Source organism: Syngnathus floridae, chromosome 8, assembly GCF_059516105.1.
Source record: "Syngnathus floridae isolate MCC-2025c chromosome 8, RoL_Sflo_1.0, whole genome shotgun sequence".
Lineage (NCBI taxonomy): Eukaryota > Metazoa > Chordata > Actinopteri > Syngnathiformes > Syngnathidae > Syngnathus > Syngnathus floridae.
Window position 1 is genome coordinate 7,503,942 of NC_142420.1, and position 220,106 is coordinate 7,724,047.

At 41.6% G+C, this 220,106-nt stretch overlaps 10 protein-coding genes and 1 long non-coding RNA gene across 17 annotated transcripts; 6 read left to right on the forward strand and 5 right to left on the reverse strand.

The window, feature by feature from the left end:
- Positions 1 to 3,267: 3,267 nt before the first annotated feature.
- Positions 3,268 to 56,960, forward strand: LOC148394305 (glypican-6-like). 2 transcript variants are annotated; one of them, XM_088383508.1, is made up of 10 exons: positions 3,268 to 3,766; positions 19,573 to 19,731; positions 22,003 to 22,394; positions 24,955 to 25,120; positions 36,809 to 36,939; positions 37,808 to 37,951; positions 38,765 to 38,794; positions 53,919 to 54,055; positions 54,454 to 54,629; positions 54,982 to 56,960. In XM_088383508.1, the coding sequence occupies exons 1-10, from the start codon at positions 3,616 to 3,618 to the stop codon at positions 55,185 to 55,187; spliced, it is 1,692 nt and encodes a 563-aa protein (XP_088239634.1). In that variant the 5' UTR covers positions 3,268 to 3,615; the 3' UTR covers positions 55,188 to 56,960. The 2 variants fall into 2 exon arrangements, with proteins under 2 accessions (XP_088239634.1, XP_088239635.1); XM_088383509.1 differs by lacking the exon at positions 38,765 to 38,794.
- On the reverse strand, positions 44,852 to 45,556 carry LOC148394306 (uncharacterized). Its single transcript, XR_015859963.1, has 4 exons — positions 45,449 to 45,556; positions 45,326 to 45,369; positions 44,985 to 45,264; positions 44,852 to 44,911 (listed from the first exon to the last, which is right to left on the reverse strand). It is a non-coding gene; the product is annotated as an uncharacterized LOC148394306 (long non-coding RNA).
- Positions 56,782 to 61,489, reverse strand: dct (dopachrome tautomerase). Its single transcript, XM_088383510.1, has 8 exons — positions 60,795 to 61,489; positions 60,409 to 60,708; positions 59,966 to 60,066; positions 59,577 to 59,743; positions 59,301 to 59,480; positions 59,092 to 59,227; positions 58,815 to 59,016; positions 56,782 to 57,784 (listed from the first exon to the last, which is right to left on the reverse strand). Exons 1-8 carry the CDS (start codon positions 61,075 to 61,077, stop codon positions 57,612 to 57,614), a joined length of 1,542 nt encoding a protein of 513 aa, XP_088239636.1. The 5' UTR covers positions 61,078 to 61,489; the 3' UTR covers positions 56,782 to 57,611.
- Positions 61,490 to 76,766: 15,277 nt separating this feature from the next.
- On the reverse strand, positions 76,767 to 78,936 carry sox21b (SRY-box transcription factor 21b). Its single transcript, XM_088383699.1, has 2 exons — positions 78,706 to 78,936; positions 76,767 to 78,629 (listed from the first exon to the last, which is right to left on the reverse strand). Exon 2 carries the CDS (start codon positions 78,611 to 78,613, stop codon positions 77,879 to 77,881), a length of 735 nt encoding a protein of 244 aa, XP_088239825.1. The 5' UTR covers positions 78,614 to 78,629; positions 78,706 to 78,936; the 3' UTR covers positions 76,767 to 77,878.
- A 21,778-nt stretch (positions 78,937 to 100,714) lies between these two features.
- On the reverse strand, positions 100,715 to 126,385 carry LOC148394309 (ATP-binding cassette sub-family C member 4-like). 2 transcript variants are annotated; one of them, XM_088383506.1, is made up of 31 exons: positions 126,037 to 126,385; positions 125,576 to 125,686; positions 124,865 to 124,985; positions 124,568 to 124,792; positions 124,403 to 124,492; positions 124,060 to 124,223; positions 123,863 to 123,988; positions 123,543 to 123,792; positions 123,361 to 123,468; positions 123,204 to 123,293; positions 122,915 to 123,121; positions 122,751 to 122,845; positions 122,605 to 122,691; positions 122,440 to 122,536; positions 122,076 to 122,267; positions 121,520 to 121,651; positions 121,412 to 121,449; positions 121,103 to 121,197; positions 120,574 to 120,720; positions 115,310 to 115,389; positions 110,012 to 110,162; positions 109,331 to 109,450; positions 109,149 to 109,259; positions 108,979 to 109,079; positions 108,684 to 108,875; positions 107,332 to 107,487; positions 105,042 to 105,131; positions 104,419 to 104,591; positions 104,040 to 104,145; positions 103,242 to 103,376; positions 100,715 to 101,529 (listed from the first exon to the last, which is right to left on the reverse strand). In XM_088383506.1, the coding sequence occupies exons 1-31, from the start codon at positions 126,108 to 126,110 to the stop codon at positions 101,464 to 101,466; spliced, it is 3,930 nt and encodes a 1,309-aa protein (XP_088239632.1). In that variant the 5' UTR covers positions 126,111 to 126,385; the 3' UTR covers positions 100,715 to 101,463. The 2 variants fall into 2 exon arrangements, with proteins under 2 accessions (XP_088239632.1, XP_088239633.1); XM_088383507.1 differs by having other exon boundaries at positions 122,944 to 123,135; positions 126,037 to 126,384.
- Positions 126,386 to 127,021: 636 nt separating this feature from the next.
- LOC148394310 (claudin-10-like) lies at positions 127,022 to 131,292 on the forward strand. 2 transcript variants are annotated; one of them, XM_088383517.1, is made up of 5 exons: positions 127,022 to 127,235; positions 129,205 to 129,366; positions 129,832 to 129,913; positions 129,993 to 130,094; positions 130,235 to 131,292. In XM_088383517.1, exons 1-5 carry the CDS (start codon positions 127,022 to 127,024, stop codon positions 130,383 to 130,385), a joined length of 711 nt encoding a protein of 236 aa, XP_088239643.1. In that variant the 3' UTR covers positions 130,386 to 131,292. The 2 variants fall into 2 exon arrangements, with proteins under 2 accessions (XP_088239643.1, XP_088239644.1); XM_088383518.1 differs by lacking the exon at positions 127,022 to 127,235 and adding an exon at positions 127,971 to 128,874.
- Positions 131,293 to 131,436: 144 nt separating this feature from the next.
- cldn10l2 (claudin 10-like 2) lies at positions 131,437 to 133,189 on the forward strand. Its single transcript, XM_088383516.1, has 5 exons — positions 131,437 to 131,777; positions 131,852 to 132,013; positions 132,089 to 132,176; positions 132,318 to 132,425; positions 132,520 to 133,189. The coding sequence occupies exons 1-5, from the start codon at positions 131,546 to 131,548 to the stop codon at positions 132,713 to 132,715; spliced, it is 786 nt and encodes a 261-aa protein (XP_088239642.1). The 5' UTR covers positions 131,437 to 131,545; the 3' UTR covers positions 132,716 to 133,189.
- A 145-nt stretch (positions 133,190 to 133,334) lies between these two features.
- On the forward strand, positions 133,335 to 142,921 carry LOC148394312 (claudin-10-like). Its single transcript, XM_088383515.1, has 5 exons — positions 133,335 to 133,666; positions 141,566 to 141,727; positions 142,083 to 142,164; positions 142,266 to 142,373; positions 142,553 to 142,921. Exons 1-5 carry the CDS (start codon positions 133,435 to 133,437, stop codon positions 142,779 to 142,781), a joined length of 813 nt encoding a protein of 270 aa, XP_088239641.1. The 5' UTR covers positions 133,335 to 133,434; the 3' UTR covers positions 142,782 to 142,921.
- On the reverse strand, positions 141,777 to 174,289 carry uggt2 (UDP-glucose glycoprotein glucosyltransferase 2). Of its 3 annotated transcripts, XR_015859962.1 has the most exons (41): positions 173,704 to 174,288; positions 172,877 to 172,959; positions 172,666 to 172,796; positions 171,504 to 171,616; positions 171,164 to 171,341; positions 169,683 to 169,779; positions 169,533 to 169,605; positions 169,316 to 169,416; positions 169,107 to 169,206; positions 168,539 to 168,599; positions 168,196 to 168,287; positions 167,934 to 168,084; positions 167,632 to 167,751; positions 167,436 to 167,521; positions 167,186 to 167,321; positions 166,806 to 166,937; positions 166,547 to 166,711; positions 165,826 to 165,949; positions 165,650 to 165,748; positions 165,324 to 165,418; positions 164,673 to 164,879; positions 161,341 to 161,472; positions 160,021 to 160,151; positions 159,762 to 159,857; positions 159,558 to 159,660; positions 158,238 to 158,317; positions 157,324 to 157,513; positions 157,088 to 157,246; positions 156,927 to 157,012; positions 155,266 to 155,350; positions 154,576 to 154,658; positions 151,826 to 151,930; positions 151,625 to 151,709; positions 151,005 to 151,187; positions 150,765 to 150,925; positions 150,289 to 150,403; positions 150,015 to 150,131; positions 149,715 to 149,874; positions 149,352 to 149,549; positions 142,575 to 142,758; positions 141,777 to 142,407 (listed from the first exon to the last, which is right to left on the reverse strand). XR_015859962.1 is itself a non-coding variant. In XM_088383505.1 (40 exons), the coding sequence occupies exons 1-40, from the start codon at positions 173,835 to 173,837 to the stop codon at positions 149,527 to 149,529; spliced, it is 4,653 nt and encodes a 1,550-aa protein (XP_088239631.1). In that variant the 5' UTR covers positions 173,838 to 174,289; the 3' UTR covers positions 148,319 to 149,526. The 3 variants fall into 3 exon arrangements, 2 of the variants coding, with proteins under 2 accessions (XP_088239631.1, XP_088239630.1); XM_088383505.1 differs by lacking the exons at positions 141,777 to 142,407; positions 142,575 to 142,758 and adding an exon at positions 154,392 to 154,472 and having other exon boundaries at positions 148,319 to 149,549; positions 173,704 to 174,289; XM_088383504.1 differs by lacking the exons at positions 141,777 to 142,407; positions 142,575 to 142,758 and having other exon boundaries at positions 148,319 to 149,549.
- Positions 143,352 to 148,216, forward strand: dnajc3a (DnaJ (Hsp40) homolog, subfamily C, member 3a). The gene is made up of 12 exons (XM_088383511.1): positions 143,352 to 143,601; positions 144,387 to 144,497; positions 144,586 to 144,710; positions 144,793 to 144,867; positions 145,102 to 145,254; positions 145,341 to 145,522; positions 145,628 to 145,747; positions 146,197 to 146,302; positions 146,384 to 146,507; positions 147,338 to 147,470; positions 147,538 to 147,686; positions 147,795 to 148,216. Exons 1-12 carry the CDS (start codon positions 143,520 to 143,522, stop codon positions 147,929 to 147,931), a joined length of 1,497 nt encoding a protein of 498 aa, XP_088239637.1. The 5' UTR covers positions 143,352 to 143,519; the 3' UTR covers positions 147,932 to 148,216.
- On the forward strand, positions 173,514 to 217,352 carry hs6st3b (heparan sulfate 6-O-sulfotransferase 3b). 2 transcript variants are annotated; one of them, XM_088383514.1, is made up of 3 exons: positions 173,514 to 173,717; positions 176,426 to 176,903; positions 213,040 to 217,352. In XM_088383514.1, exons 1-3 carry the CDS (start codon positions 173,696 to 173,698, stop codon positions 213,782 to 213,784), a joined length of 1,245 nt encoding a protein of 414 aa, XP_088239640.1. In that variant the 5' UTR covers positions 173,514 to 173,695; the 3' UTR covers positions 213,785 to 217,352. The 2 variants fall into 2 exon arrangements, with proteins under 2 accessions (XP_088239640.1, XP_088239639.1); XM_088383513.1 differs by lacking the exon at positions 173,514 to 173,717 and having other exon boundaries at positions 176,074 to 176,903.
- Positions 217,353 to 220,106: the final 2,754 nt, after the last annotated feature.

The window sequence follows — 220,106 nt, forward strand, 5'->3', positions numbered from 1 at the left end:
GATTGCTGCTCACGCCGTAATGGTTTCATTCTTCACTGTCAGCCCCACGGACATGTTTGTTGGCAACGCAATCAACGGCCGAGGTGATGAAGCATGAGCGATGACATTATGTTTAGGCATTGCCTCGCTGCAGGCTGCAGGAGAATGCGCGACACCTCTCGTATCCAGTCGAGCTTTTGCTAATTACGCAGTTTGGTGGCGGGGAAGTAAAATTAGTGGCGATTAAAACACTATGTTTCGACAAAGAAGATTTTTTGGGGGGGGAGAATTTATTTATATGGACAATGCATGATGAAGATTGTTTGGGACACCCAAAATATTTTTATCAAGCTCATCTTACAACTTTACCATGAAATAACTTACAGATGGGAGTGGAAAAATTCCTCATTAGTTAAGGATCAGTTTTAAAATGCCACGTCTTGCATTCTAGTTTTACCAAAAGGTAATCACAGCCTATTTTTGTTTCATTTTGTATAAAGGAGTTGAGCGTTTTGATGTGCTCAAGTAACTGGGTCAAGGAATGCAGTATATTAGAACAAATGGCACAATTTGAGGATGTACGGCATTGAAAATGTTGACCTTTTTCGTTTAGGCCGTATTGAGTAGAAGTGATGACGTGACATTATAAACACCCTGCCTTCGAACTTATTCCCACTAGCCTTGGTGTATTTCATTGGTTTTAAAAGGCAATTTGGAACCCTGATGGATACATTTCATCCTTGAGCTGGCTGGCATTATTAAGGAGACAGGCATCTTCATTATGCTTTCATTTCCCTCCAGAGTATAATGAAGTTCTATGAAAAAAAAGCAAACAAAACAAACTTTCTGTGTTAATTCTTTTGTGCTAAAGTGACCCTTTCAGACAGTGCAACAGGAGATAATTAGTGTCGCCTATAGAAGCAAATGAGCCTGCCAACAAATCCTATTTAATCTGCTTTAATTAGACCTACCTTTTAAGCACTTTCATTAAAAATGGCCAATGTTCATTCTGAGCATCATATAAATCAAATTTACTCAAATACATGATACAAAGCTTAAATATTTATACTATGAGCTTTTTTTAAGACCGTTTATGGTCCATATTAAGCACTAATCTTTCTTTTTAAATGTGATAATTCCCCTGATCATATATTCCCTTTAAGATAGGTTATGTTAAATTAATGAGAATAATGCCAGCATAATTTTTATCCTCTTTGAATTGAATGCAACGTCCCTGTACGGACAGAATAAAAAGTCATTTACATCACATTGAGTGAGAGCAGATGGTAGGACGTTCAATTGAGAGCAAAGTGGGCTCAGGTGGAGGTCCAGGCAATAGCAATTTTAAGAAGCCATGTGCTGGTTCTTTCATAAAAACCTCAGTGATCCTCCATCTGAAAGAAAAGTGTCTAGATCCAGCCTTAGCAATGACTCACACTTTTTATTTTTTTTGACTGGCCTGTCAATATAAAGCCTAGTTTTACTCATTTAGCACCGTCAGAGCCAATATTGCTTTATTATTTTCCCTGCTGTGGGTCAAGCCGCCGTGCTCTGACTGCGACACAGAGGTGGCTTCCGCGAAGAAGGGATTAAGAGTTCGCCTCGGTGCATTCCCAGATATCGCTTTTCGACAAACACCAATATGCAAATTTGCAAGCAGCCAGAATGGGGGCACGTTTGCTCGCGAAATAGACACAGCACACAGTCTTCAATGCCAGAGAACACTGATCACAAAGTAGCTGACAAGAATAACGGCGTCATGAATTTTACATTTTCCAGTTTGTGTCCCACAGTGAGGATTTGGCAACCCTGTTATTGTTAATAATAATTGTAACAATAATACTACTTGAGACATTTCTTTTGTTAGCCTACTTTAAATTGTAATCGTTAAAGATCGTTTCTGTCAACTTAAAATGACATCACAGGTCACAACCAATTATGTCTCAGCTTCAGAAAACTGGTATTTTCAACTGGTACCCTTCCAATGCTGCCCAACAAGGGGATACAAAGTTTTCAATGTAAAAAATATATATATATATATATACTTGAGACTTCTGGAAGCCTTCCTCTTGATCAGTTCAATTTGTATTCCCAAGTCTTGAGTCAACTTCAAGTTAGATTTGTAATATTTTATCCTCTTAATATAACAGCAATACACCATAACTGAAGTGGATGGACATGTTTTTGGGTTGTTATATTTGCAACATGATGTATGCTGTGCATCATTGAAAATGCATAAGGGTTTCCTCTTTTGCATACTTCCACACTCGATCTGCAAAGTCGATAAATGTCAGGCGAGCTGTAAAATCACTTGGTGAATATTGGATGAGCAAACAAACCACACGTGATGTATATATGGAGTTCACTACAACCGATTCCCACCAACCATCCATTTCCCATGTGGCAGAACATCTCTGCGTTCCTTCAATGAACGTTATCATCTAGGGGAAATGGTGGTTCTTTTTCATACCCTGAGGTATCATTTACGCTGCCATGGCAGCCATGTTAATCCACTGCTGATCTACCCATTTCGGATCAAGATGCCCTACAATCGATAATGTCATGGAGGCTTTGCCTTCTGCTCTTCATCACAGCCTTTCTCTCCATCTCTGACTTAATGCACTTTGATACTGCGTTTATGGGATTTCCTGTTTGAACATAGAAAATGGAAGGAAAAATGTTTACAAAAATAACCTCTCATTGCACAGACATAAACTGAGAAAATGCATTTGTTAGATGCAATTGGATTTCCACGGTTGTATGTCAATATGCCCCTTAGTGGCAGTGATTAGCATATATGACGTCAGGATCATCTGATCTCAATAGTGACAGTTTTAAACATTTAATTAGTTACAATCATTGTTTCTTGGCACTCGTAGAATATTTAAAACTTATTCATAGTGAAATTCTACGCAGCATATTGCACATTTTAACGACTGAGAGCACTTTATAAATGTCTTGCACAATTATAGAAAATGCAAAATATGCAAACCCAAAAGCTTTCACACTAATCCCTCAATTAAAAATTTTGTGGTATTCCCACACTGTTTCTAGGCAGCTTCAATCACTGAGAATGTTTTAGTTTCTCAGCATTCCTTTAAATCAACAAATAATACTCTTATGACGTTTTATGTCACAATAATTAAATTACAAGTTATTCCCCAGCTCCAGTCGCCTATACTTTGGTGTCTGCAGTGAACTCCAGTCCACATTTTGTGGGCTGCTTTGCATCGCCGGAGCATCTGATATGCAGCGCAGTCTCTCCTCTGCACCCACTCGCACAGCAGTTGTACTTGAACGCAGCACGCCGGGGCTCTCAGTCTATACGTCTGTTGCACTGCTGCGGGGCTCGGACAAGTTACGCGCAAGCGGTGGGAAGAGCGCTTCTCTTCTCCGGATCCATGTGGCACTTTTTTGCGCGCCATCTCTCCAGCGGTGCATGGTGGGGGCTCTTAATTAAGCACCCCTTGCTGCATTTCAAACACATCTCCTCAGGGACATGCACTTGCTTGGCTTTGCAGGCGCAAACTGAGTAAAAGATCCAAGTACCGGTGGATCTTGTTGTCATTGTTGTATTTTTATTAATTAGCAGAGGATACAGCAGGGAAGCTCCTGGATCTTTTATCCAAGTCCACAATGCTCAGACTGGAGATGCTCGTTTACACTTTTTCTGCGCTGTGCATCGCATCCAAAGCAGAATTGAAAGCAAGGAATTGCACCGAGGTGAGGGAAGCTTGTGTAGCCAGGGGCGTCAACTTCACGCATGTTCCTCTCCAGGAGATTCCAGGTAAGAATCCAATGCGACGTTATTACCAACAAGTGTTTGTTTATGGCTGGAAAAAAAACTAAGAGTTTAATAGAGCTCATTTTTGATTTGATGTTGAGTTTGGATGGAGCAACATCCCAGCCACTTGTTCAAATTCCAATAAGAGAATAAAGTTGGAATTTTAACAAAAATAAAATCCTAGTACAACCCAAGAAAACATAGGGGGTAAAGTTATCATATATTAAGGAGAAAAAATAATTTAGTTTTATGAGACGCAGGTTCTGATATGTGAATTTGGACTCTTTACAGAGGAAAATACAATAAGAGAATAAAGTTGGAATTTTAACAAAAATAAAATCCTAGTACAACCCAAGAAAACATAGGGGGTAAAGTTATCATATATGGAGGAGGATCGTTAGAGAAAAAATAATTTAGTTTTATGAGACGCAGGTTCTGATATGTGAATTTGGACTCTTTACAGAGGAAAAATGCGTGGTGGTATCTCAGTTCGGCAAAGTCTATTAACAAAATATCAGATGAATTGCTTTGGTTCTGTAAGCCACAGCGTTCAAGTAACTCAATTGTGAGTTTTCTCACATAGCGTAAATGTCACATTTGTTATTAATTTATAAAAATCAATATCAACACTAGTGTTGGCTCCCAAGAAGGTGAAAAGCGCAAGTGATTGTGCTATTAAGAAGCCCTGCAAAGTGTTGATGTTTGGGTGGGTCATCCGCAGGCCCCACCCTCGAACTCCCTTGACGACCTTTGCGTCTGGCACACACAACGGTGACAGGCGGGGATGGATTCATTGTATTTCCATTCAGGGATTTGCTTCCGTCTCTTCGGTTTGAGAAGAGATTCAAATTCCTGAACTTATTGAAGCGAACAAATTTTGAGAACAAGTACAAATAAAATCCTGAATTTTTTCAGAATTAAGTTGTAATACAACAAAATTATTTTGTCATTATAAAAAAGATCTATTATTAGAGAAAAATGCAATTAAGGAAAAAAAAACTGTGATAGTACAAGAAAAAAACTTTTTGAAAAGCCCTAAAAATTGTGACACTCATGTTAAATCACAATTTTATTATCTCAGTCATCGATTGGTGAAGGCAAACATTGCCACATCTTTTCTTTTTGTTTTCCATTGAATTGTGTCTCGAGTACTCTTTCGCAGAGGTCAATGGTCAGTGCTGCTAGCTTTACTTCCTAGAAGCACGCCGCCAGTTAATTCCGCGCAAACTGCTCGACATGACGATAACAATATTTAATCCTAATATGAAGAGTCCCCACGGGCGACTGCAGTGTGATTGCCTGCTTGCTCCGTGCTGTAGCCAATCCTGCGTGCATAGATAATGGATAATGAATGGTCAGCCATAAGCAGATTAACTAACCCGTTCTCGCGTACATTTTAGCGCCAACGCCAGGCGGAACTGTGGCTTCCGCTTGCTTAAGTATCTCCGACCACAAGAGACTCTTTTTCCACATGATTAAAAATGCCATAAAAGGCAATTAAAGCGCGTCTCGCTTCCAATTATATCTTACAGCTGACTGACTGTAAAGCTTACCAACTGGTGATGTGAGACTCTCCCACACTTGTAAAAAATCGCTAGGAATAAATATACAATTAGACTGGAGCGTTTTGTCAATGGCAACAAACCAGTGGTGTAAAAATCCTATCTCATGAATATCAATACTGATACTAATACCGAAATTGGGGCAGCAGCAGTATAAAATGTTAGTCTGCTTGCTGGCTACTGCAGAGGTGCCATTGAGCAAAGCGCCATCCTCGCGTCTCGGCTCAAGTGGTGCAGCATCGTTGAATCTCTCCTCACATGCCTGCATGAGTGTGATGTGGTCCTCCGTGATATAAATTTTGAGTTTTGTGAGTTAAATTTCCCCTGGAGAGATTATAATGGTTATATTATTATACAGTTATCAAGATTGTCATATGGTATCATTAAGAATCAGTCAGAAACATTCTAATATCACAAATTTGTTCCAGGAATCAATTTCAGGCAGTTATTGAGTGAACAGTATTTCAGTATTGATCCACCTGACACGACGGTTCATGTTCCTCTTAACTGGGAACAAAGTGTAATTAGTTTGAAATCAGCACATTTTAGCCATGACATGTTTGCATTAATCAGATGTCTGCTCATAAACATGATGTTTCCGATTCAAGTCTGCCAGCACTTGGTTTATTAAAACAAAGTAACGGCAACTGGCTCATGTCTTCAAGTACGTAAAATGGAATGTATGAAGGAAGTTAGTGGAGATACTCTGAGATTGTATTACAAGAAATGTTTACACTGGTTATATGTTAAATCAGAATTAAAAAAAGAAAGAATTTTCACATTGCTCAAGGAAACAGAAGCAATATGACCGATTTTACACTAGCGGAACTAGAGAGGGGGGCCGCGGGGGCACTGCCCCCCCTCTGTAATATGCTTGTGGTTAGAATGTCTGCCTCACAGTTCTGAGACTCTGCGTTTGAATCTCAGCTTTGGCCTTACTGAGAAGGCCGATATGCAGTTTTATATGTATAATATATATGTATATAGATTTTCCTCATGTTGCTTGACAATAGTCCAATTCAAAGGAATTTAGTTTTTCTACGATTTCTCGTGACGTTCCTCGGGGAACAGTTTGCATAGTGTGAATATGGGAAATGTAATAATTCAAATTACCTAGCATGACGGGCCACTTTCCAATTTTTGCGTTCATTGGCACGATGAAACTCTATAAGAAACAGCTGCTAAAGCACGACGGCATTACCGGCGTGGCTCAGTTATGCGTTCAAAGCAGAAACAGCTGTGTTTGGAGGAATTAAAGTCTTCAGTAAAGCGTAAAGGTGAGTTTGCAGAAGAAGTGATGGTTTCATCTAAAAATCTTGGCACGCGGTGCGCATAGCGTGAGCGTTTTTCATCCTGCATCAGCAGAAGTGTCTCATGGGGAGACATTTTGTAGAAAACAAGCTAAACGGGATGAGAAGTCAAGAGATTGCACTTGTTTCAAATTATATCCAACATGGGACGTGTTAGGTTCTCCTAAATTCATTTCAAAGCACTACTTTACTAACCGGACACTTAATTAGGAACACAATCTCAAGTGCTGAATCGAAACTTCTAGAAACTTCCTGAAATGCGTTATTTTATGCCAAGTTTATTCTTGTGGTTGTAGATTATGGTTCAGTCACATTGCACTGGGATTTGGTCTCTTCCGTCCAACCATTTTATCCTCGTTAGAGTCGCTGGTGGGCTGGAGACGAACTCACACTCACATTCACACTTAGAAAATTTACAGTCTTCAAAAAATCTAACAGTCTTCAAAAAACCTAACATGCTTGTTTTTTTGGAATGTGGGAGGATACAGTATTAAACGGTGTGTTCAGTAAAAAGCTGTGCCGCTCCCTATCAAGTAAGACATGTCTATTTATAGATTATTCAATTATTCCATGACATTAACTGTAATTGGCTGGCAACTAGTGAAATCGACGGCTATACTGTAATTATACCGGGAGCTACTACTAGCTGCCTGACATTTTTTTTATTTCTGTAATCAGGCAAAAATGTGTAATGTAAGAATAAAGTGTGTTTACTTAAAAATAAATAATGCCTGTATTCTGGAAAAACCAAGTGGAGACTTTTTTACGGATCATTGGTTACCTTGTGTTGTGGCTTCCGTGCAGGTGACATTTAAGCCTACGTTAAAAAAATAAATAAATCCATGTTTTTAAAGTACAGAACTTAAATAGAATTTGCATTGGCATTGCATGTCATGGAAACTGTGCATTAGCGATTGTGGCAACCATATGAAGGCTACTTTTTGCTCCACATGACTTAATCGAGTATGACAGCAGCTCTGAGCCAAACTCCAATAGTGCTGATTAGTTGGTCAACAGATGCTGCCGAGAGACAACAATGTGCGATGGTCATTTTAAAAAATTCATTGATGTTTTTAATTTTTAACTTGAAGCTTCAGTGAGAAACAGGCAGGTTGCACGCCTCAAGGGCATGACGACCATCTCGCGCAAATTTGCTGAGGTGCTCATATAGCCTCGCCTCTATATGACTCATTCAAAGGCGTTGATCAAAAGGTGTCTATTCAAGAGATGACATCATCCGGAGATGAGAGATGAAATTGTTTGCTCAATGTGTCGTCGGCACGGATGCAAAGGTGCGAGCGCGTAGGTTATTCTAGGCATTCGGGAACAGGTGGGCCTTTCATCAAATATGCAACCCGGCTTCTTAGACACGGCTATGATAGACGTGCCAGATGGGATTATTCATTGTTTTTTTTCTTTGTTTAATTTGTTGTGTGCGAAACACCAGGGCTGTCAGAAATGTTGACAGTGATAATTTCTCAACTACTCAAACTGAAAGAAAAACCTTGCAAACCTTTGTTTGCACCTGAGTGACAAGGCATTGTATATAAATAATAAATTCAATGATGAATTAAATCCACTTTCAAGAAATAAACATTGCTTTATTTTGAGTCACCTAATTGTCAGTTTTGTGTTAGGCAGTTTGTCAGAATTTTCTGAATATAATGAATAATGTAATTTGTAAATTCAAAACATCTTACTTTTACAATCAAGTCATCATTTAAGTAACTAACTTTGGAAGTCAAGGCAACTGGCGACACGGTTACCATAGTAGCTGACATTGAATTCGCACCAATTAGCACTCTTGGCCTCAACTGCTTCAAGACACGATTTGAGTAGATTTGGTAGATTTATGTAGAATCAAATAAGTGTTGAGTGAACTGGGCTGTGTGATTTTTCTTTTTTTTTTTTCTTTTTTTAAACGGGCTTATTTATACCAAACTCCAAATATTGGTAGCAGAATGTCATGCTCAACTGTGACCTCAGCATAATTGCACTCAAGTCATGCTCGCAATCCCGGAGTTTTATTGTGGTCAAAGCGATGCCTTGGAGTTAGGCGGAGTCAGGGTTAAAAGGCAAAATCTAACAGCTCCATCGGTATAAACTTTTTGTCAGAGCAAGGCCACGATTCCGCCTGCGGATGAGCTGGCTTGAGGCTGTTTGCAGATGCATGCTCAGAATTCAAATGCTATTCCGTTATCGAACCTTTTGAAGAGTACAAAAATACAATGGAACCTTGAAAATTCCTTTCAAAACTGACTTAGACTGTCTGAGATTGCTCAAAATAACTATTATGGATGGATGACCTCTCAAATAAACCCAGTGAACCTTCAGCCTCCCATTGGTAGAATATCTTATTTTCGTTGTACAATGACAGTAAAGTCGTTCTATTCTCATTCTATTGAGGGGAAATATTAGGTGAAGATCGCAGAATGGGAATTTTGCCTCATTCGGTATAACACATCGCCTTTGCTTTTATTATTTACAATAATAATAATTCTTATATTTATATTAACATTTATTGATATTTGTTTTGTTATTTTGATTTTAGCCTGTGGCTCTGAGTTTAGCTCATTAATATGGATGCTCAAACAACTTAAATTCTTGCACAATGTTAAATTGAAGCTTAAAACAATTTTTGTACTCTTTAAATATTGTGGTGACAGTTTGACATAAGGAATGGACTATTTCTATTTCCATATTTCCCTACAGAAATATAAAAGTGGTTGCTAGCTGTATAGATAGCTAGATAGATAATTTATTTATCAAGTGAAGAAACTCAAAATGTTATTATTGCGTGCAGCATCCTGGAACAAATTGTGATCGACTCCAGCTCCACCAAAATAAGCAAACTCAGCATCACTGTCACTTCCTGGAGGTGATAAGGTCCCCTTTTGTCATACAAACAAAGAACACAATTTTTTACCTGTATTCATTTGAAAACATGTCACATCGGCGGCCAATAACTATTGTCTGGATTGAGCTAGCGCCAGAGATAAAACGTTCCGATATAAAGGAGGCCACATGACAATAAAGTCGCATTTGATGTCATCGTTTGTTTACACTCAGCCATGAGCCCCCACTGAAATACGAGCGCTTATATTATTTGATCCTTGGCCGCTTGCATAAGGGCATAAATGAGCTTCGCTGGAGTGTGTAATGTGCACAGGTTCTCCAGCATCATGTAATGGAATGGAGAGGATTAGAAAGGTTAAATGGGAGTACCTGCACGGTGGGGCTGGGGTGATCAGGATTGGCCGATGATGTATTACCAGACCAAAGTGACCTTCCTGTCTGTCACAGTCACCGAGACTGATCCGTGAAGAGCTGTCAAGTTGATGCTTTACGATGACGTCTTTGGATTTCTACGCTATCCTTCTGCTCCAATCGCAAATCACCTGCTGTTCATGCTCCTTTATGGCACCGTCATTCTGAATGGGGACGCATTATTGAAAAATGTCTTCTTAATTGCTTGTATAAATATAGCCGGAATGCCTGCCCACCTGTCAAGTAGGGAATGATGTAATTCCATTTTCGGACACTAGGTGATACAACATAAAATTTGAAAGATTAGAAAACAGGAAGTATCAGGCTCGTTCTTTGCAGATGAGCTTGTCCTCTTTACTCCTGCATTTAACATCAACAGAAAGCAATGGCTGTAAGTTCATTTTACAATATATATCTTTGGAAATAATTATTAATTTATATTCCGGGATGGTTAAAAATGGAATTTATTTACTGGAAACAGTGACTGGACCTCTTCTTGCTCTCAATATTTATTTTTGAATGTAGTTGTATTATTTTAAAGTGTGTTTGAAGACCTTCAAGTGCCATTCATGCTATAAAAAACATGCTTAGGTAGTATTTAGGGTGTTTCTATATTGCATATTTCTCTTGCAGTATTGTGGGGCTGGTGTGCAATATGACCTAACCCCCCTCAATGGAGCAGGACTTACAGGATAAGTTTCAGATTTGGCCTGTGTTTTGTCTGTCGAGACACATTCGAACCAATTACACGTTTAACCAACTCCAAAACCAGAGAGCTGGTCTACGGATCAAAAAACAAGCTATTGTGAAAGCTGAGAGAAGATGGCTAACCATTCAGAAACACTGGCCAAAATACAATACAACCATTTGGAATGTCCTAAAGAAGAAAGAAACCACTAACAGCGAGCAAGTAAGCAACCTCAAACAGTTAGATCAAGGAAACAAAGAAGCTGTTGATGACAGAAACATTGTCAGAGCGGTAAAGAATGCCAACAGTTTTTGACTTGAGCAAAACATCCAAAGGTCAGGACTGAAGCTATTACAAACAACTATATGTGAAATGAGAAAAAGTATAATAAAAGCAAAGCCATCATAATCCAGTGCAATATGTCTTCTTCAAGGGCTGCTCCTCTTCAATGTAATCTGATGATGTCATCCAGGAGGAGGAACTCAAACAAACGATGGCATTTGGTGCTGCCGAGGGGATTTTTATTTGACTCCAACTCGCATCTCATCCGTCGTGACGGCCCAAAATGGCCCCGTGATGCTTGCTCTCCTCAATGCTATTCCGAGACATTGTTTAAATGCTTTGTGACGATACTGTTCACGTAAAAAGCAGGAGGAAGGGAATACTTGAATTTTATAAGGTGAGATGAATGAGCAGAACTGGGAATTGTCTTCAGTTTGTTTAATGTTGCATTAGTAGGTAATGTCCCAGGAAGTCATGCATGCACCGTTAGAAAAACAATCAGTCATGTTCCTGTGTGCCATGTTTTTTCACAGATAGCATGCATATTGTTGACATTGTCGCATGAGTCATGATTTCACCTGTCACTTGGCACTTAGCAACAGGAGCTCAGGGTCTGCTCGTTTAATGCGGTTTTATATAACATTAAATGTCAGCGACAGGATGTGGCGCGAGCGATTAGCACGTCTGACTCACAACTCGATAGATGGTTTTTAAATCTCAGCTGTGGTTTTCGTGGATGGATTTTGTTCCCCCTCTCAGCGATGGTGCAAATGGTTGTCTGTCTTTACACCTACTTTGTAATTGAGTGGCGACCAGTCCAAGGTGTAATCTGTCTTTCCCCCGATGTCAGCTGGCTCCATCTCACCACGACTCTGAACAAGATAAGCACAATGAGCAGATGGTTTTGCAGATGCGAGGGATTTAAAAGGTTTATTAGGGGGAAAAAAAAAACATGCCTCATATGCTGTTAGTCCAAAATTATGCAGACTGAGAATAAATGGAGCTCTAAACATTGACAAAGTGTCAAAACTACAAGAAGAGAATATCACGATTTTTAATGCATGTTATCAGTCAAGGCGACGAGGCAAACTATTGGGTAAGCACATCTGCCAAATAACTTTTAATTTCTGGGTTTGAATCCATACTCTGGCTTTTTTGGGTGGATTTGGATTTTTACCCATATCCCCAAAACATAAGTTACCTTTAATTCTAAATTGTTAAGAAGAGGCGTGAAGCTACTAATGAGGACAAGTACTAATATATAGACGATGGATGGCTGCCCAGGGTAAATTTTGTATGCTCTGTAAATCAATTGCCTATCTGACATTACAAGGTGGCTCAGTTTTGTGAAACCCTGATGGTGAGAAGACCTTGTATTCAGCATCTGCTCTATATGCAACCTAATTGTTAATTGTTTTTCTATTCGGGTTCCAGATGCCCGAAGTAATCTACATTCACTGATGGATTTCAAACTCATTATTTCAGGTTCAGTGTTTTTAAGCAGCAAGAGTATCTTGTTGATGATGCATCCCTGGAACTTATCTGCAATGGAAGATTTGACTTGATTCTTTTTGTGGTTTTTGGTTCTAATCCAGTGTTCCTTAGCTCCAAACCCCAAGGCAGTGAAAGAGAGTTGCTGTTTTTTTTCCTACTGTGTCAGCTAGTTAGAATTATATTTTAAGTTATGAAAACATCTATATTTACCCACCTGAAATTTGCTTTTTTAAGATTTGGGAACGTTAGAGAGATGGTCATCAGAAAAAGTGCTTCGAAAGACGTGGTCCCAAACACAGGGCTCGGGGGCCATTTGTGCCACAGAACGATATGTTGCGGACCCCTAGCAGACATCAAAGTTTAAAGGGAAAGTCAAGTACAAAATGTTCTTACAGTAATACGCCGTATGTACCCCCACTAGTCTAATATCCATGTCATTTTCTGAGTTTGGTCATTTGATGTTCGCAAGCCGAGCTGTGATTTCTTGACCTGAGCCATTTCAAAACCTTCCATGAAATCATGAACAAAAATGTATGGAAGGGGATCTTTGAAAAACAAACAGTTGAAGAAATTGTTTACTCTCTCTTTTTTTTTAATTGAATCAATTTAAAACTATAGGCTGCCTGCACCACATGAATCATTCAGATCACTACGGTTGGACTGTTTCTATCATAAAAATCAATTTTAATAAAAAGAAATCTCTTTAGCCCAAATCATTTTGACACAGGGGGAGATGATAATATTTGAGGCAGGGTCTTCCATGGAAAATTAGAAATTTGGTTTCTCGCTGAGAACACAAAACAAAACAAAATATCCATTTAGAGGCAACTGGGCTGTGTTGTATTAAAAAAATGATAGACATGCTTTTCAGTAAAAAAAAAAACACTTTTTCCACAAGACTAGCATTCTTAACTTTTCTTGTAGTGTCAGATATGTCTGCTTTCCTCAAGGCCTCACCTAGCCATCAAATCAAAATGAGACAAAACCCTGTCTCGAAATGCCTCGTTGCAACCGTCTATCTTTAGCAACCGTCTGTTACCAGCGATGTTGGCCCCTCGTTTTGTTTTGAGGCCAGGGGAATGCGGCCTCCGAGTGGAGTGCTGACGAGCGGGAAGTCCTGGCACTGTGGCGAGATTTCAGCGCTAATGAGGAAACCGTTAAATGCTGAGTGAAAGGTAATAATCAGTAAAGTGCCACCGGCTGCTGCCCTGCGCTGCCGTCGCCTCCGCTAAATGGATGCAGAGCATGTTGGCATGCATGTCTAAGCAGCGTGTGGACTGGAAATCCATAGCAGCCTCCTCCTCCTCTTTGAGTCCATATTGTGTATAAAAAAAAAAAAAAAAGGCAGACACTGTGTTCCATATGCTGATCATGGTTCCTAAATGTGCTGAAGATGCATACACACATTAATCTTAACCGTATTGATATTGGTAGGCCTTGCAGCGCTATATTGCCCATGAATATTCCACAGCCATTAGCCTCCAGGTCAAGCACGTTGTACATTTTATTTTGTCTATTTGTCTTCTTGACTTTTATTTATACAAGGACCTTTGCTTGGTTTGTTATTTTTCCTCCTATTTTAGCCTCATGACCATTTATATATTTACCTTCATAAAAATAACTTTAGTGCCGGGTAATGCTGTGACAATATTGGCGCGGCTCTGACATCTTATGAAAAAGCAAAAATGACTTTTTTTTTTTGTTGCCTGAGATGACCTCATGACTGCTCAGCATAAAATATGTATGCACGCTGTGCGATGAGGCCAGCAGCATTGGCACCCTGCTTAATTTGAACTATTTGGTGCCAGATTTTTTTTTTTTTTATTATATTTATAAATGTTGATCTGTTTGCCGTAAATGGCAAATAGAGAGAGCTATGTGTTCATTCTGCTGCATGAATTGCTTTTGAGTTGAGTCTAACTGATGGTGTTTTTATCCAAAATACAGAAGAAACAGCACATCAAAGCTCTTTTGGAAAAGACAAATAATAACCAAACTCAACTGTTTATTCTATGCATTTGACAAAAAAGTGAAGTTAAGCACTGATTACATATTTTTCATAGAGGATCTGAAAATATTGTACAGAAAATGACTATTCAACTACACAAATCTTCCTAACTCACTAGTCAGAAAACTAACTAACCCACTAACTAATATTAACCAAACAAAACAAGTGAACTTAAGCAACCATTATCCAAATCTTAAATATTATGCAGACTCTCGCTTTGTAGCTAGCAAGCTAAACAACTAGTAGGTAATGAGTCAATGAACAGAAACTAACAAAACTAGTGAATTTTCATTTTTCTGACAATACTTTTTTTCTGCATTTAGAAATGTTTTTACATTGAAAACACCCACTCATTGGTTCAACATTTTTTTCTCCCATTTTATTTTTAACACCTACATGGTTCATGTTGTTGTGGGATACTTTGACATATACATAAAAAAACTGACACGTTTGCTTGGTGGATGAAACCCTTTTTCTCTATATTGTTTTCCCCATCATGCCGACTCTCCCGGGGATAAAAAGAAGACTCCCATCCTACAAACGTATCGCACCGCTTTCATTGTCGAATGTTTTATGTCGCCGGGAATTCATTTCTGTCTGGAATCTGTCCTTTTTTCACACTCAAGGACAACCACATGTCCCTCTGTCTCTACCTGCAGAAGCCGCCAGTTATTTAAAGCACATCATGTCTTTCATTATGACTTGTGACATGACCCAAAATGTGATATAGTGTCACTGGAATTGATTTGATGCAAGCTTGAACTTGAGGAGGGAGCTTGGCTATTCTATACACAACGCCTCTGGAGACATTATTAAAACTGGAAAGGGAGGAGTGTGTGCGAATGCATTGGCTTTTGGATGCATACTGATGTTCATCGACATTCCAATTCACTCTCATTCGATTTATTTCACAATGTTGTGATATCTATTCAAATGTTAAAAACAGGATTTCCATGGAAATGTTTGCAGGCGTGTTACAGTGTGGAAGCTTAACAAGCAAAATAATCCAAACATTGCACAACATACCTTAATGGCTCAGTTATAAAAATGACACATTGATGAAATCCTAAATTGAAAACAGTAACTCATTTGCCAAATTATCAAAGCAGAGTATGGAGTACTACACAGTACCTTAGAACAAGAAAAAGGCTTGTGACCTCAATTGAGAACTAATAAAATAGTGTTTGGGTAGCAGCAGATGCCAGAGACATATGCTGCATATCTTTGTGATCAGGTACATCTCTCTGGCTGCTTTTTAAAGTTGGCAGCTTCAAATGCCTCATAAAAAAGGACTAAGCATAATGGTACTCTACTTATGGTGCAATTAGAGATAAGTGACAGTGGTGTCTTAATTTAGACTCCCTGAACGAAGCAGTTGTATACGTATGTAAAGTAGAAAAAAAAACTATGGGAGGACAATATAGATGAGTGCTGCCCATCACATTGACAGGTCATGTGACAAAATTTATGGAATACTAATATTTGTGTATTCGGCATATAATAAATAGTTACCTGATGTTTAAGCTCCTGGTAAATCAGGCCCCCAATGTTCATGCTCACATTTGATTGACACGGACAAAGTTTGCTGAGGGCTGTTTCTAATATTTAGACCAATGAATAGAATAAATCAGCAAATATGGTTGACAGCGCATAGGATCGCTGACGTGCAAGTGATGCAAAGTAATTGAGCCCCGTGATGGCAGTTTGTAAACACCCCAAAAGTGACTCTGATTCCATGCTTAAACTGTTTTGCTGTAATTAAAATGAGTCAAAGCTCATTAGAAAGCTGTGCACGCTCTTGTTAGGCGGAGGCACGACGATTGGCTCAATACAGGAAGGTTAAGCAGGGATACATCTCTGTGCTTCAAGCCTCTTCCTCTGTCTGACTAATAAACAAGGCTGGCTATTCATGTGAAATAATTCCCGATGAGTGCTTTGCTCAGGGTCGTAGACAGCTTCCCACGGGAATCAAACTTTACATAATATCGGCCAGAACAGTCATTAGCTCAGAAACAAATGATGACTTTGCTATCAAAGAAATCCGACGCAGTGCACAACCCTGAAAACATCTCAATGAGTTGAGAAACTGTTAAATAAGTTGAATAACTATCGCAAAGTGAAATAACTAGCAAATAAAAACCAACAAACTCATTGTAATACCAAAACAATAACAACAAAACACTTATGAAAAACTCCCATTCATAAAAACAGACGAACAAAACCAATGCCTTAATAAACTACCCAACAAATGTCAATTGCGAAACGATGAAAACCGAATTAATTGACATACAGTTACTTCCTCATGAACACCACCGCAATTACATAATTATGTCACTTAATGCACACCATCTTGCCACTAGTAAATATAGGTGAATACTGGAATCCCCATTACAATCTGGAATAATATGGCGATGTAGTATTTTGTGAGTGACAGAAGTTGTGTGAACATCTGTATAGTTCCAAATGTATGATTCTGGTTTTTGTTGTTGTTGTTGATAGCCACGTACTTGGCCTTTGTAAGCACAAATGCTCCAGTTGCTAAACCCAAATAACTCCCTCAATGGTGCTCCAAGATGCAGCAAATGCCTATTTGAGTCCAACATTAAGTTCCATTTTTGTTATTTCTTGCTATTTTTTTTTACAAACCACAAAGTACAATGAAGTTTTTGTTTGTTGGTTGCTTGGTAACCTCAGGCCATTACGATTGGCAAGATTGGTCTAAAAGCATGGACTAAGGAATTTATAGCTGTGAAGAGTCTACTCACATTTGTTCGAGTGGATTGAGCTATGGTGGAAAAAAAATACTTGTGTGGCACATAAGTGATGTCTTCCACATCGTTCTGCTGAATTATCTAAAGGTAAAATGTAATATAGTACATCTGTTGATGCTTTCTGTTCTTGTCAATCATCATCTTCTCCCTCCCATTGACAGTGCAGTATACCCAATAAATACACATCCATTTCATATGATTTTTAAAAAACCTGCACTCTATAATAAGCTCTTTATTCCTCCATCTTAGATATGAGGTTGTCAGGCAGACAGATGATCCAGTGAGGCCAAGCTGTTTTAACCTTGACTAGGAAGGGCACAGTGCTCCTCTGAGTGTTGGTGTCCCTTGAAAGCCCTTTCCCCAATGTGCAGTTCATTGATATACAGCGGGCTTAGTCATGTTGGAGACTACCAGAGAACAATGAAGAGATGTTATGTCAAGATGCCCCCCACACACACACACGTACACACTCTCCACCAGACACAACTGATGAAAAGGTCACAGTCACTATTTGTTTCACAGTGAGGGGGTGCACCACTAAGGTGATCCCTGAATCATTGTTCTTTATTCTTCAGCATTACATTACATACCATCGCAATGTAATAAGGACATTTAGAAGAAAATAATTGCAATTTTGCTTTCAACTTTAAAATCCAGATGACTAAATATCATGATGCCGTTGCATGATTTAGACATCCACCATACCCTATACTTGTTTGAAATGTATATAAAACCCAGGACAGCAAATTAAAATCGACAATATGAACAATAAATCAATAGTTCCCTAGACTTTATGACTTTTCTTGATCTTTTCTTGAGCAATGCAGCAGTGTGTATTGACAGTAACACAATGCTCACTTTAAGACGAGCACTAAATTGTATCTTGAAATGAAAAGACCGAAAATGACTTGATGCTGAGAAAATTGGCCTTTTGGAATCTCCGCTGAGAGCACTCAGAAAGTAAATGCTGCTTTGTGGAGTAGTTCAATTGACAGTCATTAGTCACATGTCAATTCAACAATATTTATATTTAGCACAGTGACACGGTTCTAATGTCGTCAAATGAGTGGCAGGTACTAACTTTTAAAAAAAAACAAAAAACTTTTACTTCAGTATTTGTGTCACGGTGAAACACTTATACTCCCTTCATTGATCTACTTTCTGCTGGCTAGTTCAACCACCGGCATCTGCTCCATATCTTATCTGAATGTACAAAGCTGCAAAAGAGGTTATGACCCGGATTGATCGGAGCAAGAGTTAAAATCCCAGCAGAGCCAATAAAAGCATTAAAATTGGATTCTAATATACCGTATTTTCCGCACTTAAGGCGCACCTAAAAACCTCCAATTTTCTCAAAAGCCGACAGTGCGCCTTATAATCAGGTGCGCCTTATATATGGACCAATATTGAGCCACTACAGCAGGCGTGTCCAAAGTCCAGCCTGCAGGCCAAATGTATATATCTTATATATGGACAAAGTTTTAAAATGGGCCATTCATTAAAGGTGCGCCTTATAACCCAGTGCGCCTTATAGTGCGGAAAATACGGTATGTGAAAGAGACTTGTCAATGAAGACGATATTGAAATAGATTCTGTTAGCAGTGAAAGTGTTCGTCAAGTTTAGAGATAGAGCAAACTTCCCAAGATTTCTGTTGCTCTTTCTAAATCAGTGCTTGAGGGAAGAGAATGATGTGCATCATTAACTTCTCCCCAATGTCATTAATTATGTAACGTGCAGCCGAATCTTCTAAAAGATTGTAGCGTCTCAGCTCGCGCTGATTTATCTGTAAGTTAACTTTACCTCTTGCCGTCAACAATACAATTTATTCTCAGCCCTATCATGACGGCAAGATTGTAGCCTACATACTGTCACACATCTCACTGTGCTACCTCAGTGCCAAACGTTAAGTGCCAGTTAGGGAACTTGAACTTCTCTATAATTTATTTTTTTATATATGCCTCCATTCTTTAGTTTTCCTTTGATTAATTTTTCACTTTCATTACGTTGTCAAATGATGTGTTGTTCCATCATGATGTATGGAGATTATTCCTGAGAATAATGTGCAAGAGTGAAAAGGCTTCTTTGTGCCACATGCCAAGAATGTCAATGTAATTCTTTGTGCTTACTGCTTTAGCTAAAGCACATTCAGAAAGAAAAGATGACAGCCATGGGAAAACTCATCCAATAAAAAAAGTTCCAATGTTTTGTGTGGTGGGTCTTTATACAAACAAGTTTTTAATTAGTTACGAGCCTCACCTTTTTTTTGCTTTACAATAAATAACAAGAAATAAATTGAACAGAAGCTGTTGAGTATGACCTTCGTTATCTAGGCTACAACTCTACAGTTTTAGAATTTGATGGTGTTTGGTGGTCAGCATACTTGCTCTTACCGTGACCTATTTCTTAATTGGTGTTTCTTTTCACAGGCGAAAATCTGCGAGTGTGTCCGCATTCTCACACATGTTGTACCCAAGAAATGGAAGACACCTTTGGCCAGCGGATTAAACAAGAGTTTAGTGATCTGGTGGATGAGATGAGTCACACCTTGAGGAGCATGTTTGTGTCTCGACATCAGAAGTTCGATGGTAAGTCATCTCGATGAGGTTTATTTTGATAATTTGTGTTTTGGACGGGCTCTGAAAATTGATAGGTCAAGTCGGAGACTCGCATTCCAGTAGACATCTTATCACTGTGTTGTTTTTTTTTATGTAAATTTTTTTTTTTAGTTGACGAGCAAAAATGAAAAGACTGTCAGTGTTAATTTGATATAAGGTTAACTGTTTGTAGCGCTTCACTCGACCCCTCGTATAGAGATAGGAGAACCCCCTTGTTAATATGCATGCATGCGGAGTAGCCTCCCCTCATCGGATTAAACAAACTACGGCTCCTTGCTCAGCAGATTGAAAAGAGCAGCCCAGAGCCAAACTTTGCATTATTAAGCTTTGTTTCATTCTCTTGCATGCCGTGCCGTGCCGTGAGTGCTGTGAGTTGAAGCCCCCAAAGCGACTGCCTTGACCACTGGGCTAATGTTACCTCACCCTTATCTCTTAAAGGCTCCTCAATGGAGTCAGCTCCTCTTAATGAGATATAATAATCCCACTCGCTACCGACACGAGACTGTGTGGGAAGGGATATCTTATCATCACTTCACATGCAGAGGTAAAAAGAAGTCTGGGGGGAAAAATAGCCACCTGTCTTTTTGATGTCTAAGGTGATTTGAATGGCGCGCCCAGTGGATTGCAGCATATAAAACTTTCATTTCTTATTAAAGTTGTGCCTATTAAGTTTTAATTCCCGGTTGACTTTGAAGCTCTTGAGGTTTCCTTGGTAACAGGATGGTTTTAAAACCATACCTTACGCTCGAGCTGAGTATTTGCCTGACGAGACGGCTATTAAAAGCTGCTCTTGTGTTTATAGCCGGTATCAGAGGAAACCATGTCGTTATTATCAGTAATCGAGATGTTTTTTTTTCTTCTTTTTTTTTTTGTTTAAAAAAGAGAAATGTGCTTTTTTTTCGTTATTTCAGAAAGGCATTCAAAGCGTCACATAGAGCTTCCTCTAAGATACAAATGAACCACAAATTGATAAATAAGTACCAGACAACATCTTTTTTCCTGCAGAGATTTCTTGCTGTCAATGTATCGGTAATGTCACAAGGAAGCCAGCGGCTTTGTCCAGCCGCGCAGTTTGCTCTCGGGGTTTGCTGTCACTCTCTGTAATTTCATCAGCAACAAACTAGATTTTGTTTTGGAACTTTCAGCTTTTCTCCTTTGTGCTTCCACAAGTATCGATTACAAAGTGACTACTGATTGATTAATAAAGAAATTGAGTGTGATTGTCAGGTTTGAACAAAAGCCAGCAAAGGTAGACGTGGTGTATTCACCTCTAGGAGATAGGAAAGGATAGCATAAATCTAGATGCTGCATTATTCAGTAAGATTGTGCATTTGCGACTTCATGCATTTCTTAGCTAAGAAGCACAGACGCGAGCGATACGAGCATCGATGTTGAGCCGAAACTTGCCAAACACGCTTTCTATTAGTTTGTTTCAATGTTTCTTGACATTAAAACCTACCGTTGGAGTCTCACCTACGGAGTTTGCTTCTTGAAAGAGACTTCATAATGTGTTTATTAGAATGTCAGGATGAACATATGAAAAGAAAAGTTGATTGTGAGGAATTGAATGTAGATGAATCAATTTCGATGTAACTGGGTCAAAATGGAGAACAAAAGAAGAGGCGCTGTCAATGAAGTATCATTTCTGAAGAAAGCTTTATTCTGTCTGATACATTGACATGGAAACAGGAGTTTCGTAAATTCAAAGAATAATGTTCCTGTCCATCGATTTACCTAGCACACGCTGTGTTTACATTTGTTGGATTAACTGTCAAAGACCGGTTTACATGTTCATATCAACGATAACCAGGAAGCATTTTTATCATCATGCGCACAAAATATTTAATGACGTCTCTCGTTTCATCTCCAAGGTGGAAAATATTTTTTTTCACCATTTTAGGCAAACTGACATTCCTATCAGAAGTCTACAGTACTATGTCTTTAAAAAAAAATAAAATAAAAAATACTTTTGTGAGATACTGCAGAGACATCTTGATTCGACACTGTACAATAAATCTGAAATGAATTTTGACAGATGTGATCTGGACAATACAGACTGCAAACATTAAACTTATTGCTTCCCAGAACTAGGCTTCATGTGGAGCTCTTGTTTGTACGCGAAAGAATCAACAATGATTAAAAGTTTCAAACTGAACTTCCATCTCAGTTAGATGGACAACTCTGAATTTCACCTGTGGGTAAAATGCACACCATCAGAGTTAATGAGTGTTTTCTTTGCAGAATTCTTCTTGGAGCTCCTGGAGAACACTGAGAGGTCCTTGAACGAGATGTTCGTGCGAACGTACGGCAAGCCTTACATGCAGAACGCCGAGGTGTTCGAGAACCTCTTCGCCGAGCTCAAGCGTTATTACACGGGGGGCAATGTCAACCTGGAGGAAATGCTCAACGACTTTTGGTCGCGGCTTCTGGAGCGTATGTTCACTCTGCTGAACTCCCAGTATGTCATCACTGAAGACTACCTGGAGTGCGTCAGCAAGTACACAGATCAGCTCAAGCCCTTCGGAGACGTGCCCAGGAAACTGAAGGCTCAGATCACCCGGGCGTTCATCGCTGCTCGCACTTTTGTCCAAGGACTCTCGGTCGGCCGCGAGGTGGCTCAGAGAGTCTCCAAGGTAAATGAAAGAACAGCTAAGAATCAACAACTTTTTTTTTTTTTTTTTTGCACATCATCTGCAGTTTTTAACACGCCCGAGGGCATGTTTGCTGTTCTTGTAGCGAGCTGACTTTCCTCTGCTGTTTCACTGTAAACAACTTCCTCCTTACTCAGATTTTTTTTTGTCTGGGTCTTCAAACAGATTACATTGTGTAGAGTTTCCAGAGATGACATGCAAAGAAAAAGATAATCCCAAAATTGGTCAGTGTTGTTTGCAAAGTTCTCCCAAAGCATCTAGCAACTATAATTAAGCTGTATGTCCTTAATATTCCGTTTGATGTAATGCACTGATTTAATGCCTCTCCTGCTTCTATACCGTACCGCCCCAGGAGTGTTTGCACTTTTGATCATATACAGGGGCGAGATTAAAGCAAAAGGCACTGAGCTAAATCTTGGATTAATTTACAACAAGTGTCACCTTCCAAATGCGCAAACATGACTCCCGTGTATTCATTTTCCTCCAACCAGCACTTGTGGTGATGTTATCTCTCGAGCAATCTCAGAGGACCTGTTCTAAGGTCTAACTAAAAGTGTGAGCAGACACCTTCCAACCAAACCCAAAAGGAGAGATCACGACTTTACCAAGTCAAAACACGAATTTTTTGCTTTGCGTTTTTGCTTTCTTTGCACATCCTTCAACACAAACAGCGGCGGTGTAAAATTTTATAATGCCGCTTTCCATGTTTGACCTTATTTGAGACTTATAAGATTTTAAAGCAATAGGTGTATTTATGAGCTACAACTGACGGAATACATACAAAAGGCTTTTTTTTTAAAACGTACAAGTTTTGTTGTGAAAACAACACAGTCTAACATCTAAGAAGAGCAGGCAAACTGTTTTATAATTTATGACTGACTGTCCTTTCAGCAGACTTTCTCAAAGCACATAGAGAATTGCCCTTTGGGCAACAGACGTGATCATGGAAGTAAAACATGCTTTGGAGTCTGAACACTGAGCGCTTTGTAAACGAAAAAGCACATCTTCTCAGTTGAAACTAGCAATCAGACAGACACATAGATTGTAATTGCCTTTCTGGTTAGAATTTTAATGAGTTATGATTAATCAGCGCTAGGATCTTTAGAATGTGTAAACAGATGTCTCTTTTCCCATTTTGCCAAATGATTTGTTGATTGATTGACACTTTTAACATCCACGAACAGATCCATACAATTAAAAATAGAAATATCAGAAACGAATAAGGACCAAGGATGGAGCCCTGTGGAACCACACACTGATCTGTATACGATGGATGGCAATATTTTAGTTCTATAAAATGTCACCAAATTCAAATGAAGCCCAAAATATCCTGTGATGCTCGCTGAACCTTGTGACATTTTACTTAAGAAGTCGGACCGTCCTTTAGTTCCGTCTCTTGCTCAGTGGCCTCTTTGCACATGCACATTGCCTTTGTCAGTGCCGCTGCATGCTTGACCTGTGTGACCTAATGGAGCACTAATGTAGCGGTGAGTCGAGGTGCAACACACGAATCACTCAATAGCAATCACTCACAGTGACTGAGTCACAGGATGGAGAGGCACGGAGCAGACCGAGAGGCCGCCTTGGCAAATGTCCCCCTTCGTCCCTTCCTCTTTATGAGCGGCCTGGTCATTTTACCGCCGCTGCTGCTGTTCCCTGGCATGTTGACGCCCTAAGAGATGGATGTATGTGTATGCGGGAAACAGCCGGAGGTGAGTGCATGCCGGCTGTGTCCAATTCATCCCTGAGATATATGACAAGCTGGGAGGAGAGAGGGGGGAGCTCATCTTCTCGTTTATTGTGAAGAAGCGAGCCCACGGGTGTCACACATTTAACTCCTAGGTGGAGAAGCATTCTCATATCTAGCACCGTGGCGCCGCTATCTCCACTCGTCTGGAAAGAGGCAGCAGAGGCAGGGACAAGCTGGGAAAACGCACACGGCCGAGATGCGATGATAGAATGCACAAAGCTTCTGCCAAGTCTTGGCCACACGCCATCATTCTGCCGTGACGGTTAGCATGTGCGCACACGGAAAGCCCATAGATTTATTGAGCAAAGCCAGAGCGACAACTGAACCTTCAATAGGATACTCCCAAGGGTGTTAAGGGTTCATCGGGCCAGTATTGTGCAGGAGGATTCCCAAAAAGGGCCATTTGTTAATAACAAAGTAGGGTTATTATTTTTTTATTCTTTAAAATACCTGGACCGCAAACATCTATATCAACATTTGACAAATGACGCAATGATAAGTACATGTTTACAATTTATCACCCGAAAAAATGAGCATAAAAAAAAAAGTGATGACTTTATAATGCCTTGTGTATTTGTGTACAACACGTTAACAGTTCAACACAACGTGAACATGAAATTATGGAGGAGAATCTGAAGAGTGGCTGGAAAGAGGGGGAAAAAAAACGCATTACATACATAGAAGATTCCATTTTGTGGAATGAACGAGAGTGCGACTTCTATTATTGCAGCAATAGTCCTGTACGTTCTCTTCAAAGGCGCTCACATCTCCTCTCTTTGTGTGCTCTTACAGGTAAGCAGCACTCCGGCATGCATGCGAGCGCTGACCAAGATGTCGTACTGCCCCTTTTGTCAAGGCATGCCAGCCATTAAACCCTGCAAGAACTACTGCCTCAATGTCATCAAAGGCTGCCTGGCCAATCAAGCCGACCTGGACCCCGAGTGGAACCATTACATTGGTTAGTGTGCTTCATTTCTCACAGCTCTATTCAAGTTGATTCTTCTCTTGTGCTGCTGAGTGCATCTGACTAATACTGCGTGTGATAGAATTGGATATTGAGGCCAAAGGAGAAAGCTTTGCAGGTAATTGTTGGAGTGCGGGAAGCACTGATTGAAATAAGGCCCAGGAAAAACAAATGAAGCAATATGACCTTTGACACTGATAGCTATTGTGAAGTGTCAACTACTGTATGAATTGACAGCCGCGTTGTACATGACATACACCTGGAAGCTGAAAGCATTTGGGTTCAACTCTACATTCATTGTAATATTTTGGCAGCTTGTTTACATATGACATACATATTTACATGACGTTTTCCTCCCAACATGTAATTTTTTCTGTATCATGATAATATCATTATTCATTGAAAAAAAGAATAATTTGAGTATGAATTTGAAAAATTTGGGGTTGGGACATGATGATAATTAAAAGAAAACTTTCATAAATAATCCCATAATATTTCACATTTTTGCGCAATTTCAGTTTTTATTTTTGGGGATGGAAATTCTGTTAATTTCACATGAAATTTTACCAATGTTGGACAAAAGCTGATGTCTGCTGCAGAATACACGTTCAAAAAAATTATTTTTGAGGCAGAATACTAATTTTGATTTAACTTTTCATTAATCTTCTTATTTTTACATTTTGACAATAATTCATGTCTGTCATATATTCAGACGATTTTAAGAAAAACACAAAAACTAAAATCCTGGTATCTTCATACGCTTAGAACATTGAATATAAATACTTTTTGGACACTAATCGTTTCATCAACATGTCAAACAATTGTAAATAGCCATCGTGAAAACAACCCATTAGTGTTTTGCCATACCTCTCTAACAAATTAAATACATAAACAATCAGTAACTCAAAATGTGGCCATAACGTAGAAAAACAAAACTGTAAAAACTAATCAGATGATAGGTTGAACTCGCATGAAAAATATTAATGTTACATATGCCCATGTAGGCTCAAATAGTTGGTATGATCATGATGGTTCTCACTGGTGAGGTTTGTGACAGTAAGTCAATATGGATGAAAACAGATGGTCCATACCGCGATGCTCATCTCGTCAATTTGACACTTTGCATAGACTGAACTTGACTTGGAGGAGAGCTTTGCTTTTTGTTTTGACAACACAGGCTTTGCCTCGAGTGAGAAAATCTTATCCCCCCACCCTTTCCTACCCACGTTCCCTCATTGCAAACGATTTTCCTCACTGGATTCTTCTCTCCCGTCGAGCCTAATGGGGATTTGTAACGGGGCGGGGGCGCAGCACGTCAACTTTAACGCCAGGAACGTGTTCAGCTGCTGAGACAAAGAGCGCAAACATCAATGTAACATTTTTTCCATTAATTTCATATTCCATGAAAGGCCTCGCTGCCGTGCATGACTCCAGTAGTTAGCAAGTCATGTTAAGGTGGCACACTTAAAAAAAAAAAAGGGTGACTGCTGACAGCCCGTGGCAAAGAAAACACTTAAATCCGAGTCGAAGCTGTTTCCTTGAAGTCATACCTCGTCTGCTTGCTCTCTGGGGTTGCTTTAGGTCGTTTTAGAGGAGGACAAAGCATCAAAGTGTGCATGTTTTATCAGACTATCATTCACCGTTGTGCGCTTCCACGGCTAGATGACTTTTTACTCCTTTTTTTGTTCTTACCTTTAAATCATGTGTTTGCAAGTCTTTCAGCCTGGCTCTGCACTGGGTGGGAAATAAATTTTTTGCTCACATTTGATCACATCTATCTTCTTTAAATGTTAAATGGTGAAGGTTTTTAGATACGATTAGCATAAAACAAGGTTTATGCGGAAGAATGGAGAGAATATCAATAGAGGGTAAACATGGCCTTGGCTTGGTAATTACCATTCTAAAAGTTGCAATAGCCTGGACCAACCCTAAATGCATAGACGCACAGTTTGCCGTCATATTGTCTTGTTAGTGACAAAGAAACTTCCGACCATTTTGGAGCCTATTGCATCGTCCCAATTAGTCGTGACTGAGCGGGTTGGTCAACTAGTCACTCAGATGTTGAACTAACAAACAGACAGACAAACAAGCACAAACATGTCAATTTGATGTATTTGTTGATGTCAGATATTGAGCCTTGGCAACGAGGAACATCTACGCTGGGTTATATCCACTTTCGCATTGGGCCTCATTAATGCAGGAGCAGCCCTTAGTCTGTCTTCATCAGGCGTTATTGTGGTCAATGAAACGGCGCTTTTATGAGTTTTGCCTGTGACATTTCAAACTAGCTTTGATCGGAAAGATTTTCCAATTAGCATACGGTCTCACTGTAAAAGCGCTTCTGAACATGGACAGACAGTAATAGGCGTGGAATTAGTATAAATTCAGTCGAAGTATGCAAAGTTGACTTTATTTGCTCTCGGCTTTGGGCCGCTACACAGTGTCGGATAACCTAAGAAATTCATCTTGATGGTGCGCCGTTCACACCAATGTCATATGTCTGCTCCACTGAGCACAGAAGACAAGCTATTGGAGGAGGTGAAAAATAATCCAAGCAAAGGGTGCGAAAGCCTTTAAACTCTGAAGCTGCACCCACTGATAGATACATTTTTTCCCACCAGACAACAATCTCTCACTTCAAATAAAATACAGCACTTGACATTAACGAGACCTCGCCTCTTATCCATCGTGTGTGTGTGTTGTGTTGTTTGTGTACATTGTTGACACCATCTCTAAGCTCTAACAGATGAATTGCTTCTCTCTGTACTTGTTATATATATACATATATATATATATGTATATATATATATATATACATATATATATACATATATATATAAGTTGCAAGCGTATTCATAATACAAATAAGTTTCTTAATCATTTCCTCCCACTGCATTAGGTCTCATCAGTCCCACGATTATTCATGAAGAGATTTTCTTTTTTTCACAACAATATGAAATCACAGTCCTCATACACAAGCTTGTTTTTCTTACCCTCAAGCAAGAGAATAATTAGACAAACCGATTAAATATTTCATTTAATAAATGCGCCGACTGGACACTCCAAGGTTCCATCACATGTAAATGCATATTTATTGGGACCCTTATGATGGAGGAAGAGTTTGTGCCAGAATGCTGGTTGGCCAAAGGGGAAATATGGAAATAGAATTCATCAGTTCCAGGGTCAAATTGTTTCCATCATCAAACCTTTATTATGCGTGCAGGGAATGTTTTAAATAATAACAATATTTCACATTATGAACTATTGTACTGGCAGGTATTACTTGTTTTAATTTAGACATTTACATTAGAGAATGATTTTATCCGCTATCTCGCTAACCCTAAATCCATAACCCTAAAGAACATGATGCATGCATGCATATTTTCCTTGCTAGGTTATATTTTTGCACATTTTTCTCAAAAGTCATTTAATCCATGTGTTTGTGCCCTCATTGCGATGAATAAATCATATCCCAGTGAATCATACAAAAGATTAAATAGGTTCTACTGCGTAGCCTCTCGTTAATCCATTTTTTCCCGCCGGACGGCAAAGCATCCTCGCCGACCTCTCCTGCTCTTGCAAGACAACAATTGCTCTGTGCGTTAATTATGATAACAGCTGCGTATTAGACAACGTGATGAATTTCTGGTGGAACCCTTTTTTTTACCCCTCCCCATAACCGTAATAACATCTGCCACTATTGGATGTGTGCTTTGCAAAAGATGAACATTTAATGAGAGCAGCATTACAATTCAATTATGTTAATTCGAGCAGTCTGAAGCTGCAGCTGTTTTTCTTTAGTCTGTACCTGAGTGACACAGGATATTTTGAATTACTCTATATGCATGCATTATTAGAATAAAGTATGAATTTAATACACAGCAATGCTTCAATTTTGAAATGAATGTATAGGGGTAAAATTTAGAATCCCTATAGTGCATTTTTTGGGTGTTTTACCTAACGGTGCAAAATTGACAAAATCAAAAATAAATTAATTAAAATGAAAATAAATGTTAGTTACCGGAATGTTGTCAGTCACTTAAGTGTTGTACAGAGGCTGAGATCAACCAGTCAAATTCCCTGTTTGGCATGCACAATAAAGCCGATTTCACCAGCGATAAAACATTTTCAAGGCTGCTCGGGCTCTCAGACTTTTGAGTACACCGCAAGGCAAGGGTTAAACGGTGTTACTGGTCTCGGCCTTCCAGATCCAGCCTGGCTCGGTGACCCTCCTTCCCAGCAGACTTGAATAGGATCCAATTATCAGCTCTAGCGAACGAGCGGAGGTGGAAATGTAATTGTGTGTTATTAATATTTCAAATGGATTTAGCCGACTCCCACTTTTTGCTGATAAAGAAAGAATGACAGGAGCACACTGGAGCTTTTTCATTGCCATTATGTCAAGTATTGTAGTTTTGCAACACTATTCATTACATTTGCAGCTTTTATTGTACATGAACCTGTGTTAGCAGGATTCATTTTAAACTTCATGGTTTTGAAGATTGATATGGGTGGGAATCGTTGGTATGTTTTGTCGGTAACTACGATCATACACATCACAAATTAAAAATATAAAACTGCAAACCAGGCATGCAAATCAGATGTGCAGAATATTTAATATCAAAATACCTACTGTTATGCGGTTGAGTTTCGGGGTGCAGGTTCGACTCCTGATTCATTTTGATTCTTGGCCGATCAGGTTTGCTTTCGGGGCTTCTGCTGCAATGTTCTCCTCTCAAAAGTTTTTCTTAGGGGACTTCACCGTGTTACTTAATTTCTCGCCCTCGCTGCCAGAGTTCACAATTTCAAAGTGCCTTACAATTGATTAGCAACGGCTTCTGCCCAAACTCAACTGGAATTGACTCCAACTCATCCTCGGTGTGAGGAAAAGTGCAGTAGAAAAATGACGGAATTGGAAAAAAAGGCCGATATAAAGTCGTCTATTGTTTGACAATGTTTGAGCGGAAAATAATGAAAACCGTTTTTATTGATCATTCCAAGTGATGGCAATACATCAAGAATACTGATATTCGAAATATATTTATGGTCTAACATTGTGCAATCATAGTATCTATTCTATAGTAACTATATTTGATGCATGTGTATGTATCATAAAAAAATATTTGACTGTATTTCAACGTGACTATTTTGTCTCAGTCATTCTTTTTTTTTCTTAGTTACTTCTTTTTTTTGTTTTTACTCTTGTGCGATACGATTCCGATGCTACAGCATGTGTAGAAAACGTGGCCCCAGTTGAAATAATTGGACTGAAAGCCGGCATTCAAAAGTATTTCTTTGAATCTTTCATACAATAAAAGCACCTTTCCATGAATACCAAATAATGTATGTGCAAGTCGCAGATTCTAAACTCAAGAGGAACAAAAAGAAACTAACTAACCTAACAGTACTTGGAGCTGAATGGAAGAAACATTATTCATACATGTATCTCAATGTCACCATCCGAAATTGAATTGAAGAGCTTGAAAGAGGTCATACAGCACAAGTGAGAGACAAGCACTTATCAAGCCGCACTCTTTGTTCAAGCGCAGCGTGTCCTTCGAGTCTGAAGTCTTAAACGTCGTGCTGAATTTCAACAAAGGTGCTGAAAGCGCCTCTTGAGTTAAATGTCTCTTTGGAATGGAATATGTAAAACCACATAACTTAGATAAGAACAGTATGTTCATGGTCTGTATTTTATGAGTGTAATACATAATACGAGGCGGGCGTTGGATTGATTAATTGATCGGTGATCATTTAGTTTCACTTCCAACTCTAAGTCGTTGTCAGTTAATCAGTGGACTGGCAAAAATGGGAACTGAATCCACGCTGCCTGGAAGAAGTCACATTAATCAACCATAACAGAGACAAATATGTGCATTCAACAAAACACAGTGCAGCTCTGCTTACCTTACCTGCAACGGAATGACACCTGCGGGAAGCTACGATAAGCTAATTTAGCCAAAAACAAAAGCCACATGTAGGGAAACTGCAAAATTTCTGTTATTCCGGGCTAAACCTGAATCCTAAATCTGCAGATACAAAATTTACCAAACATTTTCTGTCAAATTGTGGCTCTAATAATCAGAATAACTTCAGGTTTTACAAATGAACGCCCCTCACTAATGACTAGTGACTGACTAATCTCATTTCAGGACTTGATGAACTCAGAGTGTTTGGCTTTGTCTTTTTGTAGCTTTTGTTAAGACAAACAATATGACTAGTGGGAAAAAGGAAGCCTAAGAGAGGTCAACTGGAAAGGTTAGCAGGTTTATCAGCTCGTTACATGTTTTACAGTGCTTGTGTGAAAAAAAGTTAACTTCTTCTGACACTCGTAGGCACTCCTCTTCTATAAATAAAATCTTATTATAAAACATGATGCGACACTGAAGCGAATTATTTCTATTTCCTGCATTGTCTCTGAATTATTTTCATTTGCAAGTGTTAGACTGTCATATGTTCTATAATGGATAATTTATTACATTTTATATTGATGTTCTATATTATCAGGCTATATTGTGTTGCCAACCAAACCTTTACTGCTTGATAGTGAAGTGTTTCATCAGTTCCACAGTATGTGTTTCATTTGCTGCAGAGTGGGTGATCTTCGTCGCTGCTGTGCTGGCCGTAACTGTAATTCAAAGTAGATGAAGGCAATTTGCCCGCAGCTTGCTTGCCTGCCTCAGCGCCGGCTAGTTTGTTTCAACTCCATTTAATCCCAAAGTGGAGCGCAATGGCCTTTGTGGACGTAATGTTTCTCAAGGTTCCGGTAAAATTCTGAGGAGTGGCGTGAGGTGCAGTAGAAAACCAGATGTACCTGATGTATAGAATTAATGATAATGTATAATGTATTATGTGATGTAGAGAAATAAGGTTAATGCATGATGTGGTCGTGATGTGAAACAACTGTTTGGTAGACTCGGTGCTTCGCAATTATTTTGTGTTATGGAAGAAGAAAATATTCGAAAACCCTGAAAGTCTCTTCAGTGTCTATAAATATCTTTTGTCTATAAACTCTGCACTATTTGAGAAGGACTGAGCTCGATTTGCCCTTTTATAATACCAATGCAAAACACTGGAACCACGATGACCCTTGAGGTTATAACATTTATAATTCAATCGCAATTTTGAATGGGTGACGGGTGGTAATTGTTTTCTTTCTTTGTTGCTTTCTGTCTTTCTTTCTTAATTTTCTTTTCTGCTACCTGTGCTGATAGAATGCAAAGTGCTCTCATGTCTTTCCCCACTACACCTCTTCCTCTCGCTCCCTTGCTTGTCACCTCCATCCTCATCACTATTTTGCCAACACACTTACCGTATTTTCCGCACTATAAGGTGCACTTAAAACCTCCAATTTTCTCAAAAACCTACAGTGCGCCTTATAATCCGGTGCGCCTCATATGTATATGGACCAATATGGATTCGTGGATGAGGACTAACTTATTAAAGTAAGCTTTACGTGTTTATTTTGTGTGTTGCATGATATTAACGTTTGAGCAACGTTGAGTTATTGATATATTGTTATTGTTTTCACTATTTTGAGGGTTACTATATTGTGATTGCATTAACGTTTGAGCAACGTTGATTATTTATTCTATGCGCTTTATAATCCAATGTGCCTTATATATCGACAAAATTTTAAAATGGGCCATTCATTGAAGGTGGGCCTTATAATCCGGTGCGCCTTATAGTGCGGAAATTACGGTACCATCTCTTCTCTGGATATACCCAAACCAACTAAACCTGCTCCCTCCAAGTTTGTCCGCCAAAACATCAAACCTTGACTGCCCCTCTAACGCAATGAGCTCCTTTCTAATCCAATCCAACCTAGCAACCCTCCACATGTTCATTTCCGCCACCTCCAGCTCTGCTTCCTGTTGTCTCTTGAGTGCCATTGTCTCTTATCTGTGCATCATGTTGAAATAACCATGGTTGTTTGTATTGGGAGGTTTATTGAAAATGCATGGTCAAAGCCTCAGGAGTCAAGACACCTCCCATCCTAGTTTCCAGGTCCCAGACTGGCAACTTTACTCTCTTGTAATCACATCGCCCCCCCAAAATGCATTAAAACAATATAACAAGCATGGACAAGATGACAATCTTAACCACAGCAGTGGTTAACTATTTTTTTATTTACTCATTTTATATGACAGGTTTCCAAAGCAAAAATACTTAATGGTTGTATGATAGCGAAAGTTCAACTCAAGAATGGAATATTTCCTCTGGGAAAACAAATTGTGTTTGACCGTAGAAAGCAGTGAAACACGTATAATACTGACTCATTAGACAGATAGGAAATTACTTTTCAGAGGGGAAAAGGGAGTCTGAGTTTGTTTTTTTCCTCCCATTTTTAGCCCCATTAGTTGGGTGACTGATCCACAGATGAGGTGCACAAACTAAAATGATGCCACAGCTATTTTTTCCATCCCGATGAAAATATACTTTCATAAAGAGGCTTTTCTTGACTCGTCGATGTCTTTTATCTCTCCTATTTAAGTGCACATCAATATTGATAAAGAGCACAGACTAAAAGTGTCTGCAGTGATGTTCAAATAGGTGATGTGCATATTGGTAAAACCGAAGGTCTATTGTGCCGCTTCGGCATGGTGCTTGTGCTCTACATGAGGTACGGCTTCTGATGTTGTCTATAAAAGCCTGGGGCTCAGAATAGGACCTGTCTATCTCTAAGGCTGTGTCTGTATGATAAAAAGATTTCCCACAGCTGGATGCTCGCCTATCTCTGCATTGATGCAAGGAACATTTGGCTGGAAGTGCCAACTATTATGGTCCCAATGCAGACTGGGCAATCACAACGATCCACAGAACACAGCTCTGACACTGTCCTGAATTCAATGATGACATTTTAGAATGTTTTTTTGGGAAATAGCATTGCCCTTTTAAAATGCTCTGGGTATCTGTATATGTGACACGTTATGTGTTAATACGTGAGGAAAGTCTAAATCAGTATTGATAAGGATGTTAGGTTATTTTGTCAAAATAATCCCTAAATAATCAATAGGAACAACTTTATTGCTTCCAGATAAGCAATGTATCTGTATTAATTGTAAAATAATAGTACGCTTGTTAGCTCTCTATGAAATGTTAAATAATGTATGCTGGCTTCAAACGTAAGCTGCCATGTTTTATCTTGAGGACCAAAAGTGTAATTTGATTTTGTTTTGTTGTTGTTTTTTTTGTCACATATAGTTAAGTTAGTACCCATGACTAGCCTAATGCTCCTACTATTTGCTTTTGAATGATCGTAGTAGCTAGCTTTATGGAAATGTTATGTTTATCCTCCATCTTTAGCCTTCTGTCTAAAATGTTCTTTCTCCATAAATTGGATGATATTTCACCATGGAAGTGCAGGAAGTGCAGGAAGTGGCAACTCGCGTTGAAAGCTTGTCAGACTTAGCAAAAGTAACGAAGGGTGCGTCATTTGTCACATGCCATAAGTTGCGGACCAATGGTCTCGACACATGCTCTTACTTTGAGGAGACGGTCTGATAAGTGTCATTGGGAATGACTGCCATTATCTCCGATGCTAGAGGCAACTCCGTTTACTATGAAAATGACTTTCTTCCCCTTGTCGGCTCCTTTGACCTAAATTGTCGTTGCATGCATTTGACAGCTCATGTATTCCTGCTAGATGTTTCTAATTTTTCCGTGCAGCAAGCAGGCGAGCACAACAAGCCGAGCATATATTTACACGGTAAACAGATTAAACTGAATGCTGAATGACACGTCAAGCGCCGTTAAAAACAAAGCAATGCAGGGCGTTCAGAGTCAGGAAACGCGCCAAGATGACTGATTATCATCGCTGCTCGAAGGCGAGTTCAAATTTTTGCTTTCCAGATGAAAGTGTCATTTACACTTGGAGCCTCGGTGGAGCCAACCAGTGAAGTGCTACTTCACACGGCCATTTGGCACTGATGCGCTCGGCATGTTAACACCTCACAGGTGCATCATGGCCTATTTCCTATCCGTAGTGTCAACAAACATTTTTTTTAAGAGGCATACACATCATTTGGGAGGAAATGAGTAAATGGAACCCAAGCTGAGATAATGGGTCTCAGCCATTGGTGACCTCAAGCCCCGTAATAAAATGACTGGCAGAAGAGAATCTCATCAGGTCTCATCTCTTTCAAGTCTCAAGTTTTGTGTCTCATCCCATTAAACTGTTGGGTTTAATGTGGAAAGCTCTCCTCAAATTTTTGGTGTTCGTGTTGGGCTTCACTTGGACTCAAATTGCTTCAGTTTTGATATCATCTCCTAAAATTTGTGAAACCGTCTCACAATACAACTTGATTTAGTCCGAACTGTTGTTTACTTATTATTGCATACTTTGGGGGGGTAACGTAAGAATTAATGCCTAATAAGAATAGGAAAACTAAGACACAAAAAAAAAAATCCAAAGAGAAGACAGCTCTTGGGAAAAGCAGTTGTATTGTGCTACTTAGCCATTTGAAGTGGGAGAAATCTGGGAATTTCTCCATTATGATTTAGTTGTTCATCTCAGAACTGCCATTTAAAAGCCAGTTCTGCATTAACATACACACCCCGTGGGAATTGGAGCGCATTCAATTATCCCCATTTTTAGCTTGGCTTATTTGTGCAAGTGTGCAAGGGACAACGATGTTTTGATTGTGAATGTCATTTGAGTACTTTACATAATTTCAAATGAATGTGCTGGTTCCAAAAGGGTTAAAAGGGTGTAATTGATGGCAATTAAAACAAAAGTTATCCGCACAGACAATGCCGCAAGTGTCTTGAATTCAATGAGACTCTGGCCCTTGTCCACACAGTGACATTAATGAGGCGATGACCTTCCCGTCGCGCCCGCAGTCGGTAAGAATAGGTGCTTAGCGTTTCCATTAAATCAATGACTCATCAGCGAGTTTCATCGCATGGCGCCAAACCAAATCTGCTTGACGTGACGGGGTCAATCAACATAAAAATTAAATTTGCCCTGAAAGCCATTCATGCCTTTTAATTTGGTCAGACGACAGGAACTCACAAGATAATGTGTGATAATGAAAAAGACTGAAATACACAGTGTGAGCCCATCAGCCTTATTAATTCAGAAAATCAGGCAATTTTTTCACATTCATTGTGGATTCAATCCAAGTGTAATTTTGTGTGTAAAAAATGAATTGTATTGTAGATAATGTGAGGTGTTAGATAATATGTTGGCGAAATCCAACCATCTTTTAAAATAATTGTCTCAAGGAAAAAAAACACCAAAAGTCAGAGAAAAACCAAAATACATACACAGCTAATCATTCTCCAGTGTTAAATGAGACTTAATTTTCCCTTTTCAGGAACATGCAGTCAGAGTGTGTGAGTGAGGCACATTATATCAAGCATTCATTAACTAATTAGTGTAACAAAAGCCTTTCAGCGCTGCATCAAAATGACTCCCCACACTATTATGTTACATTTTCTAATTAGTATTGCAATTTATGCACAGCTCATCTATCATGAGTCTCGTAACAAATGGACTTGTATTTATTTATGTATAGTATGTTGTAACTGCTTTTTGCACAGCACAAAAGGATTAACTATACTGCTGTGTGAAGAGTGACAAGACGTGACGTTACTATATAATTACACATCATAATTATGTCATTTGGATCATATCGTTCTTCATTATGTCAGTGCTCACTTTAACTCATTTTGCGGCAGATGCTATGCTGCTAGTGGCTCTGCGGCTGGAGGGACCTTTCAACATCGAATCCGTCATGGACCCCATTGATGTCAAGATCTCAGAAGCCATCATGAATATGCAAGACAACAGCGCCCAGGTCTCCTATAAGGTATCGTACACCTTGTCGCCTACGCCGCGCCGGTATGGCAGCTGTGAATCACACACCGCTGCTCTGAGTCATAGGTGTGTAATTCACATTCTAATTAAATCCAAGTTTAGGTGTCGCATGTAAATTACATGTCTGAGTCTGGTTAGGTAATCTTAGGGTAGACTTTTCTGAAAACAAGTAAAAAACTGTGAAAAAAAATAAAAATGTCCCATTTAGACCTTTTGCGGAAATGTATTAAAACCTGTGGAGGGAAGGCATAATGTGGTTAAATGTTCACGAGTTTAAATTAAAACTAGTTAAACACATATAGATGTCAAAGGGGAGTAGTAGTGCTGATTAAAGTTTTTTTTTTTTGCTTACTATTTGTATCATTCAGTTCTTTGTGGTCTTAATTGGATATCATCCTTCAACTCACTTAAGAAATATTTCAATTTAGGGATTAAATTACTCTAAGAGCTGCAGACTAAATTAGTAGTTGATATGTTTTATTGCATTTTCTACCAGCCACAAAAGAAAGCAAATTTGAAAAATGCAGCCTGCTATTCTCATGTAATGTTGATGTCACTTGGGATTCAAGCACCCTGCAGGGCTTTCTGCAGGGCTTTCCCATCCGGCACATACAGTCACGGTACTGTATATGTGGTGTTTTCCCAAAGGCTATAAAACTTAAATAAAGTCGGTCGCAGCCCAGCTGAATCACCGCCAGCATCACCGTGGTTACCTCAGCATCCAGCCCGTTATATACCAGCAGCGTGTGGCGTTCAACCAATCACAAAGTCCTGTTTCTTCTCATTCTCTCCTTCCCAAAAAGTCACTTCACATCCTGACCGTCGGTCGGGTGCCCGTGTTTTTTTTTTTGTAATTGTAGGCTTTTCAAGGTTGCGGTCAGCCAAAACCCGCAGGAATGACACGGTCTGCCCGTGGTGTTGCGGATGTGTTCAACGCCCGCTTCAGGCCCTACAACCCAGACGAGCGTCCCACCACGGCAGCTGGCACAAGCCTCGACAGACTGGTAAGGGCATTGAGCGCTACTTGCTTTTCGAGGCATAAACACCATTTATCTTCCCTCACGCCTGACACCGTTGATTAAAGCCAGTGATTTGTCGGACTCCCGCCGACGGCAATTCATTCCACGGAGTCTTCCCGCATCTATCGACCGGCGTTTGTTAACCTATCAACTGCCTCCCTCCTCCCCCCTGAAGAGTGAGGCGTGTCACGACGTGCCCTTCTGCTGCCTGTCTGTGTGCTTGGCAAACAGAACAGACCAGGCTGAAAGGTTTTTTTTTTTTGTTTCCAAAGGCTGACCACGACTATTGTTTGCTGGAAAGCCAGCTCTTGATTTCATATCAGATGGGCTGCGTGTTTGCGGGATTGGACGTTGATACGTGCATTTACCATCTCAAACAACCTTGAGGGCTAAAACGCTGCAGCCGAGGAAAAGGCTAACGTTGACAGCCAAAGGTAGCTCAGGGGCCGTTCTCATCATGCCGTAAATACTTTAGTGGCCACAATGCCCTCCTTGTAATCAAGAGGCAAATGGTTGACAACGTTTCTCGATAAAAGTGGTTTAAATTGACTGATTTAGTCGCCAGTAAACTTACCCATGCTATTAAAAACCCAAGCCTTTTACATTTTGTCAGTTTAATGATGCGTATACCATGTTTTCATTTGCCTGATTCAAGACTAATTGCATTTTCAATATGTCTATTTGGACATTTTTGATGCTTTGTTCCATGCCTCCTTTTCATTTCACTCCTTCGTCCACCTACACAATTAATTAAGACTTTCCTTTTTCTCCCCCCTCTTTCTCTCTGCTGCAAACCAGAGGATTATTTGGAATACTATGCAACACAGCGTAAGCTTCAACAGTTTTCTTCCTTTGTGCTTGTGGGTGGGCATTTGAAAGGCTACGGGGTAAATGAAAGGTCAAGTCATTGCTGTTTTTTTAATTAGACTAATCTTTTGCTGACTGGTCATGAGTCGTTTTTGAAGTCAGTGTCTTCTATCCATCCATTTTCCATAGTACGTGTGCTCACTCGGATCATTGGTGAACTGAATTCAATGATAATATTTTTCGAAGCAAGTCAACATACTTATATATTTTTTATATCCGAATCCAGAGGAGTAGTTCCACACCAGTCATGAATCTCACCACACATCACTGGTCTTCAATTAAACTAACATCCATGTTTTTGGAATGTGGAGAACATACAAACTTTACTCGGGAGGACCTGAACTATAATTACCGACTGGCTCACTGAGCCGATTGATGCATAAGTTTATGTAACGCAACTACGATGGCTGAGTATGAACAAAATTGAGTTGAGTCGTAGGGTCAATAAATTACCCGGGACTAAATTTAGACCGGCAAAAACACGGTCCTAATGCACAATGGTCGCCCAAATATTGTTACTGACTACAGCCGTTATTCAAAATGGGTGCAATTTTGTCTCCTTGGCTTTCTAACACAATGAATCCATACAATTGGCATTGTTTTGTGACTGATGAAATAAATTCTTACGCCCATACAACCTACTTTTCCTAGTTTTGTTTAGAACTCTACCAAACATTAATTAAACATAATTTCCAAACGCCTATGAAAAAGGATTTGGCTTTTATTACTAGCGGCAGCAGTTCATATGAACTTAAAGTTCAGTGTCAGCCTTTAAACTTTATTCCATTACAACAAAGTCATTAACTCATCGCGGATGTGTCGACCATATGCTGCCGTGTCCTCAGGTGGTGACGATCCCTCAGCACACACCTTTCTCAATTAACCTATCTATTCTGGAAATATCCCTTGTCCAATGTTAGTAATAGCACGGACAACAAATCAGGAGGTGACCTGGTCTGACAAAGCGCTGCGGCCAGCATCTGCTCTAATGGTACAACGATGCGGGCCGGCAGCCAGGCAGGCAGGCGGGGGCCGCTCATGAATAATCAGCCGGCATTCAGACAAGAAATTCCAGGAACAGACAAGGAATGTGTCATATACGCAAAGTACACCGCTGAACATGCAGAAAATAGCACAGCCAAGGCTGCCAAACTATAGGTGACACATCAACACAGTGATGAAATCGGCCTAAAAGCCAGAGTGTTATCGTAGCATCATATCAGGGGCGACAGTTATGTTCACGCCATCAAACACGACCTTCATCTTTGTAGTGAGTCATATCGTGAAAAATATTGAAGTTCGTTAATGATGCCAGAATTGTTTTTAATGTTGGTGGAGGTGTTTGAGGTCATATTTGAAATACCATGCACATCTGCTGTGAACTCACTCCGGTGGCTTACCTCCAGCTGCTAAATATTAAACAGTGAAACGTTACCGCCAATAACAGCAAGGACGTTCATGCAAAGTTAGGATATACTTGAAACTGTCCCCAAAGTCACAGAGTGGACGACTTCACATTTATATTTCTATTGCTGCCACTTTGCCAAAACTACTTCCTGTCCAGGACCTATGTAGGTGTCAGTTTTGGTGGCAAGTGACACAACTCACTTCACAATTAGTGTCAATCTCGCAAATATAATTAGCATCTATGTAGCGGTGTTGGATGGACATTTGAACACAAATGGTGCAGCAGCACACAAAGACAATCAATATAAAAATACTCACAAGGACATATTTATTCTCTGTGAAAAACAACTAATAATATTGCCATAGTGAGAAGCTATCGTATTCATGAACCGGTGAATTTGACAAATAAAAGTTGTCATTAAGAGGAACTAGTCCCATGTAGTGACTGAAAGTACAATGACCTGTAACCAAAAATTGAAAGGTACTCTGCAGCTTTCTTTTCCCATTGAATCTCTTTTCTATTAAAATACCGCATATTTTATTCAGTGTGCAACTGCTATGGTTGAAAGGTTTTACCGGGACATTCTTTTTTTCATGCGCGACATAAAAGGAAAAGAAGTTGAATTACAGTGCCAGTTGAGGCTCTTTGAAGACAATATGACATCCTGTTATTGTTTTGTGTGGCTTTTTCTCGGTTACAAATAGAATTACGTGTCACACAGTGCAGCAGATGCTTTTTGTGCAATCATTAGCGTAGCAGAATTTGTACATCTTCCTTTGCATCAGAGGTAGAAATGGATTCCATGTGTAAAGCTCATCTTTGTTTTCCCTCACGCTGTCGTCCTATACGCACCAACGCTCCATAATTACCCAGGACGGTGATGCTGTTCCGCCTTGTGAAATGTTGACAAGAGTTTAACTTGCCCTTTGATAAGAATGTCTTGTGTGGATGTACAGCCATATGTTTTTTTTTTTTCTTTTAGTGAAGGGATGGGGAGGGGGAGCAGCGGTGTCCACCTCCAGCTCAATGAGCCACAATGCTTTAATTGCCTGACATTCTGTCAGAGCACACCCCCCTCCGAGCAATGGTGATCATGAAACTTCTAAGCTGCGATAAAGGCACAACAGACTGTTAAATTCAGAGCCACATTGTAGATAAGGAGAGAAGTGTTTAATTTAGCAATTGTTACAAGTTTTAAAAGACTTTTGTGTCCTTTTGTTCAATACACTGTCTGGCGTTAGACGGATCTACAAGGGTGACACAAAAAGTCGATAGACTTCAGATTCTTTTTTTTTTAATCAAATAAATTATTACCACTTTAGCCTTTAAATAATTTGCCCTCAATATATTCAAATAACTTTCACAAAGAAGGTGTCACGAATTTGAGATACTGCTTGACCTCAAAGTTCAAATTCCCAAACACTTACCAAAATAAAAGCATGCGCCTTTAAAGATGATAAAACCTTTTTCATTTGTGGGGACAGCTTCATGCACAATGTCCTAAATTTACAGCTCTATTCATCATCACCCAATTTCTTTCTAATGACATTACAAAAAAGCCAAGAAGACAAAACATTGTTTAGATTCCCACAAAGTCTTATACCGACTCAATTTTGGAGGTTCCAGTATATTTGTAATGATAATAATAATAATCCATATTGGCATTATTCTCCCTTTGTAGTTTTTTTTTTTTTAAGTGTTTACGAGAATGGTCCAGTGCTTGATTATTGTGACCTCACACCAATTGTAAAAGCTATCATTGCAGACAAATTATAGCTCATTTTTTTTTGTAAAGATATAATTTACTGCTGTCTTTCTGCACTCGCCTCCATGCCATGCTTTGCCATGTTAAACATTTTTTGGACCGCTAGATGAGGCTCACATTGTCGGTAAACAATCAACAGCGGGTATCCACCGTGTATTTAGGCACACACCACAAGGTTTGTCCAACCTCGCCACCGCAATTTGAAACTCAAAACAGACAATTCAAAGGAGGCACATGCTGCCAGACAGTTTTGAAAAAAAAAAAAAAAATGACGTGGGTTCACTCGGTAGATGTGAAGATTAACAAGACAAACACAGTGAGTCCCTTTTCTGCATCTTTCCGTTTTTTCTTCTCAAGACCCGCATGGTTTTGCTTCCAGTAAATAGATAAAACTTTATCTCCGACCGAACTTCCTTCGCTGTCACTGCGTTTTTCTGCCAGGCCCCATTAAAACGAAGTTACTAACCCCTGATGCCACCGCCACCCACCCTCACCAGATGCTTTGTGTTGAAAAATAGAAAACATGTGTTACCCTCAGCATTATCCAACCACGCACACGAACCCCTGAGATTGCACTTTTACCTGGCCTCTAGTTAAAATAAATATTCAATATATACTTGTACTGTTCTGTAGTGTTGTACAAAATAGGGAGATTCAAGCCAAAGGGTGGTAAAGTCCAAAAACAGAAGTGTAAAAAATATTTTTTATTGACTTATGATTTCTAGAAATCTGTCATCCTGCTTAAATGATACAATGATTTGAAGGAAAATATATATTTTTTTAATTAGCCGCTTATGAACTTGGAAGCCAGACCTGAGAAACAAACTAGCTCAGCTAAATCAGGCTAGTAGCGTGATCTCGGAGGTTAAAGTAAGTTATGTAAAGTAACACATCACGATGGCCTTAAGGAAGAACTCTGATGAATAGAACTTTCAAATCAAATTTGAACTTGGTTCTGCTTCGTTAAAAAAAATGTACACTGACCAAAACCTTTAGCATTTTGTTGACCCGACCGCAAACTGTCCCACTTCTGTCACCATTAGTCACAATACTTTTGGAACTGGGGCTTTTGGGTTTGGAAAAACCTGTTCACGAACCACGATGCAAAAAAAAGGCCAGACTGTCTGGGCATGGTAGCCATAACCCTAACTCTAACCCTAACCCTAACCATAGAGACAGCATGCATCCTTTCAGAACCACAAAAACAAAAGTCAGCCACCTTTAATTTCCCTCAGGGATTAATAAAGTATGTTTTAGATTTGAGTCCAAAGGCGGAAGTTTTGTTGTTTAGCTCTCTCCATGCAATAAGGTGGCGGCACATTGAATCATTATCTTCCTCACGGCAACACTTGAGCTTTCGTCTCAGTTTTCTGCATGGTTTGCCTTTATTTTGTGCTACTATGGCCTTTCTAGCTAACAAATGATTTTTATGATGTGTGCTTGTTTGGGCTCCGTTTTTGTTCTTACTGTATATAGTCATGATTTGGCCGTTGAGTTTTCTGTCCTGCATGCAACACTCCTGTTCAAAGCTCAAATGCAGCATGTGTTGATGTAGATAGTTTAACGTTGCGTTAAATTTGCTACTCCTCTCGCTTCTCGCTTTCTTTCTCCCCACCGTGCTCAGCGGGAAACACAGAATAAAACATCCGAATGTGGTTTGTGAAGTCAGGCTAGGAAAAAGAACCCAGCCACTCCTTTCCCAAACATCTTGAACCTGACATTATAAGCTGCAGCCCAGAAATATAATGCTGCGTCAAGCCACTGGGAAATTCTTGTACTGGATCCAGTTTAATGGAAGTGAAGTGAGCCCACTGTCCACAGCTCAGTTCTCGCCAAGTTGTTGCACCTAGCGAGCCGTGTAATTACGTAGATTCCAAAGATTCTAACATGCTTCTTCATAGACCGCGTAAAATAACTCGTCTATGAGCGCACATGTGGCGAGTGCGGTGTTTAATTTAATGTTCGCAGTTTCCTCTGTTAGGAAGTTTTATTTCAAGGCATTACCTCCGCTTCCATAGAAATGAGAATGACTTTCCAAATGGGGGAAGTCATTGCTTCCTATTCTGGGCTAGCCACCTGTGAGTTGGTATTTTATTTACCACGTGAAGGATCAGACAGAGTCTGTTACGTTTGGACATTTTCATTGAGCATTTTTGTTGTGGGACGAAGGTTGAAAGACATTTTTACTACGAGGGTGTAATATGCTTTAGTACAGTATGACTAAAGCATACGCCAACCTAAAATTGGAGTACCAATTTGGCTACAAAGCACCATCTTTAAGCAACCATAGGCAAATTATTTAGAAATTTAACATTACCATGTTGTGCTGATTGCTACAATGAAAGTAAGCTCTTGAAAAAGTAAGATTGCACGTCAGCATAGTTGTGTTTAGAATTTACAAGCGAGTCAAATCAAAACACACCAGTTTGAAGCAAAAAGATTTCAGTGTATTTGAGGCAATCCAGCAACTCCCATCTGTTTTTTCCAAGTCTCTACTTTCACCTCCCAGCTAATGCACATTCAGTGCATATACCAGTTGAGCAGGTCACTATAACAAAAGACCTGACCTGCCCATAGGGGTTCACATAAGAATCACATTGATTTTGAATGCTAGCCAACAAGGCAGTCAAGATAGAGAGCAAAATGGAATCAGCACGTGTCCTTTGACCTCTAGCTGCCCTAGTCAATGTTTACTCAATGAAGTCTGGCAATATTTGAGATTAGGGTCCCTGAATCAAGCAGCAGTCAAATGCTTTGAATTCCTTTATCATTTAAAAAAAAAACTGAACCTTTATCTCGTGCAAAAAAATTTCAATGAACAGAATTAAAAATAAATGGACAGAGATTCAGTTAAACAAATTTATTACAGTTCCTGCCATGGAAGTGGACACCAGTGGATGATAACCTGAAAGCATAAAAGTTTATGAAGTTAGCTTGCAGCTTTCAGCAAACTGACCAAACTTAAATTTATTACTTACTTGTTCAGCTATAGCGGAGCCTACCAAGAATTCCAACTACACCCACGCCGACAACAATTTGAAAGACAAGGGCAAGGACTAAAGATCGGCACACAGTGAGGACGAGGGCATGGGAGGGGGTTGCACGGCTGGCAAACGCAACTCGGGCAACCGCTTTGCTCAGGGTCCGTTAACTCAAGTTGTTGACTGTATTGCTGTGGATCCCAATCGCTTACTTGGCTTCCAAGGGAATTCCCATCCAACACTGGAGGAGCAAAGTCTCCATGTGATGAACCACCTCCTGCAGAGAGGAAATAAAAGTAACAATAGTTTTGTGGATACACAAATTCACAGGCACTTACCCTTGGCGTGCTGTGCAAACGCTAACAGCCAGAGCACAAGCACCCTGGAGACAGAAAATACAGAACAATATGTCATCAGAGGGGAAAAAAAAAAACCATAAAAAAAACAAAAAGTAACATTACATCACACACAAGTTGTAAGCCATGGTCGCTGGATTCTTTTTACTGAACTTGTGTTCTGCTGCTGTGGTCAAATTCTGCCTCTATTTAAGTGCTCTCAAATTAACCAATCAGCTTGCTGCTCTTGATCATTTCACCCAGGTGTTCACGAGTTAGCACCTTAAGGACGATAATCAATGACCCCACACTCAAAGCACATGTAAATCTAACCAGAAGTTCTCAAACGGAGGTCAAAGTATCCTCAAAATAATTAGCCTCAATTGTGAAGCTTTTAATTTTGATGCCATTCAGAGGTATGCATGCAGAGGTGGTCCTTGGGAAAAAAAAATCTCCCTTGTAAGGTGTCCCGGAGCCAAAAATGTTCCGAAGCCCAACATAATAAAACCGTAGTTTATTGCTTCACAGCATTTACCCCCAAGGAATTTCATGATGTAATATAATTTCGATGATAGAATGCCTTCCAGTAAAAAAAGTCACTCAACTTTGTCCTTCCTATTCCAAAAGAGCTGTACACATCTTTCTTTTTGTAAATGCACAAACCTAATACCCTAACTTTTCCCAGTAAAAGGGTTTGTTAGATATTATTATTTGGAACCCCTCCAGAATTTTTAAATGATACGCAGCTCGTTCCTTATCACCCGCTCACAACAAAAGATTTTCAGTAAATTTCCCTTGATGATTGTCTTAAAAATAAAATAAAAGACTATTGATTTTGCATTATACCCAACATAATATAGCTGAGGCCGATAAATACACTATATGTCCCTCCACCCATTCTGGGTCGCTATTTTTAAACAATTATGAGCTCCTATTGTCAAATCAATAACTCTATTGATTTGTCTTTATATTCAACTTAGAACAGTTCAAGTTAGCATGTTTGACCTCAAATCAGGCTTTGCATGTTAGTAAAAATGTTTGGATGGCTTTTGTGCACCTTCTAAAAACATTTTATGTGCAGCTCATTAAAAACTAAATTTTCTCGAGGTGTAAATGTCACTGTGAATGGTTGTTTGACAAAATGTACTTTGTGTTTGTCTGGCGGCTAGTTCAGAATGTGCGCTGCTTTTCTCAACCTCGCTGGTAGTTTCACTTCATCCATGCTGTATTGTTCTGCAATCCACACAGTGCCCTGGCATTTAATGGAACTTTAGAAATGTGTTATACTTTCAAAGATGCATGAGAGGTGAGCGTCAGTAAATACAATTCCTGCGGCTCTTTGTAAATGCGCTGTGACATTTAGTCAAGAATAGAGACACAGCAAGGCAAAAATCATTATGATGACACATGGGCAAGGACTGAAAATGCTTTTATAACTATTCATTTCAGTCAAACTATGAAATGCAGTCAGTACGAAGAGACTAAAGAATGTCAAATATGCACACACATCAGACAGGTATACACAGTTTTTGAGTGAAAAGATTTGCAGCTGAATCTTTGGTTGCTCAATTTTAAATTTTTTATTCATAACAATAAAAAAAAAAAGGACATTATGTGGTCGAGTAATGATACCAACCATATTTTGAGGTAATAGAATTTGTGGAGGATGCCGATACCCGCCACTGATACTTGAAGCAAATAAAATGTTACATCAAGTACTCATCACCAGCAGATAGCGCTATTCTACAGCAGTTCAATACATTTGCAAATCTTCATCTGCTTTTTGAAAAGTCCCTGAGATATCCTTTGCCCCCCACCCCCCCAAGGAAAAAATGCTAGCTCCGCCAGTGCATAAGCAAACAACATCCGTCTTTGTAGCTCAAACTGACCCGACTAAAAGATAATCTGATCATACAGGAAGGTGTGACTCAAACAAAAATGCACAGCCGAGCAAAACAGCATTTGCCATTTGCAGAAACCCCAGCAGAACTCTTTCATAGGCCAAAGAAGTTGACATTTTCAGCAATTGCATTATCGCTCATTGCTGAAAAATAGTCATTATCATTAAAGCTAAAGTCAGGGTTTCAAACTAGGGTTAAGGTTTCAAACTAGGGTTAGGCTTTTATCATTCATAAACGCTCAGTTCAGTTACAACGTGTGGTTAACACAAGCCATTGTGAGGTAGTACACGTGGCGACTGCGAGGTCGGTCGTGCTATTGTCTCCATATTCTGCACCTACATTGTCCGGCATGTAGCTCATTCATACTCGTCATTGTGCTAATGAGGCGCGTTGGCCCTTGAACACTCCAGGCTGGCTTCTTCACAGGGGAGCTCCCGCCACGTGGCCCCATTGATGACGGCTCCGTTCTCGGCGGAGCATCTCTTCCCTTTAATCATCCCTCTTGTTCAAACTTCCGCTGTCATAGCCCCAGGCGAGTCACAAGTGCGAACTCACCACCGTTTCATCAATATTCTGTCATTTTTATTTCCTCCCCGCAGGACGGTACCGTGATACATTTTTCTCACAGTGATGAACTGTTCCGGCCATATGGGCTCGCTGTCACGGGATTTAACGAATAGTTTGAGGCTGTACTATGTAAAACACAATTCACGGGACTTAACGAATAGTTTCAGGCTGTACTATGTAAAACACAATTTGGAATATGACCTACACTGACAGCATGTAATACAACATAAAGAGGAAAAAAACACTTGAGTGTGCCTTCCAAAACATGATCAATCGCACTATGATCATATTTTGAGGATGCTTCCTGAGGTTATGATGACAAAGTATTTGTCTGCTCTCTGAGTCTAACAACACTGCAGCTCTGCTTAAGATCCCGAACAGATTTTCAAGTGAGGACTAATTATTGACATAAGAGTGGTTCTGACACATTTTCTCATTTTAATAAGAATAAATAGACTTGGTTGTGTATTTTCCACTTCTATGATAGTGTCCCGTTTTAAGCAAGCAGTCACTATAGTGCTTTCTCCTAATCCAGCGTGCAGTGTGCTAATCCCAATCAAATTCCAGACAGAGCAAAGATATGTTAGTAGCGTTAGCCGCCGTCTATTTTTGGAACCAACTTTTTTTTTTCCCTTTTTTGTGTGTTTCAACACAGAGCTTTGCCGTCGCATTAAATTAAGGGCACGGTGACTCATTTTCAGCAACGCACTTTAGAGTTGAAAATAATGTTATGTCTCAAGGGTGTGACAATACCGTTCAATATTATTATTGGATGGAGAGCGAGTTTGACAGCGAAGTCGGTGGCTGCGCGGCAGCTGATTTCATTCTGTGCGCACTTTCTTTGAGGCAGCAGTTTTTAATCACATTGTGTGACAAGTGATAAATATGCATTAGTTAAAAAAGCATCAATTGAATCTGTCATTTACTTTTAGATGTTTTGCTGAGATGCAGACATTATGATGGTTTGAAAAAAAATTCAGTCTACACTTAGTATGTAAAATAATGTAATAATAATGTAAAATAAGAAAAAAAAAAAAAAAAACTAACCCTCAGTTTGTCAAGTGTCCATTCCCAGGAGGCGGAGCTCTAACAGTCCCACAAGACTGTCATTGTCACCACTGTCAGCGGGAGCTATTAGAAGGAGGAATGTCCTGCTCAGGCGAGAGCTTTGTTGAGTTCTCCGTGTTAAATTGTGTTTGTAGTCTTTCACTGTGGCAGATTAGAAATGGCATGAAAAATGAGAGGGAAGTTTAAGGCTTGCAGCTAAGTGTTGTTGTGATATAGAGCAGAAGCCTTTGCGTCAAGATGGCACCTATAAAACGCAATTTCTTAATGGCGGCTTTCATGGTGTTCAAGCTGGTAAAGTCACACTGGGGAGTTGGTGTTGACTGATATTGATTGGCCAGCGTCTCTGTGCGGTCTACTTACCTGCTGAAGTCGCTTTAGAGAGGGAGGCCATTGAGAGCAAGGCCCCAAAAAGCAAGTAGAACATCATCACGAGGGATCATTTTAGTCCATTCCCTTTCTACTCAGGTCGTGATTGCCGCAAACCATTTCATCCAGTACAAGTTGAGATTTCTTCTTGGTGGAACCCCCAAAGCCCAACACAATCCGTTCCGTGATGCTGGCTGACTTTCTTCCTTCCATCCATCCATCCATCCATCCATCCATCCATCCATCCATCCATCCATCCATCCATCCATCCATCCATCCATCCATCCATCCATCCATCCATCCATCCATCCATCCATCCATCCATCCATCCATCCATCCATCCATCCATCCATCCATCCATCCATCCATCCATCCATCCATCCATCCATTTGCTGTAGGGCTCGTAATTAGGGTCACGGATGAGCTGGATGCTATCCCAGCTGATTTATGTAAGAGTCTACAAACATATAGACAAATAAGGATTCATACTCATATTTGCACCATTGGACAATTTCCAAATCATGTTGCGGTTAGCTGATTTCCAAATTAATCAGTTACACTGATTGTGACATGAAATGGAATCGTAGTCGATTAGGAAGTGGCCTGAAGCTTGTGTCACTCGACACAAATAAAGGAGAAATGATTGTGTTTGCGTAATGTATCTTACAAGTCATTCATTGCAAAAAAAAAAACATGATTAGAGTTTGCAAGCGCAACTGAGTTGCCAAGAGAAGCTAAAAAGTGGCTTAACTTCTTTTCTTCCTCTACTAGTAGATTTTCTTTTTATAACTTACCAAATGAGCTGGAAACCGAGAACTAGATTTGAACCGCTGAAAAGTGGCACAAAATAACCAAAGAGAGTATTATACCCAAAATAATTTTTCCCGCCTGCTTTATTTGCATATCAGCTTACATATAAAATAGCAGCTCTGGCCTGGAAGCTGCTATTTTGTAGTCTTGCAACAACAAGGAGAACGAGATAATACAAGACTGGACGGCTGACAATCTCAAGGTCTCACAACACGTCAAAGTCAATTTGCGCTCGGAGATCTTATAGCCGAGAAGGAGATTCATTGTCTGGACCAAAATTGATCAGGAATCTGATGAGAAAGCAAAGCTATTCTGACCGTGGCCTGTGAGAAACTATTCCATCTCTCCTCAGAGCGGTCGCTGGTCAGCCTCGAGGCCTGGCCGGGGGTCTGGTATGAACTCCGCCTTACTTGCTGACCTCTGTAATTGAGACGCAGGAAGAACACTGCAAACACGTATCAAAAGGAAAACTATTTTAACGCAGAATGCCGTAGCGGTTGCCAGTGAAAACAAGTCCATCGAGGAGTCGTCTGCCCCTCGTGGTTTTGGTGGAGAGGCCTTCTGCGGACTCTGTGATTAAAAGGAACACGCACTAATTTAGCTCCAACTGGCCGCCGCAGTAGAAAGTCAGTGTCAGGCAGGCAGGACATCCCTAGATAAATGGCTATTTAAGTAGACGCTGAAAGAGGCAGAATGCCAGATGGAGTCATTCTTTGAAGGAGAAACTCCAAGGGTCATGCGTCAAGTTTTCGTCAGATAGCCTTAAGTCCCGTTTCTACCAGTTCACTTCGGTTAACCGCAGTGCGGTTCAGATCCATAAATCCCGATCAGGCTACCACCGCGGGTTGCGTAGGTAGGAGGCACACAGCTGGGTCAACTACGTCAATAGTGTGACATCATAGCAGCAAGACAAGATGTAATTCGCCGATGAATTATGGCTAGATGATATACGTACGTACGCGGTATAGTCGACAAACAACTGCCTGTTTGGCTCAACGCAAGATTACCAGACTGTACTCTTCTGTCTGGTACCCCAGAAAAAAAGCCCAATTATCTTTGTGTACCAGGCAGAATCATGATCTAACCTTATTATTCATCACTATCGTGAAAACGAAGGGGCTCAGAGCTGAGCCCTGATGCACCCCACCTTAAACTCCTGCCACTCACGACTTCCTCATGCAGTGCCACAGTTCTTCTCAGAGTACAACGATATAATGCAGGTCATTCTCTGTGTTCCTTAGTGACTAAGGCTTAGACAAAATAAAACCAATAATAGTGCTTAGCTTGAGTTTTTAGAAACATCACTTGTGATCAGTCATCCACATGAATACCAGCGATTGGAACTGTTAGCCGTTCAATTCTGACACATTAAACTCATTCGAGCATGCATCCAAGCATTAATGGACCTTGCTTTATGCAACATGCTACTTCAAGAAAAGGGCATCCCCCTCAAATTGTTCCTACAAACTGGACGCATAGACTCTGGTAATGCTTAATTGGCTAGAAGATGTTTCTTAAAATACTTTTACTTGAGCGTCAACTATCTGAAAAGGGCACAGGAAAGCTGTCGGGTATCAGTGCCGAGCTGTCGCCTCACACGCAGAAATCCACAATGACTGATGTGTGTACGTGTGTTTGTCTGACAAATATTGGAAGAAAGGCTGTGGAGCATCTGCACACAACACGCCCACTCTAAGAATCCAAAGACAATTATCTCATTGGCTCATGCTGTTTTTTCCCCCATAATTAATTATTCTCCTCAAACACTTCCCCATGTGTAATACAGTATGTAAATAAATACTCTTCTGTACTTCCAGTACATTGAGGAGAATGATAGTTTGAATCGTGGAAAGCTTAAGCCACCTCAGCGCTAAAACTTATCAAGCAACTTTTAAGTTGTGTTTCCTGCTGAACGAATCTTTGGAGTGTGGTTTTGTGAACATCTTGTCTCCTATCGTTTGAGGAAAGAAGCCATGCTAAAGAACGTGCTACTTTTATTAGTGATGCAACACTCATGCCCCACTTTTTCTGAGAGAGGCAAAGCGATACTTCTTAGAATAAGAAGCTTTTTAGTGGAAGATCACAGGCCGTGAAGCGGCGGTAGTTTCGCCTTCACTTAGGACAAAAGGCTACCGGGAAAAGCAAAGAGAGAGAACAATCACAAGACACAATGGAGTCGTAGATACTTTATGACGGGCTTGCTGCACTTTTTCTTCCCTCAAAGCGGTAGTGAGAGCTTGAATTGTATGTAACTACCGTCAATCACTGCCTTTGGACTAAACTCCTAATAGCATTTATGATTTCAATTTTTGTTTCATTGACGAAAACCTGTCCTTTTCAGTGTTTGAGCCTTAGGAACCCGAAATTTAGGGTTGCGGGTGAGCTGGAGCCGATTCCAGCTGACTTTGTACAAAAGGTACAAAATGGAATGCTCTAATTTGATATGTTGCCATGTATTTTGAAGAGAAAAAGAAATACTTCAGGACGTTCCTTCTTAAGTCTTCCGCTAGGACACAGTGATATCTAGTGGAGGTTGACAGTAGTTGCACCCAGTCAACCATATTTTACTTATTTATTTATGGGCAATGTGAACGCAAGAGGGAGAGGGTAGGCTGACCTTTCCCAGAAGCGGCTTTATTGTTGTGTGAAAATGTTTTCCCTCCCGTTTAAATGATCTCCATTAATCATCAAATGCATAAGCGTTTCCCCTCAGCACATGATTTATTTGCCACTTAATCTGACTTCAAATATGTAAAGAAGAGTGAGAAATTAGATTTTTTTTGTAACAGAGCGCAAGAAGCAACATTTAAATAATGATCTGCTGAAATACAATCAAATCTATCCTTTGCATGCTTTAACCTTTATAATTTTAAATCGTTTGTGTGACTTTATTAAAAGCTTCCAACCTAGTTATTTTCAGCAGCAAATTAAAACTGAATACATTAATAGTATTCCCATTAAATATTTAGACTGTTTACGCTTCTGCAGATAGAGGCCCAATCATCAAAACGAAGCAACAATAAGCCAAGACATCCCAAGTCGAGTCACATATTTCTGCATATTTGCATCATTAAAATATAACTTTTTCACTCTGGGTTCAATCCACATCTTTTTCACGGACCCTGCAGATGTCGAGTGACGTTAAGCTAATCTTGAACGTGCAAAGGTTTTTAGTCCAACATCGCCTCATCGTCAATCTGTGGCAGCACAGTGCGTCTGCGGTGACCCTCTGGGCAGCATCGGAGCGGCTGAGGTGCCTTGGCATCAGTGTGACAGGATTAACACATCAAAAGCGCCGCCGAGGCCCACAGCAGCGTGGCGCGCTCAGCACAGCACCTTTCATGTTCTGCTCAGGTTCACCGCAATTTCACAAGCCAACCTGTAAACCGGGCACACACACACATACACAAAAATTATGGGGCCAGCCCGCCTTTATCAGACACTCTCCTCAACTCTAGCGAAATATGTCACCATTTGCATGCTCGATGAAAGTTTGGAGTTGAACACGCTCAAGTCAGAAAGCACATAATAAAGTGAGATCTGAAAGAATATTGAGCCTTGGGGTTGGGGGCGTTGTCATTTCTGCTATCCTGCCTGTTCTAATACAGAGGCTTAAAAAAAGGCCCTGGACTGTTTGACGGTGGAATAGTAATCAGGTCTATTTTGGAGCTTTATGTGGTCTTTGGGGTCTTCGTCTGAAAAAGTTGGGGCAGCCAATGATACCAAGCTTTAAAGGTTAACGGTGACCGCAAATGCAACCCAAATTTTAGTATTATCGTACAAGCTCATTTAAGGTTCCAAAGGGGCGCATTAGTTCGACGTGACGATGTGTAATGTTCTCAATGGCCTCACTAAATGCTTTGCTTTTTATTCTTTCTGCTTAGGTTGTTGACATAAAAGAGAAACTCAAGCAGTCCAAGAGATTTTGGTCCAATCTGCCTGAGGAGATGTGTGTGGACACCAGGCTTGCTGTTGGGAATGCTTCTGATGATCAGTGCTGGAATGGACACACCAAGGGGAGGTAAAAAGTCCAGTTGACTGACCTATCTGCTCTTTCCGAGGGGAACAAATGGTGTTCTGACAAGCAAAAAAAAAAAAGTAATGGAATCAAACAACAATCCTCTGCTGCTTTATCAAAGAAGCCAGTGTAGTGTGTCAGATGTTTGAAACCGTATTATTTTTTTTTGTTGACCGGACGGAATGTTGTGTCATTTCGAAATGCTTTGTCTTCATACTAAGAAAGAAGCAACTCATGAGATTGAGGGTGACTCATCAAAAGATAATGGCCTCCTATTTTTTTTCTAGGGCTAGTTTCACAAGATGTCTTTGTGTGTTAGAGAGCACAACATTCACATTTAAAATGACTAAGCTGACTTGCCTTGACAAAAAACATCCTGAGTGTTTTATCCTCTTCAAAAGGTATTTCCCAGAAGTGGTAACGGATGGATTAACCAACCAGGTAAACAACCCCGAGGTCAATGTGGACATCACCCGTCCGGACACGTTCATCCGTCAGCAGATCATGGCTCTCCGAGTGATGACAAACAAGCTGAAAAATGCCTATAATGGCAACGATATCTACTTTCAGGACTCAAGTGAGTTTATACCTTGTGCCATTTTTTTTTTTTATGTCATTTACTTATTTTACAGTATAAGCAGAAAAGCAAACAAAAGAGGAAAAAAAGAATAGATTAAAAATAAATAGACCACAAGACATTCTGTGGAACTTGGAGTCAGCTTGCAATCTAGTGGTTAGCGCGAGACTCTAATGTAGCTGTGTATACGTGACCTCAGTGTACCACTTTGTTATTTGGCGCAAATGCATGCATCCAATGAAGTCCTATTTATTATTTCTATGCACAAAATCATTTTCTTTTTAATTACATATTGTCTTGTTCTCTAAATCGCCAGTTTTAATTATGAATCCATTTGTTTGTCTCGCCGTAGGCGACGAGGGTAGCGGTTCCGGCAGCGGAAGCGGCTGCACAGAGGCCTGCCCCACAGAGGCAGATGTGGCCCCTCCCGAAGCCCCGGGCGTGGAAGCCGACCGGAGGGGTCCGGTAGACGGCACTTGTTCATCCCACGCTCCCCCCTCAAGCCTCTTAACCATAGTGGCCCTCTTGGCTGTGCTACTCCAAATACATTGGAGATAATGCAGGGGGAAACAGGTGGGGACGAGCTTTTCCACACAGGATTCAGACTGAACAAATCAAGTCAGTCATGCATCAATTTTCCCACTTTCCCAAAGAATGCACATTTTATTGACTTGATAGTTCACATGGTTCCTCTGTTCGACGCTGAAGCCGGCCCCATGATCTCCGCTTGAGAGATTAAAACTATTTTTTATTCAAGGAAAAAAAAAAGGCAACAACTTTTTGCACATATATGTCAGGCAGCAATGTCTGCCCCCAAGTGGAAGAAAATAGCACGCACTTTGATTGTTTTGATTTTTTGTGTTAAGGAAAAAATATATGTGTGTGTTTAAGATCATTTTTAAAAATGTGCTTATTGATGACTTCAAGTGGTACAGTTGTGTTCAATGTAACATTTAAATCAGATTCAAACGATTTAATGGCAGGAGTGACAGAGTTTAACTTGCAACTTTAATTTCCATGAAATCATCAGCACTAATAATGAATTTGCTTTCATTTTAAATAGTTTTTTTTATTCATCTATCATATTCTCAAAAGGATTTCAAGTATGTCTTAATAGTCTGTCCTCATGCCATACAAAAGGGAAAATTGTAATATACTTGCATTTGCCATTTGCCTTGCAACACATTCATTAACCTTCTGCAAAATATTCCAAACATTCTTTTTTTGTTTGTTTGTTTCAATTAAGCTGTCTTAAGAGAAGACAGTCTTGGCTGCCGTGCCTCCATTGCCATTTTGTATTTATCCACAAGGCTAATTGTTGTTAGCATCTATCCATTGAAAGTACAGACATTCTGTCCATAAAAATATAAATGCTGAAAATTGTTTGCTCACTATTAGTGAAGCTCTCTTCAATAAAACGCCCCCCCCTCCTCAAAAAAAAAAAAAAAAAAAAAAATGAAGGCCGGCAAACTATTATTTACCGTAAATGGATCTTGCTATGTTTGAAATTCCGAGCGATAAGAATAAGTTGAAGGCTATTTCTATTATGATTCTGGAAAACATGCAACCATACAGAAATATTTCAGTGACGAGACACTGAATGAATATGTTAAATTAGCATCAGATGCTCATTGGTTAGATGTTTTGAATTTGAATCTTAAAACGCCCATGTCGAGTATCTGCTGATCTCTATTTGTGCCATTTCTTGAGCTGCACTAGCACAATAATGCAGAATCTAAGGGGATTATTAAAGAGAGAGTGCAACAAAATGCAAAGAAAAGGGGCCCCTGAACGTGTTTTGTGAAGTCTGAACGTTGGTGGGTGTGTGTGTGCAGCCCAGGCAGGCTGGATCCACAGTCACCTGTGAAATGAGAATCCGTGGAGAGTGCAGAGCGGACAGGCCTGAATGGGTCTAGTCACTCGAGCGGATTGTCGAAGGTGTTGAGGGGCCTGGCCGACCAAAAGCAGCCTCTGTGTGCGTCCATTTCAGAACATATCAGCGAGGACTTTTCAAGTGTACAGTGTGTCATTCAAAAAAAAAAAAGATTCTTTATAATGAATAGTGCTCTCATGTTTTGTATCATCAAACCTTTAATGGTCATATTTTTGCAATAAAAGGTTGAGGGGAAAAAAATATATCCAGAGATGGAAATGCTTCAAGTCACTTTTTATTTCTCATCAGTGCATTGTTGTTATATGACGTTACATTCAAATGAACTCAGCTTGACTTTGATTTCAAGCGGATGAGCAAATATGCCTTACAATGCAATTAATTAAAGAGGATGATTGCATTCAGTGTTTTTGTACTGTTCTTAAGAATAAATATTTGTAAAAACATTACTATAGGTTCTCATTTGTGATGACTCCGGAATGATAAAATGATTCATTTCTTTCTAAATAGATGACATCAATTTAATGTGATTTTTTATTTTTATTTCAAGCATTATAAAGTGTTCATTTATTATATGATTTTAATTGTTTCTACAACAGTGACTCCCCATCACGATGTTGTGTGCCGTGAGAGCTCATCAGGTCGTAAAAATGATTTACTACAATTAAATGGAACGCCGTTCATCAATTTATGCCGACAGGGTAGTGACAATTAATTGTTTGTCCACTAGATGGCAGAAGGAACAATTAACCTATATTTTGTGCACTATAACTTAACATATCCAAATTTCACACTAAAGTAAATCAATTTGTATTAAATCAGTGGAATAAACTTTTGTAAATATTCTTAATGTGACTACTTTTGGCGTTGCACTGTGAAATTTTCTCATTCAAAATATGTGACGTGACAACAGGGATTGAGAACTTTGTTCTTATGAGGGACCTTTACAGTTTTTGTGTTGGACAAGTTTGATCTAGATTTCAGGCTGGATGTTTATATGCCCCCGGACCGTAGGTTCTCCACCCCCGCTCTACACGATTAATATGTTCCTCTTGTTTCATTTCCTTCTGCTACTGCAAAGTATTAAGGATCTACGCTTCGTCCGTATACTTCCTGTGCGTGAAGTCCGCTTTTATCAGGGGTTCGAAGCCTGTGTTTCTGCGCTGGCGAAGGTAGAGCACAAAGATAAGGAGGAGCGCCAGGAGCCCGATGAAGACTCCCCCAAGAGTTGATCCCACCACAAACACTGCCGATCCTCCTGCGTCTGAAAGAATGCAAAAATTATCATTGGCAATCTAATGCAGAAATGATATTTTATTGTCTCTCAATTTCTATGTATACATTTATTCATATATAAATACATATATAAAAAAGAAAAAGTTTCCGGTTCACGTATGTGACGCGTGGAATTGCGTCATAGAAAACGATCACCTTGACCAGGTACATACACATTGAACATGTTAACAGTTAAAGATGTTTTTATTTTATTTTTTTCTTCATGTTAATCGCTCATTTTCATCTGTTTAGCCCCTTTAGTTTTCCCGTGAACAGTTTCTTATTGACTTAATATGCGGTTTGTTTTCAGGTGCGCCTTCAATTGGCAAGGTAGCTGCTAACGCCAGCGAGTCTTTGGAGGAGCATGACGGAAATATATTTTCTTCTTCTTTGGAAGGAGTAGTGGATACAACTGTGCTTGCATGTGGACCATCTTTGCAAACATTTTTCACGGTAGGAAGTGCTTCTTATTTCTAATATCGGATCGCTGTGACGTCATGTCTCTATGACTTTTTGAAAAGAGAGTTGCATAGATGTGGGTTGCCTATAAGAGACGATTCTTGATAGTATTGAACATTTTGTGGCGTTTGGTTTGTTGCAATGACTTGGCCTGCTCACACTGCAAAACTGATTGCAAGTAAAAAATACTTCTCCATGCATTTGCTTATTATTTTTGTGGTTAGTTTGGAGCAGAAAAAAATGTGGCTAGCTTTTGCAGGATCTGTACTGTGGGCATGAAGTTTGACACCTGTCCACTAGAACATATACTCTTTTTTTCCATTTTCTTTTGCACTGATTATTTTTATAGTTGTGTGACACATAGGTTTTTGTGTTAAAATGGATGATGAATGTTGTGCACTATTTTCATCTGCGTTTTTATTTCTCCAGTTTTATTTATTTATATTTATTTGTTTTTATATATTTTTTTAGCGTTCCCGTTCTGTCATAGTGGCAGTAAGTTTGAGGTTTTATCGTATGGGCATAATTGATAAATAAACTGACATTGGCCACTTGCTTACCTTCAAAGTCAACAGCGTAGGAATATCCCAACTGCTCTGATGGTATGTAGATCTCTTCATTTGTGATCGGTGGGAAGAACGGAACCATGTTGTAGTCTCGGTTATGACCGATGGGGGCCATTTCATCCGGGAAGGTGGCATTGGAAGGGACAAACCTCCTCATCCACTCATCAAAAATGGCATCAGTGAAAGCGTGGAGAACCTAAAAGGCAAGCGGTCAGAATTTAACACCCCTTAGCGTTTGACTTCTGAGCACGCTGTGAAATTGGACTCTGACCAGGAAGATGGGGTCGTTGGCTGCAGAGTGGGGCAAAGAGCTGGTTCCGTTGAGCAAAGCGTGGACCAGGTTGTGGAGATTGTTGACAGTTTCATCCAGTTCGCCGTCGGGCTTGTCATACCCTTCCAGGGCGTTTCTGTGTATCAAAACATTTGATAACAGAGTGCAGTGTAGTCGCGGGTGGCTGAAGCTCTAATTTGAAAGTCCACCTGAAGCTGAAGGAAGAGTTGGTGAAGTATGGAGGGCTGTCAAAGTCCCGGATACCCAGGCAGCTGCGAACGTCACTCATGGTGGGCATAGTTGCGTTAGCTCCTCTCATCACACCTCTCTGAATCAACCCCTCATTGGTGCCATTGCAAAGGGTCACCAGACGATTGTAGTCATCCAAACTGCAATGAGCACAAGACGTTGTTTCTCGGTGCAGATTTATAATAAAAACATGTAGGATATTTAAAAAAAAAAAGAATACAGATCTCAGTGCATACCTGTTACACACCACGCCCCAATTCGAGAATCTGGACTGGCTACTGATGAGGGAGGGGTTGTCGGGGTTTCGGCCTCCCAGCAGAGCGTCTGTGCACACGTCACAATCGTTTTGCCCGGTGGCAAAGTTCCAGAAAGGTACTGCAAAGTTCTCATTGCCAGTCAACCTCTGTGGGGAAAACAGAGAATTAGGGGTTTATGGGTATTAGCATGGCTTTGCAAGACACTTGTGTGTGTGCTTTCATTAGGCAAATTTGGGAGATTGACACATCCCGAACCCTTTCTGCTTTATACGTTGCTTCCATTTCTTTATTTTTAAAATAAACATCTTGTATGTAATAAGGAAACCATCCAAACTTTCACGTCGGGTTTTTCCAGCAAGTTTTTGTACCTGTAGGTCTCTTTCCAAACTGAGGAGGTGATACCTATGCCAGGTGATGAATGCAGGTCCTTTGTGTGAGAAATCAATTGCTTTGAATGGCCGACCGGGACCTATAGGGAAATAGAGCAAAAAAGAAAAATCTGATTTTATGCATAGCAAAAAAATAGGTTCAAACTTTCAGACTACAGCTCCTAAAGTTCTGTGACCTTGAACGACACCTATATAAATATTGATAGCGGCTGAGGACAGGCTGATAACAACAGTAGATTATTTGCAGTAATTTATGCATAATTCATTTAATTGTTTTATATAGCGTAATGTCATTCAAGCCTTTCAAAGCAAAAAAAAACAATTGCCTTCTTTTCAACTTTCAACAATTGTAGATTCCCTTGTCTGACGCTCCTTTTAATTAATCAATGATTTGGAATGTGACGATGATAGTGACTACTCACCAAGTAGAGTATCTCGTACAGAGTAGTAGTGTTGCCACACAAAGAAATCGTAAATGGAGATGTTGGCAAACTGGGGCTCGGTTCCATTTGGCCCCAGAAGGCCCAGCCAGTGCTGAGTGGCAATCATGTAATCTGGGTGGATGGTGGTTTTAGCCAGTTGCAGGGCATCGAGGAATTCCTGGAGCTCTGCAGAGCTCAGCGTCAGGATGTCCTTGCGGATGACGGCAGCTTTCCTCTGGTCGCAGTTTGGTCCCGTCCAGCCGAATTTACACTGCCCGCAGTTATAGCCTGCAAAGTTGCCTAAAACACCAAAAAAGTATTCATTTAATCATGAGTGATCGGATTACTGTAATAATCAATAAATATAATACAATAATTGGACTCACCATTACACCTGCAAGTCTGGTTGAAGAATTTGGTGGGCCATCTCTCCCGGTCATCGACATTCCTGAGCCTGTACGGACCTCCCCAGGGTTTGGTGTCGACTCGGACAGCGGTGCAGTTTCCTCTCCCCGTCAGGGTGCCGCATATGTTTTCAGAATCGGAGCCCAGAGCAGGGCAGCACCGCTTGGACACAATCCCCTCCACGGTGCAGCATGCTCGAGGGAACTGAGCCTCACCGGGTTGCAGAAATAAGCAAAAAAGGCTGAAAAGTAAAACAATCTTCATTTTCCACCCACTTGTTTATTCCGGTCCGTAGGGAAAAATCTGCTTGTCGATCAACTGGAGTCCGGCTTCCCTCCCTGGTTGTGTATCTTCAAATTAGATACGGAGAAAATTTGTGGAAATGGCACTTAAAGTCGAGTCATCTTGTGTTGCAATTGGTTTCACACACATTAAGAACCACGCTATTTTGTGTTGGGGCTTTAGTAGAGCTGGGTGGGATTAGACTAGTTGGTCTTGTGACCATCACCTGACTGGCGAGCTGAAAAGCAAGACTGAGAAACATGTTTGCCTGAAGGGCCCATTAGGCATAAGACTTTAATGAACTTTATCAAGACTGTATTCAATAAGTTCTCTGAAAAAGATGAATCAGATTAAAGTTTTAGAAACAATAAGTGGGTTAACTTAAGTGCACAAAATAACAGGATAATTCTCTTGGCAACTGTTGTCCTTTCAATCAAAGCTTTGTAATGATAACCCGAGGGCAGGAAAGTTTTTTCCAAGAATCTTTCAGTTTTCAGACCGAGTGTGCATGATGCAAAGGGTGCAATTCATGTGATCCTTGATGACGGTGGAACGTTAACGTGTAGCTTCCGAATGTGTTGGGAATCACACTCATTTGTCATATTTTGATACATCAATATGCTAATCAATACATTTGATGCAAATCAATCTTATTCTGGAATATATAAAAAATATGTTTATGTTGAATTTTATTTTTAAAAGATTACTGGATTTTATTTATTTATTTATTTTTTAATCTGGCATTTTGTTGACCATAACTTGACTAGATTTTACACATGCTAAAAGCAGGTCCTAATTATGGCGCAGGTGGCGTAATGTAATTTTTGTTCTGATTTTATTTATTTTTTTTAATCTGGCATTTTGTTGACCATAACTAGACTAGATTTTAGACATGCTAAAAGCAGGTCCTAATTATGGCGCAGGTGGCGTAATGTAATTTTTGTTCTCTCACAACGGCGCACAATGGCTCAAATGCCCTTTTCTGTCTGCCCTTGTCCAGCAAAATACCAAAAGGAAAAAGACAACTCCACCCCCAATTGGACTGTCTCAAATTCCGAAAGATTTTCTCCAAACTATACATACCAGTGTATTTCAAACCCACTAACAGCCTCCGGCAAAAGCTGGTTCACCCCAAAGACAAAATCCCAAAACGAAAGCTCAGAAATGTTGTTTTTGTGGCGCAGTGTAGCGAGAAACCGAGTAGCCGTTACACAAGTGCATGGCACAACATCTAGCTTCTCAGAGTGCAGAGTCAGACGCTCGTTTGCATCTCAAAAAGAGGCGACATTTCTTTAAGGAAATATCTATTGTGAAGTGTCTGTTTTATCTGCATGGTTGTTTTTGAACACCATCCAATTGTATGTGGATTCCCTTCCATTTCAAAGCATCGTATCCTGAATTTTTTTATCCGGCAGTGTTCTGCATATGCTCTCATGTGCATCACAAGACTTTCTTGAGCATCCCTTCTGTCGCACTTGTGACTACGTTTCGGTGTATGTAAGCAGCAAAGTCTGGTCGTAACTCAGATGTATGACCCCCGCGTTTGCCTCTCGGCAATCACACTCGTTGCATTTCAGCCGCACGCCTTGTGATTGCTGACGCTCTCACGTAGAATTTGAAATTCAAAGCAAGAAAGGCAGACGAGACCGCGTGACAATTACAAACAAGGAAAGAATCATTAGGACGTTTGAGCTCATTGCTTTTATGTAAAGGCAATCGCACGTCCACCCACGTTTCATTGCGACTCATGTCATCATTTGTTTTTGTATGCATCTGTTGTACAACAATAGTGCAATAATTACCAATCTAATGCTAAGAAAAGGTTACGGTCACAGCTTCACTCCTGATTGTGTTTCCTATTCCTACTGACATTTTTTTTTAACCGTGAAAAATAATTGCAACATAAAATAGTCCATCATCTCAGGATATAGTCATACCAAAACACGATGGCGCCTTGGGAAAAGCTCTTGTGACCGTTGAGTCTTTTACCCAAGAGGCCTCATGAGCTTCACTGGACTGATGGGGATTAGAAGAATTCCTGCCCGGAGTCAACTGGAATGTTGATTACGTTTTTTATAAGGTGTCTGGAAGAGCAAAGACACTCTCAAGGTGTTAAAATCAACCGTGATTGTGATATGATTCGGATTGGTCACGGTTTTGCGGCTCATCGTGCCACTGATAAAGGTGTGAGCCAATGTGCAGGTTTAAGGCAAATCAAATTAAATTAAAGATAAGCAGCATTTCAAGTTAGATGTTAAGGTGAAATACAAGAACAGAAAATCTTTGATGTGCATTTAGGGCTTTGTAAAATTGAAGCTAAAGCGCGTGTGTGTGCATGCGTAAAAACAAATAGCTAAACACAAAATTATATCGTGTCTATTGAAAAATTACCACTAGGCATTTCAAAATGTCTCTGTCCACTCTTTCCATATAAAGTGCAATTGCTGTTGCAGTATTTTGAATATACAAAATATTTTTTGAACGGTGATGGCACGTAGCGTCTACATTTGTTGCTTTGGAAGAAAAAAATATAAATGTATATATTTTTGTACTAGTATGCAAATATATAGTGCATTTTTTTTCTCACAGATTGGTGCCAAAGAGCCATTTGAGACATAATGAAGGGTGTAAACATTGCCTATATTCTTAAAAAATAGCATTCATTTAGGATTAAATAAATTGAATTAAATACAAATTAAACAAACAATCTTGGACTCCTAAAGTCCTTCACATTAAAAATCCGATGTAAATGTTACAGCATCATGCTATGAATACTAATACTCAAGTGTTCAGAAATATTCTGTCAGTGGAATTATGACTACTATAGATACTATAGATAGGCAAATAAAAAAAAAAAAATGTCATTAAAAAATTAATTCTGTTTTGCTTGACACTATTTTAGAGATATTCCTTTATGTATTTATAATCATAGTGGTTCATAGACAGTACATGTTAGGGCTGAAATATGGAAGCAGCTCTCAGTATAATGTTCTTAAGTGCAACCACAACAAACACTGTTGAATTTCATAAATAAGTTTAAGTCATTGCTCTTGTAAATGTTTTTTTGCTTTTTATTTAGTGTGTCAGTCTGTCCCTGTAAGGATAGCAACAGTGTTTTGACTGGGGAAGGGCAGGAAAAGTGGTGCAGTATCATAGACAGTCGCAGGAGGGCAGTGTTGCCGTGTCTGGTGCATGGCCACTCGTTGGCAGTGGCAGAGACAAGCGACCCTGACAGTTTGAATTTCCTTCAGGATGCTTGGGCCAAATATGCCATGAAATAGTCTGGGATTGGACATCTTTGTACTTTAACTGTCACCATTTAAAATGTCCACCATGCCGAGCGACGTCTGGGAGCGCAACACAGTAGCCTGGGTGGTAGGCAGCCATGTGAAATGAGTAGCCTGTATAGAGTTTTAATCCTCTTTAAGACTCCTATCCATCTCCAAATTAATATCTAGGGGCCACACATTCCACCACGAGCAGCCTGCCCGACTGCGTGAGTGTGCGCGCGGATATTTGCGAGAGAGCCGTTTCCCAAATTATTCACTGGAAAATAAGATTAATAGTGATGCTGGGAAACACGCTTGAGGTCAATTAGTTGAGAGATCCGGCGATAAAGTCATTACGCTACGAAGCCAATTGGAGGACATGAAGAACCGAGTCGTTAGAGGTCAATATGCGTTAAAATTCAATGTGAAGATACTATCCCGGCTCAGCAGTAGAACAGAAACCTATAATACTCATTACATGCGTTTAAATGAGGCTGTCCTAATTACTAATCAGTCTCTTGTACCATTAGAGATGGAAATTACAAGTACAAAACAGAGCCTTGGGCCTCATTCACTAAGAATATATTCCAAGTTTTCCTCAGTTGGGTTGGGTGCAAGTGTCGTTTTAACAGACTTTAGGATAAATTTGTTTAACTGTTGTTGTAGGTGGGGTTTGTTTTTCCACAAATGTAGGAATACAAGAGTATATTTTTTAATGCTATTAAAACTTATCAGTACTAACAATATATATTCTGAATGAAATCATTCCACGAACATTATATTTAAAAAACAAGTGTTTATTTTACATTAACTGTTCATTCACTTTATTTCAAAAGTCAGAGTATTTACAGAAACCCAAAATACTATATTTTGTAGGCCATTAAATTAATTTTTATAAAATATGAGGGAAATATTCTTAATCCGTTGAAATAGGAGTTTTCTTCTTCTTTGGGTCAAACTCTAAGTGACTATGATTCAACAGCGCCTCTGCTGGTTACAGCCAAGTAGCTCACTCAGTTTGGCTTCAATGGCTCAGAGACAATCAAAAAACAAATCAATTTCATCAATTCATTGCTCGATTAATTGATGGATTATGATCATCTCTAGTCACACACGTTATTTCAGTGAAAGATCTCAATCAAGAACAAGATTTTAACAGAACAGTGCTACTGTAAGTGGTGTCTTTAAAGACAGAAAATAAATAAAATCATACTGTGTGTTGCCTTTTTTTTTTCTGTGCTCCAATCGGAATATTGGCTAGACCCCTTGAGTGAGTCTTTCTTGAGTGATTCCCGCCCACCACTCTGGCAGCTTCACCCATTTACATTTGAGCATAATGCCGGCATTAGAGGAAGCACAAGGAGGCCCTGATAAGTTACAAAGTGCTGCAGGGGTAAACCTCGTAAGAGAGGGCTTGGGAGTTATTTACAGCGTTCAAATCCTTAAAAAAAAAAAGTGCCGTGTCTGTCTGCGGGATGAGATTGGTTTTTGCAGTCGACACTGTGCACACAAAGCAAACACAATGCCATGTGGAGGGTGTTTAGCTGTAAATGACCAGATGACATTAATTCTAATTGACTGATCTCATCCCAATTCTTGGGACCTCTGTGTGTGTGTGTGATGTCGCTATGTGAGCACAATGTTGCACGTAAAGCCCTTGAACCGCAACACTAAGATTGCTGCTTCTTTTAAAGACGAGAATTCTAAAAGCAATTTAATTTTAATTGAAGCAATGCTTTTAGCTGTGTGGCATTTTCTATTCAAATTCTCTGTTTTGATTGCCTACTTTTTTACAATAAGAGCACTCCAAATTTGCAAAGGCATTACAAACGAGGTTAAAGGCAATGGAACACACGCTCCTCCTCCTCCTCCACCTTATCTGCAACATGCTCTGTACAGTTGTTCCATGTGAAATGCATTTAATTGCAAATAGAAAAGAGCGCAGAGAGAAAGGCAACAATGCGGCCGACTCAAGCGCTTCTCTCGTCTGCTTTTGAGCGAGCGCATTCAAATCGAAGCGGGCAGACAATGAGGGGAAGGAATCGTGCCCTGAATAGTTTCTCTCTGTCCTTTTTTCACTCTCCTTCCGGCCAATCCTCATCCTTGAAAGGGGCGGGGTTTGAAAGTATGCCGCCGCCGGAGCACCTGATAGAAGACTCGGCGAGGTTATTCATCACAAGGACTCTGTCGGTCTATCCGCATGACATGTCCATGCTAGAGGGCTACACACACACGTGATAAGGCCCTTATTCTACAGCAGTGGTGGGAAACCAGTGGCCCTCGGGCCATGTGGGGTCCAATGACTGCTCAAAGTAACCCCAAAACATTTAATCCACAAATGCTAAGAATTATTCATTTTCTCACTACAACAGCCACATCCAAAGCTCTGAAACGGTGTCTGATAGGCAAAAGGGTCCCCACCCCAACCCCTCAGTCGCTCAGAGGGTATGTGATGCGAGGGGTGGGGGGATCACGATGCACAAAGTGCTCCAAGCCCCTCGTGGCTCTTTGTTGGGGCAGAACACGCCCAGCGGGTCTGCTGACAGCGTCACGGCACCAAGAGGAAGAAGTTGAGGCAAGAAAGTGCACCCTTGAAACTTTCTATATCCTCCCCCCCCCTGCTTAACAAAGATTTATACATATTTATACATGCCCAACTATACTGATAGCAAAGTGGTGTGCTGTGTGTTCGAGGGGGGGTGAAAAATCTTGGAATTGCAGAGGTAAACTATATGTAAATGCCATAAAGTAATAGACTTGTAGTGCAAATCACACCATTTTATCTTTAATTTTGCTTTCGTACCCTCCCCTGCCACTGCCACCGCCGCCGCCACACCCCCCCACGCCGCCCCATCCTCTTTCCTCTGGCTTAAAGGTGCATCAGAGATATGCATTTAAGCATATTCAGAACACGGGGCGTGAAATTAAATGTGTGGCAGAGTGAGAAAAATATACAGACGCCCCAGATGCCTTAAAAATAGTCATTTATGCAGATGGAGAGGAATGGGATGACCCTCTCTCCAAGCATTTCTCCCGTCACTGTTCTTCCCCAATCTTGCTCTGTATCTTCATTTTTCATTGAACTCGCCAGTTTGCTGCTAAGCAGCCTTGTAGATAAGGCAAAGTGCTAAAAGGAGACGACAGAAGGAGCTCAGTGGGCCCGTTTCTATTGCACTTTCACCCAAGGCAATGGGCAGAATTTAACGGATTCCTTCCAACATATGTTTTTGCCAGATAAGTAAACAGTGTGTGTCGGAAATGAAAAAAAAAGCATTTGCAATTTAATGACATTACAGCTCCCAGCTTAGCCCGCCGTGCTGCGAGGCGAGGAGCAGAGAAAGGGGAGAGTGGAAGAATGGAACTGGGTGTCATCAATGTTTTTTTTTTTCTTTTTCCCCTCTTGCAAGAAGCAGCACTGAATTCTTTTTATTCTTTTCACACACACACACAAAAACATTTCCTTTCTCCATCCCTCCTGCTATTTTGTTCTCCCTGTCTGCCCATAGTTTGAAATGAAATTATCTAATATTTTATTCAAGGAAAACTTGCCGTCTGCTCTTCTCAGCTAAAACACCTTGACAGCGCCTGTGAGCACCCAAATTCACTAAAACCTCTTTTGTGAGGCTTTATCAATGCACACTAAAAGAGGCCAATGTGAGGACTTAGTAGGTGAGGGGCAAAGGGAAGAACCTTCGACTGTTACATCGGACTGGCTGTAAATAATCCATCCATCCTATGTCAAACTCAGTGATTTTCCTCTTAGCCCCCCCTCACCCCGCCGGCTGTCAGTCTACCGCCTTCTTCAAGGAGACTAATTGTGCAGGAAAGCAGATTAGTGCTCGCATGTACTCCTTGACCATGTGCTAATGTGATGACAAATTTGGGGACCCTGAAAGCGAAAGGCGTCGCACGCCAGGGCACTTTTGGCACGGGCTGTAATCTGGCTTTGGTATTAGCTCAGCAAACCGGCTTGTTTGAGTATGGATCAATCGCTCGCTCATTATATTATTTTTTTTTTTGTACAGGAAAGCTTTATATTCAAAGCGCTTTGCTGCTGTTGATCTCTCATTAAGCATGCTTGCATGTAAATGCACCGGCAATCCTTGTGTAAGGGATATGTCACCCCCGAGGCCCCGGGCTTGCACAAGCACGTAAAGGAGAAGAAGGGGCCGGGAAATTTGGGTCAGCCGCCGTCGCCAGGAACTTGAATTTCAGGTTTCGCTCAGAGCCAACCTGCTTGGCTTTTCTGCATTTAATGTGTGTGTGTTTGGCCATGTTGTGTTTTAAATGTCAGCCCCTGGAGCCGTTCAGCAATTTAGGAGGCACAATGAGCTTTGTCTCAGTATCCCTTCCAAGTGTTCATGTTACTTTGTCAAGTGCCCGCCGGCTTTATGTTCACACATGAGCTTTTATCACCGCTCGGCATCAAAAAGGTGAGATCGGGTCAGACCCGGACGATAATATTACTCAGACGACAGAGACTTATTAGTGTCTCGCTAGTAAACTAACTTGCTGAAAAGGAAGTGACATGTGACACGTGATCTTAACGCTACCTGAATGGAATTAACTGTCAAGATGCATTGAGCATCAAATTAAGAGCGGGGAATATTTTCAACTTGTTTACAAACATCCAACAATCCCGACGTCTGTTTGCGTGACGAGAGATCACGGCGCGCGAGCTGCACTAAATAGAGCCCTCTGCCATATTTGGCCTCACGATACACCGCCACTGTTGAATGACGCAACCCGGAAACCAGGCTGACAGCACCAGGCGTCGGCTGTGTCTCTTTTTTCGCGCCCTACATACATAAATCTCTTAGTGCTGTCTGTTAGCTATGTATATTTTTACACCTTCTTGCCTTGTTACTGACATTTGTACGCTTTTCCTCATTGAAGTCCATTTGTGTCTCTGTTGTGAGAGCGTAGCTTCCATCTCTTTGCAAGGGAAGAAAACATATGGTGCTGTAATATTTGCAATTTGTTCGCTTCCCAATTGCCCCACTTCACCTGCTAAAAATTCCCGAGCCGTCAACAGCAGCCCTCAAATGTCGTGCCCTTTTATTTGACACCCAAGTATTAATTTGTATGGAAGCTAAATAATTAGGCTGTAGCTTACTCTGGATGTTTAGCAGTTAGGAAAATCTGTAAAAGTCTGCCATAAGAAGTAAAAACAAAATTGACTTGGAAGTGTGGTTCGAACGTACACAAGTTTGAATGACTTTACCAAATAGGTCCGAACGACTTCACTAAGTCATCAGAACGACTTTGCAGTAAAGTCAAGTGACTGGCCCTTGTTAGAAACAAATATCGTTATTGACTTTAAGAGTATTTGACATTCGGCAATTTGACAATGATTCAAATACTTTAATAGACAAAATGATAGCACTGCACACTTTTTATATACACGCACACAAGTGATGCAAAATTGACAATCAGGGCATGTAAGACCTTCTTGTAAGCCCATCTTGTCTGACAACACAACATGGACAAGGTTCAGTGCGACACGTTGGCTGAAGGGAATGCGTAAACTGTCAAGGTAGCCTGCTTGTGTTGTCTACTCAGACCATTCATAATAGATTGGTTCTGAGGACACTTTGCATTAGCTCCCAATCAAAGTATGAAGTCATGCTTGTTCATCAGTAGAACTAATGGCATATTTTATGAGGCTTGCTGTGCGATAATGTATTCGCTGAGTTTTCTTTCAAATTCAATGAATTGCCACTAAGAAATGTTTTTTTTGCCAGCAGGATTTTTTTTTGTGTTTAATAAAGCTTAGTTTAATTATATGGCATTTCTTTCATAAAACTACAAAGTCCATAATACATAATCTGTTATTATGTTAGTTGGTTTTTGGATTTGGAATTTGGATTTCCATTAAGATTAATTAGATTGGGATTAATTTGTTGCAGAGTCACAATTGTCATCACTGTGAAAATAATGTAAAGCTATATAATTTCTAATTTCTCATTTAACAGGTAGTTAAAAGCCAGTAAGGAGTTAGCCAAAAAAACAAAACAAAACAATAAAACTCAATTTACCTTATTGTCCATATTAACTGTCGCACAAGTAAAAAAATCAAAACAACCATTATTTAAAGTGAAACATGAAGAGACACAACTTTAAGAGGTGTCACAAAGTTCCAGGAATGGTATTCACTCCTGGAAATAAATCTTCTGCATCTCCATCCTTCCTCCCATCTTGAGCTCATCTACGTCTTTAAATGAATTTAAAAAATGGCACATCTCTTCTAATTGATTTCTATACTGTAAGTGTGTGTCTACGACATTTAAAAGTGTTAAAGAATTCCAACATGAAGTTGAAAGTGGCTAACAACAATAAGTCCGGCCTCTCCAAAAGCTTATCCGTTCGCCAACATATTTTTTTGGCAAGCATCTATTCTGTTAATTACAACAAGTCTGCAAGCATTTGACTGCTAAACTGCGATATTACAATGCGTGCGCTGCACTCCTGTAATCCTGTTAAAAGCAAAGAAATAATCTCTGTGAATGAATGTTGGCAATAGTTCTTCTTTGAGGAGTGAGCAAGAGGAAGCCTACACAACCGCTGGCATGAAGGGCTCACTCGCTCGCACGCTCGTGGATGTGTTGTCATTAAAGGTGCAGTCTTGGAGCCCCCCAGATCTTTTTGCGGTAATGGGCAAAATAATCTCCCGCTTTGATAGGCACGCGTCGCCGAGAAGTACGCCAAGTGACAGGTACTTATCTTTTTGCCTGTGTCCTGTGTTAAAGAAAGATATAATTCTTTGCGACTGCTCCTCAGGGCATCGGCTCTTCAACTTCATTATTTCTTCTCATGATAAATATATATATATTTATACACCCCCTCCTCCCCCTCCTCCTTGAAAACCTGAGAATTAATACCAAAGCGGGCAATCTTTGCCAGCGGTCATTTGGAAATGGAACAAAAAAATGTCACATCTGTTTAAAAGAATATTTTTTTTAAGGCTTCTCACATGACATTATTCTAATTTATTGATGGATTCATGGAATAATGCTATGATTCTCTCTCTAGCTCTCGTTTGGGTTTATTAACTAAATTATTTGAGTGGCTATCAAGAGGCTATACAATCTTTTCATAAACTCTTGTCAAAATATTCCATTGAACCTCTCACAGTGGACTTCTTCCCCCCTTCGAGTTATTGCATTTAAGTCTATGTAGTACGAAATATCAAAAGGGCTTGGTGTCTTAATGAAGTGGAGATATTGGCTGAATACAAATATGAAGTTATTACTGTAGTGAGCCGCTTTTGACAGCAGTGGGCGCTGTAGAGTCTTTGCACAGATTGTAAAGACCCTTCGAGACTGGCTTTAACTGTGCTTTATTTTTTTATTGACAATTAGTGATGTTCTTTTAAAGCCTTAGAAATTGATCTGGATAATCTAAATAGAATATTTTACTCTAGAAATTAAACTCCACTGTGCGTATTGTGTTAAGTGGCAAATGTGGGCAGGTTATTATCACATATTGAATTAAAATAATAATACAAAAAAATATTTAGCATAAGATAATAAAAATAGCATATGGTCTAGATATATCTTATATCAGCATAGGATAAAGATAGCATTTGGTGGAACGAAAATCGTAATGCAAGGACACCTTCTGCGCTCAAATTCAAGAATTATCCTCTCTGAACTCCGTGCACTTATTGTATGAGCTACTTTTAAACCAACTTCTTGAAGGCAAACCCTGACTTCAGAGACTTTGTACCATATTTATTGGGGGGGAGGGGGTCCTGTAGAGTACGCAGACACTTTTCATTTCTACCTGTGACCTTGGGCACAGTGACATGTACCGTCGGCAGCCTTCGATTTGCCACGTTAGGCTGTCGTGGTAAGGTGCAATGCAAGATAATTTGCCCTTTTTTTATTTTTTTTTTTTTTTTTTACCCCGGCTTCTCCTCCTTCCCTCCTTGAAGCACGAAAAAGTCTGAAATACAGCAGTTCACAGCGTGGAGATTACAGGTAATATGACACGCGGCCTTCATAAACATTCTTGACCTGAGCCGATGATGGTGAGAGATATTGCTGCAGGAGAGACTTTTCACACTTTGATTTGCCTAAAATGAGCTGGAAGAAGTCAGTGATCACACTCTTTGAGCTTCCTCACAGTGTGTGTGTGCACATACACACACATGCAATGACAACCTGGTGAGCATGCACAAACAAATAGAAGAAATATCCTCAAAGAAACCATATTGATGTTTTATTCATGTATGTGGAGGTGAGAGAAAAAAAAAGTCAAATGATCCATCTGAAGCCATTGAAGTCAGGTGATAATCCACATGCTCACGGCGCGGCCTTGGGGCGAATTAGGGAACGGGAAGCCATTGTACTTCCATCTGAGGTCAACACGCTTGAACCGCTGATACCGATGTATGTTAATTTCCCTAATCTTACTTATACAAATGTCTTAGAAGGCTTTGACGGCGAATCATATCAGGGCATCGGAATGGGATTTTTTTTTTATCTTGGAGTGAACTGCATTGTGAAAAAAAAATACATTTATGAGTATTATTTTTGCTAAGTATACTTGTCCGAAATTAATGGTGAGGACTTTTTCCTAACAAAGACAATTTTGATTTTTGAAATCCTCTGGAGGCCATGTTAAAACGCAAACGGTTGAACACATTATTATATAATCATGCTAATTTTTTCTTTCTTTCTTTTTTTAGAATTGCATTCTAAGACAGCCCAAAGAACTCGACCGCATCTTGCTGACAGGTCATGATTTCTTGCTTCTGCTGAATAAGGTATGGAATTATGATTTCCGGGAAGAAATAAATGTCATTAATAGAATTAGTCAAACGTGGGCATAATTAGCTCTAAAAGCAGAGCTTTAACGACAGCTTTCATTTCAAAATGCTGTGGCCAGTGGGAAAGATGACACATATGAAACCCATTTTTCCATTTAAATGAAGACAAATGTAAAATGGAGCGCTTTTGGCCTTTTAACTGTTTTGTCCTGAATTAAATACAAATAGGTATCATAATAAAATTACCAATCCTTCTCAGGTGACTTGACTGAATGTGTTTGCTCGTCCTCCATTCAGCCTTGACGCTCTGCTCGATGCGAGAAAACCAAATGCACTCGTTGCTGTAAGGTTAAGCATAAAAATGTACTTTCAAGAGTAAAACTGAATCATTTCCTGCACTATAGAGCAACCACTTGAGTTCTTCCAATGTTCAGCATCTTCACATGAAGGCCAAACGCACATTTAGCGATTAAGTGTGCAAAGGAAATCAATTCCTATTCAAACGTTTATGTTGCCTTTGCTGAGAAAGAAGGGAAAAATCTAAAAAAAAAAAAAAAAAAAGATCCTGATAGGGCTCAAGGTGAGTGAAAAGAGATGATGTCAAAATCGTTTGGGCTTTGCCTTTTTCTCACGTGCCGTAGTGTGATTTGAGGTCACAATGACAAGGTAAAATAAAATATGGAAAGAAAGTAACATTGAGATGAAATTCTCATAGATGTAAAATGGTCGTAGCTGCAATGAAGCTTCCTGAGAATGTTTTGAAACTGCACTTGATAATGTGATTTACTACTGTAATCCATCCTGATTTTTGTTACCTTGGGTCTTTTTTGTCGTAACCTTATGACTTTTCCAAACATTTTTTTCTTAACTATATTCTAGGAACATTCTTACTGCCCCCTCATTCGAAACTTAACACTGACATTGTGCCTTTTAAGAATTTATTTCCGTGAAATTGCAACTTTGGTTTCCTAACCACTTTTTATTTTTAATAGTTTATGAGATAATTTTATTTTTGGGAGTATAAAACATTTTGACAAAATCCTGATCCTGTTGTAGTCTATAGTCTGACTACAGTTTTTGGTCCCAAAAGACTTTGCTCTTGCAACATTAAAACTATTTTCATTTTCTTCAGTTTTTCATGCCAAAAAGTGGCCTCCACCATTTCTGAAAAGATTGATTGCCAGTTATTATGACTTTGATTTTGTATGACTTGTTTCTGGCAATATATATTTTTGGGGTAAATATTACTTTCTTCATTCTTCCAACTTTTTCCCATCACATTATGACTTGTCTTCTTCTTTTCCTTATACTTCTTCACATAAATTTTTCACCTGACGTTATAATTATACTCAGCAGTCGAAGTTGCAACTTAAGTCTAAAGAGTATAAACAACTTCATTACTTTATTATGTAAGTCTTATTCTCATACCTGCAAGGTCTCACTTAACAATATGCCATTGCTTGAAACATTATGATTTTATTCTTTAAAAAAAAAAAAAAAACTTCATATCCTTGCAATAGAACTTGTTTTTCTGCCCTTGCAAGTTTTTTCACTTGTGTGTGCAAGACTGGTGTCACAAAAGAAGCCAAACTACGTTTGCCCTTAAGTGTGGCTCTGATAGAATAACTTCTCAACTCCGCCGACGTAGTTTACGTGTAGTTTTTATTCGACCTGCCCCAACACCAACAACGTCATCCCTCAGTGGGATCTCGTTTGAGGACATAGAGAACATCAAGAGGGCCGCAGCGGCGATGGTGCTGTGGATGATCCCGGAAGACCTCTTTCAGGAATGCATGGAGGTTTGCGAGAGAAGGCTGGGAAAGTTTCTCTGACTCCAGGGGGAAAACTTATAGTTTGGATTTGAAATATATCTTTTGTGACACCAAACGTGGAACAAACTTAAGCCCCCCCCCTTTTTTTTTTAATAAACACTTGTAACGTCGTGCCTCTATTTGTTTTTCATGTAGTGTTGCAGTCTTTTATTCCTCAGCCTTTATTCCGTTATTAATATTTTGTTCTCATCAGCATACAATTTTTTCTTCATAACATGATGGCTTTATGGTTGTAACCCCCCCAATATTCAACTTTTTACACATTTATGCTCAGCCACTTACAACTTCAGTATTGTAACCTTTTTTAGTAAGAAGATGTTAGTGTCTTTTTTTTTTGCCACAAAATGCCATTATTCCTGTCATTCATTTCCATTAATAATTTTCTCATATGCATAACCTTGGTGAAATGCCGATGCCGAGCACAACACCCCCCCCCCCCCCCCCCCTGCGCGCGCGCACACATGCACGCACACACACAGACACAAACACACACACACACACACCTTCTCTTTCCTCTTATTCACTTGAAGACCTTGGAGCCAAGGCTGCAAAACGTTTTAATAGAAGGCCTTTTCTTCTCCCACTTCTTTCCATAGTTGCATGTCCACCTTACCCCATTCAAGGCCTGTCTTAGACTGAGAAAACATAGGCCATCTATTCAAAAGGCATTTAGTCCATTTCTTTCTTGGCCGGTAAACCCATTCATCAATTGTTCTGCTTTGTAGATGGCATTCTAATGCTAATCTGGCGTGTTAAATATCGTTTTGCCCCCCCCCCCCTCCTTTTCCATCATCTTCTTTCACCGTTTTGTCATTCACTTTATCCAGTTTTGGCCACCCATTTTATTTATTTATGCGCCTGCTTCTATTCATCCGCTCATGTATTTTTTATTATGTTGTTTCACTGTCATGCAGTGTCAACTCACTCCATTCAGGGTGGGCTACTTGAAGGGCTTGCGGGGACAAAGCGTGTACACATTGCACCGCTATTCACTCCGTCCAGCTGGATCGCTTGAGAGAGAGAGGGAGAGAGAGAGAGGAGGAGGGGAAGGTGGGGGGGCAAAAACCTTGTGAAAAGAAATCCTGCACAATGGACACAGAAGAAGTGCACAATGCTAACAGTTTTCCAAATACCACTGATTGCTTCCATCACAATGAGCGAGAGCGGCGGCTTTTCTCCGAACTCCACTTCAACAAACAACGCTCGCACAAAACCTCCCGACCCGGGTTTTGTGCGCAAACAAAACCTCCTCGACCGTCTAAACGCTCCCAGAGAAGAGAAAAGGAGAAAAAGGGCTTTCACATTTCCTCCCAGGGAAGAGAAAAGCAAAAAAAAAAAAAAAAGGGAGGGGAGTGCTTTCTCATTTCTTGCAAGATAAAACGTCATTAAAAATGGCTAAAAAGCCGAATTTTAATAGAATTTGTAGGAGAAAGATTTTAACAATTACAGGTATATCAATTATGGTCTTAAATAAACATAATGATTTAAATATAATTTTAATACAATTAAATCTTTATATATTTTGTCTTGTAAACGCAACTCGAGGTCACCTTGCGCATTCTTTTTAAGTGGGTGGTGTTGGTGGGATGGGTGGGCTGTCCCCCCAAGGAGGAAGTTCCACGGGTGTTGCAAACGCGGAGCGCCACTCAAAGGGTTTAATTAACCGCGACGGAGATAATTATCCCTGGACTGTCCAAATTAGTTTTGCATAATCGCACCGATCCTTATGAATTAATCTCCCAGTGTAATCTAGTAAAAGGGGCCCTGGATTGAAATTCAACACACACAAACACGTAGTTGAGAACATCAGCAGGTTGTACGTCCGTTTTAATTCAGATTATATAAATGCACTTTTAAGGGGTGCATGCACTTTAAATAAATACACCCTCATTGAGACCGTACAAAAGCGACCGTTTTACGAGGAGGGGGTATTTTACACTTTACCTGGACTTCACAGAACGAGGGAAAAAAAAGATGTTAATCACATCAAAAACCGATTAGTTTTTTAATTCTATTCGGGTTTATTGTTATGATTATTACTTTCTTGTGATCCGTTTCTCAACAGGTGACACAAAAGAAAACACAGAAATGTTGTACGAGTTAGTTATTTAAAAAAACGATTTTCTTGCAATCCCTGCACATGACACAAGAGGAAAGTGTGTGTTTTTTTTGGGGGGGGGGGGCGTTTGAATTGGGGTCTGAAGGGCAATAAAATAAATTACGTCCTCTTAAAACGTCTCATGTGCAAATTCAGTCTTGTCCTTTTTATTTGCTCACCATAGATTCCACTAAACAATAAATATTACAGACATCTAGAAAAGGGTTTAAAAACTCTAAATCAAGGGTGGGGAATCCAAGGCCCGTGGGCCACAAACGGCCCAAGCATTGGATCAGGGCGGCCATGCAATCGTAAAGGAACTGTTATAAAAAGTCCCAAAACCTTTAACTGCGCATAAACTGGAATAATGAACATTTGTTCTATTGTACTGTAAATTTTGTATGGCCCTGGAGGACTTTATCAAAACTGCAAAGATTCCCCACCCGTGCTCTAAACGTACACATGATGCTAGTGAAATGTCCTTGCTTGGGTTTCTCGGAACACTAAATAAACTGACTTTTTTTTTGTACATGTTTTTTTTTTTGTTTTGTTTTGCAAGTGTGTCACAATCCTCCCACGATGAACGCACGAACCAGTCCCAGCTCCAACAGGTGCAAATTCTAGTGTCGCCTTCCCCCCTCCCTCTTTCGTGAGTAATTTGGCAGAAGTTTGGCGAGTTCTCACGGAGACCTTAAATAAAGGCAATCATCCATATACATGGGATAAATGCACACGTCATCACATGTTCAAGTTTGTGCATGCGTAAATCAAACTAATCGATAGTTTTTGTTTTAATCTCGCGCGGGGTCGATCATAACGCCTCTGCGTAGGCGGGGTAAGGTTCGAGCTGTGGCTTCCCCATCCCGGGGAGCAGAATGTACGCGAGGGGCGGCTGGAGTCCGGTGGAGGGCCACGCCGTGCAGTTGCAAGGGATCATGTAGCCAGGGTTCCCGGGGGACGGGTGCGAGTGAGTGTGCGTCCCGGCGCCGCCGCTCCCCGCGAACGCACTGGCTGCGCTCGGCGGGTAGCCCAGCGGGTACGCGTAGGGGAACGAGTGCGGCGAGAGCTCGCTCATCTTGGAGCCCAGGTCGAAAAAGGAGTAAGGGTTCGTGGACATGGACGGGTTGAAGAAGACCCGGGCCGCCGCGGCCGCCGCTGCCGCCGCCGCCTTGTCCGGGTTGCCGATGATACTCTCTGGTAGCCCTCCGGCGGAGATGCCGCTAACTTTGAGCGCGTCGTGCTCCCCGAGGTTGTAGGGCACCGGGAAGGAAAACTTGTCCTTTTTCATGAGGGTCTTAGGCTTCCGCCGGGGCCGGTACTTGTAATCGGGGTGCTCCTTCATGTGCATGGCCCGCAGACGCTTGGCTTCGTCGATGAAGGGCCTCTTCTCAGACTCGGTCAGAAGTTTCCACTCAGCGCCCAGCCGCTTGCTGATCTCAGAGTTGTGCATTTTGGGGTTCTCCTGGGCCATTTTCCTCCGCTGGGCTCTGGACCACACCATGAAGGCGTTCATCGGGCGTTTGACGTGATCCATCGGTTTAGACATACTTGGCACGAACTCTCTAGAGGAATGAACGCGCGCGCACGTAAATAAATGCACTCACTCTTATTAATAAGCGCCACGAGTCGTTTACTCACTTAATTCTTTAATTCTTCATCCCGATTATCTTCTGCAACAAAAAGAGAACTCCTTAAAATAAGTGTTGTATTCTCCTATTCATCCTCGCGTCCACGTTAAAGCAAAACAACAGTGGGTAGAAAAACACGCAGTCTTGTTGCGTTGTCCTCCGCGTGTCGTCCAGCACCAGAGGCAGCGCGCACGCAAGTGGTTGACAAGTCTCCGTAGCCCCGTGTGAAATACTGCATGTGTGGCAGGTAGTGAAAGTGCCTAGTGGCGCATGCGCACTAGAACGACACCAGCACGCGATCGACGCTCCTTTTTACCCCCCCTCTTTTTCCTCCCTCTAAATTCCCATCCTTCTGTTTTAAAAGGATGCTCAAAAGGCGCAGTGTTACCCCGATCACTTTATCCCCTAATAAAAGCGTCCGTTTTTATTTCTATTAATGCGCGCGTAATAGTCCATTACGCACGAGCGCGCAAAATCTTTTGGCGTGCTTGTTCACCTCGCATGGCCTCACCTGCCTTTAGCCCCACCTCACCCACCACCAACACCTTTTAAGTACTAACCCACTCTTTAATATTGTCACATTTGGCAACAATTTTGAGCCACTGAGGAGGTCTGAAGTGTTTCTAATCGGGTTCGGTGAAATTAATTACTTTCCTCAAACCACCAAAGCCACCCCCCTCCTCCTCCTTCTCCCTATTTCCCCTCTTTTCACTTCAAAAGACCCTCCCAAGGGCAGCCATCCGATTCACAACTTCGCAATTATTACACTTATCAGCTCGGACTTGTGGGGTAAATTGTTGGTTGGAGTGGGCTTTTTTTTTTCCCTCTCTCACTTTCCGTCTCTGCTCTCCATTATTATTTGTCCCCCAAAAAATAATAATAAAGGAATAGCAGAGGCCTTGGAAAATATAAATGCCAAATTATCTCTGCAGGTAAAACATTTTAATTAAATTCACAGTTGTTTCTCTTTTAAAATATTAAAATTCATAGTACAATAAAGTATGTAACCATTATGCATAATTAGGCGGTTTTTTTTGTCATGAGTAAGTCATAAGTAATCCTCTCGTTTACTAGAAATTATTTTAAAGCTTGCTCTCAGAAGGTAATAGTTTTATTATTTATTGTGTTTCAATTGCTTGGTGGAAAGGATTATCAGCATCTTGGGCAGTGCATGTGACACACACATACGCACGCACGTACACACACTATGCACACACACACACACAAACACATACACACACACACACACACATTAAATTCCTATGAATTCCTCAGCAGAATGACACAAAACAGGAAAAAATGTGAATTATTTTCACTTCGTATCAGATGAGAGTTAATACTTTGGACTGTTTTTGTATGGATGATCGAGCTATTTAATAATGTTTTATTTATTATTGTCCGCCCATACAAAGGTTCAAATTCAATTTCTTAATTTCAGACAATTCATTTCAGCCTTAAATTTTATTTGGTTTTTAGGCCTTATCATCCAACACTTTGCACATATTGAATTTCTTCCAGTTTTGGTCAGTGTTTTTGTTTTGCACGCACACACACTGACAGACACACGCACACACAAATACATTTCAAGTTTTTTATTTTTTTTTATTTTAGGATCTATCACAGACAAAAGGGGGGGGGGGGGGGATCACAATAATAACATAAACCCTCCTCTCACCTGCGGTCTTCCCATCCTTCCAAGCCCTTGTCAGGCCGGAAATAACACTTCAATAATTCACGATGAGTTAGTGAGCGCGAGAAAAATTATACCTGCATGGCTCCAGCCTCTGAGACGGAGCCACCTCAGCGCACACAAGGCTTGAATAGAAGAAAAAAAAATAGCCTGCAAATAAATAGAGGGAGACAGCAGCAACAACAAGCCCATGGGGACTTTCTCCTCTATTAAGAGAGAAGATCACACACTCGTTTGATTCCCCGTCACTCCCTCGAAATGAAACCAAAAATCTCGCTAAAGCAAAACATGAACTGACTTTCTATAATGATGATACACACTTAAAAAAAAATTCTCACTAGTTGTTTATTCTATGTAGCACAAAAATAATTGCTGTTTTTTTTTTTTTTTTTTTAAATACATGTTCATCTATTTGTAGAATATACTTGCAGTTAAATAAAGGAGAAAGATACTGGTGCTTAAAAGAGAGAGTAAGTCAAAAAAGAAAGTGAAGAACACATCTGTTGGAGGTTGAAGTTGAAGGAGGAGGAAGTACAAGATGCCTGCCCGCACTTGAAGGTGTGAGGAGGAAAATGAAGGGAGCTGGTAGGCAGGTCCTTCAACTACCTCCCTCGTCCTCCTTTGACTTCAGGTGCAAGCTGAACAAGTTGAAGCTTCTTCTAGTAGCTTCAACTTCTTCCGCTTTCCCTCCAACCGCCTTCTCACGTCACCTTCAGCTGCCCGCATCGTCGTCATTTAACCGCACATATCGGTCCTCCGTCTCCTTCAACATCCCACTTCTTTAAATTCCCGTATCTTCTCCTTAAACGACATACATATTCCTCCAACTGCTTTCCCCTTCTTGAATCCTCTAAAAAAAAAAAAACATTTTTCTCTTTTCGTTACCGACATCTCTCCTGCCCGCGTCTTCCTCCTCCTTCTGCTGCCCCCACGCAGGCCGAGCAATAAATAGCAGGTATGCAATATTTCTTCTTCAGCAACCTTTAAAATTGATGACCCACTTTTACATCAGATTTCCAGATCCAAACAGATTTTCTGTTGAAAGCGCGTGGCTAATATAATGAGACTAAAGCTGTGAGATTCTAAATCTGCTTTGAATTGTTTCAAACATTTAGGCCAGTTGTTATAATTAGTTGATGGAATAAATTGTATCATGAAGATAAGAGGGCCATAAATAAAACGTGGATTTGATTTTTCAAAAAGGAAATAAAATGGGAACATTATAAATATTTTTCTTCCACCCCGAAAACCCATACACGTTGGACAAAAGTGCTCTCGGCGTGATGTGATCGGTATTGACAGTCAATTAGTCACCAACACATCCTATTAGCTGCCGAATCTTATCTTAAGTGAGCCTGTGATAAAGTGCGGATGACAAACAGTTGAAATGTGTAAAGGAGCCAATGGATTGCTATTTAAAGATGACGGCGTGCAGATTAGAAGCCATTTTGTCTCAGGAGGTTTCTTTTACACAATACGCAGAAAGCACGCTAAGGAGCAGGGCAATATAATGACGGGATTGCAAAGCAGACAATGTCGACTTCGGCATCACCTCCAATGAGTCACCCGTCTGTAATATGTGTGAATAAAGTTAGTTCTTTTCCCGCGCTTTAAAGATGTGACCTATTTTGAATAGTTGTGTTCTCCAAACACATTCACCGGCTGCCAAATTAGTTGTGCAGCTCTTTAATCATTCTAATTATACAGTCTTTATTACTCCTCGGGGCAGACTTTCGTGCCTTTGTCTAGGTGGGAATCATTTTGGTGGAGAACCAAAATATTTACTCAACCACAGCCTAAATATTACGCATATCAGGAGGAATTGAGAAAATAATCCTCTCATAGACCGCGGTATTAACTTAATCACATTAGTGTAAATACTATTGATGGTGGTCATGATCCTGAGTGAGCGTGTGTGTATGTGTGTGTGTGCGCATCACAATGTAGCAACGAATGTTGTTGAAAAAGGCCCTGAGGACTGAGCGGTGTCAGTGCCTGTGATGTGGCGCTAAAGAGGATTGATAGTCATTTCCTTCATGGAGGAGCTGAGCCGGCGCGTACAAGAAACTTTGAAAGCACATTATGGAAGGAGAATGGCTCCACAGAAGGATGCGCCGCTCGGGAGCTTGATAAGACCTTCGTCTTTAAACCGCCGCTTGTCATCGTATTAAATGTAATCTCACCTTGCTTGAATATCTCCACAGCCCCCGGGAAGGTGGGGGGGGGGGGGGGGGGGCGGCACGAGAAATAGTACAAACGTCCTGGATCGGTTCAAAAACAACTATTGATAAAAAGTCCGATATTTTTTTTTTTTTTTTTGATCTGAGATTAAAAGGGCTTGCTTGCGATCCGCCCCCCTGCAGGCTCTGACTTTTCCCATGATAGACTGTTTGGAACCATTTAGCAGATATATTATCACCGGTCTTTTCTTCCTCATTATATTCACCCCCCCTTATCGCCACGGCATCGCTGCAAAGCCCCCAAATAGAGAGTTGTAATTACCAGCGCTGCCACCTGATAGCGACCCCTCCTATCGGCTTTTATCGCTGCAGCTCTTGCTAACTCATCACGGGGACCCGGGGAAGAAAAGACCCGCTTGTGGCACACATCTCTCCGATACATGTGGAGTTGCAGTTGGCGGATCAGAGAAAAGTGATGCACTAAGGCCTTTTCTTCACCCAACACACACTTCTATCCACCTCGTTTCCCGCGACCCCACAAAGACTCTTCTTTCCCTTTATGCGGAGGCTGAATTGAGGCGGTGGCGCAAACAAAACGTGATCCAATCTCCTTGAACCCGAGGCAGCGCCGCGGAACACGCCGCGCCGGCTTATACATTGGCCGTCGTCCTTCGGCGGGGGAACGCGCGACGCATCAAAGACACCTGTGTAAAAGTTGCCGGGGATAGCGCTCCCACCTTATTACCCGCCAACGACCTCCAGGTTTCCCTCGTGCCGCTGAATAGACGACAGAATACGGAGTCTGTGTGGGTTTTTTGGAATTGAAACTGCGTCTGTTTCAAAAGCTCTGATGAGGGGTCAAGAATGCTTATGTCTACAAAAAGAAAAGAGTGAAAAGACCAAATAGGAGGCATAATCAGAAGAAATAAGGGAAAGACATCATTTAATTCAAATTCTAACCTTGACTCGGGGTGACGCTTGCATAAATGAACAAAACAAAATTCTCAATAGCAAGCTGAATTATGTTGACTCGTTTTACTCATGTCTTTGTCTTGCTTCTATGATTATGCTCGGAATTGTATCGCACCGGGTTACTTGGGATTCATCTGCTGCAGTGATTTCTTTAAATGCACCACACTTTAATTTGCAACTTTTTGTGTGTTATTATCTGGGAAGATAAAAATACAAGTGCACTCAAAGGTGCTACATCAATAATGGCTGTATACCTTGGAAGTTGACTCTTTTGAGCCTTCAGCAGATTACTTCTGTAATATTCTTCAAAATACTACGATCTATTTATCATGATCTGTACTGCGGCCTTTAATGTTTGTGGCATGTGCATGACAACCGTGTGATCAATGAAAGGCCAAGTGTCCTGTCAGCAGAAGCCTTTTTAGGCTAAGAGAGGTGGGAGGTGGCCGGGCGATGGCTGTCTGTGCTTATTTCATTATTTTGATGAACGCAGCCTCAGCATGGTTACGCTCATGCTAGCTTCTCCGGTGTGGCTCTCCCCAATCGGGCCATTACTCATTGGCGTGAGTGAGGGAGGTCCGAGGTGACGGGCGCCAGGGCGTATTGATCAAATGTCAAGAGAGTATTCCCACCTCGCTGTCATCAGCAACATCGCCACGTCGACCCGGCGACAGCCCCGACGCTCCCGCCGACGACTTATCAGCAAAGCAGGCGCTCGGTGCGTTAAGATGTTTGTCTAATGATTTGAAGTAATCTGTTTATTCCCCCCCCCCCACGCTTCTCCCCCTCCCCCGCCGTTTATCTAAGCAGAGCAAAGCGGGAACATGCCCGCTCAAAATCACACTTCAAAGCGCTAATCAGCAGCGTGAAGATTAATAAATTTACTCGTGCGAAAAAAAGCCTCCTCCAGTTTGCACTTTTTTGTTGTTCTTTGGTGAAAGTCAATATCCAAGCAAAGGTATACACTCGCAATAGATCGCTGCACAAAGGGCCAGGACCCTGGAAGTGTCAAATCATCCTCCCAGGGGATGAAGGCTAAAGACGCTGCCCCCCCTCCCCGTCCGCCCCCCCTTCTAATGCCCGGTCATCCCCGAGGGGGCTGTTTGCATCCCATAGCAAAATATCTTCTCTGCTCAAATTAACTCCTGCCAAGAGTCAAGTGAAATCAATATGGTTAATCCATAAATTGTCCTGAGTGATAATTGCAAAGAGGAAGTGTAATTACAAAAGACATTAATTCACCTCCTTGGATTTTGTGCCACACAAGTCCAGCCACGCTGACAATTCACAAAAAAGTATTTTATGTTTATTTGTGTGTGTGTGTGGGGGGGGGGGTTGTATTATTTTATCGTTGTTGTTTTTTTTAGGAGAATTTTCTTTAAGGCACCTACATTTTGAAAAATAAAAACAGAAAGTAAGTTAAATTACTTAGGCCTGACTTTGCTATCCCTAGGTCAGATTTAAAAAAAAAAAAAAAAAAAACAAAGGAGCAACTTTCCCTGTTTGTTTTTGTATCATTTCCTTCAACTTTGTCATTTTCATGTCAATGTACTCTTGAGGAAGGTTGAATGCCCTTAAATTCTCTTTGCAAGCACATTTGGCTCTGCCGCAGCTTTGTGAACCCCCCGCTTGCTCCACTCCACGGGTTCTTACACTGACCAGTCATCGATGACAAAGGTTTCACAAAATCTACACTTTTGTTCCCGCCGACAGTGTGTTCCGAGTATTAGCATGATAATAACATGAAAAATCTACACGGCTCAAACTCTTAAAGACGCTCCGAGCGACCTGTGTACATTTGGCTTTTTTTTTTTTTTTTTAAATGCACAAACATTGTTGAGGCATTCTTGTGTGCAGCCCCAGGTTGCAGCTGGCCTGTCTCTCACTGTGCTCTTGCCAAGTGCAAGAAAAGGGGTCTCTCTTTTATCAGGACGGAGCGAATCTGGGCTAATGTGTCTGCTCGAGAGTGTCCCAGGGAGCCCCGCTCTCCCATTCTTTGGCCATTCTTTCCACTTTTCTCCTCTCCTGCACTCGGGATAATTGCAGTTTAATTGGGTGACAAGAAATGAAAACTGTATCCACATTATCTGGGATTATCTCTTTTTCCTCCAGCTTGCCATCAATTCAAAAGGCCCATTTATCAGCACGGAGGAAGCTGATGCTTGGTCAGCTTCGAGCACCAGTTAGCAAAATGAAGAGCGAGGGAGGGGCGGCCGCAAAGGGAAGGGGGCCCCCCGACAGCTCGGGAAAAAAAATGTTCTTTGCATCTGATTGTGAGCGCGCATTCATCTTCAAGATGCATATCTTGAAGCCTGTGTAAATCAATAACAAAAACTACAATCCTATTCTTCTATGAAAAGTGTGTTTCTTTTTGAAACACACAAAAATAGCACCAGCTCAAGTTCTCCAGCGCATTCACCCCAACAATATGGATGCTTGAGTTGTGATTATTCTAAAACATCTCACAAAAGCTACTCGCGCATCACTTAAGCGTCACGGACAAAACGAAAATAATGAATGCAAATAAGTTTCAGGGGTGCGCTTTAATGCCTGCGTCATTCATTTACTCGGCATTCTTAAATTGTCTATGGCAAGGTTATAAACATTGAGTCAGTGCGGCCTAAGCTCTCCTCGCTTTTTGTTTGCGCTACACTCCAAATTAAAAGCCTCTTTCAGGATGCATTTAATGACGATCCGCTCTGATGGCACAGAGAGGAAGGTTGTTTGGAGAAAGGAAGCTCTTCGAGAGAAAGCCTCCCCATTATGGGCTTTGCTTTTCTATACGTACTGTACATTTTCTCTCACAATAAATTCTCCTTTCATGTATTTGCCAAACACTCAAGCTCCATTGAAAGTGGGCCTTGCATCAGGGTTATGCCATTGTAATTGCGAGCCGAATAATGCTGAGCCGATTGGAGAAAGCAGATCAGAAAGCAGTTTAATTGATAGCATCGCATTACAAATGGGAACGACCAGGGGCGTAGCTAGGAATTTTTCAGTGGGGTGGCCAGGGTGTTAAAATATCTCACTGTTCGTGCTTTCCCTGTAACTAGAAAGTCGTTGTTTATCATACTACCCTTGCATAATATAAACAAGATCACGTCTAAATCAATCAAAACAACATAATTTATTCAATAATGAAATCATTTTTGCTGTCGCTTTGGTTTTGTGTACTGTCTCTTTGGCCAATTTGAAGGCTAACAGCCAATCAGAATGACACTATTTTACATACCGCAATTGCTGGCCCATTCGTTCAAAACATAAACTAAAAAATCTCTCGAATTCTTCTCAATTCTGATTGCTTTTTACTGAGGTTTATTCTTGCTTGTTTGAGGAATGGGTAACATGCGATATCTAGCTTGAAGTAGTTTTATGTTCTGAAACCATGACTGTATGATAAATAATAACTTCTTCCCCGTGTTTGCTTGCCAAGGTGAGGAAGTGATGCTTTTGATTGACATAGGCTGTAAGAGTTAAAGGTTATTAACTAAAGGTGGTTTCTTTTAGGTAGCATTCACATCAGTTGGAAATGTGTTCTTTTAGTATCAAGGCATCTACAACTACCACATCCATGTAAAAATGAAAGAAAACTCACAGGTATCAGAATTTTCCTCTAGTTGTGGAGTGGCCATAGTGACCAGAGGTGGCCATGGTCACCCCTTGCCACCACGTAGCTCCGCCCCTGAGTAGGACCTTGTCATTAGACTTGATGTAAATGAAGTATACTTAAATGCGTAGCTGTTGAGACTCAAGTGCGTTGATGGAACATTGGAGATGGTCTGATCTTCTTGCTGCTATTAATGGTGAGGTGGGGGGGCAGGACCAAGAAAGCACTTTATAGTCTCTCTACCAAAGTGCAGCAAAACACTAGAAATGTACTTTGGGAGTGTGCTCATGTGAAAATATATTAAATCAAAAACGTGCATCCAAGAGCACTTTTGTGTCTCATTCATTCCCTATTCAATTTTAGTGTTCAACAAAACAAAACAAAAATCAACTCTTTGGATTTTATATAGAAGACGCACTTTATTGAAGCAACTTTGATGGTAGCGATACATAAATAGTTGTTGGATGCTCGTGTAAAATGTGGATCTTATTATGACCATCTACAGATAGCGAGGCGAATTTATCGACGTCGTCTATTTCATTGACTCACTCATTCATTCAAGAAGCATTGAATTGATACCTGACTCAGGATGAGAGCAAAGCAGAGATTTATTTGTCACGTTCACGCTGAGATCATTTTTACACTACAGGACGATTGCTTAAGACCGGTCAGTGCATGATGGGCTGGGGGGGTGGGGGGTGGTAGTGTTGCATTTTGTCTCATCAGAGTGCAAATAAGTTCTCATCACTGTCCAGTGTAGTCTGGCGCGCGGGCTGCATGCGTCGCTTTAAATCAAGTGTCAGGAAAGCTGCAGGTGCTACCTCACAGACAGGCAACCCCCCGGGGGGTCATGAGCGCAAGGATAAACGGCGATTAAACGGAGGTGCTGGCAGAGCAACCGACTGATTAACTCACTGCGGGGGCAGTTTCTCATCACCCCCCCCCCCCCCCATCACGCCTTAGTGATGGCCGAGTCTGGTGTCACTTTCGCTAGTGCGTACGCGTGTGTGTATGCCAGCCGAGCCCACGTCGTCAGGGTTACACTCGTAGCCAGATAGAGTTGGTATGTTTAAAGTGTGTGTGTGGGGGGGGGCATCTCTTGGGACCGCGCTAATGTGTCAGCTCCATGGCTCATTTCTTTCAATTACAGCAGCTGGACCCGGCAAGAGAGCAAAAGAGCCCACCAGCGGTCGGCTGACAGCCCCATATGGGTCCCGTCACTGCTTATCAGCCACCCACTCGTAAGCAAAAAAAAAAAACATGAATGTGACATATTGCCATCAACAAAAGCGGTTACACAGAGCACAATTTGCTTTTGTCGTTTAATGAGCAGGTGACTGTGACAGTCTTGTGAAATTATTATCTATTCATTTACCCCTGCTTTCTAAGTCACCCTCAAACCATTTTAGAAATGACAAAAAATATTTCAAATGAAATCCTACTGTGACACTAACTGTCTAAATATTGAAATAATAAATAAAAGTCACCCTTAATCATCTCCTACTCTCCGGCTAAATTGTCCAATTGTAAAATGTTGATTTAGAACGCCGCATGAATACAGAGCATCCCTCGCTCACATTTTCAAACAAGCTCCGTTGTTTTCTATTCTTCCCTCACTCACTTCCCTCGTGGTTCCAACCCCAAATTAATTAACATGATACAGAAATAGGTAGAATGCAAATGTGGGAGCCCTCACTTTGTGCCTGCGTTGCTCCTTTGTTTGCCTTTATTGTACCAAATTATTTAATTGGGTCTCTCCGATTGTGCGCAGACACAGGAAGGAACACGGGCCATTGTGGGCCTCCATACAAGTCACAATACGCTATCAAATTCAATTCCCATCAAAACGTCAGGCTGCCGGAGAGCCTGCAGCGGCCCCCGAGATTAATGAAGATCTGCATCAAGGCAAAGCTCGAGTCTGAGATTGGAGATGTTTTTTTTTCTCCCCCCCAAATAAAAGACCCCTTCACCAAGAACAAAGGAGGCCCTGAAAAGCGCTGGGATGTTCTGAGAGGGTGAAATACAACAAAACAAAGAGTTTGGCGTGGGGATGGAGGGGGGGTGGCGTGCTACACTAGAAAGACACTTTTTTTTTCCCCCTCCTTTCCAGTCACCCCATGTGCCTGAGTCAGTCAATAAGTTGAAATATAAAAAATAAAAATAAAATTTTGTTTTATATATATATATATATTCTAAAAACCTATAGAGAATTTACAGTTGTCTTTAATAGACTATTTCATTTTTTAAATAATATTTCCAATATAAACTATGAAAAATGCAGCTAGTTCTAAATTGATTGTAAGTTTTTTTCAATATTTGGTCATATTTAAATTTGTAAGCACTTACTCAAAAGCAATTTATTTCAAAATGCAACACAATATGAGTTGTACCCCGCATTCAACTACTCAAGCAGGAAAAGTGAATAGACTTCATGTTGTGTGTGTGTTTAAATGAGGGGTAAAAGAGCAAAACGTCAGGGTTTACCTTGACGAGTGAAAAGCGTCAAATTAAAACACTCGTCGTGTTCTTTCAAGTCTTCTGCCGTGCACAGTGAGAAGGAGAGACGCGCCTCGGCTGTATTCACAATGTGTGAATAGATTTTGTCTGACTGCTCTACAACTGTGTGAATTTGTTTCCATGAAGGCTGCATGTCGACAGGTGGCCTCTTTCAACTCGACTTAGCGCGCCGGTTCTTATTTTTGCTTTGTTTTGATTTTTTGAGAGATGAAAAGACTCTTAATGTGTGATGGCTCCGGTGACTGTACGCAGCAAAGTGAGGAAAATAGTTTGAAAAGTTTTATTGTTCACTAGACACAATTCTGGCTGACCCTGTAAAAGTGTAGTACAAAAATGATCAGGTTTGATTGACATTAGGATTAATTTAAAGGTTTATTTCATGTAAAGGTGACAGAGATTTTTTTTAATCCTCTTACCAATCGACCTCCCAATATAATGCAACACCAGTTTTCACGCAAAATTTCAAAATTCATTTTCACCATTTTTCTCCCTTTATAGAAGCGAAGCCTTGTTGATGAAATAGATCCATTTCCCGCCAACAAACGCGCTAGCAGTATTTTGGCATTTTAATATCATGCATTAAAGCATTTCTGATTTGGGATGCGATGCTGCTCTCCGCACAACAAAAGCAGAGGCATGAAAAAGAAATGATTCCGTCCGGTGCCACCAAAGCATTGGGCTCGTTCACATTCCACCCGTGTTGTGTCCCAGCTCGCCGTATTTACTTCATTTCCCACCATTCATAGATGCTGCTCGCCGGACCGGAACATTCCAGCTGCCACCTCAACATCTCATTATTTGGGGGAAATATCAAGCTTGTATCGTCTTGATAAATAATTCGCGCTAGTATAATGTATCGGACTAAAACATATTTTCAGGAGGGCGGCGGGGTTAAGGTGCCAATCTCAGCTCCTTTTATTTATTTAATTTTATTTTATTTCGCCCCCAAGACAGAGATTTCCATATATAGAGTGACCGCGGCTCGTGTCGGGATGCGAGCAATCGGGATGGAGCGTGCGTCGTCCGCCCATATTGCTGTCACAGATTGGAAATGAGGCCTGCTAACCTGTGGGCAGCCTCCCCCAATCGGCTTTACGCATTGCCAATGCATTTGTGGCCGCTGCCTCTGAGGGGAGGAATAAAAAAAAAAAAAAAGAAAAAAGAATGGTGAAGTTTTTATCTGAGCCGCTGACAAACATTACTCTTTAATGCAGTTTTGTAGAAATGCATTCTTATCCCTCTTGGAAGGAATTTATCTACTTGAAAGCGGCAAAATGGTTGCCACAGGGAAGGATTTCTTTTAATGGACTACAATAGGCTCAGTATGGGACGCGTCCCGATTTTTGTGATGGCTCGATAGAGGAGGCCAGACGGATATTCATGGGAAATTGTTTATCTGGAGCCAAAGGCCGCGTGACAATAGCAGTTGAACTTTTGTCGGGAATGATTCTTTTCTCGCTCTTTGAGATTGTTGTGTGCAATTTCAGACAGGTGCTTCAGGAATATCAATCTGCAAATGGAGATGTCACAAAACATGAATGCAAACTTTGTGCGGATGTATAAATAAATGTGTTTGAAGAAAAAAAATATAACTGCCCCCCTCGTGGGAGGTAAACGTCCCACAGAGTTTACTATTCACACGAGGCTACACTGTCATCGTCTCTCAGTCCGCGTTTGTCTTGTGAGGTCCCTTTATCCCCCTCCCTGCACTTTTCCTCATCTTTTAGCATGGGCCAGAATCTGGGGACACAGTGTCAGAACCCGAAGATGGGGTTCGGGGTGGTCTGTGCGCTCTTAACGCCACTTTCAGGAAGCGCGGACAATAAATCAATAGACTGTCCTCTCTGGTAGGGGCCAAATGTAAACAAATTGAAAAGGAGCGAGAACAAAACAGATTGGCCACAGAAACAGACAAACTCAGTAGGGGAGTGGGGGGGCTGCAAGAAGACCCCCCTCCCCATCACCAACCCTTTGGGGCACTTCTCTTGCATAAGTCCCTATGTACTAGTCATTTGCAGCTTTATACTTCATATTAAGTCTTCCTGTTTTCAGTTCCTATTCTTTATCCCTATCCAGGGCTCTTTTCTATTTAATACAGAGCTGTGAGTTATTTATTTATATTGAATACAGAGGAGTGATTGCACTCCTTGTCTGCAAGTCCCTTCCAACTAGTATTTTCTATTCCATATAGAGGATTTTTCTTTTTCTTCTCTTTCTTCCAGATATCCTTTTGCTGTCTGACTTTGACTTCCTTGTAACTGTTCTTGTTCCTTTTCCTGCCAGCCCTAAATTTGATACTTAAGCAGACTAGTGGGAGTGGCTGTCAGATGCAAATGCAAATTTTTTTTTTACCGGTCTATACGGTTGAGCTCTATATGCCCACACAAATGTTAGTCGTGAGCAGGGAAAAGTACGTACTGAATCTGAATTAAGACATCAGACCGTTTTCCTGATGTGCAGCTTGTATACGTGCTTGAAAGCACACACTCCCGCAATAGTTATAAATCCCGTTGAAGGTTTTGACAAGCTTTTTTGACCTCCATAACCAGCTTTCAAAGTGAATATCTGCAGGTGTCGTCTGATTCGGCGGCGCGCTTGTTCTCGGCAGCCGTCTCGCAGCGTGCCGCATTGGGCGCTCTAGGCCAAAGAACTTGCTGCGTGCCACAAGTTGAATTAATGAACCCCTTAAAAGGTTTTGCATATTTTTTTTTTTTGCTTCTCAAATGAGAAGATCTGTTGTCGGCTTTTTATCAAACCTCTTCATATTTCACTGAGGTGGAATGGCGCGCGCGGCACATTTGCGAGGCAGAACTAATGCTATATAAATCTCAAGTAATGAGCGGGCCCCGGGGACGTCATCTAAATGAAGATTTTACAGCAATTTCAACATGGCTGCGATTTGACTCCTGCCTTTAAGTGCATTTGTTTAACAGGTGCTTGGAGACGGCGGGTTGCAAAGTGTCGCTATGTCTGCTTTATTAATTTCTGCCGCGCTAGTGGGCGGGAGAAAAAAGGGGGAGTTGACAAACACTAATCAAAAGGTTGAGAGTGGGATGATTCCGCCATTGAAGCCATGTACTCGCGCTTCATTTGCAAACTAATGATTCTGAACCCCCGCAATCTGTTTGAGGTCAGCTCCTGTGTATTTTGGATACGCTTTGGCTATTAGCATCACTGAAAGCTTCAGATGTGTCAAACCTGCCCCCCCTCCAGTGATAGTCACCTACTTTAATTTCCCCGCAGGCCTCCGAGGGGGGGACGAATTCAACTAAAATCACAAGCTGTTTTGTTGGCAATCCTTTGTGGCCTATAATGAATCTAATGAATATAAAGAGAGGCGAGCGGAGGGGGCGATTAGGGGGGACGCTGGGGGTCAACGGGATAGAGGCGAATACATTTCAACCACCGCTGTGTTGCTTTTACTTGACGATTTGTGACCCTCCACAATGGGACAATGGCGAGTGTTTTTGTCCCCTTAATTTGCCTTTGTGTTTCGGCCTCATCTCTTTCAACGCCGAGCGCTCAAAGTCATCAGTCCAGAGGGGGCGAGAGAGAGAGAAGGGGAAAAAAAAAAAGCGCTGACCGCACGGTCGGCCGGACAAAGGGGAGGTTTCAGATGAATCCTATCAGCCGGCCAGAGGAGCAAAAAAAGGGACTCAAAGACAACAAGTAAAGGGTCGGAATGAGCTTCTGAAGCACTTCCTCTGTGGTCTATCGCACCCCAAACAGCACTTCCAGCGTGCTCGCGTGGTATTTGGCACACGAATTAAAGCGGCTCATCAGATAAGAGCAAAAAGGTCGAGGAAGGTGGCGGCCGCGGCGAGGGAGTCGTGCCAAAGCCCCTCCGTGTCCTCCCCTCAGGTGGCAGGATGGAATTAACGGGACTATTGTTCTCCAATTTGACCCACATTGGACTTGATGAATGGCCGTGGCCTCCACTCTAAACTTTTAAGAGCTCTCGGATAGAAAAGTTCTGTCTCACTGGTCCGTGCTGGTACGCTCCCCAGTCGCCGTAATGATTCCCATTCATAAACATGCGCTGCGCTACCCTCCACCTGGCAGCTGCCTCTGTGCGCAGGAGATTACAATTATGAAGCCCTCCAATCCCGAGGATAAACATCTCTCCACTTTTGAAGTTTGCCAGCACGAGGCATATTTTAGTGCCGTGCGACTTAAGCATGGCTTCAAGGTATCACTTGCCACATCTTCTCTCATTTTACATATATTGTTCAACTTTAATGGGGATCTAATTTGTGTTATCAGCTTACAGGGCAGTAAGTAATAATTTGCATGGCTGCCCTAAGCGAATATGCCTCCATAAGCATCCCGTGGTATAGACACAAGAATGGATTAGCCTCCATATTGGCTATGCCCCGGCGGTCAGTGGTTCCAAGAAGCAGAACAGATAGTTTAGTTTGGTGACAATCGCTCTACCTTGAGATGCCGCCTCGGATAAAATGAAAATGACGCCGGAAGCTAGATGACATCGACTCGCAGCCGAGCCGAGAATAGCAAATGCGAGAGCCTTGACAGAGATAATAATAATAAGCAGTTTGGATTGATCAGATCTTAGTGGTTCTCATCTAGAATTGTTTTCTATTAAGTCGACCTGTTCAGCCGAGATGGTTTCTGTGAACTTGTGTTCACAACATCTCCAGAGGAGAGGCGCTTGATATGATTGCGTCAGGCATGTGTGTTCCGCCTGTTAGCTTAGTAGACATTTAATTGCCGTGGTGGGTGGTTGGAGCGCTAGGAGCCTGATCTTAGGAATATGTCATATTTGTTAATCGGACATGCAGATGCAAATCAAGTGTGACAGACTGTGACCAACACCGCGGGAGCATAAATACCGTTAACTTCAGAAATGTTCTTGGCGCCGGAATAACGCCGCATAAAGGCGGCAGCGACAGCCCATCCATGTATTTATTTTGTTTAGCTATTTCCGTGCATAGGTCCATGCGACAAAAGAGCCGTGATAAAAATAAAAATATTAAAAAATGGAATACTGGGGTGCCAGATTGTGTCTTTTTGTGCAAATGGCAGCCCCACGCTAGGTGGGAATTGTCGGTGTGATTGCCTTAACTGCAATGAATTCCTGTTAAGTGAAATGTTCGCCGCCAAAGAATGGAAGCGGCGGTCGGGCTTGCGCGACCTAATTCATATTCCTGGAAGGCTTTTTAATTTGCAAAACACGCCAGCTATCTGACAGGAGGGCACAGCCTCTTCAGAAAAAAAAAGACAACGCCATTCAAAAGTTTGTAAAGCTCGTCCGCAGAGATTGATTAGAGTTGTAAAGATTTTGTCTCAAAAGCGGCGCTGATTACAGCTCGCTCGTTGCTCATTTGCATCTCGTGTACAATCTCTCGCTCTCGTGCTCGTCGCGTTGTTAATGCAGAAATAATATCAATGCAAACTATATTAATAACCGCGCGGCGAGGTGTCACTTAATCAATGAAAACAAATCATACGCCTCGTCGTGATTATCTGGAGGAGGGCGAATATTAATGCGCGAGTCTGAATCAATGTCGGGGAGGTTGAATATCTTGCCTCCTGTTTACTGGAGCTAAGACGATTCTTTCTTTTATACGTCCTCGCCATCCCAGAAATCGATGGCAATGTGACAAACAAGAATAAGTTATTAGAGCAATTCAACAACAACAACACAGCCGATTGTATTATTCTAAAGTCAAACGAGGGGATGCTCAAATTTCAATTAACTAGTTTGTCTGTGTTATTAATTAGGCGGGACGCAAAAGGCTTATTGTGTGCCATTATCCTCTCGCAAGCGGTATTAGTATGTAGCACCAGGCGAGCAAATTAACAGGCAAGGGAGGCGAGACACGAGACGGGAAGCCCTTTTCGGATTCGCCAGGTAATAGCGACGGGGCCTGGACGCAGATTCTTTATTTCATTATTTGATAAAGTGGCCTCTAATGAAAATATCAGCCAGAAGCAACACAAGTCAGCGGCGGACGTGAAAAGAAAAGTGGCTCAGAGGAGGACGGGAGCGGATGGCCAATTACCTCATGACTGCGCTCTATTAAATCAAATGTGAAACACAGCTGGTGGGCTAATGGAGGTCAAATGTAGCAGCGAGCGCTTATGAGCAATGAAAGACACTTTTAACTAAAGAAACACTGTCACATAGTTGATGTTGCGGTTGCGCCGTCTGATTCTGGATCTTTTTTTGACGACATGAAACGAAAAAAAAATCTAAGCATTTCTGTCTTGACTCAATCGTTGTTGTGGAAATGCACCCTGAGGCTCCACTAGCCTCACGGATGGATCTCTATGTCCCAACATTCTCCTTGTTGGCTGAAGGGTGCTGGAGGCCATCACGCACGTACACACGCCAAATCTCACAACAATAACGAGCCAACTATCAGTTACGTCTCGCTGGTAATCAGCCATGCATTAAGAGCATCATTTTCCCCCCCGTCCCACCTCCTTGTGGATTCTTGACAGCTTTTTTGACACAAGCATCATGTCATGTGTGCCGCCTTCAGCTTCTACTTTTTTGTGCGTTCATCTGAGGAGTGAATGGTGCGACCTATCGGTTACTTTCTGGAGGTGACGTGTGGATGGTTTAAAGAACAATGCTGCAAAGGTATCAAAGCTCGAAACGTTTGTTTATATAAATTTTACCGCATTGAAGAGTATAGCTATGTCTGTAGTTCTGCTAATTTTTGCCAATATGGGAAATTATTCTTCAAAACTTGCCACTTACTGTAATAATAAAAATGTAATACGCATGCCAGGCCAGTAGTTAGCGATGATAAGCAAAACCCTCATAATTGCAATCTGCCTTCCCAGCGCCAAAAAACTGAAAACTGACGGGACCACTGAGACGTAAACTTTTCATTGGATCATTTTTGACATTATCATCCAGATTAACACGTTTTTATTCTTCGATGGTGATGTGTGTCAGATTAGCGAAGCTAGCTGCTGAGCCGCGTTGCCATTTTCACACCGATGGTTTTGAGAATAAAGACACAGCGTTTAAATAAATCTAGCCAAGGTGGAGACATTCCGCATCAGATGTGAGGTTGATAGCATCACGTTAATCTTGCAGCAGCCGCATCAAACTTAACTATGGAGTTAGTGCAAGACACACCGTGGCAGCTCAGGCTTTAATTGGAATTTCTAGGATTATGATGTTTGACAATTACACATTTTTAATTTATGAGTTTCTCCATGGTCTCCTACATGTTTATCTTCTCTGTGTAATGGCCACCCAGAAGTGTTTAATACCTCATTTACTTAAAATGTCTTTCTTTATTCAATTTTTATATGTTAATATGTGCAACGCAGGAAAACACATTTGAGAAACATGCGTACAAGATGTTTAGTGTAGCTCAGAGTTTGTGGCGTTAATAACTTGAGTTTTGTGTTTTCTGGTGCGTCGTTCAAAATTTGCTGCCATGCTCCACCCACATACTATGATGGAAAATCTTTTGAGCATCTGAGCATCCCTCCGTATTCATGATTGAAGTCAGAAAAGTCCTGATTTCTGCATGTCTCTATAACTGATTCTTGTAATGTGGTCCGAGTGTTGCCGGTGGCACGCAGGCTCCATGCTGCCCCTCACAGGTTGTTATTGGTACTATATCAGCCATCTCACGGTGGCCGATGAAGATGTGTTATATGTGTTGTGTCGTGTTGGTCGCTTTGAGTACACCTCGCAGTATAGTTCTGGTCATGTCATGTGTGGGGTCTCGCGTTTTAAAAATCGATAGTCCGCTTAAGGAGAGCTGCAGTTTTGTTGGATGCACAGCTTTGCATTTAGTAGCAGATGATGGAAAAGATTTGCACGTATACATCCTGGGTTCCCTTAAAATAAAAAGGCCAAGAGGCAACTTTTTTAAAATCCTCTCCAACCCGATTGGAGTTGTCCAATTTGTAAAGGAACGTGAAAGCTCCTTGTTGTCTTTGCATGTCCCACTTTATCAAGCATCCAGCAGCATTGTCTCATGGAAGTTAACTTTTTAGTCTGTTTACCGGCATGCATGTGGAGCCACATGGGCTAGATCATGTCTCGGTAGGGGGGGGGGCTCAAAAGCAGGCAAATCACTGTGCATTAAGACCAGACGCACAATGGACAACAATGGCTTGCATAAACACTATTTAGAACTATTCACATGGCATTGAAGAGATGGGCGTCGACTGGCCATTGCCGCAAAGCCGGCGCATTGTGGCGAGGTGAAAAGAAGTCTAATGAACAGGAAGCCTTATTTGAGAGAGCTGACAGTAACCGTACAACAGGCGCATTGTGCGCTTGCCACCAAGCCTGTGGCTCTCTACATTAGGAGAAATGATGAGAACGTAACCTGAAAAGACACACTGGGCCTTTGGACCCACGTAAATGCAAGCCCACAATAATGGAGGCTACGGACGGAGGGACACACACGCACACACACATATACACACACAGTCGCCACCTTGACCCAAAGCTGCACGTTTACATGCACACACCATCGACCGCTCTCATGGCCTCCCTTGAGTAAAACGCCATCATACACACACACACACACATCAAACCCCCTCCAAGCCCGATGGAACTTTGAAGTGCATTCCGGTTAGTTTGCCACCAAGGAGTCTCAATTTAAAATGTCGCAGTTAAAATGTCATACATTTGAAATGATATCAAAGTCTGCAGGGGAGTTAGCAACTTTGGAGCTACTTTGGAGTACATACACACACACACATGCACACACATAGTTGACCCCCCCCCCATCCCCTTCCCAAGCTTCATCAAATTTGAACAAAGGGATGACATCACCAATAAGCAAAAGGCCTTGAAGCAATAAGCCTTATTTACTGATGAGCCGAGCCCCCCTCAGGGCATTGTCTCCACACTTTCCCTCTCAGGCGGGAGAATCAAATGGCACTTTTAGAAGGTGGCAGAGCATGGCTCGGGATTTAAGGCTCATATAAAGTGGTTTTTTTTTTTCTTTTACATCCGTTTGGAGGGGTTGGGAGGGCTTCCGAAAAGGGGTTACATGCACTGTGGAGTTTAAGTTTAGTGCAAGGCGGCAGGGACCACTTGGTTTGGTTCTGGTAAAAGCACTGGAGGACAACTGGCTAAAATCAAAGAGTGATAATGTTCACAATAATAAGAAGAATATAGTACATATTTTATATTGGCAAAGTCACATGAGACTTCAGCTCAGTCGAGTCAGTCGCTTGAAAGTGGCTCTGCATCTTCGCCTAGCCTAGTAGATTATATCATTGGTGCCGAAACTAGTTGTGGGGTTGGGTTTTATGTTAGTCGCATTGTGGCAATACATGCTGGCAAAATTCAGATCAGCTTGCTCATAGACACATTTTAAAAAAAATAAGTGAAAGAACAAAATGATGTTGATAGTTTGGAGTTAGTCATTTCAAAATGGAAAGTGGAGTTTTACGATTTATCAATTTGACCAGATCATTAACTGCAGAGGCATCGTGGCTGATGCATGCCAGAGCTTTTATTGCAAATAATGTGCCCACTTGCATTTATACTCACCAAGTTAGAAACTGACAAACTACCATCAATACAAACCTATTTTAAATACTGGCATTTTCTAGTTGTTTGTTTAGCTTTGCCACACACACACACGCACGTTCGCAAACACGCAGAGTCAAATCAGGCCTTGGGAACTTGTCACATATCCACTTTGTAGTCGCTTTTAGAAAGACACAGTATGGCAAAGTCTCTAGGGGGCGCGACGCTTCCCCGTCTAACAACCCCCCGTGTCACCAACCAGGAACAAAGCCGCCATAGTCGATTCTCCTAATTTCAGCGCAGCCTGTCGAAATCTCGCTCACTCACTCACTCGCTCGCTCTCGCTTTCCGTCTCCCCTCGACAAGTTCTTGACGTTCCCTAAAACTTGCCGCCATTCAGACGCTTGTGCAATTTGTTCCCATTTGTCAAACGGAAGAAGAAAAGCTATCACAAAAGAAAGTGCTGGCAAAGCGGAAAGTTAACGCCCGGGACAAACCCTTAAACAATCGGCAAGCGTGTTTGCGTTATCGTCCATTTATCGAGTGTACGTCAGTAAATAGAGTTTAAGTGACAATATTTGTCATTTTTATTCAGTCATTGTGCTGAGTGTATTCATTAAAAGCACGTGTGTTTGCACACCTATTCAGCCTTATAAATGACACCATTATTCCCAGGTATCCTTCCGCTTCATAATACTTATTGTGCAAACTTGTGTGTAGCGGCTATCAGGCGGAGAGCAGAAGGAATAATATGCTGACTGTGATGTAGATAGTGCCATTAGAAGCCCCCTCCCCATTGTGGAGCCCCCCGCCTCCTTGTCAATGCTGCGTCAGGTGCTCCAGCTGCCACGAGGTCCCCCTGGCCGCCATCCTGACACGGTGACACAAAGTAATCACCGATCACGCTGTTTAATCACTGAAACAAGCACTCCGGACCCCCCCGCCCCTCTCCACCCTCCCCTTCTGTCAATATCCCACTGTCTCATTATCTGTTTGGATTGCACATCCTCACTGTCAGATAAACAGAGTGGAAAATTAAGATTAAAAATATGGTAATTTCATTCGAGGCAGCAGGCAGCCACTTCTCACTAGCCCATTATGCTATTGATTAACACTCCCCCCCTCCCAGTCCCTCCACCCCAATTCCATTTCTCTTTTTCAATGTAAACTTTAATCTATTTGCAAGGCAACAATTCAACTCCCGGGGGGCTCTTTGAGAGTAAGTAACCATTTAATATGACGCTGGCTCAACACTGACTGGCTTTAATGAATTGTCTAAATCTCCCTTGTGTGTGGAAGTGTGTGTGCGCGTATGTGTGTGTCTTGTACTTCACCAGCCAAATGCGTGGCTTTTTTTCTAAATGTGGCTCATCCATTCTCAGCTCTTCCTGCCATCCCCAGTTATGTGCAGCTCGCTTGCTAATTGAGCCGCTAATGACAAAATCACATTGTAATCGGGCCGTTGTTATGATTGTGCCACTGACATGTTAGATTAAGCAAAGCGCACTCAAACATTGTTGGAGTCACTCAATGAATGCGAGGCAGAAAAGACCAAAAAAAAAAAAGAAGTCAAGGAAGGACATTTTTATTGCATGTCCATTATATTTCATATCAAACATTTATAAGAATAAGAATAATATTTAATAAATAAATAATCCCAAGACAAAAGTTGGATTTTTTTGTAATGTTTATGTCTCATTATCACTGGCATAAAGGTAATAGCATTTCAGAAAAAACATTGTACAGATAGTCAGGTAGTGGTAATATGACGGTCTGGGGCTGCTTTGCTAAATCAAGACCTGGACAACATGCTCTGCATGTAAGACAAAATCTCCACAGAGACGTAAAAAGTGGTTGTACAAACTCTTGATTTGAGTTGTTGCAGCACATTTCAAGCATCCTGTTGTTTCCTGACCTGAGGTTGACATCCAGTATAGTGGTCATGTTCAAAGTGCAGGAAGATTGAAAATTAAATAAAAAGTGCTCACACAAGAAGTCAAAGGCACAATCATTCGCTAACTCTGCTTTTCCAAATAATTCCAAGCTCACCTGAGTGTAGCCCTAACAGGGAGAATAAAAGCTGTCAATGGAATTAATCAATTCAATATGTGCACTCTTTCAATCTCCGGCGCAGGATTGAATTCCCGTCGAGAAGCCCGCCGTGCAACGTAGAGTAACATAGCGAGGTGTTATCGGTAAACAGTCACACTATCAATAAAGGCACAGACACACACCAAAGTAGACGTTCCAGCCAAATAAAAAAAATACTTCCGCTAGGGCTCGGTCGCCGACGACGGTCAAAGCCGCTCTCCAAAGTGTCAGAGCGACGTCTCAAAGACGACGTCCTGGAGGTGGCGCGCCTCTCGCTTTTTGTTCTCGTACACCTGCAAGCATACGAGGGAAAGCGGCGTCACGGAATACGAACGCGCAATCGCCACGCCGATCTGGCGGCGCCCGTGTTTATGACAGCTGCAGTCGGCACTGGCTTGAAGGGATTTGTCAGCCGCTCAAGCATGCCAGAGTGGCTTATTTAACGGAGGAAACGTCCAATTCCGCTGATAGTATGGACGGATTTATCTGGGAAACCTTGAATTCTTCATATAAACAGTCAGGAGCTGCACAACTGCAATGAAGACGACATTACCTTACTTTGAATATGATTTTATATTTACAGACTGCTGGAAACAAGAAAAAAAATGGAACTAATTAATTGACATTACATTGATTTTATATGAGAAAAACATAAAATATAACTTTGGATACCTGCCATATTCGTAGAGTAGGTTGCGTCAGAATCATGGAGGGAAAAAAAAAAAAGCATCCAGCTCTGAATTTAATCTGACGCTTCCATTTGTGTGTGCTTTTCTATTAAATTCTATTGAGAAAAGAATGGCATTCATCAGCGGAGGAAAGTTTGACGGAAAAAAAAAAGAAGCTGCAAACAGGAAGTCCGCAACGCGTGATATCCAGAGAGGCAGCGAGAGAGCCTCTTTCAAAGCGCACAAAGCCGAAAGAGCTTGATATCAGATTATTGAACGTGTAGAAACTTGAGTGACAACTATAGAAACTTGTCACACAACATTTCAGTATTTAATGTAAAAGTGGTGCTAGACAGTAATCTGATGAAAGGGGAAGCGTCGCACAATGCGGGAAAGGAAAAGGAAAAGGGTTCGGACAATACGTCGCCGCCGCCGGTGGAGCAGTGTGCAGGCACGCTAACAGCGCAGCAAATAATAGCGCAGTGTGCTGACTCTTTCAAATCACTATTTTACTCATTTCACTCCTCTGGCTGACGAGATGGACGGGAGCTGATAAAGTTGTGAGAAAATGAAATGATGCCCACTTTTTCTCATTGCACAAAGGCCCGTTTGAAGTTGCAATGCAATGCTATCTGCGGCCCCAGACAGATGCGGCGAGAATGGCGCCCAACAATAACGAGCCCGCCGCTCTTATCGCCCGTCGCTGTCCGAGGGGGAAATACATCACAAATGAATTTCACAGGGAAAAATATGGACGTTCTCTATGACAGTAATCCCCATAGAAAGTTTATCCCCAATCACCGTGAAGTTGAACTCAATATTTCTTCAAGAATCATCTCTAAAATGATCTCAAAATTATGTGGAGGGGGATTATATGGACACATTTTGTGATCATATCTGAGGATGATAAATCTACAAAGGGATCGTTTCTCTTGAAATTAATGTTCTGCTGGCTGTAGTACTTTTGCTGAAAAGCGTTCTTACATTGTCAGGGCTCATTTTTTGCTTCACTCGATCAATGTCAAAATGGAGTGTCGGGCGAACGCTTCATCATCATTTGTGATGCAACACCAAAACACTCGCTTCAAAAGTTAGCATTTGGGTGATTCATGCTCGGTCATATATTTTGAAAAGGAGAATATTTTGAAACATTTTCTGTTTATATCCTATCATGATGGTCCGGCTATCATATCGATAAGATTATTAAACTGGTTGACGAGGAAACAGATCATGGGCGATGTAGGGCATACAAAACCTGAAATATATTCTCGCTAATATGGGGAAATATTATGCCAAAGTCGAATTGTAATACAACGGAGGGGCAATATTTTGATTACCTGTTTGGCCATGTGCAGCAGTGAGGCAGCCTCAGCTTGTCCTGTCTGCTGGACCATTTGATAGAAAAGCCCTTGGTGGTTCTGGAGCAGCACGTAAGGTTCATCATATTGGTGAATTTTGCTGGCATCCAGGACCTGCAATCACGCAGGCAACGGTTACTGTTTTGCTCGTGCCAGGCCAGCACCCGCGTGTTTTACTTTTAACTGCCCAAGCTGTTCAATATTTGTCCATTTTATGGTGGCCGGACAAGCGTTTGGTCCTGCAGAGTCCTCCGCAGACTCTTGACAAACACGACCACAAATGGCACTAATTGGCACCTCTGCAGGCAGTTGTAGGAAAAGAGCCAAAGAGAAAGTGGCACGAGAGTCGGCTCAATGAGAGGAAACAACGCGAGGGAGGAAGGCGGCAGTGCTGTGACAAAATGTGGTGATTGAATTCAGTCTCTGCGGAGGTTTTGAAAGCCCTTCAAAAATAAGAGGTGCTTTATGACCTGAATGCGTCGTCTTCAAAGGGCGAGTACTTTGTTTTAATTGTATAGTTCTGGTAAAATTCTACTTGTTTCGCTTAAAAAAAACTTTTATGAAAGCCACAGTTCGACCTTGCAGGAAATTGTGATATTGATGTTGGATTGTGGTGAATTTGATAGACTCCACTATAGTATGCGTAAAAATGAAATACGTCCATTTGACTAATGTCAAAGTGCAGGAAAATGTTTTATTCTAAATAAAAGCAGAGGTAAATCTGAATATGTCATGAGAACCTTGAGGACAATGGAAAGTTACCGCCTTGCAACCTACCAGTATTCTGTCACAGTCAATGATGGTGTTGAGCCTGTGAGCGATGGTGAGCACGGTACACTCTTGAAACTTGCCCCGGATTGTCTGCTGGATCAGGCTGTCGGTTCTAAAGTAGCACAGAACACAACACCTGAGAACAAAACACTCTTCCAAAAGCGCCCCGAGCGGGGATTTTACGCGGTGCACTACAATGCAGAGAGGTATGCGTGGCAGGAGACGTGACAAAGCAAAAGGGTTATCGGAGCTCTCTTTGCAAAGTGTTGTCAGGATGTTTAGTGAGGGGGTAGAAAATGTAAACACAAAATAGCATTAGCATTGTCTGTCTGACATCGGTGTTGATGAGCCCTGTTGGAGTGCGACTTCTAAACTCTATGGTGACCTCGGGTCCACATTGGCCGTGGCCTCGTCGATGACAAGGATGCGGTTTTTGCGCAGGATGGCTCTGGCCAAACACAGCAGCTGCCTCTGGCCCATGCTGAAGTTCGAGCCCGACTCAGTCAGCAGCGTCTCCATCTTATTGGGCAGTTCCTCCACCGCCGCCTTCATCTGCACCTGCAGAGAGGCAGAGCACGGCCCCCGGCCCTTCATTACTCCCTTCTAAAGGCTTCCCGCTGAGATGCCTTTAAAGAGCCATCCAAACACACCCATTAACCGCCTGGCACAAAGCAAGGCCAGGTCCGCCGATGACCTTGGCCAGTGCTCTCTTGTGGCCAGCCTGGAGCTTTAATCCAGGCCACCAAACCCATTCAGAGGCAGGACCAGGAGCCGAAGCCCTTCGCTGTGGGGGGAGCCTTCATCCTGATTGGCCTGACTGCCCAAACACATCTTTGAATGCTTCCCAGTTACAAGCCGCACATTGAGCAGGGCCCCATGGCCCTAATGGGATTTCCCCCCCATGACTTGTGGCGAGCAGGGAGGCTGAATGGCGGCATTGTACGGGGGGACAGAGGGATCCCCCCCTGGGCCGGCAAGGGGGAATCATTCAGAGATGGGCTGGAGTACCTCTCGGAGTGCATTCCACAGGTCCTCATCTGTGTGCTGGCTCAAAGGGTCCAGATTCTTCCTCATGGTGCCCGTGAAGAGAACCGGGTCCTGTGGATAGACGGATATAGAAAGAGAAGGCCGTGGCCAGTAAAGATAATGACCAGGGCTCGGATGCGTGAAAGGGTTAAGACGGGCCTTTATGGAGCGCATCTAGGAAATGTGTGTGTGTGTGTGTTTGGGGTGGGGGGGTCACAAAAGGCTCGATACACTCAGGAGTCTCATTCAATGCTTGGGCCGCTTCGCTATGTTGATCTTTTACTTGAAGGAAAAATATGGCAGAGAAGTGAATATTATACATTTTGTACAGTTGCCAAATTGGTATAGATTAGTAAAATAAAAGTCATGTGCGTGTGTGAAATGACTGTTGCGACAGGTGGGACTCCATCCAAGCCACACACACACACCTCACACCTGTAGCACGGATGTGACATGTATAGCCTTCTATATATTTCTTGGTAAAAGGTAAGGAAAGAACTGAAACGCATGCTAGGTTTGCTAACTTGACACAGAGTTCTTCCTCCTTTGATTGTGAGTCCGCTTACTTCATTTAACTGATGTGCACTACTTCAAGTGATTGTCGTGTTTGTGTGATTTTAAAGGTTTGACTGTATGTGAGTTAAAAGGCGAAACTTCTGTGTATCTGTCAAGCACGGTGATATAAAATCAGGCATCCTTGGTCTTTTTATAACTCCTCTCAACATTTTTCTACGTGAGGAGACAAGACCACACCATCTTCCTACAAAAAAAAAGCACTTTTTAGTTTACCTGTGCTTTAGATGCTCCACTGCTTTATTTCCAGCACTCTTTTTTTTTTCCCCATCCCCACCCTTGACAGCCAAAATAGAAGCGTGCCATTAAGTCAGCTGAAGTCCCAATTCAAACTAGTTTTGTGACATGCTTTAATTGAGGATTTGCCGTTCTGTCGGATGAAAAAACGCTTTCAAGCACAACTTTCCATTCTGCGATTATGTGCTTCACTAATTCCTCTGTTTGCTGCCCACCTATATATATATATATATATATATATATATATATATATATATATATATATATATATATATATACACAATTTTTATTTTAAAGTCATTTCTGGGTAATTCAATAGAATCTGCAATGGCTCCTTTTTAATGCCATATGCTAATAGAAGCTTATCATAATCACATCTGCGGCTGGCAAATAATGAAACTCCTCACCGCAGCATGTATCTCATGCATATCGCACTCGACATTCTAGAAGGGAAAATGAGGAAACCTAAAATTACGTCCCAATCTTTTCCACGCGACAGGTTGACTGCATATCATGTCATCTTTGACATATAGCGAGTAAAAGGGTTTTCAGATGAATGTGTGCGGTTTGTAAAACTCAGTGCTCTGCAGAGAGACATCTCATAAAAGCGTGTCGTTACACTTGGGATTTTCCCCGCAGGAGCGAGTCAACACAGTCACATCGCATCTATCTCATTAGTTGGGACCAGGAGGGAAAAGTTTCTCCAAAGTGGCGGCGATGCCAGAAAACGATCAAAACCACATCGATTCGTTAATGAACGTGTTTTGGGCTTTTTGGCTGCGACGGCGAGCTAAGTGACGGCATACAAGGGGGGCTCTGACTGCGAGGATGGGGAGACTTCGGTCTAAGCAGCTTTCCCATGTTTGGGGGGGTAGAGGACTAATCCCCTGTCAGGGATGCGGAGCTGCTCTCTTCGCGGTGCGGGCCGTGGGAGTCTCCTCCCCTGCCTCCGCTCGGCTGACACTCACCCGCGGGCTGGCATTTTCCTAATGCCGTATCGCTTTCAACAAGCGGAAATAAAGTTGAACTGTCTTAAGGCGTCCGTTTGTCTCACTTGGAGAAATCCTCTGAGTGACGACTCTTACTTGTGTTCGATTTTAAGCAAGGTGTATAAAGCCGCCAAAAGCATGAGGGTTTATGTAAGCAGTGACACAGAATGGTTAGAAACTAACAAGCTCACAATATGGCTTCATTTCACTCTAAATGTCATTTAAAGCACCGTAAAGAATGAGAGAAAGTTTAAGGGGATCATGTCATAAAATGAGAAGGAGGAAGAAAGTCATTGTTTTCTTTTTGGTGTTGTTCAATTAGCACTAGCTTCGGAAAAAAATGCTGTATGCATCAGGATGCATGCAAAAATTTTAGAATTGTAAGTCATCCAACTACGGTGCAAGCAGTTGTATCTCGACTTATCTGTTGGTTTATGTTAATGAAAAGTAGTAAGTGGTGATAACAAGCTGACCTGTGGGATGATGGATATCTTCTGGCGGAGGGTGTGCAGACCGATGTCGGACGTGCGAAAGCCATCGATCGTGATCTTGCCCTCGGGTTCTGCCAGCCGGAACAAGGCCGAGATCAGAGAGCTCTTACCGGCGCCGGTGCGGCCCACAATGCCCACCTATCGAGGACGGATAGAAAACTGCATTTGCACAATCAGATAAAAATATTTTGTAAAGCCCAGCGTTACATACTATTTATATATATTACAACAATTTTTATTTTAAATGCAAATCTCATCTTTCATTTTTCTGTTCACATAAAAACTGCTTACACAGAACCGAATAGTTTCAAAATCCGAAGAATCGTGTTTGACTGCGTTAGACTTTGCGTGTGATTGATGTTTGGTCCGCTCCATGAAAACTTCTCTTAAGTGAAACGGATCTGCGTGACAAAGAAGTTTGCAGACCACTGTATTGTGAAACATGGAGGGTGGGGTTTGCACAGACTTGGAAATCCCCTTGTGTTTTTGTTGCGGTGGAGCTGTGTGTTTTCACACAATTCTCCAGAGGATGCGGGATATCAATGGCGCATGATGGCATTTTTTTTTTTTTTTATCACCTTCCATTGGCAGTGTGGATAGCCACTGACCAAGTAATCCAGCTTGTTATGAAAATTTGTCATATTTGCGTTAAGGCGACTTGGAAAATCAGCTTATGTACAGTATGTGACCTTGGTGAGGAATGTTGTGGTTTTATGGGTGACATGCAGCAGAGTTGCCCCCCCACCACTGCTCCCTCCTTCCCTTCCCTCCCTATGTCAGAGCCAGAACCTCCACACTTATCAACCTATTCATTGTGAAATCAGCCGCCCTGCCCAAGCATAGCCATGCAAAAACACACCCCCTTGCATTAAACACAATCCCAATCATCCTCAACCATCTCTCTCCATATGCCTTCCTTCTTCCTCTCTCTCATAGTGAATAAACACTTGTCACCGGCAGGTAGCTCAAAATGCAAATGTGGATCCACTTCAACAGTCTTAATTACAAGATATGTATTCCATGAATCACAAATGGTATAGTCCTGGAGAATCAGCAGCACAATATGCTGTCCTTTAATAATTGATTGGGAAAGAATGCCACGTAACAATGAAGCACATCCCACCTTCTACGCCGGCTGCATATCAACCCGCGTCACGGGCCGTGCACACCGCTGAGGAAGATCTCGTCTTTGGAAACAAGGACTATGATTATTTAGAAGGAGCTTAACACAGAAAAGCCATTTGTGGCATTTGTGGACTCGACCATTACGATGATCACTGATCTGAAGTCTCGTGGAATTTGATGACATCATGCATGACTATGTGGGCGTGTACCTTTTCTTTGGATTTGAAGACCACAGTCAAGTCCTTGAGCACTAAAGGCTCACTGGCACTGTAGGAGAAGTTGACTGAGTCAAATGTGATGGAGCCTCTCTTCGGCCAATCAGGCGGCAGCTTTGTGTCCGTCTCCCAAGGTGCTTCGCTCTTCAGCTCGGCGTACTCTACCACCCTCTCCACCGATGTCATCTATGAAAACCACTCCATTAAAATTAATTCTTGTCCACGCAATCATGATCTGCCTTTAGACTTTTGAAGACTTGTTTGAAAGTTGTGCTTGAAGTCATCTCACCATATTCTCGATCTCCGCGCTTTGTCTGACGCCCCACTGGAACATGCCAATCAGTGTCACAGCGTATGACAGAGCCAGACCAACTTTACCGGGGTCCATGTCTGAAACGAATACACACGTGGTCAGATGTCGAGAAGGCGTCATATGGCTACGGGAAGTCTATTCGATACCGTCATTGAAATAAAGGCAGCCGAATGTCGTAACGCTGATGAAAATAGAGCAAATCCCATCGAGGCGCACGGCAAGCCAGCGAGAGGTAGTCAGGAACAAGAACCAGGCCTCTGTGAGCAAACATGGAGATTTTGTTAAAAATCAGTAAACGTTGCATAGTTGACCTAATACGTTTTATGACCTGAGTGGAGATCTTGACAGTCATCAAACATCTCCTGAAACCACCACTGAACTTTAAACGCTCGGATGGTGCTCAGACCTTGCAGGGAAGTCGAGAGGTGGGAGAAAACGGGACTCTTTGCTGCGGGAAATGGACAGAGACGCACATTTAGCATTTCAACGTACACATTTATAAAAATGCTCGTTCTGCACTTTCATGTATAATAATGGACAGTGTTTTAATGGAGCTCAGTCAAGCAAAGACTTTAAATGTTAGCCTGTGATAGTCTCGGCGTCTATATGAAAGCGTTTTATGGAAATGTTGCAATTCAGCTGTCTTTTGTTTGCATTTGTCAGGCTCACAAAGCCGAAATGTTTCCGCTTAAAAGCTTAATTCTTGAAGATGACACAAGCTATTGGAGCAGTGCGTATTGGAGCCTTTTGCGACGCGGCATCCGAATAGATGAACTCAAGCCCGGTCATGCCCACTTGGCATTTTCCCTATTGTATGTGATGTCATGAACTCCCGTCTCTTGAGGAAATTGCGTGTGGCCGAGTCAGAGGCCAGCGACACCTTTAGCCTTTATGCTAATGACCGTGGAGCTCCTCAATAGTCTATTAGCATTCCTGTGGTTCGGCTTTGTCTACCACTGCCAATAGACATGGCGACGTCCCCCCCCCCCCCCCTCCAAAAAAAATTTACTGGTCGCCTCCAAGCGCTTGATGTCCCTGGAGGTCTGAAGGTAGTAGTGTCGCAAACACAGGAAGATGACGAAAAGAGGAACAAACAAGTAGAGTATCCAAGGCATGACGATGGCGGACACTATGACCACACCAAGCACTTGCAGGAACACCTGAGGAGACAAAAAAAAAACTACTTTGACTGTCTGTCTGCACGCCACCGTCGTATAATAAGTAGCAGCAGGTTAGCCGACTCACTGCACGCGTGGAAGGAAAACCACGGCAGTGCTCATTCTCACTTAGAAGCAGGTGAGAATTTAACACTTATCCACAGCTCATTTCCGAGCAGCCCCCTACGGTGGAGCCTTCAACACCTTAAGTGGAGGTGGCAGGCATGAGGCCAGACCATGCTGACTGTCCGCTGGCCACCAAAAACCACACTCTGTCCGACCATGACAACACACTGACTCGCCAGCTGTGGCTTTAGATCTGACAACAGTCATTTAACGAAGGGTCAAAACATTTTCTTCCCCATTAACCCCCTGAATTTAAGTCACAGTACATCCCTGCTTTTAAAAATCCATTTTAAAAATCAACATAAAAAATGATCCTAAATATGTACATTTCTACTATACATATATACCATGATCACATTCAGATATTTTATTTTATTTCTTTTTTGTATGTGATGAAAAGCCTCTCCGGTTCATTCCGAGAGGGTATTACTAGTGGAAGCACCGGCGTGGTGGAGCCCACACAATCACGCGGGGAGTGGAAACTACGAAGCACATCCGATCCCGAGAATTTCACACTACATAAGTTTCAATCTGAGCCTTGATGGAAGGCCAGCAGACTGCGGCGAGAGATGGCGCACGGGCCATTACTGCGCGCTATCAGGCCTCCTTCCTTGAGGGCAACACACATGAAGTGAACAAATATCTCCCCGTACTCGTCTTTACATCATGCTAACTGGCTTAGTTCATTTCAATTCTAATTGGGCCCATTTCAGTCGGGCTCGCCAGGGCCCGAGCCGAGGCGCCTTATCTGACGGCAGGGGTCATCAAAGGGGACGCATGAGGAAAAGGAAGCCTCAGATAGCACCCCCCCTCCGGGCCTTTCTGTCGCCATGTCCACCCGTTTGATGTCATCCATTTTGCCCGGTCTGCCGCTTATCGTGTCAGGATCGGGAACACGGCGGCTCCCGCCCACCACTACACACAGATGACTCCGATAAGTCATCCTCACCCTCTCGGCCCACGAGCATATCTCGCCGGCGAAGCCACACAGGAACGGAAAACTCCCAAAGCCACATCCCGTCGCACATAAAAGTGGATGGATGGAAGAAAGGTTTCGTGTACAAATAAAGAATTAGCGTTAATTGCTCTATAGCGAGGAAAAGAAAGCCACCGCACGCATGTGATTGATTCATTCAAGCACAAGCGCTGTGCGCAAAGTCCATTCGGATCCCCGCGGACCCTAATTGCTTTATTTGCTTTGACGATAGCATCTCCCCTTTGATGTCACAATAAATGGGCAAAATTGAAGTTAATCGTCATATTTGTTTGGGGCAGCGATAGCGCGATGCAAAGTAAACACTGGGCTTTTAATGAAACATCCCTCCGGATATGAGGAGTCGGCTCGCTCGCCGGCCGCAACCTCCTTCTGGCTCCTTTTTATTTACTGACAGCGCGCCGCGCTCGCCACTGGGAAAAAAGTGCAAACAAAACAGGAAATGAGGGGAAAGCACGGCAAAGAAAACTCCTCAAAAGAAGTCCTCTGTCATTGCCGGATTTTTTTTTCTTCCTCTCCACACTTTCTGTGACAGGGCGGCACAATAAGCTGCAAGGGTCAGTGGTACTGAAACAAAACAGGGCTGTTTTTCTAGGGCTGCGGAACAATGGCGGTGACCCGATCCATTCTGCTGTGTCTTTGGGCTTTATTTTAGCATTAAATGCCCAGATGCGGATGCCTTTCTTTGACTGTGGACACCTCCTTCACATTTGCTCCTTGTGGGCCATATTCACTTCATAAAGCTGCAGTCGATGCGTTTTGTTGCGTGATGGGTTGAGGCTGACACATACTGCGGTGGTCTCGGTCGCCGTCTACATTGGTGGCTCAAGTAGTCCTCGGATTAGGGCCTTTGTGTGCTATGAAAAGGTAAAAGAAGTCACTTATTTGGGCTCAGTCAAGCTGCTGATTTCCAAGGCCATCGTGGAAATAAGAGAAAGGCTTTGAAATAGGCTCCAACTATAAATCATTTGTGCCCACCATTCAGTCATCCCCGCCCTTTTCTCCTCCTCGGCGACACAAAACACATTTCTAACGACACGGGAAAGCTGTGATTGGTGAATCGCGGAAAGCCCGGGATTCATCATTCTGACACATGGGGAGGTTTTGGGGGCGAGGCGGAGACGGCGTAAAAGGAAGTTCCCATGCTTGAAGGACCCCTCCTGGACTGGGGTACTGTGAGTCACGCCAGCTGAGAACCGTAGGACCACAGCATCCTGGATGATGCTCTGCATCATGTGACCTTGTGTCACTGATCATACAGTCACCTTGATTTTTTTTTTTTTGCTCCATTTTTTCCATTATTTATCAGATGTCACTTTGTACTTTCAGTTAGGGCAATTTAGGTGAGGCGTTATTTACTACGACCTACTTTCTTAAATTTTCCAAGTCTTCATCCGACCTCTCCTACATCACAGCTTTCTCCAACTTACATTTGTTGTTTTTTTATGATCGTATGGAGATGTATAAGGCTGTCGACATTTCCAAACAGAAGCATCTGCTATTCTTTCCCAAAGTAACCTTAGCAGTGCCCGAAGCTTTGCAGCGCATTCTTGACTTGTTCTGTCACTGGGGCGGTGAAGAACCAGAGAAGAGCCGGTGAAATCCCATCCCACTACACTGACGGTTACGTCAGCACTTCTCATATCCCACAAAGCCGATGAAGAAGCCTGACACACAATGTGCCGTCATATGGGCGCACACACATGAACAAAAAGAAACAAGATCCACCCGCCAGTGTTTTTTAAACAATAGCCATCTTCTGTCTGTGTTTTGCGAGTGTCCTCTGTGCTCTGTCGGTGTCTATAGCACGACGAACAAACCCCGGCGATCTTCTCTCTAATGACTACTGCGGGCGTTGCTGTTGTGATGCTTGAATTAGGAGGCAATTTGTATGCTTTTATTTGCCTTCAATGAAAAATTGCAGTCACGGGAGAATGAATTTGCAGGAATGACATTCCAAGACTATTCCTTAATTAATTATTCAATTAACAAACGGGTTCAGAAGTATATATACTTATGTTCATAGCAAGTGTGACGTGGTCAAGAGCTCTCAGAGGAAGTTCTGAACTGACAGACCCCCCCTTCCCACAACCCCCCCCCCCTTTTTGTCCTGCTCTGCCCCCTCTGTGAAAACAAAGCCAACTCAGGATTTAAAGGTCAAGTCCGCACAAAAGCTAATAGTCCACAAAGCCTGAGGTGTTTTTAATTGACATTTCTCTCTTTGTCGCCTGGCTGTGAAGAGGAGAGCGAAGAAGACTCTCCCTTTCAGTATACTAAATTACTGCAAAATAAGACCTGTTTGGGAAAAAAAAACAAAATGGCCGGTAGGGTGTAACCAGGTTTAGGGAATCCCCTTGTTAGGTGGGCATGAGGGTGGTGCTTTTAAAGTGCTTACTTCAGCATAAAAGGGAGGAGGCTCCGGTGCAAATCCCCTCACAGAAAACGGGCTCTCCCTATAGAGGGAGATAAACCAGTTAGGGCTTTGTTTATGAAGTTTCACTTTATTCCTGCCTGACAACCATTTAGACAAAGACTATGGGGGAAATGTTCTCCCAGGAATGAGCAACAATAGTCAGGATCAGCAGCTTTTCTGTGCAGCTAATGCTTTGATTTAAAAAAGGGTGAGGGGGTACCCTTCCTTCCTAAAAGCATTAATGATCTGTGGAAACACCTGCAAACAAGAACTGAAAGTTACCCAAACAATATAGCTTTGTCCAAAACGGGGAGTCCCGAACTTAAAAGGCGCTCAAGACTCAAATTTTGGTGCCTCCCCTGGACCAAAAAAACCCCAAACCAGCAGACATGAATTTGATTAAAAAGAAAAATCAAAACTATGTCCCAGTGCAAAGATAAATTGGTGACCCAACAAAAATTCACTTGGGATCTATTTCTAAAATATGGCACATTTACCACAGTTTTTTTTTTCCTTCTTAACAAGACAAATGATAACAACCAGCGTAATTGTCCAGTAGGTCAGGTGCAAAGCGAACATGCATTTTCACTTGCGGCCTTGTAAACTTTTCACTGCTTTCAGCATCGCCGGCGGGCTCTTCTCTCAACTTATTATTTTACTTTTGCCATTCTTCACCTTATCAAAATGAAGTGGACAAAAAAAAAAGCTTTTGTGCGTGCCATCTTTTGTGCTTTGAGCATTTTAAGATGGCTTTTGTCTAGCGGGAGATGGGTATCTGCCACAAACATCACTCAGGCATTGTGGAGTGGGGGGGATTCGTTTTCAGCGCGCCTTTGTTCCATTCTTTGGCCCTAACCAAGGAGCCACGCCTGCTCCTCTACCTCCAATTGTGCTGCGAACATTCCCTTCTTTGTGGAGCGAGGCGCATGAGCTGGCGCATCTCCGCGGGCTTTCGTGGGAGATGGTGGGGGTAACTTAACCTGCTCTTGCATCGGGGTGGCCCTTGGCTAGCGAGACCTAAGACGAGCGCTGCATAAAGCCAATGAGGACAATTGGAACGGATGAATCATTTCAAATTGAAAATTGAGTCAAAATAAACAGAGGCGTTCAACCTGTCATTTCCAGCGAGCTAAACCCCAGTGACATAAAAATACGTGTTTTTTTTACTGTGTGAATTTAGCCTCAAGGGTGCCCCGTTGCCCCATGGCCATCTTTGCAGCTCCACCCCTGCAAACACGACCTCACTTCCTCTCAACACCTCATCCCCGTCATCCCCTCCCGACTGTTTCCCTCCATATCTAAGCCATCATCCTTTGTCCATTATTTCCTCTGTGCCACCTTTTTCCTCTCCCAATCACTTGCTTAGGCTGCGTGGACATTCTGCGAAAAGGCCGACTGTGTTGTGTCGCACTACGGGAGCCACGCCCCCCACCCCCCCTCGCACCCCTAGCCCATGAGGCACTTTTATTAAATCTGCGAAGGCGCTGGGCCGCGCTGGCAGGTAATCCCACAGTAATTGTTTCCAGATTAGGGGACGCGCACCACAAAGCAGGTTTAGCCAGGCATGAAATGGCCTCCCCGCGCTGCAGCAAGCAGACCTGGCGAGGTGAGACTCACCTGGGTGAAGTCCACAAACGTGCATGGCAGCATCGAGTCTAGGAAGCCCATGTCTTTGGAAAACCTGTTGAGGATTCTTCCTGTGGAACCACGCCACACAAAAGAACACATAAAAAGAGATGTTGAACATAATTGGAGGCATTTCTATAATTTGCCTCACAGTAAGTCACCCAAATTAAATAACTTGACTTACCAGCAACTTTATTTACGGCACACTTTAAAAAACTATGACGGTATAAACAATATACATTATTCTAGCGGCAGCCATTTTAATTACTGCGTTTTGTTTGTATTGAGCCAACAGAGACGAGTGTATCACATCTGGAAGAAAAAAAATCAGTTTATCGCCTCAAAACAATGACTCATTTGTTTTGAAGAATCTCTCCGATGAATACGTGCAGGAGGCTTTTGTTTGGCAACAAAAGGTGGCTGGTGGTGAGGGCAACGCAAACTGCCTGTCTGCCTTGTTGTTGTGACGTTAATTGAGCTGCCTACAATCTGCTCAGGTGTTCATTATTTCGAATATTTTTTGTTTGTTTGCTTTATATTGCCACAGAGAACATGGTCATATCCTCCAGTGGCTCTCACATACTGTTTACTGCAGGGTCACTGAAAGTGACAATCCCCACGCCACTCTGCTTTAAGACTTTCTTTATCGCACCGTGACTGAAGAAGAAAAAAAAGTGGCGGTGCCACCTATTCCACTGTCACTCAACAATAAAAGTGGAGCAAAATAATAATATCGCTGTATATAGAATGTTCACTCCCGATTTAATTTTCAATACCCGATGTCGGATATCAATATTTTTTGCAGGTGATGAACCAAAGAGTTTATTTAAATTTTTCTTTTCCTTTTCTTTCGTTTCATAGATAATGTATGATGATTGTGGTGCATGAAAAATTCATATCAGGAGTTACTCTGCAAATCCCACCCATGACTAAGCAAGCAAATATATTTTGATGTGACTATATGAATGCAAGCTTTAAGAAGGCGGAGAGAGGGAGGAGGATGCGGGAGCGTGTGGCCCACCGGTGGAGCCGTGGCACCACTGACCTAAAAGTTGCCTCCCAGTCACTGCTATGGAGGTGGGCCCTGTAATCACCTCTCTCCACGGCTGTAAGCGGCTTACGGCTTTATCCAAAATAGCGCTCCCGCCTAAAAACATGCATGCGGACGGGGCCGGGCTCCCGCATAACAGCCATTGCATAAACCCCGCCAAAGCATTATTCCCCGCAACGAGCCAGCAATGCTCCAAATCAGCGCTGATTCAAAGTCAAGTGGCGTAAGCATGTTGTACACTCGGAGGCAGACTAATCGTATTCGCCGTGTGAGTGCCCCTTTAGCATACAGACATCCCGAGGGGAGGGTTCAAATAAGCGAGGTAAAGCTTCGCTTAGCTGCTGCTGCTACTATGCTAGTGAGCAATCTTGCCGGAGCCTGGAAAAAACGGCTTGTCAAAGCGTGTTTGTGCAGGTTCCGATAATTTTTTTATGTAATGTTACCGTCTAAGCCACAGATGACCCAAATTCTCGCAAGCCTCGAACAAACAATGCCGATGAGAAAGGGATATGTTTCTGCCGGTTACATCATGCGACGCTCCAAGCTGCAGACATCAGTCAACTATCAGCTGTTTGACGTGACAAGCGGCTCGGTGAACTGAGAGGGAATGAGCTAGAGATCCGGATGCATTACGCTCGCCGCGCTTATGTGAATGCAAATGCCTGTGAGGTGAGATCAGTGCGGGACAATGGCTTCAATCACTGGGAGCTTGTCAACAATATCAGCTTTTGTGCCAAAATGGCGATCAGTGTTTCAGCGATATGCGCTGGTATCAAACCATGTCTCATGCTTTGAAGACACCGGTGGTGATTTGCGCCACTTTTCTAGGCTCAGGAAATATCAAGCCCTCCCAGCTTAGGTGGAGATAGCAGGTGAGCGGGCCCCCCATCACATTTAAAGAAGTGGAACAGTGGGGTCCGGCTCGAGCGAGGCGTGTGGCAAATCGCTGTTCCCTGTAAACATCGCGATAAGGAAGCAACTCCGCGTGTGGGCACCGGCACACTTAGAGAGGTCTTTTCAAACAGGCAAGTGCAATCATGTCAGAGAGGGGGGAGGGGGGGTGTTGCCAAGGCTGGAGGTGGCACAGCTCACCTGCACTTTCCATGAAGGGCCCAGGGGGCCTGGGGCAGCCTCCCACCGCCGGCACCTTGCTGCCAATACTAATACATTCTAAATCCATTCTCTTCGCTCTCACCGCCAGGCTTGTGCAATCTCCCTGCCTTCCCTTTCATGCAATTAAATAGTGCAAGTGCCGAGCGAGGGGGAGCTCTATCAGCCACGCTGCACACACACGCGCGCGCCGCTCCATCTCCACATTCAATTTACACACTTCGATATCATCATCCTGCTGTCTGCAATACTTCCCCCACTTTGCATCCTGGACCAGGAATTCAGACATTTTGAGAAAGAAGAAGAAAGAAAAAAAAAAACGGTTTCTCTGTAGACACAATTAGAATCTCACATGGAGGAATTACAGAAGATTTAATGTTCAGCACTGAGATGGACCACTGTGTTGGTGTGAAAGGCGAGTACAGTGTATGTGTGTGTGTGATGTGTGTGTTGACTGCAACTCAGCCCCTTAAGTGTGCTGATGAGCCAAGGCTCTGGCCTGCAGTCTCTGAGGGGATTAAGCCACTCAATGACACTAAATTACAGGGATCAACATCAGGCTCAGCACATCCACCACTGTCTGTGCTGCTCCAACTGGATCACCTTTGGATGAATAGTTCTGTTTCAAGTATGCTAAACTCCAAATATTAACTTTCAGTATAGGACGATTAATACAAAACAGGGGCCCTGTTCCTAGCAACCATTTGTATGAGGTTATGAGTAACCTGATTAATTTCAAGTTATCCCATCGATTAACACTGACACAAATTGGTACTGAATGTCTTGAATTTCTGATACGGAAGACATACAAAGCCTTACCATCGGTTCCGAGTCAGTAGTGCTGTAGTGCATTGTTGCTCGGCACATTCAAACAGCGACAAGTAAGACCTTTGTGCAGTGATGCCTGAAAGGGTAACCTTTACCTCCGAGGCCCACACTCCAATGCTCAGCCTGTGCACAGTGGCAGTATCGCTAACTCGCGTCAACTGTTGTCAAATCTCGAACAAGATCTCATACAAAAGCTAGATTGCAAATTTTGCCTTTACAAAAAGATAGACGCCCGTCAAGGTTGAAATCCTAACTAAAGCAATTTGTATTCATTTGTATCTACTGAGGTTAGCATGGTTAGCGGAATTAGGATAATTATTGCAAAAATGCTCCATTATAATCTGCATTTACAGTCAATTTTAAATATATTTATTTCTTGCTTTTACGGCCAATGTGCGGCGCATTTACAGTTCATTTTAAATATATTTATTTCTTGCTTTTACGGCCAATGTGCGGTGCTATGGAAAAGTTCCATCATGACCCACATGGCCTAAAGAAAATAAATTGTATAAAATAAAACGGTTTTGTTCATTTACTTTGTCATCAGCGGATTGCTTTCTGGTTCGTGTTACAGATGGACAGTATTCTACCATTTCTTTTTGTGGCAATCAAAAAACAATTTCTCTATCTGTATTTTCTTTTTGGATATCCACCAAAACTAGATTGGATGATGCCAGGAAAATATGCTTTACCTCCTTTACTAAAAAAAAAAAAATCTGATGTGTTGCTTTTGTGTACTGACTGAAAGACAGGCATCAAAACAATATCTTCTGCGTTCAAGCTTTAGTCGGATTAAATACCACCCAGAATTATAAACTAAATCTATCAACTAATACCGCTCTGAACTGAGGATTCTTGTTGTGTAGGTGTCATTTTGCTAATTCTATGCTTGCATGAGATTATGCAGGTGTTCCTTAAATATGTCCCGGCTGCGGTTGTAAACTGGCGAAGCCACGGCGTCAAAACATCACGCAGGATTTGATCAAGGTTTAAATTCCATTATGCAGACGTATGAATATGACAAATCAATTAATAATAACTATCTTGATCTCTGAAGCATTAGCCTGAAAATCCAGTGCTGCTTTGTTTGCCCTCCTGCAGGCCAAGCTGTAATAATAAACGGACCGGTCACACAATAGTCGCCGATAGCTCCAATCAGATAAGCGTGTGTGCTAAGCCTCTCCAGTGCGCCAATGTAACACACACGATTACATTATTTCAAAGTGTTTGTGAATAGATTAAGTCACACCCAGATAGTCCCGACACGCCGCACGGAAGCAACAGCAAACATATCGGTGACGGATTGAAAGACCAGCAGTGTTTGCTATAGGAACACACACGTCTTTGTAAAAGGCGAGCTTTGACGCTATGCCCGCCTCAAACACCCTTAAATCATATTGAAGCAGTTGACGGTGACTCATTAGAGCGATACGAGCCGCTCTCCTGTTGCACATTCCCACCAGGGCCGATTGGGTTGTAAATGCATTGCCTCTATCAAGAGATTAGACTGAGTAATTGTCTCTTGACAAGTGAACAATGGCCAGGAAAAATTATGTCTCAATTTTTCCTGCGCACTTAACCAGCTGACTTCAGCTTAAATGACAGATTGTTAAAAAAAAGTCGATAATGAGAAGTTACACAGTGATTAGCAAAAAAATTTGAATTTGTTGTTCGCAGTTGACTTGTGCTTGAAAGCGGAGTCAGGTTTGTTTTTTAAAAGCACCTAATTTTTTAATATAAAAGATTGAAAATACTACAAATAATATGTGTACATTAAAAAATGCACATATTTTCTATCAATATCTATGGGCTAAAAACACGCAAAAATAGGTGCCTTTATTTTCCCTGCTGTCACATAATTTTTGAATCTATTTATGAGAAATGTTTTAATGTGTATAAAATATTTTTATATACATATTTATCAAAATACCCTCAAATCAACTTTGTACCTATCGCACTTGATTCGGTGTAATTTCAACCTCAAATTGTAAAGAATTTTTTTTTCAAAATTCAAATGTACGTGTTCACTATTTATAATAAAATACTTTTTAATTGTAGTTTCATTAGTTATATTTGTTGGTAAACATATATTTATTAAAATCAGTTTGTTTTATAAGAATGCCTTCATCTAAGGTAAAAAGTTAAATTGTACAGTGTAAGCATGTTTTAAAGAAGCAAAGCGCAGTCTGCTCTCTAGTGTTGACTTGTCAGAATAACCTCAGTGCTATTTGAAATAACAAGTTGATGAACAAAGTCAGCCCCTTACCAATTGGATTGTTTTGGAAAAAGTGCACCGGCGTCCGCAGGATGGTACCAAACATGCGGTTGTGAAGGGTCTGGGCTGAGTTCACCAGGACATTGAAGAAGACCAAGTTGCGAACGAAGCCGAACACCACAGCCGCACCTGTTAAACCTTTCGTACCAGAGGAAAAAAAAATATATCAAAAAACTCTGATGCCGTCCTCATGCTTTTTTTTCGAGGACAGTCAAGTTTAAAAGGTCTTCTGTGTGCGAAACGAATGTCGTCCACTTAAGTGCCTCTTTTTTTAGTCCCCTGTATTTGTCTGTGAGTTTAAGTACACATTGGGAGTATCAACGTAACCTGAGCGTAGACAACACGTAAGGGGCCGCCATCTCTCAACACAACTGAGGCCCGTGTAGTCACAGTTGGCCTTGAAGGCCTTGGGTTACTGCTAAACAACCGCCAAATCCTTTTTCTGAAAGGATGCTGTATTGTATAGTACAGAGACATACAGTACTTTTTTTTTCAAAGGTGAACAATTAACAAGATTGACCTGCGTAAACACTTAGGTAGAGGTCAAGGTCCAGCGGTACGGCGAAGCTTCCATTGTGGAACTGCGTTACGTTGACATGCTGCTGCTCGGAGGCCCTGCCGGAGAAAAGAAAAAACAAGGATACGTAAAAGAAAAGAAGCGACACAAACAGGACGTTTTTCCACAGTGGTAAAGCAAAAGGTCTCCTTCAAAGGGCTTCACATGAAGTCATGGTTAACATTTCATCCCTAAGTTTTCACCTCAACACAAAAGTAGCCAGTCAAGGGGCTCCTTTTTTTTCTGCAAACAATTGTATGATAAGAATCTTACCAATGAGCAAGCCACCAGTCCTGCAGCACAAACGCCACCTTAAAAACAAATCATTTTTATGGAAACAGCCAATACACAATTCCATTTGGCAAATTATCATGGACTCACGTGTGCGAGAACGTTAAGGAGCATGAGGAGGAAGAGAACCAGGAAGTTCGCGCCCGCTCTGAAATATTTCACATATATTTGCAGGCCGATGGCTCCCTGCGTGCGCCTTTCCTCCTCCGTGGGCTGCGCTGCCTGCACATCCACATGCAATCCATCATTGAACAGCACGACGCAAGGGAAAGGTAAGCCTGTACTGCCCTCTCGAGGAAAAATGGAAACAGCCTAGTTGTATGAATACTGGTCATTTAAGAACGATGCATGAATATTAGCAATCCATTTTCGGCACAATGAAATCAATAAATATATGAGTTTTAGCGAAAATAAAGTTGTAATAATTAGTGAGAATAAATGGAATTTTACAAGGATCAGGTATTAATTAGCAAGAATAAGGTCTTAATGTGAATGTGAAAGGAAGAAAATCCTTGAAATATTTGTAACAATATATTTTACAAGAATCAAGTTGTCTTCCTAGTGGCATCTTATTAGACTGCCCGTCAAAAAACGTCTTTGAACAGCCGATCAAAATAAATGAGATCCGCAACCCAGTTGCACCTACCAGCGTGCATGTCTCGTCCATCAGCGAGTAGCAGGAGGCGGACAAGGAGGACATGGAGGACATGGACTTGTCAGAGAGAGTCAAGGTTGTGCCGGGTCTTTCCTCCTGGCTGTCCTCCTCCTTGAGGAGTGAGGTGAAGTCAACTCCAGAGTTTTGCAACTCTTTGTAGCTCCCCTTGGCCACCATTTGACCCTGATGACATGGAAAAGACCCATGAGACATTTTAGTTCAAATATGAATGATTGTTTGTCTATTGTGCCCTGTGATTGGCTGTCAACCAGTTCTGGGCGTTTCCACAGTCACCCTTTGACCCTAAGAAGGGAAAGAAAATAATTGAAAGGAACTCTGAATATGACTCCCTCACCTCCTTCAAGACTACAATTTCATGGGCGGCCTTCAGATATTGCAACTGATGAGTGACGAGAACACGTGGCTTGTCCCTGAGGAGTCCACAAATGCACCTGGGGTGAAAAATATTCAAATTGTTCAAGGGGAAACAGCTGAATATGACACGGCGCCGCTGTTTTACTCTTCAAAGATGTGCTTGCCGACTTCAGCGTCCACAGCGCTGAGGGGGTCATCCAGGAGGTAGATGTCTGCATCCCGGTACACTGCTCTGAAAAACACAGTCAGCGGTCAAGTCAAAAGAAAATGACTTGTGTCTTTTGTGCACACCTGGCCAAGCTGACTCTCGCCTTCTGTCCTCCACTCAAGTTGGCTCCTCTGTCTCCGACGGATGCCAAGTCGCCACCTGGCAGCAGCTCCATGTCCTGGGCAGGGTCCAAACTCAGTCCTTAAAATAGTCACTCCAAACTGGACTTACTGTAAGCTGCAAGAACCTTCACGGGGGAACCGGAATAATTCTCACTCTCTTGAGGGCGCAGGCTCTCAGCACTTGGTCGTACTTGAAGCGGTTGAGCTCTTTGCCGAAAAGGATGTTGCTTCGGACGGTGCCGGGTAGAATCCAAGGCTGCTGGGAAGTGTAGGTCACGTCTCCTCGGATTTTGACCGCGCCACTTTGCTGACTCATCTCTCCCAGGATGGCGCTGAGGAGAGACGACTGATACAAATTTTCAAATGAGACAGCGCCAAGCCGACTTTACGAGTGCCTATCAATGGCGGCGCAACCTTTCCGGAGCCAACGGGACCGATCACAGCAAGCAGCTGATCAGGTCTCACTGTGAAGGACAGATTCTGTAAAGTTGGAGCTTCTTGCATCTGGCAGGAAAACATGCAGTCACTTAAAATATTTCAGGTTGCTTTGGAAAACCTCATTTGTCCTCACCTTGTCCCAATAGCACACCAAATCCTGAATCTTCATCATACAGTCTTTCTTCTCTTCCGCCGGGAGTCCCAGATGGTGAGGAGCAACTTCATCCAGGTGGAGAAAATTCTAACAGGTATCATGCAACAGCTTTTTGGATTTTTTGGACAGAATCATTTTTTTTTTCTCATCTGCATTCATACTTGAATTCTTTGAATGCTGATGAGGGCCTCCGAGACCTTCTCGATGGCGAAGGGAAAGAAGAGCGTGATGGTGAGTCTGACGGCGCCGTAGAGGGAAACGGCCATGAAGGCAATGCTTGAAGACAGCCGGTTGCCCGTCAGCACGTAGACGCAAACGGTGAGGAAGATGATGAGCTTGCTGGCCATGAAGAACGACGCCATGTTCAAACCACGTAAGTAGCTGCTCTTCATTATTTTGGAGATCTCCATTCTGTGCCATCACAAATTAGTTGTCGGGGGATGCAAGGGGAGTGTATCGGCCGAACAGAACAAAGGCAAACCTTCGGACTTCATCCACAAGCGTGGCGAAGGCTTCCTCCCACCCGTACATCTTTATCACACGGATCCCGGCAATAACCTCGTTCATCGTGCGTATCCTATCATCAGTCAGGATTGCCGTGTCATCCCTAAAACCACACACACTTGTGGCAGTAGCGAGACAACAGTTGGCTTTCTGGTCATTTTGATGAGTTCCAACCTCAGCCTGGAAAACACTCTTCCAAACATAGCCTGCACTGGTATAAGGACGAAAAAGACGGCCATCCCCGCGAGGCATGATGGACCGATCCAATACATCAATAAGATGATCACCAATGCTGCCTCCAGGGGGGCGATCCATAGGAAGTGCAGATAAAGTGTTACCTGGGAGAAAATGACCATCAATTAGAATATACAATACACATTTAACAACATTACTGATTAAAAACCTGAAACTCGAACGTTAGTGACATATTTCAGTGTCTTATTTTGACGATTAAAGTTTACAGCTGATGGAAGCTTAAAAATCACTACCTCAAGTATATTACCAAAGAGACAATTACCTCATCAAATTTGTTGACGTCATTGGAAAGCAGATTGACAATCTGTCCTGTTGTCGTTTGAGTCAGCGCCATGTTGTTAAGACTGAGAGCCTTTGCAGAAAAAAAAAAAAAAAAGGGTTTCATAGAGGGCCTAAAATATGACTCAATAACGCCGCCCTTCCGTACCTTACGGTAGATCATGTGACACATGGCCACACGGATTTTCATGCCCGCTCTTTGGACATGGTAGAAATAGAGATGGTGGAGGATGGCCATGAGGACGGTGGACAGACAGACGCCCGCTGCGTACCCGTAGGCCTTGTGGATGGCAGTTGGGCCCGTGGTATCGGGACTCTCAAAGTACTCGATGAGCTTACCGAGTAACACCGGCTGAATGACTTTAATGACTTCCTGATGGAAAAAAAAAAAAAACAGACACGTTTTTAAACACCCAAAATATATCCTTGCCTTCTTTGACTTCACCTGTATGACGAGGTACACTCCAATACGAGCGTTGGCTTTCCAGTAACACTTGACGATGACTCTGGTGAGTTCAGGCTGTCGTTGAGCTTTTGTCGCTAGCTTAACTTCTTGATCCCAGTACCTTTGAAAAGTAGTACATATCCATATTATTACATCAGCGCTGTGATTGGTGCTTTAGCGACTTAATCATGTTTCCACTGGAGTGTGCATGAGTGAGGGTCCTCAGCTCAAAGAGCTGCTGACAGCACCATGTTGTTCCTTTATCAGAACCCTCTTGACATCCAAGCCTTTTGACCGGACAGCATGACACTAAACGTCATATGCGACTGTGTGAGCAAAGCAAGACTTGGTCCTAAATTGAGCTCTAATAGTCAAAGCGTCTCTGCAAAACAGACGTGGTTGGTGTCGGAGCTTCAGTAATACTTTCTATATATAGGTAGGCCGAATGTCTCAAACACAATATCATATTTCCTGAAAGGGTGAGGGGAGTCGGCGGACGGGGAGTCTGTACTTCATATGCATTATACATGCTGCACATTTGAGTAGTTTATTTACAGTTGAGTATTGGACTGGAGTATGATTTTGAATTGTTGAGCTATTATTTATGTAGCTCCAAGCCTTTATTACAAATTAAATGAACAGACCCTACATTTTGACGTTTTCTTGTTCATAAATGCAGATAATGAATAGAAATACGTTGAGTATTCTCACCACTGTAACTCCTCCCCAAGTCTCTCTGACGCATCCTCAGGAAGAACTTTGTACATGTCATCTTGTTCTAGCCTCCTCTTGTAGCCAGTTTTGAACAAGGGATTCAACCAACTAGGCAAAACAAACATAGTCAATGCCAAAAATCAATAAGCAGCAGTATTAGTAGTATGTGCATGCTTTTTTCCGGGGTTAAATTAAACCAATGTGCATTATAATATCTTAATATCTTTGAATGCAAAATTCAAAAATAAAAGATCCACTTTTCAAAGAGCTTGAAGCAAAAAATAAAAGTTATGACATGCGTATTGCTGCACTTTTGCGCCCTCGGAGTTTTTATTTGTTATTACACATGCGGTCCATTTTCAAACGTCAAATTGAAGTTGGTTTTCATCAATTGCATATTTTAGCATGACTGACAACACAAGCACTTGTGTCAATGTCGGCTGTCGCTGTTTTCTTACCAGAAGAAAAGCTTGGAGAAAAGATTAGCCTTTGAAAACGGATTATCCTTCCCGTCTTGACGCAGAGCTTCCATGTCACTGGGAAAGTAACACGGGTACTTTCTCTGCCACCAGAATAGTTAAAGAAAAACAGGTCGAGTTTACGTCAACATTGCAATTGGTAACATTGAGGAGAATTAAGGACACTTGTTTCGAGTAGAAACGCCGGCCGGCAGTTGAGCGCGTGTGACGTAATCAAGTCCACCGCATGTTGTGGTTGGCCGGCAGAAGTGTCCATCTATCACTTACTACTGTTTCCTATTAATTAGATATACAAACTAAAAAATAAAGAGGATAAATTCTGTGTATACAAACAATAGGTTAAGTAAGTTTCTTAATTGGGACGTTAATACTTAAAATGTGTCAAGCAGAACACAAAAGAAACGAGAGATAAAGTTTTGCGCCGTCTAGTGGTATGTTTGATAATATCCTTTCAATTGGGAGCGCATTTACAATTTTAGAAGTAGGTTCAGTGGTCCAGCAATTAAAGGGCCGACATGTTAACATGAGCAAATAAATAAAAATAGAGTGTGATTTATGAAAAAAATCTTGATACTTCAGGTGTTTTGACAGAAGCATGCAACAGCACCCTAAGATAGAAATCATGAGTCATCCTCTTTCCCTAAAATAAATGACGAACTGTCGTGGACTTTGCTTACACCGAAACGTGACTTTTGCCATTTGCTGTGTTAACATGATGCCTGGTATTCCTTGTAGACCGAAACAGAGGAGGTGCTTCGGCATTGTCGAAAAATAACTAACCAACTCCTGCCTCAGACTGATTACTGTTTGACTTTGAGGCATTTGTGTCCATCCTTGACCATGACTGATGTCCTGTAAATCATCTCAGTGAAAACACATGTCCAAAGTGTAATTTACGTGTCCGGGGCAATTGCGTGTATTTCTTCCTGTAAAAAAGATCACATTCATTTGTAAAAGCCAGCAAATGTCCAGCTTGCAGATCCTGGCTTTCATCAGCGGCCTCGGTGGACTTGGGGCCACCATTGGCGCCACGGTGTCCAATGAATGGAAGGTCACCAGCCGGGCGTCCTCGGTCATCACAGCTACATGGGTGCTGCAGGGCCTGTGGAACAACTGCGCCGGGAATGCTCTCGGAGCTCTCCATTGTAGGCCACACCATACCATCTTGAACCTGGACGGTGAGTGCCTCATTCTACTGCTGCTTTCAAACTCTTTATACAATAATAGAGGTTCTCAATGCACTTTTGTCTCATTTCATGGTGAAACATCAGTTTTGTAGTGCATGTGATGCAACTGTATGAAATGTCCCTTGTGTTCGATGGCCACTAGCATCCACTCAGCTGTCACAAAATTTGCTACACAATCTGAGACATTTTGTAGCTTACATGAGAGAAATGATGAAGTTCTACAGCACTGCAAATTGCAACCACAATGATGAACATTAAAGAGCGCTCAATCAAAACTGAATATTATCTTTGAAAAGTCCAAATATATAATACTTGTTTATTGATAAAACGGTATGCAAGTGCCCTTTGCTATACGTATACCATTGACACGATTTACCATTGTCAATAACAAGCCAATATTTAAATACAATTATTTTACTCTGCCTGTTTTTTTCTTTTGCTGGTATTTTTTCCCCTCATATATTATTATTTAGTTACTGTTAATCTTACTTGTTCTCTGTTCTTTTGTCTTTTCTGGATTTAGATTAGTCTCAAAAGCACTCAACGTATTCCAATGATTATTTTTCAATCTGTGGTTTACAGAAATCAGTATTTATAGTGAGAAAATACCAACTGAATTTATTGTAATTTTGTCCACTAATAGGAAGAAGTGATTATTTATTTTTAGGACTATAATTGAAACATAATTATATGGTGGTAAACTGCAGATAAGTTCTTAACACAATTAAAGTGTATGTAAAATGTATTGAAAAATATTCTTTTTGCATCATTTTTTACCAGAGTTGAGTGAGATCTCATCAGAATACATTTTGTTCACTAGAATTTAAGTGTGATTTTTATCACACCGATCTTTAGTTGAATGGATGATGATGATGAGTCTGCCTACCCACTATCGAATGTAAATCTTTGTTTGCACAAAAGCTTGTTAAGCGTTAGAGGACATACTGTCAATGAATTATTCGAGCACTGTTGTGAGAACAGTTGTGCATTTAAACATCAGCAAAAGGAAGCTGGTGACACATTCATGCGTCCTTGCACCATATGTTTGGGTTTGAGCTTGACAAATCCGCTCCAGATTTTACTGTATAATGTACCACTGAAAATATTCAAGTTTTAGTAGTATCAACTAAAACTTCTCAGTTTCTCAGTGGTTACTTATTAGTCAGTCTGAACATCCAAAGCCTCTTCTTTTAATCTTAAACTACATTGTCCATATGCGTGAAACGTTGGCAAGGGCTCGGAGGACCACATGACAAAGCCTCATGTTGAAGTTCAGGTCCAAATTCCCTGTGGCAGAATAGAAAAATCTATGACATATTAACCAACTTAGCGTTGCACATCCTGGAAACTTTTCCAAGCGCCTGGGAACCATTAATCAATCGCAATCGACGGAGTCGGCGCAGAGTCATTCGGAGCAGCATGTATCAGGAGATTCTGGCCTTTGCGCTGGCCACCTCGGGATGGGTTCTCGTGTCGTCCACCCTGCCGACAGACTACTGGAAGGTGTCCTCGCTGGATGGGACGGTCATCACCACGGCAACTTACTGGGCCAACTTGTGGAAGACATGCGTCACCGATTCCACCGGGGTGTCCAACTGCAAAGATTTTCCCTCCATGCTGGCGCTGGATGGTCAGGCGCGCTTTTGCCCTCTCTGAGTTTTCTTATTTCCCAATTTTCTCACTTTGAAAAGCGCAAACGGAAGATCCAGATTTCCATCAGCACTGCGATCAACACCATTTACTGTAAAATGTGTCAATGTTTAGCCCCAGTTGACTGATCCTTTGAGCCTATCAAGGAGATTGAAACGGGGCCTTAGGCACTTTCGACCACGGCTGACTAGTTCTGAGCTAATATTTGCCTCTGAATAAAATCTTGTGACTAATTCCGCTGCATGCTTAAGGTGCGTATTTGTCAAAAGGTCGGGAAGTTGCTGATCTGTGGCTGATTGTGTTTGCGCAGGTTACATCCAAGCTTGCAGAGGGCTGATGATTGCAGCGGTGTGTCTGGGCTTTTTTGGTACCGTCTTCGCCCTGGTGGGAATGAAGTGTACCAAAATTGGAGGAAGTGACAAGAGCAAAGCGAGGATCGCCTGCTTCGCCGGTGTCAGCTTTATCCTCAGCGGTAAGAAAGGTCGCCATCATACCCTCCCCTCGTAACAGTGAGAGGCCATTTTAAAACATGCAAGCCATTTTTATTTTGTTATAAGTGCTATGTAAATCCAATGCATTACGTTATTATTATTATTATATACTTTTGTTTTATTTTTTATTATTATTTTTATTATTATTTTATTTTTTTATTATTTATTTTACATATAGATGTGCATCTCTGAATTTACAACTTTTTTTATAACCCCCACCCCAAAGAAAAACATCCTAGAATTAATTTTGGGAGGGGGGGGGGGCACATTTTCTGTAACACCAAATTCAACATTTTTTTGTGTTTACCAAAATTTTTATTTATTCATTAATTGATTTAATAACAAAAGCATGTATGTTTCTTTATGGAAAAAAAATGTGGGGGATGAAATTGTGATTCTGAAGAGCTTGACTTAATTTCGTTACTGTCCACCACGTTCTTCCTCAGGTCTGTGCTCACTCTCAGGTTGTTCCCTCTATGCACATCGCATAACATCAGAATTTTTCAACCCATTGTATGTTGCACAAAAGTAAGAAATATTTTTTATAGTGTTGAAATAATTTCGAACGGGTCACCTGGTTTAAAAGCTACTTTTTAATCCATTTTAGGTATGAACTGGGAGCAGCACTCTTCATTGGCTGGGCAGGTTCTGTGCTCTGTATTCTTGGCGGATGTGTGCTCTGCTTCTCGGTGGCAGACTGTAAGAAAAGGTCAGTATGTAGAAGTTACCTAAGGAAATTTTAATAGGCACACCTGCAGAAACTAATACAATGCATAATTTCCTGTACTGGATCGCATAAAATGGCTTGTGGATGGTAAATCAGCGTTATGTGTGTTTGTGCACCCGCAGCCAAACAAATTATGTCTACAAAGGCGCTGCCTCACAGTCGCATATCTCCTCCTACCAAAGAGGAAGAGGGCCGTCTGTGAGCCAGAGGCCGCCTCCTGAATACAGCAGCTCCTCCAGGGCTCCTAACTTCGATAAGAACGTATACGTGTAAATGATGTGAATATTAAGAGACGCCGCGTGGTGGGTAAGATAGTGTGGAAGAAAAGATAACATTGCACCGGAGGAAAGGTTTTTGTTGAGCACTAGGTGAATTTATTACTACAGTCATAATGAAAGGTCATTGCGGTCCAATGAAAAATAGGTGTGTCGAAGTTCTTTGCAGTTTTCAAACACTACAGCAAAAAATTATTTAGTGGGGAAAATACAGTTAATCAAGTTTTTTTTCCACAATTATCCCCAAATGTTACATTTCCCCCCCAAAATACTAAAAAGTGTTTTTTTAACAAAAATCTCATACGGATAATTCCAACATTTGTGATTGTTCATTTTACTTTTTATTTTTTAGGTGTTTTTGGTACGTTTTTGTAGCCTGTGCAGCAGAATTAGCATGTATGTATATATTTTTTTTACTTCAACCTAAACAAAATTGTCTTTTATCTTCACTCAAACAACAAACTAAATATTTTCTTTCTCCAGATTAAAAAAAAAACATATCTACATCCACAGTGCTGTACATAAAGTAAAATTAGACATTAAGGCAGTCAAAACAATAAATTAAGAACATAAAAACACTAACCACCAGAAAACACTGAAACAATGCTGAGTCTTATGCTGAATAAATAAAACTGTGTTGCGCTGATGTCTGTTGCTTTACCAGTCAGGGCCACTAGAGGGCACGTTTACACGATAGCTAACATTAGCTCTGACGTGATAATGTTCAACCAATGTTTTGAAGCAAATTTATTCACACTCTAATTCTAAGGGAAATACAATTTCTATTTATCTTACATTTTGCTTTAAACTGAGTACATTCTGTGCGTGTGACCATTATTGTTTTGTACTATGGCATTTTGATATAACAAAAGCACTTTGTGAATAAATGTTGAAAGTTGAGCGTATTGTGTATTGTGGTGTTGTGCTTTTTGCTTCTTCTTTGTGTCATTCTGTCAGCATAGCATGTACATGTCGAAGTGAGACGGCATCATGGCACACTCTGGAATATTTACAGTAAATAGCCTTCCATCAGTAAGACGCCCTTATCAACACTGATGACACACCGCACAAACACACACACATGCTCCCACTTTACATACACTTCACAAATCAGCAACCAAAAAAAGCTCTTCAACTCATCTGTGTGGACTTTTGAAAATGCGTAAACGTCTGATCCAAGTGTTCGGCTTCCTGATTTCCACGCTGGGCTGGCTCTTTGTGCTGTGTACCATGGCTATGGACTTCTGGAGGATCAGCCAGATCGGCGGCCAGGGCGGCTCGTTCATCATCAAGGTAGCCTGGTACTGGTCCAACTTGTGGAAGGACTGCTTCACCGACTCCACGGCTGTCACCAACTGTAGAGACTTCCCTGTGCTATGGAGTGTCACACGTAAGACTGTGCTCATTGGTACTATTAAGCAAATAAGTTTTCATTTGTTTTTTGGGTTTTTTTGTATCCTTAAGCGTACGTCCAGGGGGTGCGAGGCTTGCTGATGTGCGGCCTGACTTTGGGCTTCTTCGCCGCCATCTTGTGCTTCCTGGGCATGGAGTGCACCTACCTCGGCGGAGACGAGCTGAGTAAGGACAAGATGCTTTTCGCCGGTGCGGTCTTTCACTTTGCGGGTGGTGAGTAAAACATGCGTGTCTGTCTCACTTGTGTTCCTACCAATGTTATGCCCACACGTGGTGCTCTGTACGCAGGAGTGTCCGATATTGCGGCCTACTGCTTATACATCAACAGAGTTGCTAGGAACACCTTTGCTGTCAACTTAGCACCTGGACTCTTACGGTACAATTTTTATCTTTTGTGTTAGAAATGTCCAATGAAAAACATGTCTTAAATTAATTCATTTTTTTTAGGTACTGTGGACAAATCCTCCAAAAATCACCAAATAATTGGTTTCCATTATGTCTCTTTCCGAACTGATAGGTACGACTTAGGCCCGCCCATATTTCTCGGATTGGTCGGAAGTTTTATGATCCTTTTAGGAGCTCTCTTTTATGCAGCCACTGTGTTAAGAGTACTCCTATCTAAAAGGTAGGCCAAAGTGATTTTTTTCACTCGTTTAAAAAAAAAAAAGTCTGTAATCTGAACGATCACATTTCTTGATGAATGTTTGTTCTCTGCACAGTCAAGTGGTCTATACCTACGGTGGGGGCACATACGTGGACCCTCGCACGCGAGGAAGAAGCATGTACACCGGCTATTACAGATCCAACAGGCTCTATGGAACTTACTACGGCTCGAGGAGATCCAGCGGCTCCAAAATAGCCAAACTCTCTGCGACAATACCAGAGAGGTTTTCTGAAAGGAATGCCTTTGTGTAATGTCTGTAAATGGATTTGTTGTGTATGAATTTTTCAGGTCACATTAAAAGACAACAAGTCATATTATGCGGGAAAAATTGTTCATGTTGGGAGAAAAAAATATCTATAAAGAGATTATGAAATATATATAAATATATAAAAAGTACATAATATATAAAAATGTCTTGATTGAAGTTCATTGTTGCAATTAAGTTGCTGTTATTTTTATTTTTAATTATTTTTAGTTATGTTATCAATTATTTTATGCTGTTGGTGAAATGATATAAAAGTGATATAAAAATATTATTACTATTTTTAATTATTTTTTGTTATGTTATTAATTATTTTATGCTGTTGGTGAAATGATCTAACATTGTAATAAAAACAATTATTCTTGTTTACCCTTCACTGGCCATACATAGAAGTGATAAAAAAAGAATATTTAAAAATTGTCAACAAACTCTTTATGCAATTAAACAGATCTTTTTACCTCAATGATTTTTTTTTTTTTATCAGCTCGTTAAGAAATCAACACCCCAAACTGGACCCATGCTGGTAAGCCATGCTGATTTCCTACTAACAACAAACACATCACAGTGACCCTCATTAAACACAGGAGAGGCATGACAAGAGGTGAAGCACACACAAACAGCCTGCATCATCATCATTACGAGAGCACACACTGACACACCGCACTCCTACCAACAAGTCTTCCTCTAATTGTTCGTTTCAAAGCAAAGATGGGTTACAGGACAGTGGTGATGTACATGGAGATCGGCTGCTTTGTGACGTGCGTTTCAGGATGGATCCTGGTGTGCTCCACCATGCCCACAGAGATCTGGACCTGGTCTGAGGTGGGCAGCATTGTCTTGACCACCTCTAACTATTTCTCCAACTTGTGGAAGGATTGTGTGTCTGATTCCACCGGCGTGTCGGACTGCAAGGGCATCCCGTCCTTGCTTGCGCTCAACTGTAAGTATGCCACACTTGCATTCACAATGCAGTACTCTAGATTCGTTGATAGTATATGGTTCCATAAAACCATGGGGTTAGGGTTAGAGCTAGGGTTAAGGTTAAAGCTAGGGTTAATAAATCAGGTTTGTTCGGACCTCCTCAGTGGAGGCTCTGCCGAACCCCTGAGCCCGACTCACCGAACCCCTAGGGTTCGATCGAACCCAGGTTAGGGTTGGGGCTAGGGTTAGGGTTAGAGCTAGGGTTGAGGCTAGGATTGGGGTTAGGGTTAGGGCTGGAGTTAGGGTTAGGGTTGGGCCTAAGTTTGGGGCTGGGATAAGGTTTAGGGTTGGGGCTAGGGTTAGGGTTTGGTTTAGGGCCGGAGTTAGGGTTACGGCTAGGGTTGGGACTAGGGTTAGGGTTGAGGTCAGTAATTGTATATGGATTCATGAAACCATCCACCAAACCATCCATACAGAATGAGTGAGTGTTCCATAGTGTAGTGGTTAGTGCTCTGGACTCTCACCCCAGCGACCCGTGTTCAAATCCCATTGGGATCTCAAACATTTTATCATTTATCAAATTTGCAACACAGTTGCTCGTCTGCTGCCCCATATAACCATACACCTCGCTAAAGCTTAGGGCTGGGGTTAGAGTCAGAGCTAGGGTTAGGGTTAGAGCTAGGGTTAGGATTAGGGCTAGGGTTAGCCTTAGGGTTAGGGTTAGAGCTAGGGTTAGGGTTAGGTTTAGAGCTAGGGTTAGGGTTAGAGCTAAGGTTAGGGTTAGAGCTAGGGTTAGGGTTAGAGTTAAAGCTAGGGTTAGAGCTAGGGTTAGGGTTAGAGCTAGGGTTGGGGTTAGAGCTAGGGTTAGGTTTAGAGCTAGGGTTAGGGTTAGAGCTAGGGGTAGAGTTAGGGTTAGAGTTAGGGCTAGGGTTAGGGTTAGAGGGTTAGGGTCAGGGCTAGGGTTGGGGTTAGAGCTAGGGTTAGGGTTAGAGTTAAAGCTAGGGTTAGGGTTAGAGCTAGGGTTAGAGTTAGGGCTAGGGTTAAGGTTAGAGCTAGGGTTAGGGTTAGAGCTAGGGTTAGTGTTAGGGTTAGAGCGAGGGTTAGGGCTAGGGTTATGTTTAGACCTAGGGTTAGGGTTAGTGTTAGAGCTAGGGTTAGGGTTAGAGTTAGAGTTAAGGTTAGGGTTAGTGTTAGTGTTAGGGTTAGGGTTAGAGTTAAAGCTAGGGTTAGGGTTAGGGTTAGGGTTTGTGTTAGGCTTGCTCTCGCTTTTGCTGTGCTTAGGGTTAGGCTTGCTCTTGCTGTGCTTAGGGTTAGGGTTAGGGTTTGTGTTAGGCTTGCTCTCGCTTTTGCTGTGCTTAGGGTTAGGCTTGCTCTTGCTGTGCTTAGGGTTAGGGTTAGGGTTTGTGTTAGGCTTGCTCTCGCTTTTGCTGTGCTTAGGGTTAGGCTTGCTCTTGCTGTGTTTAGGGTTAGGGTTAGGGTTTGTGTTAGGCTTGCTCTCGCTTTTGCTGTGCTTAGGGTTAGGCTTGCTCTTGCTGTGCTTAGGGTTAGGGTTAGGGTTTGTGTTAGGCTTGCTCTCGCTTTTGCTGTGCTTAGGGTTAGGCTTGCCCTTGCTGTGCTTAGGGTTAGGGTTAGGGTTAGGGTTTGTGTTAGGCTTGCTCTCGCTTTTGCTGTGCTTAGGGTTAGGCTTGCTCTTGCTGTGCTTAGGGTTAGGGTTAGGGTTTGTGTTAGGCTTAGGCTTGCTTTTGCTGTGCTGAGGCTTAGGGTTAGGCTTGCTCTTGCTGTGGTTAGGGTTAGGGTTAGGGTTAGGGTTTGTGTTAGGCTTGCTCTCGCTTTTGCTGTGCTTAGGGTTAGGCTTGCTCTTGCTGTGCTTAGGGTTAGGGTTAGGGTTTGTGTTAGGCTTGCTCTCGCTTTTGCTGTGCTTAGGGTTAGGCTTGCTCTTGCTGTGCTTAGGCTTAGGGTTAGGCTTGCCCTTGCTGTGGTTAGGGTTAGGGTTAGGGTTAGGGTTTGTGTTAGGCTTGCTCTCGCTTTTGCTGTGCTTAGGGTTAGGCTTGCTCTTGCTGTGCTTAGGGTTAGGGTTAGGGTTAGTGTTAGGCTTGCTCTCGCTTTTGCTGTGCTTAGGGTTAGGCTTGCTCTTGCTGTGCTTAGGGTTAGGGTTAGGGTTTGTGTTAGGCTTGCTCTCGCTTTTGCTGTGCTTAGGGTTAGGCTTGCTCTTGCTGTGCTTAGGGTTAGGGTTTGTGTTAGGCTTGCTCTCGCTTTTGCTGTGCTTAGGGTTAGGCTTGCTCTTGCTGTGCTTAGGGTTAGGGTTAGGGTTTGTGTTAGGCTTGCTCTCGCTTTTGCTGTGCTTAGGGTTAGGCTTGCTCTTGCTGTGCTTAGGGTTAGGGTTTGTGTTAGGCTTGCTCTCGCTTTTGCTGTGCTTAGGGTTAGGCTTGCTCTTGCTGTGCTTAGGGTTAGGGTTAGGGTTTGTGTTAGGCTTGCTCTCGCTTTTGCTGTGCTTAGGGTTAGGCTTGCTCTTGCTGTGCTTAGGGTTAGGGTTAGGGTTTGTGTTAGGCTTGCTCTCGCTTTTGCTGTGCTTAGGGTTAGGCTTGCTCTTGCTGTGCTTTGGGTTAGGGTTAGGGTTTGTGTTAGGCTTGCTCTCGCTTTTGCTGTGCTTAGGGTTAGGCTTGCTCTTGCTGTGCTTAGGGTTAGGGTTAGGGTTACGGTTTGTGTTAGGCTTGCTCTCGCTTTTGCTGTGCTTAGGGTTAGGCTTGCTCTTGCTGTGCTTTGGGTTAGGGTTAGGGTTTGTGTTAGGCTTGCTCTCGCTTTTGCTGTGCTTAGGGTTAGGCTTGCTCTTGCTGTGCTTAGGGTTAGGGTTAGGGTTACGGTTTGTGTTAGGCTTGCTCTCGCTTTTGCTGTGCTTAGGGTTAGGCTTGCTCTTGCTGTGCTTAGGGTTAGGGTTAGGGTTAGGGTTTGTGTTAGGCTTGCTCTCGCTTTTGCTGTGCTTAGGGTTAGGCTTGCTCTTGCTGTGCTTAGGGTTAGGGTTAGGGTTTGTGTTAGGCTTGCTCTCGCTTTTGCTGTGCTTAGGGTTAGGCTTGTAGTACATAGATTCCATGTACTGAAAGCGAGGGCTCCATAGTGTACTGGTTAGTGCTCTGGGCTCTCACCCCAGCGCCCCGGGTTCAAATCCCATTGGGACCTAAAATATTTTATCATTGGGAAAAAGCTAAGTGAAAGTGAAAAGTGCCACACCCGCCCTCACCCCCACCTCCTAATTCACTGTTTGATCTGTGACGTCAGTTGGACACTCCATTAGGTACACCGCCATTTTCAAGTGTACCAATAACAGGCCATTTTATTAGGGAAATATCATGGTCAAAGGTCACAGGTGTTAAGCTTTAGTCCTCGGGGCCGCGTTCCAACATTTTTTCCAAGAGTCCCTCGTTAAGTGCACCTGCGTGAAAAGTTTTTGGTCATTTTCACGTTCTACAGGAGCCAAAACTTTTCACGCAGGTGCACTTAACGAGGGAATCACACGGACACTCCATTAGGTACACCGCCATTTCAAAGTGTACCTAATAGGCCAATTTATTAGTACATGGAATCTATATGGTTTTATGGAGCAGCTCACAAGCAAATAGATAATATAATAATATACATGGGGCATCACACGAGCAACTGTGTTGGAAATGTATCTATGATAAAATAATTTAGGTCTCACTGGGATTTGAACCCAGGTCGCTGGGGCGAGAGTCCAGAGCACTAACCACTACACTATGGAACCCTTGCTCACATTGTATGGAATATATATGGTTTTATGGACCCTAGCTCTAACTCTAACCCTAAGCCTAACCTTAACCCTAGCTCTAACCCTAACCCTAGCTCTAACCTTGACACTAATCCTAGCTCTAACCCGAACCCTAGCTCTAAACCTAACCCTAGCTCTAACCCTAACGCTAACCTGAGCTCTAACCCTAACCCTGGCTCTAACCCTAACACTAACCCTAGCTCTAACACTAACCCTAGCTCTAACCCTAACCCTAGCTCTAACCCTAACCCTAGCTCTGATCCTAACCCTAGCCCTAACCCTAGCTCTAACTCTAACCTTAACCCTAGCTCTAACCCTAACCCTGACCCTAAGGCTAACAGTAGCTCTACCCCTAACCCTAGCTCTACCCCTAACCATAGCTATAACCCTAACCCTAGCCCTAACCCTAACCCTAGCTCTAATCCTAACCCTAGCCCTAACTCTAACCCTAACCCTAGCTCTAACCCTAACCCTAACACTAACCCTAGCTCTAACGCTAACCCTAGCTTTAACTCTAACCCTAACCCTAGCCCTAACTCTAACCCTAGCTCTAACCCTAACCATAGCTTTAACTCTAACCCTAACCCTAGCTCTACCCCAACCCTAGCTCTAACCCTAACCCTAGCTCTAACCCTAACCCTAGCCCTAACTCTAACCCTAGCTCTAACCCTAACCCTAGCTTTAACTCTAACCCTAACCCTAGCTCTAACCCCAACCCAAGCTCTAACCCTAACCCTCTAACCCAAACCCTAGCCCTAACTCTAACCCTAACCCTAACCCTAGCTCTAACCCTAACACTAGCTCTAACCCTAACCCTACCTCTAATCCTAACCCTAGCTCTAACTCAACCCTAACCCTAGCTCCAACCCTAACCCTAACCCTAGCTTTAACTCTAACCCTAACCTTAACTCTAACTCTAACCCTAACCCTAGCTCTAACCCTCGCTCTAACCATAACACTAACCCTAGCTCTAACCCTAACCCTAGCTCTAACCCTAACCCTAGCCCTAACTCTAACCCTAGCTCTAACCCTAACCCTAGCTTCAACTCTAACCCTAACCCTAGCTCTAACCCCAACCCTAGCTCTAACCCTAACCCTAACCCTCTAACCCTAACCCTAACTCTAACCCTAGCTCTAACCCTAACCCTAGCTCTAAACCTAACCCTAGCCCTAACCCCAACCCTAGCTCTAACCCTAGCTCTAACCCTAACCCTAGCTCTAACCCTAGCTTTAACTCTAACCCTAACCCTAGCCCTAACTCTAACCCTAGCTCTAACCCTAACCATAGCTTTAACTCTAACCCTAACCCTAGCTCTACCCCAACCCTAGCTCTAACCCTAACCCTAGCTCTAACCCTAGCCCTAACTCTAACCCTAGCTCTAACCCTAACCCTAGCTTTAACTCTAACCCTAACCCTAGCTCTAACCCCAACCCAAGCTCTAACCCTCTAACCCAAACCCTAGCCCTAACTCTAACCCTAACCCTAACCCTAGCTCTAACCCTAACACTAGCTCTAACCCTAACCCTACCTCTAATCCTAACCCTAGCTCTAACTCTAACCCTAACCCTAGCTCCAACCCTAACCCTAACCCTAGCTTTAACTCTAACCCTAACCTTAACTCTAACTCTAACCCTAACCCTAGCTCTAACACTAACCCTCGCTCTAACCATAACACTAACCCTAGCTCTAACCCTAACCCTAGCTCTAACCCTAACCCTAGCCCTAACTCTAACCCTAGCTCTAACCCTAACCCTAGCTTCAACTCTAACCCTAACCCTAGCTCTAACCCCAACCCTAGCTCTAACCCTAACCCTAACCCTCTAACCCTAACCCTAACTCTAACCCTAGCTCTAACCCTAACCCTAGCTCTAAACCTAACCCTAGCCCTAACCCCAACCCTAGCTCTAACCCTAGCTCTAACCCTAACCCTAGCTCTAACCCTAGCTTTAACTCTAACCCTAACCCTAGCTCTAACCCTAACCCTAACCTTAGCTCTAACCCTAACCCTAGCTCTAAACCTAACCCTAACCCTAGCTCTAACCCTAACCCTAAGGCGAACCCTAGCCCTACCCCTAGCTCTCATCCTAACCCTAGCTCTCACCCTAACCCTAGCTCTAACTCCAGCCCTCAGCTTTAGGGAGGCGTATGGTTATATGGGGCAGCAGACGAGACACTGTGTTGCAAATTTGATAAATGATAAAACTTTTGAGATTCCCATGGGATTTGAACCCGGGCCGCTGGGGTGAGAGCCCAGAGCACTAACCACTACACTATGGAACCCTCGCTCACATTGTATGGAATATATATGATTTTATGGATCAGCTCACAAGCAAATAGTTATAATGATTATATGGGGCAGCATACGAGCAACTGTCTTGCAAATTTTCTATGATAAAACATTTGCGGTTCAAATGGGATTTGAACCCAGGTCACTGGGGTGAGAGTCCAGAGTACTAACCACTACACTATGAACCCTTGCTTACATTGCATGGAATACATATGATTTTATGGATCAGCTCACAAGCAAATAGTTATTATGATTAAATGGGGCAGCACACGAGGAACTGTGTTGCAAATATTTCTTTGATAAAATACTTTAGGTCTCATTGGGACTAGAACCCGGGTCGCTGGGGTGAGAGTCCAGAGCACTGCCCATTACACTATGGAAGCCTCGCTTAAGTTATCTGGAATATGAATGGTTTTATGGATCAGCTCACAAGCAAATAGTTATAATAGTTAAATGGGGCAGCACACGAGCAACTGTGTTGCAAATATTTCTTTGATAAAATGTTTTAGTTCTCACTGGGATTTGAACCCAGGTCGCTGGGGTGAAAGTCCAGCGCACTAACTACTACACTATAGAACGCTTGCACACGCCGCTTGGAATACATATGGTTTTATGGAGCAGCTCACAAGCAAATAGTTAAAATGGTTATATGGGGCAGATTCCTTTGAATGAATCTTTTAAATGAACTGATTCTAAAGATTCAGTTCACTTAAGAGAACTGGAATGCACATCACTAGTTGCTGTGTGCTTTTACTAACAGTGACACTGTGACGGTTGTGGTGCGTTTTCGGTCCGATGGAAATCAGAGCAAGTAGTTCAACGGGAGAACCTGGATTGTTCAATTTTCACCAACGTAAAATACACAGTCAAGTTGAGACACCTCGACTGTGATCGCCACTCAGCCGCTGTCAGAACAGCAGAGCGTCTTTAAAAGTGATTTTGTTCTTAATATCGCAATATTTTATAGAGCTAGTCTAAAACAGTAAACAAAGCCACATTGATTCTTTTGGATTTTGATCACAATCACTTTCAACACTGTCTAAAACCTTTTTTCAAAAACTGTCACTTTCATTTACAAAAGAAATACAATTGAAAGAATATTTAGTATTTATTTTTATTCAATTATTCGACTCTCCATACAGATATAGGAATAGATATAGGACTCTGATGAAGGCGGAAGAAACCGCCGAAACATGTCAGGTAATGAACCTAAAACAACTTGTTTGATATAAAAGAAACCAGTGAAGTTATTTAAAAAAAGGAAAAAAAAAGATGAACTTAGTACAATTATAGGAATAGAACTTTACATCTTTTGTTGTAATATAACTGATTTTAATATATAGGAGCAAAAAAAAAAAAAAACCTCCAATGACCTGAGTTCAAGTCTCAGTGGGACCTAGTATATTTTATCATGGAAAAATTTGCAACACAGTTGCTTGTGTGCTGCTCCATCAAACAATACACTTCCCTAAAGCTTAGGCCTAGGGTAAGGGCTCGAGGTAGGGTTAGGCCTGGGCCTAGGGTTGCGGTTAGTTAATAGTATATGGCCCCATTAAACCATACACGTACCTTCCACGCAATTTGAGGGAGGGTTCGATAGTGTAGTGGTTAACGTGCTGTACTCTCACTCCAATGACCTTAGTTCAAATCTTAGTGGGATCAAAATTATTTTATTATGGGAAAATTGTGTGCTGCCCCATAAAACAATACATCTCCCTAGGGTGAAGGTTTAGGAGGTAGGTTTAGGGCTACTGCTATCTGGTGGATATGGTGCAGCACTGCACTTCTCTGCCTCTTTTGTAAGCTCACCACTGATTCCATTTGTTTGGTGTGTGGAAACTCTTCACAGGGGACATTCACATGTGTCGCGCCCTCATCATCACCGCCATCATCATGGCGTTCTTCGGCTCAGTCCTGGTTATGGTGGGAATGAAGTGCACTAAGATCGGCGGATCCGAGTTAGCCAAGGCGAGAGTGACTTTTGCTGGGGGGATGAATTACCTCTTTGCTGGTAAGACTTAAATAGGGACTGCTAGAATCTAAAGACATGCATGCACAGCTTCATGGGACTTGGGTTTTTATTTTTATTCACTTTATGCAGTGAAGTTTTAGTACATGCCCACAAACTCAACCAACAACAACAAAGTTTTACATTTCTTGCATTCTTTGGTTTGTAAATGCCTTTAAATGTTGTCTTGTGTAAGTACACATTGAGGTATCTTGTGAATGAAACAGTATAAAAATAAAGCTTAAACATTTTAATAGTTTTATGATACATCGCTGGTATTGGATGTGATTAGATTTATGCAGCTGTGTCTAATATTGTGGCTGGTTTGTGTATATTTTACGATGTGTTTTTGTTTCAGGGTTGTGTTCAATGACTGCTTTCTCCTATTATGGCAATAAAATAAGATCAGAATTCCAAGATGATAATTACAAAGAACAAAAGTAAGGACATTTCTTAGGATTAATATTTGTTTTTGGTTTGTGTGTGTATGATGTAAACCCTCTATAAATGATTTTTATTTTTTATCTCCTCTTCCATTTAGGTTTGAAATTGGTGTTGGCGTGTTCATCGGCTGGGGTGGCTCAACTTTACTGGTGGTTGGAGGTCTTCTTTACAGTATCTTTGCAGGGAGGGAAGGATGCCAATCAAGGTAGCCAACAAATACTAACTGCACCTTCCTTGTGCTAACAGCAACATATTCAAGATTCAAGATTCAAGATTCAAGAGTTTTTTATTCGCCATGTTTGAGCGTGCCAAACAAGGAATATATAAATATATAAATAATATATATAAATATATAAATTAATAATGCATTCATTTTGATTTCAGTTATGATGCAGACCCCGCCTACCTGTTCCCAGATCCCTACATGGTTCCGCCGACAAAGCACATGGCTCTCTCAAATGTGAGTGGGAGCAGGAAAGCACAGAGTCGTCCAGCTAGTAGTGGTACTAGTAGTAGTGCTACTCGTAGTAGTAGAAGCAGTAGTAGTAACGGCAGCAGCCTTTCTGCAGTGACCGGCAGTACCAGAACAACTGCAACAAATGCATACGTCTGAGTTCATTTTTAAGAGGACAACAATTATTTTCAACCAACTAAACCATCAAATTTGAGAGCGGTTGAGTGAAAAGGGGAATGCAATGGTGGTATATGAAGTGGATTTATAAAGCAAATATATTGGAACACTTCTGCAACTCATTTTGATACAACAGTAGAATTTTTTCTGGAGTAAACCAGCTGAGCCACTATTCTAAAATGACCCTAAATGGACATTGGATTTATTTTTGGGACTTTAATATGAAATACAATGCACAGCATGTAGAATATGTAAATTTAGTGTTTAGTCTCAGAAAAAGGGGCCACCTTGAGGCTCTAGTTTGTAGAGGGGGGAAAAAGCAACCTCTTCCATACGTAGAACAAATTGTTATATAAATATATGAGTACAAATGGGGAAAATTAACGTAAATTGCTTCATAATAAAACTGGAAAGGGTGTATCCGAACACGCCATTGTGTGCTGCCGTGGCTCCACTCAGTTGAAGCATTTCGGATGGGCGTGGTTTTGTCAACCTGGCAGCCAATCATCGCGTCCCACGACCGGTCTGCGGAGTTGTGTGTGGCTGCCAGTGAAGGAGACAAGGAAGGAGAGGAGAGCTTCCTTACAGCTCATCGCTTCATAGCTGTCAACACATGGGACTGGTTCGGACTTTAAACCCAAACACATTTGCAATAACGTCACTTTTGAACAACTGTCATCACGCCACGGACACCGAGAAGCATTCGAGTGGGATTTAACCATGGTTTCCGTGGAGCACGTGGCACACAAGCTACTAACTTACTTGCCATATGTTCTTGTTTTGATTGACATGCGATTCGAAGGTAAGTCGTGCAGTAGTAACCTAGAAATAGTTGCGTTAGGTTTTACGACAGTAGATGGCTGCTTTTTGGTAATTTCATACAACGACGGACGGGCGTTAGCTAAATCGGTAACTGCTAACGTTAACGTAGCCTTATATGTCAATACATTAGCAGGCTAGCTAACAGTTTCCCATCTATTTTATACATTTGTAGCCTGTTGACACTTAAATTTGTCCTTGGTTGTGTATTAGGGACCTACACTACCCATTTTTGTTATGTTTAATAAACAATCAAGTACAGTCCCCACTGAAAAGTAAACTTGTTTTCATAATTTTGTCTATTTAGACCAGGAAGAAAGACACGTAGATTTTCGAGCGACCAATAAATTATTGCATTCATAAAGATCTACCTGATCAAAAATGAAAGTATTGAGTATTCTTTATACGTGCGATCGAAGTTTGTACCTTGCATGAGTGCACGAACCCATGATGCATAATGTTGCTGTATATTTTTGATCGTTCCTCGGCTCTGATGACTTGCATTGAATTTCAAATGTCATCAGTCAGGTTGGAACAGTGTCGGGGTGTAACTCATTCACTGCTATATAACTATAGATGTCAAAGATGCATGTTAACTCTCTCAATAATCTTCATGTTGGGAAAAGTCTGACTCATAAAATAGTGACCAACCAAAGAGGATGCACATTTCCTCTTCCTTATAACACCCCCAAACTGTCCATTAACCCCAGATTTGAGGTCATTGTCATTGGCAGATAATGTCAAACCCTTAACCCCTTGTTTTGTCAGGAGTCAAGTGTGGCAGGGAAGGGAGCGTAGACCATCACATGGAGATGGGCAAGAAACTGCTCGCAGCGGGACAACTAGCTGACGCTCTCTCTCACTTCCATGCCGCTGTGGGTAAGTAGCCTAAAAACGTCAATATCGTACATCCCATCTCGTTGCCTATGTATCTCCATGTAATGAAACATTGCTGTCCTCTGATCAGATGGAGATTCCAAAAACTACTTGGCCTATTACAGGAGAGCCACAGTGTATCTGGCCATGGGCAAGTCTAAGTCGGCGCTGCCAGATTTGAGCAGAGTCATCGAACTCAAACCAGACTTCACATCGGTGAGTGTTGCACTTCCAAACCATTGTACCTATAAAAACAACCTTCATACTTTGCTTGGCATCTAACAAATTGTTATTCTAGGCACGTCTCCAGAGGGGAAACCTTCTTCTGAAGCAAGGCATGCTGGACGAAGCAGAAGATGACTTCCGGAAGGTGGTGAGTGGACATAAATTTGGTTTGACCTGAAGGTGTCAGTGTTGCTCTGCTGCTACATTGCCAGTAGTTATTCAACCGGTGTCACACAGAGCCATCCAACTATTGAAATCCTCTGTACTAAAAACATTTTTGTACATAGAATACTTCTACATTCTATTTTGTACATTTTCTACAGCCAAAACTCCTAAATGGTGTCACTTGAAACATGTCTGACTGCTGCATGTGATGCTTCAGTTGAAGGTCCACCCTACTGACAATGAGGCGACCGAGGCCCAGAATCAGCTGATAAAATCCGACGAGATCCAGCGTCTGGTTGCTGAAGCGCGGCACAGCTACAACAGTAAAGACTACGCTGGGGCGGCTGCCCTGTTTGACGCCATCATTGAGGCAAGACGCGTCAACTTATCTGCCATCCCCATAACTGCTTGCTCACGTTTATCCACAGCTTGAGTCAGCTATGTCCCACGTTACAGACTTGTGTTTGGGACGTGACGTCTCGCGAGATGCGCGCTGAGTGCTTCATTCAAATGGGCGAAATGGGGAAGGCCATCAGTGACCTAAAGGTCTCGTCCAAGTTGAGGAATGACAACACGCAAGCTTTCTACCAGCTCAGCACCATCTACTACAACATGGGCGACCATGAAATGTCCCTCAAGTAAGAACACGATAGGAACAATGCAAAGAGATGAAACAAGTTTATGTCACGATGGATTACAATCTATGCACTTTTTCCCCCTTTCTCCTCTGGTGTGATGCGCAGTGAGGTGCGCGAGTGCCTAAAGCTGGACCCCGATCACAAGCAGTGCTTCAGTCACTACAAGCAGGTCAAAAAGCTCAACAAACAAATCCTGTCTGCTGAGGAACTCATCCAAGAGCAGAGGTGCGTGTGTGTTGGCTCATAAGTCATGTGAGAATACATTACGTCCGTAATTATGTGTTTACACTGGGCATCACCATTATGATCTACATTAGATTGGACAAGTAGGCCTAAGTGGCCGTCGAAAGCACGGCAGGTTTTTATTGTTTGACATTATGCTTAAACTGTTCTTAAAATGGGGAGATAAGAAACTACCTAAAAGACATTCAATCAAAATATACTACACAAAGGTTCAATTAAATGGACTATTAAAAACAATATGTGACTATTGTACTCAAAAGTTAACGCATACACAAATGATTTGAAAAGATTTTAAAAAAAAAAAGCTACTGTAACATGATTTAGTGCTAACCGCTAGAGGGAGCCCACATACTACTGATGGTTTGAGAAACGCTGCATGACATGGCTCTTGAATCATTTTAGCACCTCATCGTTTTGCGTTTACCTTTCAGGTACGAGGAGGCTGTAAGTAAATTTGAGACGGTGATGAAGACGGAGCCCAATGTGCCTCATTTCATAATGCTGGCGAATGAGCGCATCTGCTACGCGTTGACACATGTAAAAAAAAAAACGACACTCCCTACTGCTCTTTTAGGTTTATAAGTACTCTTGTTAAAAGTAGCGTGTTCACTCTCACAGGGCCAGCAGCAGCCCGACAGAGCCATTAAGGTGTGCGGCCAAGTCCTCCAGTCAGACCCGCACAACGTCGACGCGCTGAAGAACAGGGCCGAGGCCTACATCCAAAATGAACAATATGAGGAGGGTAAGCTCTGTCATTTTATATCCTTTCTTATTTTTATACGCTGTTTATCATCTGTGCAATGGTAGGTAGGCTCGGAGCTTTAGGCTTTTTTTAAATTTTTATTATCTATCTAGCCAGCGGCTCTAATAAGTGTCCCTTAAGCATCCCAACATCAAATGAGAGCAGATGGTGAATAATCTCCTTTCCCACCTGACAGCCGCTGTTGTCTTTGGCAAACCTCGGTTGCCGTTTGTCTGAACTTGTCACTTGAATGCGATCCTCAGACCTTACAACCACGTATTGCAAAAACCACCCAATCGTGTCTGTTTAACGGGTTTAATAACAGCATCCCTTCAGGCAGACGCAGACCCGACAACCTCTTTGAGCGTCTTGTCCAACTCTGTCACTCAGCTCAAATGCACAATGAACACGGCAGGAGCGCTCAGACGTGGTCGCGGTGGCTTTTAGTGTCATGGCCCGAAACCACTTAGTTCACCTTTTAGCACAAGCAGCCTGGAGGAGCTGCAGTATGTGCTCAAAGTGAGGGATGATGCTACAATAAAAAAAATAATATATTGATAGAATATTACACAAAAATGTTTTTTACAGTGTAGCTTATTGGAATAAAGGTATCATTTTGAATGTAGATAAAAATCAGTTCAAATCGGTGGCACTCAATATTTTTTGTATTCAGCAGGGCTTGTTTTAAAGTGCTCTACCAATACAGTTAAGCTCAGAAAGTAAAAGAAAAAAATCTAATATAACATACATGTGGGACTGACATTAAATTCAAACCCACTGATTAGCTGAGAATGAGTATGACTAAATGGTCTTTTCCTCCTGTGTTACAGCTATTAGGGATTACCAAAGTGCATCCGAACACAGTGAGAATGACCGTCAGATCCAAGAAGGTCTGGACAAAGCCCAGCGCCTTTTGAAGCAGTCTAAGAAGAGAGACTACTACAAAATCTTGGGAGTCAAGAGGTACAAACTTGCAAACATTCTTCACAAAATGTCAAGATGTCATTGAGGTTGTTATGGTACACAACAGGACGGCCCAGAAGAAAGAGATCATCAAAGCGTACAGAAAACTGGCACAACAGTGGCACCCGGACAACTTCCAAGATCCAGAAGAAAAGAAGGCGGCCGAAAAGAAGTTCATAGACATTGCTCAGGCCAAGGAGGTCTTAACCGACCCGGGTAAGAACAACAATCAACTCAGCAAACCGGAAGAAAGTCAGACTTTTAAAAGGCACTGCGGTAATGGCCAATCAAGGCAATAACTGTGTTTATCTCCACATCCTTCAGAAATGCGAACCAAGTTTGACCACGGCGAAGACCCCATGGACCCCGAGAGTCAGCAAGTTCACCGCGGAGGCCATCAATTCCACAACTTTAACCCATTCGGTTCGGGAAACTTCCACTTCAAATTTAACTTTAACTGAGGGTGCCGGAGCTCAAGATTAAGTTAGTTCTTTACCAATTTAAAAAGGAGAATGTGAACTTAATTAAAGCAATTTGTCAACATGTGGACTCCTCCAGTTGAATATGACACGTTGCTATGCAAACAGAGGAGCTTTTTTAACCACAGTATTGGGAGCATGGGGTTCATGTTTTCTTTTTGATAAGCATCCATTCAGGAAAATAATTTTGTGCCAGCAAACTGCTATTTTTATATGACTGGAAAGTGTCTTGACCTGTAAATAAAGATCTTATTTATATAAAGTAAAGCACTTCACTTGTGTTTGATCACACAATTCATTTTGTTCAAATGGTGCAGTTGTTTTCACAGACACTTGAACGATGTGAACAGGTGACACGGCACAGCGAAATGTAGACCACTTACGGTTTTATTTAAGACTTTGGCCAAGCTGAAAAACATGATTCATTCCTGAGAGCATAATACTGAGTAACAAAACCTTCTGAAATAATGGCATTCACATTTTTTTTTTTGCCTCTTGATCCTGAAGAGATCATACAATTCTACCCCTGAAATGAATATCAATATTTGGCTGTTTTGTTTTCTGACGAAATGACTTGGGCCATTATTTTAGTAAGACGACAATATGTAACAAAGATGCAATGTAATAAGTTAGAAAAGTACACACTGAACATGATAAACCAGTAACCCTGTCAAGTTCTATTATGCGAGCTAGTTTTGCACATATTGGCTTTGCTTTGACATGAGCGCTGTGATTGGCTGGCGATCCCACCGTTAAGTAACAACTGTCGAACAATCCACATAGAAATGTACAAATAAAGGCCTCCTCTCGAATAGACACCTCCTTCTAAAGGACTGTGTAAAAAAACTCCCAACTAGCCACTTTTTAAGGGACATATGATAAAAAGCATGTTAAGGACAAACACCAATGTGCCTTGATATCAATATCTATATCTTTAAAAGTCTTTATGTGCAGGGGCTGTTGCTAGGCAACGACTGGAAAGGATTTTTTAATGTTGAATAGCAAACGGGTAAGTATGATGATTCATTCTAAATAAAAAAGAAAAAATTATATGCAAAAGAATTTAAAGGTTAAGTTTGTGATTTTTTTTCCTTTGGAAAACATCGACTACTTCTCATACTTGTTTTGTTTGTTACATGTTTTCTCGTAACATGCAGAAAATGTCAATCAAAAATATGCATTCTCCAATATTACTCATAACTTTCCTTCTTTTTCTTGTAGTGGTTTTCTGTTGACATACTTTGTAAGAACTATGATGGTCAATATACCGGACGGTTTGATTGCGGATGAATGGACAAGCATGTTCCAGCATTTAATAATAAAAAAAAAAAAAAAAATCAATTTTATGATAATTAAACAGGATTTCTGTGCAATGTATTCCAACACAATCCTGATTTCCTACCTTTCCTTCACTCTACTTCATGCTTCCAAGTGTGCCAGTAGCAACGTCCCTCTTGGTTATTTGAACGCGTCAGGCGTGGATGGAGCTAATTGACTGCTGCAGCACACGTGGCAAATATCCCAAATAACATCGCCAGTGAGCGTGCAATCGTCAGGTGTCTCTCTTCATCTGTTTGCTAAAGTTCATCACGCTTGTGGCCTGCCAAGGAAAAAACAAGTTTTAGAAGTAATCATTTGGAAAAAAATAGCATCAAAAACAAAAGAAATTAAGAGGCATGCAATGCAATTTGGGGAGGGTAGCAATTATACTTCATAAGAAAAAAATATTTTATGAACAGCTTTCAAGTGTTAATGCTGTGCGCACCTCCGTTTTGTTGCGACCGCGTCCGTTTAGAAGTCTTGACATTTTCCCGCTGTTGGATTCCCTTGAGCAATTGCTTGATTTCATTGTCATAGTCGACCCACTCGGGCACGATTCTCGCCGCTGCCGTCAGTTTGGGCTCTTTGGTTTTGGGATTATTGCACTGCGACACAAAAAAAAAAAAAAAAATGGAGTCAGCCCACTACAGTTCTCACTCAGTGACTCAAATTTCTCTGTATGACATGCATGTTAACAGCCGAATGTCCCTAGTTTGTTTTCCCCTGTCATGGATGCGGCTCTCACCAGGTCGATGGTCTTGGCTGCCACTTTGGAGGCGTCATTACACCACGTCTCACACCACAGCCACTCCTGAGGGAGAGACTTGATGGCCACCTGATGAATCATGTTGTTGGGAAGGTCCTACAACAATAGCAGCTATGAGCTACACAGTCAGTCAAACAAGATCCAATGCAAGAACTAATTGTACCTTTACGAAGATAATAACACTGTGCCGGAGGTAGTCACTTCAAAAATTTCATTTTTTGTCCAAAAGTGATTCATTTAAAAAACACTTTACCTGGTCCAAGTTTGACAAACTATTTGGGTCCTGGCTCAGAGCTTGGTACTGTCCTCGCAGTCTGTCGCCAGCCGCAACCTTGCGGAACTTCTTCAAATCGACCACATAGAGCGCGCTGCGGAGGAAATATGGCGAGAGAGAGGACACGAGGCAGCTGTGAGAAATCTCAGACTAAAAGCCCCATAAAAAAGCACTTAATAAAAGAAAAAAATGACTCGGAGGAGTTGATTCATAAAAGAAAAATACAATGGACACGCTCAGCAAGTGGTAGACGCGTTTATAAATGTGAAGCCACAGTATAGCCTAACTATTAAAATTTTTCTGCAGCCAATGATCGTTTAAAACATCGATGATTCTGTAAATTTATTTTTGGTGATTAAATGATAAATCAGAAATCCCCGAAACACGTTCCATCCTTTTGTGTATAAATTGCACAATAGATAAAAATCTGATATAATTCAGTGGCTCAAGCGTACCTGATGTGGTACTTCCTGTGTCCCAGATGTGACGCCCAGTAGCCGCTTTTCCAAAATCGATAACCGTCCATCTCTGTACGGCTGTCGCAAAAAGGTGTGTAACCATAAGGAGCGCCCTCCAGGTCCAGATCTCGCAACTCCTTTAGATCTGCTCGAACGATCTGTGAAGGGACCCAGACAGGAACTAACATTGACTCCTACCATTGTCACCATCTTTATAGTATCGGTTTTCATGCTGACTTGATCGGCGTCCACGAAAATGATCTTATCCACAGCCAAGGGGAAGAGGACATCCAGGAAGAGGATCTTATAGCCCCAGATGATGCGTTGCTTCTCGGTCTGCTGGTGGAGCCAGCGTGGCCACTTGTACTGAACAAGTTCATACTGGAATCCATAGGACTCTGCCATGTGGGAGATGGTCTCCTAACAAGTCATCGTGACAGAAAACAAATTTGTATCCACCAATCATATCACAACTTGCAAACATCAGTATGCAATAAAAACCTGTAGGCAGAAGTGCTGTGACGTTATTTGAGAACGCGTGAGTTTGTTTACAGATGATGAAATAAAAGTGCATTTGGACCCGCTGTGTTGTTTTTCAAGGTCAGAGACTTCAAAAGAATGATGATATCAAAAGGAATCTTAGAGAGGAATGTGTTATTCAAAGTAGGGTTGAGGCAAAGAAACATCCAGTAGAAGTACTAGCGAGACTGTCATCTTCGTGCTTTGACCGAATCAAAAGGTAAAGTCGCATACACTTAAGTGGGGCACACACACCTAACAATTTTTATCACCATTTTTGCCTTTTTTTTTTTTACCATACTGCACCAAGAAAAGCTAAATGCAGGCCAAAGTGCTACCTTGAATGAAGGGGAGAGATAATTCTTGAGAAACCAGAACTTGACAGGCGTTTTGGTATGGCGGAGAACGGACAGCATCATGATCCTGAAATTGAGACGGAAAGGGGAGGGAGAACTCGCAGGATCAAGGATAAAAAGAAGATGATTTTTAGAGCCTGGAGCGTAAGCGATGAGAGGCTCTGAGAAATAAGGGGCTCATACCGCAGAAAGCGCTCATACAGATGACCGGAGGCCACTGAAAATATGTTTAGAACATCCTCCTTCTTCTTTTCGCCAGAATCCTTCTTGGGGCTTCCTCCTGCGATGCTGTAGACGAGACAACAAATTGTCTTATTTTCCACATTGATGGATGTCTTTCATACGGTGAATCAAAAGTACGCCTGGAAATCGCTGGGCTTTTATGAAGCCGGGGACAACGAAAGAAAAACACTATGTATCACGGTGTGCGACTGTTTGAAGCCAATCTTAAGGGACACATTGGATCAATAACTCTATTACAAAATATAAACAAAACATATTTATAAACGTGGAGTCATTTGAGTGTGATTGGCGATCTTTGTGGGTGCAGAGCATCGTTAGGCTAAATGTAAAAAGAAAAACTGGACTATTTTTCAGAAACATGTCACTGCACTCGCAAAAGCTCAAAGCACATGCATTCACAAAACAAACACTAAAAAAATTCAAACACAAAAATGCTGACATTCTTACTACTTGCATTCAATGACCATTTGGATCAACGAATCAAGCACATCATGATTCTGTGTGCCCGGTATGCTCAAAAAGGACGAAATCTAGCAGGCTGGTAATAAGTATCGATGTTGTAGTATCAGAGCATTTTTACCAGCACAAGTACTAACATACAATACCCGCACTGGCACACCAAATGAAAAGTGACAATTAACTTTTTAGTGAGAACAGACTTGTCTGCTCAACTTGCTTGGCGTATTGGACTTACTTTGACTTTAATGTTATTTAAAACACATGAAACGTCTTGTGAGTAGGAAGTACGCGGAGGGAATAATCTCAAAGCAACCGCAAGGAGTGATTTCGACAATCGAATCTATCCAAGCCATCCATCCCAAGCCGGGACTCCCCCTATTTGTAACATTCGCTCTCCATCCTGAAAACCTTCTATTCCACTTAACTCTCTACATCCAATAACCTCGGCTCTGCTTCAATCCGCACAACCGGATAAGACTAACAGGCAAAAAGTCCTTGGGAACAGAAATGTTTTCCCACAACGGAGATGTGAGTGTGTTGCAAATAATGCAAAGCGTGTGCTGCTCCATGAGACTAAATGCTGGGATATTTCAAGTAATGAGGGAATCATTTGCGCAACATTTCCCTCGCATTCCGCACCATAAACCTATCGCAAATGTAATTTAGTTGCTCCACCGAGGCACGCGGTCACATTTAATCAATTGCAGGAGAAAACCCTCGTGCCAAATAAAAAAACTAGGCGATTTTAGATATCTCAGATATCGGGCATGTGATAAAATCTAACTCACGATATTAACTATCAGAAAGCAAAGGTGAAAAAAAAAAAGGACATTACATCTTGACACAAGATCAAGATTGCCATTTGTATGCACATCGCCAAGATGCACAGACTTGCCTGTGAGAGACCAACTCCTGTGAGAGTTTCAATCAATAAATGACCTTCCTTCCATCTTCTAGAACAAATCCCCTAAAGTAGACCCAAGATTACAAATGATTCACGGGAGCAAGAAAGTCTAAACTCAAGTGTCTATTATATTTTTGTTACATTCGGTAGGACAAGCAGAATAGAAAATGAATTGATGGATTAATTCAGATTTATGGCCCACCTTGTATGTGAACCTACGATTGCAGTTGTATGACCATTACATATGTTCAAATGTGACCAAAAACATAGTTTATTTTTTATTTTACGTTCCATTAAATAATGAGCGACATGCGTTTAAATACACAGTGCTCAAAAATGTTAAGGGCATCATAGCCTGAAAATCCAAAACCAACTTCAAAATAGATAAAATGGTGTTTCCCAGGCAGCCGGCAATTTGCTATGCCATCCACGCGGCTAAGGTCCACACCAAGGCCACAGTACCGCTATAACCTGTTCTGCTCAATGTATCCAGCTGGCATCTTAATGAGACAAGCCATCCACCCGAATTAACCTCCTTCTGCCCTTCTACTACGAGACCACCATGAGGACGCTTAAACTATTTTTTTTAATACAGAAACACAGCTTTCACTAAGCCAGACGAGGTGGTCTGGGTGTCACGGTGACCCCGACCTAACATTTGTTCACCTAATGAGATAGAATACACGTACAAGACATGGGATGAGAGAATATATTGCATAATATCTTATCTATATATAAGATGTAATGCAATCTAGTACCCCAAAAAAAGATTCTTAGAGGATTTATACAGTGGTATACAACTGTGTGTGTGCGCAAAATGTATGTCTAGACATCAGTAGTTTTGTTAATTGCAATATAATCATCACCTTTGACACGGATTCACCTCTGTGTTGAAGACAGATCAGCACAGCGGTGTGAAGCAACAAATAAAAGAAGCACCAATATATATATAAGAAAAAAAAAAGAGGAACAAAATGACTGAAGGTGTTAACTGTTGACTGATGGGTTGCAACCACACTGCCTAGCTTGTCAAAAATGTACTCCAGACACTTCACACAGCAAGCGTTAGGGTGAGCAAACAAGATCACACAATTAGAGAGGGGTTGGGGGAGCACTCACACACAAAGGCTAGCATACACATACCTACAGAAGCACATATTTTTTGCAAGACTAGCTCTTACAGCATAATAATGTAGTCTGGAGCCCGGCGATGAATAAGATCTCCTGAAACCATAACGTGGCATTGACAAAGTTGTTCCTGCCAATCAATAGACAAAAGGAGGGAAGCGCCTCATCCTATGTCAACTAACATATCACACATGCAGACCTTGCTATGGAGTCCCACAGGCCTTTGCTTTCGCTTGTTTCACTTAGAAGATCCTCATTCATCTTGTCTGCCTTTTTCTGCACCTACGTCACAACAGAAAGTTTCGATTAGTTTTTGACCATCATCAAGTTGCACCTCTGTTAGATATGCAAATGTTTATTTGTGTGACTATTAATTCCCACGTCCACCATTATCTTACATAACACTATTATACAGCCTTTTAAAGTTGTCCACAGTAAATTATCTTTGCAAGATAAACATTTATGCAACTGTTAATTCCCATGTTCACCATTATGGAATATAAGACTATTTTATAGCTTACCGTTTACAGTCCTGGCGTTGCTAATTAAAGTTTAACATTTAGTAGTGTTCTGCTTCTTTGCTCTGGATCGTATGCGGAGTATTAAAAGAATTTGTGTTTAGTATACAGTATATCCTGAGTATATTAATGTTATTACCTCCTACATCGGCTGGTTAGTAGGGAGCGCCAAATATCTGAATGGTTTAGAAAGATCTGGAATGAATTAATTCACTTTACATGATTCCTATGGGATGGCTCTTTTGGAATTAGAGCATCTTGCAAATCATATAGCATCACAGAATTGACTGTGTTCAATTTTGGAAGTTCCTCTGTATATCGTAAACTAATAATAATAATACAAAACAACAATAAAAATACAACACACTCACCCTGACTTTAATAATCTTACTGTGGAAACTATTCAGCAAGACAACAACATCACCGTCATCTCCTGGGGAATCGGTTCCATCGTGCCTATCATAAAAATAACAATTGTTACTATTGTTACTTCTGCAAGAAATGATAAGCATGTCATTGAATAGGTAGGTTGGATTGGGGACAAAACAATTATTTTCAAAGACCGCAACTCCATATTCTCAATAATGATCATAATCTGTAATATGATACGTATATCGGTTCAGTAATTCAGCACAATTAATTCAGTTCCAAATTGAAATGTGTTTTATCTTGATTGTGTTTGACGGCGGCCAACAGTGACACTCGGCAGCCGGGGTGACAGTAGAACCAACTTCATTACCCTCCGTCATTATTAAGGAAACACGTATCTTGTGTTTTATCCATTACTACTTCCCATCTGCACTGTATAAGACGGCTGATTTAATGGAAACGTCTGTGCAGTATTGATCGGGTAACACTGGCCTTTCACAGCTATTGAGTTGAAGAGTGGCGACGAGCGTGTTTTGGCAGGTGCGATCTACTGAGTCTAATGGTGACTTATAGTCTACGATGCAGAGTAAGACATTGAGAAGCCTAATAGGTTACAAAATAGCAAAAAATTAAGGTTATCATTATGACAAATGGCTTTGTTTTGGTGAGAACTAATTGCACGCTTCAGTGCCACGGGCAGGAGAACCTATGGCTTTCGGGGTTGTGTAAAAAAGGGTGCAGAAATCAATCTATATGCTTTCTGTGAGAAGTGGAGAGCAGGCCATCTCAATCACGGGTGTCAGGGCGAGGAGGTGCAGCAGCGGCAGAAAAGGGTGCACGGACACTCGGCTCTGATCAGCCACCAAAGCGGAGCCGAGTGCCCGCTAACCACAAGAATAATGACACTGCCAAGGTGAAAAATGACATCACCTTTTTGCTTCACCTGGAGGATTGGGGAATAAATCTTGGCTTGTCCTATATGATTTTCCACAAGACTAGAAACTGGTGCGTGTCCTAAATCTTCCGTGCCAGGGAGGACAGCACCTATGATCCTATAGGGTCATGTAGAAGGGAAGACCCTGTAGACTGTGCACGGATGAGTAGGATTTGGGCCATTATGGCCTTGACAGGAAAGGCTATGCGGTTCTTTGAGAAAGTCTGTCTTTTCAGAGCAAGCTCAAACTCTCTTTGCTCATAGAAATTAGAAGACGCCAGTGCGCTCGTCTCGTACGCGTGTCCTTTCACACCTACGCGTTACCGGCTGAAACATTCTGCTGCACATTGCGGGTTGGTGGATGGCATGACGGGTGACCAGCTGAGCCCCCTCTCCCCTCCTTCCCAATGTCTTTAACAGCAGCGTACTCCTCCTACATACCCCCCCCCCTGTGTTGCACACAACTCCCCGCACTCATCAAAACCTGGAGCTCAGATAGTGTCAGCAGCTCGCCACGTTACCATAGCGATAGGCTTTCATAGCTACCGGTATATGGCAGCTAAAAAGAGCCTTTAATGCTGAGGGGGGTTCTGGTGAAGACACCTAATCAGTCTATTACCTGACCATCTTAAAATAGGTACATGGGTGGAAAAGACGAGATTGAAAATAGGATGGAATACACGCGAGCATGAAACCGTGTCCAAATTTGTAGTGCTGGTGAAATCTTACGAAAGAATCTGATAGATGTCCTCCGATCGTCCTTTACGCAGTCTGAGCAGCCAGGCGCCAGGATTGGCTTTCAGTTGGAAATAGCCCTATTGCAAAACAGCACAAATAGTGAACATCATGGTAACAGGTATGCAGCTATGGTAACCGCGTAAATCACTAACCAGGTTAGCCATGACGATGGTGTCATACATGAGAGGGTCTCGACTCATGCCCAGTGTGAACTGTAGTCCGCGGGGAGGCTGGCCGGTCGACAGGTCGAAACAGTGACCCTCAAGCAAGAGGTGCTCCAGCTCATACTCTGCCGTCACGATCCCGCTCACCTGGCATGATGTCACCGTTTGAATTGTCAGCAAAATAAAAATGATCAACTGAAGGTCAATGAGGGCCAGCGGCATACCTCCTGAAGGTGGATGTTATCCAAGTCATGGGGGCTACGGAGGGCCTGCACCATCCATCCCTCGGGTGTGATCATATTAAGAGTGAGAAGTGGAGATTCGGGAAGCTCAGTGAAGCGAGCCACCGGACCGGGAGATGCCGAGTCGTTGGCCAAAAAGGTGACATCAGACTCCAATACATAAGAGTAAAAGCTGAGGACAGACATGAAATGTCAGCACAAAGAAACAAAGAGAAAATATTTCTAAAAACAAACATAAGGGCTAGCGGACAGAATACTTTTGTTACACAATATATATATACGATGTATTCCAGTCCTCAAATAATTTATTTTGCTCATGGAAATTTATTAGAAGAGGCTACTTTATTTTATCAGATAAAATCTGGTGCAAGCAGCATATGGCTCATTATTCAAGGTTATTTCGAACATTAATGCAAGTGAAAACAACTGCAAGTTTATGATCACCAGGTGGCTCATGTTTAGTGTAAAAGTGATAGCGGCATTGCCTCGTGCTGTGAATTTCAGTTTTTAGTTCTAAAGTGAACTAAAGTGTCAAGTGCGGACATGCTGGCATGATTCTTGAAAAACTCTATTGGAAATTGCGACGATGGTATTGTGTTAAAAAACAAAAATCACTGTGACTCACATTCACGGTGCTCGAAAAGTTACAAGACTGTGTCTGTTTGTTGTTGATTTGTTGGACCTTTTTTTTTTTTTTTTTTTTGGTAACGCGGCAGTACAATTTGCTCCGAGATGCAAGAGCAGGCCCAGAGCAATAAGGCAGCGATATTAAGCAGATTGCATCGGTTTAATCTCGTGGAGTGGAGGAGTGAGGCTGAGATGCTCAGTGAACATTGCGACGACACTCAAACAAGCCTGACGGGAGCACCTAATTACGGCTGGAGCGCCGAGCCTACCTCTTGAGGGGCAACTCGGACAACTTGGCCCGGCAGTTGGTGAACAACCGCAGCCTTAAGTTGACCACTTGACTGAGCACCTGCGGAAGGCCACAAAGGAAAAGAGACTTTTAAAATTAAGAAGCAGAGGCAGAAACAAACAGGCTTGCGTGTGGTGAAGAGCAGGCAGTGGAGGAAAAAAAGAGCTTCATCACGTTCCCGAAAAGATTATTCAATTCACATCTCACAGATGACCTGTACTTGGGTGGTGCTGGTTTGATATCTTCTTTTTCATTTAATACTATTCCTTTAAATTTATTAAGTCTTGTATTCTTAAAAGTCATTGAATTTCATTCACACACATTACAATTTTGGAAGTTCAGCATAAATTGTCTCATTAGCAGTTATGAAACTACAAATTCACCCTTTAGGACAATTAAACGCCTTTAATCTTTTCACCCTCAATTAGAAAATAATAATATTAGCCTACTGCATGTCTAATTATATCTCAGTTCATACGCGGACAATTAAGAACTCCCTCTCACAAAGAAAAGCAGCAACACAAATGAGTTAATGGATGTTTTATTTTACTCCAGCATCGCTTCAAATATTAACTGCCGGCCACTCAGACCTTCCAAATTTCTAGTCTGTGGCGCATATTGGACTTTTTTAGTCTGTGGCTATCAATCGATCCGATCTTCCGGTCCCCAAGCCAAACATTTCCAATCAAGCCCTTACAGCTTGAGCTACTGCTGTTGTGAAAATAATAAATAAACAATTGAATAGAAGAAAAACAAAACAAAGGGTCAGTGGTTTTGTGCACGGGGGCTGCCTCTATCACAACCACAAATCAATACAATATGCCGCCATCATGATTTCTCCTGAACACTGCATTGCTAGCCCGAGAGCACACAGCTAACAATGTCCGCTGACCGTAGCGGATTCATTCGCTGCCTGAACAGAGTGAGTCATATTTTCATATTAACCAGGCCATCTGTGGTGACGCTCTGCAAAATAAGCCCACTGCTCTCTGACAAAGCCTGACAAACACGTGCAAGCTCGATTTGACTTCATTTGTGGGAAAGTGAAGTTTGGAACACTAAACCCTGACTTTGTCATTTTTTATCTTGCAGATGAATATATAGTAATATTTGCAAGTTAGTACTTCATATGGTACAATATACTGGACAGCATAGGCTGTGAAAACATCAGGTGCTAAATCTATCTATCAGCGTTTGTGATGTGTTTTTATGAAATCACAGTAAATCTGTGGTTTATTGCTCCGGAGGAAAAAAAAAACGTGATATACACGGTTTTCATTTGACAGCGCCGATAACTTACAATCAGCAGGGGGGACATCTTCTGCGCCGCCCTGGTGAGTGGGTCAACGATGGCCACCACATCATAGAACACTTCGTTTTCACGGGGTGAGAGCTGCAACACGCTGAGGGCGGATAAAGAAAGGTTAGCCCCAAAGTCTTGTTCAACTTGGAAATACAGTTGGATGTTGCAATTTTATTTCAATTCCCAAGCACAATTGGCCACCTGTGGCTCTCTTTGAGAAAGTTGACATCCCTTCGGAGCTCTCTCTTGGGGGCTGCGGCCAACAACGCGTCAACCTTCATGACCAGGTCGCTGGCACTGAGACAGAAATAAGGAGTTGTATGTTTTGAAATCATGTTTGGACAATCAACAGCTCCGAGGCATACGGTTTATGGGATTCTCAAGCATCCGTCGCAAACAGTTACAGGGCAAATAAAATGGAGGCGAGGGAGAGAAAGAAAAAAAAAAAAAAAAAACATACTGCTTTGGCTTCATCCCCATCAGTTTAACTTGGGCTTTAACTTTCTCGGCAGAGCTGCTCCGTGTAATCTTCTCCAGCAATTGGAAATCCTCTGCAGTGAATTCCTCGTGCTCCTCAAGTGGTCCGAGGATCTGACACACACCACAGGCGAGAATAATGTCGCAACACAGCGTTGACAAAAGGCATTGTTTCCAACTCTGTCAGTTAGTTAGGAACAACACGAGGTGGAAATCGCATAGCAACAAAAATCAAGATATTGTATAATCTGCCCTCTGGTGGAAGAGCATTTAATCGTTGCGCCTGATGCTGACATGGACAAGAATAAAACATACATGATTTGTTGTCGATAAATAAGAACACTCAAACTCATTGAGTCAAATTGGATCATTTCCTGGCGAACTTCTTTCACAACACTCAAATGTGTGGCTGGAAATCACTCGAGTTAGTCTTCAGATTTCGAGCCAATAGAAAACCTGTGAAGGGAGCTGAACCTTCGAGTTTGCAAGCGGCAGCCAAGAAACTTGAAGGATTTAGAGAGTAACACAAGAAGAGTGAGACAAAATCTCTCCTGAGCTGTGTGTAAACGTGGTGACCAACTCCATAAAACGTCGCATCGCTGTGCTTGCCAGCAAGGAATTTTCTGCCAAGTACTCAGTTATGTCTTGGACCAAATACTTATTGATTCACTAAAATACGCAGCATTTTGTATGTTCTAAGTCTGCGTAATTCACATTTCCACTTCGTTTTATGCTGTTTTTATTCTCAAAAATTGTAACCTTTGACTTGACGTTCTTTGGTGAATTGTTTTGGCATCTTTCAGCATGGATAGCTAATGCAAAACCCAATTGAGAATTGCCACAGCATCTTGTCTCATTGCTTTTAATAAATGAACAAACTTTCCCCTTAACAATGTGACTAAAATAAATACTCGTTTTAAACAGTTGCTTTTGTGTTTATATGCAGACCACAATCTCCTTCTCATCCATCCGCACCTCGGAAGGTTGAGTCGAGGACATCTGGACTTGTAATGTATTATTTACTACTTGCCTTGGGGGGATGTTCAATGTAATGTGATTGTAACACAATGTTTTACCCACTTAAATCACCGTGTTCTGCGTGTTTTTTCCCGTCTGTTTTAAAATGAGTCTTTCACCGCAGAATAACGTATGAATGATCATTTGAATTGTGCTTGCCGTCTATTGGCATGGCTACTCCTTACAAGAGAAAATATACAAATGCAGATGGTGACACTTACTATTAGGGTTAGCATTGATAAATAAATGAATGAATTATTCCTGGGCGTATATTCAATGTACTCACCCTGCCATTGCTGATGACTGCCCTCTGTCCCGGACTCAGTTTTAGGACATCCCGGCAGAAGAGCCGCTGACTGCGGACAAAATCTATTTGTAGTGTGTTGAACTTCTTCTCAAAGGCGTCTGTGTCCATGCCCTAAGAGCAGACAAAAAAAAAGGTTTGCTTGTATTGAGGTTGTACTGTACAATCCAATAGAGTAGCTCAAGGACTTTTTCCCTATTACAGCATGTCCAAAACAATATCGGAGCAATTTGCAGGGCTGGGGGAATGATAAATGAATGACAAGGAGGCCAACATTACATGTTTTTTTTTTCTTTTATTATTCACAATAGCCTTGGTGCCTTGCATCGATGTGGCTGTCAGATATTTCAAACACACCGACCAAGTTGTCGGGCCTGGCGTGCGTGTGCGCGCACGTGGAAGTGAGATGAATCAATTTCTAATTAATAAAAAACAACTTTTAATTAAATCTCTGCCATTTTTTGGTGTGTAACAAATTAGGCGTGGGAGTGAAAGGGGTGGTGTGGAGTCAGGTTATTAGTTTCTGCAACGTTCCTCTTCTCAGGAGAACAGGTAAATACCAATAATGTCAGCACAATCCAGTCAGCAAGACTGTCTGGCAGCCAATAATAAACTCATGTCCCCTGACTCCGGGTCTCAACTCACACATCCTCCCATTCCTTACATTGCTATTTCCAGCCCACTCGCACTGCTTAAACTCGGCATAATTGAAGGGATGTTTGTTATCGTCAGTCCTGAATGTACACAGCGCGAGAGGACATTCTCCAGACGGGAGCTTCAAAGCCTCCCGTCACATGATTTGTTACAGTCAAAGCCGGCGCATAATGGCGGCGAAAATGCTCGGACCAGACGGCTTGTATCACTGTCCCGTATGACCAGAAAGGGCAATAAAAGCTTAATGAAATAATGCATTCTGCTGCTCATCCATTCCCGGACACGAGGTTATGCGCCACCGTGCGCCGGCCCCCGTGACAGATGGAGTGGAACTGACAGTGAGCGAGCCTCCCACCTCGACGTCCACGGGCTGCCGAGCATCACACGCACTTCTAAACGTATTCTAAGAGCTGATGTTCAGAAGGGGAATGAGAAGATGGGCTCATCAATCACCATTTAAGCAGACAGGGCACTTCAATCAAGAAAGTGATGTTGGACGAAATCTCTGCGAGCGGCCGCATCGGACGTTTATTATCCTCCCTTTTGCTGTTATGCTTGTCGGTTATGCCTAAAATGCTGTCACTTATTTCACTGATACAGTGGCCCCACGCTCAAGTCGTAAATACACACATTTCACTGACGCTGACTGATTGCATGTTTCACCTGCAGAAATATATATATATTTCCTGAGGCGCTTCCCCCCTGTGCCAGGGAATTACATATTTGACGAGTAAATCAGTTTGCTTCAGGAACATCTCCAATTTCCTTCCTCATGCAGCAGAATAAACGAAACAAAACAAGACAAAAACCCGAGAACATGACGAAAATGAAACAAATGCTTTCATAACAGCTTTTGAAAACCTTCTGGACTCTCGATTCAATTTCACGGAAATTGGAATTGAAATCTAATTTTGGGATATAATGGCAATAACGGCAGCATCAATGTGAGGACCCAGAAGAATTTTGCAGGAAATAATACAAAAATGTTAAACACTGTGAGAGTTTTGGCTTTGTTGATGTGAAAATCACAATGATGATCTCACAACCGAGATTGAAATTATTACGACTAGCTATTTATTTATGCATGTATTTTTAAAAATTTGCCGATTGTATTTTGGTTTCTGTCAGTTTTTCTGAATATTTCCAAAAGAGGCTTCATCGCAACATAGAAATTCAATTACACAATGGCGACACCTCTGTCTAACTTGTTCACAACGGTTTAAAAATAATAAACAGAATCACACAAACGAATTGCAAAGAAGTGAAAATGAGACGTGTTCCATTCTATAGAAGTACGTACTGCCGTAATTCAGAGCAGTTACCGATTTGCGCTGAAAGAAACGCCACTGCAGTCTGTGTTTTGTAAAAACGAGGAAGCGTAGAGGACCGTGGTGCAGTCTGTCACAGTCAAGCGGGAATGTGTGAGGAAAAAGTCACCAGCAGAGAAGCTGCCAGTCAAAAACTCCTTCAGCTTGTACAGGGGGAGGGAAAGCTAAGTCGTTGAAAAGTTTGTTAGTACATCAGGTCCGTCATTGCCTCTCAACTATGACCTATCTGTCTTAAAGTGAGAAGCAGCTCCTTTGAATAACAGTGACGTCACCTCACTGCCAAAAATGGATACGGTTTCTCAAATAGACCGCAGGTACTTTTATTTTGTGTCTGCCCCTCAGCCTGCTGCTGTAAATGCTGGGCAAAATCGTGTCAAGCTGTTCTAGTACCTTAGCTCAAGATGTTTGGTGTTTGATAGAGGATAATTCTTTTGAATGTACTCATCAGAGCAAAAGAGCCAAATTATAAAAATATCACAGTAGAAGCAACACGAGTAACTGATGATAGGCCAAACTGTCAAATCATTCCACATTAAAACAAACAGTGAACCTATTTGTGGTTTGCCTTTTTTTTTTTTTTTGCTTTTCTGCAGGAGCCTCCTACCTTCATCTATTTGCTGAAAAACGTATTTGCGTAATCTCGCAGTTTTTTTTAAGGGCTCGTTTTGTCACAAGATACCTCCGCTAACGAGAAATCGGTGTCAAGGAAGTATGTTGAAGTGCATCATCGCAACTGCTTGAATGAGTGTCAATCTTTTTGCATTTCTGCTGTATCCACATTTTTTGCTGCATTTGCAAGATCAATACCACTTGAGCATGCGTGACGATTTATTACACTTCAACTCAAGTTCAATAATTTAAGGACATATTTTCACACACCACCCCTCAAATTTTTTTTTTACAATTTTCCCTCTCCATTATGTATCTGTCAGGGTCTTCAAGGGGTGAGTAGTTTTTTTTTTAATTCTTATTAGACAGTGATGATCTAATGTTATATAATGCCTAATAATTTGTATATTGCGGGCTTAATTCAATTCAATTTATTCATGTCAAATATTAGTTAACCACCTTGAAAGCGGCCCTAAAATTTACCATACAACCACATGTGACACTCCTCAGGCACCTACTTAAAGCTTATAGTTAAAATCGAGTCAATTTTATATTTCTTCGGTCCCATCTAAAGTGTTGAAAACGGCTTGCTCTCTGATGAGACTTAATAGTTAAAACAAACCGTTTAGCCATTTTGGGGCTCTCCTGAAAAGTGATGAATTACAAGGACTCTGCCCGATAGCTGTGAATTATGCAAGACAGTTTAAATGTTTCTTCCTTTACCTGCAGGAGCAAGTCCTTCATCTTGGTCCCCTGCTGGAGTAGTTGGTGACTTTCCTCACTTGCAAGTTTTTGCACAAACTCAGCTGCAGCTTTATTCTTTTGGGTGAGGAGTGAAGCCCAGATAGCCCGGTACACGGCCGTGTTATCTTCGTTGGGCCTTTCGCCGGGATTATCCATCACCCCCACACGCACTCCGGGGCTGGTTTTCTGTTTGCGTGCGTGCGTGCGCACACACACACACACACACAAACACACACACACACAGAGACACACACAGAGACACACATACAGTACTGCAGTGAAGTAACGCACATCTATCGCACATTTTATTTCGAGCACGGGTGGTGTTATTCAGGCAGCACACAAGAAATAAGTGTTGATTGGTTGAATTCAACGTTTGGTTCCCGACATATCGGAAATGCCTGGCGGCTATTACATATAATTGAACGATAATCACTTATGAGAATATATGACTTGGCTTTTTATTTTGTACACTCAACACCGCAGCAGCCTCAACGGCTTAATTTAATTTAAAGACAAAATTCATCCATCCCCGTATGACTTGAATTCCTTTGAAGATTATGAATCAATATGAGTGATTTATACTTATTACAATATTTTCGATCAATGTGGGTGAAGTTACATACATACCAAATGTTTAAGAGCAGCATGCAGCAATTTTCTTCCCGAGGGTTTCTGGAAATCTCCGACAATCCACATGGTCACGGCGCTCATGCCGTCCTCATCTGAGGGAAAAGACAAACATCAACAATGACAACTGTAGGAATTTAACCTAATGATAATCAATAATAGAACAGCTAAAGATTGTTTTGATTTGAATTGTAGACTTGCTTGGTGTAACATTTGCATTGAACTACTTTTCATGGTGATGTGAGTCCTATGTAACAAAAGATGTATAAAAAAATAAACGATAAAATATACTGTATGTTGGTGAAACCACGAATAAAAAGCCTCACCATTGTTAGTCAGGTATTTCATTCTCTTAGCCGTCACAGCCGTCTTGTCTCTGGAGTCCAGGAATGAAAACATTGTTGCATCATCCCAGTCACTTACAACTGCAGAACAAAATAAAAACAATTCCAGAATTATCATAAAAGCATCCAAATTGAACTTTTTGTGGCGGTGAGGTCACCTGGAGAAGAAGTGAAGTCTAAGTACTTCCGCTCTGTACTTAGAATGAGTGGATTCATTCTGGGTACCACATTGGCTTGCTCCATGAGATAATCCATCACATCTGTTCCCTCAGTCAAGTGACCCTACAAAAAGTAGTTGACTCATTACGCCATACTGTGAGCTATTTAACCACGGCGCTCAGATATTAACTTTCCTGATTGTTTGGACAATCATGATTTGCTTTATTTTCATGATGCCTGCAATTGAATTTATTTCTTTTCTTTCTATTTATTGTGAACTGCGAGAAAGCAACTCCCAAATGAAGAGTTCCGACTGTTTTTCTACCATGACTATAATAATAGTGTGTCTATGTTTATGATGACCCTGATGTACAGTTCATTTGACAGTAGTCAAACTGTTTGCACAGCGGCGTAAGAACAATATTTTGTTGTGACACAGCACAATAAAGCTTTGTTACCACGGCCATATAAAATACAATTTTTATTTGATTTATTTATTCATGGTCTTGAAGTGTGTTTCAGACATTTACGACTGTAATTAAGCAGTATTATTACTGCCTTAGCATAGGCAAGTGACGCAAATTCAAATTACATCACCACGGTAGGAACAGATCTCGTAAACCGAAATGCCCTTATAACAGTACATCAGTATTTTTGACTGATTTTTTGCGATTTTATGTGGCCATCCGCTGGGAGGCTGACCATGCGGTGGAGTCATACCGTGAAAACAGCTTTCTGGAAGGCGCTGGTGGAGTCCATTATGTGTTGCAGGATGACGCTCTCCAGTTCATCTGGTTCCATCTCAACTGGGCTCAGGGGGACGCCGTTAAATAACGCCAGCGGAAGGTCACCTAGGCCACTCTTTCTGTAAAAGAGGGTGCCGTCCTGGGGCACATAAAAAACTGATTTTCAATACGTACTTTTCACGACTAATTTCTGACTATAAATGCGAATAAAAAGACACCATTTATGTTCTTACCTTCCTTCCTTCATCATACTCTGATTTGGCACCTAGAATCCTTTCAGCGTTGGCTTTGGGGAATTTGCTCTTCAGGAAAGCAGTGATGGTGTCAGTCGTCAATGTGTCCCCGTCCTTGACTCTGTTGTACAACTGCATTGAAGTGACAAGTTGGATGAGATTTAATTGTATACTCACTCCCCCCCTCCGCCTCCGTCAACAATTTCCAAGAACCATTTGACAGAGCACTAACACAGGAAATCCCGGGAACCCACAGAGTAAAAAAAATGACACGATGACCGAGGCTGCGAGAAAACGACTGAGCATACGGTGAGGAAAGTACTTAAGTTATTCCAAACTGCAGTGCGAACAACAGAGATTTATATTTGCGATACACTTACCGAGGCCATGGATATCAGGGCCTGGGATAAATCATACTCGTCCGCGATGTAATTCAGGAGTCGGTAAAAGCCAACCCCCGCATCCGAGAAGCCATCAATCTCATCTTGGGCGTTGACAACAAACACATATCCAATTCTGGCCATAGTGAGCAAAACAAGTATTCAATTTGCAGATGAAATGAGAAAGAGCGCCTTGGTGAGGATTATAAATGCACAAAGTGGAGTATGAAACAGCAGCAGATGCACCGACCTCAGGGGGATCTTGTGTTTGTAGAACAGCCCGGCAAGTTTCACCAGCTCGACACTTTTCGCCTCAACCGGATCGAGGAACAGAACCTACAAAACGTCCCAAGCGAGGTTAGGAAATGGTGGTGTCAGACTTGATATAAAAATGACAATCAACAAGTGCCTCTGAGGATTATGTGAATCAAGTAACGTGACATCACCAGGTTGAAGAAATTGCGTCTGATTTGTCGGATGACTCCTGGAAAAGTGGTTCTCAGCAGCTCCTGGAATCCCGCTGGCCAGCTGCTGTACATCGGGTCCTTCTCAATGTCGTTCATCCACTGAAAAGAGAACATTGAAGGATGAAGTCGATCTAATGAGGATGGTAACATTCGGATATGCTTGGCGCATCCTGAAATGAAAGACTTCCAAGATTCTAATTTAAAACGATTTCTTGGCAGATGATTGATTCCCTATTGTTAGCCGCTATGCGGTCCGGGACTTATGAGTCAACGCAACGCACCATTATAGCTGGATGTCTGATATTTAAGGCATAGCTGTCTGCCGCATGGTCCACAGGCAATCTCAGCAGCGTGCCCTGACGCTCTACTTTTACACCCAGGCTGTGAAGACCTTCCAAGACCTTGGCCTCGCCTCTGAGGATCTCCAAAATGCTATCAATGAAAGATGACAAGGAAGGCGTTTTAAATGGCATCAAACTTTTGATCATGTGGCAACAGGAACACAGAGCGGGAGGATAAGTAGAGGACTGTTTGGAATACTACCTAAAAGGGTCATGAACATCCAGATCAATATGCAGACCATTTATGAAGAGCTCACTGTCTCCTGGGTGAACACCAATAGTCTCACTCAGATACTAAGAGAAAAAGCACAAAGAGTTTGTTGATATTCAGAATGGTTTTTTTTCCATTTTATCTCAGAAAGAAAAGCTACATAACAGTCTGCACATAATCAAGGACCAAAGTCTGAAGAAAAAATGTTGACGATGTCACTACAGTTATTTCAGATAGAGACCAGAGACTCCTCATCTAACTTGTGAAGCAGTATCAAATCAAAGTCTTTTTTTTTTGTTGCAGTCATGTTTGGACACAGTTTAGGATAGCGCACCTTTTGGTTCTCCTCAATTTCTTTTCTCATCTCGTTCTTTACAGCCACTCTTGTCAGTGATCTGTGGGAATAGTAAAGCGGTACAGTAAAGCATACGCTCGCCATCAGCCTTTATCACACCCGCGGCCGGCAGTAAAATGACAGTTTTAATCTCTGAAAAACCTGCACGCCCTCAAGAGGGTAAATCTGTACGCAAATCCCCTGGAAAAAAATAAACAAGTCTAACTCATCACTTTTGCTGTTTTGTTTTTAACGAGAAGAGCAAACACAAGCCGGCATTTTAGCATTTAAATTAGAGGTCACGCTGTACAGCAAACTCGTTCATAATTGTAGTGGAACCTCCAAAATTGAACACAATCTTGTTAATCACGCTAGCTCCATATTGTTTCAATTTCCATTTTTTTAAACCAGTGAATTTAAAACTAAAATAAAGTAAAACTACTCACCACCTGATAGAGTTGTATGTTAAATTTTTGATTTTTTGGAAATGAAGAAGTGTGTTGTGGGGTCTAAAACATAACATTGACTCAAATATGTTAACTTGTAACACAGTGATGTATTTTCTAACCTTGCCTTGCGTGGAAAATTTTGACTGAGGTCTCGCATGACCTTCAAAGCATCAAACTTTGTTGCAGACAGCACTCTGGCAGCCGCTTGGAAGCTGAGATCTACAAGGATCAAGTAAGTTAGAGTTAGACAGCACAAATTTTCAAATAAAAGAAGACTCAAGTCAAAATTCTTATTATTACATATTCTGGGCCAGTATTATGGGACTACCTTGCAGCTCCCACACTTTGAGAGGGGCCATATCGTTGGTACTATCAAGTAGATGTTTGCGAAGTTCGCCAAGTTGCTCCTTGAGTTCAGGATAAGATTTCCTTGACAGATTCAAAAGAAACATTACAATAGTGCGATTGAGACAACACTTGTATAGTATTCGTCTAGCATCTGTGTACCTAATAAAATGGCTCAAAAAACAAAAGACAATCCTTACTTCAATGTTCCAAAAAAAAATCCTTGGACTTCATCTTTATCATCTTCCTCTTCCTGTATGATTGTCTTTGTGTCTGGAAAAAAAAAAAAAAAAGTGTTGTTAGGGACACAAAAGGTTCAACAAAAAAAATTTGATCAACTGCAGCCCGACCATTGACTTGGGTGTCGTCCACTGCCTTATACTCTGTGCTTTTTATCGCCAACTCCACGCCGTAGCCCGATAAAAGGATCTTCTGTTGCTTTGGAGCCTGTTCAAATGAATATGGAGCAAATGATTGCAACAAAAATATAGAAGTTTCTTTATGGCTATTTCAATTAAAGTTGCTGTGGCTGGCCTGTATGGCAAAAAAATCCAGACATGCATTGTGCAATCGGGAACAGTAGGAATCCGTTTGGAAAAAATGATGCATACGTCTTTCTAAGAAGTGCAACATTTAACATGTATTTGGCGGTTGATAGGAGACGGCAGCTACTCCAAAGTGCAATGCCGAAGAGCAAACTCTATACTTTGGTGCAGGTGAATGATGCTCCTGTCCAACCAAGCGAACCATAACGCTCCACCGATCGGCCTTTCACAACCCTTTCAAGACCGGCCTTAATAAACGGTTGACCACACCTGAATGGGCGTGGCCTCTCGGATGCATCCAAAGTATTACTTTGCCGTAATCTAGAAAGCAATTTCAATCCCTTCAGTTCAGGCAGCAGCGCTCCAAAACTATTCCTCCACTCAGAACATTAAGTCTACATACAGGACACAGTTACCTTGACACCCGTGTCAGAGTCATATCCTTGCACCATTAAAAGACCCACTGTACACCCCAACCCCTGGCTCTTCTTCAGTATGGCTGAAAGAAATATTCCTTTTCATATTACTTTCTTTTTCCAAGGGGACGGCACAAGGCCAATACGGGTCAAAACAAATGGCTAAATCAATGGAAACAGCTGAGAATGGGCATGAATGAGTTCACAGTCATGTTAACCTTACTCATATAACACAAAGTAAACATGTCGTTTTTCGAAACTGTTTGCGTCAAAGATTGGTGTGGCGGTCGAGAGAAACGAGGAGCAAGAAGAGGCCTCCTTTTTAAATAGACGCCAGACCCCAATTGTGTTGAATGGATCGCTCACTTGAAGAAAAAAACAAAAATAAACTCAAATAAACAACCACGGCTTAGGAAATGGATTTTAAAAAATAAAGCAAAGAAATTATAACATTAAATTTGAACAAATAATAACCTCTCCTTTAATAAACAATTTACACTTGGTACTACAGGTACAACAACAAAAACTTTGAAAAGGAAAATCTGCTGTGTTAAAAGATGCAAATAGATCCAATCAAGCCAAATTAAACTGTTCCATTTGAAAATATATTGAGGCACATATCGAGTATCATTTTATTGGACAACTATACCGTTAAAGGAAATGCACATTTACAGCAGCCTACTGGCAAGTTCATTCCTACTGTAAAATAAAAACAAGAAACTCAATTAATCATTCGCTCTTAAGATTAGCCAGACCATATCAACACAAAGTGCAAATTAAATTGTTCCACTTTATTTATTTTGCAGCAGGAAGGAACTAATAAGTGAAGAACGCTAGTAATCTTATGTACTCCATGACCCGGCAACTTACCGCCACAAAATGACGCAGCACATACGTGAGAGCGCCCCCGTCAGCCTTCTCTGATAGCACGGTATGAAAGGTGGTGAATTCCTTGGTACCGATCTCAGCATACAGGATCACGATTGGGACGTCTGTTTTATTAGCCCCGGGATATATGTGATCATTCTTGTACAAATACGGATGGGGCCTGCAAGCGTTTGAAAAAGCACCACAGAAAATTACATTTCATTCTTCCAAGGGCAAACATGAACTCGAAGTGAGTGTCAAAGATTTCCAATATCAAATTAACTTGGGGAAACTTTTCTGCTGTGTAGGGCCGCACGGGGTTGGCGGTGTCACTTGGATTTACCTGCCTGCAGCTGCCTTCAGAAGCTTCTTGATGTTCTTTGTACTGCAACTATGTTGGCCGTGAATGGAGACAAAAGCTGGACAAGCCTCAGGTGGCGGTTCATCGCTGGCTATCTGTGAAGTACGAGACATGAACATAGAAACGGTACTAACAGTCTCTCGTGTCTTTTTGGATTACTTTTGGATTGTATTAGATTGTAGTTTGTAGTAGTACATATTCAACAAAATTAGTGGTATTAAAAATAACTTAATTATGTTCACTAACATCTTTCCACACACCATTAAGAGTGCACTAAAGACTGAAGTGATGTTAAGTGTTTATTTATCCACTTCATTACTTATTTATATTTATTGCATACTGTTAACTGTATGTAAAACTACTGTTAGTGTATAAAATTTATTTTAGTAAACATTTTGGGTGTCTGGAACAGATTCATTGGATTTGCATTATTTCCTATGGGAAATATTACTTTATTCTTTGTACTGCAGTATTTAATTTTAGTCAGACTTCAGTCTTTAGTCAACATAACATGCATGTCTTTGGAATGTAAAAGCTGCAATACCTGGAGAAACCCCAAAGTCAGAACATGCAAACTGCGCAGACGCAAGAGGAAGAATTCGAAACAATTATAAATTATTAATCCCTTGCATGTGTATGCAGCTCATACAAATAGTTTATACTACAGGCAAAATAAATTTGTACAACAAGCATACCTATGAATGAAATGCTGTTACAGACCAGGGGGTGTTTTGGTTTTGTTTTTTTACATTTTACATGGTGTGTGAGGCACTGAAAAGCCTGCGAGCATCAAGTAATATTGCAGCATCATTCAAGATAATAATCGCTGAACAGTTCAATTTCAAGGCAAATAATTCATCCAGTGTTTTTGAGAGTAATGACTTAGTGGTGCCAAAGCAATTGTAAGTAAAGAAGGCAGAGGGCCCAGGTCATGAATTCAAGGCTGCATACAAAAAAAAAAAGCTTATAAACTGTGTACCATACCTGTCGTACAAATTGTGTGGGTATATTTAACTATGGCATGAATAATTATGCAATAATTTAAACGGCTCCCACTGCGCAAAGTCATATTACCAGGCTGCCAAAGAGACATCATTAAAATATTTTAGATTTCACGCAATTATAATTTGTGAACATACAGTACCTGCTGGAAGGCGTGAACAGCTGGCAAGTAGAAACGCAGCGAAAGAGCGAATTTCAGCAAGTTCACTTGAAGACCTGTGAGAAACTGGTTGGCTTTTTTAATGATAAGGTTGTAGTATGTGCGGACAGAATCTGGCATGGATGAGAATGTGATAAATTAGTAATGAAATATGATGTAAATGGAGGTCAATGATTCAAACTTAAGCGCATACCTCCTCGCTTGAAAGCGGTGAGCTCTTTCACAGTGTCGACAAATTGCCAGAATTTCTCATTGCCATCCTCTCCAATAAACTCACTGAGAGAGGAGAGGGAAAAAAGATTGAATACATGCAATATCAAATTGTCTTGGAGCAACATATTACAGAGCGAACCTTAGGATTTGTATACAGCAAGGTTTCATCAATAAAATACAGCGTAACCTCTGAGGTCAAATGCATCTTAAGCAACTGGAGTTTGACTATCATTTACTGCAGGGGTGTCAAACAAATTTTTGTCGCGGGCCACATCGTAGTCACTTTCCCTTGGAGGGCCATTATGATTGTCAACGTCTTCTATATAGGCTACAAAACAAACTGATGAAGAACTAGTTTTAAAATCAGAGACGAGTAAAAACTGTTCAAATATTTTAAAAAGACGAATTGCAAGTAATATCTTTTTTTTTTTAAATGTGAAGACAATTTGTAGTTTTTGTCTTCGCGGGCCACATAAATGATATGGCGGGCCGCATCTGGCCCCCGGGCCTTGAGTTTGACACCTATGATTTACTGGGGGAAAAAAGTGCCTTTTAGCCATCGTTATACGAGTAAGTAAATTGTGGCAGATTAATTCTTAATCCAATTTTGCCATTTGCGTACTTAGTTCATAACGTAACAATAGTAAGCATCAAACGAGCTAGTTCCGGGGAGCTTTACCTGCCGGTTGATAAGACGCACCTGTAGCTGAAGTCAAACTGCAACAGGACTTCTACTTTCTAGACCTTGACTTAACACCTCTCAATTTGACATAACTAAAGGTCTCATGGGTCGAAGAAGATGTTTACCTTGTCTCCAAAAGGTAAGGAGTCGCATGCCACTTGGCTTTAAGACTTGCAGTGACGCCTTTGGATGCAGATGCCGTGTGTTGCATGATCATGAGTAGTAGCAGGGGCTGCAGGATAATAGTCCTCATCTTCATTGTGTCAACATCAAATTGTATAAAACTGCATAGAGAGCAAGCGGTCCAGTCCAGCACAGCTTCCACGTTGTGCCACGTAGTTACTGAAGTTACAGCCTCAACTCAGTTAGATGTCAAACACGTTCAGTCATTTTAGTGAAAGTGCCGAAAGAAGTCACAACTGCAATCCGAGCGAAACTGACTCATAGCACCGAACCAGGCAACTCATAGTACACTCAAGTTGAGTAATTCCAACTTTAACCAATTGTAATGACGAAAATACAAAATCAGCAGTGATTAAAGTTGCCAACTACAAACACATTGTGACAAAGTTGGACGTTATAGCCATCATCCTACTGATCGCTGTATATCCGTCCCTCTCCACGTTATTGATCCTGACCGCTACCGTACGGAAGAGAATGACTTTCGCTGTCTATTTTTAGGCATCTATTAGCAACCATTGATGTATGCTAGCAACCGGTACAGCTGGCGAGATAGAGTTTGCCGGTTTAGGTCCGTTTAAATTAATTTTAATAAAACGTAATGAAGGATAATATGACCTTATGTGTATTCTTCTTGTAGTTTAACTTTCGTATCCGACACGATTATGCCAATAAAGAATAAGATAGGTGTTGTTTTGAACTGTTGGTAGACGAATTCAAACAGGCACAGCAATGGTCAACTACTGAGGTCCTTGGAGTGCAACTCAAACATTTTCCCACCAAACCGCTTATTGGTTAATTCATCCATGTGAGGATTTGTGACAGCATTTGTGCATGTTTTTACCAAATAAATAGAATTGAGAGAGGTAAATTGTCCTTTAGTTGCAAAATATTTTAAATAATAATGAACATAACCATCAGGGCAAAATGAAAGAGACAGACAGACACTGAGCCAACAAGTTTACTGAGCAATCAAGAAAGTGCTGTTTCTATAAATGCCACTGGCCAAAATCCTCCATAAAACACAAACACACATTTAAAGGGAGTTCCCATAGAGATTGCATTGCATAATCAAATATTGCACCAACATTTAATCACCAAGCATCTGAAATAAAACCAGTGTCTTGTTGTGGGTCACATCGCCAAGCACGTTTTCAGAATTTGGCAGATAATTTAAGACAGAAGTCCCCCTCATTTGACCGAAAATAAGTACCAGGCTCTGTCGCAAATTCCGAGAGAGAAAAATGAAACGCGAAAAGGATCCAGTTCACAACAAAAAAAGGTTTAAAAATGAGCAAGAGAGTCTAAAATGCACATAAAATTAGTTGGTGCAGGGAATTAAAAATCAAGTTCTGCAGCAGTGCGGTCCTAAGCAGTACCGTAAATAGAAGCAAGTGGGCTGCCTACATCTCAACATGTTGCCACACTCATGTAGTTAAGACAGCCAAAACAGGCCACAATTAGTGTCAATGAAAAATGACCACTTGTTAAGGCAGAAAGAATTAGCACAGCTTTTGTACCGGATCTCATTTGATTGTGCAGATGTATAATGACTGCAAGTAATGACGCTTCACATTTCCATCTGAAGGATGGTTAAAGCCTTTGCCCAGCGAGTCATTTTGAAATCTCACAAGTGCTATGTGGCCTGTAGCCCTACTCATTTGAATGGCGGACTCGTAGCATTTTCACAATGTAAAGCTGCAGAAATTTAGTGGTAATGCTCACCTGAAATCAGAGACTAGTAAAAACTGTTCAAATATTTTACCAGTATGGCTGGTAATAAAATTTGGTAGCAATATTTCCTAAAAGTGAAAGTCATTTCTAATTCTAGTAGTGACACATGGAATCAACTTGTCTTCGCGAGCCACATAAAGTGATGTGGTGGGCCGTATCTGGCCCCCAGGCCTTAAGTTTGACACCTATGCTGTATCTGGTCGGACAGACAGATACATACATAAATGCATGTATGTATACTACATATAGTATAAGTGGCTACATATGGCATGGATCGATTAATGGTGTGATTGATTTGGTCAGTTTCTATGACTTTTTAAATATCGCATTGAACCTGTTTTAAAATGAGTGCGTGTGCTTGTATGTGCACGATGTCTCGACGCACCCTGCTAAACGAGATAATGGGACGATGGCAGAGACTTTCAATGCGCGTAAATACGCACACACACACGGGCGCGCACACACAAGCGGGCGATTAGTGGCCTCCCGTGCAGCCAGTCAGAGAGCCTCAGCAGCCGGGGGAGGCTGAGGGATGCTGTGGGTGGTTGGTGGAGGGTGGCGGCGGCGGCGGCGGCGGGGGGCGAGGCTACAACAACAGTCCCAGTCTTGCGACATCCTCTCTCGAGAGAGAGAGCACACGCGCGTTTCGGACCGGAATCAGCGGGACAAAGCATGGAAAGCATGGCTGTTTAGAACTTTGAATCTGCCATGCAGCTTAACTTTGCAACTTGGTGCGCTGTTTTTGAGAGGTGAACGACGTCCGATTGGCAACATGTGTCATCCGAAATATTAGGCAGCTCTCCCGGAGTGTCGAGTCCCCCCAACTCTTATTCCCTCCTCTCAGTGATGGAATGAAGACGAAGCCTATCATGGATGATAAATCCAGCAAGCTCATCCTGGTTCCTATCCTGGCTGTGCTTTTTGTCACGATAGGTTACCAGTACATATGTCCCGCCGGCAGTCATTCGTGTCCGCTGAAAAACGGAGATGCGCCGCGGGGAGTGAGCCTGCTCTCCGCCGGCTATCAGGACGGGGACGATTTCGCGGACCAGGACTTGGAGGACGACAGCCCTGCCAAGCTCCCGTCCCAGTTCAACTTCACGCAACGAGACCTGGACCGACGCGTGGAGTTCAACATGAAAGGGGACGACGTCATCGTGTTCCTGCACATCCAGAAGACCGGCGGCACCACGTTCGGCCGGCACCTGGTGAGGAATATCCGCCTGGAGCAGCCGTGCGACTGCAAGGCCGGCCAGAAGAAGTGCACCTGCCACCGGCCGGGCAAGGACGAGTCGTGGCTCTTCTCTCGCTTCTCGACGGGATGGAGCTGCGGGCTTCACGCCGACTGGACCGAGCTGACCAACTGCGTGCCTGTCATCATGGATAAGAAGGAGGTCCAGAGGAATAAAAGGTAAAGCAGAAAAGAACTACACATGCACGCACAGTTCCCAAAACGTCTTTGAGAGCACAGCTCAACACGAAAAAAAAGTGCTTTATAAATTCAATATTTGATATTTTATTACAGTCAAGTCAGGTACTGCCTGCACTATTCTTTACCTGGCCCACCAAGTATTTACATTATCAAGAGTCCTGCATTAAAAATATAATTTCAAACAGATATTCGTTGAAAAATAAATGATCATATATATTATACATGTAAATATTTGTTAAGTGATTAAATTCATTTGCGGAAAGTAAGTTATTGGTCATTGACAACATAACTGTGTGACTGTGAATGAATGGTCATTTATGGAGATAAGCGGTGCATAAATTAGTTGAACAAACAATAACATTTCAAAATTATTTTAACTATATTTTCATGAATGACCTGCCCCGTCTGCCTCAGTGAACACAAAAGTTTGCCCCTCCCTGATCTAGTAAAATCTTCCTTAATGGAAAACTTTCACATAAGACACCAATGATCCAATAATTGCAACCAATCACTGTGCAATCAGGGATTTTCTTTTTTTTTTTCTTTTTTTTTTGAGGGGGTGAATACCTGCAACCTGAGAGAAAAAGCAGCCTTTCACACTCAGCTTGCAACCTATAAATAGACGAAAGGTTCTGGTCCTTGTGTGCTCATCAGTCCCACACAATGAGGCTCTGTCTAGAGCTGGGCCCGCTAATGTTATTCCATTGCTGCTGCAGTCTGGCCCATTAACCAACTGTATACGGGATCCCCTCTCAGTGATGTTATTTGCCAAGATGTGTTTAAGCACCCCCAGTGTTTACTTTAATGGCCAATACATCCCCCGCTCTCTGCTTGCACAATTGTTTTGAAAGGCTCTACATCCCCAACACACACAGACTCACTGAACTATGATACAAAAAAAAAAAGGTCCCTCTAATGTCTCCTTTAGCCTGGTATGAGGTGAAATGTGTCAATGTGTTTTTTTAATGTAATGCGTTTTCTTCTAAAAATGGGAATGTTAGTTATTTTATTCAGCTCCAGAGTACCAGGAATTCATTAGAGGTAAGTCTATTTATACTGATTCATTTTACAACAATATTTCAAACCATTTTTACCTAAAATGATGTGTTCAATATAATCTACTGAATATATATGTATATTGAAATTTTATCACAGAATATCAAAGCAGCAAACACGATTTAATGGGCAGCATGACAACTCCTTGTAGGAATCATCACAGTGTGACACTGTCACGCTTTGCCCACATAAGATGGCATAGACCAAAAAAAAAAAAATTCTCACTGGGGCTCATTTTGGCCAATCCCCAAGTGGAGTTTGTCAAAGTATGAGTCTCAGAATCCCGTTTGAAATGGTTGTTTCAAACCCAAATGGCCCACTTCATGTTCAATTTCTGCCATGGGTCCTTGAGACTATTTTGTTCTTTATGGTACACATGTCCATGCAATTTTCTGTGGATTGTTGAAATTGGTGCTTCAGAACATCAGAACAGACAAGAAACACATACTGCCACAATCAGTTGAAGTGCTTCTGTAAAGATTCATAAGCCCAAAAAGTTTGTAACAGTTTTTCTCTCAGCAGAACTGCAGTATGCTTTATTCAGTGGATCTGCAAGTCTTTAAAAAGCACTACACATTAGGCTAGTCATAAAACGACGCATTAAAGCTGCATCAGTCCGAGTTATCTCCTCAAAACGTAGCTACATGGGCGCATATCAGATTAGGAGTGGGTGGGGGTGGGAAAGCACTGCCGGAAATCTTTGCAAGGCAGCGAGAATTTCCCATCTCTTGTTTTGGAAGCTACAATCGCACGCTGATGTATTAAAAAAAAAAAGGGAAAGAAAGAAAGAAAGAAAACAGGCGGGCATGATTTATTTCTACTGCGCCAAGTGTGTTTCCTCCACTCAGAAAAGTGCTTAGTGGATGCGACAGCTCTTCATTTCACAGCTGCAGCATCCACTCTGCGCTCACAGTCCTCCCAGCTCTCGTGTACTCAAATCCCACCGCGTCCATTCTGAGGCCATCCTTCCTCCTCTTCCTCATCCGGGACACATTATGACATGACTAATAGCTTTATGCACATATTACCTTTAGCACATCAGCATATTTTGCCGCAAAGCCTTAATTAAAGATTCTTCAATTATAATATTTCTTGCAAGGTGGTTTTATTTACTTAATAGCAGAAAGTATGAGGCTGCTAATTGAGGGTTAAGTGTTTGTGTCAGCTTTACAGTGGCATGTTGTATCAGCCTTAAGGTCACAAGTGCGACGCTACTAAATTATTTTTTTTTCCAGTGGGGGAAAAGATGGCTTCTATTAGAGGTGTTGTGTTTGATTCCGTAGTATTTATTAGCGCTGACACAAATAGTAAATCAGGGCTGTCACGATCACATTTTTTTAGAATTGACTATTCTATCGATTAATCTATGATGGGAAAAAAATATTTTTATTTAAGTGTATGACAAAACCATTTGTTTTATTCACTGAAGTTTATTGTTCATTTGATTAGTGTTACAGGAAGAAAAAAATAAGGAGAATCACACAAGGGGGTTTGATGACCTTTTTTGTCATTTTTAAATCTGATTCGGTCATTGTTTTCCAAAAGCAAATGTCTTTTTGGTTAGACAAAATCAAAATTGGTCTGCTTTCATGAATAATTACTGTTGGCCAAACGATTACTCGATTATTTAAAGTTTTCGATTAATTTGATACTCGATTAGCGGTCGATGAATCAATATATTTTGTCAGCTCTATAGGAAATACAGTCAAGGCTAAAATTTCCACTCGTTTTGTTTCACCTCGTAGACACATTTGCAACAACCACATTTTGATTCTGACCTCTCATATTGACACCTCTGCAACTAATGCCTCATGAGACGGAAGTGAGTCGGAGGTTGAGTGTGGGTGCAAAAAGGCACGTGAAAGTGCCTCCACCTTCACCGCACTGTATTGGCCTTTACCGCCCGGACACGGCCGAGTTGGCCGAGCTGGCGGCCCGGCCCGGAAAAGGTCAGGCGTGACACAAATAATCAGTGTGTATGTCGTGGCTCTTCTTGAGTGGGCTGTCTATCAGCGGGGAATCAGAGCAGTAAGTTTCACTTCAAGTTTATTTGTTATTGGCGTTAAAAAAAAACGATGTATAATGCTCATTAGACACATTCTTGTTCCTTATACATAATGAATCCTTAACTCGAGAACAAAGCCACAACCTGAATCCAAGACATGACAGCAGTGCAATGTGAATAGTAATGATGTCGTCAGCAGTTTCTGTAATTCCCCACGATATTTTCGTTTCTCCGTGCTGCTCTTTCCACGACTCCTGAAAATATCCATCACTTTAATGTTTACAAGGTTACCGCCGAAGTAAAGGACCGTTATTACTTACATGCTTCGGCAGTGATGCGTCCTAATCTTTTGCTAAATAAAATCTCTCCTAATATTTTATTCATAATAATTGATGCGGAGAGGAGCTCCATTTACTGTGTAGTAGTTTCAACTTACGACTCCCATTGTTAAATCATGCATGTCTGTTCGCCACAGCTAACCGTGGCGTTCACTGTTGGCCTCCTTCCTCTCATCACGGCGGCGAATAAAGCTAGCATTGTTATTAAATCACTTTTAGTGCATTTAGCACAGTTCAATGAAAGTTCTCCGGTTGAACGTAAGCCATCCTGGGATGCGGGAAAAACCTAGTGTATGATTTATTGAAAAAATATTTGCGAAAATTTGTGTATAGCAGCCAGCTATCCGATAAATTATCTGATAAACTAAAAATATAGACAATTTTTAAATGTATTGAAAACAATTCTTTTTCCAGAACTTTTAAATTGATTATGCACTTATCCCAATAATGGGATTTTATGTTTATTACGTGTGGATGAAGATCTTGTCATTCCGGGGACCGGAGATTGCTTTTTTTGCGTGTGTGTGCGTCATTAATTCAACTCTTCATTGCTGGCACCTCTGAGCAGTAATCCAGTCTTGTTAATTAAGTGCTACCTTAATTAACAAGGCAACGTTAAAAGTGTATGTCAAGTACTCTTTCACGACAGAAGTGGCCTCATATTTATTTACTTAAAAAAAGGACAATGCACATTAATCAACTTTATACAATGTAAATGCGCCAGAGTTAGCTAAGTTAAGTGAACACCCTGCTAATGGCCTGTTAAAATTTTGGGCGGTGGTTCTGCCTCATGCAAATGACTTTTGTTACCATGACAACCTGTTGTGGAACTCAAGCATGCAATAAAATTACCCTACTTTAACTTTGTGACACTCTAGCTAAATATTTAGTCAAATTCGCAACCCCTGATGTGACTTTTTTGTTAATGATGAGCAACAAATCCAGTGAGTTTTGGTGGCGTTATTGGAGAGTCATTACCACTGCTGACTAATTGAACCTGTTATGTAACATTGAAGCAGAAAGCACTTAAGTGGTTTAGACGTACCAACATTGCCCTCCCAAAAAAGCAAAAACAATTGAAGCAATTTAAATGAATAAAAATACTCAAGAAACAAGTGGGCTATAATCATTTTTTCCCCTTGGCTACATGCATAACATCCTCACATTTACTTGATTAAATTACTTTATCATCAGTTTGAGTATTCCCATAGCAACCAAAACAAGAAGTGCTCTTTCTTGAAAGAAATGTTGAGTGAGGTTAAACGCGAAGCTGTCCATCAATTTAGCTAAGAGGTGTTTAAAAACAGCCCACTTCCATCATTGTAGTTTCTCAACCTACATTAAAGTAGTTTGTCTGGCCATTTATATTTTCTTTCCTTTCTTTGAATTGAAAATGGGGAATTAGTGTCCCAGTTGTTCTGTTTGATACTTCAAGCACCAGGGAGCCCTGTGTGTCATCATCGCGCAATATTGTTAAGTCTGATTTTGTGGAATAGTTTTTCTGGTCTGTGCATCACAGGTGTATAGAAGTTGTTACGCTTGTGCCCCGGTGTCCATTTCCCTCGGGATGTGGTGTGGTTGGCGCTCGGAGTCTTACTTTAAAAGCCACTCTGTGTAATGAAAGCCGAGCAGCTTGCCAGATCAGGCATGGAGGTACTGCGAGGCTGCTGTCAAAAATATTTGCTGGTCAGGCAAATATGAATCTCCAGATGTCTGATTCAGCTCTTACGGCGTGATTAAAGGATGGCATTTGGTCGAGTGGCTGGCTCCAGTCACATTTTTCTCTTTCACTTCAGGTTTATATACAGTTCCATGTAAATGACTTTTTTTTTTTAATTAAAGATAAAATAATCAGGGATCTTTTTTTTTTTATTCACACACAGATAATGAGTTGGCTTGAGAATTTCATTTCCATGTCGCTCTCATTTTTGACATTTTTCTGGTGGACATTGTGGTATGAACGTGCGGTATAAGATGTGAAGACGCATCTCTGGGGGCCGAATTAGTTCTGGCAGCACATGTATTTCTTCATGGAGGCCACATACAGTATTCAAAGGCGCCTTGTTAAAAGGGATGGGCAGGTCGTCGGGAGATTCTAATGTCAACATTTAGAACAGTAGAAGTATTTATTTATCAGGCAGTTCTTTGCTTTTCACCGTTTTGTTCGGTGTTTAAAGTGTGTAGCAGCTCAACACCTGTATTTGTGCTTGCTTTTTTTTTTTTGAATTTTCAGAACCTAGGCTATTACCGTGGAGAAAGATAGAAGCGATGCGTTCAGCAATTAAAAAAACAACAAAAAAAACAGGAATACAAGGCCACTTTAGTGCTCTCCATTTGAAAGCGCATTCTTCCTTCTGATATGACATCATGAGCCTTCAAATGCATCATCTGAAGGATGCAGCCGCTAAACTGGGACTGCAATAGCTTCAAACAAGGACACTGACGAGGATCCATCAAAAATGGAAGTGAAGGAATTACAATTAGCTTATTCATGCAGACTAGCAGCAGCTGGTCCTAGACAAGGACAGGCAAGGAGATAATTGGCTGACATAGGACGGCTAGGGCAAGCCACAAACACCTGCTAAAGGTAATGACAGAGACAGAGTGACAGATGCAGGGGAGATAAACCCAAAGGGTTGGCAGAACGCGAGTGGCCGGGCACAAGAGGGCATGACTCCAACGACCCAACCAACAGCCGACAGTGTGAAATCACACGTCGCAACTTTCCTGCTACTTTATATCTCTCTATTCTTTGAATTTGTGTTATTTCATCCAGCGTGAACCGCAAGCTCCCTCTGATAGCGGCTTTTGATCAGACATCACCCAGAAACGGAGCTAAAAGCAGACCATGCCAAGCCGCTCACATTGATCTAGTTAAATATAGTCATCAGTAGATGGGAATGAGTCAGCTAGTGCAGTGATTCAAACATTCGCTGGTTAATGTCCCTAAGAGTCCTGTTTGGTGGCTGAGCGGTTTAAATGCTCTTATTAACATGGGGGCAATTAACTTTGGCTCTGTTTGCCTCTAATTGGCAAAAGAACATTCTCTTTCCCTGCCTGAAATAGTCCATAAAAAGCTATCATGCAAAATTAGATTTATAAAGTAAATTCTCCCAATATTGCTGAGGTGGAGTGGCTTCATCAGCAAGTTCATTATTACGACCTCGCTGCCCTGCCCTGCCCTGATATGTGTGCTCTCCTGTGATCGCCGTCTTTTTAATCACAAAACTCAATCTAAAGGCGTAGTCGACTTCTTTTTCTTGCCATATTCAACAGAGACGACAAAAATGGCAGCAGAGCTTGGCGGTAATAGTGATACCTGCGAGGCTTGAAAAAGGCAAGAAGAAGTGACTGTGGATTTGATTTATTGTAACAACCCGGAGAAAGGTCATCTGTCCTTATCTGGGGCGGACTGGTGACAGAAAGTGCGGAGAGGCGAGCCGGGGCTCACGCTATCCCGCCATTTGGATTCAGCGGTCGACTGAGCAGGAAACTCACTTTAAAGCCCAGCTCGAGTCACCTTCATACGGAGTCTAATCTCCCGTATGGGCTGTGCCGCTACGGTATCTTTTGACAGGATAAAGTCTCTTCATGCTGTAGGCTGTGGCGGCCGGAAATCTGTCGCCTTATGTAAACGCCGTCTGATTGGATGAAGGTCCCTTCGCCATATTGTGCATCAGAGATTCTAAGAATTGACCACAGCAGCTTTACCCTTGAATTTCATCCTGTTTTATGGCGCTTTTAATTCATCTGATTGCCCATCAATGGGCCATCCATTTTCTTTAGCACTTGTTCTCATTAGGGTCATGGCTGAGCTGGAGCCCGTCCCAGCAGACTTTGATGGAGGCGCACCCATTGATCCTCAGTCAGTTGCAGAGGATGACCATGATTATTGAGTCGTTCAGTTAAAATTGAATTTTAACATCTATAGCCGCCAATGGCAGTGAATGATTTCAAGAATTCTGTTAATTGCGTTTAGCTAAATTGAATCAAGCATTATTTGTAGACTGGCAATAATACAGAAGTTTGGAACATTAATTTCATCGCATTTGTACTTTTCACTGATCGTTTGTTAATTTTCTTCTTGTTAATGAGCTTTTTTTTTGTTTTGTTTTGTTGATGGAAAAACATGTCATTTCTCACTGGAGAACTATCATCCATCTCTGTGGATGCCTTTCACCGCATTCACACTTCAATTGACAAGTGTAAATTGGGTCCCAGGTCACAGTGTGATGAATTAAGTCAGGAAAGAAAACAAAAACGTGTCTCAACAAGAAATGAAATTGATGCGTGCTGATACGGAACACGCAGCGCTTAAATATGTAAGTACGCGCTTCAGGACGATAACTGGGCCAAATTTGAACATTTTCTTTTTAGCAAAAGCTCCATTCTCAGATCCTGATTGATAGTGTGGGGTGTGTTGAGGGAGTTTTACTTTGACATTTGCTTGGAACATTTTGGTAGGGATGTCTATTATTATTAATGATAATTATAATATTTATAATTATAAATGTATCTTTGTGGTCAACGCAGAGGTAGGTTGAGCCACACTCCGCCATTGTGATGAAAAAAAAAAAGAAACAATAGGCAAAATTAGGACAATCACTGTCAACGTTTGCCGGGCACAAATAGAGAACAACTGGAAAGAGAATTCTGGCAAAGTGCGTTCGACTCCAAGGAGGGTTACTTTCAATTGGGAAAACTTGTCATTTTTCGTTTCCATTTGGAATATATCTTTTGTGTCTCCAGTCCTGGAGCTTCTCTGACACACTTGGTACGTGTTGCCATTCAGCACATCATAAGAGCACCGCCGAGCGTGCCGTGGCTCTCTTCAGGTGCCCGCGAGGTAGAGCTTTAAATCCCACTCACAAATCCAGGGATCAGTCGGGCTCTCATCATGCTCAAATGGATAGTCGCTTTGGCTTCATTCATCACGCCACGAGAGACGCCTCCTCCTCCGATGTTTTCCAGCCGCAACCACCAGCCTGTTTACTCTCTCTCCGGGAGGCTGGTGGGAGGAAATTGTCCTCCCTTTGTAATGTCGGGCATGTCTGTGAATCCTAACAAGTTCCACGAAAAGGAACAATGCAAAGTTGTTACTTTTGCACGCCGGCAGCAAATGGCCTTTCGCTCCTTGCAGGTGTCACCAAGAATGCAGATTGTTAAATATTTCAAGATGGAGAATGTAGCCATACATATTAACAGCAAGTGACATGAATTAGAATTGATTCACATTATGACGGGCCTATAAAGGGCAGCGTATAGCAAAAGGTAGTTAGAGTGCTTGCAGAAGGCGATGTGGGGTGCCAACATGACTAATGGGCCTAACCTGGATCTATCGACTTGCACACAAAAATACCGGAGGATTGATTGGGCTGCTTATACCGCTGCCGCAATCTCACCATCAATGATATGCTTCCTCTTGTGTTTGTCAAGTCGCCTCTGCTCTTTTTGGGAAAAATATGGCTCTTATTATCAAGTCTGATCATGTCCCATGCTCACCTTCATATTCAACCTGCTTCATCACCTCTACATAGAGATAACAGATGGTTATTTACTTTCCTGTTATTGAACGTGCTTGTTCATATGTTTGATGATTTTGTGCTGGTTGACCGGGTTAGTTGGGAGTAAGACACAAGGAGACAGTTGAATACCAGAACAGTTATAACTTAAAATTTCTTAAGATTTCCATCTCTTGGAGCAACTAGCTAAAAGCTAACGAGAAGCATGCAAGTGACTCGAGAGGTTACATTTATATTTCTTTATTTCACAACCAAACACGTTAATGACTTAGAATAGTCATGAAGCAAATACAAAACACCCCAGATGCTCCACAAACACCTGCTCGAGCTCCACCTCACGTGCAAACCTAATGAGAACAAGAGCCACGATATAGAAAACAAATAAATAGATACTTTAACTCCATAATCGACCGAGGAAGTCAAATGCTTTATTTAAAAGCAGCCTCGCGGTCATATCCGCTTCCCTCCAATCCTAACGGAGAGCGCTGAACATTGAACATCTGCTCTCACTCAAGACCATGCAGATGATTGATTCAGGCGCAGTGAGGAGGCGAAAAGAGGCGAGCCCGGAAGGTGAGGGTGGTGGTGAGCGGAGATATAGCGCTTGGGGCTATGTCCGTTAATCATACTGTATTACCACACAGTCGGCATTTATCACCAAACACCAAAGGCTCGTGCTCCACGGGGAACACTGGAACCAATCTCACCGCTTACACACAATCCATCCCGGCCGAAAGAAAAAGTAGCATTGTTGGTCGCAACCGCATCCATTAATTCTGTGACAAGGGGATGTTGCCAAAAAAGAAAAAGTTAAAGTCAAAGAGCAGAGTGGAGAAAGAGGAGTTTAGAGGCCTATTTTTACTTTATCCACCGGCGCACCAGCAGGGAGTGCAAACATTTGGAATTAACCCAGAGTTGTCAGAGATGAAGTAGCCCCTCTGGTCAAACAACGTAAACCTCGACGTGCTTGTTTAAGGTAGCGGAGAGACGATTGAAAGGAGTGTTCACATGACATAAAGTCAAGTGGAGCTTTCCCTTAAAGACAAATGGAGGCTTTGATTTACTTCTCACTCAAAGTGCAGCGATATATGACTCGACTAACCTCAAACGTAACAAAAATTATTCATTCACTTCATTATTTAGTATTGGAAATGTACACATGTATTAATTAAGATGCTCTATTGTGCTTTGTATTTTGCCATCAGTTTATTTGTTTTTGTCAAAAAAGAAAGTGTGGTGACACGAAAAAAAAATAGTCAAACAGTAACATCTGATGGATTATTTTTTTTTTGCAATATGCAAAGAAAAGACAACATTCACTCAAATACATTTCAGTAAAATAGTGCTCACAATTCAAATTTCCCAGGATGACACAATTTGGAATTCTGCAAAAAAATTCCAGCAAAAATATTTTGGGGAGGTGATCATACGGCTCTAGTCCAATTTTTGTTCTGCTTAAGGTACACACACAGCAGTTATAGTGACAGCAGGTATTCTTTTTTCTTTATTTATTTTCTTTCCAACTTTGGCTGACTGAGCACCAGCATGCCCAACCCTGCAGGAGGGCGAGTGCTGCTTGCGTGCTGGAAATGTGTTGTTAACGTTCACAAGGACTTGAAAGGCGTTCTGCCTTGTGATTTTTGCATCAATGGACCAGATGGTTTTGTCTCCTAGTTTGCTTTTGGGACAGATGGATCCACAACGGTTCAATATGAATCCAATTGAACCTTCAAAATCGTATACAATCTATTCTGTGATCTCGGTCAACCTCTGGTTTGCTCGATTGACGCATTGGGGTGAATTAGATTTTCAATCGTTCCTATGTATCGTCAAAACTGCTGCCATCGTGAAATCAATACAACCCAGTTGAATGTGGATTTTCTCTTTGTCCATGTCAACTGCGAGTGACTTGAACATCCTACGTGCCATTTTTGTTCTTTTTCCTCACTGAGGTGTTTGTCATGTCATTAAATCAATGGACATGTAAAATAGCCCAATTTGAATGTGAGAGTGTTAAAACACCTCCGTAGAGACACATGACATTCATCCTGATTAGTAGCCGCGGGATTGGCGCGTACGAGCTTGCGTTCACAGCAACTTGTACGGTGAGCCTCCATAATGGCTTCCACAGCAGGACGGAGGTTTTAAAAAGCAGTGAAATAATGTTCCTCTGGTACATTTCGGCGAGGAATTGCCAAGTACTTGGATGGTTTTTGTCACCGTCATAATCCATTGTTGCTCAGATGTTTGTGTTCGCTGTTCATTTACACCCCGTTCTTTATTGGTGCCATATATTTGCTTAATTGCCATTTGTAATTTCTCTTACGCAAGCAGCAAACTGGCTTTATTGCGACTAGTGTTTTATTATGGTGCCCCTGTAGTTTATTAATTACAATCACCGCGTGACGTTTATTCTGCTAATATTTGGCTTCCGGGGCCTCGTGTGATATGATTGCGCATGGATGTGCAATCAACAACAAGTTCGGGCCGCAGAGAGCCCGTGTTGGCCAGACCTTAATGCTGGGACGGAGGGAGGGGGCGGGGCATAGCGCATCTACCGACACTGCCGCGAGACCCTCGTACAAAAAACGAGTTCTGTTTATCAACAGCTTTGATGAGTGTTTTATCACATTACAAAGACAAATAACACCCAGGCAAGGGGAACAACTTTAGTTTTTTTTTTTTTTTTTAATTTATGCGCACAATCACAACAATTAACGAATCCTCAAAGTCAAAGCTGTCCAACCAAGATCAAATCCAATCCACTCGGGGACGCTGGTCAGCCAATCAACATAAACCACAGGAAATAATGAAAATGGAAATAAACCACTCCAAGGTGAAATTGTCACTGACATCATACACATCTTATCCCCCCCCCATTGAATTGATTCATTAATTTCTTCTCTTTTCATTTTCTAGCTACATGCACAGATTCAATCAACTGTGCCGGCTTTTCACGTTGTCATTCTTCTCTGTTTTGGAGGCATATTTTCCTGAATCACATGACCGCTGTGTTCAATTATTCTGATTCCTCACATTGCCATGAGAGGCTTGAGTTCCTTGCAGCATAATGAATTGCCCCTCTTCTTGACATGTCAGACAGGCCATCCAGCAATATATATTCATGTCTGCTAGTGGACACGGAGCCACCAGGAGGGTGGTCCTGCCCTGTCACCACCAGCTGCTGATGTGCACTGGAGGGAAGAGAGTGACATTTAATCGTATGAGGTGGGCCGTCCCCGAAAGCTCCGCTCTGTAGAAATACGTGCCACGATGTCCTCAATAGTCACAATATTAGGTGCAGCCAAGGCAGATTTTTCTCCTATGGGATCGAGAGGCACGCTCAATGCGAGTCGAGCAAAGGGTTAAAGACATCAGCGAGCTTCTATCTCCCCCGACGCAGTCAGGGGAGACAAACAACAAAATCAATACTCCCACTCTCGACAGTTCACGACGAGGGTCTCCCCCGACGCTTCGCCTCGGTCTGTCACAGTCACTCCTTCAAGTGGGAAGTGTTGACAAGGTGGGTGTCGGAGGGGACGACGAGAATCTTGTTCAGCACCACAGACAGCTCCCCACAATTTCTTCGGCTGGATTTGCACTGTGGAGTTCATACAGAGATTTTTTATTTTTTTTATATAATCTTAAGTGACACAGTCGGGATATGCATCCTGACAGTGCAAAAAGGGAGAAAAAACAGAATCTGATGTCTACAGATCAGAATCCCATGTTGAGAAAAAGATGATATTTAACAGATAGCTGCAAATGCCCTCTTTGAAGCAGCAGCATGGACAAGTTCCAAAAATGCTACATTTGTCCTTTAAATATGCAAACAATTCTTTTATGTTGAACATTTGAAGGCATTTTCTATTGATATCAAATGTCAATCGTGATACACATTGATATTAAACCTCGCCTCAAATCCTCGTTGAAATAATCCCAAATCTGTGTTGTATTGACTAACAGTCAACATTTTTTCTGTCACACCCCAAGCCTGATATCATTTCTATGTCACTCGAGATGTACTGTAAATGGAAATAGACAGTCCCAAAAAATCTATTTGGTTGCAGGCCTTTTATTTGTTCAAATGTTAGATGTAATCCAAACAACAAATGAGTCCTACAAGACTCGATTGAGCTCTTCGGCGTGTGTAAGCAACCGACAAATTATGTGTGAGGCACTTTTAGTATGGCATTAGCATTACACTGATTACTTTGTGAACTATACTAATATGCACTTGCCTCAAAGATGTATGACCAGAATTACATGCTTTCCTTGTATAGCTTTTTAAACGACTGCATAAAATAAATGAGTCAGTTTCCCCATTTACATCTACTGTCAGAATTTTTTGACAGTGGAGGCCGGTTATATATTAGAACACATCTGGATTCTGTAGCGCATTACGGTCGCAGCTGCAGGTGAGTCATTTTAGAGTTCACAAAGGGCAAAAAAAGTTTCATTTAAAATGCAATATTTCAAATTAGTCATCAGGATTGAATTGTGTGAATTGACATGTATTTCCAGCTAGCGTCAGTTCTTCAGCTCAGAGTTTGTCGATTTAGGAGAGTAAAAAGAAGAGCAACATGGAGTATTTACAGTTGAATAATTAGAATCTGACAGCTGGAGGGTTGTCCAGGGATTTTCTTGTTTGTTTCCCATCCATTTTAAATAAACTTTGCTCTACTAGGAGTTCAGTAAAGTAGCTGCTGCTATAGGCCACATTGTTAATTTTAAATGTCCTGTTTTTTAAAGGATCGGCATTTGTTAAAAAAAAATAATAATAATAATAATTGAAACAATCATTCAATGCAGCCCAAAACAGAACTCTGTTGTAAAGTAAAAGAATGAAATTCTGAACAGGCAATTAGGTGTCAATTGTGTGTAAATGAACCATTATTGTCTGGAAGCAGTTTTTCAAAAGTGGCGTTCTCTAGAGTTGTGAATATCACGACGCAAGCCTTTATGCAGTAATGCATCCATCCATTTTCTATACTGCTGGTGCTCATCGAGGCATAGTGTCTATTATCAGAAGGCCACTATTGGAGAAATTGGGATACATTTCTCAAAAGAATAGTGAGTTTCAGCATGCGTCCACAAGTAATTGTTTCCAAGGAGTGGAGGAAATGGAGTTGCAACCATCCCCTTTCCTTGAGACCAAATTCTAATACTTTCCCTAAATCCATTCCGTTTCACTGCACTTTGTGAACCCAGCAGTCACAAAAGGCCATATGGGCGGGCGGGGAATAAAAGCCCCAATCCTCAAACTCAGCAGCGTTTTTTGCCGCACTTCAGCACTGAAAGCCACAATGAAGCTGCCGGTGCTTTGCCACTTACAAAAGCAACAACAAACGGCACACGTGGCTGAGGTGTGACATCCACATTTGGGCCATGACGTCGGTAACGGCACCAGGGGCCATACGGGCACTGATTGCTTTTGTGTGGGGTAGCACGTGACTCGATCATGCTGCTGATGGGTCTCAAGTTGACCATGACCTTTACTAAATAGCACTAGCGTGACCTTATTACACACATTGTTATACAAATTAGCAATCGGATGGATGGATGGATGGATGGATGGATGGATGGATGGATGGATGGATGGATGGATGGATGGATGGATGGATGGATGGATGGATGGATGGATGGATGGATGGATGGATGGATGGATGGATGGATGGATGGATGGATGGATGGATGGATGGATGGATGGATGGATGGATGGATGGATTTGTAATGGTAGAGATCATGATGGCTTGGAACAGACCACTCACGACAAACATCTTGTTGACTCCATCCCTTGTCATCACGACGCAGTTGGTGGGTAGCTCGTCAGGAACACATCAACAGTTTATCCATCTGAGCTCGCAGAGTGGGAGGGTCATCGCTGTGCACTGCCAGTGGTAATGAAGCCACAGCTATAAATGGTCTAGTCATTCATGATTAAATGGCGTGCCATGCCTGAAGTAATTGCCTTAATTAGCTATTGAACAGGTTTCAGGGTTAATGGGACAGCAGGTTGGCACTCAACTTGATTTACAGTTGGACGTTAATGATTTTACTCTCATCCTCCCCTCATTCGCCGAGATGATTTGATTAACCGTTGGGAGGAAACAGATCCCCTTGTTTGTTAGTACAAAATCAATTTCACGCATGGGCGAGCTATCTCTGACAGTGTTTTTGTTGAGCAAGCCGGGCCGGGTCCCCAGTCAGCCGAGGCCGTGAGAGCTCAATCTGACGCTCAAAGTGGCGGCTCTTCCTTCCTTTGCTCACTAGAGTAGCTCGCCTCCTCTAAGCTCTTTCGTCATGGCGGAGCAAACAGTCCCATGTGTTTGGTGGAATAAGCCAGTTTGAGTAATTAGGAAGTAGCCACCATCAGTCTGTTTGGAAAATAGTTTTATTTGAGAAAAAAGGTTTTTAAAAACAATCATGAAATCCATTACATTTGTGGGATAACGATCAAACTAAAACCCCAGCCATTTTCTCTAAACTTCCATTTCACCAATTTAGACAGGTGGGTTTTTTTTTTTGTGGAGGACCACACTTGCAGTTGTATTTTGGCAGTAGTTGAAATATAACACCTTTCTGTTTTCATTTCTCAATTTGCTCCAGGCTGGTTTTGCCGATAAACACTCCATTTATTTATTCTTTTAAGAATAAGTTGTTCCATCTTTTTCTATTACATTGCGGTCATTTTTTTAAAAGCGATTTTCACTTCACAAGCAGTGATCACCCACAGCTTTTCGTTTTGGCTCCCTCATATTGAAAAACAAACACCATCATCCTATCAGTTGTAATAAAGTTTTTTTTTATTCATCCATTTATCTTGTATTGGCTCTCATTAGATTGTATCTAAGGAAGTGTTTGGAAGCGTATGCGTTATCGAAAGGAGAATCTATGCAAACAAATCAGAAAAAACACCGTCCACGCTGGATATGATCTGCTGGGCTTCTTTATTGTGAGCTCCGATTAGACGATTTGCCTCTTGTGTGTCTGGCTTCCTGCCCTGCTCCATCTGCTCAGTGCAGATTGTTTGGAACATATCAGGGTCAATGACCAAACAACCATATTTGACAAGTGAGCACGTTTGAGTTCTGATTATGGTGAAATCATAACACTTTCTTTAATTATAAGAATAATAAAGACTCTTCAATAGTGTCCATTTTTATTTGTTATATTTAAAGAGGAACAATTGTTCATATGATCAGTAGAGATTATTTTTCATTGAAGAAGCAAATCCTGAAAGGATTACTGGTTTTGGTTCAGTTTGTGATTTTGGTGATCTACAGCTGACTTTGGACGAAAGACAGGATATACTCTGGCTTGGTTGCCAGTCAATGGCAGGACACATTCACATATTTATTTTTAGAGCGTAGGAGGAAGCCAGACTCTTAAGAAATGACAGAGCTCTTTTTAAAATCACATACAGCTTCGCATTGATTGCATGTTACAGTGTCGACAAACAATAATGGCATATAAAAAAAAAAAATCTATAGAGTTTGAGTTGTAAAATACAGGAAAGATTCTGCCAAGCTGCAAAATAACCTTGCTCAACCCCATCGGGGGCTCTTAAAAGTGCACCATCGCATACGGTGAGTGCATAGCTTTACTTGGGCTGAAAGCTGAGTAAATCAAACTTCGACAGGAGGGAAAGTAAACAAGAGGGAAGGAGGAGAAAGATCGTCTCCGTGGAATTCGGAGTCGCTCTTTGTCCTGTGTGCCGAGTCAAAATAATGACTGCAAGGATGCTGTGGCTGTATTTTGCTGTAGTAAACACAAGAAAGCATGAGTTGAAAACAAAAGTTGCAGTTGTAAACAAATATTGAACTGTATGTAAACAAATATCGAACCACGTGCGTCATCGTTTCTTTTCAAGGTTTCGGCATTGAAGCGTTTTTCGTTCACGCTTTTTTGAAAAAAAAAATACGCTATTCTTTTTATGTCTCAATAGCAAAAATAAGGGCCAGCACAGTGCGTAGTCGTTGGCTCCTCGGCCTCACAGTCGAGAGGTGTCAGCTTCAAATCTTGGCTCAAGCCCTACTGTGTGGACCTTGTTATCCCTGCCCTTGTGAGAGTTATTCCTGCCATTCCTCCATCACTTTCTTGAGCTCTTGTTCTCATTACAGCGATAGGTAAAATGGAGCCAATTCCAGCTGACTTTGGGCAAGAGGCGGGATACCCCCTGGACTGGTTGACAGCCAATCGCAGTTCACTTTCATGGGACCGTGATACATTTTTCAAAATGTGATCGGGAGGTTTTGTTATGAAGAAAGCAAGGTTGAAACTTCAGGAAAAGCCTACACTTGAAGTCTTGAAGTCATTAATCTCTTTTCTTTATGTTACCAAAACGTGGCATTTGAACAGGGGTGTGTAGACTTTTTCTATCCACTGTTAGTCAGTGAAGACTGAAATTGTACAAAGGTGTGATTTTATTTTCCTTTTTTTTTTTAACTATATCAATTCTCATTGACTATCCAGGTTGCACCTGATTTTTTGCCTAAAGTCAACAATCCAGCTACCTGACTGTAATGACGACAAGCGAAAATGGCGGGAAAAATCAACAGTGGTTAGTTGTACGTCGTGGTCATCAAAAAGAAGGAATTTCTTGTTTATCACTCCGGCTGTTTACTCTGTGCTCTGGAACTTCAGCGCTCTGTATGAAAAATGGCTATAAAGCTGAGTGTCGTCTGATGCTTTTTCATCTCGGCTATATAGAGTGCCAGCGTTCCCCGGTGACGACAGCAAGTTCTGCATTAATTATGCCGGGGATGCTGAGACCTCATCATGAGAAGGCAGCAGGCAACAAAGATATTTGCCTGGCAAGTTGCTCGGTCTCCCTTTTTCCTCGCTTGCCTTCCTTATTGTCTGGTCTGATTTACCGTCGCCTCTCTCTTCTCGGCACTGCAGAGGCCCGCGGCTTTCTGAGGAGGCTTCGTCGCTCAGGTTGTCAATGAAACTTTGCGCTGGCCGGGCAGCTAATGCAGTCAGAGTCGTGTGTGTGTGTGTTGTCTCTGACGTTGTGACGATAGCGAGGCTGTGCGTGGGGAAGCCTTGGAGCGATTGAGGTTGAATGTTGTATAATGTGCAGGTAGAGCACGGTACACACATCGGAGCTGAGCTTAAATCAAAGCATCCTTGTTGATTTTATGTTCCTGACATTTTGCCCGTGTTTGTTTTCCCTTGAGCGCAGAATACAAGTCAGAGCACCTGCAGATTCAATGGGACCCAATACTCAAATAGGATATTGTTTTTTCATTCTACGGTAAACACAAAAATGATGTACTCAAATCAGTATGTCAGTTCTGTTTGACCGAAAAGTCCAATAATGTAAATTAAGGATACCAGTACTAATCTTTGAATACTTACCGGTACCAATAAGTAAATATATTGTGTTTGCATGTTCTCCTTGGCTGCTCCTTTGCCGTGACCGTAATGAACCCAAGCACTGTAGAAAATGGATGGATGGCAGTTTCCAAAGTATTTCAATAAGCCATCGACCAAAACGCTTTTTCATCGGGGTCTTCTGCTCGCTGACCTTTGGTGTAATTGTCATAAAACTTTGAGCAAACCTGCAGAACAACCGTTTGCGGTTAATCCATACGGGGTTGGCACGGATATAATGGTCCTCATTAGGACCTCAAGAAATTGGACGTCGCCCCTGGAACGGAATTCCATTGTAAACCGAGGATCCCCTATGTCCCTATTTTGCAGTTATTACGATACCCTGAAGATGATAACAGCAGAAGTCTCCCCTCTGTCTCGTAAGACAGCAAGACTCCAAGACGATAAATCGTGGATGTTATCGGGTTGAAGTCCAGAACTCCACTTTTCTGTTTTTCTGAACTCACTGTTCTTTACTCTCGAGGTGACCAAGAAGCTGAGCAGCACTGCGATGAACCGAGAAACTATAAATGCTGAAGAGCTGTGATCTTAAAGTGGCGTATGTACCCTACATTTCCATCTGCTCCTACTCTTCTGTCTCTCGTTGGTCCATCTGAGCGGCTGCCAAAAGGTCCAAAGCGCAGGAGGAAAGGATGTTAAGATTGTAAGAGTTGTATGAGAGGGACTGGCATCTCGTAAAAACCCCGACAAGCTCCGCAGCTGCCCAGCTCTAATAAGCACTCGAAGGCTCGCCTCATATCTAAATTTATTTGGAGGTGTTATGCTGGTGAGCATCATACTTCACTTTAAAGTACAGTAGATAACTCCAATTTACACGGCAACAAGAATCTAATTTAGTTTTTTTGGGCAGAGTGATGTGATAGACTCAAGCGTATGCTGGCTAATGACTAAGCCATCTGGACAAAAGGACATTCTTGTGTCCATCTGTGCTCACGATGGATGGATGGATGGATGGATGGATGGATGGATGGATGGATGGATGGATGGATGGATGGATGGATGGATGGATGGATGGATGGATGGATGGATGGATGGATGGATGGATGGATGGATGGATGGATGGATGGATGGATGGATGGATGGATGGATGGATGGATGGATGGATGGATGGATGGATGGATGGAATTGCCTGTACTGAAAATAAAGGTCACATATGGTAACAGTTTGACTTTGGGAAGAGTATTTCCAAACATAATTGATCTCAATGGGAATTTTTTTGTTTCCTGTTTGCTTTGTATGGCGGATGTTGAAAGTATTAGATAAATATTCTCTAATGTCATCTGTACTTCTCCCAACTGCATCTCAGTGGATAATGTGTCCGTATTGATCGAACATTAGAGGTGAAGTCTCGTTTTTTTTTCTTCCTTGTAATCTTAGCGTTGCATGATGATATTGATTATAACGCCGCATGTTATATTCATGAAGCACAAAGTTGATTTTCCCGCGGTATTGATTGTTTTTGCAACACAATATTGAAACAAACCAATAAGAATTTGTATATAAAAGACATCTTACCCTAAAATCAATAAAAAAAAAAATATTGATCTTAAACAGATGCTTCAGAATTGAGGATTGTATTTATTTATTTAATGTGCTCCACTACATTGTACAAGAGAATGTTTTTGCCCTGATAACAATAATGTGCCAATTAGAGCGGTCCCCGCAAGTTCTGGTGAAAGGTCATTTTGACATACTCATATTTCCAGCCAGTACCCCTCCCGGGTAAAACATAATGATAGTTTTGGTTCATGAACTGATGACATCATGTCGGTCTAATGCCAAATCTGGCTTTTTATTTATTTATTTATTTATTTATTTATTTATTTATTTATTTATTTATTTATTTATTTATTTGTGAGTTGCATGCACAGGACTGTATAAACTGGACCGCTTCTGTATGCTTTATAAATAATGCATGAAAATTGCAGAGCCTGCTTGATGGATTGCCCAAGTATGCCTGTGACATTAGCTGATATTAACACATTGTAGATAGTATTTATGTACTATATATACTCTGTCCTCTTGTTATACTTGGAAAGCAGCGTTATGCAACTGTTTTTTTAACCTTTAAAACTGGTTGAAACCTGTCCAATCCTCACGCCGGGTGGGATGAAAAGATTCCTGAGGATTGTTAAAACCCCTAGCACATATGGAAGCGGTGTGAGTCCAGTTTCTGGAATTATCCCGGAGACCGACCGATCTGCTCTAGCCACCTAGAGCCCTTAATTGAACCTTTTGTGAACTTTTTCACCACTCGGGGAAATGGCAAGTAGAATGTCAAATTTGAACCCAGTGAGGTGATTAAAGTGCTTAGCCATTTTGGATTAGCATAATTGCCCTTTGCTATATGCTTTGACTTCTTATGTGAAATTTGAGAGGGGTTGTTTAATTTGCGATTTGAAGCGATAATAAGCCAGGGTAGCTCTTGGTCCAACTTTAGTCCAGTTTAAAGGACATTGTCTCATATAAACACAATCTAGCATGTATCCTGACTGAGATACAAAATATAAAATAGGTCACTTGTTAAATAATTTTTTGGTGCCTTTCGGGACATCTCAGCTGATATAAATATAACAAAGTAGACTCAAACCCCAAAACTGTCACCTGTGATGCATAAAATTAATATATTATGTGAGACCACAATAATCATTCAATAACTAGAACGTACATTTAAATTTCTGTCAGGCTGCTGATTAGGTTGATATAGCTTTACAGAAACCGGGGCAGTAAAATCATTAGCCCGTAGGCGGTAGAATAATTACATTTTCATCCACTTATTTTAATAAATTTATTTTTCTCGTGGTTCTTATGAACCACTATTCTTTCAACTCCCTGTAAAAAAAAAAGTAATTAATTTGCAAAGATAGCACAGATAGACCCCGAGCCACTTTTCCAGAGGATGTCAGCCTCATTTAAAAAAAAAAAAAAAAGACTTATGGGTGGGGCGGCTCGCAAACCTTCCAGAGAAATGCTTAATCAAACATTCCCAACCACTGTGCTGCGACACATTTTGCATATTTAATTGCTCAGAAAATTTCTATTTGTTTATGACAATAAATAACATATCATTCAACATAGAGCGGCAGTCCGAACATTTATATGTTCTTATTCTTGGCGGTAAAAAAAAAAAAAAAACAGTTAACTTGCCGCTATTCATGAAACAGAATATGCAATTTGTTTACAACTAAACCAGCCTAGATTTAGTTATTACACTTATGAGTCAACTGAGACCAGATCCTCATTATTGCAGTTTATATACTTTCTGAGACAATTCAATGCCAGAGATTTTTCTAATGTCAAACATGTGCCTCAATAAAATTCGAGAAAGGCTGGAATCACAAAGGCACAACAAACAGAATGTATTTTATTTATTAGGGAACCACAACTGAGAAAAGCAAGAAAGTTGACATAATAAAAGGAGGCATGACTATCAATCAATAAGTCAATTCAAGAGACAAGATGTTACGTCCTTACCCGAACCTCTTTTAAAGGAATTTGTGCTTGGCCAAACTTTTAGCCCAGCTTTAATAGAAGTGAAGCTGTTTTCTATTCAGCATCAGCCGCTTGAACTATTAGTGCACCTTTTGTTGGTGCCGGCACCAGACGACACCTTTACTGCGCTTCAGGAAACCTGGCGGTCGCTTGGCAACGTGGAGCAAGGACACCACCGCAGCGTTGTTGACAGAAACTCGCCTAGACCCAGACGCTTGATTTGTTCTCATGTAACGGGATTTTTATTGCAGACGTCCTTTCAGTGTGACGCTTTGTATGTTGAGACTGCTTGCTAATGTTTATGTGACCGATGTGTATATTAGTCAAAACTGCGTTTTAAAAATTGTTGAGTTTCATTAAAAGATGGGTTATAATTTTAAGAGAAAAAAAATCTGTTTGCTAGTACCTGAATTTATTAGGGAAAAAAAACAAAATGCTGTACTCACTCATTTGTAAAGTAGAAAGTACAATTAATTAAATATCGTTAGAATATTATAAAGAACTTAGTTTATTTTAGTCAGACAATTCAAAAAGTGAACAGAATCAGACATTTAATTACGATGATTGTATCTTAAGCTAATACAAATCCAAAATCCATCATCTCAAGAAAAAGGAATATGACATATGTGTAAAACAATTTTTTAAACATAGAAATTTGGTAGGACTTTTGAAAAGTATTTTCCCCTTTAATGAACCTGTATAAAATGTCAGACTTTTTAAATTTCATTCAGAATATAAAAATATAAATAAAGTTTTCTACGATTTTCAAATGTATTGAGCGTCATCTCTACTTTATGACAAGCTATGGCAGAAGATCCAGTCCAGGTAGAAATAGTTGCATCTGAAAATACCACCTCAACTCAAATCTCTGCTTTGTGATGATCCCGGCCATTAATCTGCCTTTTGTTGCATTGTACTTTTGTGTTGTGGTCTCTAAGCTCTGTGGTCAGACCACAACTGCGTATCCAGTCTGTTGTCCTCAGTCGGGGGTTTTACAAGCTGGGCTGCCAAAACTGAATCTGAACCTTTTGGGTCAATCAGTATTGTTGAATCGGTGATCCCTTTTCACTACATTCGTGTCCCAAAGTCCAAGGCCTAGTTGGTGAAATCCTCAGCACAGAGATGTTCAATACAGACCCAATCAGCGGTGGAGGGGGTTCATGGCAGAAAGAAATCATCAGCGATGGCCGTTTGATATCGTCTCTGCAGAGCAAAGTCACATAATCCAGTTTGTGTCCAAAAAAAATAAAAATATGAATTCAACTGCAGCCAAATAATCCCCTGAAATAACAGGCTTAAGCACTAAAACCCTTCTCTAATTTTATCTGGAATCTTCCAAACACTGACACCACAATGACATCAAAGCGGGACAGGAAATGCATGGCCAACAAATAAATAGACGGGCGAGTGGCATTAGGGCTTAATACGCGGCAGAGTGGATGGAGCTTTAGGAAAGCGGAGCTCGATTTCGGCTTGGAGAGACGCTCGATGAGACGCATCCAGCTCGCTCTGCCAGGGTCGCCAAATTGCACTTTTTTTTTTTTTTTTTTTTTTACGCTTTCACTGGATGAAGTCATTTTTTAGAGTTGACTTTATCGTCTGTCAAATCCAAAGGCTTGCAAAAGTTGAATTTAAAGAAAAAAGATATTTTTAATTAAACCGATTTTTGTGTGTTTTCTTACTTGTCTGAGCTGCATTGTGTGGGAAGGTTAGACATCTGACATTTTGTTCATTTTTACTTGGAAAATATTTTTTCACCCTTTCTGGGAGCTTCTTTGTGAGCCTTACCTCTGCAGGGAGGTTCCAAATATGAGACATTCCACCATAATGACTTCTCGCATGGCACATCGCCAAGCGTGTTTGGTAATAACAAATTATTTCTACTAATAGACAATGTTTCCTAATTATCTTGACTGTTGGAACGCCGACTTAACGAGCACTTCTGACACCATCTTGCGCTGTAATCGTTTCAAAGTGCACTGTTGAGAAAAAGTATTTTTACCCGAGACCGTGTTGAGAACTTGGAATAATGTGTCAGACAGAGCCTCGTGTTCTCCACGCGATAATTAGCGGCTGGCGAGAAGTGTGCGAAACTCAAGGACACAGCACTAACACCTACCAGCTCTCTTCTCCACCTTCACCAAATGCTTCTATTTCTCTGAATATTGCCTTTCTCTTTTTTTCTTTTTCTATCTCTTTGCTTCATCACTTCATATTCATCCCCACAGGCTTTTCAGTACAGAGGAAATGAATGACACACAAACTAGGCGGCGGTTTCATCTTCCACTTGAAGTCTCCTTCAGTCATTTTCGCTTCCATATGCTCAGTCAGAGATGACTTTTGAGGATGAAACCCAAAAAGGAAATGTGTTGTGTCTTTGTGTGAAGAACATCCATCACCTGAGGATTCTTCTGAGTTTTATCTCATTGTCTCATCTACAAGACAGCCACAGTGACATACGAGCCATTTCTTGTTTATCCGTGTCTCTTTAGCGGTGAGCCGCCACGGCTTTGCGAGAACCTCTTTCCCATCGTCCCAGAATGCAGTGCTGGGCGTCCTAATTGGAGAAGGAGCCCAGATGCTAAATGGCAAAGTGAAAAGTGAGATTAATGTGGTATGAGGTCAAAGCTATTATGCAGTTTTCATTTATCACCTTAGCTGCAGAAAGGAGGATTCACTTTAAACGGACTCCGTTGTTGCTGAGTAGAAACAAGCACGAATGGAGACAATTAAAATTGAATCAAAGTTACTGAAGTGCAAATGGTGGGGAGCATCCGTTAAATTACAACACTTGTGTTCCAATTAATTAGGATATCATGGACAAGTTCATTTATTTCAGTTCATTACTACCTCCACTTGTAAATTACTCTTTTTTTTTGTCTTAAGTTTCATGCAAAAATTAATACATTGGAAACAGTTCTCCTCAAAAAAGTGCTTGTTTTGAGCTGTTTATTGCCACTCTTAGATGAAGTTTACTATCAAACATAACATAAAACTAATATTATATGAAAGTCCGCCATTTTAATGCCGACACACAATACAAAAGTGAACCTAACATCAATGTCATGGCGGTATTAACTATTACAAATATTTGAACACAAATAGTGCAGCAACTCATGTAGACAGACAATACTCCGACCATTCTTATGTTTATCCTATATGTGAAAAACGACAAATATTACTGTAGCTTACTAGGCTGACCCACAAACCCAATGAGGAAAAAGCTGGGAAAAAATGATTAAATAGTCGCGCTATGGCATGAGACAAAAACATCATCTTGTTCCCCAGAGCATAAACATGGACGCATACAACATTGGGAAATGATCATCTTGTGTTACCCGAACGCAAATCAATGTTAATGACGACATCGTCACATGACATAAGATCATCCATAATACTTTTCTTCCACTTGAATCCATCCTGTGCACCCTTCAGTGCTGCTGTTTTGGGTTAGCCACAAATCCGATCGGTAGTTAACTTTTTAATATGCGCACAATAGAGACTGTGAACTGAAATCATAATAATTGCTAGTCTATTCAAAGTTTATTTGTAGTCGCTGAGACAAGCAGCGTCTAATTGGGTCATATTGTTTATTAAAATGAAGACTACTTTTAGAGGGAATGGGCGAAATGGCTTTTGACAAACAGAGGCTTTGCGTTTTTTTCTAACCATCCTGATAGAAGTCAAACTGATTGCACATAACAACACAAAACGAATGTTTACTCAAAAGCTTGCAAGCGTTCCATGAAATTGCACATTGGTGCTTGGAAAGAAAAAAACTGCCATTGTCAACATAAGTGCATTCAATTGTGGGGTGATTGTGCTTTAATCTGAAGTGCTGTGTGTCTCCACTTTATGACGAAGGCTAGCGCTTTTTTGGTAGGCCGGAACATGTGGAGAAACACGTTGGCCTTGTTTTTAAATAAAATCATAGAAATGCTCAATTTAAAGGTAATAGCATAATTTAATTGAATGTCTGGAAATCTGTCTATGTAGAAAACACAGGCTCTTAAGACTGCCGCCGAAAAGAATCTCTCGCTGCTATTTCAAGCCATCCCGACAAGAATTCTTCAGACGATCTACTAAAAGGAATAAAAAAAAAAACGTAATACCCAGAAAGAGACGGAACAGTCTGGATTTTAGTTTTTCCTCGAAGACAGACACGCGCTGATCCGCTGCCAGCCTTTTTCAGGAAGTCCGCTACCGTTGTAAATAATTGATCCTCCAATATCCAGGATCCAGATGAGGTGATTAAGCTGCTCCTCTGATGGACAGCTGGAATGTGCTTCAATGTCTCGTGGCCTTGGGTCGCTCCAATCCCACTTTTTCCAAGCCTGTTGTTTTCTTCAACCTTTATTTACCTAATTACCGCACGGCAATACGGGTCGAACGTATTAATTAAAAACTCAACACTCAATGATTCAAGACGTTAAAGGGCTCCTTCAATTACACTGTGACAATTAGAATTAAAAACAATACCATGTGCAGCTGGTTTCCAATAATGAGTTGTTAGAAAAGACATTTATGCTTAACTAACTGCCTAATTTGCAAACATGTTTTGCATAAGTCATTTACTCAATGCTGCTGGAGACCTCTTGTTTGTTGATATTCATTTAAGCTATAAAGCATTTTTTTGTTTTTTTTATTTATTCTCTTTTAGGAGTGTTAGTACTGTTCCATCAGAGCATTTAAGGAAATGATTATTTTGCAGTATGGTTCCGGCTAAAGCGATGTGCTTCCCGAATGACTAAACATGGCACAAAGTCTGTAATGGGTAGGCGGTTGGATTCCGGGGAAGTTGGTAAGGCAGGCAGTTGGTTATGGAGCTCGACAGCAGGTAGAGAGCGTGAAGGCAGACAGGTTGATTTTGTGTAGGCAGGCTGCAAGTCTTGACAGCTACTTCCATCATTAACTCTCTTGTTGCGCCTTTACACAAGTTAAAAAAAATGTGTGTGTGTGTGTGGGGGGGGGTGTTCTAGCTTTTATATCAGATCTACTTCCTTGCTTTTTTATGATTCTTCACAAGCCTGAGCAAATAATCAAATTCAAATCAATGTAGTCGAACGCTTTTTTTCAAACAAAGTGTCCAATTTGGAGCCTTTTGGTTTGTTTAGAGTTCAGTCCACTATCTCAATGCTTATGCTTAATAGTATATTCTTCATTCTCTGCATAGAACGGTAATATTAGTGCCGCACTGATAAACTGAAAGAGGAGTTGGGACAATGAACAGTTTATGTTTTGTGTTTTATACTGCCCCCAGGTGGCCATTCAATTGATTCAATTGATGGGGGGGCTGTCACGGATTGATGGCATTACTATTCATTTCATTGGGAAAGGAGGATTTGAGATATTAATGTATTATGAGCGCGGTTACAAAACAAATTATACTCATATCTCAAGAAATTACCGTACTTCTTGAAACTGATACTTTGTGAAACTGGTCCATGGTACAAGCATTCACACATCCAACCAACCATCGCTATGCATACATTTATATTTTTACTCACGTGGCATCGCAATAAGCCTCATTACCCTGGCAGTCTGACATATAAAAAGATATATGTAAATAATGTATAAATATGTAGAGTCACCCTTTCACACTCGGCATAGATCATTTATAATATTCAGTTACCTCAACATGCAAGCTCCTAATGGCAGACACCACAAACCAATGCTCTCGTTTAATATGGGTGACAGTTGTGTGTTTTATTTACTTCAGCACACAGAATAAACAGTACAACAGGTTCAACCTTTTTCTTGACAGTAATTGTACGAGAATAACTTAAGAGTGAACATCCGGCATAGTATAACCAAAACAGGTTATGTGTGTGGAGGACACGAACCTACGTACCGCTGCTTCTTCAGTCTGTCACCTGGTGTCTCTCCAGCACTCATGTGCTTTATGGAAACACTGACACAGTTAATCTCTGCAAAGTTGCTTTTGTGCTGTCGAAATTGCAGTCTGGAGCCTTGGGAGTCTTGCGCTGTTATTTGTGACGATTGCTTTGGATTTCTTGTTCCTGCTGAGGCGTGAAGAGCGCTCGTTCTCCAACCGAGAAGCTGCTGTGCAACCAAGTTCACTTCACACCGCATATTACAACCATTACTGTACTTCAAAGGTAGCATCAGTTTAATTGGAATAATGGCGTGATTGATGGCAAACGGAATGCCTACGTTCGGCCACATCCTACAAGCCACCTCTGACATTGTGATGCATTCTTGCTTACATGTCTTTGCTCTCCTCTTGGGCTCATAAGCGTGAGTGGCTGTGGGACTCTTGTAATTGGAAGGTAGAGCTTTTGGCCTCCAGCTTCTCTAGAGAATGTGACAAAGTGTCCTTGAGTCTAAACACCGGTCAGCTGCTTCGTACGTCTGAGTGCATTTACAGTTGCGCTGATTTTTTCCAAATGTATACTCCACCCGAGATGCAGTATAAGACATTGTGGGAATTTTGGAAACCCTTTTTTTTTTTTTTATGATTTTTTTTTTAATATTATCATATTCATATATGTATTATTTATATAATTTTAGAAACATACGTTTATTTTAATGCCTCCTGAATGCTACCAGTCCAGGATGTACCTTGCCTCTTGTCCAAGTCGGCTGTAATGGACTCGTGTCCCAAGAAAATGGACAGAATACAACACCAAGCACAGTCTTTTGCTGTGACCAAACCATTTTCCACAGGCTCTAAATGTGTTTGTCAGATTCATGCATTATTCACTGAGAAACAAAAGAACATTTTCCCAAAATGGCCTCTATAATGTTTAAAAACATATATTTAAGAAGCTATAAAAGTTATAGGCTTATGGTTATTTAATTCTAGTGCCCATTGAAATTATTGTAGTCATTTGTTGTGACTGTTCGTAATGCAACTCTGCTGCAGACAAAATCAACCAGTCCAAGAGGAACGGCCTTGGTATGACTCCAAATATTGTCAATCAATTCCACATAATCGACATATAATCATTTTGATGCAAAACATTAAACAATAGCGGTGTTTTCAGAAACAAGTACCCGGATACTCACCTTCACTTCTACCTCTAGCAACTGTCCCACTGTAATAGAAACGGAATTGAAAGTCATGTAGCACTTCAGTAAAACCAAATTTATTGCACTGTCCCTTCCACTGAGCTATTAAGTTCGCATCGGATTGGGCGCAGTCGAAATGACTGTCCATTCTTTCAGGATAAAATAGCTTAGTTATAAAATCAATACTAGCTCCATTGTTCTTGATTAAACCTATTTGTTACGTTGCGGTCTGGCGGGAAGTAAAAGCACTCAAGATATTTGGGATTATCTGGTCATGGTTCATCTAAAAACCATCGAGTAGTTCGTAATGATCCCCGCTGCGATTTTTTTTTTTGGGGGTCGACTGCATAATTCTCAGTCACGTAGCTATTTAATAATCTCGAAACACCGTGCGAGCAATAAAAGTGATTGATGGGGCAAGGTCACAGAGGATGAGAGGCCACTCAGTTAGCCAACTATTTTTTGCTGATAGCATCATGTACCGCGCATGGAATAATCCCTAAGTGGCCGAAAAGTACAAAAGTACACAAACAACAGATTTTTTTTTTCCCCTTCACATTAACTGCCGGTCGCTGTGGAAAATAGATGGCTATATGTTTTGTTGTCTTCTATATTTAAACATATTGATGGTTGGTCAGCATCTTGAACCAGACATGGTTCCACTTTATAGAATCAATTATTTGATGTGCTGTGCTCCAAGACGTGCTACATTATTAAAGAAATGCATTTCAGACACTGGGTGACTTTTTGCCAAGTCGCTCATTTGGCCCAGCATGGCCCAAAATGCTTTTAAAAGCGGGTATCGTGTTGTGCTATCATAATTCCCCATTACCGTTTTGCTGGAAGTAGACCATTTTTACTCTCGTTGCCAGATTAATGATGATGATGGACCACGGAACTGGGACAAGTGTTGTCTGTACCTTCTTCAAACTGGGACGGCGTTTTTGGAAAAGGCTGAATGAAAACTGGGAATGCTGTGTGTCTGCGTAGGAGATTGATGGGATGTGAAGGTCCCATGGCAGCCTGCAATGCTCTCAGTGTCTTCAGCCTTGCCATTATATGATGTGATTGTGATGTTGATGCTGTGTGATATTTCCACTGCCAGCTTGTGTACTCGCGTGGCTCTTCTGGTCGTATTATTAATTCAGAGATCCGCCTTCCCTCTTCAGCCGTCTCTCCAAGAGAAACGCGTGCAAGTGGTGGGATTACAAAAAGGAGGGTGTAATTAGAAGGGAGGATTTTTACCATGGTGGTAAATGGAGTCTGCGCTGTCATATTACAATTTCTAATTGGTCTCAAATGACAAGAAGAGCAGTTAAAAAAGTGCCGAGTGACTCGCCAACAAAGCAGCTCATTCAAAATACCCGTCCGACCTATTCTCCTCATCCCAACCCAACTTGTCCAATTATTGTGCCGTTTTCTTATGCATGAGCCGTCACTTGCATTGAATTTTTGCCTCATCGAGTCACTCGGGTTCTGATTTGTCGCTTCAAAAGGGACTGCGGTATAAAACACGGTCAGCCATTAGCAATTAGCGCTGGAAGCTATTGTGATTCAAATGAGTTTGAATGGAGAGGAATAGAAAATACCTAATTGAAACATTATCTGCATGTTAAAGAATAATAATTCATCGATCATCATGTAGATTTGAACTTATAAAAAGTCTACACACCCCTGTTCAAATGTCTTTTTTGGTGAAAATGAGACCAAGATGAATTGTTTCAAAACTGTTCCTGTTAATTTGAGCTATTATTTAAAGAGCCTCTTGTTAGTCCACTAAAGAAGTTTAGATGTTCTAGTAGTCATTTCCTGACATTTTGTGTTTTGCTTTGTAAAAAAAATCCTGAGGATATTTTTAAAGGGCTGCCTGAAAACACAATCCAAAACCCTTCCACTGCATCATTGTGCTTTGCATGCAGATCCGCCACCCCATAATCAAGTCATTTTAATCAGTGCTAAATGTGAAATCATTATTTTTGCCTTTGTCATTTGACCCTGAGAAACTTTTTTGTGAGCAAATCGCATAATATACCTCCTTAAAAGTCATATTTTTGTGAATTCAAGCTCAGACGAATTTTTTGTTTTGTCTTTAGTTTCAGATTATTGGCGTCAACGCATTTGTTCGATGTCCCAGCCGCGCTTTATTTCTTCAGCTGCGTGACATTGTTCGTCTTTCCTTTGTTTCCCACAATGAAGGATGAGATGTTTCTCCTTTGAAGGACAATTTCCCCTCCTGTTGTTATCTGCTCTGGGTACAAGCATGCTCTGTTTATGCGTCATGCGATGCGCAAGCGACGGCGGCGTCCTGACAACTAAATGAAAGGTCCCATCCTTCTTCAAGTTTGCTCCCGGATGACACTCCTCGCCCCCATTCCGTCACCATTAAAACGCCCCGACACGATGCGAGGAATTTCAAAAACGGTCCATTACGGGCTGCCACGGGGATCGCAGACACCATTAAGGGATGGTATCGGTTACAAATAATGCATGTCTGCAGTCTTATTCTTATCTATCTGGGAGGAACGGCACAGAGCGGGGCTGTGTGCGGATGCGGAGATGTGCCGCAGATACACCATAACGCCTGCCAAGGACATCTCCTCGCAGGAGAGACGCTAAAGTGAGGATTGGAGCCAGATGACCCTGATGTAAAGTATTTAAATATCTGTGAACAACCCACACAAACCCACAGAGCTGAGCAAAGCGCACTGCAGTCGGTGGCTCTGTATTGTTGCCTCCTGGTCACCGATTGAAATACAGCGGTGCCTTGAGATACAAGTTTTATTCGTTCCTTGGTCGTGCTTGTAATTGAAAACAATATCTCAAATTATTATGGATCAGAGAATGTCCCGGTGGATGGACAGCTATGGTTCGATATCTGAAAGGATTTTAAAAAAGTATGGTGAGCTGTGATTTGTTGTGACCTGTGATGTCAATTAAAGTTGACAGTATCAAAATGGCCGACACCTGAGATGGATAGAAACAGGTGTTTTTTGCCTGTTTAATTCATATTCCATAAACAAATCATTCATCAGAACACCGTGTCTCGACTAGTTAGGCTACGTGGAACATATAAGAAAATTAACTTGCGAGAAAACAAAGTATATGAATTGTTGCAGAATCTGACATCCATCTAAAAATGTTCGACACCTTGGTTGGTTCCTTGTACTGTTGGCTGTCAGACAAACGAGTCGCGAACCCTTTCAAGCCTGCGACGATTTCTAAGATGCAATTTTAAAACTCGAAAGGCTCTACGTTTCATTTGGAAATGCCATTAAGTTCACAGGCAGTTATGTCTTTTTAATGAGAGCGCTAAATTGCCGTCATATGAAGCGATTTTTGTGCAAAATGAAAACGGCGCACACCATGAATGTCAAGCAGCGGAGCGGCCAAATGGTCTTGGATGCGGGGAGGCACGATTCACGCTCACCGGCACCGCCTGATGAGATAAAGCGATGGGGCTCTCTCTCTCTCTTGTCTCCAGTGGAAAATAGTTAAAATGTAATGAAGCCAATTTGCCCGGCGCTTTCTGGGCTTTGACAGTTACATCAGTACTGATGCATGTGTAATGTGATGACAGCCAAGCACATCCGTGACGACTGATTGAACGCTCAGCTGTGGCTGCGGAGAATATCGGATTGTTTTTTTTTTTTTTTTTTTTTGCAAAATCGAGAAGAACATTGGGATGTGTGAAATATGTTGTTCTCGCCTATTAATAGGAAGCTTTAAAAGAAAACAGAGCTTTAGTGATTCTGGGTTTTTATTAGGGATGGGCGTAATAACTGATCAATTGATTAGGTTTATTGACCAGCATGTCTGCCTCACAGTTCCTCAAATATCAGCCTTTCTGGAGATTCCATGCACCCGTGGTTATAAAGCAACTGTGAGTTTCTGTCACCAAAATGCATGGATGTATTTAGTAAATGGGGCCATCGTTTATAAACAACAGCCTCTCGAAATATCCACGCTTGCTCCTTTAATCACACGAGTCTTGTCTTTTTTGTGGCTGTTCTCTTCTTCCTTGATAATCAGGCCGTTTTTTGGGGTTCAAAAATTTTAGATGTTCGCATTTTGCTTGTCTGTTGAGAATTTGTAGTAAATATTGCAACATGTGGCGTGTTTTCTTTTTTTTAAATAATGCACGAAAACACACTTTTAAAAGTGATTATGATATAAGATGGATTTGTCACCATTGCCTTTACTGAATGTTTTTGAAGGTCAGACAAAATGCCTCATTTGTGGCACTATTTTTTTATTTCGTCTGTTGTGTCTAGTTTAAAAAAAAAAAAAAAAAAAGCCAACAAGTTTGACATCTTTTGTCCTTGGTGCTTCTTTGGACACAAAGTAACTAATATGCAATAAGGATTTCATCCGCTGGCAGAACAAAGCAAAAAAAAAAAAAAAAGATTATTTCGTTCTTTCCCAGGGAGCTGTAAATTGAAACTTCCTCTGACTTTGAGAGCAGAGGAAGAAAGCTGTGAGCTGATTATTTTCTATGGTCTCACTGGCCTTGCTTCTTTGTATGGAATAAATGTGTCAAATCACATGAAATTGTTATACTCCTTGAAGAACAGACATATGAATGGGTTTAACTGATTAGATCATTTAAATGAAATTGACTGTTATTAGTATGACAAACGCCTGTGAGGTGGCACAGTCCATTTCCATGCTGGTTAAAATTGTTCACATACTATCCCATAGCTGTTCTTACCTTTCACTTCCTCCAGTTTGCCAGCCTTTGCCTAAAGAAAAATAATGGAAATAGATTACAATGAACCCTCATTATTAAGTTTGAATTATGATTATTAGGAGCTTCTGGGATATAATTTAAACTAAACGTAGCATTGTATTACTCACTTGGTACACTCCGCAGCAAGGTCGGAGTAGCAAAGAAGAAAAGCAAATTGCAAATAGCATGAATAGTGATTGATTGTGCCATTTTGGTGCACCATGTTGAAGTCATTGTATTTCTATTGGTCCGTTGGAGGTGTGAGACTGCACAGTACAAAAGTTGATCGACTGTGTTCTAATGTAATAAAACGTTCTTCCCTCCTCCTTTTCCTTTCTTTCCTCTCTCAAAAATTTTAGACCTAATTTGGACCCATGATTGTGTTCATTAGAGAATACGAGTATGTCAGCTCTGAGCTGACATGATCTGGTATCAGATGCTCCGTTCAGATCTTGTCTTGGGGCATCGGGTGTGCACAACCGGAACGACCCAGTGGTCATGTAGCTGACAAGTACATGTCTTCATGACAATCACGCTCACTAACCCCGGTGCTCCTATAGACTCAAAACCACCAAGGTTTTTTTTTTCTTCTGGTTTCCTTGGGAGCGCCTTGCGGCAGTTAAGTTCCAAGTCTTTTGTGTCATGCTTTTAAAAATAGAACGCTATCTCAACCTGAAATTGTTGGCCAAGATAGAATCAGCCCTACCGCCGCGTCCCCTCACGCTCTCATCAAGCTTCGTAACAGAACAAGCGAAGGAGAGTGATGGCTGTTATTACAGACTTCAGGTGGAGGGCCACCCGGAGAGAGCGAGAAAGACGGCGAGTAGAGATAAACAGCGTCCAAAGAGCAGATTGACAAGCGAATTCAGCGGCGTGATTAATGTGACAACCTTTGAGAAAAGGTTATGGATCCGTTGGGAACACTAATGTGTGCCGGACATGGAGGAGGAAGAGAAGAAGGGCAGGAGTCAAGCGAGGTTGGAGAAAGTCATTTCACTTGTCGGCTTTCCTTTGCCGCCTCCAGCGCCGATCCTCAACATTATCATGGCATCATTTTCATATTATCACTGGATGTCTACTTCCATTAAGTATATTTCCAAAAGCTGTCCTGCATACATTCTATGTGCATTTTTTTTATATGCTCCACAATTCCAGATTTTAATTCATGCATGTTCATGTGTTAAGCAACTCAGGACAGAAAACATTTTGTGCAAAAGTATTGGAACTTGTGACTGATGTCTGTGGCTAAAGTGTAAATTGCTTAAACACAATTTCACACTGTTCTCACTTGTACTGCAAAGAATACACAGTCATTCAGTCCTGCTGCTGAGCAAGGACATTCATTCCTCTGTTTATTAAGTTACAGTCGATGTGCCGCCATTATGATTATGTTGCTGCAATTGCTCGATGAGTGAACTCCTGCTTCTTTGCTTGCTTCGGCGACAGGCTGCCCGTTCTGTTCTGTTCGGCTGCTTGCAATCAAGCAGAAGCAGGGGGCAGCGCCATTATGGCTAATTATGGGCAAATAATAAGCAGTTGTCTGTTGTTTTGATGCTGACTTGGAATGAAACGTGGCGTCTCTTCTGGATTGTGCGTTTGTGATGCATGAGTCAGTTTCTGGAGCAAGGCTGTTTGTGTGTGTGTTTGTGTGTGTTGGCCAGTACACTAAATTGATCATGACAGTAAGAGTCCTCACTGCCATTTCGTGACATTACCCGCAGATTTCCCACAGATTTGAAATCCCTTTGGAATTTACGATACGTACGACAACAGGTGAAGTGTAATCATTAAAGTGGAAAATCCGATTATTGTGGGAAATTGGTTGCTGATTAATCGTGTCTTGCAGCAAGTGAGGCAAAATGGAAAGGAGATCCTGCATTGTTGGTTAACTTGCGTTTTTAATTAACCAACTCGAGCAAGAGCGTAAACAAGCAGCCCTGACACGCTAGGTCACTTTCTAACCGTAGCTATTCCCCAAAACACAACGATGTTTGTTTGCTTTTGTGAGAAAAGAATCACACATGCAATTGTGTACTCATCTTAATTTAGCTGTTTTAAAGCTGAATATTGTGGTCAGGGTATCTCCTCTTGCTCTTCATGACTGATTTATGATTAACTTTTCAGCCACTCGTCAACACGCTGCCGGGAAATCTTGACTGTGACAATGTGACTGATTTTCTGGCTAACATTGATGTAAAGCCCAGTCGTCATCTTTCCGGAGCACGCTAGAGTGGCTCTAAAGAGGGGACGGGAAAGTGTACCGCGGCGTCACTCGAGACGGAAACGCCTGAGCCTGATGTGTGCTGACGCTGATGGTGCACATGGGTGACCTTTGGGCCGCAGAGTGCACTCAGACATCACCCTCTACATGACTTTCAAGTCCCAAACAGACGAGAAAACGTCTGTGAAACTTTGACAGCCGGCATCTGCCAACACGCACTCACTCACTTACTTGCTCATCAAATATGGAAAAAAAAAAATCCACAAGAGTGATGTTCAACTGTGATTCAAAAATCTCACAGCATTGTTTTTGTCTCTGTTCCAGGAACTTCTACTACATCACCATGCTGCGTGACCCGGTGTCCCGTTACCTGAGCGAGTGGAAGCACGTCCAGCGCGGCGCCACCTGGAAGACGGCCTTGCATATGTGTGACGGCCGTTCGCCCACCCAAGATGAGCTGCCCACCTGCTACAACGGCGAGGACTGGTCAGGCGTCACCCTTTCCGACTTCATGCGCTGCCCCTCCAACCTGGCCAACAACCGGCAAGTGCGCATGTTGTCCGACCTGAGCCTGGTGGGCTGCTACAACCTATCGTCCATGAACGAGAGCCAGCGTGACCACATCCTGCTGAGCAGCGCCATGAGCAACCTGAAGAACATGGCCTTCTACGGCCTGACCGAGTTCCAACGCAAGACGCAGTACCTGTTCGAGCGGACGTTCAGCCTGCGCTTCATCTCGCCCTTCACGCAGATCAACAGCACGCGCGCCGCCAACGTGGACCTGAGCGAGGCCGTGCGACGACGCATCGAGGAGCTCAACTTCCTGGACGTGCAGCTGTACGACTACGCCAAGGATCTGTTCCTTCAGCGTTTCCAGTTCACCCGGCAGAGGGAGCGCCGAGAGGTGCGCTTGAAGAGACGCGAGGAACGCCGTTGGATACGCGAGCGGCAGCAAGCCGGGCCGTGGCCGCCCAAACGCAAAGCGCAAGCTCCGAAAAGCCTGGAGAAGGACCACAATGACTTTGCCAGCACCACTGAGGACTACACAAGTCAAGTGGCTCGCTGGTGATGCCATTCATTTAAATCACTGTCATTATACACTACTCACAAAAAATTGGGATATTTGGCTTTAGGGTGAAATTTTAGGATGAATCAAAAATGCACTTTTAAAGTTCTACGTCGGTCTACGTTCACCTCTAAAGGTTTCAGTACATTTTAGGGTTAATCTAAAATGTCACCCTAAAGCATTTGTGAGTCATGTATATTGTCATCATATCATCATTAATGTGTCGCTCAGCTTTTCAGTGTGCACTCGTCTTTCTTTCGAACAATGGTTCTCAAACTGGGGTCTGGAGTTAGGGGGTCCACAAATAACTTAACTAAATTATTCTAAGTTATAAAAAGTGCATATTTACTGTACAAATGAGAACGAACTGATGTGACAGTAAAACAAACTAACATACTTTGAGCCAATGTTGAGCCACTAAATCTCTACATGAATAAAGTCACATTTATTTGAACAAAAGGAATATTATGATCCAATTTAATATTATTTGATCGCCTTTAGGATCACGATGGTATTCAATTGCCCCCAAGTAAGAAGTCCCGGACCAAAATTATTTGAGAACCCCCACTTTACAAATATGGACACTGCCTCCAGGTGCCCTTTTTGGTGTCTTAAAACTTCAAATGCTGTGTTTTTAATCATGTCATCGCTGCCTTGGTTCTTTTTCAAATGCAGCTCTTGCCAGAAAAAAAGTAACAATCAGAAGCTGCTTTATTTAAAAAAAATACATTAAAAAAAGATGAATGTCATCAAAATCACATAAACATTTTTTAAAAAATAGTCGTAGACGGTTGCATGCCACATTCACACTCGCACAAGTAGTCTGTAAAGAAGAATGAGCTTTTGTTGTTATTATTTGAGCTCAATGAAAAGCTTTCCCTTGAGGGCCACTTTTGGTGCATGAGGAGTGATTATATTTTTGAGTTGCAATGTTCTCTCTTATTTTCACAAGTGCAATAGCTTGTTCAACAAAACTCTCAATGTTGTTGGCATACAGTGGAACCTTTTAAGTTGAAAACATTCCAATGGCCTTTAAAGTTGCTCTGATTTGAAAAAATAATAATAATCTGAGTTTGCAGTGTTAAAATTGCGGGCGACCCCATTAATCAATAGTGATTCCATAAATAATGAAGGATTTCGAGTGAAATATAATGACATTTTACAAAAATTAGGAATTTATGTTTTTCTCGTGGGTGCACTTTAGTCCAAACGTACAAATAGGCTACACATGGAAACGGTGACTCCTCATTTGCCTAAGCCGCAGCAGTATTAAACGTTCTTTTCATAGGATACCGAATATGCTTTTGAGTATTGATATTATTTGTCTTCCTGTGTTGCTCCACCGTTTTGTGTTCAAATTTCCATTACTTGAAGACACTGATGCTATTTGTTAGCTCGTCTGTGAGATTTTGCATGCATTGTGCATTAGCATTAAGCCAAACATACATGACTAAGGCAAAGCGATTACTTTTAAATACGCAATGTGCAGTTTTCTGTTTTGTTTGACAGTAGGCGTGGCAATAAATAGCTTGAAGATTTTTTTGTTGTTGTTCACCCGCTGCCAAACTGCTGCTAGTTAGAAAATGAGTTGACGTATTAAGCCATATTGTACAAAGTCGCAATGAGCTCCATTTCCTGCGCCATGGTCGTGATTTGTCATCACACTTTTTCATCTTTGGTGGTAATCTTTTGTATAAACAGAAAAAAAAAAAAGCCAAAGATTGACTAACCACCTTTACCCAGTTGACTCTTTAGCCAAGCTAAAATCGTTTCATTTTTGCACTTTTTGTCTGGAGTCAAATTCCAACGCGTTCCACTTTGGAGGTTCCACTGTATTTAAGATGAGAATAAAAGTGAATAAGTTGTTGCTTAAGAAACATATATGAAATGGTCCTGCATCCTAGGAAGTATACAAATGTCAAGTTTTGCCGTTATCGACACAACATGAACACACATGAAGATGAAACGGGAGTTTTTGTTTAATCTTGTCTGCTTTTATGCTTATCTTGTATCCCCTGAAAGGCCCGCCAACAAATGCTATCACATCCTTATCAGCATAACCACATTGTCTCTTATTATTATTTTTTTTTTTATTACCATTCTGAAATACCTAAATGCCTTGCGTTGCCCATCCATAAGATCATTTCCATTCATCGATTCACAACAGCGGTCAATTTCAGAGTTGGCGTCATCAGCCTGGTCCAAAACAGACTCATTCTGACAACGACCTTCCACTTTAGAGATGCCATCTTTAAAAATCACATTCATGAATATTTCATTTCCTAGTCGATGGTGTTGATTTTGCGGTTGAAATAAAGCTTTGGCTGCTGTGGAACAAGCAGCAGGAGTGAGAGGACGACAGATGGGAGCACAGTTATGTGCTATTGTCAGTACACTGGACCACTTGCCGTACGCTACATGGACTGCTTACGTAAGGAGACCCTAATGAGATTCTCAAACTGATGTTATTATTTTGGATGGAGTTGCAATGGGGCAATAATGGTGTGATGGTTGGTTATTACATTATGTCAAAGCCTATAAGTGTGTGTGACACATGTCAATTACATGAACAGTGCATAAAAAAAAAAAAGTCTGCACACCCCATTGTTCAAATGCCAGGTTTTTGTATTGTAAAATACGCAGAGCAAGATGAGTCAATTCAAAACTTAATGTGCTCTATGACTTGTACAACTCAATCAAAAATAATACTAAAAGTACAACTAGACTGAGATGTGGTTGCAAAAGTGTGCACACCATTATTAATGGGAATGATGTTTTTTTTTTCAGAATTAACCAAATACATTAATTCATATCAAATTTAAAGCGACTCTGATTAACCCCAAATAAATTCAAGTAAAGTTCAAATGTTCTATTAGACGTGTCTTCACTGTGTTCCATGCTATTGTATATATTTTTTTGTACCCTTCTCATGACTGATACCTTTGAACAATGAAATCCCTCTGATGCTGAGGAAGCTTTCTGCAGAGCATGATGTGTGCTGTAAAGTGTGGCTGCCAAAATGTCAGGAAACATCTACTAGAACATCTGAACTTTATTTGGAGTTAATTAGAAGTGCTTGAAATGGTGTCTGTGTGCGGATCCAATCTTTAATTGGTTTGTTCGGAACACAGCCATGTCATCAGGTATGAGTTTGTGCACGTTTGTGCAACCACAGGATCACAGTTGGTTTTTATTTACCTACTGAGAAAAAAAATGATTTCATGTCAATTGTGTTGTGCAGGTTATGGGTTACATTAAGGTTGGAGTATGTACGTATGAATGTATGTATGTACAGTTGTACACTATGCGTGTACGGCCTTTTGAATTTATTTCAAACGTTGCTCAAGAACGGCTCGGCTGCCTCATGGAAAATGTCTCGCCAACAGGACATCGGGTTGGGAGGGAAATAAAGAGGGTACGTTTTCTTGTGTAACAATTTCTGTACATGTTCAAATGTCTCGTGATGAAATGAATTGCCTTTTTGGGGCGTGTGACATTTAATCTGCCATTTTTCTTGTCAGACCTGGAAAAATAAAAACTTATCAGTAGAAATAAATGCATTGAATGACAATGCGGATGTACTGTTTGAATAAGATACACACTAGCATCTTCTTACATTGTCACCAGTCAGCCACTAGTGGCCACGCATAGCACATGATGTGGTATGATTTGGATAATCAGCTTTTGTCTTGCTTTCCCATCAAGAGATCACTGAGGGGGAACATTTTATGTGAAAAAAAAAAAGTGAAAACATCCCTTCAGGTTGCGCTGCACAGGCGGTTAGAGTTTTTCAGCCGGCTGTGGCACAGATGGTATGATTGTATTATCCCCAATGTTTTGACCGTAGGAAGCGTTTAATGACTTGGTGAACGAAAGAAAAAAAACCTCATGGACTGCTTTTCTCCAAGACATTATTTTTAATTTCTGAGCTTTTCTAGTCAGCAGAAAAACCAAGTGCCTGATTCCATATGGTGCTCATTCTCCAAGGAACATTGATCTGTTCATATCACAACAAAGAGGAAAAAATGATTTATGAAATAATCATAAGGGTGAATGAATCTGCAGTCTCGTTCACAAATTTAAATGGCCTGGATCATGGCAAGAAAACAAAGCAAAATAAAATATATGCGTCATGAAATTACAAATCCTTTACAGGTACTAAACATGCATAAAGAAACAAAATTAACAAAAGGGTTACAATTATACTCTTCCACAATAAATCGTTAATTTCAATTGATTCTTGCACAAGTAACTGCTGCAAGAATCCAAGAATAATACAAAAGTAAGGCTACACTGATACTTAGTGGTCATTCTGGGAAATTGCAGCCTTCCTCCCTATCGCAGTACAAATCTCCATCAAATTCTAGGAAAAGACAACAGCTTGAAGCAAAACCAGTGAAATTCAAAACATCTATTAAAATTAGACATTTAATTTACTGGCTATGGCCTTTCTATCTGACATTTCCCCCAGGTTTTCAAGGGTTCCTCAATCTAAACTGTTTGAATGTTTGTATGTCTTTATTTGCCCTTCAAGTGACTGGCAACCAGTCATGAGCTTATTTCTAACCAAGGCTCACTCAGGATCTTAATGAGGACAAGCACTCCAGAAAAAGGATAGAGGGACGTTTTTACTTTATAATCCTGCCATACAGTGAGACTTGTCAGAAATTTGACACGGGAAGAGGTGTCACAAGAGGCTTGTCCTTGACACGGCTGTCAAAAAGTGTCTTTTCGGGAAAATGGATGACAGTTACACGCATCAAGCCGCATAAGCATGTCAAGTAAAGCAAGTAAGCATGAATCTTTAAAGGGATATTTTAGGGGGGCATTAATGGGCTGTACACTAATAGTTGGGTCCCTGGAGTGCCTGCCCACTCATGAAGTGTGAAATTAAAACAACCATGTAAATATTTTTTCGGCCCAATTTGAAAACTGTAAGCTAGCTGCTTGTAATGACTTCAAGGCTATCTTTCAAGTGTGCTAATGAGCACATGCCCGATTATCAAACATGATCATTCATACAGTCGTTCCATCCAATTATGAATGCGTGTTGTTGTGTTAGTCACAGAAGCATCAACAAACCAACGTTAGCAAACATTTAACCTGTTGAACAGAAATGTTGCTAATTCTGTTACTTTTGAATCATCCCATCTGCCTGAGGTCCATTTGCTCTGTTTCTGTTTGCTAGTACACATTGCGCAACAACTTAAAACAAACTGTTTTTAACGTGATAAGAATAGCATATGTGAAGTTTGATGTAATACTTGATCCTTGGAGCATATTGCTGAAAGCATGCGAGAGGTTAAAGAAACCTGGGTAGTGTTTTAAATTGTGCAAAAGTAATTGCATTGTATACTTTAATAAAATTTAAAAACATGCAAGTGTTATATTCCAAGAGTAAAGTCTAAAAATATTTTGCTATGTGGGCGGTAAAACAACAGGAGCAGCAATATAATGCATTGTTTTTGTTTCTCTTTTGGTCATATGACGCATTCATTCACTCTGGGACTTTTTTCCTCACAGGGAGCAATGTGCTGACCTCGGCATGTGACACTGAATGCATGCTTCATTTCCTGTTTGCTGACAGATCATATACGTATGTATGTATGTATGTATAAAAAACACACACACATTATTGAAGAATATAATATTACTATAGTATTAGGTGTTTGTATAGTTTTGTTTTAATTTTGCATTTATTATTCATGTATTTGTAATGGCCTTTACATGTTTTATATATTTTAGAATATTTGGGTACTTCATTTCTTAGTTATTCCATTATATATTACTTGTAATTACTTATGAATTAGTCAGTTGTAATTGACAATTTTTACGATATTTCTTTTTCTTTATCTTACCATTAATACAAATTTGAGACTGGAGGCAAGCGGCCCTCCTCCCTCGCAAAAAAAAAAAAAGATAAACAGCAAGCAACACACTGAATGGTAATGTCACACATTCTACTTCATCTAGTGTTGCATAGAGAGGGGGGGGGGACACCATGTCACATTTGAATTTGTATTCATAAACTGCACCCTGTTGTTAAACATATCAGCAAAATCCTTCCTCGCCCGTGGTGTTAGCATCTGTCTGGTTTGACCTTGACAAGGTTCGTTAAACTAAGACACCGCGTGCATTGTCCTCACACATTATCCACTCATCATATCAGCAATGCATAAATATGATCATGGTGTGCAGGTTTTACTGTGCAAAACAGAGATTTTAATGTTATTGAGTACTTAACAACGCATTCTGTTAGGAAGTGGGCACGTGGCAAAAGTCAGCAACTGAAATAAATATTAAAATAAAAGAGTCACGACGGTTT

Excerpts from the sequence above, each read along its gene's own strand:
- dct (XM_088383510.1), bottom strand. The coding sequence starts at position 61,077 with ATGAAGATTGTTTTACTTTTCAGCCTTTTTTGCTTATTTCTGCAACCC. Across the intron at positions 59,228-59,300 it reads AACTCTTCCTTCAGCTTCAG|AAACGCCCTGGAAGGGTATG; the intron begins GTGGACTTTCAA and ends TTTGATACACAG. Across the intron at positions 59,017-59,091 it reads CCAACGACCCCATCTTCCTG|GTTCTCCACGCTTTCACTGA; the intron begins GTCAGAGTCCAA and ends CTTGCCTTTTAG.
- sox21b (XM_088383699.1), bottom strand. The coding sequence starts at position 78,613 with ATGTCTAAACCGATGGATCACGTCAAACGCCCGATGAACGCCTTCATG.
- cldn10l2 (XM_088383516.1), top strand. The coding sequence starts at position 131,546 with ATGCGTAAACGTCTGATCCAAGTGTTCGGCTTCCTGATTTCCACGCTG. Across the intron at positions 131,778-131,851 it reads TGTGCTATGGAGTGTCACAC|CGTACGTCCAGGGGGTGCGA; the intron begins GTAAGACTGTGC and ends TGTATCCTTAAG. Across the intron at positions 132,426-132,519 it reads AGAGTACTCCTATCTAAAAG|TCAAGTGGTCTATACCTACG; the intron begins GTAGGCCAAAGT and ends TTCTCTGCACAG.
- dnajc3a (XM_088383511.1), top strand. The coding sequence starts at position 143,520 with ATGGTTTCCGTGGAGCACGTGGCACACAAGCTACTAACTTACTTGCCA. Across the intron at positions 143,602-144,386 it reads GATTGACATGCGATTCGAAG|GAGTCAAGTGTGGCAGGGAA; the intron begins GTAAGTCGTGCA and ends TTGTTTTGTCAG. Across the intron at positions 144,498-144,585 it reads TCACTTCCATGCCGCTGTGG|ATGGAGATTCCAAAAACTAC; the intron begins GTAAGTAGCCTA and ends TCCTCTGATCAG.
- uggt2 (XM_088383505.1), bottom strand. The coding sequence starts at position 173,837 with ATGAAGATGAGGACTATTATCCTGCAGCCCCTGCTACTACTCATGATC. Across the intron at positions 157,013-157,087 it reads CCATCGTCATGGCTAACCTG|GGCTATTTCCAACTGAAAGC; the intron begins GTTAGTGATTTA and ends GTTTTGCAATAG. Across the intron at positions 154,473-154,575 it reads CTGTGGGACTCCATAGCAAG|GAGATCTTATTCATCGCCGG; the intron begins GTCTGCATGTGT and ends TTATGGTTTCAG.
- LOC148394310 (XM_088383517.1), top strand. The coding sequence starts at position 127,022 with ATGTCCAGCTTGCAGATCCTGGCTTTCATCAGCGGCCTCGGTGGACTT. Across the intron at positions 127,236-129,204 it reads TACCATCTTGAACCTGGACG|GTTACATCCAAGCTTGCAGA; the intron begins GTGAGTGCCTCA and ends GTGTTTGCGCAG. Across the intron at positions 129,367-129,831 it reads TGTCAGCTTTATCCTCAGCG|GTCTGTGCTCACTCTCAGGT; the intron begins GTAAGAAAGGTC and ends GTTCTTCCTCAG.
- LOC148394305 (XM_088383508.1), top strand. The coding sequence starts at position 3,616 with ATGCTCAGACTGGAGATGCTCGTTTACACTTTTTCTGCGCTGTGCATC. Across the intron at positions 22,395-24,954 it reads TGGCTCAGAGAGTCTCCAAG|GTAAGCAGCACTCCGGCATG; the intron begins GTAAATGAAAGA and ends GTGCTCTTACAG. Across the intron at positions 54,630-54,981 it reads TATCTACTTTCAGGACTCAA|GCGACGAGGGTAGCGGTTCC; the intron begins GTGAGTTTATAC and ends GTCTCGCCGTAG.
- LOC148394312 (XM_088383515.1), top strand. The coding sequence starts at position 133,435 with ATGGGTTACAGGACAGTGGTGATGTACATGGAGATCGGCTGCTTTGTG. Across the intron at positions 133,667-141,565 it reads GTCCTTGCTTGCGCTCAACT|GGGACATTCACATGTGTCGC; the intron begins GTAAGTATGCCA and ends AACTCTTCACAG. Across the intron at positions 142,374-142,552 it reads AGGGAAGGATGCCAATCAAG|TTATGATGCAGACCCCGCCT; the intron begins GTAGCCAACAAA and ends TTTTGATTTCAG.
- hs6st3b (XM_088383513.1), top strand. The coding sequence starts at position 176,344 with ATGAAGACGAAGCCTATCATGGATGATAAATCCAGCAAGCTCATCCTG. Across the intron at positions 176,904-213,039 it reads GAGGTCCAGAGGAATAAAAG|GAACTTCTACTACATCACCA; the intron begins GTAAAGCAGAAA and ends TCTCTGTTCCAG.
- LOC148394309 (XM_088383506.1), bottom strand. The coding sequence starts at position 126,110 with ATGGAAGCTCTGCGTCAAGACGGGAAGGATAATCCGTTTTCAAAGGCT. Across the intron at positions 123,989-124,059 it reads AGAGTGTTTTCCAGGCTGAG|GGATGACACGGCAATCCTGA; the intron begins GTTGGAACTCAT and ends GTGTGGTTTTAG. Across the intron at positions 123,469-123,542 it reads TCAGCATTCAAAGAATTCAA|AATTTTCTCCACCTGGATGA; the intron begins GTATGAATGCAG and ends GATACCTGTTAG.